The sequence below is a fragment of the Anser brachyrhynchus genome, assembly GCF_964034855.1.
Source record: "Anser brachyrhynchus genome assembly, chromosome: W".
NCBI lineage: Eukaryota > Metazoa > Chordata > Aves > Anseriformes > Anatidae > Anser > Anser brachyrhynchus.
This window is the reverse complement of record NC_137704.1, coordinates 2,333,057-2,574,670: the sequence shown is the minus strand read 5'-3', so window position 1 is coordinate 2,574,670 and position 241,614 is coordinate 2,333,057. Positions and strand designations below refer to the sequence as shown.

The 241,614-nt window shown below is 45.9% G+C and overlaps 2 protein-coding genes across 9 annotated transcripts; both read right to left on the bottom strand.

Moving 5' to 3' along the window:
• Positions 1-25,896: 25,896 nt before the first annotated feature.
• LOC308184948 (homer protein homolog 1-like) lies at positions 25,897-189,567 on the bottom strand. 8 transcript variants are annotated; one of them, XM_080572492.1, is made up of 8 exons: positions 189,171-189,554; positions 127,131-127,262; positions 122,746-122,838; positions 112,633-112,775; positions 69,123-69,279; positions 49,852-49,962; positions 39,124-39,204; positions 25,897-29,617 (listed from the first exon to the last, which is right to left on the bottom strand). In XM_080572492.1, the coding sequence occupies exons 1-8, from the start codon at positions 189,348-189,350 to the stop codon at positions 29,429-29,431; spliced, it is 1,086 nt and encodes a 361-aa protein (XP_080428618.1). In that variant the 5' UTR covers positions 189,351-189,554; the 3' UTR covers positions 25,897-29,428. The 8 variants fall into 8 exon arrangements, 6 of the variants coding, with proteins under 6 accessions (XP_080428618.1, XP_080428619.1, XP_080428621.1 ...); XM_080572493.1 differs by lacking the exon at positions 127,131-127,262 and having other exon boundaries at positions 189,171-189,567; XR_013943054.1 differs by lacking the exons at positions 25,897-29,617; positions 39,124-39,204 and adding an exon at positions 67,184-67,496 and having other exon boundaries at positions 49,867-49,962; positions 189,171-189,548.
• LOC308184965 (uncharacterized protein) lies at positions 144,994-184,566 on the bottom strand (the record flags this gene model as incomplete). The annotated part of the gene is made up of 4 exons (XM_080572512.1): positions 184,126-184,566; positions 159,575-160,985; positions 146,339-146,403; positions 144,994-145,170 (listed from the first exon to the last, which is right to left on the bottom strand). The coding sequence occupies exons 1-4, from the start codon at positions 184,462-184,464 to the stop codon at positions 144,994-144,996; spliced, it is 1,992 nt and encodes a 663-aa protein (XP_080428638.1). The 5' UTR covers positions 184,465-184,566.
• Positions 189,568-241,614: the final 52,047 nt, after the last annotated feature.

The following is a 241,614-nucleotide window of genomic DNA, read 5'->3' as shown; positions in this document are numbered from 1 at the left end:
ATTAACACAAATTAAGAAAGCAGGTTTAACACAAATTAAGAAGGCGTGATTAACAGAAAATAAGAAAGGAAAAGTAACACAAATTAAGAAAGAACTATTAACACAAACTAAAATACAGAGAAAAACGGCCAGGCATACTAATTCCATCTTTAACAAACTTTGTAACCCCATCCCTGGGAGAGGCAGGCACTGAGTGCTGCCTAGCTGGGGGGCTCTGGCTGCCCCTCTGTTGTGGTTTAACCCGGCTGGCAGCTAAACACCACACAGCCGTTCGCTCCCCCTCCCCCCTCCCTCTCTGGGATGGGGGAGAGAAACGGGAAAGTGAAGCCGGTGAGTTGAGATAAAGACAGTTTATTAAGACCGGAATATAATAATAACAATAATAATAATAATAGTGGTAATGATAATAGTATTAATAATAATAATGTGTAAGAAAACAAGTGATGCACAATGCAATTGCTCACCACCCGCTGACCGATGCCCAGCCTATCCCCGAGCAGCCGGCCCCCCACCCCGGCCAGCCACCCCTATATATTGTTTAGCATGACGTCAGATGGTATGGAATACCCCTTTGGCCAGTTTGGGTCAGCTGTCCTGGGTCTGTCCCCTCCCAGCTCCTGCTGCACCCCCAGCCTGCTCGCTGGCAGGACAGAGCGAGAAGCCGAAAAGTCCTTGGCCTGGTGTAAACACTGCTCTGCAACAATTAAAACATCAGCATGTTATCAGCGCTCTTCTCACCCTAATCCAAAACATAGCACCCTACCAGCTACTATGAGGGAAAATTAACTCTGTCCTAACTGGAACCAGGACAGATATCCACCCCTTATTCCATACCATTTATGTCATGCTCAGGTTACACTCTTTCCAATACATTCTAATTAATCACCATTTTCATCTATGATATATAGCAATCATGGTAGTGATGACATACAGTATTATATAATAATTAACATACTACAATTCAACTCATGGGCTATTCTCACCCAGTATCAAATCCCCTTGAGGAACACACCGGACCTCCCCATTCTTTTGCATTACCCACCAAGTGCATCCAGGTCCCTGAGCAAAAGCAATTCCACGAATGGGTTTGCCTTTTCCTGAGGCAGGAGTAGCCCAGACTGTTCTACCCAGCATGTTTCTTACGTGCACTACAGGAACTTTATCCCCTTCTACAGTGCGTAACAGGTTTGATTGGGCAGGTCCAGCTCGGTTGGCAGATCCCCTGGTATTGACTAACCAGGTGGCCTTTGCCAAATGTGTATCCCAATTTTTGAATGTCCCAGCACCCATTGCTTTCAGTGTAGTCTTCAACAGTCCATTGTATCAGTCAACTTTTCCAGAGGCTGGTGCATGATAGGGGATGTGATACACCCACTCAATACCATGTTCTTTGGCCCAAGTGTCTCTAAGGTTGTTTCGGAAATGAGTCCCGTTGTCTGACTCAATTCTCTCTGGGGTGCCATGTCGCCATAGGACTTGCTTTTCAAGGCCCAGGATAGTGTTCCGGGCGGTGGCATGGGGCACCGGATATGTTTCCAGCCATCCGGTGGTTGCTTCCACCATTGTAAGTACGTGGCGCTTGCCGTTGCGGGTTTGAGGGAGTGTGATGTAATCAATCTGCCAGGCCTCTCCATATTTATATTTCAGCCATCGTCCTCCATACCAAAGAGGTTTTGACCGTTTGGCTTGCTTGATTGCAGCACATGTTTCCCAGTCATGAATAACCTGTGCTATAGTGTCCATGGTCAGGTCCACCCCTCGATCACGAGCCCATCTGTAGGTTGCATCTCTACCTTGATGGCCTGAGGTGTCATGGGCCCATCGGGCTATAGATAATTCACCTTTATGTTGCCAGTCCAGGTCCACCTGAGCCACTTCAATCTTAGCAGCCTGATCCACCTGCTGGTTGTTTTGATGTTCTTCAGTAGCCCGATTCTTGGGCACATGAGCATCTTCGTGGCATACCTTTACAACCAGGTTCTCTACCCGGGCAGCAATATCTTGCCACAATGCCGCAGCCCAGATGGGCTTGCCCCTGCGCTGCCAGTTGTTCTGCTTCCATTGCTGTAACCACCCCCACAGGGCATTTGCTACCATCCATGAATCAGTATAGAGATAGAGAACTGGCCACTTTTCTCGTTCAGCAATATCTAAAGCCAGCTGAATGACTTTCACTTCTGCAAACTGACTCGATTCACCTTCTCCCTCAGCAGCTTCTGCAACTCGTCGTATAGGACTCCATACAGCAGCTTTCCATCTCCGATGCTTTCCCACAATACGACAGGACCCGTCAGTGAACAAGGCATATTTCTTCTAATTTTCCGGTAGCTTGTTGTACAGTGGGGCTTCTTCAGCACGAACCACCTCCTCCTCTGATGATATCCCAAAGTATTTGCCTTCTGGCCAGTCCATAATCACCTCCAAGATTCCTGGGCGACTGGGGTTTCCTATTCGAGCCCGCTGAGTAATCAGTGCAACCCACTTGCTCCATGTAGCATCAGTTGCATGATGTGTAGAGGGGACCCTTCCTTTGAACATCCAGCCTAGTACCGGCAGTCGGGGTGCCAGGAGGAGCTGCGCTTCAGTACCGACCACTTCCGAAGCAGATCGAACTCCTTCATATGCTGCCAATATCTCCTTTTCCGTTGGAGTATAGCGGGCCTCAGATCCTCTGTATCCCCGACTCCAAAACCCCAGGGGTCGACCTCGAGTTTCCCCAGGTTCTTTCTGCCAGAGGCTCCAGGCGGGACCATTCTCCCCGGCTGCGGTGTAGAGCACATTCTTTACATCTGGTCCTGTTCGGACTGGCCCGAGGGCTACTGCATGAACTATTTCCTGCTTAATTTGTTCAAAGGCTTGTCGTTGCTCAGGGCCCCATTCAAAAGCATTCTTCTTACGGGTTACTTGGTAGAGCGGGTTTACAATCAGACTGTAATTTGGAATATGCATTCTCCAAAACCCCACGACACCTAGGAAAGTTTGTGTTTCTTTTTTGCTAGTTGGTGGAGACATAGCTGTTATCTTGTTGATCACATCCATTGGGATTTGACGACGTCCATCTTGCCATTTTATTCCTAAAAACTGGATCTCTCATGCAGGTCCTTTAACTTTATTCTGTTTTATGGCAAAACCGGCCTTCAGAAGGATTTGGACTATTTTCTTCCCTTTCTCGAAAACTTCCTGTGCTGTGTCACCCCACACAATGATGTCATCGATGTACTGCAGGTGTTCAGGAGCTTCCCCCTGCTCCAGCGCAGACTGGATCAGTCCATGGCAAATGGTAGGGCTGTGTTTCCACCCCTGGGGCAGCCGATTCCAAGTATATTGGACTCCCCTCCAAGTGAAAGCAAACTGTGGCCTGCACTCTGCTGCTAGAGGGATGGAGAAAAATGCATTAGCGATATCAATTGTGGCATACCACTTGGCTGCCTTTGATTCCAGTTCATACTGGAGTTCTAGCATGTCCGGCACTGCAGCACTCAGTGGTGGCGTGACTTCGTTCAGGCCACGATAGTCCACTGTTAGTCTCCACTCACCATTAGACTTTCGCACTGGCCATATAGGACTATTAAAAGGTGAATGAGTCTTGCTGATCACTCCTTGGCTCTCCAGTTGACGAATTAGCTTATGGATGGGACTCAGGGAGTCTCGGTTGGTGCGATATTGCCGCCGGTGCACAGTTGTGGTAGCGATCGGCACTTGCTGTTCTTCAACCCTCAGCAACCCCACAACAGAAGGGTCTTCTGAGAGACCAGGCAAGGTAGACAACTGTTTAATGTCCTCTGTCTCCAAGGCAGCTATGCCAAAAGCCCAGCGGAACCCTTTTGGGTCCTTGAAATATCCTCTTCTAAGATAGTCTATGCCAAGGATGCACGGAGCATCTGGGCCAGTCACAATACGGTGCTTTTGCCACTCATTACCGGTTAGACTCACTTCAGCCTCCAATACAGTTAACTGCTGGGATCCCCCCGTCACACCATAAATACAGATGGGCTCTGGCCCTTTATAGCTTGATGGCATTAGAGTACATTGTGCACCGGTGTCTACCAAAGCCTTATACTTCTGTGCGTCTGACGTGCCAGGCCATCGAATCCACACAGTCCAATAAACTCGATTGTCCCTTTCCTCCCCCTGGCTGGAGGCAGGGCCCCTCTAGTCCTGGTCAGAATCTTCGTTTCTGTGTTTAAAGGACTGCCTGCTGGAAGTTGGAGCAGCAAACTTTTCAGAGAACTCCTTTTTCCCAATTGTTTTCCTTTGCAATTCACGTACCCGTGCCTCTAGGGTCGCAGTAGATTTTCCATCCCATTTTCTCATGTCCTCTCCATGGTCACGTAGGTAAAACCACAGGGTGGCGCGGTGTGTGTGCCCACCATATTGTCTTCCTTGCATAGATGAACGTTTACCCCTAATAGCTGAGACACTGGTTTGTACAGGTGGGGAGGAAAATAATCTCTCTTCAAGTTGGTGGATCTTTTCAGAAAGTTTCTCCAAAGTATTCTCTTTTAGCTGGTGGACACTGGTTCGTTCAGGTGGAGGGGAAGATAAATTCTCTTTAAGTTGGTGGACCTCTTCAGAGAGTTTCTCCACAGCTGAGACACAGGCCTGTAGGGAAGAGGAGAGATTTCCTTTGTACTGCCGGAGTATTTTAGTCACTTCATTCACTGTGGGATTCTCCTCCGCTTTCCAGGCTAGTATTGCCAATGAGCTGGCATATGATGATGGTGCACTCTGTACAAACTTCCGCCACATGGGTAGTGTACACCGGACTGCATCTGGATCTGCGGATGTTTGTGCGTCGTCTAGGTCCTTATAAATTACTTCCCGTACGGCCAATTCCCTCAGGTACTGAATTCCCTTCTCCATGGTGGTCCATTTGCCTGGTAGACATACAAGTTCTTCCTTGAAGGGATACCTTTCCTTCACAGCTGACAGGAGACACCTCCAGAGGCTGCGAGATCATGCTCCATCTCCAATTGCTTTGTCAATGCACGCGTCCCTAGCAAGGGATCCCAGCCGCCTGGCTTCCTTGCCCTCTAATTCCACATAATTGGCTCCCGTGTCCCAGCACCGGAGCAGCCAGGTGACAAGCTGCTCACCTATACAGCGACCAAAATCTTTTCGCACATCTCGTAGCTCATGCTGGTATAGAGTCCGGGTAGTTACTGTTGATTTTTCGACATCCTCATCCTCATCTTCAGTCTCCTGCACCTTTGATGGCCCAGCCTCGTCTTCACTATGCCCAGACTTAGCAGAAGACTGTCTGCGTTCTAAACGACCTGCGCCTCTATACCATTTTTTCACCTTGTCTACAGGGGCAACTTGCACTGCTACAGCTCGTTTCTCTAACCCAGCCACAGGGTCTGCCACAGGGGTTGGAATACCCTCTGCGGGGTCAACTTGCACTGCTACAGCTCGTTTCTCTGACCCAGACACAGGAGTGGGAGCAGCTGCAGGAGCTGGAGCTGCTGCAGGGGCTGGAGTGGCTGCGGGAGCTGGAGCTGGAGCGGCTGCAGGAGCTGGAGCGGCTGCAGGAGCTGGAGCTGGAGCAGCTGCAGGGGCTGGAGCGGCTGCAGGAGCTGGAGCTGGAGCGGCTGCAGGAGCTGGAGCGGCTGCAGGAGCTGGAGCTGGAGCAGCTGCAGGGGCTGGAGCGGCTGCAGGAGCTGGAGCTGGAGCTGGAGCGGCTGCAGGGGCTGGAGCGGCTGCAGGAGCTGGAACTGGAGCGGCTGCAGGAGCTGGAGCGGCTGCAGGGGCTGGAGCTGGAGCGGTTGCAGGAGCCGGAGCGGCTGCAGGAGCTGGAGCGGCTGCAGGAGCTGGAGCTGGAGCAGCTGCAGGAGCTGGAGCGGCTGCAGGAGCTGGAACTGGAGCGGCTGCAGGAGCTGGAGCTGGAGCGGCTGCAGGAGCTGGAGCTGGAGTGGCTGCAGGAGATGGAGCGGCTGCAGGAGCTGGAACTGGAGCAGCTGCAGGAGCTGGAACTGGAGTGGCTGCAGGAGCTGGAGCTGGAGCAGCTGCAGGAGCTGGAGCGGCTGCAGGAGCTGGAACTGGAGCGGCTGCAGGAGCTGGAGCTGGAGCTAGGTTGCTAGTAGCATCAATTGCAGCTCGATAGGCACAAGCCAGACCCCAGCACGCTACAGTTATTTGTGTCACTTTGGAACTGCCAGAGTCATGACACCTTTTTTTCAAGCATTCTGCCAGCTTTTTAGGATTTTGCAGTTGTTCAGGGGTGAATGTCCAAAACACTGGAGGTGACCACTGCTCTAGAAACCTGCCCATATCCTCCCACACTCCCTGCCACTCGCAACTACCCCGCCTCAAGACAGATCTCCGGATGAGATTCCTAAGTAGCTGTTTAACCCTCAACAAAACCTGAAGCGCATTCAGGAGACATAACAACAAGAGCAGGCTGGTCTGAGTATCCCAAGGATATTCAACATCTCGGAGAACCACCGTAACTAGCTCGGGGGATAAGAGGGTGGTGGTGAAGGAGAAAGGGAGAGTGAACATGTAGGGAAACATGTCTTCCCCTGTCCCCTTCACAGATTGGCTCCCTAACGAAAACAGGCAATAGGTGTAATTGCTAATAGTTTCCGTGATATGGGTTCCAAAGTGTTATAAGTGAGACCATACAAATTTCTTGGTCTATCAGAAATATTTTATTAATTAAGTAAGCAGGCACAAGCAAAACAGCGCTGGGCGGCTGGGGAGTCTCCGCTCCACCACAGCACGCAACTTTCCCTTTTCAGTGTCGCCGTTTTATAGCATCCAAGTTTCGGCTTGTCAGGACTTGTTGAACCTTCTGAAGCTGCGCAGTTCCTTGTTGGGGGTCGTTGTTTTTCTTTCAATGATCATGCGTTGTGCTCGTGTTCAAGGGGGAGGGTAGTGAAGCGGGAAACAGTATTTCACAGAGTCTTTGTTTTACCAAGGATGTTTATCCAACACCCCCTCCCCACTATCTACTTGCTTAGTCTTCCCCCTTAACAAGGTCGTAAATTGCAAAACCTTATCTTCTCAGCAGATTCTCTGAATTCCTTTTAAAGACAATGAACAAACACCCGCTAATTTATCACAATCCCTCCTTTTTCTTTTTCTAACATATTTTGTTCATTGATGAATTTTTGAAGCACTTGTTTGCTCAATATTAAAGTTTCTGCGTTATCCTCCTCCTGTTCAAGAGATTCATATTTCACACGCACAAGCGTAAGGTGAGCTGCCTCTAATCGTTTTTTTTTACAATCACAATTATTTGATTGAATATACATGGTACAAAAGTTAGTGTTAATATGAGCAGCAACAAAGGTCCTGCTATAGTTGATAGCAGTGTAGTGAGCCAAAGTGAGTAATTAAACCAGGATTCATACCAATTCTGGTGGGCTTCATTTTCTATTTTTCGTTTTTCTAGCCCTTCTCTCAATTTAGTCACTGTATCCCTTACTACTCCAGTAGGATCTGCATATACGCAACACTCCTCTCATAGGGCTGCATACAATCCTCCTTGTTGTAGAAAAATCAGATCTAATCCCCTACGATTTTGTCGTACAGATTTCTCTAAAGCTGATATAGATTGCTCGATAAGGGCCAAATCCTCATCTACAGCAATGCGTAGAGAGGTAAATTCTTGGCTTTGTTTTACCAGAGAGGTAATTTCAGTTCCGGCTCCTGCAGCCCCCAGAATCATCAGAGTGGCTAAAGTGACAGCCGTAATAGGCTCTCTCTTCCTTAAGTGTTTTTTTTTTTGCCATAGCATGTTGGATGTACATATACTCCTCAGAATGGTAAAGAATCCTAGGTATAATTACTACCTGAACACAAAAATCATGAGACGAGTTGAACAATTTCAAAGATAAGCATGGAGTTACCCCCAGAGACGAACATACCCATCTGGTGTTATCTGCTGGTATTAACCATTTTTCTTTGTCTAATTGTGTAACATTTTCTGTAATATTGCATAGATGGAACTTCTCACCAGGGACCGTGCCTACGCACCTGCCATTCCCAGTTACTTCCGTTAACGTTATTCCTACATCCCTTCCCCAATTGCATTGTGGGGGATCGGTTTCGTTTGAACGGGTGGTTTCTCCCAGATCCCCAGTGGCGTCGTAATATGAGGGCCTTATATCAAGACATAACCAGCAAGGTCTAGGCACGTCTGGATTTGGTTGATTCAACAACTGATAACTAGCATTCATGATTCTCCATATGTTATTCCCGGTCACCCCTTCATTTCTAATCCCATACTCCGGGTTTACTGATTTATTAGCAACCTCCAGTGGTTTAGGGCTATTAGGAGTTAGCATTCTAAAAGCTTGTGTAGGCTGAATCCTCAAAACACTCCCCGACAGTTTCTGATTTGGTCCCACCCGTTGGGGACTCTTAGTCTCTTCCTTCTTTATATAGATGATGCCTTCCCTATCAGTCCCCCAGCAGTAGTTATCTGCTGAACAACATGGTGATCTTCCCATCTAATCAGGCTCCATTTAAAAGGTTTGTGAGGGTGCGCAGACCCAGGAACAGTGTAAACAATCGTACCCATTACTATGTATCGCAAAAAAAAATGGCTAGGGCCCATTTTCCAGAGTTCTTTACCTGGCCACGTAATTCCCCACCGTTTCACTCTCTGCCTCGCTTGTCAGTTCGGTTGCAGAGAACTACAAGGTGCAGGTTCTTCTTGGCAGCAGCAGTGTTCTTCAGGGGAGTTTCTCAGGTAACCGCGACCTTTTTCTGATCAAACAGGGTCCCCTTTCCTCCTTTTTTTTTTTACGATACATAGACAGTTAGACCATACTTATCGAGTTTGTTTCAACGTGAGCTTTAAGTCATCAGGGCCTGCGACCGCTTCCCATTTGCTTTTCTGGATCGGTCCTTTCACGCGACTGGCATGCGTTCATCCCTTCTCAGCCGTCCGGATAGCCGTCTCTGTGATAAGTAAAACAACATAGGGGCCTCCCCACCGTGGTGTTAAAGACGTTTCTTTCCATGTCTTAATTAGAACCCTATCTCCAGGTTGTATCCTATGGATTGCTATATCTAGCCACCAAGCCTTTCGCTTGCAACTCCCTCCGTTGGTTCATAAGCTGTATTAAATAAGGTTTTAATTGGATATCCTGTACCTGGGGGTGATCAGATGGCATCTCTAAATCATAAGGCATACCATACAGCCTTTCAAAAGGTGAGATTCCGACATCGGCTCGGGGCTATGTCCGGATATTCAATAGTGCAAGCGGTAAACATTTCACCCAGGAGGTTTTAGTCTCTATCATAAGCTTTGTTAGTTGCTTTTAATTTCACCATTCATTCGTTCTACCTTTCCCGAACTCTGAGGATGCCAGGGAGTGTGATATTCCCATTTAATTCCCAGAGCCTTCATCGTGTCTCGGGATACCTTTGACACAAAGTGTGGGCCTCGATCAGAGCCAGTTGCTTCTATTACCCCGTATCTGGGTATGATGCTTTCTAATAATATCTTTACCACGGTTTGAGCTGTGGCCCTTGCCGTAGGGAATGCTTCAACAAAGTTTGTGAGGTGGTCTACAATAACTAATAAGTATCTATATCGCCCCGTTTTTGGAAGTTCAGTAAAATCTAATTGAATCTTTGCAAAAGGCCGATGTGCCAATTCTCGTCCTCCTCCCGGGACCCTTTTTCTCATGTGTTGAGCATTTACCCTCCGACAAGTTATGCAATCATTTACGATCCTCTTTGCTATATTATAAATCCCTATACACATATAATATGTGGCAAATTGATCCACCAACGCCTGAGTACCCCAGTGCGTCTGTTCATGAAATCTCCGTAGCACCCTCATAGCTACTGATTTTGGTAACACTTCCCGTTTTTTTTTTTTTTTTTTTGAACCCCCATTTGTGTCATCTTGTCTTCTTCTGTATTAGTGAAACAGAGTAAGGGGAGGGGAATGGGTCCATTCGACCACAGGGAGTTAGTTGGCCCGCACTTGTAGCAGTTTTTATAAGGCGGGCTTTCTTCCTCTGAACAATTGCATTCAATCCCATCAACTCCCCATTCACTCCAGCAATCATAACATGGAAATTCCTTTAAGCCTTTCCCACAGTATTAAGTATTATATTAAGCATTATTATATATTATTATATTATTAATTATTATATTAATTATTATATATTAAGTATAAGTATTAAGTATTTCCCACAGTCTGGGCAATCTTCCCTCGTTCTTATAATTCTTATACTCATTAATGCTGCCCTTTTTGCCTCCTGATCTGCTAGATTATTACCCCTAACCTGAGGGGTGAGGCCTTTTTGATGCCCTTTTATATGTACTACGGCAATTTCTTTGGGCTCTCTGATAGCTTGTAAAACCTGGGTAATCAATTCCTGATGTATTAAACCCTTTCCTTGTGAATTGATGAGCCCCCTTTCTTTCCATATTTTACCAAATGTATGTACTACCCCATAAGCATATTTTGAATCTGTATATATTGTACCGCTTTTATTTTTCAACAATTTTAGGGCCTGCAATATGGCATATAGCTCGCAAGCTTGGGCAGACCAGCTAGGGCTCAAAGGTCCAGATTCCACTATCTCAAATGTTTTCTCGTTTACTAACGCGTATCCTGATTTTTGCTTTCCCTCGACTACTCTCGAGGAACCATCCACATATATCTGTTCACCGATGGGTAATTCCACCTCCTCTAGATCAGGTCTCAATTTCGTTTGCTCTTCTATATTTCGGAGGCAATCATGTCCTAAGGACTCATTTGGTTCCCCATAAAGAAATTGAGCAGGGTTCTGTAGGGAGGTTGTTCCTAAGGTTAATTTTGGAGAGGAAATCAAAATTCCTTCATATTTTAATAATCTGGCGTCAGTGATCCATTTCTCTGCCTTCTGTTGCAGTACCCCGCATATATTGTGTAGAGATATTACTTTGATTTCCCCCCCAAAAGTGATCTTCTGTGCTTCTTCCACTAACAAGGCAGCAGCTACCACTACCTGCAAACAGTTTGGCCAACCCCGGCTAACCGGATCCAATAATTTAGACAAATAGGCCACAGGGTTTTTTTTTTGTTTTTTTTTTGTTTTTTTTTTTTTTACTCCCTGCCCATTCTTGGGCCAGCACTCCGTATGCTGTGCCTTCTGCGCTGTTCACAAAAAAAAAAAACAAAACAGCCTCCTTAAATCTGGTAAGCTTAACACTGGGGGGGGCGTACTAGTTCCTCCTTTAACTTGTTCAGTTGTTCCTCATCTTCTTTTGTCCATTTGAGTAATCCATCCTTATTCAGCTTGTTATATAAAAATTTAACCTTTCCACTATAATCTTCTTATCCATTGTCTACAGTATCCGGTCAACCCTAACAGTTGCCGTACCTGCTTTTTAGTTCGCGGGGATGCTAAAGCCAATATTCCACTGATTCTGCCTGGGTCTAACTTCTTAGTCCCCTTACTTAACTGGTGACCCAGGTACTTTATCTCTTGCTCCACAATTTGTAATTTTGCCCCTCCTTTTTCTTTTAAAGGGTACAGAGGGTACAGATTAACTCGATTCTCTGAGCCAATCCAAAGGCTCGCATATTCGCTCTCCTCTAAACAAAAAGGTTCCTTTGCACTTACATAAATGTTTAAGGCTTGGCAAACCCAGTCTTCAAACGACCCGAATATGGGCCAATAATTTGCCTACCTCCCCAAACTTCAACACAATAATGAATCATTTTTACTTTATCCTTTCCCCGCCTAAAAGGGGAATCACTCCAATTCTTAATCATTAACCCCAGTGGACTATCTGGGGGAATAGGGGGCAACCTAGCACTAGGCATTACCCCACCCATGGGACCAGAAGGCTTACTCTTCTTCTGTCCCATCTTCCGGAGTGCCTTCACACACACACAGAGCCGCTTCCCCCTGGTCGTGGCCCAGTCCCTCGCGGGATGTGGGAACCGCACTACTGAGGGGTCCGCACTCACTTCGTCCGCAATTGGACGTCTCACACAGACGCACTCCGGGATCACCAACCCCAACCGAACGGATCACCGGCCTATACTTACCCACCCCGTGGGTCTTCGTTCGGTCTTCGTGCACAAAGATTGCTTGGGGTTACCGGTTTTATTTGCTTGTGCCTAATTTGGGGTTCGTCGGTGAAGGGCTCGAGCGGGATTTCCCGTTCCCGGGGCCGCCAGAATCGGCGGGGCGCCTCCCCTAGAGGGATTCCCAGTCAATCCGCCTTCATCCGAGTCACGGCACCAAATTTGTTATAAGTGAGACCATACAAATTTCTTGGTCTATCAGAAATATTTTATTAATTAAGTAAGCAGGCACAAGCAAAACAGCGCTGGGCGGCTGGGGAGTCTCCGCTCCACCACAGCACGCAACTTTCCCTTTTCAGTGTCGCCGTTTTATAGCATCCAAGTTTCGGTTTGTCAGGACTTGTTGGACCTTCTGAAGCTGCGCAGTTCGTTGTTGGGGGTCGTTGTTTTTCTTTCAATGATCATGCGTTGTGCTCGTGTTCAAGGGGGAGGGTAGTGAAGCGGGAAACAGTATTTCACAGAGTCTTTGTTTTACCAAGGATGTTTATCCAACACCCCCTCCCCACTATCTACTTGCTTAGTCTTCCCCCTTAACAAGGTCGTAAATTGCAAAACCTTATCTTCTCAGCAGATCCTCTGAATTCCTTTTAAAGACAATGAACAAACACCCGCTAATTTATCACATTGTAGACAATGGATAGAAGTGGAAACAGTGGAAACAGTGGAAAGGTTAAATTTTTATATAACAAGCTGAATAAGGATGGATTACTCAAATGGACAAAAGAAGATGAGGAGCAATTAGAAAAATTAAAGGAAGAGCTTGTGCATCCGCCAGTTTTAAGCTTCCCAGAGCTAAAGAAACCATTCTTCTTGTTCGTAAATAGTACAGAGGGAACTGCTTACAGCGTGCTTGCCCAAGAGTGGGCAGGCAGTAAAAAACCTGTGGCCTATTTATCTAAATTATTGGACCCCGTTAGTAGGGGTTGGCCTAGCTGCTTGCAGGTAGTGGTGGCAGCTGCCCTATTAGTGGAGGAAGCTCAAAAGATTACATTCGGGGGAGAAATCAGAGTTATATCCCCCCACAATATACGTGGGGTGTTGCAACAGAAAGCTGAAAAATGGATTACAGATGCAAGGCTGCTAAAATATGAGGGAATTTTAATATCTTCACCCAGACTAACATTAGAAACAACCTCAGTACAGAACCCCGCCCAATTCCTTTATGGTGAACCGAGCGAGCAGCCTGAACATAATTGCCTTAGAAATATAGAAGAGCAGGTAAAATTGAGACCTGATTTGGAAGATGTGGAGTTACCCTTAGGGGAACAGATATATGTAGACGGATCCTCGAGGGTAGTTGAAGGGAAAAGAAAATGGGGATATGCATTGGTTAATGGAAAAACATTCGAGGTAATAGAATCAGGCCCTTTGAACCCGAGCTGGTCAGCACAGGCCTGCGAGCTATATGCAATGCTAAGAGCTCTGAAATTGCTGAAAGATAAAAGTGGAACAATATACACGGATTCTAAATATGCATATGGAATAATCCATACCTTTGGAAAAATATGGGAAGAAAGGGGACTAATTAATTCTCAAGGGAAAGGGCTGGTTCACGAGGAGTTAATTACCCAAGTGCTACAAGCTGTAAGGGAACCAAAAACCATCGCTGTGGTACATGTCAAGGGACATCAGAAGGGAACAAGCCCTCAAATTAGGGGAAACAATTTGGCAGACCAGGAGGCCAAACGGGCAGCACTCCTGTGTGTATATGAGGTGACAAAAAGGGCTGATTGCCCGAGCTGTGGAAAGGGGGAGGATTTGAAGAAATTTCCATGCTATGATTGCTGGAGTGAATGGGGAGTGGATGGGATTGAATGCAATTGCTCTAAGGAAGAGAGCCCGCCTTATAAAAACTGCTACAAGTGCGGGCCGGCTAACTCCCTGTGGTCAAATGAACCCATTCCCCTCCCCCTGCTCTGTTTCACTACCACAGAAAAGGACAAGATGACTCAGATGGGGATTCGAGAAAACGATAAAGGGAAATGGGTACTGCCCGATGGACGGGAAGTGTTACCAAAATCAGTAGCTATGAGGGTGCTACGGAGATTTCATGAACAGACGCACTGGGGTACTCAGGCGTTGGTGGATCAATTTGCCACATATTGTATGTGTATAGGGATTTATAATATAGCAAAGAGAATCGTAAATGATTGCATAACTTGTCGGAGGGTAAATGCTCAACACATGAGAAAAAGGGTCCCGGGAGGAGGACGAGAATTGGCACATCGGCCTTTTGCAAAGATTCAATTGGACTTTACTGAACTTCCAAAAACGGGGCGATATAGATACTTATTAGTTATTGTAGACCACCTCACAAACTTTGTTGAAGCATTCCCTACGGCAAGGGCCACAGCTCAAACCGTGGTAAAGATATTATTAGAAAACATCATACCTAGATACGGGGTAATAGAAACAATTGACTCTGATCGGGGACCACATTTTGTGTCAAAAGTATCCCGTGATACCATGAAAGCTTTAGGAATTAAATGGGAATATCACACTCCCTGGCATCCTCAGAGTTCAGGAAAGGTAGAACGAATGAATGGAGAAATTAAAAAACAACTTACTAAGCTCATGTTAGAAACAAAGACTTCTTGGATAAAATGCTTGCCATTAGCCTTGTTAAACATACGTACTAAACCCAGGGCTGACCTGGGAATCTCACCCTTTGAAATGCTATATGGCATGCCTTATGATTTAGAGGTACCTCTTGATCACCCTCGTTTACAAGATGATAAAATCAGGCCCTATCTAATACAGCTAATGAACCGGAGAAGGGAATTACAGAGGAAGGGTTTAATCGCACAGCGCCCCCCGTTGGACATGGCAGTACATAACATACAGCCAGGTGATAAAGTTTTGGTCAAAACATGGAAGGAAGTTTCACTGACACCACAATGGGAAGGTCCCTATGTTGTTTTGCTCACTACAGAAACTGCCGTTCGAACTGCGGAAAAGGGATGGACACACGCCAGTCGTATTAAAGGACTGATCCATGACGAAAAGTGGGAGATTGCTCCAGGAACTGAGGACCTGAAGCTCACCCTGCGACGGACCCGATAAGTATCGTGGGTTAAGGCAAAGGCCCTCCCCTGAAGAACACTACTGCTGCCGAGAAGAACTAAAACCTCGTAGTTGGTCGCAACCCAACTGACGAGCAAGGCAGAGGAGTGAATTAGTGGGGAAAGATGGGTCTCGGCCATTCCTATTGGTATTTGGGGGTCCTCGCAGTAATCACCTCCTGCATAGCGACTCAACACCACCCACACCAGCCTTTCCAGTGGAGTCTGATAAGAGGGGAAGACACCACTATGGTACAACAAATCATTACGGCTGGTGCCCCCAGTTTTAAGACAGACCTTTGCAAAATAACAACCGTAAAACCGTGCAATAATCGATCAGATTTCTATCTTTGTCCAGCCTCCCATCCAGGAAAAGGTTACTGTAATGTCCCAACTCAGTATTTTTGCGCTTCCTGGGGATGTGAGACTATTGCCTCAGCATGGAATCCAGGTGGGGGGAAAGACAAATATTTAGCTGTCCAATTTGGACCTAAGGGCTGTGTAAACCACAGGGTAACAAGGTGGATACGTGGGGCTCCCCTCGTTAGGGGAAACTGCATGTTTTTATGGATAAATGTAACTAACCCTACGGATCAGGGATGGATTTTTGGAAAAAACTGGGGAATATGATATTATGAGCATGGAAGCGACAGAGGAGGATTTATTCTAATTAAGAAAAATAGGCCACCAGAGGCACCGCGACCCGTGGGGTCCAACCGAAGTTTGGGACCACTTTATACGGTGCCCCGCTTCACACAGTCTAGCAAAAGCATAAGTACGACCAAAACAGCACCCCCTTTGGCCCAATTCCCCAGTGTTACCGAGGGACATATGATTGCCCCTATAAACGGTATGTGGAAAGTCATAAATGCTAGCTTCCAAGTGCTCAATCAAACCAACCCGGATATAACAAGAGGGTGTTGGCTGTGTGTTGATATTAGGCCTCTGTACTACGAAGCAGTAGGGGATATGGGGACCCCTGAATACTCGAACGAAACTAGTCCCTACAAATGTAGCTGGCGACAGGAGATTGGGATAACACTAACTCAGGTCACGGGAAAAGGTAGATGTGTGGGGACAGTCCCAAATGGGAAGAGGGATTTATGTGATATTACTGAAAATGGGCGTCAGTCACATAATTGGTTAATTCCTGCAAAGAACACTAGATGGGTATGTTCGTCTTTGGGGATAACACCATGTCTATCTTTAAAATTGTTCAACTCTTCACATGATTTTTGTGTACAGGTAGTAATTATACCTAGGATTCTTTACCATTCTGAGGAGTATATGTACATTCAACATGCTATGGCAAAAAACCGCTTCAGGAAGAGAGAGCCTATTACGGCTGTTACTTTAGCCACTCTGATGATTCTGGGGGCTGCAGGAGCCGGAACTGGAATTACCTCTCTGGTAAAACAAAGCCAAGAATTTACCTCTCTACGCATTGCTGTAGATGAGGATTTGGCCCATATCAAGCAATCTATATCAGCTTTAGAGAAATCTGTGCGACCCTTATCTGAAGTAGTACTACAAAATCGTAGGGGATTAGATCTGATTTTTCTACAACAAGGAGGACTGTGTGCAGCCCTAAGAGAGGAGTGTTGTGTATATGCTGATCATACTGGAGTAGTAAGGGACACAATGACTAAATTGAGAGAAGGGCTAGAAAAACGAAAAAGGGAAAATGAAGCCCACCAAAACTGGTATGAATCCTGGTTTAATTACTCACCTTGGCTCACTACACTGCTATCAGCTATAGCAGGACCTTTGTTGCTGCTCATATTTACACTAACTTTTGGACCATGTATATTCAATCAAATAATCGCAATTGTAAAAAAATGATTAGAGGCAGCTCACCTTACGCTTGTGCGTGCGAAATATGAATCTCTTGAACAGGAGGAGGATGACGCAGAAACTTTAATATTGAGCAAACAAGTGCTTCAAAAATTCATCAATGAACAAAATATGTTAGAAAAAGAAAAAGGAGGGATTGTGATAAATTAGCGGGTGTTTGTTCATTGTCTTTAAAAGGAATTCAGGGAATCTGCTGAGAAGATAAGGTTTTGCAATTTACAACCTTGTTAAGGGGGAAGACTAAGCAAGTAGATAGTGGGGAGGGGGTGTTGGATAAACGTCCTTGGTAAAACAAAGACTCTGTGAAATACTGTTTGCTGCTTTACTATCCTTGAACAGGAGCACAACGCATGATCATTGAAAGAAACAGAACGAACTGCACAGCTTCAGAAGATTCAACAAGTCCTGACAAGCCGAAACTTGGATGCTGACAAGCCAAACTTGGATGCTATAAAACGGCGACACTAAAAAGGGAAAGTTGCGTGCTGTGATGGAGCGGAGACTCCCCAGCCGCCCAGCCCTGTTTTGATTGTACCTGCTTACTTAATTAATAAATTCTCTTTGATAGACCAGAAAATTGCGTGGTCTCGCTTATAACACTGCCCAGCCGGGGCGCTCTGGCTGCCCCTCCAACTCCTGGAGTCCTTGTTTGGGGGTCCTGCCTATGCCAGCGAGACCCTCCCATACGCTGTTTTTTGTTTGTCCCTGTTCTGATAGCCTGTCCCTATTCATTCCTTTTTTGTTTTTGTCCCTGTTCTGTTAGACTATCCCTGTTCCTGTTCTTCATGTCCCTGCTTAAGGTGTCTCCTGAATCACCCTTCTTTGTTCCCTCTCAAGGCTTTACTTTCCTGATGGTCCCTACTTTAATAGTCCGAAGTTATCACCAACCTTGGGGCTTGTCGACCCCCATGGCCACGCTCCCACATCTCCCTCTTCTTTATTTACGTAAAAGAGCTCGATTAACACAAATTAAGAAAGCAGGATTAACACAAATTAAGAAGGCGCAATTAACAGAAATTAAGAAAGCAAGAGTAACACAAATTAAGAAAGCACTATTAACACAAATTAAAATACAGAGAAAAACTGCCAGGCATACTAATTCCATCTTTAACAAACTTTGTAACCCCATCCCTGGGAGAGGCAGGCACTGAGTGCTGCCCAGCCGGGGGGCTCTGGCTGCCCCTCCAACTCCTGGAGTCCTTGTTTGTGGGTCCTGCGTAAGCCAGCGTGACCCTCCCATACGCTCTTTTTTGTTTGTCCCTGTTCTGTTAGCCTGTACCTGATCATTCCTTTTCTGTATTTGTCTCTGTTCCGTTTGCCTGTCCCTATTCATTCCTTTTTTGTTTTTGTCCCTGTGCTGTTAGCCTGTCCCTGTTCCTGTTCTTCATGTCCCTGTTTGTTTTCTTTTGGTCCCTGTTCGTTTTCTTGATGTCCCTGTTTGGGCGCCATTTCTGGCGTAATGACCACATGGACACCAGGATTCTTTCACGATCTGTAACTGCTACCTCTTTATTGATCACATAACTTGAACTCTCTCTTACTGAGGGCATAACTTCATCTCTCAGAGTGAGGGCACAACTTCATTCTATCCCTTATTCAGGAAAGGCTCCCTTCCTATAACATTCGCCTCACAGCAGCACCTTTCCACTAACTAGTCATTGGTCAACAACTTTGCCCGGCAACAGCAAACACCCAGCAACTTCCATGCATTAATGGCTGGAGAACAAGCCACCCCAGACAACAAGGTGTCACCTGAATCACCCTTCTTTGTTCCATCTCAACTCTTTAAATTCCTGATGGTCTCATCCTTAAGAGTCGGATGTTATCACCAACCATGGGGCTTGTCGCCCCCCCTGGCCATGCTCCCACATCTCCCCCTTCTTTATTAACACAAAAAAGCGTGACTAATACACATTAAAAAGGCACGGTTAACAGAAATTAAGAAGGCAAGAGAAACACAAATTAAGAAAGCACTATTAACACAGATTAAAATACAGAGAAAAGCTGCCAGGCATATTAAGTCTACCTTTAGCAAGCTTTGCAACCCCATCCCTGGGAGAGGCAGGCACTGAGTGCTGCCCAGCCGGGGGGCTCTGGCTGCCCCTCCAACTCCTGGAGTACTTGTTTGTGGGTCCTGCTTAAGCCAGCGCGACCCTGCCATACACTGTTTTTTGTTTGTCCCTGTTCTGATAGCCTGTCCCTATTCATTCCTTTTTTCTTTTTGTCCCTGTTCTGTTAGCCTATCCCTGTTCCTGTTCTTCATGTCCCTGTTTGTTTTCTTCTGGTCCCTGTTGGTTTTCTTCAGGTCCCTGTTCGGGCACCATTTGTGGCATAATGACCACACGGACACGAGGGTTCTTTCCGGATCAGTAACTGTTACCTCTTTATTGATGACATAACCATAGAATCATAGAATATCCCGAGTTGGAAGGGACCCATAAGGATCATCAAGTCCAACTCCTGGCATCGCACAGGTCTACCCAAATGTTTAGACCATGTGATTAAGTGCACAGTCCAATCGCTTCTTAAATTCAAACAGGCTTGGTGCAGTGACTACTTCCCTGGGGAGCCTGTTCCAGTGTGCAACCACTCTCTCGGTGAAGAACCTCTTCCTGATGTCCAGCCTAAACTTCCCCTGCCTCAGCTTAACACCGTTCCCACGGGTCCTATCACTGGTGATTACGGAGAATAGGTCACCTGCCTCTCCACTCCCCCTCGCGAGGAATTTGTAGACTGCGATGAGGTCCCCCCTCAGTCTCCTCTTCTCCAGGCTGAAGAGGGCAAATGACCTCAGCCGCTCCTCATATGTCTTCCCCTCTAGTCCCTTCACCATCTTCGTCGCCCTCCTCTGGACACTCTCCAACAGTTTTACATCCTTTTTGTACTGTGGTGCCCAGAACTGCACACGATACTCGAGGTGAAGCCGCATGAGCATAGAGTAGAGCAGGACAATCACTTCCCTCGACCGACTAGCGATGCCGTGCTTGATGCATGCCAGGATACGGTTGGCCCTCCTGGCTGCCAGGGCACACTGCTGGCTCATATTCAACTTGCTGTCAACCAAAATCCCCAGATCCCTCTCTGTGGGGTGCTCTCCAGCGTCTCATTGCCCAGTCCGTACGTATAGCCAGGGTTGCCCTGTCCCAGGTGCAGGACCCGGCACTTGCTTTTGTTAAACTTCATGTGGTTGGTGATTGCCCAGCTCTCCAATCTGTCCAGATCTCTCTGCAACGCCTTTCCACCCTCAGCCGAGTCCACAACTCCTCCAAGTTTGGTGTTGTCGGCAAATTTGCTCAAATCACCTTCTAGTCCTACATCCAAATCATTTATAAAAACATTGAAGAGGACTGGCCCTAAAATTGAGCCTTGAGGGACCCCACTAGTGACCATCCGCCAGCCTGATGTGGCCCCATTTACCACAACCCTTTGTGCCTTGCCTGTCAACCAATTGCTCACCCATTGTATGATGGTTTTGTTCAGCTGTATGCTGGACATTTTGTCCAGTAGGATCCTATGGGAAAACGTGTCAAAAGCTTTACTGAAATCCAAGAAGATCACATCAGCTGGTTTCCCTTGATCGACTAGATGGGTGATCTTATCATAAAAGGAAATCAAATTTGTTAGGCAGGACCTACCCCTCATGAACCCATGTTGGCTGGGACCAATGACTGCATTGTCCCCCAGATGCGCTTCAATAACTTTAAGGATCATCCTCTTCATAATTTTACCAGGCACTGATGTGTGACTGACAGGCCTGTAATTGCTAGGGTCTTCTTTCTTACCCTTCTTGAAAACTGGCACAACATTTGCCAGCTTCCACTCTAATGGGACCTCTCCGGATTCCCAAGATCGTTGAAAAATAATTGAGAGAGGTCCCGTGATGACGTCATCCAGCTCTTTAAGCACGCTGGGATGAATCCCACCCGGACCCATGGACTTGTATGGATCCAGGTGGAGCAGCAAATCCTGCACACATTCAGGTTCGATTGCGAGTTTGTCATTCCCACCGTCATGGTCCTCCAGCTCAGGGCACCCTGGGTCCTGAAGCCCATCATCAGTGTTGAAGACAGAGGCAAAGAAGGCGTTAAACGTCTCTGCTTTGCCTATGTCATTGTCTGTGAGGAGACCCTCCCCATCTAGTACCAGACCTATGTTTTCTTTGGTTCTCCTTTTTCTGTTCACATATCTAAAAAAAACCTTTTTTATTGTCTCCCACAGACATGGCCAGCTTCAACTCTAGTTGGGCTTTGGCCACATGAATTTTCTCCCTACAAACACAAACAGCATCCCTTTATTCCTTCCTCATCGCCTGACCCTCCTTCCAGCAGCCATACACTTTCTTTTTTCACCTAAGCTCCAGTAGAAGATCCCTGGTCAGCCAGGCCGGCCTTCTGCCCCGCCTGCCTGACCTCTGATATTTTGGAATCGCCTGATCTTGTGCTTTTAGGAGGCAGTGCTTAAAGAATGACCAGAACTGATAGACGCCAATGCCTTCAAAAGCAGTTTCCCAGGGGACCTTGCTGACTAGTTCCCTGAGCAGCCTGAAGTCTGCTTTCCCCATATCCAGGGCTGAATTTTTGGTGACAGTTTTCCTCCTGTCACCATAAATTCTAAACTCAACCACTTCATGGTCACTATGGCCGAGACGGCCGCCAATTGCCGCGTCTCCCACAAGACCCTCTCTGTTCTCCAGCAACAGATCTAGGAGGGCACCTTTCCTAGGGGGCTCCCTTAGCACCTGCACCAAGAAGTTATCATCTAGGTGCTTTATGAACCTCCTGGACTTGCTTGTGTCAGCCGTGTGGTGATCCCAGTTGACGTCTGGCAAGTTGAAATCCCCCATAAGGACAAGGGGAGTTGATCTGGAGGCATCTCTTAGTTCTGCAAAGAATAATTCATCGGCATTGTTGTTCTGGCCAGGTGGTCTGTAATAGACTTCCACAATGACATCCCCTTTATTTGCTCGTCCCTTAATCCTTACCCAGAGGCTCTCAACTTGGCCATCGCCAACTTGAAGTTCCACACAGTCCAGCCCATGCTTCACGAAATACATTGCCACCCTGCCACCTCGCCTACCTTGCCTGTCCCTCCTGAAGAGCCTGTAACCATCTATTGCAACACACCAGCCACAGGACTCATCCCACCAGGTTTCGCTTATGCCAATGATGTCGTAGCTGCGGGACTGGGCCAAGACTTCTAGCTCATCCATTTTATTTCTCCTACTGTGTGCATTTGTGTAGAAGCACTTCAAATGCGTCTCCCTACACGCAGCACCTTGTGTAGCTGACCGAAGGGCCTCACTAGCACACAGTCCCTCTGATTCTAGCGCACCATCCCTTAGCTCATCACCGGCGTGCCTGGTTTTATCTCCTTCCCCCTTTGACTCTAGTTTAAAGCCCTATCTATCAGCCCTGCCAACTCCTGAGCAAAAATCCTCACCCCTCTCTGAGAGAGGCGCATCCCATCTGTTGCCAGCAGGCCCGGTGTCGCGTAGACCTTCCCATGATCGAAAAACCCGAAATTCTGCTGGTTGCACCAGTCCCGGAGCCACGTATTGATGTGATGAGTCTGTTTGTCAGCATCGATCCCCCCTATCAGAAGGACAGAGGCAAACACAACCTGTGCCCCTGATCCTTTAAGTAGTCTCCCCAAAGCCCTAATGTCCCTTTTGATCGCTCTCGGACTTCTCGTTGCTACCTCGTCATTACCAGCCTGAAAGACCAGTAGCGGGTAGTAGTCGGTGGGCCGTACCAGGCGCGTGACTTTCTTAGCGAAGTCTCTCACCCGAGCCCCAGGGAGGCAACAGACTTCCCTGTGGGTTGGGTCCGGTCGGCATATTGGGCCCTCTGTCCCTTTCAAAAGGGAGTCCCCCATGACAATAACCCTTCTTTCTTTTTTGACAGATGATGTAGCAATATGGGGGATAGGTTGCCTTGCCTTAGGCATCCTCTCCAACTGGGATGGGCTTTCGTCTACTTCGTTGTTCTGACTGTCATGTTCTAGACCCTCATACCTGTTATATAAGGGTAGATGGGAAGGTGAGGTGGGCAGGGACAGGGCTCGCCTACCACCCCGAACAGGAATCTGCCTCCATTCCCCCCCTTGGCCTAGGTCCCCTCTTACTGCCTGGTGGGATGAGGGAACTTTTGTCTTCTGCGTAGCAGGAGACATTTGTGCTGTGGCAGGCTCGTGAGTCTGTCTCAGAGGGTAGAGTACACCTCCACCAGTCAATTTCCCTCTCTGACTCCCTGATGCTCCTGAGCCTGCTCACCTCCTCCCGAAGCTCCGCTACCTGGCTGAGCAGCTCTTCAATCTGGGCACACCTGCCACAGGCATACCCCTCGCTGCTGCTGTCGGATACTGACAGAAGACTCAGGCACACCCTGCAGTCCAAGACCTGGATGGCTGCGTGTTTCCCCGAGCCCTCCGTCTGAGTAGCCACATCAGCGACTGTGGCTGGAGAGGCTGCAAGAGATGCGGAGGCCATGGTTTTCTGCCTGGTTGATACCATGGCCAGGTTCCTCGCAGGCAGGTTACAAGTACCGAAGGGAAAGACCGCTGCAAAAGAGCGGTAAGGGGCCCTCCCTGCTTGCCCTGCCCGCACGAACTGCCGCACCACGCCCTGTTTGCCCACCCTCCTGGTCGCTCGCGCTCCCTAGGAGCTACTTTTGAACGGCCGGGGAGGGGGCGCTGCTGGCTTCGCCTACACCTCGTCAGCCTCCCTCGCGAGGGCTGCCGGGTCCTGGCAGCTCCCTTGGCTGCTTCGAGTGGCCTCGATGCTGAAAAAAAGCCCTGCCTGTCTCGATCCCCCGCTCCGCTGCAGAACGCGTCTGCCCCAGAGCCGATCGCCTCGGCAAGTGGATATGTTTACTATAATGCGCTCCTAATTGGCAGGATGCCCGCCATTGCAATCGTGAATAAAATAGCTTCACAGAAGGTCCTGTCTGAAGAAAATTATTGAGATTTTTCTCACAGATTATACTTCTTTTAGGAAACTTTGCTAAATGTCTTTCCACAATGTGTAGATGTGACAGAAAAAGAAGCTTATTAGACACAGGGTATGCAATGGACAGAGAAATTGGCTACCACCAGTGACATATTTTGTTGTAAATTTTCCAAAGAACAATTAACTGTACAATGAAATATGGGACCAGCACTGTTTAACATCTTTCTTGGTGACATGGACAGTAAAACTGAGCGCACCCTGAGCAAGTTTGCTGATGACACCAAACTTTGTGGTGCAGTCAACATGCTGGAGGGAAGGGATGCCATCCAGAGGGACCTTGAGAGGCTTGAGAGGTAGGCCCATGCAAACCTCATAAATTTCAACAAGAGCAAGTGCAAGGTCATGAACCCGTGTTAGGGTAATCCCAAACACAAATACAGGCTGCATGGAGAATGGATTGAAAGTAGCCCTGAGGAGAAGGACATGTAGGTGTTGGTTGATGAGAGACTCAACATGAGCCAGCAATATGTGCTTGCAGACCAGAAAGCCAACTGTATCCTGGGCTGCATCAAAAGAAGTGTGGCCAGCATGTTGAGGAAGGTGATTCTCCCCCTCTACTCTGCTCTCGTGAGGCCCCATCTGGAGTACTGTGTTCAGCTCTGGAGCTCCCAGCACAAGAAGGACATGGATGTGTTAGAATAAGTCCAGAGGAGGGCCACAAAGATGATCAAAGGGCTGGAGCATCTCTCTTTCGAAGACGGGCTGAGGAAGTTGGGGTTGTTCAGCCTGGAGAAGAGAAGGCTCTGGGGAGACACAGACTAAACAAACTCAGTGGACATTTTATATACATATATGAAAAGTGGTGATTAATTGGAATGTATTGGACAGTGTGGGACCTGAGCATGACATAAATGGTATGGAATAAGGGGTGGATATTGTCCTGGTTTTGTCTAGGATAGAGTTAATTTTCCTCCTTGTAGCTGGTAGGGTGCTATGTTTTCAATTTAGGATGAGAATAATGCTGATAACACACTGATGTTTTAGTTGCTGCAGAGCAGTGCTTATACTAAGCCAAGGACTTTTCAGCTTCTCATGCTGTCCTGCCAGTGAGGAGGCTGGGGGTGCACAAGTTGCTGGGAGGGGACAGAACCAGGACCGCTGACCCAAACTGGCCAAAGGGATACTCTATACCTTATGATGTCATACTGAACAATTAATATGGGGTGTCTGGCCAGGGTGGGGGTGGACCGCTGCTTGGGGATGGGATGGACATCGGTCAGCAGGTGGTGAGCAATTGCAGTGTGCATCAGTTGCTTTGTACATATTATTATTATTACTATCATCATTATTATTATTACTCTTTCTTTTCTGTCCTATTAAACTGTCATTTATCTCAATCCATAAGTTCTTACTTTTTTTTCCCCCCACCAATTCTCTCCCCTGTCCCACTGTGTGTGTCAGCGAACAGCTGTGTGGTGCTTAGCTGCCTTCCAGGGTAAACCACAACATCATGACATGCTCTTTGCTTACCACCATTCAGAGGCAGTGCACATATGCAGCATTATTAAGAAATTATTAAGAAAATTTGAAAATTGCTTTGCACAGTCCAGTGTATTTCCTCCCCAAAATCAGTGTATAACTGTGCACTTAAATGGCATGTTCTTAGACTACACACATTTGGCCAGAGTTTTTTTGTTTTTTTTTTTTTTTAATTGTCTTTGGACATCCACACCTAATCTCTAATCTGACTGATATTTGGCCTTAAGATCCAAGATTTCTCTAAACAACCAAATTAAGTGTTTTTATTGACATCCACAGTTCTGCTGAATTAAGGTCTGCAACCTTTTTCCATTCCTCTTTCCATGCGATATTTCAGAAAAATACTTTGATTTTTGCCTTTGAAACAAACCTCCTAATGAATGCAGTGTTCATATAGTGCTGTTCAGTAGCTACTTGAATAGAGAATAAAAAAGATGATAAAATGAGGTAAAGTTTAGCCCTTTATTGAAGATAAACCTGGAGTTAGAGCCTAACTAGTAGAAAAATGAACAGAAATCAGAAATCTTCCACAACCGACAACTGAAGAGACACATCCTAAAATATTCATCTTTAATTGAGGAGTTATTTGTTCTTGCAGGGTTTTCTTTAAAGATGTTATCCTGGGAATTCCACTGATAGTATTAAACGATACTTATTTGTGTTACAGCTGTTTTAGCCCTTTATTTATTTTACTTGAAAATGTATTTTCAAAGAAACCTTATAACAGTATTTCTGCATTATCAGTTCATTTTGTTCTCTTTTTTCTTAGATATATTAGCCAGGAAAAGAATTTTCCAGTCTGTAACAGACATTAATTCACACATTTTAGTTTGTTCACATGGAAAGATACAGTTTCTAGATCATTGAGGCATATGGACTATGAACAAGACACTCCGAAAACTAACTATCCAGATGGGAATATACTTACAAAAATCTTTAATGTCAAAGTCAGAATGTCACAACATAACATGCTGATGTAAAATCCAGTAGCACCTGAAAGATTAAGGTAGCAGCTGCTGTCACTTGCACATACTTGAAAAAGATTTAAGAAAAAAAAAAAAAGTAAAAAGTACATTCTCCAGAGATCAGCAAGTGTGTTTCAAAATAAAAGCTCTATTTTTTATTTTTCTTCTGGTTTTGTTAGGTATTTCTGTTAGTTTTTTTGTAATCCTTTTTTAAATTATTTTTTTATTTTAAACAAGACTGTTGTTGCCATATAACAAGTTATATGCAATGTGACTGCTTACCTCTCTCCGGTGTAAGTTCACATTCATGTTTTCAGGTTATAGCACTCAACACCGTTTTATGGTATACATAAAATAGTTTCTCATAATTTGATCAAAGATAGATACAATGCATAATACCTGTCTCTGGGAAAAGTACGTTTCAAACAGGCAAACCATCACCTTAAAACAGAAGTGGAGAGGCTACAGTAGGTATAACCACCCAAGTATGAACTTTAGGTTGTAGTTTTTAAACACACATTTACTGCAAATAAGCATTAAAAATATTCTTAGCAATAGGATTTTATTTATATGTGCACGTATGTCCCCCTTATTCCGTATTTATGTTAGGCAACTATTTGGGAGTTCAAAGGTGCAGCCCTCAGTAATTGTATTATTCAAAAAAAAAAAGTAATGAAGCATATCTACTGTATGAGAAAAGAAATTCTCAAATATCAATTTCCAGTTTAAAATTTAATTTCAATAGGAAAATATTAAAATTGTGCACATCTAATTATTCCATATTCTGTATATACGTGTGTACACATATACATAGAAATACTCAGGTACCACACATTCACAAAATTTAAGTGGAAATATTTCTGTCCACTATTTTCCCACATGTGAATGACATATTTTAAAATGTCAATAATAATATCATTAAAAATAATATTATGTTTATTCCATTATCAACTTTCTATTGTTTGTATTCCTTCTTCATCCTTATTCTGTCCATTGAGCATAATGGGCCAGATTCTCCTCGTACTTCCACAAATGAATGTTGCTGATCCCATCAGGGACACATATGGTTTGAAGCAGTGCAAGTGACAGGAGAATCAGGCCCAAATATCCACAGGTAAATTAAAACATGGTGATATTTGCTTATCTGGACCTGATGTAGATATACACATTACTGTATAAAAGCCACCGAATGAAAAACATGTAGCTCACCACAAAGTTTTCAACCAGTAGCATGCTGAACCAAGGTCCCCCCACCCCTTTAATAAATAAAATATATGAGAAAATACCCTAAAATATGGAGAAAACCTAAACATTGTGTACATTAAATACAGTATAATACATGATGTTTTAGCATTTGACCTGAACCACTTTCCCGACTAGTCAGGAGACACCTGGTAAATCACTGGTAAAGAAAAAACACATTATTTTGAAATAAATAATGTATTTCTGATATAAATGAAAACCCACGTATATTATATGCTGTATATACATGCAGTACCCACATAAAAACAAACTTTTGTAGTTCTATATAGCAGTCTCTAAGTTGAGAAAATTGTGTTGTACAAATTTAATAAGCAGCTAGATTTCATGTTTAAAAATCAAATTTGGAGAACAAACAAAGGTCAGTGCATCTTTTGGCTCTGAACTCTGACACTCATACATACATTTTTAAAAAGCCCTCTTCAACATTACAAGCAATTTATGGCAAGAACGTACTTTGTTGCAAGACACATGACACTTGGCTTACCTTTCAGAGCTTTCTATGTTGTTTGCTTTTTTAATAAATCTATTATATAAAGAAAGGTGTTTTTGCCCAAAGTGTTAAAATTACATGAAAACAACTTAAAAACCTGTTCACTGAAGATAATTTAATTCCATTTCCTGTTTTTAAACATTTAATTAGCAATTCGGAATATTGCCTGGTGTAGTAACAATAAAGATGTGATATGAAGATTCATAAAAGAGTAAATGTCTCCATTTCAAATTGCTATGACAACAAAACTTCTAGAAACAGCTTTCTTGGCTGGGTAAGTTCAGTGTATGAGCAATCCCTTTCAATAGCTCTATGCCCTTAATGCAGTCTATAATAAACAGTGTTCCCCATAAGCCATTAGTCACAATACCAGAAATTCATGTGACATTCTGAAAAAGTCTCCTGCAGAACAGGTTAACAGTTAATTGAACATACATATTTGATATATGTACTGGCCATTTCTTGTTATTTGTGCATGTCAAATTCTCCTTTTTTTTTTTTTTTTCTGAGGGACTCACCTGATATCATTGGTTGGCTTCAAAACATAGTTAATTGGAAATATCGCATTGTAATTACATAGAATTCATATGAAAAAGTAAACCTTACATTGGTCAGTATTGTAGAACATCAGAGTAAGCTCCATAAAGAAATACAGTATTTCCAGTATATATATAAAACAACCAAACAAACAGAAACCCCAAAAGGAAGAACTTTATACAAGCAGTTATAGTAACTTTGTTTCAATTAAAGATGCAACTCTCACACCTGGGAAGAATAAATTAGTAATGGCACTGCTTCTCCACAGTGTAAAATATCCTGAGAAATTAAGAACAACAAAATACAGGGCCATCAGCACTAAGTTTTTGAACAAATTAAATATCTTGAATAAATAAAACAGCAGATAACCTATATTGTGTCTATTACAAAAAGAGGATGTAACCTGGGCCACTACTACTTCTTCCATCACTGAGAATTAGAAAAGGATTGCATTCAATTACTGTTAATATCTTTCAAGTATCTATGCCCAATAATGTACAAGGAGGTAATTTGTAATTCAAGTTTTTTTTTGTTGGTGGTGTTTTTTTCTTCAGCTAGCTTCAAGCTGAGTTCTAAATTTTACATTGAAGTATGACTCAAATTTAAAATAAGCCCTCTCAGAGAAGCATTTTAAAAGTTGCACAAAATTAGATGCAGAGCTCAAGACAGTCCTACAAAGAGAGACAGTGCATCTTTAAGCTGATTGGCACTGAAATCCCATTTTCTTTAGCTGCGTTCTATTAGCTTGGCCAAGTTATCTCGTAACTCGGTCAGTTCAAATATTTTTCCATCAAGATTTTCGAAAAGTGTCTTCAAGTTATTGTGAAAAGCTTCTTGCTCATTCTGACTTTTCTCCAGACGTTGCTCTAGATCAGAGAGCTGGCCTTCCAGGTCTTTGTTTCGAATTTCTACTTCCTTCAGAGAAAATACATAACATGTTAACGTGCAGTCTACAAACAGAAAGTAGTCTAAACTCCTGCTGATGTTCATGTGCTATTTCTGTTTTTTAAACAATTTGCGACTCTTTAAGGTTTCCGCAAAGCCAAAACCAGAACACAAATTGTTATTAGGATTGAACGTGTACTATTGTATCCTCCATTTTTTCAGTAATTTATATGAAGAACAAAAACCTTGAGACAGGGATAAAATTTAGTCAGTGAACAATGCATTTGATATACTTACTCAGGTAAATTATTACTTACGCGGTGGCGGGCCATTTAAATCAGGTGTAGCCACCATTATACAGTCACTCGCCCAGGCAATTGGTGATCCCCCCCTCTGCGAGGGATTGCAGCATGCAGGGGGTTTCCTGCTTCAAGGCCACTCAAGGCAGAAGAGAAAGCAGCCAGGACCCGGCAGCCTTCACGAGGGCAGCTGACAAGGCTTGAGCAGAGCCACAAGTGCCCCCCTCTGTTGTACAAAGGCAGTCCCTGGGGAGCGCAAGAAACCAGGAACGCAGGGACCAGGACGCGGTGGGTCAGTTTGTGCAGGTAGGGTGGGCGGAGTATCCCTCTCCACTCAGGAAACAGGCTGACCTATTGGCTGCCTCCCAGATGGCAAATCCAGCCGTGGTGTCCTCCAGACAGAAAGCTCTCGCCAAAAAGACTCTGGCAACCAAGACTAACTGCCTTTCCAATGATGCGGCTCTTCAGGTCTCCGGTTGTAGGGAGTGCCTGAGCCTGTTGCTACCAATGGAGAGTGGCAGAGATACTACCTGCATGAGGTGTGAGCAGGTGGAGGATCTGATCAGCCTGGTGGCAGAGATCAAGGAGGAGGTGGAGAGATTGAGGACCAACAGGGAGAGTGATCAGGATTTAGACTGGTGGAGTAACTCCCTGCCATGCCTGAGAGAAAGGCATCGGGGTGATACACCCCAAATAGTGGTGGACCCCCTTCCCTGTCACTGATGGGCAGAGGGAGGGAACCTAAGAGATGGAGAGGAATGAAAACAGGTCCCTGCTCAGTGTCACAGGCGAGCCCCCTCCGTACCCACCTTGCCTTCCCAGGTGCCCTTACACAATAGGTTTGAGGCTCTGGAGCTTGAGGGATGGGCTGGTGAGGATATGGGGGAAGGTCCACCCAGGAGGTTGTCTAGGGCAAGGAAGTCGACTCCACACCTCAAGACTTTCTCCATCAAGAAGGAAAGAAGGGTAATTGTTGTAGGTGACTCCCTTCTGAGGGGGACAGAGGGCCCCATCTCTTGGCCAGACTCTACCCATAGGGAGGTCTGCTGCCTCCCTGGGGCCCGGGTCAGAGAAGTTACCAGGAAACTTCCTGGCATGGTTTGCCCTTCTGAATATTATCCCTTAGTGATAGTTCAGGCTGGCAACAAAGAAGTTGCTGAGAGAAGCCTGAAGGCTATCAAAAGGGACTCCAGGGGACTGGGGCAGTTAGTGGATGGAGTGGGAGCACAGGTGGTGTTTTCCTCTATCCTTTCAGTGGCAGAGAGGGATAGTGAGCTGACCTGGAAAGCCCAGCTGATCAATACATGGCTGAGAGGCTGGTGCCATTGCAGGAATTTTGTTTTTTTTGATCATGGGGTGGTTTACTTGGCACCTGGCCTGATCACTGCAGATGGGTCCCACCTGTCTCAAAGGGGGAAAGGGATCCTAGCCCAGGAGCTGGCAGGGCTCACTGAGGGGGCTTTAAACTAGGTATGAAGGGAGATGGGGAGGATATGAGGCTCGATAGAGATGAGCCAGGGGGAGATGTCCCAGGGTTGGGGGTGAGGGCAGCGGTGCAACTGAAGTGCATCTACGCTAATGCATGCAGCATGGGCAACAAACAGGAAGAGTTGGAAGCCATTGTGTGGTAGGCAAACTACAAATTAGTTGCCATCACTGAAATGTGGTGGGACCACTCCCACGACTGGAGTGCTGCAATGGATGGCTATAAGCTCTTCAGAAGGGACAAGCAACAAAGGGGAGGTGGCATGGCTCTCTATATTAGAGAGTGTTTTGATGTTGTTGAGCTCAGGGCTGGAAATGATAAGGTCAAGTCCCTATGGGTAAGGATCAGGGGGATGGCCACCAAGGTGGACACCCTGGAGGGGTCTGTTATAGACCGCCAAACCAGGATGAGGAGACGGAAACCAGGATGAAGAGGTGTTCTACAAGCAGCTGGTGGAAGTCGCTCAGTCGCCAGTGCTTATTCTCATGGGGGACTTTAACTTCCCTGTTATATGCTGGAAATACAACACAGCCCCGAGGAAGCAGTCTAGGAGGTTCCTGGAGTGTGTGGAAGATAGCTTCCTGAATCAGCTGGTTAGTGAGACTACTGTGGGGGGGTGCCCCGCTAGACCTGCTTTTCACGAAAGGAGAAGGACTGGTGGGAGATGTGGTGGTCGGAAGCTGTCTTGGGCAGAGTGACCACAAAATGGTAGAGTTCTCTATTCTTGGTGAAGTCAGGAGGGGGGGGTCAGTATAACAGCTACCTTGGACTTCCGGAGGGCAGACTTTGAATTGTTCAGGACACCGGTAGGGAAGGTCCCTCAGGAGTCAGTCCTGAAGGGCAGAGGGGTCCAGGAAGTCTGGATGCTCCTCCAGACGGAAGTCTTAAAGGCGCAAGAGCAGGCTGCCTCTGTGTACCGTAAGATGAGCTGGCGGGGAAGAAGACCGCTGTGGCTGAACAGGGAACTTTTGCTAAGTCTCCGGGAGGAAAATAGAGTTTATGTCCAGTGGAAGAGGGGACATGCAACTCAGAGGGGATACAAGGAAGTTGACAGCATATGCAGAGAAAAAGTCAGGAAGGCCAAAGCCCAGCACGACCTCAACCTGGCCACTATGGTTAAGGATAATGAAAAATGCTTTTATAAATATATTAATGGCAAGAGGAGAGCCATGGTGAATCTCCATCCTTTACTGGGCGCAAGGGGGAACATGACTACTGAGGATAAGGAAAAGGCTGAGGTTCTCAATGCCTTCTGTACATCTGTCTTTACTAGTCAGACCAGTTATCCTTGGGGTACTCAGCCTCCTGACCTGGAAGTCTGGGACGGGGAGCAGAAGAAATCCCCCACGATTCAAGTGGAAACAGTTAGAGACCTGCTGCTCCACCTGGACTGTCACAAGTCCATGGGGCCAGATGGGATCCACCCGAGGGTACTGAGGGAGTTGGTGGATGTGATTGCTGAGCTGCTTTCCACCATCTATCAGCGGTCATGGTCAACCAGAGAGGTCCCGGATGACTGGAGACTTGCTGATGTGACGCGCATCTATAAGAAGGGTCGTAAGGAGGATCCGGGGAACTACAGGTCTGTCAGCCAGAAAAGGTGATGGAACAGGTCATCTTGAATGCAATCACGCAGCATATGCGGGACAACCAGGGGATCAGGCCCAGCCAGCATGGGTTCATGAAAGGCAAGTCCTGCCTGACCAGCCTCATCTCCTTCTATGACCGGGTGACCCGCCTGGTGGATGAGGGAAAGGCTGTTGACGTAGTCTACCTAAACTTCATCAAAGCCTTTGACGTGTTCTCCCATAGTATTCTCCTGTAGAAGCTGGAAGCCCATGGCTTGGACAGGTACACTCTTTGCTGGGTTAAAAACTGGCTGAATGGCTGGGTCCAGAGGGTAGTGTCCAGCATTATAGGACCTGGTGGTCACCAGTGCGGAAGAGCTCATTAAATAGGTTAAGATTTGAGGAATCCTGGGTTTCAGTGACCATACCCTGGTTGAGCTTGTGATCTCGAGGAACATGGGCCTGGCCAGAAGCAAATTCAGGACCCTAAACATCCGAAGAGCGAACTTCAAGCAGTTCAAAGAATTAGCGGATGAGATCCCATGGGACATGGTACTTAGAGGAGCTGATCAGGGCTGGCAACTCTCAGGCAGCTCTCAGGCAACTGGATATTTTCCTTAGAGCACAAGAGCTCTCCACTCCTATACACAATAAATCAAGCAGGGAAGGTAGGAAACCGGCATGGATGAACAAAGATCTGCTGGTCAAACTTAGGCAAAAGAAGGAAATACACAGACGGTGGAAACAGAGACGTGACCTGGGAACAGAGCGAAATCCAGCTGCGACCGGTCACAAGTGGTGTTCCCCAGGGGTCAGTGTTGGGGCCCATACTCTTTAATATCATTATTGATGATTTGGATGAGGGAACTGAGTGCATCCTCAGTAAATTTTCAGATGACACCAAGTTGGGGAGAAGTGTCGATATGCCAGAGAAGGGTAGGAAGGCCCTGCAGAGGGACTTGGACAGGCTGGGTTGATAGGCAGAGGCCAATGGGATGAGGTTCAACATGGCTAAGTGCCAGGTCCTGCACTTTGGTCACAACAATCCCATGCAATGCTACAGGCTTGGGGCAGAGTGTCTGGAAAGCTGTGCAGAGGAAAAGGATCTGGGGGTGTTGGTCAACATTCGCCCGAACATGAATCGGCATTGTGCCCAGGTGGCCAAGAAGGCCAACGGCATCCTGGCTTGTATCAGAAATAGTGTAACCAGCAGGACCAGGGAGGCGATCTTCCCCCTGTACTCTGCTCTGGTGAGGCTGCACCTCAAGTACTATGTTCACTTTTGGGCCCCTCACTACAGGAAAGACATCAAGGCCCTGGAACATGTACAGAGAAGGGCTACAAAGCTGGTGAAGGGTCTGGTACACAAGTCCTATGAGGAGCGGCTGAGGGAACTGGGGTTATTTAGTCTGGAGAAGAGGAGGCTGAGGGGAGACCTTATTTGCTCTCTACAACTACCTGAAAGGTAGTTGTGGGGAGCTGGGGGTCGGCCTCTTCTCGCAGATAACTAGTGATAGGACAAGAAGGAATGGCCTCAAGTTGCACCAGGGGAGGTTTAGGTTGGAAATTAGGAGACATTTCTTCTCAGAAAGAGTAGTCAGGCATTGGAAGGGTTTGCTCAGGGAGGTGGTGGAGTCACCGTCCCTGGGGGTGTTTAAGGAGAAGTTGGATGTGGTGCTTAGAGACATGGTTTATTGACTGATATTGGTGGTAGGGGGATGGTTGGACCAGATGATCCTGGAGGTCTTTTCCAACCTTTATGATTCTATGTTTCTATCACTTCTATCATTGAGAAATATGCCACCTACTGAAAATAGCTTCTCAAAGGATTATTTAAGTTCAAACATCCCCATATTTAGACTTCATGAATTGCTCAAGGACATAGTCCCTGTTAAATGGTCTCATGCAGCAGCTCATCCAGAACACTGGTTTATGGATGGAGGATTACCGCCTTACTCCTTTCCCACATTATATGCCGTGTTGTACTGAAAATTAAGACTGAAATAAAAATTAGCAAGACTGATGTCAAGGTGAAATGAATTATAACATATTTAAATCATACAAGTGCAAGCTGAATATCTTGTCTCACTGCTCTGTGCCCTGGGGCACCTAACTGCAAGGTCCATGGCACAATAGAAAGCATCAGAGCTATTAGTGCTGTACAGACAAGCTGTTCCAATACAGTTGCTGGAAAGATGGAGCAGCAATGTTACACATAGCTCATGGGATCTGACCCCAAGCAAGCTCATCTCTCTCTCTCAAATTTTATGTGGAAGAGAAATCCCCAAACCGCTACAAGTAACAGCACAGAGTCACTCTGCCTCATGCCAAGCAGCTTGTGGGGAGCACTCCAGGCTGGGACCACCACCATCTCTGGCTTGTGTATGAATAGGAGGAGAGGTTGTAGCCTCATTTTTTTGCCTCGTGCAAACTGGGTGCCCTATCTTATATCAAATTATATAACATATAATATATATGTATATAATATATATGTATAACAATGATGTGGCTCTGGAATAGCAAATTTTTCTTTGTCTCATTTGTTGCATGTCTCAAATTCATGCAGAATTTCATAATTTCAGCTATGAAAACCCCTTTCAAAGGCAGCACTGGGACAGTGTACTTAGTACACCATACATCCTGAGCAGTCATATTCTGGAAAAGTGCATGGTTAATTAGCATTTATGTACACTAACATTTTTTAAACACTGTTTACCTTTACAGCAGCTTTGTGTCACAAAGCTTTAACAGCTCCTCTGAGTTTTTACAACCGCTTGTTTTGCACACAGCCATAGGGAGAGCTGCTTGGCATCCTGCAGCAGTCCTTCCTCCCAGCACAAGTGACTCCTCTTTCTGCCCTCCCACACTCCCACTGTTTTTATTATTAGCCTTCTGTCTCCCTTGAAGCTAACAAGTATATTCATGTTTACACTGGAGTGATCTCTGTGAATCATAAGAAACAACCTGACCCATATGTAATATGTATTTGAGAAGTCAAGAGTAATAGGAAAAAAAAGGAAGCTTTGTGTCAAAACCCATTGCCTAAAACATATTTCCATCTGCGATGGGCATGATTGCTTTGTCAATTGGCTGTTGCACCTCTAGGCAGAGGAAGAATGGGGCAATGTGGCCAGTGCTCAACATCATCTCCCAGCTCCATTGGGTGAGAGAGCTATGGGACCCCCAGAGGCAGTGCAGGTGGAGAAGGCAGAGCAAATTGTAAAGGAGAAGACGACGACAGGGGAATTGTAAAGGAGAGCTCAGGGCCACAACCCTCATGAGTGGTGATAGGGCTGGGGTGCAGACCTCATCTCCTCAGAACTGGAATACCTCACTTCTTGTTTGTAAATGGACAAATATTACAGAGTTTTGGCCACCAGTCTTGAACAGCACAGCTGAGAACAAAAATTAGCCCTTGCTGCCAGAATTAAGAGAATAATTATTTTAATCTGTTTAACAGTGAATAACATAGTTGCCAAATGACTAAAGGAAACTAACTGAAAAAGAGTATTTGTAGAAACAATATAAATTAAAATGCATGCATGCTAACGTAAAGATTAGCTACTTCACAGTTGCTATAATAAACAAGCTAGCTGATTATAACTCAATCCATAATTGCTGTAGGCTCTCCTTCATTGGGCCTACTCTGTCCTCCAAACCAAGTATTGATAAGTACTAAACTGTGTAACGACTGCATGGATTCAAGACCCTCTGAGGCTGAGTGACTGTGTATAGGACAAAAAAAAAAAAAAAAGGGAATTCAGGGCCCTCTCAGCTCTGCAGGAATGACACAGTCCTTTCTGTAGCTCACACAAAAGTGGTTGCTCACACTTTCTGCTTCTCCTGTCACTGTTCCTCTTCTACTCACCAAACTCATGTGCTCTAGGAAGTCTCCTTGCCACTGCTCTTAATCCAGATAAATTAATTTCTGTAACTAGGGAAGCCAGTGATGAAAGGGATCACTTTGGAACAAATGCATGGATATGTGTATGGTTTTATTTCACAACATGGACACCAGCTGGGTCTGAAGAGCAGCCTGCTGGCCTGTATCTAGCCCTGAACATCTTCCAGGTCCTCCTCAAATGCTCTTAAATTTAGGAATTGTTCTGCTGTGAGCTGTTAGGGCAGGAGCACCCAGGTAAAAAACAAAACAAAACAAAACAAAACAAATGCTTTAGATTAGATGTAGGAACTTCTATCCATATCCAGCATAAAGCATTTCCCTCTAACCCCCTCCATTGCTAGTCCTTGCCCTGTATCTCCTCAAACCAAGTGTTCCTTTCTTTTGTTTAAACTTCCAGCTTGCGTATGTAGTAATTTTTATTCCATGCTTGACATCTCTTTCCTTATCCATATACATTTAGCTTCCCAAACATTTTCTCAGATATACTTTCTCCATACTTCCTCCTGTTTTATTTTTCCTAATCTGCGCTTAACATATTTAATGACTTATGGGAAGTAGAACTAACTGAAATATGCCAGGAGCAGTTGCTTTTAATTTCTGGAAAATGCTACTTCCCAAATTTTACATTTGATCTTTACACATATTTACCCTAAATTAGTATTAGTGATTTTTCAAAATAGCATTGTATTAGAAGTTCATGTCCATCTCATGTGCAGTTTCTTATTGTAAGTCGGTCTACCTCAAAACTCTTGCTTATTGATTGGAAGAAGTGAAGAGGTATCCATGTAATATAATTGATTCCCCTAGTTGTGTCATTTCACTTTATTTGCAATTAATCTCATCTGACAATAATCTGACTCTTCTGATACATTCAGGCCCTTTACAAGGTTTATTTTATACTGTTTTTTCAAGCTCTTCTTACAGTGGGCATAATCACTTTTCATCTATTGTTTTCATTTAGAAAAGAAATTATTAACAAGTTATGTTTATTGTTTGCACTGTAATAATCTCTTGTGGAATTCAGAGCAAGGATCAGAATAAAATATTCAAACCATACAAAACAGCTATATTTAGGAATCAGCCATATAGTAATAAAGATATCCTGATTTACAGTGAGAGTCACACTGATCATGATTCATTGATATGTCTTCTCAACATTGTTAATGAAATTATTAAGTGTCAAGGGCCCTGAGAAAATTTTTGAGTTTCTCAATTTCCTTTTCAGCTGAAAGCTCCCATGCTTAGTCTAAAGCCAACAACAATTTTTGGAATAGTGGAACAGGCAAGCTCAGATGTACTCAAAATCTTTAAAGAAGCACCATAATAACATACTTTTTACAAATAATTTGATGTAAGAATGGGGAACAAATAATAAACTTACTTTGATCTTACGTGGTTTATTCTGTAGGTTAAAATGAGATTCAAGGAAGTTCCAATTCATATAATGCATTTCAAAGAATACCTGCTTAGTGATTTTTAAGCTGGGGATAGCCTGACAAGGCTTGCTTTTAGGGTGATTTAGGTTGAGATGCAGAACAGTGAGGGTGACTTTTCAGCACTTTGTATTTGGAACTATTTAATGCCTCAGTTTCCAGTCTTATCTAAACTCTGAAGTCTGAATTAAGAGTTTAAACCTATCTAAGCATTGGGGCAGCCTCATTCAGAAGGCTGGTGCTTCCCAAGGCAGGATTGTCTGTGCTGGCTGGTCAGTAGCTCAGACATAGCAAGGGAGGGTATATACAAAATAAAAAAAAAAAAAAAAGAAAAAAAAACACACAATAAAACCACAGTGATTCTAAATAATTCCAAGAAAATGTCAGATTCTGTTTTTAAAGTCTGTACTACACAAGAATGCTTTAACTTTTACTTTATCAGAGAATGTTTAGAAGCTGAATACAGACTCATCCCAACATGATGATATAGAACCTGACAGTTCAATGGCACACAAGACCTATGAGAAGATACTGCTGTGAAAATGGGACCATAACTGTCCAGAATATGTATCGATGAAGGACATCTGCTAGCCCCGGAGTACTCTGTGGAGTTCTAGATGAAATCTGGGTCATTTCCCTCAGGAAAAAAATAACATCTTACAGCAGGCGGAAATTGTGGTACAAATTCCCAAGGAGCATCCTGACCCTCCACTTTGCCATGCAATCTAACCTACATATTTATCTATCCGTTTCAATAAATATATAGCACAAGGTGCTGATGTGAACTACTTACTTGAAGATAATTTTGACATTCTACCTAAATTAAGATGATGCACTGTAACTCACCTGTAACTTTTGAGTCAAAGAATCCCTCTGTGCCTGGAGCTCTCTGGCACTGTCAATTTCTTGTTTCAGTCTTTCTATTTCCTGAGGGAGAAGAAAAAACTCTTTAGCAACACATTATCTGGCTCAGACTCAGTGCAGGTAAGCTGGCTGCTGCTGCTTCTCTCAGAGCAAGCCACTGCAATAAAATGAAAACTGGCAATTGGCTACTGCACATCATAGTACATGAATTTTAAGCTCTGCTACCAATATTCTTGAATCACAGTCCCAAAACAGCATTTCCATTGTGAATAAACAATACAGATAAGTATTTTCTTTGTTATAAAAGTCCAAGCATCTTTCCAATACAAAAGATCTGAAATATTTTTTTTTCTCCTGGAAAATTAAGGGTCCTTGTAATTAGAGAAACAGTCTTATACTTTAAGTTCTATTTTAATCCAGCCTTCTTCATTTTTTTTTTCAAGATAAAAATACAACGCTCATCTGTGAGCTGCTTATTATGCCACTAGCAGCAGGGCTGAGCATCAGAAATTACCTGATTTGACCACTGATTTTTGAAAAAGGGATTCAAAAAGAAATATATCTTTAATTTACCAAGAGTACAGTAATAAGGTATAAAAATAGCATTATATATAAAATAAAGAATGGAAGAGAAATATTTTCTTAGATTACTTTCAAGAGTTAATGAAACTAAAAGGTATCAAACTTAAAGCTAATAAATACTTTTTCCCAGAAGGGCATATTTACCTCCCAGAAATCCTTTTGGAAAGGATTTCTTTGCATCTTCATAATTCAAAAGAGGATGGGACCAAAACAGGAAATATTACCAATGTGAAGCTAATCTCTTAAGTGTGTGGGAGTTTGGAAAAGGTGTTCTTCCATTTCCTGCCACTGTACCCCCAAGAACTGGATTTCCTGTGGTCCCTTGACCTTACTCCGTTTAATAGCAAAACCAGTTTTCAGAAGGATTTGGATTATTTTCTTCCCTTTCTCAAAAACTTCTTCTGCTGTGTTGCCCCACATGAGGATGTCATCAATGTACTGCAGGTGTTAAGGAGTTCCCCCTTGTTCCAGTGCAGACTGGATCACTCCATGGCAAATGGTAGGGCTGTGTTTCCACCCCTGGGGCAGTCGATTCCAGGTATATTGGATGCCCCTCCAAGTGAAAGCAAACTGTGGCCTGCATGCTGCTGCCAAAGGGATGGAGAAAAATGCATTAGCAAAATCGATTGTGGCATGCCACTTGGCTGCCTTTGACTCTAGTTCGTACTGAAGTTCTAGCATGTCCGACACTGCAGCTCTCAGCGGTGGCGTGACTTCGTTCAGGCCGCGATAGTCCACCATTAGCCTCCACTCGCCATTAGACTTTTGCACTGGCCATATAGGACTATTAAAGGGTGAGCGAGTCTTGCGGGTCACTCCTTGACTCTCTAGCCGATGAACCAGCTCATGGATGGGAATCAGGGAGTCTCGGTTGGTGCAATATTGCCTTCGGTGCACCGTTGTGGTAGCGATTGGTACCTGCTGTTCTTCAACCCTTAGCAATCCCACAACAGAAGGGTCTTCTGAGAGACCAGGCAGGGTAGACAGCTGCCTAATCTTCTCTGTGCTCAAAGCAGCTATGCCAAAAGCCCACCGGTACCCTTTTGGATCCTTGAAGTACCCTCTCTTGAGGTAGTCTGTGCCAAGGATGCATGGAGCCTCCGGGCCAGTCACAATGGGGTGCTTTTGCCACTCATTCACAGTTAGACTCACCTCAGCTTCCAATACAGTTAATTGTTGGGATCCCCCTGTCACTCCAGAGATACAGATGAGTTCTGTCCCTTGGTGGCCTGATGGCATTAAGGTACATTGTGCGCCAGTGTCCACTAGAGCTTTGTATTCTTGTGGTTCCGATATGCCAGGCCATCGGATCCACACAGTCCAATAAATCCGGTTATCCCTCTCCTCTACCTGGCCAGAGGCAGGGCCCCTCTAGTCCTGGTTGGAGTGTCTGCCACTTAATTCTTGCAAATGAGAAGCAGAGGTCCCTTCATCAGGGTTAAGAATAACATCAGCCCTTCTACTGCCTCTGGGGAACTGCCCAACAGAAACTGGAGCAGCATTTTTCTTAGGAGCCCCTCTTCTTGCTGCTGTATTTCCTTTCAGTTCACGTACCCAAGCAGCTAGGGTTGAAGTAGGTACACCATCCCATTTCCTCATATCTTCCCCGTGGTCACACAGATAAAACCACAAGGTGCCACATGGTGTATGTCTTGCGTACTCTCTCTTTCGAGCATGAAAATACTGATTCTTAGTGGCTGAAATATCACTCCATCTGGGTGAGGAGGGAGATGCTTTTTCTATGAGGTCGTGAAGCCTTTGGAACAGTCTCTCCACAGCCGAGACACAGGCCCGTACTGGAACAGAGAGATTGTCTTCATATTTTTGAAGCTGGTTGGACACAGCATCCACTGTTGGTCCCATCCCCTCAGTCCAATTAAATATTGCCAGCATACCGGCATGTGATGATGGTGCACTCTGCACAAACTTATGCCACATGGATGTTGTGCACTGGACTTCATCGGGATCTTGAGGTGTCTGGGCATTGTCCAAATCACTATAAACCATCTCCAGCACAGCTAATTCCCGCAAATGCTGGAGACCTTTATCCATGGTGGCCCACTTGCCTACTTGATATACAATATCTTCCTTATGGGGACACCTTTCTTTCACAGCTGCCAGGAGTCGCCTCCAGAGGCTGAGAACCTGTGTCCCTCTCCCAATTACTGTGTCAATGACCCTTTCTCTAGAGAGGGATCCCAGCTGCTTGGCTTCATTGCCTTCTAATTGTTGGCTATTGGCCCCAGTGTCCCAGCATCAAAGCAGCCAGGTGAGTATGTGTTCACCTGGGTGTCGACCATAATCCTTTCGTATTTCTCGCAACTCACTCAGGGATAGGGATCGAGTGGTTTCTGATTCCTTTATGATTTCCATCTCTTCTTCCTGATATTTTTGTGATGGCTCTGCTTTAGAGGTGCCTGCCTTTTCCCCTTCTCCCTCCTTCTTAGGAAAGGCTTCTTCCATTACTAAATGAGCTGACTTCCGTTTCCATTGTTTTCTCTTGATTATGGGGGCAACTGATACCATAGTTGGTTGATCCTCTGGGTCAGTCACAGCATGTGTTACCTGGTCATCAGATTCAGAGACCTCCTCCCTCCCTTGAGGGTCTTGGGTGGTGTTAAATAGTGTTTGATAGGGAGGCGATAGTGTTTGAGGGAGGCGACCTAGAAGTTCAGGAGGGATGGAGACAGGTCCCTGCTCGACCTTTCAGGCAACACCCCCCCCTACCGGCCCCACCTTCCCAGGTGCCCTTATGTAATAGATTTGAGGCCCTGGAGCTTGAGAGACCGGTGGGTGAGGACGAGGTAGAAAGTCTATCCAGGAGGATGCCTAGGGCGAGGAAGCCGACTCCACGCCTCAAGTCTGCCTCCACCAAGAGAGACAGAAGGGTGATCGTAGTAGGCGACTCCCTTCTCAGGGGAACAGAGGGCCCTGTTTGTCGACCTGACCCTACCCGTAGGGAAGTCTGCTGCCTCCCTGGGGCCAGGGTCAGGGATGTTGCCAGGAAGCTTCCCAACCTGGTTTGCCCCTCTGACTACTACCCTCTTTTGATAGTCCAGGCTGGCAGTGATGATATTGATGAGAGAAGCCTGAAGGCTATCAAATGGGACTTTAGGGGACTGGGACGGTTAGTGGATGGAGCGGGAGTACAGGTGGTGTTTTCATCTCTTCCTGCAGTAGCAGGGAGGGGTACCGAGAGGACACGGAAAGCCCACCTGATTAACACGTGGCTCAGAGGCTGGTTCCAACACAGAAATTTTGGGTTTTTTGACCATGGGGCGCTTTACTCGGCACCCGGCCTGGTGACCGCAGACGGGTCCCTATCTCTAAGGGGAAAACGGATCCTAGCCCAGGAGCTAGCAGGGCTCGTTGAGAGGGCTTTAAACTAGGTAAGAAGGGGGATGGGGCTGAAATTAGGCTTGTTGGAGCTGTGCCAGGGGGAACAATGGCAAAGCCGGGGAAGAAGGCAATGGCCCAACTGAAGTGCATCTACACTAATGCACGCAGCATGGGTAACAAACAAGAGGAGCTGGAAGCCATCGTGCAGCGGGAAGGCTATGACTTGGTTGCCATCACGGAAACATGGTGGGACCACTCTCATGACTGGAGTGCTGCAATGACTGGCTATAGGGTCTTCAGAAGGGACAGGCAGCACAGAAGGGGTGGTGGTGTGGCTCTCTATATTAGAGAGTGTTTAGATGTTGAGGAACTTGAGGCTGGGAATGATAAGGTTGAGTCCCTATGGGTTAGGATCAGAGGGAAGGCCAACAAGGCAAGCATCCTGGTGGGGGTCTGTTATAGACCACCGAACCAGGATGAGGAGACTGATGAGGAGTTCTACAGGCAGCTGGCAGAAGCCGCGAAATCGTCAGCGCTTGTTCTCGTGGGGGACTTCAACTTCCCAGACATATCCTGGAAGAACAACACAGCCCAGAGAAAGCAGTCTAGGAGGTTTCTGGAGAGCGTGGAAGATAGCTTCCTGTCGCAGCTGGTTAGAGAGCCTACCAGGGGAGATGCCCCGCTAGACCTTCTGCTCACAAACAGTGACGGACTGGTGGGAGATGTGGTGGTCGAGAGCTGTCTTGGGCAGAGTGACCACGAAATGGTTCAGGTCTCTATTCTTGGAGAAGTCAGGAAGGGGACCAGTAAAACCGCTGTCTTGGACTTCCGGAGGGCCGACTTTGAGCCGTTCAGGACACTGGTTGGCAGAGTCCCTTGGGTTCTGAAGGTTCTGAAGGGCAAAGGAGTCCAGGAAGGCTGGGCACTCCTCAAGAAGGAAATCTCAATGGCTCAGGAGCAGTCTGTCCCCACGTGCCCAAAGACGAACCATCGCGGAACTAGACCGGCCTGGCTGAGCAGAGAGTTGTGGCTCGAGCTTAGGAGAAAAAGGAGGGTTTATAATCTTTGGAAAAGAGGGCGGGCTACTCAAGAGGACGATAAGGATGTTGCGAGGCTGTGCAGGGACAAAATTAGAAAGGCCAAAGCTCATCTGGAGCTCAATCTGGCTACTACCGTTAAAGATAACAAAAAACGTTTTTACAAATACATCACCACAAAAAGGAGGACTAAGGAGAATCTCCATCCTTTACTGGATGCGGGGGGAAACTTAGTTACAAAAGATGAGGAAAAGGCTGAGGTGCTCAATGCTTTCTTTGCCTCAGTCTTTAGCAGCAAGACCAGTTGTCCTCTGGATACCCAGTACCCTGAGCTGGTGGAAGGGGATGGGGAGTAGGATGTGGCCCTCATAATGCACGAGGAAACGGTTGGTGACCTGCTACAGCACTTAGATGTACGCAAGTCGATGGGGCCGGATGGGATCCACCCGAGGGTACTGAGAGAACTGGCGGAGGAGCTGGCCAAGCCGATTTCCATCATTTATCGGCAGTCCTGGCTATCAGGGGAGGTCCCAGTCGACTGGCGGCTAGCAAACATGACGCCCATCTACAAGAAGGGTCAGAGGGTAGACCCGGGGAACTATAGGCCTGTTAGCTTGACCTCAGTGCCAGGGAAGCTCATGGAGCAGATTATCTTGAGTGTCATCACGCGGCACTTGCAGGGCAACCAGGCGATCAGGCCCAGTCAGCATGGGTTTATGAAAGGTAGGTCCTGCTTGACGAACCTGATCTCCTTCTATGACCAAGTGACGCGCTTGGTGGATGAGGGGAAGGCTGTGGATGTGGTCTGCCTTGATTTCAGTAAGGCTTTTGACACCGTTTCCCACAACATTCTCCTCAAGAAACTGGCTGCTCGTGGCTTGGACTGGAGTACGCTTTGTTGGGTTAAAAACTGGCTGGATGGCCGGGCCCAAAGAGTTGTGGTGAATGGAGCCAAATCCAGTTGGAGGCCGGTAACTAGTGGAGTCCCCCAGGGCTCATTGCTGGGGCCGGTCCTCTTTAATATCTTTATCGATGACCTGGATGAGGGGATCGAGTGCACCCTCAGTAAGTTTGCAGATGACACCAAGTTAGGTGCGTGTGTCGATCTGCTCGAGGGAAGGAAGGCTCTGCAGGAGGATCTGGATAGGCTGGACCGATGGGCTGAGGTCAACTGTATGAAGTTCAACAAGGCCAAGTGCCGGGTCCTGCATCTGGGGCGTAACAACCCCAAGCAGCGCTACAGGCTGGGAGATGAGTGGCTGGAAAGCTGCCCGGCAGAGAAGGACCTGGGAATACTGGTTGATAGGCAGCTGAATATGAGCCAGCAGTGTGCTCAGGTGGCTAAGAAGGCCAACAGCATCCTGGCCTGCATAAGAAGCAGTGTGGCCAGCAGGTCTAGGGAGGTGATTGTCCCCCTCTACTTGGCTCTGGTGAGGCCGCACCTCGAGTACTGTGTTCAGTTTTGGGCCCCTCGCTACAGGAAGGACATGGAGGTGCTTGAGAGAGTCCAGAGAAGGGCGACGAAGCTGGTGAGGGGTCTGGAGAACAAGTCTTACGAGGAGCAGCTGAGGGAGCTGGGGTTGTTTAGCCTGGAGAAGAGGAGGCTCAGGGGAGACCTCATCGCTCTCTATAGGTACCTTAAAGGAGGCTGTAGAGAGGTGGGGGTTGGTCTATTCTCCCACGTGCCTGGTGACAGGACGAGGGGGAATGGGCTAAAGTTGCGCCAGGGGAGGTTTAGGTTGGATGTTAGGAAGAACTTCTTTACTGAAAGGTTTGTTAGGCATTAGAATGGACTGCCCAGGGAGGTGGTTGAGTCGCCATCCCTGGAGGTCTTTAAAAGACGTTTAGATGTAGCCCTTAGTGATATGGTTTAGTGGAGGACTTGTTAGTGTTAGGACAGAGGTTGGACTAGATGATCTTGGAGGTCTCTTCCAACCTAGACGATTCTGTGATTCTGTGATAGGCCTAAGACAAGACCCAGCACAGTGCTGCAAGCTATCTTTCTCCTGCATTACCAGGGTCAGGACATAAGACTCACAAACATTCTATCAGGTGTTTAGAATTTTGTACTTGTTCAGGGGTGAAGTTCAAAACTATTGGAGAAGGCAACCATGACAGATACCTGCCTATATCCTCCCACACACCTTGCCACCTGCCACCACACTGTTTCGGGACAAATTCCTGGGTAAGATTTCTAAACAATCGACTAATCTTAGAGGGAAGAGGAAACCCGTTATTCAGAATTAGAAATAGCAATATATGGGTTACACGTGGATATTCAAAATACTCAAAAACTGTTGTAATTAGCCCACTGTGAAAGAAGGAGGAGGTACCATTCCTGATATTATTCATAAACTGACTTCCAGATGAGGAAAGGAAGGCAGTGTAATTCTCTAAAAGTGCAGAGGCTGAATGCCAGGTTAAACTCAAGGCCAGTGCTTGACAGCACAGCGAATTAAAAAAAATGAACACAGATAATAGCACATCCTTGGATCAGATATAAAGGAGAACATGACACAGATTACATGACACGTGATCAAACAGGCAAATATTAACAGGACACTGAACATGGTGACTAGCAAGTAAGTGTGTTAGTTGTAAGAGTTTTAATCAATTCTATTGTTATTTCAACCCTTCGTGCCCTGTTGGGCGCCAAAAAAGACTGGTGGTTTTACCTTGCTAGGCAGCTGAACTCCACTACAACTGCTCTCTCACTCCCCCTCCTTAGAAGAGGAGGGGAAGAAGAAAAGGAAAGAAACAACTCATGGGTTGAGATAAAGATAATTTAATTAAAGAAAAAATAATTATTAAGGAAAAATTATTATTAATTGAACAATTTAACTAAAGAGAAAAAAGGGAAAGGGGAAAAGGGAAAAAAAAAACAACAAGCAAAGGCTGTGTGGAAGTGCAGAGGAAAGAAATTACTCTCTACTTCCCACAAATGAGCGATGCTTGACCACGTCCTTGAAGCAGGGCCTCAATGCACATAGCCGGTGTTCGGGAGGACAGACGTTTTCACAAGAGCCCACCCCTCTCCCCTTCTTCCTTTTTCCACCTTTTATTGCTGAGTGTGACATCATATGGTATGGAATATCCCTTTGGTTGGTTTAGGTCAGCTGCCCTGGTGATGTTCCTTTCTCACTTTTTGCCCACCCCCTATGAGAGTTAGAGAGAGTCCTGATGCTGTGCCAGCACTGCTCAGCAGCAGACACAACACTGGTGTGATACCACTGCTGTTCTAGCTCCAAGTGGAGAGCACAGCACTGTATGGGCTGCTGCAGGGAAAGTTAACATCCCAGCCAGACCCAGTACACAGGATCACCTAGAGCGCGCGGCACAGTGTTGCATCCAGGTGGGTTTTGAATATCTCCAGAGAAGGAGACTCCACAACCTCTCTGGGAAACATGTTCCAGTTGTCTGTCACCCTCACAGTAAAATATGTTTTCTCATATTCAGATGGAACTTCCTGTGTTTCAATTTGTGCCCCTTGTCTTTTGCCCTGTTCCTGGGCACCGCTGAAAAGAGTCTGTCTCCATCGTCTTGACACCCTCTCCTCAGATATTTATATATAAATATCTATATATATCTATATATATAAACATAAATATAAATATCTATAAAATATAAATATTATATATATATATATATATAATATATATATATATATATGCCAGTCTTCTCTTCTCCAGGCTAAACAGGCCCAGCACTCTCAGCCTCTCCTCATATGATAGATGCTCCAGTCCCTTAATCATCTTCGTAGCCCTCTGCTGGACTCACTCCAGCAGTTCTAAGTCCCTTTTGTACTGGGGAGCCCAGAACAGGACACAGTACTCCAGGCGAGGCCTCACCAGGGCTGAGTAGAGGAGGAGGATCACCTCCCTCGAACTGCCGGCAACACTCTTCCTAATGCACCCCAGAATACTGTTAGCCTTCTTGGCCACAAGGGCACATTGCTGGCTCATGGTTAACCTGCTGTCTACCAGGACTCCCAGGTCCTTCTCTCTGCAAAGCTGCTTTCCAGCAGGTCAGCCCCCAGCCTGTACTGGTGCATGGGGTTATTCTTCACTAGGTGCAGGACCTTGCACTTGCCCTTGTTGATCTTCATGAAGATCCTCACCGCCCAACTTTCCAGCCTGTCCAGATCCCTCTGAATGGCAGCACAGCCCTCTAGGGTATCAGCCACTCCTCCCAGTTCTGTGTCATCAGCAAACTTGCTGAGGGTGCACTCTAGTCCATCATCCAGGTCACTGATGAATAAGTTGAACAACACTGGACCCAGTACTGACCCCTGGGGGACACCGCTAGCTAAAGGCCTCCAAGTAGACTAAGCACAACCCTCTGAGCTCTGCCATCCAGTCAGTTCTCAGTCCACCTCATTGTCCACTCATCTATCCCACAGTTCCTGAGGTTGCCTATGAGGATGTTATGGGAGACAGTGTCAAAAGCCTTGCTGAAGTCAAGGTAGACCATGTCCACTGCTCTCCCCTCATCTACCCGGCCAGTCATCTCATCATAGAAGGATATCAGATTGGTTAATCATGATTTCCCCATGGTGAATTGATGCTGACTATTCCTGATCACCTTCTTATCCGCCACATGCTTGGAGATGACCTCCAGGATTAGCTGTTCCATCACCTTTCCATGGATGGAGGTGAGGCTGACTGGCCTGTAGTTGCCTGGGTCCTCCTTCTTGCCCTTTTTGAAGACTGGAGTGACACTGGCTTTCTTCCAGTTCTCAGGCACCTCTCCTGTTCTCTACAACCTTTCAAAGATGATGGAGGGTAGCCTAGCAGTAACATCGGCCAGCTCCATCAGCACTTGTGGTTGCATCCCATTGGGGATGCACCATGGATTTGTGGGTGTGAAGTTTGTCTAAGATATCTCTAACCCGATCCTCCTTGATCAAGGGAAAGTAAATTATTATTATTATCTAACTACTGTGTCTATCCTTCATCCTTCTCCAAAACACCCAGCAGCAGCCCTGCTGGAGGCAAGACACTGCAGGACACACTGCCCCTCCAAACACGCACAACAGTGCCCGCTGTGTCTTTCATGGAGGACTTAAGGGATCTGGTCTTAAACAGGGCAAGCAATCCTTCATACACAACACCTTTCAACTCATTCCTCATCCATAAAGAGGTGATTCTTCATTCTGTGGCACAAATATGCTTTTTTCTAGGACACATGCCAGTACAGGTGTTACACCAGTTCCTTGTATTTTCCTGCTGCTGGTCCAGTCCAAGGCAGATGTCATAATAAATATCAAGTTACAGACTGGGATTTTGGCATGCATTAAAGGAAGGACTGATCTGAGGGATCCTAAAAGTCAGTTATATTAACACAGTCTGAGAAACAGATTGGCCTGAAAAAAAAAAGGCATTGATCTATTTCTTGCTCCAAACCCTACTGTCCAGAAAAAGGAAAGTGTTTACAACTGCTTTTCTTCTTAGTTGGAGTGCATCAGTGTGACGACTGCTCTGTAGCAACCACGTGTCTCAATGCAGGCTTACTTTTGCAGAGAGATGCTCAGTAAAAGCAAAGAATCTGTTCTTCACATACCCAGCACTATATTGGACTGATGCAAGTATATACAAGGAAAAATATCAATCATTTCAAAGAAGCTGAAAAATGGATTTTACTTTTTAGCATCTGTAGGAAATACCACAGTATGTACCAGCCATAACAAGATTAATATTGAAATGCCTTTAGAAATGATGCAACAGAAAAGCCAAGAATAAATGTTAGCAAATACCTCTTCTTTTTTCTTCAATGTAGATTCGAATTCCTGTATTGTCTGGTTTAATTCTGTTTTATGTGTGTGGACTACATTGGCTTGACTGCTTACACATTCTAGCTCAGTTACCTGTTGAAATTAGAAGCAACACATACAGAATTAATTGCAACAATTTCAAGGCACTGTTACTTTTTTGCATAAATAGCTGCATTTGAAATATACCCTTAGTTCTGTGTGACTTATGTTGATTAAAACGTTGAAGGTGTTCTTATGAAGTCAGTACAAAATCCCTTAACATATTGTTTTGCATAAAATTGTTGCCATGATGTCTAATGGTTACTGTAATATCTTGGAAACAATACATTTAAAATGTTGCAGGCTGAAAAGAACACTAATTAAAAATTATACTTAATAAGCTGAATTACCATTTCAGAAACAGTAATGTCTAGATGATTAAACACAGATATAACCTCTCCATCTGACACTGTTTAATGCTTCACCATCTTAATCAACTAAGCCACAATGCTCACCTACTTCCTTTTAGCAAGTCAATTAACATTTCACAGCCTCAGTTTCTGACTCGGCATCAACTCTACTGCCAACTTCTTACTGCTAGTTTCAAATCTTACCTCTCAAAGCCAACAGATAATAGCACAATTTGTATTCATTTGTACAGTTCCTCTTTATTAGAAGGCAGCAAACACTCTCCACGTGCACTTGGATAAGATAAGATACATGGCAATGGTATGCCTTTTTATTTTTATTATTTTTTTAATTGAAGAGATGTTAATATACTGTCATTCACAAACAAATGGTCATGTAAAAAAGCTTATACACCAAAGAAATAGAATCCATGCATCTACACAGAGTCTACAACATGAGTCTACGCAGAAAAGTCTTTGTTCATGTACCTCTCAAATTACAGATCAAAATATTTGAGAACTCTTACACTGTATGTCTATGTGGACATCTGCACTAAAATATTTTTGATTAATAACAAACTGTTAAAATATTTAAAAATACTTTAATTTCTTTTTCCGCAGAAGATATGTGCCTATCATTCTTAGTATATAGTCTTCAACAGAGATGCATCATCTACCTAGAGAAATTAACAACTCTGGCCCCCAAACTCCTCAAGCATATTTCTGCGCTACCCAATTCTCCAGTGAAAACTGTTAGGTCTCCATTTCACTTCCTTAGAGAAATAGCCCCCGAGGGAATGTATTCTCCAGGACAATTTTCTTTCTTAGATAAAAGAACATCACAAGGAATCAAGGTTGGTGCCCTCTACCATCAACGTAGTCTAGCCAGTGAAGCCACTGTGATGCCAGTAATTTCAGACTCTGAACTATTTGTAAGCTCAAAAGGTAGATTACTGAGTGCAGGGAGAAGTCAAGCAAATGCCAAGATGAAATACAAGAAAATTGAAACAAAATTCCAATCAGCTTTTCCTTTCTGAGTCACAGGGCATGAACTACCCCTGTTTAACAGCCATGACTAGTTGTCCTAGTTTCAGTTAGGACAGAGTTAATTTTCCTCCTAGTAGCTGGTAGGGTGCTATGTTTTGGATTAGGATGAGAAGAGCGCTGATGACATGCTGATGTTTTAATTCTTGCAGAGCAGTGTTTACACCAGGCCAAGGACTTTTCAGCTTCTCGCTCTGTCCTGCCAGCGAGCAGGCTAGGGGTGCAGCAGGAGCTGGGAGGGGACAGACCCAGGACAGCTGACCCAAACTGGCCAAAGGGGTATTCCATACCATCTGACGTCATGCTGAACAATATATAGGGGTGGCTGGCCGGGGTGGGGGGGCCGGCTGCTCGGGGATAGGCTGGGCATCGGTCAGCGGGTGGTAAGCAATTGCATTGTGCATCACTTGTTTCGTACACATTATTATTAGTAATACTATTATTATTATTATTGTTATTATTATATTCCTGTCTTAATAAACTGTCTTTATCTCAACTCACCGGCTTCACTTTCCCGTTTCTCTCCCCCATCCCAGAGAGGGAGGGGGGAGGGTGAGCGAACAGCTGTGTGGTGTTTAGCTGCCGGCTGGGTTAAACCACAACACTAGTCTAGTTTGTTCTACTGGAAATCTGTCATTAGACATTTTTGTATATCAGGCTTACAAATGGAAAGACACTGAAATTACAGCAATTCTTGGGAGGGATAAGAGGAATTAGGGAAAAGGAGAATGTCAACACCAAGAACTATTCTGTTTGATGGAATTGCCTAGAAAGGAATATCTGTGCTTGTGGCAGAAAAGAAGTAATTGCAGTTTGTTCAGTTTTATATATCATTGAGCATTATGATTGCAATCTTAGATCATTTTCTCAATTTGCTAAAATTACACAGAAATATATCTATTTATATATTTTTTTTGTGACTACTACCAATTGTAACTGTTACAGTATTCACCACTGTAATTACACAAACAAGCAGAATTGTGACATAACCACTTGGATAAACCTGTCTAAACAGTGTCTGAATTAACATCTATATACAGCAGGAATCATAAAGTCAAAGAATAATTTTGGCTGGAAGGAAACTCTGGTGGTCATCTGGTCCAGGTCCCCTGCTCAAAATAGAGTCCATTTTGAAGCCACATTTGATTGCTTAGGGTCTTGCCCAGTCAAGAATCCTTCACCTTCCAGCAAAGCTGCCACACGTGTATGCATGTTCGTGTATTTCTGCCCTGGGCACAACACAAATTCTGCCACTGTTGAGCTCTAGTTCAATCCTAAATTTTGCTGGAACTGTCAACGTCATCCACCTTCACCCTTTCCAAAGTTTAACCTGTTAAACATTTCCAGGTTTTTCTGCTGAACTATCTTGAGTTAGAGGCAGAAGCCTCTGTGAATCCAGGGTCAAACCCTCTCCTACCTGTTGTAAAAGAGTGGAACATTATATGGTAACCTCCAAAAAGGGAAATCTTTCTTTAAGATTAGTAATAGAGATTAATAATGGCAATGACAGGGTTGAATGTTTATGGGTAAGAATCAAGGGGAAGGCCAATGAGGCAGATGTCCTGGTGGGCATCTGTTAAATACCACCTAACAAGGCCAAAGAGGCAGACAAAATATTCTACAAACAGCTGGGAGAAGTCTCGCAATCACTAGCCCTTGTTCTCATGGAGGACTACAACTTACCAGATGTCTGCTGGAAATACAACACAGCAGAGAGGAAACAGTCTAGGAGGTTTCGAGAGCGTGTGGAAGACAACTTCCTGACAGCTGGTGAATGAGCCAACTAGGGACCGTGCCCTGCTGGACCTTTTGCTCGTAAATAGAGAAGGACTTGTAGGTGATGTGAAGGTTGGAGGCAATCTTGGGTTGTGGTGGTTTTACTCGGGTGGGCAGCAGACCTCCACCTCAGCTGCTTTCTCACTCCCCCTCCTCAAAGGGAAAGGGGGAGAAAATATGATGCAAAGGGCTCAGGGGTTGAGATAAGGACGAGGAGATCGCTCGACAATTATCATGACGGGCAAAACAGACTCAGAGTAGAGACATAGTAAGATTTCTTGCCTAATACAAACAAGCTAGAGAAGCGAGAAACAAAGGAAAGAAACCAAAAACGCCTTCCCCCCATCCACCCTCTTCTACCTCGTCCCCCCAAGCGGTGCAGGGGGACAGGGGAATAGGGGTTGCAGTCAGTCTATAGCGCTTCGTCTCTGCCACTCCTTCTCGGTCACTCTCTTCCCCTGCTCCAACGTGGGGTCCCTCCCACCGGATGCAGTCCTTGCTGAACTGATCCGGCGTGGGCTTCCCACAGGCAGCAGCTCTTCAAGAACTGCTCCAGATATGGGTCCGTACCACGGGGTCCATCCCTCAGGAGCAAACTGCTCCAACCTGGGTCCCCCACGGGCAGAAGCTCCTGCCAGGTCACCTGCTCCTGCATGGTCTCCTCTCCACGGGCTACAGGTCCGGCCCGGAATCTGCTCCGGCAGGGGTCCTCCACAGGCCACAGTCTCCGTCAGTGCAGGTCCACCTGCTCCACCGTGGTCTCCTCCACGGGCTGCAGGGTGGAACCCTGCTCCACCGTGGTACTCCATGGGCTGCAGGGGGACAGCCTGGTTCACCATGGTCCTCACCACAGGCCGCAGGGGACTTCTGCTCTGGCGCCTGGAGCACCTCTCCCCCTCCTTCTTCACTGAAGGGCAAAGGAGTCCAGGAAGTCTGGACACTCGTCAAGAAAGAAATCCTAAAGGCACAGGAGCAGGCTGTCTCCACATGCCGAAAGATGAGCTGACACCAGAGAAGACTGGCTGTGGCTAGAGCTCAGGAAGAAAAAGAGGGTTTATGACCTGTGGAAGAAGGGGCGGGCCACTCAGGAGGACTACAAAGATGTAATGAGGCTGTGCAAGGACAAAATTAGAAGGGCCAAAGCCCGACTGGAGCTCAATCTGGCTATTGCTGTTAAAGACAAGAAAAAAATGCTTTTTTATAAATAAATAAATAAGAAAAGGAGGAATGATGAGAATCTCCATCCTTTATGGGATATGGGGAGAAACAGTGACAAGAGATGAGGAAAAGGCTGAAGTGCTTAATGCCGCCTTTGCCTCAGTCTTTAGCAGCAAGACCAGTTGTTCTCCACGTACTCAGACCCCTGAGATGGTAGATAGGGATGGGGAGCAGAATGAAGCCATCGTAACCCACAAGGAAATGGTTAGCGACCTGCTACACCACTTAGATATATGCAAGTCTATGGGGGTCAGATGGGATCCACCTGAGGGTACTGAGGGAGTTGGGGGAAGTGCTCAGCAAGCCCCTTTCCATCATTTATCAGCAGTCCTGGCTATCAGGGGAGGTCCCTGTAAACTGTGATACACACAAAAATTTATTTCAGAAAAATTTTATAACAATTATAGAATAAAAAATGTTGGGTTTAAAATAATTTAAAACACCTTAAAAAGCAAACAATGAATATCGCATGAGCCAAAAGACCCATTTTATCACAGTGAATGAGAATAATGGAAAATAGAAGGGTACAATATAATGTAAAATCAAAGGATGTTTATAAATTAAACATGACAAAGTTCAACCTGTGAAAAAAACTGCCATAAGAAGTCAACTAATAAATAGTATTAGCAGAAAAAATATTACTTTATTTATTAAAAAAGGAACCTATTTATGTAAACAAGGCCTTTTATAACACTATTTATATAAAGAGGGAACTAAAGATAGAAATAATAAGCTAAAGTTTACTAAACAATATGTATTACTTCCCCCCACCACCACACTTGACAAAGAAATCTGATGTGGCTTGCAGATAGATGACTCCGGCACCAAAATCTGTGTATATACCTGAAGTACATAAGGAGTGAATACTGCAATTACATTATATACAGACCACATAATATATTATTAAATTGAACTAAACTTAGCAGCTAGTGTTGGAAGTACAGTTCTTCATTTTAGAAGCTGGCCTATTTTGTACAATTTTTGATCGTATAAGTGAGTGTACTCTTCTAATGCATACATATTCACATTCTTCTTTTCCAGTGGGCAAGATGCTGTGACAGCCAATTTTTGCATGGAAAACAACAGCTACATGGCAAATGAACATGAAAACTTTGTTCCTCCTTGAAATCAGCTTGTCCACAAGTATTTCTAAAAATCCAATCTATTCACCTTTCCTCAACAAATTTTGTTCTGGATAGATTTTTTTTTTCTTCTGAAATGGCAACAGATGAGAGTTGCAGCACAGCAAATTCCAATTAGATATTAGAATCATAGAATCATTAAGGTTGGAAAAGACCTTCAAGATCATCTGGTCCAACCATCACCCTACTACCAATGTCATCTACTAAACCATGTCTCTAAGCACCACATCCAACCTTTCCTTAAACACCCCCAGGGACGGTGACTCCACCACCTCCCTGGGCAACCCCTTCCAATGCCTTTCTGCACCTCGAGTACTGTGTTCAGTTTTGGGCCCCTGAAAGACATCAAGGCCCTGGAACATGTACAGAGAAGGGCTACAAAGCTGGTGAAGGGCCTGGAACACAAGTCTTATGAGGAGCTGCTGAGGGAACTGGGGTTGTTTAGTCTGGAGAAGAGGAGGCTGAGGGGGAGACCTTATTGCTCTCTACAACTACCTGAAAGAAAGTTGTGGGGAGCTGGGGGTCGGCCTCTTCTCACAGATAACTAGTGATAAGACAAGAAGGAATGGCCTCAAATTGCACCAAGGGAGGTTTAGGTTGGAAATTAGGAGACATTTCTCAGAAAGAGTAGTCAGGCATTGGAAGGGTTTGCTCAGGGAGGTGGTGGAGTCACCGTCCCTGGGGGTGTTTAAGGAGAAGTTGGATGTGGTGCTTAGAGACATGGTTTAGTGGCTGATATTGGTGGTAGGGGGATGTTTGGCCCAGATGATCTTGGAGGTCTTTTCCAGCCTTAATGATTCTATGATTCTAAATTCTGTCCGAATGTACAGGGATGGGATCAGGAAAGCCAAGGCAGTGACAGAACTAAACTTGGTGAGGGATGCAAAAAATAACAAGAAGGTGTTCTACAGGGTAAGAAATAAAGTTGTGCTTTAGCAGTGTAAAATTCCACTAACCTTAAATATTCAAAACTGATTGTGCAGGCATGACAGTGGCATAGCAGTAGGGAAAATGTTAAGCAGATAAGGGGAAGGTCCCGCTGTCCCAAAATAAGGAGGATAGCTAAAAAAAACAAGACGAGCAGTGCAAAATCAGTCAAAACAAAAAGTCATGGGTCCTCTAGTCACGAGAGAAGAAGGAAAAAAGGAAACAGAAATTAACAGTTGGTCAAATAAAAATGTACATATATGGTATGGTAATGAGAGTCAAGTAGTTTATGAACCTGTAGTACTCAGCCAATGAGGAAAGAGGGGAGGAATCAAGTGTCGGGTAATAGGAAATATAAGGTTATAATATACGTTTGCTTTGCGCTCCTGCTTGCAGGATGCCCGCCACTGCAATCGCAAATAAAAACGCTACTTCACTGAGATCCTCGCCTGAGCCTGTGTTGTTGATTACAGATTGTTTCTCACAACAGGTACACTGGCCACAAAAGAAAGGCTAAGGAGAGTGTATTGCATCTGACAAATGAAGATGGAGAACTGGTAACAACAGATTTGGGGCCGGATGGGATCCACCCGAGGGTACTGAGAGAACTGGCGGAGGAGCTGGCCAAGCCGATTTCCATCATTTATCGGCAGTCCTGGCTATCAGGGGAGGTCCCAGTCGACTGGCGGCTAGCAAACATGACGTCCATCTACAAGAAGGGTCAGAGGGTAGACCCGGGGAACTATAGGCCTGTTAGCTTGACCTCAGTGCCAGGGAAGCTCATGGAGCAGATTATCTTGAGTGTCATCACGCGGCACTTGCAGGGCAACCAGGCGATCAGGCCCAGTCAGCATGGGTTTATGAAAGGTAGGTCCTGCTTGACGAACCTGATCTCCTTCTATGACCAAGTGACGCGCTTGGTGGATGAGGGGAAGGCTGTGGATGTGGTCTGCCTTGATTTCAGTAAGGCTTTTGACACCGTTTCCCACAACATTCTCCTCAAGAAACTGGCTGCTCGTGGCTTGGACTGGAGTACGCTTTGTTGGGTTAAAAACTGGCTGGATGGCCGGGCCCAAAGAGTTGTGGTGAATGGAGCCAAATCCAGTTGGAGGCCGGTAACTAGTGGAGTCCCCCAGGGCTCATTGCTGGGGCCGGTCCTCTTTAATATCTTTATCGATGACCTGGATGAGGGGATCGAGTGCACCCTCAGTAAGTTTGCAGATGACACCAAGTTAGGTGCGTGTGTCGATCTGCTCGAGGGAAGGAAGGCTCTGCAGGAGGATCTGGATAGGCTGGACCGATGGGCTGAGGTCAACTGCATGAAGTTCAACAAGGCCAAGTGCCGGGTCCTGCATCTGGGGCGCAACAACCCCAAGCAGCGCTACAGGCTGGGAGATGAGTGGCTGGAAAGCTGCCTGGCAGAGAAGGACCTGGGAATACTGGTTGATAGGCAGCTGAATATGAGCCAGCAGTGTGCTCAGGTGGCTAAGAAGGCCAACAGCATCCTGGCCTGCATAAGAAGCAGTGTGGCCAGCAGGTCTAGGGAGGTGATTGTCCCCCTCTACTTGGCTCTGGTGAGGCCGCACCTCGAGTACTGTGTTCAGTTTTGGGCCCCTCGCTACAGGAAGGACATGGAGGTGCTTGAGAGAGTCCAGAGAAGGGCGACGAAGCTGGTGAGGGGTCTGGAGAACAAGTCTTACGAGGAGCAGCTGAGGGAGCTGGGGTTGTTTAGCCTGGAGAAGAGGAGGCTCAGGGGAGACCTCATCGCTCTCTATAGGTACCTTAAAGGAGGCTGTAGCAAGGTAGGGGTTGGTCTATTCTCCCACGTGCCTGGTGACAGGACGAGGGGGAATGGGCTAAAGTTGCGCCAGGGGAGGTTTAGGTTGGATGTTAGGAAGAACTTCTTTACTGAAAGGGTTGTTAGGCATTAGAATGGACTGCCCAGGGAGGTGGTTGAGTCGCCATCCCTGGAGGTCTTTAAAAGACGTTTAGATGTAGCCCTTAGTGATATGGTTTAGTGGAGGACTTGTTAGTGTTAGGACAGAGGTTGGACTAGGTGATCTTGGAGGTCTCTTCCAACCTAGATGATTCTGTGATTCTGAGATGTGGAGAAGGCAGAAGTACTTAGCAACTTCTTTGCCTCGGTCTTCACTAGTGGTCAGACTTCCCACATCACTCGAGTGCCTGAATCTCTAGGTGGGGCTGGGGGAACAGAGTCCCTCCCACTGTAAGAGCAAGTTTTGGACCTCCTGATGCAACTTAACAACTACAAGTCTATGGGCCCTGATGACATGCACTGCAGGGTTCCGAGGGAATTGGCTGATGTAGTCACCAAGACACTCTCCAACATATTTGAAAAATCCTGGCAGTCAGGCAAAATCCCTGGTGACTGGAAAAATTGAAACATCACTCCCATTTTTAAAAAGGAAGACACAGGGATCCACAGAACAGTTAGCCTCACCTTTGTGCCTGGGAATATCACGGAACGGATACTCCTGGAGGCAACATTAAAGCACATGCAGGACAAGGTGGTGATTCGGGACAACCAGCATGGCTTCACCAAGGGCAAATTCTGCCTGACCAATCTTGTGGCCTTCTATGATGGAGTGACTGCACCAGTTGACAAGGGAAGACTGACCAATGTCATCTACCTGGACTTCTGTAAGGCTTTTGATATGGTCCCACATGACATCCCGATCTCCAAATTGGAGAGATGTGGATTTGACGGGTAGATCATTCAGTGGATAAGGAGTTGACTTGAAGGTTGCACTCAGAGAGTGGTGGTCAAGGTCTCTATGCCCAGGTGGAGGCCGGTGATGAGTGGTGTACCTCGGGGGTCTGTCCTGGGACAGGTACTGTCTAATATCTTCATCAGTGACATGGACAGTGGGATAGAGTGCACCCTCAGCAAATTTGCAGATGACACCAAGCTGAGTGGTGCAGTTGATACAAGAGAAGGAAGGGATGCCAGCCAAAGGGACCTGGACAAGCTTGAGAAGTGGGTCCACATGATCCGCATGAGGTTCAACAAGCCCAAGTGCAAGGTGCTGCACCTGGGCTAGGGCAATCCCAGGCATGAGTACAGACTGGAAGAAGAACTCACTGCGAGCAGCCCTGCAGAGAAGGACCTGGGGGTTCTGGTGGATGAAAGGCTCGACATGAGCCAGCAGTGCGTGCTTGCAGCCCAGAAGGCCAGCTGCATCCTGGGCTGCATCAAAAGAGGAGTGGCCAGCAGGTCAAGGGAGGTGATTGTCCCCCTCTACTCTGCCCTTGTGAGGCTCCACTTGGAGTACTGCATCCAGGTCTGGAGCCCCCAGCACAAGAAGGATGTTGATCTGTTAGAACAGGTCCAGAGGAGGACCACAAAGATGATTGAAGGGCTGGAGCACCTCTCCTATGAAGAAAGGCTGAGAGAGCTGGGGCTGTTCAGCCTAAAGAAGAGAAGGTTCTGAGGTGACTTTATTGTGACCTTTCAGTACTTAAAGGGGTCTTATATAAAGAATGGAGAAGGACTCTTTACTAGGGTAGATAATGATAGGACAATGGGGAATGGTCTTAAACTAACAGAGGATATATTTAGATTAGACATTAGGAAATTCTTCACTGTAAGTGTAGTGAGGCACTGGAACAGGTTGCTCAGAGAAGTTATGGATGCTCCATCCCTGGAGGTGTTCAAGACCAGGTTGCATGGGGCCTTGGCCAACCTGATCTAATGTGTGGCAACCCAAGCCATTCTATGATTCAATGATTCAATGATTCTATGACTCTATGATTCTATGATCCTTTTCCTCTGCACAACTTTCCAGCCACTCTGTCCCAAGCTTATAGCGTTACATGGGGTTGTTCTGACCAAAGTGCAGGACCCAGCACAGAAGAAAACTGTGGGAGACCACGTCAAAGGCTTTGATGAAGTTTAGGTAGACTACGTCAACAGCCTTTCCCTCATCCACCAGGCGGGTCACCCGGTCATAGAAGGAGATGAGGCTGGTCAGGCAGGACTTGCCTTTCATGAACCCATGCTGGCTGGGCCTGATCCCCTGGTTGTCCCGCATATGCTGCGTGATTGCATTCAAGATGACCTGTTCCATCACCTTTTCTGGCTGACAGACCTGTAGTTCCCCGGATCCTCCTTACGACCCTTCTTATAGATGCGCGTCACATCAGCAAGTCTCCAGTCATCCGGGACCTCTCTGGTTGACCATGACCGCTGATAGATGGTGGAAAGCAGCTCAGCAATCACATCCACCAACTCCCTCAGTACCCTCGGGTGGATCCCATCTGGCCCCATGGACTTGTGACAGTCCAGGTGGAGCAGCAGGTCTCTAACTGTTTCCACTTGAATCGTGGGGGATTTCTTCTGCTCCCCGTCCCAGACTTCCAGGTCAGGAGGCTGAGTACCCCAAGGATAACTGGTCTGACTAGTAAAGACAGATGTACAGAAGGCATTGAGAACCTCAGCCTTTTCCTTATCCTCAGTAGTCATGTTCCCCCTTGCGCCCAGTAAAGGATGGAGATTCACCATGGCTCTCCTCTTGCCATTAATATATTTATAAAAGCATTTTTCATTATCCTTAACCATAGTGGCCAGGTTGAGGTCGTGCTGGGCTTTGGCCTTCCTGACTTTTTCTCTGCATATGCTGTCAACTTCCTTGTATCCCCTCTGAGTTGCATGTCCCCTCTTCCACTGGACATAAACTCTATTTTCCTCCCAGAGACTCAGCAAAAGTTCCCTGTTCAGCCATGCTATGAACATGGCATGGAAGCATGGAAGGAGGATGGCTGAAAAAACTTTTGTGTGGATTAGGATTCTCACTGTGAGGATGGCTTGCTTCCTTACTGCAATTTACATTGACAGTAAGCATTGTAATTATTATGTTTTGTATATTATTTGCTTGTATCAAATCTATGCTAACCTGGGTGTTGATTTGTCAAGTGCTCATGGTGTCTGGATGGACTGAAATAGAGGTGCATCCAGGTGGAGAGGAAAAAAAAATCAAACAAAAGGGATACCCCCAGGATCGACTTTATACGAACATGATTTGGATCTGGAATTGAGTGACTATAGTCATGGGTTGGATAATGTGGAGGAGAGTCAGACTTGTTAGTGTCAGTGATAAGCACCAGTCTTGGGCAAAGGGGAATTGAGCAGCTTGTTCTTGTTTATCTCATACAAACTTTGTGGATGGAGGTCTGCAAACTTGGTGAGAGGATGCTCAAGGAGCCAGTCCTGTGTTGGCAGGATGGCCCTGTTTTGGCAGCAGAACAGAATCTTGAGGGCCACGGTGCCCAAGTGAAACCTTTTGCTCCATTATGTATAAAATGATTGTTAAAGTTCACAGCCCTGAATATGATAATGACCCTAAAGAAGTACATGGTAAACATTTATGACTGTAGTATTCAACACTTCACCCAAATCACGCGAAACATCACCCCAGGGAGGGGATAGATAAGGTTAGGACATAAAAGACTGTTAGGAGTCAGTGTTAAAAAAAAAAAAAAAGTTAAAAGAAGTTATTGTTAGGAAAAAAAAGTTAGAGTTAGGAAAAAAGAAGAGCTGGGGGCAAAAAAAGAAGAAGAAATAAACGTGGAAGAGGCAGTTGACTGACTGTTCCTTCTCCTCCACCGAGAGGGATGTCTTCTTGGTAAGCTCTGCACCTTCAGCTGTTGGTGAGGAATACCCAGGATAGCCTTTTGCTAGCACTATTATCATATATTAGTGCTACTGCAGTAAATATACTTATCAACAGTAATTCCGAATCTGTTGCCTTACTAAATACATTCAACTTTGTGAAACTGTCTCAGTGAAAGTCCTTGGCAGGGCTCTGAAACAGACAAACATTGGACTACAAATATTGTCAACTTTCTGAGACTGTCTCAGTGAATGCTCTTAGCAAGGCTATTGAAACAGGTAAATGTTGGACTACAACTATTTTCCAATGAAGCATTGTACTTTTGATGAGGTATCCTATAGTAATTCTGCCTTGGTTTGGGCTAGGATAGAGTTAATTTTCCTCCTGGTAGCTGGTAGGGTGCTGTCTTTGGGATTTAGGATGAGAATAATGCTGATAATACATTGATGTTTTAGTTGTTGCAGAGTAGTGCTTACACTAAGCCAAGGACTTTTCAGCTTCTCATGCTGCCCTGCCAGTGGACAGGCTGGGGGTGCATCAGGAGCTGGGAGGGGACCGAACCAGGACAGGTGACCCAAACTGGCCAAATGGATATTCCATACCATATGAAGTCATGCTGAACCATTAACATGAGGTGGCTGGCTGGTGTGGGGAGGACTGCTCCTCAGGGACAGGCTGGGCATTGGTCAGCGGGTGGTGAGCAATTGCATTGTGCATCACTTGCTTTGTACAATCTATTATTATCATTATCATTATTATTATTTCCCTCCCTTTTCTGTCCTATTAGCTGTCTTTATCTGAACCCATGAGCTTTTACCTTTTTTTCTTTTCCAGTTGTCTCCCCCATCCCACTGGGAGGGGGGTGGTGGAGCAAAAGTGTGTGTAGTGCTTAGCTGCCTGTCAAGTTAAACCACAACACATGCCCAGAGAGCCATAGATAGGCACAGAGTATTCCTATATTTTGTGTTAGATTTCAGCAAGCCATGAGGTCACAGATTACAGGAAGACTTAATACAAGAATGTAAAAGTGATCATAAGAGTGCAGTGTAGATGATCTCATGTTATAAGATTTTGTGTTCCCTCAGAAATACAAAATAATTGCAGGGAATTTGCTTGGCAAAGGTTATGAAAAATAATTAGCTATTAATGAATGTAGCTACAAAGACTTAGTTACTACTTTTGTTAACTCTAGTATCAGGTGCATGCAAAGTGTCATGCAAAATTTTTTTCCTATATTCATTAATTGCATTTGCTAATAACAGATTTTAAACAGGATAAGAGTAAGAGTGAGAAAAACATCAAGAAAAAGAGATCTACAGCAAAGCCTTGGTCATCTTGTCTGGTTGGATTACCCCACAACAGGCAGGCAAATAATTCAGTTGCTGTTGTTCTGTGATAGTTTTCTTTTCTTTGTTGTATCAGAACTGTACTGCCTCAGCTTTGAAACAGAAGTTCTTAGTACATTTTATTATAAAGAATGCTACCTCATTATGTCTGTATTTTAGTAATGAGTTCTTCACTGTGAAGTATTTGGTGGTCAAATCCACCTGAACTTCTGCACTATAGTAATAATAAGGTTATAATTTAAATAATTTTATAAACAATGACTACTATCATTCATTCACAAACCTGGAGCACAAGTTAGAACTTCCATCCTTCCAAAGGAGAAAATTAAATGAAAAAGTAAAATGAAAATCTCTCCCTATAAAAACACATGAGACAAGTTTGTGCATGACTGGAAAAATTTTCAAGCAAAGCAGATTTTTGTCAGCAACCGTCAATTTCTTGAAATGAAAAGCACTTTAAAAAAAGCACCAGTTTAATTACACTTGATGCATTCCATCCAGCCAGCTATTACACAGGCAGTTAGAACGCATAAGAAATTGTCATTCTTCTCTATAAACTCATGTGGCTGTGTTGTGGTTTAACCCGGACAGCAGCTCAGCACCACACAGCCATTCGCTCACCCTCCCCACTCCCTCTCTGTGGGATGGGGGGAGAGAATCAGGAAAAAAAGTGAAAGCTTATGGCTTGAGATAAAGACAGTTTATTAGGACAGAAAAGAAAGGAAAATAACAATAATAATAATAATAGTACTACTAATAATAATGTGTATGAAACAAGTGATGCACAATGCAATTGCTCACCACCCGCTGACCAATGCCCAGCCTATCCCCGAGCAGCTGGTCCCCCCATCTTGGCCAGCCACCCCATATTAATTGTTCAGCATGACGTCAGATGGTATGGAATACCCCTTTGGCCAGTTTGGGTCACCTGTCCTGGTTTGGTCCCCTCCCAGCTCCTGATGCACCCCCAGCCTGTCCACTGGCAGGGCAGCATGAGAAACTGAAAAGTCCTTGTCTTAGTGTAAGCACTGCTCTGCAACAATTAAAACATCAGCATGTTATCAACATGATTCTCATCCTAAATCCCAAACACAGCACCCTACCAGCTACCAGGAGGAAAATTAACCCTATCCTACCCTAAACCTGAATAATATCCTTGCCTTATTCCATACCATTTAAGTCATGCTCAGGTTCCATACATTCCAAAACATTAAGCACCACCATTCATATATGTATATAAAATGTCCACTGAGTTTGTTTAGTCCATGACTTCAGGCTCCATCTGTCACAGTAGTCTTTCAGGGCAGAAGAGATGGTGTGTGATGTTGAATCATAGCACGCTGAAGCCCGTTCTCGGTCCATCACATCTCTGTGCTTGTCCATTTCTATCAAAATTCTTTCGTCATTATCTGTGTGGCTGTTACTGTAATACCATTAATAGGACATTGACATATAGTAATCATGGTAGTGATGACATACAGTATTATATAATAATTAACATACTACAATTCAACTCATGGGCTATTCTCACCCAGTATTAAATCCTCTTGAGGTACACACCGGACCTCCCCATTCTTTTGCATTACCCACCAAGTGCACCCAGGTCCCTGAGCAAAAGCAAACCCACGAATGGGTTTGCCTTTTCTTGAGGCAGGAGTAGCCCAGACTGTCTTCCCCAGCATGTTTCTTACGTGCACTACAGGAACTTTATCCCCTTCTACAGTGCGTAACAGGTTTGATTGGGCAGGTCCAGCTCGGTTGGCAGATCCCCTAGTATTGACTAACCAGGTGGCCTTTGCCAAATGCGTATCCCAATTTTTGAATGTCCCAGCACCCATTGCTTTCAGTGTAGTCTTCAACAGTCCATTGTATCATTCAACTTTTCCAGAGGCTGGTGCATGATAGGGGATGTGATACACCCACTCAATACCATGTTCTTTGGCCCAAGTGTCTATAAGGTTGTTTCGGAAATGAGTCCCGTTGTCTGACTCAATTCTTCTGGGGTGCCATGTCGCCATAGGACTTGCTTTTCAAGGCCCAGGATAGTGTTCCGGGCGGTGGCATGGGGCACAGGATATGTTTCCAGCCATCCGGTGGTTGCTTCCACCATTGTAAGTACGTGGCGCTTGCTGTTGCGGGTTTGAGGGAGTGTGATGTAATCAGTCTTCCAGGCCTCCCCATATTGATATTTCAGCCATCGTCCTCCATACCAAAGAGGTTTTGACCGTTTGGCTTGCTTGATTGCAGCACGTTTCACAATCATGAATAACCTGTGCTATAGTGTCCATGGTCAGGTCCACCCCTCGATCACGAGCCCATCTGTATGTTGCATCTCTACCTTGATGGCCTGAGGTGTCATGGGCCCATCGGGCTATAAATAATTCACCCTTCTGTTGTCAGTCCAGGTCCACCTGAGCCACTTCAATCTTAGCAGCCTGATCCACCTGCTGGTTGTTTTGATGTTCTTCAGTAGCCTGATTCTTGGGCACATGAGCATCTACATGGCGTACCTTTACAACCAGGTTCTCTACCCGGGCAGCAATATCTTGCCACAATGCAGTAGCCCAGATGGGTTTGCCCCTGCGCTGCCAGTTGTTCTGCTTCCATTGCTGTAACCACCCCCACAGGACATTTGCTACCATCCATGAATCAGTATAGAGATAGAGAACTGGCCACTTTTCTCATTCAGCAATGTCTAAAGCCAGCTGAATGGCTTTCACTTCTGCAAACTGACTCGATTCACCTTCTCCCTCAGCAGCTTCTGCAACTCGTCGTGTAGGACTCCATACAGCAGCTTTCCATCTCTGATGCTTTCCCACAAGACGACAGGTCCCATCAGTGAACAGGGCATATTTCTTCTCATTTTCCGGTTGCTTGTTATACAGTGGGGCTTCTTCAGCACGGACCACCTCCTCCTCTGATGATATCCCAAAGTATTTGCCTTCTGGCCAGTCCATAATCACTTCCAAGAATCCTGGGCGACTGGGGTTTCCTATTTGAGTCCGCTGAGTAATCAGTGCAACCCACTTACTCCATGTAGCATCAGTTGCATGATGTGTAGAGGGGACCCTTCCTTTCAATATCCAGCCCAGTACCAGCAGTCAAGGTGCCAGGAAGAGCTGTGCTTCACTACCAGCAACTTCCGAAGCAGATCGAACTCCTTCATATGCTGCCAATATCTCTTTTTTGGTTGGAGTGTAGCAGGCCTCGGATCCTCTTTATACCCGACTCCAAAACCCTAGGGGTCGACCTCGAGTTTCCCCAGGCTCTTTCTGCCAGAGGCTCCAGGTGGAGCCATTCACATTGGCTGCAGTGTACAGCACATTCTTTACATCTGGTCCTGCTCAGACTGGCCCAAGGGCTACTGCATGAACTAACTCCTGTTTAGTTTGTTTAAAGGCTTGTCATTGCTCAGGGCCCCATTTGAAATCATTCTTAAGGGTTACTTGATAGATTTGGCTTACAATCAGACTGTAATTGGAATGTGCATTCTTCAAAACCCCACGACACCTAGGAAAGTTTGTGTTTCTTTTTTGCTAGTTGGTGTAGACATAGCTGTTATTTTATTGATCACATCCATTACAGTGATGTTGATCACATCACTGTAATGCCATCAAGCTATAAAGGGCCAGAGCCCATCTGTATCTCTGGAGTGACAGGGGGATCCGAGCAGTTAACTGTATTGGAGGCTGAAGTGAGCGTAACTGGGTATGAGTGGCAAAAGCACCCTACTGTGACCGGCCCGGATGCTCCGTGCATCCTTGGCATAGACTACCTCAGAAAGGGTACTGGTGAGGTTTTGGCATAGCTGCCTTGGAGACAGAGGACATTAAACAGTTGTCTACCTTGCCTGGTCTCTCAGAGGACCCTTCTGTTGTGGGGTTGCTGAGGGTCGAAGAAAAGCAGGTGCCAATTGCTACCTCAGCGGTGTACTGGAACTTCAAGATCCTTGTCTTCAAGTCAGTCTAGATGTAGGACAGCCCCAACAACGTGACATTTCTCCAGGTTTCTCAAATCAAGGGAATTCTTGGTATTCTTCCAGACCTCCAGGTTAGATGCAGCCTGCTGAATTTCTCCACTTCAGACCAGCATGATTCTTGTTCGTGCGACTACAAACAGCCTCCACTGGGACAGGATCAGCACAGGCATGAAAGGACCCTACGAAATTTGCAGGGTTTGGCTAAGTGCAGTTGCCATACCTTATTTCATATTAGAGAATACAGCATATCATAGAATAATAGAATCATGTAATCATAGAATGCTTTAGTTTGGAAAGGAACTTAAAGATCATCTAGTTCCAAACCCCCTGCCATGTGCAAGGATTCCACCCACTAGATCAGGTTCCCCAGGGCCCCATCCGATCTGGCCTTGAACACAAAGAATCATCGAATCATAGAATATCCGAGTTGGAAGGGACCCACAAGGATCATCAAGTCCTATTCCTGGGTTCCCAAAGAACCACACACAAAAACATAATAAAAAATCAGATCAAGTGTCTGAAAGCATTGTCCAAATGCTTCCTAAACTCTGGCAGGCTCGGTGCCGTGACCATTTCCCTGGGTCACCTTCCCTGGTGGCTCGACCACCTTCTCAGTGAAGAACCTGTTCCTGATATCCAGACTGAACCTCCCCTGTCGCAGCCTCAGGCAGTTCCCTTGGGTCCTATCAGTGGTCACCAGAGAAGAGATCAGCACCTGCCTCTCTGCTCCCCCTCATGAGGAAGTTGTATACCGCAATGAGGTCTCCCCTCAGTCTCCTCTTCTCCAGGCTGAACAAACCAAGTGACTTCAGCTGCTCCTCATATGTCTTCCCCTTTAGACCCTTTACCATCTTTGTTGCCCTCCTTTGGACAGGGACAGTTTTATATCTAACAGTTTTATATCTAACAGTTTTATATCTTTCTTATACTGTGGTGCCCAAAATTGCACACAGTACTCGAGGTGAGGCCGCACCAGTGTAGAGTGGGACAATCACTTCCCTTGACTGGCTAGCAATGATGTTCTTGATGCACCCCAGGATACGGTTGGCCCTCCTGGCTGCCAAGGCACACTGCTGGTTCATGTTCAGCTTGCTGTTGACTAAAACCCCCAGATCCCTCTCTGCAGGGCTGTCTTCAGCCTCTCGTCGCCCAGTCTGTACATATAACCAGGGTTGCCCCTTCCCAGGTGCAGAATCCAGCAGCATTTGAGCTGTCATTTCTGCCCCCATTGTGCTCTCATTTCTGGTTTGCCAAATTACTTCTGCAGAATTCAAAGTGAAGGGAATAGGATCCTGCCCCTCCTGTATGAATGCAGGAACAGATCTTTATTTGCATCTGATGAGCTTCATTCGATGTTCAGTTTTCTTTGAGTGCAAGGCTGAAAGGAAGCTGCTGGTCTTTGGTACATGTGGAAACTACAAGAGGGTTCTTTAAAATTACAGATCTCATGTAAAGTTTGTATGAGATTAAATGCAAGAGGAATTGAAGTGTAATGCTCTGGAGAAGGTCCTGAAACAGCTGTGATGCAGCTGGCATAAAATTAAGAGTGGAAGCTGGCAAATATGTCCTGTTTCTCAGCTCATATAACTTCCTGCAACAAAACCCTCTGCAGAAAAGGAACTACTACAAAAGAAAGAATTCCCTAACTGAGAAACCCTGTGTGCTTTAAAATAATCATTAATTTCCTAAAGATTTCCCAAAGATTTACCTAAAGCCCCAAGAATAAGCTTGTTTTACTTAAAAATGAGCCATTACAGTCACCAGTGCTTCCATCGCAAGGATCCTGGCTGTTTGCCTTGACTTACCCGCTTATGAAGACGTTCTGCTTCCTCCTGATATGCAGCGAGCTGTTGTTTCCATTGTTTTACATTGGCAGTGGATTCCAGAAGGGCTGCTGTGAGCTTAGCATTATTACCTTTGAGCGCGGCCAGTTCTGCCTCCCAATGCTTGCTGACCGTCGAACTGCACAGACAGAATAAGAATGGTCAGTCTTCAAATCTCTTCTATTTTTTTCTTTAATCGTATAATTTTTTTTTTTTTTGAGAATTCAAAGGGCTCACAAGAACTGCTATAGCCCATGGCCATAATTGTGATCATGAAACAGCTGAACTAGAATCTCTCCGGATAGGTGTGGGAGGGCTACGCATACTCTTCCTATCTAAAACCTTTTACTTAATTCCTTCTAATCTTTACTGTGCAAGTGACTGAGCACTTGAACAGGTTGCCCAGAGAGGTTGTGGAGTCTCCCTCTGTCCTGGTTTCAGTTAGGACAGAGTTAATTTTCCCTCATAGTAGCTGGTAGGGTGCTATGTTTTGGATTAGGATGAGAAGAGCGCTGATAACGTGCTGATGTTTTAATTGTTGCAGAGCAGTGTTTACACCAGGCCAAGGACTTTTTGGCTTCTCGCTCTGTCCTGCCAGCGAGCAGGCTGGGGGTGCAGCAGGAGCTGGGAGGGGACAGACCCAGGACAGCTGACCCAAACTGGCCAAAGGGGTATTCCATACCATCTGACGTCATGCTAAACAATATATAGGGGTGGCTGGCCGGGGTGGGGGCGCCGGCTGCTCGGGGATAGGCTGGGCATCGGTCAGCGGGTGGTGAGCAATTGCATTGTGCATCACTTGTTTTCTTACACATTATTATTATTAATACTATTATCATTATCACTATTATTATTATTATTGTTATTATTATATTTCTGTCTTAATAAACTGTCTTTATCTCAACTCACCGGCTTCACTTTCCCGTTTCTCTCCCCCATCCCAGAGAGGGAGGGGGGAGGGTGAGCGAACGGCTGTGTGGTGTTTAGCTGCCAGCCGGGTTAAACCACAACACCCTCCTTGGAGATCTTGAAAAGCCATCTGGACATGGTCCAGAGCAACCTGCTCTAGGTATCCCTGTTTGAGCAGGAGGGTTGGACCAGATGACTTCAAGAGGTCCTTTCCTACCTAAAACATTCTGTGGTTCTGTGAACTGACCATGGTATACAAAAAAATACTTCCATAACAGAGGTTTAGGTTATATGGATTGCATGTAAAATGATCTTTACAACAACAACTGTTCAAACCCAAACAGAGGGGCCACAACCTCCCCAGGCAGATGCCTAGACCAAAACAGACCTCCTGAGGACTGAAATTGCTGCCCAGACCCTCAGTTCCAGGGCAATACAGAATCTGGGAGTCCTCCTAGGAGGCTCTGAAGGCAGAAGTGGGTGTCATGGGTGCAAGTGTGCCCAGCTGGATGAACTTTTCAAACAGGATGCCATGTTACAAGAGGAGTTCAGTAGTCAACATAGCATCCAGGAATCCAAGCAAGAGATTGATAAATGGTATAGGCTTACACAAGCTGAGCAACAGTCTTGCCTTAAGTCCTGTCAAGGGGAAGGTAAGCTAGTTTCCAACCCTGAATCAACAAACGACTGACTCACGAGACCAGGGAGACTGCACCCTCATCTCTGCTTGGAGCAGGAGAAGGAGTCTCCCCCTTGCCCCTGAAGTGCCCCTACACAACAGATACAATACTCTGGGGCTTGAAAGGGAAGAGTGTGTGAGTAATGGTGTACTGGTCTTGGCTAAGACAGATTTTCCCCCTAGTAGCTGGTCAAGTGCTGTGTTTGGGATTTAGGATGACAATAATGTTGATAACACGCTGATGTTTTAATTGTTGCAGAGCAGTGCTTACACTAAGCCAAGGACTTTTCAGCTTCTCACACTGTCCTGCCCGTGGGCAGGCTAGGGGTGCATCAGGAGCTAGGAGGGGACAGACCCAGGACAGCTGACCCAAAGTGGCCAAAGGGGTATTCCATACCATCTGACGTCATGCTGAACAATTAATATGGGGGGCTGGCCAGGATGGGAGGACCAGCTGCTCAGGGATATGCTGGGCATTGGTCAGCGGGTGGTGAGCAACTGCATTGTGCATCACTTGTTTTGTACACATTATCAGTAGTAGTGCTATTATCATTATTATTATTATCCTTTATTTTCTGTCCTAATAAACTGTCTTTATCTCAACCCACAGGCTTCATTTTTTTCCTGATTCTCTCCCCCATCCCAGAGAGGGAGGGGGGAGGGTGAGCAAATGGCTGTGGTGCTTAGCTACCAGCCAGGTTAAACCATAACAAATGTAAAGACCTCGGAAAGGGCAACCATCCAAAGTTGGCCGAGTCAACCACCTGCATTAGAACCAGTGCCACAAAAAAGGCTCAAAGGGTGTTAGTAATTGGAGACTCCACACTAAGATGCACTGATGCACCCATTTGCCATCCAGATAATCTCTCCAGAGAGGTTTTCTGCCTGCCCAGAGATCCTGCATTTGTGATATTACAAAGAGGATACCAATCTTGGTGGGGCCAGAAGACTACCGCCCATTCCTACTCTTTCATGGAGGATCAAATGAGGCTGCAACAGAGACTCCAAAATATCAAAAGGGACTTGATGACCTTTGGAAAGATGTTGAAGGCATTGGGAGTGCAAGTAATGTTCTCCTCTGTCCTCCCAGATGGTGACTGGGACCCAAGAAGAAGGACCAAGTGAATGATTGGCTGTGCGGCTGGTGCTATGCTCAAAGTTTTGGGTTCTACAATCTTGGACACACTTCTGAGAGACTGGGCATGTTGACACCGGATGGAGCGCACCTGACCAGTTGGGGCAAGAGTGTTCTGGGCAGCAAGCTGGATGGGCTTATTAGCAGATCTTAAAACTAGATTCAGCAGGGGAAGGGGATGTATCTCTGAGTGATGAAAGAGAACCTGGGAACATTGTCACTTTAGGAAGCAACAGGGAAATACTTGTGAATTGTCCCAAAGGAATCAGGAAGGGTTCCTCTAAAAAGGTGATGTGACCGATATCCCAGCTAAAGTGCCTCTACACCAACACACACAGCACGGGAAACAAGCAGGAGACTTTGGAAACCATGGTGCAATTAGAAAATTGTGACCTAATTGCTCGCACAGAAATGTGGTGGGATGGATCACACAACTGGAACATTGGAATAGAGGGATTCAAGTTTTTCAGAAGAGACAGGAAGGGAAGGAAGGGCGGGGGTGTTGCCCTCTAAGTTGATTGGGAAGAGCTGCCTCTGAGAAACAGCCACAGACAGGTTGAGAGCTTGTGGGTGAAAGTTAAGGACTGGACAAATAAAGCACACCTTGTGGTTGGGGTCTACTACAGGCAGCCTGATCAAGGGGAGCCTGTGGATGAAGCATTCTTGCTTCAACTACAAGAAGCATCATGCTTGAAAGCTCTCATCCTGATGGGGGACTACAGCCACCTTGATGACTTCTGGAAAAGCTGCACAGCAGGCTGTAAGCAATCCAGGAGACTACTGGAGTGCATCAAGGATAACTTCCTGGTCCAGGTATTAGACAAACCATCCAGAGCAGAAGCATTACTGGACCTGTTGCTCACCATTGCAGATTAACTCATTGAAGAGGTTAAGACTGGAGGCAGACTGGGCTGCCTGACCATGGCAGACTGACCATGTCCTGGCTGAGTTTGTGATCTCAAGGAATAAGAGCAAAGAGCAAAGTCAGGATCCTGAACTTCTGAAGAGCAAACTTCCAGCTGTTTAAAGACCTAACAGATGAGATCCCATGGAACACTGTCCTTATGGACAAAGGAGCTGATCAGAGCTGGCAACTATTTAAAGACACTTCTTAGCGTGCAAGAGCACTACATCGCCATGGGTAAGAAATCAAGCAGGGAAGGCAGGAAATCAGCATGGCTGAGCAAGGACCTGCTGGTCAAATTGAGGCACAAGAAGGAAATGCACAGGCAGTGGAAGCAGGGACATGTGACCTGGGAAGGGTACAGGGATGTGAAGAGCAGGTTTGAGACCACATAATGAAACTGAACAGGTACAAGTCTATGGGGCCTGATGACATGCATCCCAGTGTCCTGAGGGAAGTGGCTGATGTAGTTGACAAGCCACTCTCCATCATATTTGAATAGTCCTGGCAGTCAGGTGAAGTCCCTGGTGACTGGAAAAAGGGAAACATCACTCCCATTCTTAAAAAGGGTAGAAAGGAAGACCTGGAGAGCTACAGACAGGTGAGCCTCACCTCTGTTCCTGGGAAGATCATGGAACAGATCCTCCTGGAAGCAATGTTAAGGTACACGCCTTAACCTCCTGGAGGTGAACTGAGAAAGCCAGCATGGCTTCACCGTGGCAACTCCAGCAGTCAGAGAATCATCATAGAATCATAGAATGGCTCAGGTTGGAAGGGACCTTGAAGATCATCTAGTTCCAACCCTCCTGCCATGGCGAGGGATGCCACCCACTAGATCAGGTTGCCCAGGGCCTCCTCCAACCTGGCCTTGAACACCTCCAGGGATGGGACATCCAAAACTTCTCAGAACAATGTGTTCCAGTGCCTCACCACCCTCTAAGTGAAGAATTTCCTCCAAACATCTACTCAAACTCTCCTCTCTTTTAGTTTAAAATCATACCCCCTTGTCCTGTCATTATCTGACTGAGCAAAAAGTTGCCCTCCATCTTTTTTACAAGCCCCCTTTAAATACTGAAAGGCTGCAATGAGGTCTCCCTGGAGCCTTCTCTTCTCCAGGGTGAACAACCCCAGCTCTCTCAGCCTTTCTTCATAGGAGAGGTGCTCCAGCCCTCTGATTATGGCCCTCCTCTGGGCCCCCTCAACAGATCAACATCCTTATTGTGCTTTGGTCCAATACTTGGATGCAGTACTCCAAGCTGGGCCTCACAAGGGCAGAGGAGAGGGGGAAATTAACCTCCCTCAACCTTTTGGCCACTCCTCTTTTGATGCAGCCCAGGATGCTGTTCGCCTTCTGGGATGCAAGTGCGCGCTGCTGGCTCTATCTGAGCTTTTCGTCTGCCAGAACCTGCAAGTCCTTCTCTGCAGGGCTGCTCTCAGTAAGTTCTTCACCCAGTCTGTACTCATGTCTGGGATTGCCCCAATCAGGACCTTCTCCTCATGAACCCATGTTGGCTGTGACCAAGGACCGCATTGACCTTCAGGTGAAATACAGGAATTCAGAAACTCAAAGTGTTTCATATACCACCTTTCCTTTGCATTTAGCCTTTCACTTTGAGCATGTTCTCAGATTCTGAATTGTCTAAAGCACACATGCAGCCCATGAACAGGAGAAGAGTTGCCTTTCTGTGCGAGTATTGCCATGGGGGTCGACAAGCCCCATGGTTGCTGATAACATCGGACTCTTAAGGATGAGACCATCAGGAAAGTAAAGAGTTGAGAATGAACAAAGAAGAGTGATTCAGGAGATGCCTTGTTGTCTCGGGTTGCTTGTTCTCCAGCCATGAAGGCGTGGAAGTTGCTGGGTGTTTGGTGTTGCCGGGCAAAGTTGTTGACCAGTGAATAGTTAGTGGAAAGGTACTGCTGTGCGGCGAATGTTATAGGAAGGGAGCCTGTCCTCAATAAGAGTGGAAGTTATTGTCATTAATAAAGAAGTTGAAGTTATTGATCCCTAAAGAACCCTGGTGTCTGTGTGGTCTTTACACCACAGCTTTCCAGTTGTTTTATAGACAGTCCTGTTATTAGGCATCTCTTGTCTTATGCTTTGATTAGCATCTTACTGTGGCAGTGTCAAAATCTTTGCAGAAGGGACTTAATGGATGAAACTGACTAAAGAAGTTGAGTAATGGTACAGTTTCCACTACGTGGCAGACTATTATGCATTGGAAAGTGGTGGCTATATCCTACTTAGCTTCACCGTCTAAATCCATGTTCTGTACTTGTAATACAGCCTTAATCATATTAGGATCCATAGAAACCACCACAACATAGACAACCTTTCAACATGGAAATTTATCACTGAGGAATAGACTACAAATTATATTCTTTTTAAGGAAGGAAAATTTCATTGAAATATTCTCCACAGTAACCCAGCACCCAAGTATAGTGGTGTTCGCTGCTTATTGAAACACTTAGGGTCAATAGCAATAGAAGAGCTCTTGAAAGGCACTTTGTGGGATGCTTAAGATTGGACATTAACACAAAATTAATGCTTCAGCTATGATCCTTATCAGCCAGGGATTTAGATCCTATTCCTGACTCAAGTTAACGTGTGGGAAAAAGAGGAGTCACTCTTCTACACAAGAATCAATGAATTTTCCAAGCTTCTTGTGTTGTCCTCTAGTGTACTCCAAATGTATTTACATCGGTGACATTTGAACTTTGTTTCTCATTAAATTTAAAATGTTAACAACAGTTTCATACCTCTTTTTTTACACTGTATCACAACGCAAAAGACATATTTAACCCAAATCATCACAGTAGCACTAATAAAATCCCTGATTTCTCTGAAGAGACTCAACTTCTATTTTCATTTTATTCTTTTAAAAATATCGCATTTTTGTCTTAGTCATTAAATTTTATATAGTAAAGAGACACTAGGTTATCTTTTCATGAAGGTCATATAGCATAAAACAAAATCAATAACTTTGTTTTATAACGTTTAGCCCTTTGCAAGAGCAAGCATAGCTAATTAATTTCTAGCATTTTTTTTGGCAGTAAACATTAGTACCTTGCAGACCTAAAAATTTATTATATACTCTGAAAAATTAAAAAAGAAAAAAAAAGACCTGTTCTTGCTCCTTTACTGAAATTACTTTGGAATTGCTTATCAGTATCAATAGAAGTATTTTGTTCTTGTACACTTGTAATGTAACTCCTATTTTTCACAAATGATAACCAATAAGCTTTTTTTTTTTCTTTTTTTTTTTTTTTTCCTATTACGTAACTGTAGAACACTAGGTATAATTCCTTGCTGCTGCTATGGTGCTGAACATTTCAAATATTGTAATAGAACTAAATTTTCAAAAGCAATTTAAGTTATTTAGGAATTTATATCCCATTTTCTAAAACGACTAGGCATTTGGCTGCAAAGAAAGTCAAATTGACTTGGGCTCCTCTGGCACTTAATCAGTTTATGGAAGCAATTAGATGATGTGGTTATCAGAAAGTCAGATACAAGGAAATGGTAACCCTGTCACTAAAATGATCTGAATTATGGATACTCATTCTGCAACTCATTTGTACATACAAGAATTTAAAGCAGTTTAACTGTAAATTCACACTTTGAATTAGTACAGATTAATTTTCCTGAGGCCCCTGGGCAAAAAAAAACCCAACCACCTACCTATGTTTCTTTCAAAAATCCTACCTATAACAACAATTTGTGTGTGCATTGATACGAACCATAATCTGTCAGTAATGTAACAAAAGATTTATGCAAATCTACATTGCAGGTATTTGGAACTATAAAAGGACTCTACACAAAACAGTAACTGTGTCTTATGGCCAAAAGGACACTGCATGGGCCCAGAAGGGATCTAGTGTCATTGCTATAACATGTAGATGTGGTTCAGACCACAGTCCTTGGTGCCAAGGACTGTTTTGTTTAGCTCTGTCATTGCGGCCAACGAGATTGCTGCAGCTACAGGTTGATTCTACACAAATTAACAGAGATTGTCAGATTTGCAATGACAGAGTGAAGACAGATACAGCTATGCTGGACTGGGCTGAGCAACTGCAACCAGGTTGCACCATGTACAGCAATGAGGTGGCTAAAGGGATGGCTTCTAACCCCGTAAATCTGACGTACACCATGTGCCAGAGGTGGAGATCCTCGGCACGAGCCTCTGCTGCCTTTCTAGACACTGTCACAGCTTAAACTTGAGAGTGTTGTGCCTCTGCTGATGACAACAACCGTTAAGAGTGATTGAACATGAAAGATCTGCAAGCACTTATTTTAGATCATATTTGAACTTTCTGTGAGTGATACCACAGGATATCTCAGTCTCTAAGACCCACTTAATGCTAGTTCCTGTCTTACTATCATAGCAAACACTGAATTTAGCAGAACAATCATTACAGCTGCAAGGCCTTACAAATCTACTACCAAGAACAGAAGGACAGTCTATAGAACGACCTACAGAAATATTTATATATTTTATATATATTGTATTTATATATATTTATATATTTATATATTAAATACATAATCAAGAAAAGAAGGACTAAGAAGAATCTCCATGTTTTATTGGATGTGGGGGGAAACAGTGACAAGAGATGAGGAAAAGGCTGAGGTACTTAATGCCTTCTTTGCCTCAGTCTTTAGCAGCAAGACCAGTTGTTTCTTTAAGAAGAAAAAAAAAAACAAAAAAACCAGAACCCAGCATCTTCCTTATTTCATTGGTGGTTGCTAGTTATTATTTACTCAGTCTAGACTTGGAGTTCTAAATGATCTTAGGTTTCCTTTAGCCTCTTTTCAGAATAATGCATAGGTCAGATGATTTGGCTCCTAACTCAGCTGGAAGTTAAAAAGAAACCAAAATATAGACCAATTCTTCCCAATTCAACACTTATCTGAAACAACAATTTCAAAGAAGAATATAAAGTTTTGCTCCCTGCTTCTCTCCACCCCCCGTTTACATAACTCATCACAAATCCTACAAGGATGCAGAGTATGAAGTTGTGTAAGTTTTGCTAGTTGTGATTTAACAGATGGCAGAAGAGATCCTGAGCTCCCATGCTTTCACAAGGCTATGCCTACACACCATGGTAGTGTAAGAGCATGTTTATTTTCTAACATTGTGAGCTCTATTTCACTTTCATTGATAAGGCATCTGGAATAGAAAAAGGGTAGGGCAAACAGCATGATATGAAGACATTTAAAATCCAACTTTCCTGAGCCTACCACTGCGCTAAACATAAGCCCAGGACAGAGGATTCCTAAAGTGCTAAATTAGAATTAAATAATAATACTAAAATCTCTGGAAAGTGTAGAAAGAAGGTGTCACACAATCCATGCTGTCATGCAATTATATTAGTTTTAAATTTCAGAGTATTTCTTAAATAAAGTGAATGTGTAAGTCTCGGTCATACAGAATAATCAGTTAGATCACAATTCGTGCATGTAGGAAGCTATTTTACCTAACCTCTTAAAATTCAGACCAACCTAACCTGAATATATTGCCTACATAAAAAAGCATTTGATTTGAGACAACAAACCCATACCTTATTAAAAAAACATTTTTTTTTCCTTCAGCAAACTACACATTTGGATAACTTACTATCATCATGAAGCACAATTTAATTTTAGGGGTTTTTGTTTTGTTTTGTCTGAGCCATGTTGATTAAATAAAATGATTTTCTAATTTCCTACGTGGTTTCAGTCTCCTAGAAGAATGGTTTCCAATATTCTAACTTGAATTTAGAAACTAAACCCTTTGCATTTCATGAAAGACAGACATCATTACACTGAAGTGCCACAGAGTAAAATTTGCAAAGGCAACAACCCTAAAGTTCAAGTTCATCACAATGAATGTTTTATTATTGTGTACTAGAGAAAACAAAGTCCTAGACATCCCAGCCATTTTATTTCATCACCGTCACTCAGGTCCAGCTTCGTTCATTTGCCAAATGGACTAAAAGCTGATAAAGAAAAAAAACCCTCTTATATTCTACTTCATTGCTGATTTGTTCCAACCCAGTTCATTACTGACAAAACTTGATGGCTGTTTGGTGTCACTGTGAAATACTTTGATGATGCTTATGAAAGCAATGCCATGCTCATCAAGCACGGCATTGCTAGTTGGTCGAGGGAAGTGATTATCCCTCTCTACTCTGCGCTGGTGCGACCTCACCTCGAGTACTGTGTGCAGGAAAGTAGTGGAGAAGGGCTACTAAGATGGTGAAGGGCCTAGAGGGAAAGATGTACGAGGAGAGGCTGAGGTCACTTGGTCTGTTCAGCCTGGAAAAGAGGAGGCTGAGGGGAGACCACACTGCGGTCTACAGCTCCCTCATGAGGGGGAACGGAGGGGCAGGTGCTGATCTCTTCTCTAGTGACCAGCGATAGGACCTGAGGGAATTGTGTGAAGCTGTGGCAGGGAAGGTTCATGCAAGATATCAGGAAAAGGTTCTTCACTGAGAGGGTTGTCACACACTGGAACACGCTCCACAGGGACATAGTCATGACACCAAGCCTGTCAGAGTTTAAGAAGCGTTTGGACTGTCTGAATTTTTCGGTAGACCTGGCACCTGTGTGGTGCCAGGAGTTGGACTCGATGATCCTCGTGGGTCTCTTCCAACTCGGGATATTCTGTGATTCTATGATTCTATGAATTGTCAGTTGTCCACATCTCACCAAAGTGCTATCAGAAACTTGAATTCATCTCAGCAGAGACCCCTGTTATATGATCAAGACACTGATGAACACAAACTGTTTTCTGCCTGTACTATAAAACGCTGGTGGCATCTACAGTGATATTAAAGGAACTCAAAAGATGCGATACTTCAGGTACAGAAAGCTTCCCTAAAGCATAAAACTGAAGAAAAATTACTGATGTTGATCTCCATTTAGCTGTATTCCCCATTTTATTCTTCAAATTAACTCTTCCCTCAATAAGAGAATATATTAAATACTTCATATTTTTGACAGATAAAACAGTCCACTTCTGTGTTTATGTGTGCCTGCCCCTAACCTCTACCCACATCTGCAGGAAGAAGGTTGATGCCATTGAACTTCCACTGCAAGAGGTCTGCCTACCAAATGCAACAGGAAATGATCATTACAGTCATCCTGACACAGTTATTTTCAGTAATACAACTGCTGTAGGTAGAGCCTGCACACTGTTTATGTGCATTCTGAAATGGCTTACAATAAAGCAACTTTGGACTTCTAACTTATCAATGAGATTTACTCTAGTCTTCTGGAGGCTTAAATTATCTTGACAGGAACCATCACCTGGAGAGTGGGTTGAGTGAATGAAATAGCCTACCAGAGAGCCATGGCAGGGTGACAGCAATGCTGGGGAACGCAGTACTGTGTTACCTCCATAGTAAACAAGCAGCACAACTCTGATTCATAATGTTGGCAGGAGGTACAATTCAATGCTGGACCTGGTAAAGAGAGCATAGTTGGATGAACTCCATCTTCCCCCGGTTTAGATATTTAAAAGTTAAAAGTAAGCATCCTCAGATAGCGATTCATCTGACAAATCCTCAGTGCCTATATAGGATGAAATACATTAGACATTATTGAAAGCAAAATTTTTAGGCCCCGGTGTCACATGAATGTGGCAAAATTTGTAGGTTTTCCCCCAGAGAACCCAGGACACAGCATTCTCCAAAGGAATCACTACCTTAACTAGGTTTACTTGTAATGCCTAGCTCTATGTAAGGGAGAAGCAATCTTAATTCATCTGACAAAAATCACACACTCCAAAGAGTATGATATTAATAAGACAGTGTGGATCTTTTGGATTAGGCTTAAAACCAAGCTTTTTACTTTATGTAGGTCCTACATCTCTTGCAGGGACGGAAAAAGATCCCTCAAAGCATACACAGATTATGAAATTGTCAGCTCTATTCAAGATGCATTCTAGAAAAAAGAAAAACAACAACCAAACAAACAAAAAAAAAACAACTTTGATGAAAGATATTGTCCTGGTTCCAGTTAGGACAGAGTTAATTTTCCCTCATAGTAGCTGGTAGGGTGCTATGTTTTGGATTAGGATGAGAAGAGCGCTGATAACATGCTGATGTTTTAATTGTTGCAGAGCAGTGTTTACACCAGGCCAAGGACTTTTCGGCTTCTCGCTCTGTCCTGCCAGCGAGCAGGCTGGGGGTGCAGCAGGAGCTGGGAGGGGACAGACCCAGGACAGTTGACCCAAACTGGCCAAAGGGGTATTCCATACCATCTGACGTCATGCTAAACAATATATAGGGGTGGCTGGCCGGGGTGCGGGGCCGGGCTGCTCGGGGATAGGCTGGGCATCGGTCAGCGGGTGGTGAGCAATTGCATTGTGCATCACTTGTTTTCTTACACATTATTATTATTAATACTATTATCATTATCACTATTATTACTATTATTGTTATTATTATTTTTCTGTCTTAATAAACTGTCTTTATCTCAACTCACTGGCTTCACTTTCCCGTTTCTCTCCCCCATCCCAGAGAGGGAGGGGGGAGGGTGAGCGAACGGCTGTGTGGTGTTTAGCTGCCAGCCGGGTTAAACCACAAGAGCCCTTTTGGCGCCCAACGTGGGGCACGAAGGGTTGAGATATCGACAAATTTGACCAGAGTGTGTTAAACTAAAATTGGTATAAGTATTGGACCTGCTTAATAGTTGCTAGTCACGATGTTGATTGCCTTAATCTCCAGTCTGCTGTACCTGTATTCCAAATTGAGTTTTATAGTGCGTTACTTTCTGTATGTGCTCCCTGTTGCACTGTTTATCCTTTCCGGGCCCTGGTTTAAGATTGTTATGGTACTGTGCGGTGTAACAATGGCTTATGAAATGATGAAATACCTGGTCACGACTTTAACCTGGTATTTGTACTCAGCACTGACGTCGACTCTATACTTTGGAACCCATATCTCGGAAACTATTAGCAATTACACCTGTTGCCTGTTTTCGTTAGGGAGCCAATCTGTGAAGGGGACAGGGGAAGACATGCTTCCCTACCTGTTCACTCTCCCTTTCTCCTTCACCACCACCCTCTTATCCCCCGAGCTAGTTACGGTGGTTCTCCGAGATGTTGAATATCCTTGGGATACTCAGACCAGCCTGCTCTTGTTGTTATGTCTCCTGAATGCGCTTCAGGTTTTGTTGAGGGTTAAACAACTACTTAGGAATCTCATCCGGAGATCTGTCTTGAGGCGGGATAGTTGCAAGTGGCAGGGAGTGTGGGAGGATATGGGCAGGTTTCTAGAGCAGTGGTCACCTCCAGTGTTTTGGACATTCACCCCTGAACAACTGCAAAATCCTAAAAAGCTGGCAGAATGCTTGAAAAAAAGGTGTCATGACTCTGGCAGTTCCAAAGTGACACAAATCACTGTAGCGTGCTGGGGTCTGGCTTGTGCCTATCGAGCTGCAATTGATGCTACTAGCAACCTAGCTCCAGCTCCAGCTCCTGCAGCCACTCCAGTTCCAGCTCCTGCAGCCGCTCCAGCTCCTGCAGCCACTCCAGCTCCAGCTCCTGCAGCCGCTCCAGCTCCTGCAGCTACTCCAGCTCCAGCTCCTGCAGCCGCTCCAGCTCCAGCTCCTGCAGCCACTCCAGTTCCAGCTCCTGCAGCCGCTCCAGCTCCTGCAGACACTCCAGCTCCAGCTCCTGCAGCCGCTCCAGCTCCAGCTCCTGCAGCTGCTCCAGCTCCAGCTCCTGCAGCCGCTCCAGCTCCTGCAGCCGCTCCAGCTCCAGCTCCTGCAGCCGCTCCAGCCCCTGCAGCCGCTCCAGCTCCAGCTCCTGCAGCCGCTCCAGCCCCTGCAGCTGCTCCAGCTCCAGCTCCTGCAGCCGCTCCAGCTCCTGCAGCCGCTCCAGCTCCAGCTCCCGCAGCCACTCCAGCCCCTGCAGCAGCTCCAGCTCCTGCAGCTGCTCCCACTCCTGTGTCTGGGTCAGAGAAACGAGCTGTAGCAGTGCAAGTTGACCCCGCAGAGGGTATTCCAACCCCTGTGGCAGACCCTGTGGCTGGGTTAGAGAAACGAGCTGTAGCAGTGCAAGTTGCCCCTGTAGACAAGGTGAAAAAATGGTATAGAGGCGCAGGTCGTTTAGAACGCAGACAGTCTTCTGCTAAGTCTGGGCATAGTGAAGACGAGGCTGGGCCATCAAAGGTGCAGGAGACTGAAGATGAGGATGAGGATGTCGAAAAATCAACAGTAACTACCCGGACTCTATACCAGCGTGAGCTACGAGATGTGCGAAAAGATTTTGGTCGCTGTATAGGCGAGCAGCTTGTCACCTGGCTGCTCCGGTGCTGGGACACGGGAGCCAATTATGTGGAATTAGAGGGCAAGGAAGCCAGGCGGCTGGGATCCCTTGCTAGGGATGCATGCATTGACAAAGCAATTGGAGATGGAGCACAATCTCGCAGCCTCTGGAGGCGTCTCCTGTCAGCTGTGCAGGAAAGGTATCCCTTCAAGGAAGAACTTGTATGTCTACCAGGCAAATGGACCACCATGGAGAAGGGAATTCAGTACCTGAGGGAATTGGCCGTACGGGAAGTAATTTATAAGGACCTAGACGACGCACAAACATCCACAGATCCAGATGCAGTCCGGTGTACACTACCCATGTGGCGGAAGTTTGTACGGAGTGCACCATCATCATATGCCAGCTCATTGGCAATACTAGCCTGGAAAGCGGAGGAGAATCCCACAGTGAATGAAGTGACTAAAATACTCCGGCAGTACAAAGGAAATCTCTCCTCTTCCCTACAGGCCTGTGTCTCGGCTGTGGAGAAACTCTCTGAAGAGGTCCACCAACTTAAAGAGAATTTATCTTCCCCTCCACCTGAACGAACCAGTGTCCACCAGCTAAAAGAGAATGCTTTGGAGAAACTTTCTGAAAAGATCCACCAACTTGAAGAAAGATTATCTTCCCCTTCACCTGAACTAACCAGTGTCCACCAGCTAAAAGAGAATACTTTGGACAAACTTTCTGAAAAGATCCACCAACTTGAAGAGAGATTATTTTCCTCCCCACCTGTACAAACCAGTGTCTCAGCTATTAGGGGTAAACGTTCATCCATGCAAGGAAGACAATATGGTGGGCACACACACCGCGCCACCCTGTGGTTTTACCTACGTGACCATAGAGAGGACATGAGAAAATGGGATGGAAAATCTACTGCGACCCTAGAGGCACGGGTACGTGAATTGCAAAGGAAAACAATTGGGAAAAAGGAGTTCTCTGAAAAGTTTGCTGCTCCAACTTCCAGCAGGCACTCCTTTAAACACAGAAACGAAGATTCTGACCAGGACTAGAGGGGCCCTGCCTCCAGCCAGGGGGAGGAAAGGGACAATCGAGTTTATTGGACTGTGTGGATTCGATGGCCTGACACGTCAGACGCACAGACGTATAAGGCTTTAGTAGACACCGGTGCACAATGTACTCTAATGCCATCAAGCTATAAAGGGCCAGAGCCCATCTGTATTTATGGTGTGACGGGGGGATCCCAGCAGTTAACTGTATTGGAGGCTGAAGTGAGTCTAACCGGTAATGAGTGGCAAAAGCACCGTATTGTGACTGGCCCAGATGCTCCGTGCATCCTTGACATAGACTATCTTAGAAGAGGATATTTCAAGGACCCAAAAGGGTTCCGCTGGGCTTTTGGCATAGCTGCCTTGGAGACAGAGGACATTAAACAGTTGTCTACCTTGCCTGGTCTCTCAGAGGACCCTTCTGTTGTGGGGTTGCTGAGGGTTGAAGAACAGCAAGTGCCGATCGCTACCACAACTGTGCACCGGCGGCAATATCGCACCAACCGAGACTCCCTGAGTCCCATCCATAAGCTAATTCGTCAACTGGAGAGCCAAGGAGTGATCAGCAAGACTCATTCACCTTTTAATAGTCCTATATGGCCAGTGCGAAAGTCTAATGGTGAGTGGAGACTAACAGTGGACTATCGTGGCCTGAACGAAGTCACGCCACCACTGAGTGCTGCAGTGCCGGACATGCTAGAACTCCAGTATGAACTGGAATCAAAGGCAGCCAAGTGGTATGCCACAACTGATATCGCTAATGCATTTTTCTCCATCCCTCTAGCAGCAGAGTGCAGGCCACAGTTTGCTTTCACTTGGAGGGGAGTCCAATATACTTGGAATCGGCTGCCCCAGGGGTGGAAACACAGCCCTACCATTTGCCATGGACTGATCCAGTCTGCGCTGGAGCAGGGGGAAGCTCCTGAACACCTGCAGTACATCGATGACATCATTGTGTGGGGTGACACAGCACAGGAAGTTTTCGAGAAAGGGAAGAAAATAGTCCAAATCCTTCTGAAGGCCGGTTTTGCCATAAAACAGAATAAAGTTAAAGGACCTGCATGAGAGATCCAGTTTTTAGGAATAAAATGGCAAGATGGACGCCGTCAAATCCCAATGGATGTGATCAACAAGATAACAGCTATGTCTCCACCAACTAGCAAAAAAGAAACACAAACTTTCCTAGGTGTCGTGGGGTTTTGGAGAATGCATATTCCAAATTACAGTCTGATTGTAAACCCGCTCTACCAAGTAACCCGTAAGAAGAATGCTTTTGAATGGGGCCCTGAGCAACGACAAGCCTTTGAACAAATTAAGCAGGAAATAGTTCATGCAGTAGCCCTCGGGCCAGTCCGAACAGGACCAGATGTAAAGAATGTGCTCTACACCGCAGCCGGGGAGAATGGTCCCGCCTGGAGCCTCTGGCAGAAAGAACCTTGGGAAACTCGAGGTCGACCCCTGGGGTTTTGGAGTCGGGGATACAGAGGATCTGAGGCCCGCTATACTCCAACGGAAAAGGAGATATTGGCAGCATATGAAGGAGTTCGATCTGCTTCGGAAGTGGTCGGTACTGAAGCGCAGCTCCTCCTGGCACCCCGACTGCCGGTACTAGGCTGGATGTTCAAAGGAAGGGTCCCCTCTACACATCATGCAACTGATGCTACATGGAGCAAGTGGGTTGCACTGATTACTCAGCGGGCTCGAATAGGAAACCCCAGTCGCCCAGGAATCTTGGAGGTGATTATGGACTGGCCAGAAGGCAAATACTTTGGGATATCATCAGAGGAGGAGGTGGTTCGTGCTGAAGAAGCCCCACTGTACAACAAGCTACCGGAAAATTAGAAGAAATATGCCTTGTTCACTGACGGGTCCTGTCGTATTGTGGGAAAGCATCGGAGATGGAAAGCTGCTGTATGGAGTCCTATACGACGAGTTGCAGAAGCTGCTGAGGGAGAAGGTGAATCGAGTCAGTTTGCAGAAGTGAAAGCCATTCAGCTGGCTTTAGATATTGCTGAACGAGAAAAGTGGCCAGTTCTCTATCTCTATACTGATTCATGGATGGTAGCAAATGCCCTGTGGGGGTGGTTACAGCAATGGAAGCAGAACAACTGGCAGCGCAGGGGCAAGCCCATCTGGGCTGCGGCATTGTGGCAAGATATTGCTGCCCGGGTAGAGAACCTGGTTGTAAAGGTACGCCACGAAGATGCTCATGTGCCCAAGAATCGGGCTACTGAAGAACATCAAAACAACCAGCAGGTGGATCAGGCTGCTAAGATTGAAGTGGCTCAGGTGGACCTGGACTGGCAACATAAAGGTGAATTATCTATAGCCCGATGGGCCCATGACACCTCAGGCCATCAAGGTAGAGATGCAACCTACAGATGGGCTCGTGATCGAGGGGTGGACCTGACCATGGACACTATAGCACAGGTTATTCATGACTGTGAAACATGTGCTGCAATCAAGCAAGCCAAACGGTCAAAACCTCTTTGGTATGGAGGACGATGGCTGAAATATAAATATGGAGAGGCCTGGCAGATTGATTACATCACACTCCCTCAAACCCGCAACGGCAAGCGCCACGTACTTACAATGGTGGAAGCAACCACCGGATGGCTGGAAACATATCCGGTGCCCCATGCCACCGCCCGGAACACTATCCTGGGCCTTGAAAAGCAAGTCCTATGGCGACATGGCACCCCAGAAGAATTGAGTCAGACAACGGGACTCATTTCCGAAACAACCTTATAGACACTTGGGCCAAAGAACATGGTATTGAGTGGGTGTATCACATCCCCTATCATGCACCAGCCTCTGGAAAAGTTGAACGATACAATGGACTGTTGAAGACTACACTGAAAGCAATGGGTGCTGGGACATTCAAAAATTGGGATACACATTTGGCAAAGGCCACCTGGTTAGTCAATACCAGGGGATCTGCCAACCGAGCTGGACCTGCCCAATCAAACCTGTTACGCACTGTAGAAGGGGATAAAGTTCCTGTAGTGCACGTAAGAAACATGCTGGGTAAAACAGTCCGGGCTACTCCTGCCTCGGGAAAAGGCAAACCCATTCGTGGAATTGCTTTTGCTCAGGGACCTGGATGCACTTGGTGGGTAATGCAAAAGAATGGGGAGGTCCGGTGTGTACCTCAAGGGGATTTGATACTGGGTGAGAATAGCCCATGAGTTGAATTGTAGTATGTTAATTATTATATAATACTGTATGTCATCACTACCATGATTGCTATATATCATAGATGAAAATGGTGATTAATTAGAATGTATTGGAAAGAGTGTAACCTGAGCATGACATAAATGGTATGGAATAAGGGGTGGATATCTGTCCTGGTTCCAGTTAGGACAGAGTTAATTTTCCCTCATAGTAGCTGGTAGGGTGCTATGTTTTGGATTAGGATGAGAAGAGCACTGATAACATGCTGATGTTTTAATTGTTGCAGAGCAGTGTTTACACCAGGCCAAGGACTTTTCGGCTTCTCGCTCTGTCCTGCCAGCGAGCAGGCTGGGGGTGCAGCAGGAGCTGGGAGGGGACAGACCCAGGACAGCTGACCCAAACTGGCCAAAGGGGTATTCCATACCATCTGACGTCATGCTAAACAATATATAGGGGTGGCTGGCCGGGGTGCGGGGCCGGGCTGCTCGGGGATAGGCTGGGCATCGGTCAGCGGGTGGTGAGCAATTGCATTGTGCATCACTTGTTTTCTTACACATTATTATTATTAATACTATTATCATTATCACTATTATTACTATTATTGTTATTATTATTTTTCTGTCTTAATAAACTGTCTTTATCTCAACTCACCGGCTTCACTTTCCCGTTTCTCTCCCCCATCCCAGAGAGGGAGGGGGGAGGGTGAGCGAACGGCTGTGTGGTGTTTAGCTGCCAGCCGGGTTAAACCACAAGAGCCCTTTTGGCGCCCAACGTGGGGCACGAAGGGTTGAGATATCGACAAATTTGACCAGAGTGTGTTAAACTAAAATTGGTATAAGTATTGGACCTGCTTAATAGTTGCTAGTCACGATGTTGATTGCCTTAATCTCCAGTCTGCTGTACCTGTATTCCAAATTGAGTTTTATAGTGCGTTACTTTCTGTATGTGCTCCCTGTTGCACTGTTTATCCTTTCCGGGCCCTGGTTTAAGATTGTTATGGTACTGTGCGGTGTAACAATGGCTTATGAAATGATGAAATACCTGGTCACGACTTTAACCTGGTATTTGTACTCAGCACTGACGTCGACTCTATACTTTGGAACCCATATCTCGGAAACTATTAGCAATTACACCTGTTGCCTGTTTTCGTTAGGGAGCCAATCTGTGAAGGGGACAGGGGAAGACATGCTTCCCTACCTGTTCACTCTCCCTTTCTCCTTCACCACCACCCTCTTATCCCCCGAGCTAGTTACGGTGGTTCTCCGAGATGTTGAATATCCTTGGGATACTCAGACCAGCCTGCTCTTGTTGTTATGTCTCCTGAATGCGCTTCAGGTTTTGTTGAGGGTTAAACAACTACTTAGGAATCTCATCCGGAGATCTGTCTTGAGGCGGGATAGTTGCAAGTGGCAGGGAGTGTGGGAGGATATGGGCAGGTTTCTAGAGCAGTGGTCACCTCCAGTGTTTTGGACATTCACCCCTGAACAACTGCAAAATCCTAAAAAGCTGGCAGAATGCTTGAAAAAAAGGTGTCATGACTCTGGCAGTTCCAAAGTGACACAAATCACTGTAGCGTGCTGGGGTCTGGCTTGTGCCTATCGAGCTGCAATTGATGCTACTAGCAACCTAGCTCCAGCTCCAGCTCCTGCAGCCACTCCAGTTCCAGCTCCTGCAGCCGCTCCAGCTCCTGCAGCCACTCCAGCTCCAGCTCCTGCAGCCGCTCCAGCTCCTGCAGCTACTCCAGCTCCAGCTCCTGCAGCCGCTCCAGCTCCAGCTCCTGCAGCCACTCCAGTTCCAGCTCCTGCAGCCGCTCCAGCTCCTGCAGACACTCCAGCTCCAGCTCCTGCAGCCGCTCCAGCTCCAGCTCCTGCAGCTGCTCCAGCTCCAGCTCCTGCAGCCGCTCCAGCTCCTGCAGCCGCTCCAGCTCCAGCCCCTGCAGCCGCTCCAGCCCCTGCAGCCGCTCCAGCTCCAGCTCCAGCTCCTGCAGCCGCTCCAGCCCCTGCAGCCGCTCCAGCTCCAGCTCCTGCAGCCGCTCCAGCCCCTGCAGCTGCTCCAGCTCCAGCTCCTGCAGCCGCTCCAGCTCCTGCAGCCGCTCCAGCTCCAGCTCCCGCAGCCACTCCAGCCCCTGCAGCAGCTCCAGCTCCTGCAGCTGCTCCCACTCCTGTGTCTGGGTCAGAGAAACGAGCTGTAGCAGTGCAAGTTGACCCCGCAGAGGGTATTCCAACCCCTGTGGCAGACCCTGTGGCTGGGTTAGAGAAACGAGCTGTAGCAGTGCAAGTTGCCCCTGTAGACAAGGTGAAAAAATGGTATAGAGGCTCAGGTCGTTTAGAACGCAGACAGTCTTCTGCTAAGTCTGGGCATAGTGAAGACGAGGCTGGGCCATCAAAGGTGCAGGAGACTGAAGATGAGGATGAGGATGTCGAAAAATCAACAGTAACTACCCGGACTCTATACCAGCGTGAGCTACGAGATGTGCGAAAAGATTTTGGTCGCTGTATAGGCGAGCAGCTTGTCACCTGGCTGCTCCGGTGCTGGGACACGGGAGCCAATTATGTGGAATTAGAGGGCAAGGAAGCCAGGCGGCTGGGATCCCTTGCTAGGGATGCATGCATTGACAAAGCAATTGGAGATGGAGCACAATCTCGCAGCCTCTGGAGGCGTCTCCTGTCAGCTGTGCAGGAAAGGTATCCCTTCAAGGAAGAACTTGTATGTCTACCAGGCAAATGGACCACCATGGAGAAGGGAATTCAGTACCTGAGGGAATTGGCCGTACGGGAAGTAATTTATAAGGACCTAGACGACGCACAAACATCCACAGATCCAGATGCAGTCCGGTGTACACTACCCATGTGGCGGAAGTTTGTACGGAGTGCACCATCATCATATGCCAGCTCATTGGCAATACTAGCCTGGAAAGCGGAGGAGAATCCCACAGTGAATGAAGTGACTAAAATACTCCGGCAGTACAAAGGAAATCTCTCCTCTTCCCTACAGGCCTGTGTCTCAGCTGTGGAGAAACTCTCTGAAGAGGTCCACCAACTTAAAGAGAATTTATCTTCCCCTCCACCTGAACGAACCAGTGTCCACCAGCTAAAAGAGAATGCTTTGGAGAAACTTTCTGAAAAGATCCACCAACTTGAAGAAAGATTATCTTCCCCTTCACCTGAACTAACCAGTGTCCACCAGCTAAAAGAGAATACTTTGGACAAACTTTCTGAAAAGATCCACCAACTTGAAGAGAGATTATTTTCCTCCCCACCTGTACAAACCAGTGTCTCAGCTATTAGGGGTAAACGTTCATCCATGCAAGGAAGACAATATGGTGGGCACACACACCGCGCCACCCTGTGGTTTTACCTACGTGACCATAGAGAGGACATGAGAAAATGGGATGGAAAATCTACTGCGACCCTAGAGGCACGGGTACGTGAATTGCAAAGGAAAACAATTGGGAAAAAGGAGTTCTCTGAAAAGTTTGCTGCTCCAACTTCCAGCAGGCAGTCCTTTAAACACAGAAACGAAGATTCTGACCAGGACTAGAGGGGCCCTGCCTCCAGCCAGGGGGAGGAAAGGGACAATCGAGTTTATTGGACTGTGTGGATTCGATGGCCTGGCACGTCAGACGCACAGACGTATAAGGCTTTAGTAGACACCGGTGCACAATGTACTCTAATGCCATCAAGCTATAAAGGGCCAGAGCCCATCTGTATTTATGGTGTGACGGGGGGATCCCAGCAGTTAACTGTATTGGAGGCTGAAGTGAGTCTAACCGGTAATGAGTGGCAAAAGCACCGTATTGTGACTGGCCCAGATGCTCCGTGCATCCTTGACATAGACTATCTTAGAAGAGGATATTTCAAGGACCCAAAAGGGTTCCGCTGGGCTTTTGGCATAGCTGCCTTGGAGACAGAGGACATTAAACAGTTGTCTACCTTGCCTGGTCTCTCAGAGGACCCTTCTGTTGTGGGGTTGCTGAGGGTTGAAGAACAGCAAGTGCCGATCGCTACCACAACTGTGCACCGGCGGCAATATCGCACCAACCGAGACTCCCTGAGTCCCATCCATAAGCTAATTCGTCAACTGGAGAGCCAAGGAGTGATCAGCAAGACTCATTCACCTTTTAATAGTCCTATATGGCCAGTGCGAAAGTCTAATGGTGAGTGGAGACTAACAGTGGACTATCGTGGCCTGAACGAAGTCACGCCACCACTGAGTGCTGCAGTGCCGGACATGCTAGAACTCCAGTATGAACTGGAATCAAAGGCAGCCAAGTGGTATGCCACAATTGATATCGCTAATGCATTTTTCTCCATCCCTCTAGCAGCAGAGTGCAGGCCACAGTTTGCTTTCACTTGGAGGGGAGTCCAATATACTTGGAATCGGCTGCCCCAGGGGTGGAAACACAGCCCTACCATTTGCCATGGACTGATCCAGTCTGCGCTGGAGCAGGGGGAAGCTCCTGAACACCTGCAGTACATCGATGACATCATTGTGTGGGGTGACACAGCACAGGAAGTTTTCGAGAAAGGGAAGAAAATAGTCCAAATCCTTCTGAAGGCCGGTTTTGCCATAAAACAGAATAAAGTTAAAGGACCTGCATGAGAGATCCAGTTTTTAGGAATAAAATGGCAAGATGGACGTCGTCAAATCCCAATGGATGTGATCAACAAGATAACAGCTATGTCTCCACCAACTAGCAAAAAAGAAACACAAACTTTCCTAGGTGTCGTGGGGTTTTGGAGAATGCATATTCCAAATTACAGTCTGATTGTAAACCCGCTCTACCAAGTAACCCGTAAGAAGAATGCTTTTGAATGGGGCCCTGAGCAACGACAAGCCTTTGAACAAATTAAGCAGGAAATAGTTCATGCAGTAGCCCTCGGGCCAGTCCGAACAGGACCAGATGTAAAGAATGTGCTCTACACCGCAGCCGGGGAGAATGGTCCCACCTGGAGCCTCTGGCAGAAAGAACCTGGGGAAACTCGAGGTCGACCCCTGGGGTTTTGGAGTCGGGGATACAGAGGATCTGAGGCCCGCTATACTCCAACGGAAAAGGAGATATTGGCAGCATATGAAGGAGTTCGATCTGCTTCGGAAGTGGTCGGTACTGAAGCGCAGCTCCTCCTGGCACCCCGACTGCCGGTACAAGGCTGGATGTTCAAAGGAAGGGTCCCCTCTACACATCATGCAACTGATGCTACATGGAGCAAGTGGGTTGCACTGATTACTCAGCGGGCTCGAATAGGAAACCCCAGTCGCCCAGGAATCTTGGAGGTTGATTATGGACTGGCCAGAAGGCAAATACTTTGGGATATCATCAGAGGAGGAGGTGGTTCGTGCTGAAGAAGCCCCACTGTACAACAAGCTACCGGAAAATTAGAAGAAATATGCCTTGTTCACTGACGGGTCCTGTCGTATTGTGGGAAAGCATCGGAGATGGAAAGCTGCTGTATGGAGTCCTATACGACGAGTTGCAGAAGCTGCTGAGGGAGAAGGTGAATCGAGTCAGTTTGCAGAAGTGAAAGCCATTCAGCTGGCTTTAGATATTGCTGAACGAGAAAAGTGGCCAGTTCTCTATCTCTATACTGATTCATGGATGGTAGCAAATGCCCTGTGGGGGTGGTTACAGCAATGGAAGCAGAACAACTGGCAGCGCAGGGGCAAGCCCATCTGGGCTGCGGCATTGTGGCAAGATATTGCTGCCCGGGTAGAGAACCTGGTTGTAAAGGTACGCCACGAAGATGCTCATGTGCCCAAGAATCGGGCTACTGAAGAACATCAAAACAACCAGCAGGTGGATCAGGCTGCTAAGATTGAAGTGGCTCAGGTGGACCTGGACTGGCAACATAAAGGTGAATTATCTATAGCCCGATGGGCCCATGACACCTCAGGCCATCAAGGTAGAGATGCAACCTACAGATGGGCTCGTGATCGAGGGGTGGACCTGACCATGGACACTATAGCACAGGTTATTCATGACTGTGAAACATGTGCTGCAATCAAGCAAGCCAAACGGTCAAAACCTCTTTGGTATGGAGGACGATGGCTGAAATATAAATATGGAGAGGCCTGGCAGATTGATTACATCACACTCCCTCAAACCCGCAACGGCAAGCGCCACGTACTTACAATGGTGGAAGCAACCACCGGATGGCTGGAAACATATCCTGTACCCCATGCCACCGCCCGGAACACTATCCTGGGCCTTGAAAAGCAAGTCCTATGGCGACATGGCACCCCAGAAGAATTGAGTCAGACAACGGGACTCATTTCCGAAACAACCTTATAGACACTTGGGCCAAAGAACATGGTATTGAGTGGGTGTATCACATCCCCTATCATGCACCAGCCTCTGGAAAAGTTGAACGATACAATGGACTGTTGAAGACTACACTGAAAGCAATGGGTGCTGGAACATTCAAAAATTGGGATACACATTTGGCAAAGGCCACCTGGTTAGTCAATACCAGGGGATCTGCCAACCGAGCTGGACCTGCCCAATCAAACCTGTTACGCACTGTAGAAGGGGATAAAGTTCCTGTAGTGCACGTAAGAAACATGCTGGGTAAAACAGTCCGGGCTACTCCTGCCTCGGGAAAAGGCAAACCCATTCGTGGAATTGCTTTTGCTCAGGGACCTGGATGCACTTGGTGGGTAATGCAAAAGAATGGGGAGGTCCGGTGTGTACCTCAAGGGGATTTGATACTGGGTGAGAATAGCCCATGAGTTGAATTGTAGTATGTTAATTATTATATAATACTGTATGTCATCACTACCATGATTGCTATATATCATAGATGAAAATGGTGATTAATTAGAATGTATTGGAAAGAGTGTAACCTGAGCATGACATAAATGGTATGGAATAAGGGGTGGATATCTGTCCTGGTTCCAGTTAGGACAGAGTTAATTTTCCCTCATAGTAGCTGGTAGGGTGCTATGTTTTGGATTAGGATGAGAAGAGCACTGATAACATGCTGATGTTTTAATTGTTGCAGAGCAGTGTTTACACCAGGCCAAGGACTTTTCGGCTTCTCGCTCTGTCCTGCCAGCGAGCAGGCTGGGGGTGCAGCAGGAGCTGGGAGGGGACAGACCCAGGACAGCTGACCCAAACTGGCCAAAGGGGTATTCCATACCATCTGACGTCATGCTAAACAATATATAGGGGTGGCTGGCCGGGGTGCGGGGCCGGGCTGCTCGGGGATAGGCTGGGCATCGGTCAGCGGGTGGTGAGCAATTGCATTGTGCATCACTTGTTTTCTTACACATTATTATTATTAATACTATTATCATTATCACTATTAATACTATTATTGTTATTATTATTTTTCTGTCTTAATAAACTGTCTTTATCTCAACTCACCGGCTTCACTTTCCCGTTTCTCTCCCCCATCCCAGAGAGGGAGGGGGGAGGGTGAGCGAACGGCTGTGTGGTGTTTAGCTGCCAGCCGGGTTAAACCACAACAGATATTTTTTTAGAAGGGCTTCATTTAAATACGAAACAATTCTTAAAAAATGCTAGTACTCATTGTATATATTTATAATGTAAAGAGTTTTCTAAACTGCATTTTTCTCTGACAAAGTTTAGTTTTTAAATATGAGTTCTTTCAGAAAGTGCGCAGAGGTAATCCATTTGGCTGGATCCTATCAATGAATATGAAAAAGACCAGCAAGTGGCTTCATCGAGTTCACCATGATTTCATTGTACTGCGCAGACAACCTTATGTTGGCTCTGAACTGGAAAAGTCGACAGACACAACACAGCTAGTTCCTAAGCCAGGCTCCACACATGCCTGGAAGTAAAAAACATATTCCAGGGTCTAGAAGTGTTCATTCAGTTCTATCCAGTCCCCCCTACTGTATGACCACTGGAGGAGTCTGTTTCAACTACTTAAGGTACAGTTGCTGATTAGCTTTAACTATGGCAAAGGAATAGGAGTTGCATCCACCCCCAAAACTCAAACTTCACCTCTGCTTCCTCTTAACCCAAGTAGAATTTGGCACAACAGTACATCTATCTCATACCTTCAAAAGGAAAAGAATCCATAACTGAAATTAAATATTTGTTGCCATTTATCATTGGCTCTGACTTCCATGGTCAGTCCCCCAGGAGAAAGTTATCTAATTAATCAAAAACTAGCCAATTTGTAAGACCATATGGGCTTCATTAACACAACCTGAGCACCCTGCAAAATGGAAAACACTCCTCTATGGATCTACGTAGTGCATTTTAGGTGAATCCACAATTAATAATTCACCGTGACTGAAAGTGAAAATGCTCCACAAATTATGACATTTGGCACCTTATAACTCAGTCAAATATAATGTATATTTCCCTGCCCCATATCTAATCATATCCTTATAAATGCCAACAAGAATAAAATAAATGACAGGTTGTTAGGCTTAAATCACTGCAGGGGGATGCTAGCCAGACTGATTTCTGCTTCCAAAGCACCCCTCTCCTCCAAGGAGAGAGGGGAGATAAGAATAGAGTAATACAAAAAAGACTAGAAGGAATAATCCATTGATCATTTCATCTTCAATTTGAGTTGTTAAAGGCTGAAGGTATTTTTTTTTATATTCTACTTGAAAGTTTGAGAAAAATAGTTTTATACTGTTCAAAGAATAATAATTGTTTAGTCATTAACATTGTTATCATATTTGTATGTTATCATCAGTCATTCCAGACAGCAGTGAAACCGTAATGACACATCATATAAAAAAAATCATATAAATTATAATAAATCATATAAAAAAAATTTCCCTCAAGTACCCCCACTGGTTTTGGCCCTGCTGCCTAAAGAAACTGATGTATATCCTTTCTCTCAGAGTAAAACAGACAACCTACAGTGACAGAGATCTTTCAGAGGAGTGAGTGGGCAAAACAGATACCTGGCATAGGGTAGAGGGGTCGAGTGACTTGGAAATATGAAGAGACTACATTTGAAAAGAGGCACAAACTGAAAGGTTTGGATTTTAGTTGCTTTTTTGTTTTCTTTTTTTGAGCTTTTTTTAAAGCTTCTTTCTTTCAGAAGACTTCCTTTTAGCTCTTGTCTTCTCAGTAAAGCAGGAAACTGATTCCTGGTATACAGCTGCAATTAAAGAAGTACTCAAGCAACTAGGCAACTGGAGATGTTTCCTGAGTAAGAATACACACTTTGAAAATATTGAAGAAAGTATGGTTTTGGGGCATAGGTTTATTTGGGCTTTAAAAGAATAAAGCTGTATTTTAAAACTGTATCATTGCTATGAGTTGAAAAAGATCTTAAAATAGCAAAACTGATAATGTTGGCTTTCTGATCTATGAAATACTAAATTTTCACTTGTTTTCTTTTTTTTTAAGCTTTTTTTTTTTTTTTAGCTTGTGGATTTTGAATTAGTATTAGAATAGTTCAGTTGGAAGGGACCTACAAAGATCATCAAGTACTGCCTGACTACTTCAGGGCTAACCAAAAGTTAAAGCATATTAATGAGGGCATTATCCAAATGCCTCTTGAACACTGATGGTCATGGGGCATCAACCATATCACTAGGAAGTCTGTTCCAGTGTTTGACCACCCTCACACTAAAGAAATTTTTACTAATATCCAGTCTGAACCTCCCCTGGCATAGCTTTATGCCATTCACAGAATCACAGAATTGTAGGGGTTGGAAGGGACCTCAAGAGATCATAGGGTCCAACCCCCCTGCCAAAGCAGGTTCCCCCACATGTCCTGTCATCAGTTACTATGGAGAAGAGTCTGGCACCTTCCTTTCCACTTCCCCTCCTCAGGAAGTTGTAGAGAGCAATGAGGGCACCCTTTAGCCTTCTTTTCTCCAGACTAGACAACACAAGTGTCCTCAGCCTCTCCTCATACGACGTGCCTCTCCTCACATGACGTGCCTTTTACCAGCACTGTTGCCTTCTTCTGGATGCATTCAAGTACCTTAACATCCTTTTTATACTCTGGAAACCAGAACTGCACACAATACTCAAGGTGAGGCTGCACTAGCACTAAATATATCAGGAGAATCACCACTTTTGACTGTCTGGCTATACTGTGTTTAATGCACCCACAAATGCAGTTTATCCTCTTGGCTACCAGGGTACACTGCTGACTCATGCTGAGCCTAATGTTGACCAGCAGCCCTAGATCCCTTTCTGCAGAGCTGCTCTCTAGCTACTCATCTCCTAGTGTCTGGCGTTACTCTGTCCCACGTGCAGAACCCAGCATTTACCTTTGCTGATTTTCATGCCGTTGTTGATTGTCCAATGCTACTATGTATCTAGACCCCTCTGCAAGGCCTCTCAGCCCTTGAGATTGTCAACACTTTAGTATCATCTGCAGACTTGCTAAGGATGCATTCCACTCCTGCATCCAGATAATTGATCAAAATGTTGAAAAGAACTGGCCCTAGAATTGAGAATTGTTTAATGCCACTAGTGACTGGCCAACCAGCCAGATGTAGCCCCATTCACTATGACCCTTTGAGCCCTACCATTCAGCCAGTTCATCACCCAGCATAGTGTGAACCTGTTCATTTCACAGTTGGACCAGAAGGATGCCATGAGGGACAGTATCAAAGGCCTTGCTAAAATCCAGAAAAACTACATCCACAACCTTCCCTTCATCCACTAAGCAGGTGACCTCAGTCCCTGGAACAGTTATGGAGAAGATTGTCCTGGGGCATGTTGAAAGACATTTAAAGAACAAAGCTATTATCAGGCATAGTCAGCATGGGTTCATCAAGGGAAAGTCCTGCCTTAGTAACTGGATCTCCTTCTATGATAAGGTTGGACAAATTGTCCAACTGTGAGATTAACAAGGTCTGTAGTTTCTTGGGTCTTCTCTCATGACCTTTTTGTAGATGGGTATAACGTTAGCTAGTTTACAGTCAGCAGGGAACTCCCTAGACTCCTACAATTAAGCACATCAGTAAATTGTTGAGAGGGGTCTAGCTATAACATCTGCTAACTCCTTCAGCACTCTGAGGTGAATCTCATCAGGCCCTGTGGATTAATGAACATTGAGCTGATACAACTGTTCCCTTACAATTTCAGTGACCACTGATGGAAAGTCACTTCTCTCCCAGTAATGGTCCTCTGAGGCCCTGGCAGCCCAAGATCTGTTGTTACTGTTAAATACTGAGGCAAAAAAGGCATTAAATGCCTCCACCTTTTCCTCCTCCTTACTTGTTAGGTGACCACCTGCATCAAGTATCAGTCCAATGTTTTCCTTTGACCTCCTCTTGCTGCTGGCATACTTGAAAAAGCCTTTTTTTGCTATCTGACACCACAGTGGCCAGCATCAACTCACGTTGAGCTTTGGCTTTCCTTGTGTTCTCCCTGCAGAAGTGAACTGCAGCTCTGTACTCTCCCTGTGAAGCCAGACCTTGCTTCCAGAGGTCATATATTTTCTTTTTCTGTCCTAGTTCCAGGAGGAGTTTCCTGTTCAGCCAGGCTGGTCTTCTGACCTGCTTGCTTGACTTGCAGCACAGTGGGATTGCCTGCTCCTGGGCTTTTAAAAGGTGGTTCTTGAAAAGTGACCAGTTCTCATGGACCCCCCTAAACCCTCTAGAGCAGTTTCCCAGGGGACGTTGCTAACTAGCTTCCTGAGAAGCTTAAAGTTTGTTCTCGTAAAGTCCAGGGTGGCAACTCTGCTGACCTTTTTCCTTCCTTACACCAAAAATTTTGAATTCAACTAATTCATGATCAAGACAGCCACCTACCATCACCTCTCCCACAAGGCTTTCCCTATTCTCAAACAGCAGATCTAGGAGGGCACCTTTCCTACTTGGCTCACTCAGTACTTGTAACAGGAAGTTTTCTTCAACATGCTTAAGGAATTTCCCAGACTTGCTTGTCACAGAAGTATGATAGTTCCAGTTTATGTCTGGGAAGTTGAAATCTCCCATGAGAATGAGGGCAACTGATACCGAGATTTCTCCTAATTGCCTATAGAATAACTCATCTATGCTATCATTCTGGGTGGGTATTGATCAATAGTAGACACCCAAGATGACATCTGCTTTGTTATCCGTTCCCTTAATCCTCACTCAGAGGCTCTCTACTGCATCATCCCTAACGGCAAGGGTTGTATAGTCTAATCTCTCCGTTACATACAGCTCAACACTCACCTGCAACCTCACCTGCCCTGCCTATCCCTCCTGAACAGCCAGTAGCCTTCCATCCCAGCATTCCAGTCGTAGGACTCGTCCCACCAAGTCTCACTAATACTAATGATATCATAGCTCTGGGAAAGGACTAAAGCTTCCAGTTCATCCAATTTGTTCCTCATACCATGTGTGTTGGCATACAAGCATTTCAGATGTGCTCCTAAACCCTCAGTGTTCCCTGGAGCAGAATAGATGCTCCCATCACAATTGTCATCCTCAGATGATGCCATAGCATCTCGTGGTTTAACCTCAGTGTTCCTAATGGTATTCCCCTCCCCCACTGATCCTAGTTTAAAGCTCTCTCAATCAGTTTTGCCAGGTTATGAGCCCAGAAATTCAGACTTGTGCAGTACGGCTTCATTTTCCTGTATCTCTGAGGAATATGACAGAGCCATTTTACCATGACTACAGTCACGGTTTTAAGTTACACAAGTTCATCCATGTTCTGTACATTAATTTTACAAAATAATCCAAAACTGACAATAAATGAACCTTGAAATTAAACAAGAATCAAAATAAGATAGTAATGTGTATTGTTCTGCAGCATACTGAAAAGTGATCTGAAGGCGACAAATCCTCCATTTTCTTTAATTTCCTTTCTCTAGAACTGTGTAACCATTTCAATAATTTCTATGCAGATGGGAATATGTAACCTGAAACCAAAGTCTAGACTATTCTCCAATTTCACAGAACCAGATTATGACTCCAGAGTCCATTTTAGAGATAGGAAACAATAAATGAACAAGTCTGGAAAAGTTTCTTTAGCATTTGTCTACATACAGATAGTTGTTTAAGTGTTATATTTTGTGCTGGTAAAGATAAATGGACTAAGTATTGCACCTGAAATGAAGCAGCTACATACCAGCTACTAGGAGCTTTTAATTTTCAAACATACTTTTTAGTGCTTGTTGGGGCATAATCTGAAGAGGTCTATCTTTGGAGAAGCAAAGCATTTGTGTGTACAGATGGGTGTAAACTGGATGATGCTCTTACCTGCAGAACAGATTCCCATTTTGTGGGAATGTGGCCGTGGGGGTTGACAAGCCCCATGGTTGGTGATAACATCGGACTCTTAAGGATGAGACCATCAGGAATGTAAAGAGTTGAGAGGGAACAAAGAAGGGTGATTCAGGTGACACCTTCTTGTCTGGGGTGGCTAGTTCTCCAGCCATTAATGCATGGAAGTGGCTGGGTGTTTGCTGTTGCCGGGCAAAGTTGTTGACCAATGACTAGTTAGTGGAAAGGTACTGCTGTGAGGCGGAAGTTATAGGAAGGGAGCCTGTCCTGAATAAGGGATAGAATGAAGTTGTGCCCTCACTCTGAGAGATGAAGTTATGCCCTCAGTGTAAGAGTTGAAGTTATGTCATCAATAAAGTGGTAGCAGCTACTGATCCTAAAAAAAAACTGGTGTCCGTGTGGTCGTTTCGCAACACCATACGAAAGTCTTGTTAAAAATAGTCAAAATTCCATACACTGAAGAAAGCCCTCTACCTCTGCATCAATAATTAATCCTAAACCAAAGGTATTAGCATGAATGGTTCACATTATCCTGGTCATGAAATACTTTCACACATTAACTTCCCTAACCGAGCAAGATCATACAGTGGAAGTTTGAGTAATCAGACTCAGAAAAAATTGTTCATATCTGTCCTGCAAAACATCCCCTCTGCCTTTGTTTTTCACAGAAGGCTTCACTTTTCTAGGGTCATGACTAAGAAAATTTACTTGACACTCAGAGGATTAATAGCTATGTATTTTTTTCTTTATAGTTTCACGTGCTATTGGATTTCTGTTTCTGTAGAAGATATTTTTTTGGGGGAAGCCCACACAGTAGTATCAGTTTGGGAAGGACTGCAGCGCATGGTAGGAATCCCACGTTGGAGCAGGAGCTCCATGAAGGAGCAGCAAAGACATTATGGACTGACCGCAACCCCCATTCCCCGTTCCCCTGTGTCACTTGGTGGGAGGAGGTAGAAGAGGGTGGATGGGGGGAAGGTGCTTTGAGTTTTCTTTTAGTTTCTCACTGTTCTAGTCTGCTAGTGAAGTGCAATAAATTATATTAATCTCCCCACGCTGAGTCTGTTTTGCCTGTGACGATAATTGATGAGTGATCTCCCTGTCTTTATCTCAACCCTTCAGCCCTTCCCATCATTTTCTCCCCCTTTTCCTTTGAGAAGGGGAAGTGAGAGAGCGGCTATGTTGGAGTTTGGCTGCCCAGCAATGTAAAACCAACACAGTGATTAAAGGAGGAACAGATTACAAGTTACAAGTTGTATTTTTTTTTTAAATAAATTGTATAAGGATTGTATTCCTCTTCTAAGTAAGTACTTGACAACTATGTTAGAAGAGTGCTCGCTTGTCCCTGCAGATGGTATTTACATCATCTAATTTCAAACACCCTGCTCCCATCATCTGAATCTCCCCTTAGAGCTCTCGTCGAATAAATAGTAAGAAGTAGATAATTCACATGCTCCAAACTAGAACTTGCTTTGGTGCACAAGGGAGAACGGTGAAATTACTCTCCTAAATGTTGGGCCATTTTTAGTTTTACCTCTCATCCATTCCCCCAGCAATTAAAATCATCTCTATCAGTTGCAGATTTGCTTTATTTGAGAGCTTAGCAACACATACACCATGACCATTCTTCTAGTAGTAGATGGAAGTCCTCTCCACTTCTCTTCCCATTTTTAAAGACATCCAATGAAAATGTTATAGTATGAGCTGTATTATGCTGTGTTTGACATGTCACTGGTTTAAAAACATGTAATGGTTTATGATTTATTACAGAGATTCCCTACAAATTTTTCCGAAATTGTCACAATCAGGAAAGTGAGAGACAAGAAAAAATTTACATGATTTTCCTTTCAAATGAATAATTTCCTAGTGAGAACTTTTATTGTGAAGGATAGCCTACCTAAGATAAATACCAGTGGTTTAGGCAGAAATGCAGGAAGCAGTGGTAATTGGGTCAGGGAGGGAGGGGAGAGTAATCCTTCTCCATGTGCTTCTTCCTGACACCAGGATCTTGCTGGTGGGGCACAAGAGAGGACAGCACAGCTACTGTTACAAAATATCAAAAAAGTGTTGGTTGAGGTGAAGTCAAGCCATACTTCTAAGTTGCTTTATTAACTAGCCCTTTGCTTACACTGACATCAGGAACACATCACCTTTGAGTTTAGTTTCTAAATGAGTCTCAGGAAATAAAAATCTTTCTCAACAGAGTAAAGAGTTCCTCTGGTGTGACCTAAAATGTCACAGTTCATTCTAGGCACATCTGGAGCTGAACTTGGCAAGGGATGCAAAAAATAAGAAGAGATTTTACAGGTACATTAGCCAGAAAAGGAAGACTAAAGAGAGTGTACTCCCTCTGACAAACAATATGTTGTGGTTTAACCCGGCTGGCAGCTAAACACCACACAGCCGTTCGCTCACCCTCCCCCCTCCCTCTCTGGGATGGGGGAGAGAAATGGGAAAGTGAAGCCGGTGAGTTGAGATAAAGACAGTTTATTAAGACAGGAATATAATAATAACAATAATAATAATAATAGTGATAATGATAATATTATTAATAATAATAATGTGTAAGAAAACAAGTGATGCACAATGCAATTGCTCACCACCCGCTGACCGATGCCCAGCCTATCCCCGAGCAGCCCGGCCCCCCACCCCGGCCAGCCACCCCTATATATTGTTTAGCATGACGTCAGATGGTATGGAATACCCCTTTGGCCAGTTTGGGTCAGCTGTCCTGGGTCTGTCCCCTCCCAGCTCCTGATGCAACCCCAGCCTGCTCGCTGGCAGGACAGAGCGAGAAGCCGAAAAGTCCTTGGCCTGGTGTAAACACTGCTCTGCAACAATTAAAACATCAGCATGTTATCAGCGCTCTTCTCACCCTAATCCAAAACATAGCACCCTACCAGCTACTATGAGGGAAAATTAACTCTGTGCTAACTGGAACCAGGACACAATATTAGAGAACTGGTAACAACAGACATGGAGAAGGCTGAGGTACTCAAGTTCTTTGCCTAAGTCTTCACTGGCAGTCACTCTCTCCACATCTCTCAAGTCCCTGAGCCTCAAGGCAGGGACTCAGGGAGCAAAGTCCCTCCCACAGTAAGTGAAGATTGGGTTTGAGACCACCTGATGAACCTGAACATATATAAGTCTATAGGGCCCGAATACATGCATCTGAGGGTCCTGAGGGAAGTGGCTGATGCAGCTGACAGGCAACTCTCCATCATATTTGAAAAGCCATAGCAGTCAGGTGAAGTCTCTGGTGACCGGAAAAAGGGAAACATCACTCCCATTCTTAAAAAGGGCAGAAATGAAGACCCTCAGAACTATAGACTGGTCAGAATCACCTCTGTTCCTGGGAAGATGATAGAACACATCCTTCTGCAAGCAATGTTAAGAAACATGCAGGAGAAGGAGGTGATCTGAGACAGCCAGCACAGCTTCACCAAGGGCATGTTGTGCCTGACCAGTCTGGCAGCCTTCTGTGATGGAGTGACCGCATCAGTCGATAAGGGAAGACTGACTGATGTCATCTAGCTGGACTTCTGTAAGGCCTTTAACACAGTCCCATCTGACATCCTGATCTCCAAATTGGAGAAATATGGCTTTCATGGGTGGACCATTCAGCGGATAAGGAATTGGCCTGAGGGACTGTAGTGGGTTTACATGGCAAGGTTTTGGTAGCAGGGGGCCATAGGGGTGCATTCCGAGAGAAGAATCTAGAAGCTGCCCCATGTTATATAAGGGCCCCACTGCTGACCAGAGCGGAGCCAATAAGCAATGTTGGTTGCGCCTCTATGAGTGCATATTTAAGAAAAGTTAAAAAAAAAAAAAGCCAAAAAAAACCCAAACCTTCTGCTAGACAGCAGCTGGGAGAGAGAGAGGAGTGGGAAACAGCCTTGCAGGCACCAAGGTCAGTGAAGAAAGAGGGGAAGAGGTGCTCCAGGTGCCAGAGCAGAAGTCCCCTGCAGCCTGTGGTGAGGACCATGGTGAAGCAGGCTGTCCCCCTGCAGCCCATGGAGTACCACGGTGGAGCAGGTGGACCTGCACTGACGGAGACTGTGGCCTGTGGAGGACCCCTGCCAGAGCAGATTCCGGGCCGGACCTGTAGCCCGTGGAGAGGAGACCACGCAGGAGCAGGTGACCTGGCAGGAGCTGCTGCCCGTGGGGGACCCAGGTTGGAGCAGTGTGCTCCTGAGGGATGGACCCCGTGGTACGGACCCATATCTGGAGCAGTTCTTGAAGAGCTGCTGCCTGTGGGAAGCCCATGCAGGATCAGTTCATGAAGGACTGCATCCGGTGGGAGGGACCCCACGTTGGAGCAGGGGAAGAGAGTGACCGAGAAGGAGTGGCAGAGACAAAGCGCTATAGACTGACTGCAACCCCTATTCCCCTGTCCCCCTGCACCGCCTGGGGGGACGAGGTAGAAGAGGGTGGATGGGGGGAAGGCGTTTTTGGTTTCTTTCCTTTGTTTCTCGCTTCTCTAGCTTGTTTGTATTAGGCAAGAAATCTTACTATGTCTCTACTCTGAGTCTGTTTTGCCCGTCATGATAATTGTCGAGCAATCTCCTCGTCCTTATTTCAACCCCTGAGCCCTTTGCATAATATTTTCTCCCCCTTTCCCTTTGAGGAGGGGGAGTGAGAGAGCGGCCGTGGTGGAACTCGGTTGCCCACCTGAGTAAAACCACCACATGGACTGGTACTGTTCAATATCTTTATATACGACATAGACAGTGGGATCGAGTGCACCCTCAGCAAGTTTACAGTTGAAACCAAGCTGAGTGGTGCATTTGATACAAGAGAAGGAGGGGATGTCATCCAAAGGGACCTGGACAAGCTAGAAAAGTGAGCCCATGTGAACCTAATGAGGTTCAACAAATCAAAGTGCAAGGTGCTACACCTGGGTCAGGGCAATCCCAGACATGAATACAGACTGGGAGAAGAACTCATTCAGAGTTCTCAGCCCTGCAGAGAAGGACTTGGGGGTTCTAGTGGACTAAAAGCTGAGCTTGAGCCAGCAGTGCGTGCTTGCATCCCAGGAGGCGAATTGCATCCTGGGCTGCGTCAACAGAGGCATAGCCAGCAGGTCAAGGGAGGTGATTGTCCCCCTCTCCTCTGCCCTTGTGAGGCCCCACTTGGAGTACTGCGTCCGGGTTTGGGGCCCCCAGCACAAGAAGTGTGTGGGCCTTTTAGTGCGGGTCTAAAGGAGGGCAGTGAACATCATGCTGGATCACCTCTCCTATGAAGAAAGGCTGAGAGAGCTGGGGTTGTTCACCCTGGAGAAGAGAAGGCTCCAGGGAAACCTCATTGCAGCCTTTCAGTATTTAAAGGGGGCTTGTAAAAAAGATGGAGGGCAACTTTTTGCTCAGTCAGATAATGACAGGACAAGGGGGTATGATTTTAAACTAAAAGAGGGGAGAGTTTGAGTAGATGTTTGGAGGAAATTCTTCACTTAGAGGGTGGTGAGGCACTGGAACACATTGTTCTGAGAAGTTTTGGATGTCCCATCCCTGGAGGTGTTGCTGGCTGATGTCACCGCGGGACCTCTCTCATACATTTGTCAACAGTCATAGGAATCTATAGATGTCCCAGTTGACTGGAAGGTGGCAAATGTGCTTCCAATTTTCAAGAAGGGCAAGAAAGAATATCCTGGGAATTACAGGCCTGTCAGTCTCACTTCAGTGTCTGGTAAAATTATGGAGAAGATTATTATGGGAGTCACTGAAGAACACCTAAAGGACTATGCAGTCATTGTTCAGAGCCAACATGGGTTCACTAGGGGTAGGTCATGTTGTCCTGGTTTCGGAGTTAATTTTCCTCCTAGTAGCTGGTAGAGTGCTGTGATCTGCCCTGAAAGACTGCTGTGACAGATGGAGCCTGAAGTCATGGACTAAACAAACTCAGTGGACATTTTATATACATATATGAAAAGTGATGCTTAATTGGAATGTTTTGGAATGTATGGAACCTGAGCATGACTTAAATGGTATGGAATAAGGCAAGGATATTGTTCAGGTTTAGGGTAGGATAGGGTTAGTTTTCCTCCTGGTAGCTGGTAGGGTGCTGTGTTTGGGATTTAGGATGAGGATAATGTTGATAACATGCTGATGTTTTAATTATTGCATAGCAGTGCTTACACTAAGACAAGGACTTTTCAGCTTCTCATGCTGCCCTGCCAGTGGACAGGCTGGGGGTGCATCAGGAGCTGGGAGGGGACAGAACCAGGACAGCTGACCCAAACTGGCCGAAGGGGTATTCCATACCATCTGACGTCATGCTGAACAATTAATATGGGGTGGCTGGCCGGAGTGGGGGGACAGGCTGCTCGGGGATAAGCTGGGCATCAGTCAGCAAGTGGTGAGCAATTGCATTGTGCATCACTTGTTTTGTACACGTTATTATTAGTAGTGCTATTATCATTATTATTATTATTATTTTCCTTTTTTTTTTCTGTCCTAATAAACTGTCTTTACCACAAGCTTTCACTTCTTTTTTCTGATTCTCTCCCCCATCCCAGAGAGGGAGGGGGGAGGGTGAGCGAACGGCTGTGTGGTGCTTAGCTGCCGGCCAGGTTAAACCACAACACATGTCTAACCAACTTAATTTCCTTTTTACATGGGCATGTAGTGGTAGGACAAGGGGTAACGGCTTTAAACCGAAAGAGAGTAGATTTAGTTTAGATATTAGGAAGAAATTCTTCAGTATGAGTGTGGTGAGACACTGGAACAGGTTACCCAGAGAAGTTGTGGATGCCCCATCCCTGGAAGTGTTCAAGGTCAGGTTGGACAGGGCTTTGGGCAACTTGATCTAGTGAGAGATGTCCCTGCCCATGGCAGGGTGGTTGGACTAGATGTTCTTTAAAGGTCTTTTCCAACCCAAAGCATTCTATGATTGTATGATTCTATGATTCTGTAGCACCATGCAATTCAATGCCAGTTTTCGCCTTTTAAGTTATAGAGAAGCCTTTTTAAAAAGCTCAGCTTTATCTTTATCCATTCTTGAAGGTTTTCAAAACCCAACTGGATAAATCCCAGAGCCACCTAGTCTGATCTCATAATAATCTGCTTTGGCCAGGATCTTGGAATAGAGACTTCCTGAGGTTCCTCACTACCATAAATTATCCGATGATCTGCCCAAATAGCATTTAAAAACAAGAATTACCCCCCCCCAAAAAAAAGTAATACACACCTCCAAAAACTACTTGGTAAGGAAACTATGCATAACATTATAAAGAATGTCCAAATACTGGGATTTGAATATAAATTCAAAATTCCAAAATACCACAAAAATTATTAACTAAGAACTTATCTTCAAAGCCAACTTAACAATTCGACATGATCCAAAGTACTTTCCCTGTGACATAGCGAAAATATTAAGTGGATGGTTGTGATACACAAAGTGGAAAATCTACTGAACAGATTTCTGCTTACAATTTTTGATGAAAACTCAGTGAAGGAACATGAGCTAGCAGCATGATTTTTTTTTTTTTTGTCACAGTATGTGATTTATATGCAGCATTAAATGGTAAGCTATCTAGACAATAAAATATCTAAGATACAAACTACTTGAAATAAGTCAATTTTCACCAAGGGAATGAGTCAAAAATTCATATTAAAAACTTGTTTGAATGCAAAAATAGGAATTTTAATGAACAAGCAACAAACACACATCATTATCAAAAGATTATGTAATAGAAATTCCAAGTTTCATTAAGTTTAAATGAAACATCATTACATATTACATGAAAAAGTGATTAACAGGTTCAAGTCATGGTTGACAGAAAATTGAAGACACTTAAAATTTGTTCCAGCAGAATCCTCTTATAGTAAGTTTTGTTTCTGAAAGTATGTTTTATCCCACAGCTTTCTTAAGTGCCAAGAAATGGAATAAGACGTTATAAACAAATGTATTGTTTTCAAGGGGGAAAGATCACTGTCACCAAAGTTACCAAAAAGCCCCAAACACCAGTTGCAGAGTTCGCCAGACACACTATCCAGTTTTTATATTTGAATTATATTCTAAGTCTGAGTAAGCTTAGAATAGTATTCCTTTGGGCTCATTCAGACAACTAGGAATTGTATACTATGCACCAACATTATTAAAATTTACATTTAAAAGCCAAGTACAGTCACATCAGAAGTGATTATAAATTTTTTAGCAACCTTTCCTTTCTCTCCAAACCCCATTTTATGGTCAACTTTTTTTTTTTGTCATTGTTGAAAAAAATCACAGTTACAGAATTTAGAAAATATTGCAAAAAAAAAGTTTGAGGAGACTAAGATTTAGTTAAGAAAGAAAATATGTACTTGAAAAATATTAATTAGCTTAAATATTAGATTTGATTAACTAGCTTTTGTTAGAAAAAAAGCCTTCCTGGACTAGCCATCGTTCAGAAAATGACTGATCAGTGTCTCAGCCAAGATTTTTTAAATTCTAATGTCAGGCTTGGGCTACTTTTTATTTTCATTTTTTCTGGCAACATTTAATAATAAGAGCATTGCTCAGGCTATACTATATTACAGGAAGTGGAAGTTCCCAAGTAATATTAATTCATAATTCAACATTAACCATCATAGCTAGTTTTAAAAAAGGCAAGAGGTTTAATTGCAAGAGTTGATCTTTCTGTGCAAGGTTCATAACTGTTTAATATCCTTGTCTCTTGAGCAGTTGAGTAGAGTCACACTGCTTGTGAACAGCTTTAGGATTTTCCAGTTAAGGATAAACTGAAGCAACTAGACTGACTTTTACTCCGTTCATGGGATATGAATGGGATTGTAGACATATACTAGAGAAAGTTCATTTCAATACTTACAATTGTTTATTGAAACAATTAGAAATTAAAGTTCTAATAACAACACTGGTGACTTAAGTAATGCTTTTATTCAGTTTCTGGGTATAAATGGTCAGAAAATAACTATAAATACCGAGGTAGTCTAACACTGCTGAAATAACAGAGGCCCAACTGCCTACACTAAGACGTACAAAATGCAGAGGATAATGCTTGCAGAAGAGGACATATCTGGCCAGAGAGGATGTGTTACAGCAAAATTAAATTGAACATTTTTCAGGTGTGCAGATTAAAAGTGACAACTAGTAAGATGCAGACTAAAACGTGACCTCTGCTCCTCTGATTTCTGTCCTTGTTAACTCCTATCAAACTCTTCCAGTTCATACAAAGACATGAAAACACCTTCCCCTGATCACTGTTTTGGTAAGAACCCCCTTCAAACTTTTACCCCCTGTCCTCTGCTGCAGAGGCACCTGCACTCAGCTGAGCTTGCTGACTCTCTCAGCAGCAACACGCTTCTCACCTCACTAACTATCCAGGCCATGTGGTGCTGTGGCACTTTGTCCTGCCCATGAAGCTCCAACCCTTTCCCCACACATGCCAGGCTCCTGTAGGGTGGCCCCACATGTGCCTTCCCTATGCTCCAGCCTACACTGAGGACCACTCCTTTTGGACCTTCACTGGATAAGCTTGCATTGTCACACCAGAGCAGAATATACCTTTCTTTTTTATGGAAGGAATGAACTTGCTATGCTAGTGTTATTTCAGTGAAGCGTAGCCAGCCTCAGTAACTCTCATGTCCCCTATAGATGAACTCATTGGAGGGAAGACCATACAATATTTTCTTTTGAAAAGCACCTAGTATTTGATCAACATCTCCAGAAATAAAGATGAATATGTAAAAAGCATTGCCACGCACAAAACAACACTCACATGCCCTTCCAGCATTATCCTCCTCACCCAGAAGAACTGGATAAACTTTCCCTTTGCTGAAACACAGGGTGCTGGAGGAAGAGGCTCAGTGATTGGCAGGAGTTACCAGGGTGCACAGGGAAAGGGTTCAGTGCAGCAACTCCTTTCCATCAAACACAAAGTGCCACCAACACACAATAGCATCAAAAGGGCAGGGAACAAGGAGGTGCACAATCGCTTTTCGTAGCCCTGACACATGAAAAACCCAGTGAGTCTCCAGTGAGTGTTTTTTTTTGTTTGTTTTTGTTTTTTTATAAAACAGGGGCAAGCAAACTGCCTTCAGAAAACACCCTTCCAGTCAGCACAAGCAACTAGGTATGTCTACCTAGTTGCCCACTTAACATTAAGAAATGCCTATTCAAAAACATGTCCATTTAGACAGGACTAACACAGTCCTGAAGGCTTCAGTTTCCATCGCTTTCATGCATGTGTTATATACTGCCATTTTAGAGAGCCTAATTGTTATAGCTAACAATTAAATCCAGTCAAGGTAGCTGATTTTCAAACTAAGTTCTGCCATCAACTTGAAAAGCGTAATTGTGCCTGGGAAATAACTGGTATCTTTTGGTATATATAGATATTTGAATAGCAGTTCCCCTCTGATTGAGGGAAACACACACACACACAAAGGCTTTTCTTTCTATATGAAAAAATTGTCAGCTCTCAAAAGCATTTTCAATAATATATAAATAATTTATAAATGACCTCAGTTGAGCTTGTCAGTATAAATAAGAGTGGCCTATATACATTTTTATTTATTTATAACAAAAACCTTATCTAGCCTAAAATTCAATTAATTTCAAAGGGTTTTAAAAAATGGGATTTTCTTCAGTAATAGCTCACTAACTTGAGGCTACCATGAGCAAGACAAAACTCTGGTCTTTTGAGAATCATCATAAGAAGTGACCCTCTAAACACAGAGAGATTGTCAGAAGACCTATTCTAGCTAGTGGTATATAACCGGACAATAAACTAAGACCAGGCACTCACTTTGCATAAATGAAGTAGATAGAAAAATGCAATGCATGTAAGTTTTGTAACCTCTATTTTACACCATCCAAAATTACAGCTGGGTAGTTTCAAAAATATTTTCAGTCATGCTAAATGCAGAGCAAAGTGTAGTTAATGCATTGGCATACCAGAAAACAAATTTACGTATGCAAAAAGAAATGGAAAATCTTGCAGCTATCTTTTTTTAAACAAACAACTGCTAGAGTGTGGACTTCATCATAACTACTTTTCACAAAAATACCGAGAATTCTAACACAAAAACAAGTTTAAATGAACTCTTTATAGAACACTGATGGATGTGCAGCATCTATAATACTCCTTCAACATGCACATAGCCCTCTTACAAAGCACCGCTTCTTAAACGTATAATAGATGCACTGCTAACAGTAAAAGTATAAAAATAAACACAATCACTTGTAAAAAATTAATGAAAAGGATCAACTTTTTCTCATTTGAACATGTAAATTATTTTTTTCTGGGTACATTTAAGAGTATTATTCTCTTACAAAAAATGAGAAGTCTTGAAGGATTCCAGTTCCATCTCTGCTCATTCCGAATTATTTGCATGAACTATCCAAGGTCCCAGTGTTCCCCAACCTTTGATCAAGAGCTCTTAAACTATTTAAACTCTATCAAGATCATATTATTAAAAAAAAGTATTTCTAGCTTTACTCTAAGTTAATTAAATATTTATGTTGCTCTCCATAGTCTTAGTACATAAAGTGTGTTACTGAGTGTCCCATTTACAGTTTCTAATAGGCAAGATATATCCAACTTAGTTCATGGTTTGTATGATTAAATAAAAAGTCCTAGTTTTCATAAAGAGCAATGGAGTACAGAATTCCTAGTGCACCAAAGTATAATTCAGTCTGAAGCAGAACTGCACATTTCTCATGTTTTGAAAAAAAGTTGAAAAAACTTTTCAGCCAACAGAAAAGTGTTCGCTTAAAGATTTCTTTAAATTGTATAATCCAGAAGTGTTGTAAGAGTCCCTTTTCTTTCCACAACTCATCACTGAAAGGCTGATCCTATGTTATCATTTAAAGAAAACATGCAAAAATAATTTAACTGGCATATTCTATGAAGCACTTACCATTACTAAGATGTCAGACACTGAAATAATGTTTCCTGTTAAAGGGACAGCTACACTAACCAGTGTTCAAGTGCTCACACTGAGCTGATTAAACTATAAAAAACACATACCGCCACCCCCAAATCTCATTCTAAGAGATTTCCTCATACTATTTTTTTTTTGGGGGGGGGGCAAGGGGGGGACAAATATTATATTGCAAATATGAAAGCCAGTCCTGTATTATTATTTTTTAAATCACATAATTAAATTCTTAACTGTGCTAGGTAGAAGCCACAATATGGAAGAAGGTTCCTTTAACAAGGAAGGAGACAGATATCACTTTATCAGAATGTGGGAATGGAATCTGTACCTATGAGTAAATGGCAATGCGTTCTGGGTTGGTTCAGCCCTTGAGTCCGAGTTCTGCATCACTTCTGGTGTCACTCTCTCATCATCTGTCCCGTTAATAGTTTCTGGCGTTAAAGGAGACTGAATATCCCCTCCAGCTGATTCCTTAAGTAAAACAAACAAATGACATATTAGAGTTACAAACCAACTTGCTCGGGAAGGCAATATATGCATAAGTACTAAAATTAATTCTTAAATGAGATACGAATTTTAGGCAATATTACTGTGAGGCTCACTGATTTCCAGCATCCCTCATAGGAATATATTACCATAAAATTCATATTATCTTGTACAAAACACAACTGAACTATGATTTATTTGCAAGCCTCCTGCTTATTATAGAGCTCTCTCTCTCTTACCTGATATTATTATATACAGCCCCCTGGAGCTGGAAGATGGTGACAGGGAGTGAGATGAAACCTTTATAATCCAATGGGAAAGTGTGTGACCTCCTACATATTTTGAATGTTCAAAAGTCTATGGGGCTGGATAGGATTCATCCAAACATACTGAAGGAGCTGACAGAAGTGCTCGCCAAGCCACTTTCAATAATTTACTAGCAGTCCTGGCTAACCGGGGAAGCCCCTGTTGACTAGAGGTTAGCAAATGTGACACCCATCTACAAGAAGGGCAGGAAGGAGGATCTGGGAGTTACAGGCCTGTCAGTCTGACCTCAGTGCCAGAGAAGGTCATGGAACAGATCATCTTGAGTGCCATCACACATCACATCTCTCTAAAGCAAAACAAAGGAGTAGGTGGTTCTAAAATCATGAACAAAACATAGTGATTCCAGCTTGTTTTCTTATTAAGCATTATACCGTTTTTTTTATTAAGCATTCCATACACTTCCCTGGAATTGCTGTTCTTCAAAGAGCTTCCCTATTCAGTACCAACTGGCAATAGAATAAAGCTGCAGATATTGATTCAGATACCATAATATGGCTGAAATATTTGTTCCAGAAATTCAAATGACATCCCAGAAAACTACTTTTTCACAAGCTTTGTAAGTAAACTGCATATTTCCACAAAGAAAAAGCTAACAGGTGACAGGCTTATGACCATTTTGCCAAAATCAGCCTATTCTTTGCACTATAAAAATATTGTGATACCAAAACCTATCAAGCAATCACTATTCTTAATAGCCTACATAGGAGGGGCTCAGAATCACAGAAGAAAGAGTTGGACTGTTTTGAATAAGTTATTCACCACATAATTTCATATATTAACAGAGGTCTTAATCTGAAATGACCAGGGTCACAAGAAATATCTGTGGACAGATTCTGGCTTAGAGAAGAAAAGAACTGAGATTCAGACTCTGGTTGACAAAAACCTTGTCATGTAAATCCAATTCACTGCCTTGCAGCAACTTTTGGGGAGGTGATCAAAATGACAGTAAGTGCTCCATCAAATGTCTCTAGGGTACCACCTCCCCTCTCTACTACCAAGCATCCATCTTCCCCCTAGTCATAAATATCTCTGAGTCCTAGCACCATGGAAGTGCTGCAGTCTGCTGTGAAGCCATCACTTCATCTGCATCATGGAGTTCATTTGCTCTAAACTCCAAAGTTCCTGATACAGAATCACACAATCACAGACCGGTTGAGGTTGGAAGGGACTTCCAGAGATCATCTAGTCCAACCCCCCTGCTCAAGCAGGGCCACCTAGAGCATGTCACACAGAATCGCATCCAGGCAGGTTTTGAATATCTCCAAAGAAGGAGATTCCACAACCTCTCTGGGTAGCCTGAGCCTGTTCTAGTGCTCTGTCACCTGAACCATAAAGAAGTTCTTCCTCATATGTCAATGAAACCTCCTGTGGTTCAATTTATACCCATTATGCCTTGTCCTGTCACTGGCCACCACTGAGAAGAGTTTGGCCCCATCCTCTTTACATTGTCCACTCAGGTATTCGTAGAGGTTGATAAGATCCCCTCTCAATCTCCTCTCCTCTAGGCTAAACAGGCCCAGCTCACTTAGTCTTTCCTCATAAGACAGATGCTCCAATTCCTTAATCATCTTCGTGGCTCTACACTGACCCCTCTCTAGAAGTTCTACATCCCTCTTGTACTGGTGAGCTTAGAACTGCACACAATATTCCAGGTGTGGCCTCACCAGAGCTGAGTAGAGGGGGAGGATCACCTCCCTTGACCTGCTATCCACACTCCTCCTGATGCAGGCTAGGATCCCATTGGCCTTCTTGGCCACAAGAGCACATTGCTGGCTCATGGTTAACTTGCTGTCCACCATGACCCCCAGGTCCCTCTCCACAGAGCTGCTCTCCAGCAGGTCAGCCCCCAGCCTGTACTGGTGCTTGGGGCTGTTCCTCCCCAGGTGCAGGACCCTGCACTTGCCCTTGTTGAACCTCACGAGGTTCCTCTCCGCCCAACTCTCCAGCCTGTCCAGGTCCCTCTGAATGGCTGCACAGGCCTCTGGTGTGACAGCCACTCCACCAAGCTTTGTATCATCTGCAAAGTTGCTGAGGGTGCACTCTGCCCCTTCATCCAGATCACTGATGAATAAGTTGAACAAGACTGGACCCAGTACTGACCCCTGGGGGACACCACTAGCCACAGGCCTCCAAGTAGACTTGGCACCATTGAACACAACCCTCTGAGCTCTGCCATCCAGCCAGTTCTCAGTCCACCCCACTCTCCACTCATGGATCCCACATTTCCGGAGCTTGCTCAGGACGATGTTATGGGAGACAGTGTCAAAAGCCTTGCTGAAGTCAAGGTAGACAACATCCACTGCTCTCCCCTCATCCATCCAGCCAGTCATCTCATCGTAGAAGACTATCAGGTTGGTTAAACATGACTTCCCCTTGATGAATCCATGTTGACTGCTCCTAATCACCTTCTTTTCCTCCACCTGCTTATAGATGGCCTCAAGGATGAGCTGCTCCATCACCTTTCCATGGATGGAGGTGAGGCTGACTGGCCTGTAGTTTCCTGGGTCTTCCTTCTTGCCCTTCCTGAAGACTAGAGTAATGTTGGCTTTCTTCCAGTCCTCAGGCACCTCCCCTGTTCTCCATGACCTTTCAAAGATGATGGAGAGTGGCCTAGCAATAACATCGGCCAGCTCCCTCAGCACCCTCAGGTGCATCCCCTCCAAGATCCTGAGCTTGGAGGAAGTGGTGCTTGAATATTAGCCAACTCTCCTGGGCCCCCTTTCCCTCGAGAGCCCTGGCCCAGGGGATTCCTCCAATTAGGTCCCTGAAGAGGTCAAAGTTAGTTCTCTTGAAATCCAGGGTTGCGATCCTACTTTTTGCCCTGCTTCCTCCTCGCAGGATCTTGAACTCCAGCATCTTGTGATCACTGCAGCTGAGACTGCACTCAATCTTCACGTTTCCAACTAGACCATCTCTGTTAGTACCAGGTCTAACAGTGCCCCTCTCCTTGTTGGCTCACCTACCACCCACATCAAGAAGTTATCCACAGTGTTCTGCAGTAACCTCCTGGACTGTTCCAAGCTGTATTGCCTTTCCAGCAAATATCAGGGTGGTTAAAATCCCCATAAGAACCAGGGCCTGTGAACGTGAGGCAACTTGCAGCTGCCTGTAGAAGGCCTCATCCACTTCCTCTTTCTGATCCGGTGGCATGTAGTAAACACCCTCCACAATGTCACCCCTGTTGGCCTGCCCTTTAATCCTCACCCATAGGCTCTCGACTCGCACTTCGTCCATCCCTAGACAGAACTCCATACATTCCAGTTGCTCACTCACGTAAAGAGCAACTCCACCACCTCACCTTCTGTAGTGGGTTTACGTGGCAAGGTTTTGGTAGCAGGGGGCCATAGGGGTGGCTTCTGTGAGAAGGATTTAGAAGCTGCCCCATGTTTGGTAAGGGCCCCACTGCTGACCAGAGCCGAGCCAATAAGTGATGTTGTTTTGCACCTCTGTGAGAGCATATTTAAGACGGAAAAAAAACCGCTGCGCCACACAGCAGCTGGGAGAGTGAGAGGACTGAGGAACAGCCTTGCAGGCGCCAAGGTCGGTGAAGAAGGAAGGGGAGAGGTGCTCCAGGTGCCAGAGCAGAAGTCCCCTGCAGCCTGTGGTGAGGACCATGGTGAAGCAGGATGTCCCCCTGCAGCCCATGGAGTACCACGGTGGAGCAGGTGGACCTGCACCGACGGAGACTGCAGCCTGTGGAAGACCCCTGCCAGAGCAGATTCCGGGCCAGACCTGTAGCCCGTGGAGAGGAGACCACACAGGAGCAGGTGACCTGGCAGGAGCTGCTGCCCGTGGGGGATCCAGGTTGGAGCAGTTTGCTCCTGAGGGATGGACCCCGTGGTATGGACCCATATCTGGAGCAGTTCTTGAAGAGCTGCTGCCTGTGGGCAGCCCACGCCGGATCAGTTCACCAAGGACTGCATCCTGTGGGAGGGACCCCACAGCACAGGGGACGAGAGTGATCGAGAAGGAGCAGCGGAGAAGAAGCGCTATAGACTGACCATAACCCCCATTCCCCCGTTCCCCTGTGCCGCTCGGGGGGAGGAGGTAGAAGAGGGCAGATGGGGGGGAAGGTGCTTTTGGTTTCTTTCCTTTGTTTCTCGCTTCTCTAGCTTGTTAGTAATAAGCAATAAATCTTACTATCTCCCTATGCTGAGTCGGTTTTGCCCGTCACGATAATGACTGTGCGATGTCCTCGTCCTTATCTCAACCCTTGAGCCCTTTTCATCGTATTTTCTCCCCGTTCCTCTTTGAGGAGGGGGAGTGAGAGAGCGGTTGTGGTGGAGCTCGGTCGCCCACCCGAGTAAAACCACCACACCTTCCCGGCCTGTCCTTCCTAAAAAGCACAAAGCCATCCATGGCCACATTCCAGTCATGAGAGCTATCCTACCATGTCTCAGTAATTGGGATGAGATCATAGCCCTACAACCGCATGCACACCTCCAGTTCCCCTTGTTTATTCCCCATGCTGTGTAAGTTTACATAGAGGTATTTGAGATGGGATCTCAATGCATCTGCCTTTCCAGATGGGGCAACTGTAACTCATCCATGTGGGCCTACGGTAGCTCTCCTGTTAAGCTTTGTTCCCTCTCTGGGCTTTGGGCATCCTTTGCCAGCTCTGGTGTTCAGCTGGCATGAGTGGGATGGCATGTCATCCCGTACCTTATTGCCAGCATCCCTGATGATATCCCCCTCCTTCACTGAATCTAGTTTAAAGCCCAATCAATGAGCCCTGCCAACTCATGACCAAGGACCCTCTTTCCCCTTTGGGAAAGATGAATCCCGTCCGATGCCAGCAAGCTCCGTGTCATGTAAGGCTTCCTGTCACCAAAGAACCCAAAATTTTGGTGATGACACCAGCCACGGAGCCACGTGTTAATGGATGCTATCCTTCTGTTCCTGTCGCTGTCAGTACTGGGGAGAATGGAGGAGAAGATGACTTGTGCACCCAAGTTCCTGATCATCCATCCCAACTCCCTGAAGTCCCTTTTGATTGCTCTCGGGCTATGCATTTCCACTTCTTCTCTTCCTAGATGTAGGACCAGAAATGGGTAATAGTCTGAGGGTTGAGCCAAGCTGGGAAGTCTCCTGGTGATGTCCTTAACCCGGGCCCCAGGAAGGCAGCAGACTTCCCTTAGAGGAGGGTCCCTTCTATATATTGGACCCTCTGTTCCCCCTGTTGTGGAATCAATCATGCACAACTAAAACCCGCCTTTTCTTCCTCCTGCCTTCTCCCTTCTCTCCTTCTTCTCTGGAGAACTAATATGAAGCATTATGTAAAGACTATTACGCTGATGTGTCAGCACTTGCACTAACTGTATCTTTCAGAACAATATACTAACTTATCAACACAGCTAAAAGACAAATTGAAAAGTAAGGCCTGAATATGAAATTATTCCCAAGTGTGCAGTAATTAAATTGCAACTTTCAACATGCAGTCTAGAACTCCTCAAGATAAAATTTCTATAGCTGCCTACAACATAAAATGTAGGGCTCCAAAGGCGAAATCTATACAGGAAAGTTAACAATATCAATAGCTCATATAGATTAAGAGAAAGTTTTAACCCTGGGCAACTGTTAGATAAAAGTATCTTGCCTCTGAGTAATTCTGTCCAAAACAAATAACAAGTCACTCCATTTGACAGTGTCAAATGTAAATCCTGATTTTTAAACAGCATGTCAAAAGATAAGCAGAGCAATTGCTTTCCCTATGAACATAGAAACATGGAAACATTGAGTGGCTTGGTTGGAAGGAACCTTAAAGATCATCTAGTTCCAGTCCCCCTGCCATGGGCAACAATGCCACCCACTGGATCAGGTGCCCCAGGGCCCCATCCAACCAGTCTTGAACACCTCCAGGGATGGAGCATCCACAACCTCTCTGGGCAACCTGTCCCAGCGCCTCACCACCCTCACAGTGAAGAATTTCTTCCTAACATCTAATCTAAATCTCATGTCTTCGAATTAAAAACCATTACCCCATGTCCTATTATTATCTGCCTGAGCAAAAAGTTGCTCTCCATCTTTTTTATAAGCCCCCTTAAATTATTGAAAGGTCGCAATAAGGTCTCCCCGGAGCCTTCTCTTCTCTAGGGTGAACAACCTCAACTCTCTCAGCCTTTCTTCATAGGAGAGGTGCTCCAGCCCGCTGATCATCTTCGTGGCCCTCCTCTGGACCTGTTCTAACAGGTCAACATATTTCTTGTGCTGGGGACCCCACACCTCGATGAAATACTCCAGGTGGGGCCTCACAAGTAAAGAGGAGAGAGGGACAATCACCTCCCTCGACCTTCTGGCTATGCCTCTGTTGATGCAGCCCAGGATGCAGTTGGCCTTCTGGAATGTAAGCGCACACTGCTGGCTCAGGCTGAGCTTTTCGTCCACTAGAACCCCCCAAGTCTTTCCCTGCAGGGCTGAGAACTCTGAATGAGTTCTTCTCCCAGTCTGTATTCATGATTGCCCTGACCCAGGTGTAGCACCTTGCACTTTGATTTGTTGAACCTCATTAGGTTCACATGGGCCCACTTTTCTAGCTTGTCCAGGTCCCTTTGGATGACGTCCCCTCCTTCTCTTGTATGAACTGCACCACTCAGCTTGGAGTCATCTGCAACTGCCTATGTTGTTAATAACGATATTAAACAGTACTGGTCCCAAGATGGACCCCCTGAGGGATACTACTCATCACCAGCCACCACCTGGACCCCCTTGACCACAACTCTCTGTGTGCAGACATCCAGCCAATTCCTTATCCACCGAATGATCCATCCTTCAAATCCACATCACTCCAATTTGGAGACCAGGATGTCATGTGGGACTGTGTCAAAGGCCTTACAGAAGTCCAGGTAGATGACATCGGTTGGTCTTCCCTTATTGACTGATGCAGTCACTCCATCACAGAAGGCCACAAGATTGGTCAGGCACGATTTGCCCTTGGTGAAGCCGTGCTGGCTGTCTCGGATCACCTCTTTGATTTTCATGTGCCCTGACATTGCTTCCAGGAGGATCTGTTCCATGATCTTCCCAGGAACAGAGGTGAGGCTCACCTGTCTGTAGCTCTCCAGGTCTTCCTTTCTGCCCTTTTTAAGAATGGGAGTGATGTTTCCCTTTTTCCAGTCACCAGGGACTTCATCTGACTGCCAGGACTTTTCAAATATTATGGAGAGAGGCTTGGGAACTACATCAGCCACTTCCCTCAGGACACCGGGATGCATGTCATCAGGCCCCATAGACTTGTACCTGTTCAGTTTCATTATGTGGTCTCGAACCTGCTCTTTTCTTACACTGGGAAGGACTTTTCTCCCCCAGAATCCATCTGCAGATTCAGGGAAACAAAAGACTTGGGAAGCCTGACTGCCAGTGAAGACTGAAGCAAAGACGTTGTTGAGTACCACAGCCTTCTCCATGTCTGTGGTTACTAGATCACCTTTCTCGTTTATCAGAGGGGGTACACTCTCCTTGGCCTTTCTTTTCTGACCAATGTACCTGTAGAATCCCTTCCTGTTATTCTTTGCATCTCTTGCCAAGTTTAGTTTCATCTGTGACTTGGCTTTCCTTATCCCATCCCTGCACATCTGGACCGCATCCCTGTACCCTTCCCAGGCCACATGTCCCTGCTTCCACTGCCTGTGCATTTCCTTCTTGCGCCTCAATTTGACCAGCAGGTCCTGCTCAGCCATGCCGGTTTTCTTGTCTTCCCTGCTTGATTTCTTACCCATAGAGATGTAGCGCTCTTGCATGCTAAGAAAAGTGTCTTTAAATAGTTGCCAGCTCTGATCAGCTCCTTTGTCCATAAGGACAGTGTTCCATGGGATCTCATCTGTTAGGTCTTTAAAAAGCTGGAAGTTTGTTCTCCAGAAGTTCAGGGTTCTGACTTCACTCTTTGCCCATATCCCTCAAGATCACAAACTCAACCAGGGCATGGTCACTGCAGCCCAGTCTGCCTCCAGTCTTAACCTCTTCAATGAGTTAATCTGCATTGGTGAGCACCAGGTCCAGTAATGCTTCTGCTCTGGTTGGTTTGTCTAATACCTGGACCAGGAAGTTGCACTCCAGGAGTCTTCTCCCAGCCTCTATCGAGTAACTACAGGCCTGGCCGAAGTACTTTACTGCACATAAAGCCAAATGTATGCTAGGTTATAATACTGAAATACATATTTCTATTATTTATGTGTTTATTTATGGATTTTTTCAGAAATTCAGGGACAGTCAAGAAAACGAAAAGACAACCTTGTTTTTTTCTTGTTACGCTAGAGCAAGCAGCTTCCTTTTGATACCAAAAGCCAACCTAGCACTTTGGCAAAAATTCCTGCCAGGGAAAACAACATGAGATTGGTTCACTGTGTACATTTTTGTCCTTGTTCCACTGACTTCTCTTAGAAGGATGTAGCTTTCTAGTGGCAATAAACCTTTTCAGACAGCATGTTGTAAACTTCCTGCCATCCTTGTTCTATCAAAGATCAGAAGTATATCGTGGTGCAAAGCACACAAGAAATGCACTGATTCAATGCATAAAGATGCATTCCCTAGAAAAAAATTTTAAAAGAATCAGTTGTATTAATCCTACTCAACTCAGGAATCCCTGCTGAAGTTTTAAAACTGTTTCATCTTCTAAGAGCAAGATTTACCTTTGTCTTCACTATTGCTTAAAACAAATAGGCTAACTATAATAAACCCCCAGAACCTACATATGACTCTCATCTTCCTTCAACACACTTCACAGGTGAATACTACACAGTAGGAAACAAGTAGAAATAGTTTGCTGTTTTAAATTTGATTGTTTTTTGTTATGTTTCTTATATGAAGTCCTTTACAGTGCATCACCTTACGTTTCATAGATACAATAAGAAAAAACACAAAAGGTCTTTACTATAGATTTACTTATATAACTGATTGCCATCTTTGCTCATAACATTTTCTGGGGGAAAGCTCAAAGAAAGGAATGGGCAAAACAAAAGGCTAATTTTGTTCTAAAGCAAACACCTTTGACTCTTCTTTAATGTATGTTAAATGCATTCTTAGGATCATAGAATCAGAATATCCCGAGTTGGAAGAGACCCACAAGGATCATTGAGTCCAACTCCTGGCTCCACACAGGACCACACAGAAATCATACCATATGTCTGAGAGCATTGTCCAAAGCTTCATGAACTCCGACAGGTTTGGTGCCATGACCACTTTCCTGGGGAGCCTGTTCCAGTGCTCGACCACCCTCTCAGTGAAGAACCTTTTTCTGATATCCAGCCTGACCCTCCACTGTTGCAGCTTCAAGCCGTTCCCTCAGGTCCTGTCCCTGTTCACCAGAGAGAAGAGATCAGTGCTTCCCCCTCTGCTCCCCCTTGTGAGGAAGCTTTATACCACTATGAAGTCTCCCTTCAGCCTTCTCTTCTCTAAGCTGAACAAGCCAAGTGACCTCAGACACTCCTCATACATCTTCCCCTCTAGACCCTTCACAATCTTTGTTACCCTCTTAGATTTCTTGACACTTCTAGCTGACTGTTTTGAGGATTCAGGTTAACTGGGAAGTACCCTGTTCATTTTTAATACGTGTGTAAGAAACAATATGAATTCTTAAAACAGAAGGTAGCACAAAGCATGAAGTACTAGGCTTGAATCAGAGAATAAGACTCACTTGAGAGGGTGTACTTGTTAGCTCCATCTTTTCTTGGGATTTTTCCTTTGCTAGTCGTGCAGCTTCTTTGAATTCCTGAAATTTTTCTGCAAACTGAAAGTATATATGTTTAAAAAAAAGAGAGAAGGTGTGAAGTAGTTACACTACATGCAGAAAAAAATGCTGTACTTAACATTTTATGAAGTTAAATTGTCGGTAGAATTTTTAATTTTTTCTCCTTATTAGATACTCATTTAAGTGAGATACACAGTGACATACCTTTCAGTACCTTTCAGACATAATGTACTCTGTTTATGACAGGAAAATTATGATGCAGCAAAGTTTAACCTGTTGCTGATAGCATTTAAAACAAAACCAACACCTCAGATATGGTTAATTGTACTGGGTCTGGCTGGGATGGAGTTAACTTTCCCCACAGCAGAGTATATAATGCTGTGCTTTGCACTTGTAGCTATAACGGTGTTGATATCGCACCAATGTTTTGCCTATTGTTGAGCAGTGATTACATAGCATCAAAGCTGTCTCTCTAACCTCCCACCCCCAAAGGCCAGTAAGCTGGGGGTGGGCAAGAGGTGGGGAGGGGACATAGCTGGGACAGCTGACCTAAACTGACCAAAGGGATATTCCATACCATATGACATCATGCTTATTGGGGCCCTGCTTCCAGGAATTGGCTGGACATCATTTGCTGATAGGGAGTATAGATATTTTTTTCCTTTTGCTTCCATGCATGGCCTTTTCTTTTCTTTCTTTAAATTGCTTCTATCTCAAATCTGTAAGTTTCCCTCCATCCTATTTTCTCCCCCGCCTTCATCCTGCTGAGGAGGGGGAGTGAGAGAGCGTCTGTGTGGTGCTTAGCTGCCTACCAAGGTTAAACCAAAAAACAGTGATAAACTGCCTTACACAGCTGCTTTCATATTCAGGTTTTACTCTCTTCCTTACAATAAATGATCTGGTTCTGAAGCTTACTGTAGTCATTATTAGCCTAGAGACTTTAACAGGCTTCATTCTTTCATGATTGAAACAATACTAATTTCTTCCCAAATTTTAACTGCATTTATAATTTAAATGGCTAACTAAGAAAACAGCAGTGGGAATACTGAGTCAAGTTCATTTCTTGATGTATCCCCATTGACATCAATCAAGCTAAAGAACAGATTCATTGAACTGAACACTCACATATACTGAACACTAAATTCAAGAATTGTACATTCAACTGTGAAGTTTGTGAAGACTGATTTCTCTGCTACATATACCTCTTCTAGAAAATAGCTAAAGCAGCAGTTTTGAAATGCATGCAGCCTTGAGCTTGAGAAATTAAATCACTTTATTAAGAATTGGGCCTAAATTCTCTGGCTAGAGAAAAATTTGGCTTCATTGCTCTTAGCTTTACATTACACCAATTGCTATAGTAGCCAAGCATTTGTTTTTGCTAGCTACTGCTTTTATACAGAATATGACCTTATTATGGTCAACTAAAGACTAAAATGATTCTGCAAAAACTGGAAACTTCACCAACAGCTTCTAAATTTCTCCAGCAGCAGCAAAGATATTGTTTTGCACTGCGTGCATTTAGGAGGTATGAAGGCTACTTTTGTGTGACAAAATCTCAACTAATTTCAATTAGAACTTCACTTGCTATCCAAGATGTAAAAAAACTTATTGTCTTTAAACTTCTTCTCCTGGTAGGCTCTTAGTACTTAAGGAAGTATTATTTTTCTCCACCAGTATCCTATATTTCAGCTGTCAAGTTATTTAAAAGCATATGTTTCCTGAATATAGAAGGAAATAAAAGATATCGTGCTGAAACAGTAATCCAGCATCAAAAAAGGACTCAGAACAGATGATAAAATTGGCAACAGATCACCAGAACTAGATGATACTCATTTAAGACTTGTAGATAGACCTCAAATTCTCATGGGTAACCTATTATTTAGATTGACTTGAGGAGCAGAGGATTGGTAAGTGGAAAGCATGATGCTGAGGTTTGGAATAAATAGCTGAAGAAATACAAGGCAGAAAATATGATTTTCTGTATCAGAGTGGTAGAAACTGTAAAAAAGATATATAATGAATAGACAGAAAAACAGATAACATTCTGAGAAAGAGCCAATGATGCTAATGTAGAGGGATCTTTTACAAATTTACTACAATTCCTTGAGACAGTCAGGTGATAGATCATAGCAATATTTTGATATATAAGCCCTAAATAACAAAGATGAGATCTCATAGTATGAAAAGAAGGGTTCTCCGGGGGATTAATAATATAAGGAAAAGATGAAAAGTTGTGGAAGGAGAATACAAGGATCTCACAAGTACCTGTGATGGCACTTTTGGCATTTAGCATGCTCTTAAATTATTCAGAATAAATCAGGTTAACTAACTAAAGGGATAAGGCAGCAAACTTGAGAAGGAGCACTTCTTCCCATGCAGGGGAAGCACAGACTTACTTATATTCTAGCTGAGAAACTGGACTCAGCTTTCTCTGAATATTACGGAACATTCTGCTCCTCCTACTACAGCAGCAAGAGGGACTGTGCTAGGAAATCCCGATCCTGTGAAAGGAATACTCTTCAATGTAGGAATCATCATTTAGGTATCACTGACTTCTGCCTGATTCCTGATGGAACAATCTTGAGGTGAATTTGTGGTCTGACACTTTGAGAAAAGGTCTAATGAAGATAAAAAAATGTTTAATTATTTTTCTTTTATTCTGTTTGCATATAAAAAGTTGTTTACAGTGCTTTTATTCTTCAGTTGGATATTCTCACTTCTCAAATTCTCAGTCATACAGAATTGTCATACAGAACCACTGTTGCATGCTACCCTACTAATCAGTTAATGAAGACAAAGGCACATGAACCAAAAAGGAACAGTCCAAAAGTCAAACACTTAGTATAAGCTTTGGAAATCATCTGCTTGTTTAGAGCGATATAGCTAAGCAGACAATGATATGAGAATAAATAGTTTATTAGAAGACATTACTTTTATTCTCTCTGTCCTGATTATTTGCTTCATTAGCCTGTTGAAATCAGTCACACACTAGACTAAGTTTTTTTTGTGGTTGTAGGTTGTCTTTTGCTCCCTGGAACTTGAAATATTTCATTGGGGCCCAGAGACACTACTCCAAAACAAATTACATATAATAGTGTTGTTCACTTAGGGACTCTGATAAATCAAATACAGAAGAAAAAAAAAGTTCCAGAATCAAGTTTTAAGACAACTTCTAGAAGCAACTGGTTTCTGAATAAATACATTAATACAGTTTATTTGTCAGTACTATTGGTAACATTCAGTAGTACCTTGAGCACTAAATTACATTTCATGTCCTACAGTAGTAGGTGTGTCAAAAAGTGGTCTGGTGAATCTGATTACAATGCCAGTGCACAGAAGAGCTAGTAATCTGAGCAGACAGACAAGAGGAGATAGATATGATTTCTCTAAAGATACACAGCAGATTCACAGTTTCTAATTCAGCAACTCCTTTCACCTCTATGAATTTTAGTAGCAATTATCAGCAATTTTAACTCACATGAAAATCACAGTTTGATAATTAAGATATAATGCTATAGGAACGGTTTGCCCTGAGGATTCATCGCTATAATCTTCTGAAAAGATCTGTGGATTGATATTTTTCTCAACAGATTTGTGTATTCTTCACAAATCACAGCAATCTGAGTAACTGCTAATCAAACGTACTTTTGACAAATTATCTACTGTAGCTTTTCAGATTATTTTTATGACAGAAATATAAAGTTTTAAGTCAGAAATATAAAGTTTTAAGCCAAGGGTATATTAAAAACTCTTAGACATCAGTTTGAGGGCAGCTAAAGAATGGGATGCTTATCCTTGTATAGTGACAATTACTTTCTCAACAGGGTTGGTATGTGTGTTTGTGTGTGTGTTTGGGGGGTGGTAGTGTGGTTTTTTGTTTAGCAAAACATAGCAGAAAAGTTAAAGTGAATGTGGCTTAAGACAAAAATGCATCTGAAGACTCAACAACTTTTGTAGGTCTAAATACAGAAGAAACACTGAACTGTCTACTCCTTTAAATTGTCATGAAAAACTCTAATGAAAGAACAACTTTAAAAAGAGAAGCCTAGCAGATGAATAACTAAAAAGCATTAACAGCATACACTAGTTTAAATCTCCCTTCTTTCCTCAATCAGTTAAAAGAAAATTTGCAGGTATCACTGTTAAAAGCATATTGTGATCATACCTTATCTTGTCTTTTTATATTATAAGGATGGATACAGCCTTTTTTTCTTTTAATTATTATTATTTGTAAATAACGGTGGTGAGAATTGAGTCAAGATACAACCAGAAGGAAAAAAATATTCTTAAGCCACTTCACTGGTCACATGGTTTCCATTGGTCATACTTACTTTTGAAAGATGATGTTCAGATGAAAATCCCAAGCCATACACTGTATTCGCCCTGCTGTCTGCCCATTGGCCAAACTTCTGGGATGTTTTAGTAAATGTCATGTTGGGGGTGATAGTGCTATTTATTATTGCCTGAAAAAAAGTAATAATTGTAAAAAAAAAAAAAAGTTTTTGATTTTTTAAAGGCTACTCATAATCGAAACTGCCAATATTGTAGACAAATATCAGTGTGAGACAAACTGGGAACTAGAAAACAGTTTTCTTCTAATTCAATCACAGCTAAAATTCTGAAAGCATATATTAACATAAATTCTATAAAAGGAGTGGAGCAAAAGCTGGGAGGGGCACCTGTTCATAATAGATGCACTACTCCAAGTAAGGCCTCACAAGGGCAGAGGAGAGGGGGACAATCACCTCCCCCGACCTGCTGGCCATGCCTCTCTTGATGCAGCCCAGGATGCAGTTGGCCTTCTGAGATGCAAGCATGCACTCCTGGCTCATGTCAAGCTTTTCATCCACTAGAACCCCCAGGTCCTTCTCTGCAGGGCTGCTCTCAGTGAGTTCTTCTCCCAGTCTGTACTCATGCCTGGGATTGCCCTGACCCAGGTGCAGCACATTACACGTAGACCTGTTGAACCTCACTGGGTTCAAGTTGTCCCACTTCTCAAGCTTGTCCAGGTCCCTTTGGCTGGCATCCCTTCCTTCTCTTGTATCAACTGCACCACTCAGCTTGGAGCCATCTGCACATTTGCTGAGGGTACACTTGATCCCATTGTCTATGATGTTGATAAAGATATTAAACAGTACCAGTCCGAGGACAGACCCCTGAGGTACACCACTTGTCACTGGCCTCCACTTGGACGTAGAGCCATTGACCACTGCTCTCTGGGTGTGACCTTCAAGCCAACTCCTTATCCACTGAATGGTCCACCCATCAAATCCATCTATCTCCAATTTGGAGAGCAGGACGTCATGTGGTACCGTGTCAAAGGCCTTACAGAAGTCGGGGTAGATGACATTGGTTGGTCTTCCCTTATCGGACACGATTTGCCCTTGGTAAAGCCATGCTGGCTGTTTCCGATCACCTATTTGCCTTGCATGTGCAAGCCTTCTCTTTAGACTGAAGAGGCCCAGCTCCTTTCTGCACAGGAGAGATCATAGAATCATAGAATCCTTAAGGTTGGAAAAGACCTCTAAGGTCATCTGGTCCAACCATCCCACTAACACCAATATCAGTCACTAAACCATTTCCCTAAGCACCACATCTACCCTTTTTCACCCTTTCCTCCAGGGACTGTGACACCACCGCTTCGCTGGGTAACCTGTTCCAATGCCTAACCACTCTTTCTGAGAAGAAATTTCTCCTCATATCCAACCTGAACATCCACTGGCACAACTTGAGGCCACTCCTTCTTCCTAGTTATCTGGGAGAAGAGGCTTACACCTACCTTGCTATAACTTCCTTTCAGGTAGTTGTAGAGAGCGATGGGGTCTCCCCTGAGCTTCCTCTTCTCCAGACTAAACAACCCCAGTTCCCTCAGCCGCTCCTCATAGGACTTGTGTTCCAGACCCTTTACCAGCTTTGTAGACCTTCTCTGGACACACTCCGGGGCCTCAATGTCTTTCTTGTAGTGAGGGGCCCAAAAGTGAACATAGTACTTGAGGTGCAGCCTCACCAGAGCAGAGTACAGGGGGAAGATCGCCTCCCTGGTCCTGCTGGTTATACTATTCCTGATACAAGCCAGAATGCCGTTGGCCTTCTTGGCCACCTGGGTACACTGCCGGCTCATGTTCAGGAGAGCATCGACCAACACCCCCAGATCTCTTTCCTCTGCACAGCTTTCCAGCCACTCTGCTCCAAGCCTGTAGCACTGCATGGGGTTGTTGTGACCAAAGTGCAGGACCCGGCACTTAGCCACGTTGAACCTCATCCCACTGGCCTCTGCCCATTGATCCAGCCTGTCCAGGTCCCTCTGCAAGGCCTTCCTACCCTCCTCCAGCAGATTGACACTTCCCCCCAACTTGGTGTCATCTGAAAACTTCCTGAGGGTGCACTCAGTTCCCTGGTCCAAACCATCAATAAAGATATTAAAGAGGATGGGCTCCAACACCAACCCCTGGGGAACACTACCTGTGACTGGACGCCAGCTGGATTTCACTCCGTTCACCACCACTGTCTGGGCCTGGCCGTCCAGCCAGTTTTTAACCCAGCAAAGAGTGTACCTGTCCAAGCCATGGGCTTCCAGCTTCTCCAGGAGAATACTGTGGGAGACTGTGTCAAAGGCTTTGATGTAGTCTAGGTAGACTACGTCAACAGCCTTCCCTCATCCACCAGGCAGGTCACCTGGTCATAGAAGGAGATGAGGCTGGTCAGGCAGGACTTGCCTTTCATGGACCCATGCAGGCTGGGCCTGATCCCCTGGTTGTCTTGTATACGTTCATATTAGATGATATGCTGCTTCTACTAAAACCAGCTAAAGTTTTACAAAGGATTTCAACAGTATTTACATCATATTAAAGTTTTTCTAACATAGCCTAAATCTGTGATGTCCAGTTGAATTACAGGATAAAGTCTTATAATGACACCATTGGATTCCATTTAACTAAAAAAACTGACAGTTAATAAAGTTTATAACCAGCCTACATGAACAAGAAAGAACTAGCCATAAAACCAACGATTTGTATACTTGAAATGAAATGTAGGCATGTTTTCTCATGTGTCTGGTGCTATTAAGAGTTTAAGCCACATTTATTAAACAATTCACAGCCCTTTTCATAAAGCATTGGTTAGTAGGTGTGGGTTTACAAAGCAAGGTTTTGGTAGCGGGGGCGGGGGGGGGGCAGATAGGATTGTAGGGGTGGCCTCTGTGAGAAAATTCCAAAAGCTGCTCCTTGTTAGATAAGAGCCAGTTTCAGCCAGCTTCAAAAGGAACCCACCGCTGGCCAGAGATGAGCCAATAAGCAATGTTGGTTACACCTCTGTAGAAGCATATTTAAGGGAAAAAAACTGCTGCACAACAGCAGCTGGGAGATAGAGGCGTGAGAAACAGCCCTGAAGACACCAAGGTCAGTGAAGAAGGAGGGAGAGGAGATGCTCCAGGCGCTAGAGCAGAAGTTCCCCTGTGGCCTCTGGAGAGGACCATGGTGGAACAGGTTGTCTCCCTGTAGCCCATGGTGTACCACGGTGGAGCAGATTTCCACACTGCAGCCTGTGGAGGAGCCCACAGTGGAGCAGGTGTATCTGCCCTGAAGGAGGCAGCGGCCTGTGGAGAACCCCCACTGGGGTAGACTCCGGGCTGGACCTGTAGCCCGTGGAGAGGAGCCCATGCAGGAGCTGCCACCTTGTGGGATGCATGTTGGAGCAGTTTGTTCCTGACGGATGGACCATGTGGTATGGACCCAAATTAGAGCAGTTCTTGAAGAGCTGTTGCCTGTGAGAGGCCCACATAGGATCAGTTCAGGAAGGAATGCATCCTGTGGGAGGGACCCCACGTTGGAGCAGGGGAAGAGAGTGACCATGAAGGAGCAGTGGAGACAAAGTGTTACAGACTGACCGCAGCCCCCATTCTCCATTCCCCCGTGCCACTCGTGGGGGAGGACGTAGAAGAGGGTGGATGGGGGGAAGGTGTTTTGAGTTTTCTTTTAGTTTCTTACTGTTCTGGTCTGCTATTGAAGTGCAATAAATTATATTAATCTTCCCATGATGAGTCTGCTTTGCCCATGACGATAATTGTTGAGTGATCTCCCTGTCCTTATCTCAACCCTTGAGCCCTTTCCATCATATTTTCTCCCCCTTTCCCTTTGAGGCGGGGGACTGAGGGAGTGGTTATGGTGGAGTTCAGCAGCCCAGCAGGGTAAAACCACCACAAAGTGCTTTTTAATTCCCACGTGAAAAATTCTCTATAAAGAATGTCCGTAAAACTTCCCAGAAAATAGCATAAACTGGGAGCAGAACAATTTATGAAGAATCTTTCTTACATGTCAGTTACTGTGCTCCAAAGGATATTCTCAATATGGGTCCTAATGCAAATCTCTCAGTATAGAGTTAGGAATCTTTTGAACATCAGTGCACATGTGCCTTTTTGTGCTTCCATGAACCCATAATCCCTATCTTACCTCCAACAGTCCAAAGCCAGTGATTATTGAAGAATCCTAGAGGAACAAAATCCACAGGGTCTAAACTGACTTCTCTGGTGCAGATAAAGAAATCTTTTATTCTTTGATTAGCAGGAACTGGAATGGTGCATAGAGCATAACAGCATTTTCTCAGGATGGTGACGGGTGAGAAACTTCAACATCAGAGACCAAGTAATGCTCTCCCAAGCCTGATATAGAAGCCTGTACTATTTATGTGAGATGGCCTTCTTGATGGATATTAAAATGAGTAGTTAAGGAGTTACTTGGCATCCTTCGCTTCTTCTGAGATTTCAGTAGCACTGGAGCACAGCTACCATCAATATCAATTTTTCTCTGAATTTACAGCTGAGGGGTCAGCTAAGCCCACAAATAGCTTCCATGTATATATGCTGATTCTCAGATGAAGTGGGGGAGAGGAGTATTGCAGGAAGGTTCAGAAAAACATTGAGTACCACAAAAGGCAAGCTAAGATACTTCAGCACAAACAAATTTAACAAAACTGGCAGCTTCTACAGTAGTTTCAGGAGCTTCACTATGCTCACAAGTAATTGGAAGAGCAAATCTAGATGTAGCTGAGTATATCAAACAGGCAGTTCTCTCTCATAACCTTTGCCTCCAAATGCAAGTTTTGGCTGCTATTGTGGAAAAATACTGGAAAAATTTTGGAATCCCTGAAAGCTTATACTTGAATCAACAAGCCTCATCAGGTAAACAATTTGCTGTATGGCTAAAGACTGGAGCATCTCCAGCATTAATTGTCCACAAAACTTCTCCAGTTTTAATATAGGAGAAATTAGTCAGTGAAGTCACTGGAAATTCAGAAATTATTCTTCCTTCTTTAGGCATAAAGTTTTGGGCCAAAATAAATTAAGTGGGCTAGCAATTGTATTATGGCCTCCAACTGATCTTATGGAAAACAGCTGTCTGTGCCACATAGGAGAGAAGAGAGAACATGAGACTATGGAGGTGGACTTCTTGGAAAGGAGGTATTCTGGAGCTCTGTTTTTCTTGTATGCTTCTTGTCAATTATTAGTGCCCTACCCCCAGAGCAGTTGATTCCAGGTGTACTGAATGCCCCTCCAAGTGAAAGCAAACTGTGGCCTGCACTCTGCTGCCAAAGGGATTAAGAAAAAGGCATTAGTGATATCAATTGTGGCATACCACTTGGCTGCCTTTGACTCCAGTTCGTATTGAAGTTCTAGCATTTCTGGCACAGCAGCACTCAGTGGTGGCATGACCATTCAGGCCACAACAGTCCACTGTTAGTCTCCACTCACCATTAGGCTTTTGCACTGGCTATATGGGACTATTAAAGGGTGAATGAATCTTGCTGATCACTCCTTGGCTCCAGTTGACAAATCATCTTATGGATGGGAATCAGGGAGTCTCTGTTGGTGTGATATTACCACCAGTGCACTGTTGTGGTAGCAATCAGCACCTGCTGTTCTTCGACCCTCAACAACCCCACAACAGAAGGGCCCTCCGAGAGACCAGGCAATGTAGACAACTGTTTAGTGTCCTCCATCTCCAAAGCGGCTACACCAAAACCCCACCCTCGTGGGTCCTTGAAGTACCTACCCTCTGCTGAGCTAGTCTGTGCAAAGGATGCACAGAGCCTCTGGGCCAGTCACAATGGGGTGCTTTTGCCACATTCCCAGTTAGGCTCACTTCAGCCTCCAATACAGTTAGCTGTTGGGATCCCCCTGTCACTCCAGAGATAGAGATGAGTTCTGCCCCTTTGTAGCCTGATGGCATTACAGTACACTGTGCACTGGTGTCCTTTAGAGCCTTGTACTCCTGTGGGTCTGATGTGTCAGGCCATTGAATCCACACAGTCCAATAAACTCCATTGTCCTTTTCCTCCCCCTGGCTGGAGGCAGGGCTCCTCTAGTCCTGGTCTTATTATTCATTGCTCTGTCTGGTGTACCGCCTGCTGGAAACTGGAGTATGTTAAGATAAGCAGATAAGGGGACATTGGAAGGTCCCACTGTCCCAAAATAAGGAGGATGGCTAAGAAAAACAAGACAAGAAGCTGTGGAATCAACAAGAACAGCAAGCCACAAAATCATGGGCCCTTCCAGTTCCAAAAAAAAAGGAGAAATTAAAGGTTGGTCAAATAAAACTGTACATACAGGGCATAGTAACAAGCATCAGGTAGGTTTTGAACCTGTAGTACTCAGCCAATGAGGAAATGGGAGGAATCAAGCATTGAGTAATAGGGGATATAGGGCTATGGCACACTTCTGCTGAATGTTCCTGCTTGCAGGACGCCTGCCATTGCAATTGTGAATAAATAAGCTTCACAAGAGACCCTGTCTTAAAAAAATATTGGGATATTTCTCACAATTTGGAGGCTCGTCCAGGATATTGTTGCCTGCCGGAGGTTTCTTGCCACAGCAGACAGTAAAGGTGCACCCCGCTGATTTCAGCGGTCCTGTTGGAGGTGGTGGGGTATCTCGGGATGGCTAACAATAACCGAGACTGCTGTGCTGAAGACGGGCTCTGTGAAGCATTAGGGGAAAACGTAGGCACAATTATTGAAATAGACCCAGTAATTCCATGTATGGACCAAGGTAAGAAAGCTGATTACAGTATTGCCCCGGGGGTTGGGGAGACTCTTCTGTGGGGTGTGACTGAGATGCAATTTCTAGTGTGAAGCAAGTGGGGAGTCCTGATCCGTGGTTCTGCGGTCCCATGAAATAAAAGAGTGAAAGAGATTCTCAGGAAATTAGAGAGCCTATACGGTGTACGGTACAGTACAGTGCTCAGCAGTACAACCCCCATCTTCCCTTATCCTAGATACAGGTGTGTGGTACCCCTGTGAACAGTAAAGTTGTGCCTAAAGATAGTCTTTTGAGAAGGATGGTAAGGAATTGAAAAAACAACCCTAGGACCAGGGATAAAGATAAGAAAACAATGGTTAGATGCTGTGTAGTTGTGTGGCCTAAAGAGCCAATAAAAAGAACTTCAGTATTTTGGCCAAAATACAGGTCCGATGAAGATTGGGTTTGTAAGGCTTTGAATTTATATGTAAACAATAAGACTCCTTTTTCAGAGGAGGAGTCAAGTTATGACCCAGAATTTGAAGAAATCTAAAGGATGATTAAGGGACAATTTAATCAGGAAGACCATTTTGTAAGGAAATATCTGATACATATGCCCTTGAATGTGCTACTAATCAAATAGGCTGGAAAATGAGGATAGAGTATTATAATGTTGTGAGAAACAAACTTGTGTTCTTGCAGTTGAATGTGTTTTTGCAGTGGAAAATTCCACTAACCTTGCATATTAACAAGTGATTGTGCAGGCATAACCCTGGGGAGTATGCTAAACAGATAAGGGGAAGGTCCCACTGTCCCAAAATAAGGAGGATAGCTAAGAAAAACAAGACGAGCAGTGTGAATTCAGTCAAAACAAAAAATCACGGGCCCTCCAGTCATGAGAGAAGGAGGAAAAGGAAAAAATAACGGTTAATGGTCAAATAAAATTGTAAATATATGATATACTAATAAGTGTTGAATAGTTTGTGAACCTGTAGTACTCAGCCAATGAGGAAATGGGAGGAATCAAGTGTTGGGTAATCCCAGAATTAGAGGAAATGATAAAAAGAAAATGATTAAATATTGTGTATTAATCTGGACAAAGGAATCAATTAAGGAAACATCAATATTTTGGCCAAAATACAGGTCTGATGAAAATTCAGGCTTTAAATTTATATGTAAACAATAAGACTCCTTTTTCAGAGGAGTCAAGTTATGCTGCTTGCTGGATGCAGGGGGTAAGTCATTTTTATTGAAAAGGGATCAGGACCAGGAGAAAGAGGAGTCAGAGGGAAGGACGGGTCGATGGGAACCCTTGGATAATTTACCCCCTTCCTGTAATCCTAATATTGCACCGGCGGCAGCAGCAGTTGCTCCAGGAAGGGAGCCAGGGACTGCAATTAACTCTTTGCCTAGAGAAGGAGTGCACTGTAGGCTCTGGCAAGAATTAGAACAATCTAGAAGAGATACTGAGAAATTCCCCTTCCCTGATACTAACAGTACTAACACTCCTATGTATCCTCTTAGGGAGGTCCCAGTGGGACAAGGACAAATAGGTTATGTGAACTCCCCCTTACCAATGGGGAAGTTAGGAATTTTAAGAAGGGAATGAAGTCTTTAAATGAGGACCCTAGAACAGTTAGATCAGTTTCTAGGGCATAATTTGTATTCCTTGGGGGGAACTGATGTCAGTCTTGAGTCCCTGAAGAAGGACTCTTTACTCAGGTAAATAATGATAGGACAAGGGGGAACGGTTTTAAAATAAAAGAGGATAGATGTAGACTAGACTTAAGAGGAAATTATTCACTTTAAGGATAATGAGGCACTAGAAGAGGTTGCCAAGAGCAGTTATGGATGCCCCATCCCTGGAGGTGTTCAAGGCCAGGCTGGATAGGGCCTTGGCCAACCATGATCTAGTGGGTGGCATCTCTGTCTACTGCAGGGGGAGTGGAGTTAGATGATCTTTAAGGTCCCTCCAACCCAAGCCATTCTATGTGTCTATGATTTTATGATTTGTTATTCACTGGAGAAGAGCAGGGAATGATGAGGTGGGCAGCTATGCAAGAATGGGAAAGAACCAACCCCCCAGGACCGGGAGTAATTCCAATAGAGCAGAAATATCAGCTTGCTGACCCCAACTGGGTTAATAACAACCCACAACACAGAAATCATATGAGAGACTTGAGGGATATAATAGTAATGGGAATTAGGGAAGCGGTACCAATGTCCTAGAATTTTATCAAGGCGTTTGAAATCCAACAGCAAAAGGATGAATCCCCTAGCAACTTTCTGGAAAGACTTAGGGACAGAATGATAAAGTACTTGGGGATGAATTCTGAGGACCCAGTAGCCCAAGGGCTTTTGAAAGTACACTATGTGACTAAAGTGTATCTGGATATAGAAAAAAGGCTCCAGAAGGTGGAAGGATGGAGCGCACAGTCACTGGAGACCCTCCTGCAGGAGGCCAAAAAGGTGTATGTAAGGAGGGGAGACAAGAAGGAAAAGCAGAGGGGTCTAATGGTCTCCATAGTGGGCCAGGTAGTGAGGCAGAGAGTTGGAGACAGAGGAATAAAACTTTCAGGGGAAGTTGGACATAGGATGGAAGGGAGAAGAAGAGAGACGAAGGAATGACAAACGGAGAAAGCTACCTGTGTTGCAACATAAATCCTAGCAGGGACAAGCTTTAAGAAGATATTTTAAGTGTGGCTGGGCCGGTCACTTCAAATGGGAGTGTCCAGAGTGGAAGAAGGAGGAGAGATTGTTTGCTGTTATAAATTCAGAATAGGGGAGTGCCTGGTTTCAGTTAGGACAGAGTTAATTTTCTCAGTAGCTGGTAGGGTGCTATGTTTTGGATTAGAATGAGAAGGGTGCTGATAACATGCTGATGTTTTAATTGTTGCAGAGCAGTGCTTACACTAAGCCAAGGACTTTCCAGCTTCTCGCTCTGTCCTGCCAGCGAGCAGGCTGGGGTTGCATCAGGAGCTGGGAGGGGACAGACCCAGGACAGCTGACCCAAACTGGCAAAAGGGGTATTCCACACCATCTGACGTCATGCTGAACAATTAATACGGGGTGGCTAGCCGGGGTGGGGGGGCCGGCTGCTCGGGGATAGGCTGGGCATCGGTCAGCGGGTGGTGAGCAATTGCAATTGTGCATCACTTGTTTGGTACACATTATTAGTAGTAGTACTATTATCAATATTATTATTATTATTATTATTTTCCTGTCTTAATAAACTGTGTTTATCTCAACTCACAGGCTTCACTTTCCCGTTTCTCTCCCCCATCCCAGAGAGGGAGGGGGGAGGGTGAGCGAACGGCTGTGTGGTGTTTAGCTGCCGACCGGGTTAAACCACAACAGGGAGGCACGGCTTCTCAGAAAGCTGGTCCCCTGGAGAGCCCTTGATAAATATAGTGATGAGACACAATGAAGAATTGTCCTGGTTTTGGCAAGGATAGAGTTAATTTTCCTCCTAGTAGCTGGTATGGTGCTGTACTTTGGCTTTGGATTTAGGACGAGAATAATGTTGATAACATGCTGATGTTTTAGTTGCTGCAGATCTGTGCTTACACTAAGCCAAGGACTTTTCAGCTTCTTGCTCTCTCCTGCCAGTGAGCAGGCTGAGGTTGTATCAGGAGCTGTGAGGGGACAGAACCGGGACAGTTGACCCAAACTTACTATTATTATTTTTTCTTTCCTGTCCTAATAAACTGTCTTCATCTCAACCCACAAGCTTTCACTTTTTTTTCTCAGTTCTTTCCCCCATCCCATGGCAGGGAGGAAAGGGTGAGCGAACAGCTGGGTGGTGCTTAGCTGCCAACCGGGTTAAAACACAACAGTCCTTTTGGCACCCAGCGTGGGGCACCAGAAAGGACTGTGGGGGTTTTATTCAGGTGAGCAGCTGAACTCCACCACAACCTCTCTCAGACTCTCTCTCCTCAAAAGGAAAGGGGGAAAAAATGCGATAAAAAGGGCTCAAGGGCTGAGATAAGGACAGGGAGATCACTCTGCAATTATTGTCCCTAGGGTTGTGGAGCTGGGGATACAGAGGATCTGAGGCCTGCTACACTCCAACCAAAAAAAAAATATTGGCAGCATATGAAGGAGTTCGATTGGCTTTGTAAGTGGTTGGTACAGAAGCACAGCTCCTCCTGGCACCCTGAGTGCCGGTACTGGGCTGCATGTTCAAAGGAAGGATCCCCTCTACACATCATGCAGCTGATGCTACATGGATTAAGTGGGTTCTGCTGATAACTCAACGGGCTCCAATAGGAAACCCCAGTCGCCCAGGAATCTTGGAAGTGATTATGGACTGGCCAGAAGGCAAATATTTTGGGATCTCACCAGAGGAGGAGGTGGTCCATGCTGAAGAAGCCCCACTGTACAACAAGCTACCAGAAAATGAGAAGAAATATGCCTTGTTCACTGATGGGTCCTGTTGTATTGTGGGAAAGCATCAGAGGTGGAAGGCTGCTGTATGGAATCCTACACACCAAGTTGCAGAAGCTGCTGCGGGAGAAGGTGAATCCAGTCAGTTTGCAGAAGTGAAAGCCATCCAGCTGGCTTTAGATATTGCTGAACGAGAAAAATGGCCAGTTCTCTATCTCTGTGGTGGTTTTACTCAGGTGGACAGCAGAGCTCCACCTCAGCTGCTCTCTCACTCCCCCTCCTCAAAGGGAAAGGGGGAGAAAATATGATGCAAAGGGCCCAAGGGTTGAGATAAGGATGTGGAGATCACTCAGTAGTTATCGTCACTCTCTACTTCCCATCAACGAGCAATGTTCGGCCACATCCTCGGAAGCAGGGCCTCAATACTCGTAGCGGATGTTCGGAAGGACAGATGCTTCCACAATGACAGCCCCCCCCTTTCTTTCCCCTTTCCTACCTTTTAATGATGAGTGTGAAATATGGTATGGAATATCCCTTTGGTTGGTTTAGGTCAGCTGCCCTTGCGCTGTCCTCTCCCCATCTCTTGATGTGAGAAACTAAGTTGTGTTTTTGCAGTAGAACATGTTTTTGAAGTAGAATGTGTTCCTGCAGTAGAAAGCTAACCTTCTGTATTCAGAGGTAGTTGTGTAGTCATAATAAGGAGAAATGCTAAGTACATAAGTGGACAGTAGAAGGCCTCACTGTTCCAAAATAAGGTAGAAGCTTGAGAAAAACAGGATGAGCAGTGTGAGAACAGTAAAAAAAACAAAGATCACAAGTTTTCTAAACATAAGAAAAGAGAAAAAAAAAGGGAAAAAGGAGAAATTAAAGGGTTGATTAAAAAAAAAATTGTACATATATGGTATAGAGGAGCGTCGAGTAGCTTGTGAACCTGTAGTACTCAGCCAATGAGGAAACAGGGGAGGTGATCAGGCGTCGGGTAATAGGGAATAAAAGGTTATGATTTGTTTAGTAAAATGCGCTCCTAATGGGCAGGACGCCTGCCATTGCAATCGCGAATAAAATAGCTTCACAGAAAATCCTGTCTGAAGAAAATTATTGAGATTTTTTTCTCACATTGCCCACTCCCAGCCTGCTGGATTTTGGTGGGTTGGGGTGAGTCCTGATGCCAGAATTGCACAGCAATAGACAAAACACTGCTGTGATACCAGTGTTGTTCTAGCTACAAGTGCAGAGCACAACACTGTACGGGGCTGCTGCAGGGAAAGTTAACTCCATCCCAGCCAGACCCACCACAATACTGATCCATGGTAGCAAATTCCCTGTGGGGGTGGTTACAGCAATGGAAGCAGAACAACTGGCAAGGCAGAGGCAAACCCATCTGGGCTGCTGCATTGTGGCAAGATATTGCTGCCCGGGTAGAGAACCTGGTTGTAAAGGTACGCCATGTAGATAGATGCTCACATGTACCCAAGAATCGGGCCACTGAAGAATACTGAAACAACCAGCAGGTGGATCAGGCTGCTAAGACTGAAGTGGCTCAGGTGGACCTGGACTGGCAACATAAAGGTGAATTATTTACAGCTCAATGGGCCAATGAAATCTCAGGCCATTGAGGCAGAGATGCAACATACAGATGGGCTCGTGATGAAGAGGTGGACCTGACCATGGACACTATTGCACAGGCTATCCATGACTGGGAAACATGTGCTGCAATCAAGCAAGCCAAGCAGTGAAAGCCTCTTTGGTATGGAGGATGATGGCTGAAATGTTAGTATGGGGAGGCCTGGCAGATTGATTACATCACACTCCCTCAAACCCGCCACGGCAGGCGCCACGTACTTACAATGGTGGAAGCAACCACCGGATGGCTGGGAACATATCCTGTGCCCCATGCCACCGCCCGGAACACTCTCCTGGGCCTTGAAAAGCAAGTCCTATGGCGACATGGCACCCCAGAGAGAATTGAGTCAGACAACGGGACTCATTTCCGAAACAACCTTATAGACACTTGGGCCAAAGAACATGGTATTGAGTGGGTGTATCACATCCCCTATCATGCACCAGCCTCTGGGAAAGTTGAGCGATACAATGGACTGTTGAAGACTACACTGAAGGCAATGGGTGCTGGGACATTCAAACATTGGGATACGCATTTGGCAAAGGCTACCTGGTTAGTCAACAATAGGGGAATCTGCCAACCAAGCTGGACCTGCCCAATCAAACCTGTTACGCACTGTAGAAGGAGACATAGTTCCTGTAGTGCATGTAAGAAATGTGCTGGTAAGACAGTCTGGGCTACTCCTGCCTCAGGCAAAGGCAAACCCATTCGTGGGATTGCTTTTCCCCAGGGACGTGGGTGGACTTGGTGGGTAATGCAGAAGAATGGGGAGGTCCGGTGTGTACCTCAAGGGGATTTAATACTGGGTGAGAATAGCCCATGAGCTGAATTGTATTATGTTCATTACTTTATAATACTGTATGTCATCACTACCATGATTGCTGTATGTCAGTGTCCTATTAACGGTGTCATAGTAACAGTCACATGTCATGACGAATGAATTATGATAGAATTTGACAAGCACAGCGGAGTGATGGAACCAGAACGGGCTTCAGCGTGCTATGATCCAACATCACACACCATCTCTTCTGCCCTGAAAGACAGTTGTGACAGATAGAGCCTGAAGTCAGTCATGGACTAAACGAACTCAGTGGACATTTTATATACATATATGAAAGGTGGTGATTAGTTGGATTGTTTTGTAAATTGTGTAACCGAGCATCACATAAATGGTATGGAATAAGGGGTGGATATTGTCCTGGTTTCCACTATGATAGAGTTAGTTTTCCTCCTGGTAGCTGGTAGGGTGCTGCGTTTGGGTTTTAGGATGAGAATAATGTTGATAACACGCTGATGTTTTAATTATTGCAGAGCAGTGCTTACACTAAGCCAAGGACTTTCCAGCTTCTCGCACTGTCCTGCCAGCGGGCAGGCTGGGGGTGCAGCAGGATCTGGGAGGGGACAGACCCAGGACAGCTGACCCAAGCTGGCCAAAGGGGTATTCCATACCATCTGACGTCATGCTGAACAATTAATACGGGGTGGCTGGCCAGAGTGGGGGGACCGGCTGCTCGGGGATAGGCTGGGCATCGGGCATCGGGTGGTGAGCAATAGCATTGTGCATCACTTGTTTTGTACAAATTATTATTATTATTAATATTAATATTTCTTTTCTGTCCTAATAAACCATCTCTATCTCAACCCACAGGCTTCATTTTTTTCCTGATTATCTCTCCCATCCCACTGAGGGGGGGGAAGGGTGAGTGAACGTCTGTGTGGTGCTTAGCTGCCGGCCATGTTAAACCACAACAAGAAGAAGTTGTGTTTCTAGTAGGTACTGGGGCAGATAGGTCTTTGCTGGCCCATAAACTGTCATGGCTTAAATGAACTAATGAAACCCTTAAGGTCACAGGAGTAGAAGGGGGTGGGATAACAGTGCAACTTTTGGGGGACACCGAGCTGAGACTTGGGGATAAAATGATCACTGGGTAATTGTCTACACCTGAAGCCGGGACTAACTTGTTAAGAAGGGATTTGATGATGAAATAGGGCATTCATATAGGAAGTTGGCAGACTGGAATAACTGTGTCAGTGAAGTTATTGTCAGAGGTTGTTGAAAAAGAGAGGGACCCCATGGTATGGGTCAAGGAAGGAAATAAAAAAAATGTCATCTCCCACGACATCCTGGTAGCAAAGCTGAGAAAGTGTGGGATAGATGAGTGGACAGTAAGGTGGGTTGAGAACTGGCTGACTGGCCGAGCTCAGAGGGTGGTGATCGGTGGTGCAGAGTCCGGCTGGAGACCTGTGACTAGCGGTGCTCCCCAGGGATCGGTGCTGAGTCCGGTCTTGTTCAGCATTTCATCGACGACCTTGATGAGGAAATAGTGTCCACCCTCAGCAAGTACGCCGATGATACAAAGCTGGGAGGAGTGGCCAACACGCCAGAAGGCTGTGCTACCATTCAGCGAGACCTGGACAGGCTGGAGAGCTGGGCAGGAAGAAACCAAGTGAGGTTTAATAACAGCAAGTGTAGAGTCCTGCACCTGGGAAGGAGCAACCGGATGTATCAGTACAGGCTGGGGGACGACCTGCTGGAGAGGAGCTCTGAGGAGAAGGACCTGGGGGTCCTGGTGGACGACAGGTTGACCATGAGCCAGCAGTGTGCCCTCGTGGCCAAGAGGGCCAATGGGATCCTGGCGTGCATTAAAAGGAGCGTGGCCAGCAGGTCAAGGGGGGTGATCCTCCCCCTCTACTCCGCCCTGGTCAGGCCTCACCTGGAGTACTGTGTCCAGTTCTGGGCTCCCCGGTACAAAAAAGACAGGGATCTCCTGGAAAGAGTCCAGCGGAGGGCCACAAAGATGCTACAGGGCCTGGAGCATCTTCCCTATGAGGAAAGGCTGAGAGACCTGGGTCTGTTCAGCCTTGAGAAGACTGAGAGGGGATCTTATCAATGCTTATAAATACAGAATCACAGAATCACAGAATCGTCTAGGTTGGAAGAGACCTCCAAGATCATCTAGTCCAACCTCTGCCCTAACACTAACAAGTCCTCCACTAAACCATATCACTAAGGGCTACATCTAAACGTCTTTTAAAGACCTCCAGGGATGGCGACTCAACCACCTCCCTGGGCAGTCCATTCCAATGCCTAACAACCCTTTCAGTAAAGAAGTTCTTCCTAACATCCAACCTAAACCTCCCCTGGCGCAACTATAGCCCATTCCCCCTCGTCCTGTCACCAGGCACGTGGGAGAACAGACCAACCCCCACCTCTCTACAGCCTCCTTTAAGGTACCTATAGAGAGCGATGAGGTCTCCCCTGAGCCTCCTCTTCTCCAGGCTAAACAACCCCAGCTCCCTCAGCTGCTCCTCGTAAGACTTGTTCTCCAAGTCTTAAGTGTGGGAGACAAAGTGATATGGCCAACCACTTTTCAGTGGTCTGTGGGGACAGGACAAGGGGCAATGGCCACAAAACGGGTCACAGGAAGTTCTGCACCAATATGTGAAATAATTTCTTCATGGTAAGGGTGACGGAGCACTGGAACAGGCTGCCCAGGGAGGCTGTGGAGTCTCCTTCTCTGGAGATATTCAAGGCCCGCCTGGACGCCTACCTGGGCAACCTGCTCTAGGGAACCTGCTTTGGCAGGGCGGTTGGACCTGATGATCTCTGGAGGTCCCTTCCAACCCCTTCAATTCTGTGATTCTGTGTTTCTGTGAAATAGAGAAGGGATTAATACCCGTCCCCTGAAGACAGGTATGTGGGAAGAATATGAGGCAATAAAGCAGAAGTAATACCCTATCTCATTTGAAGGATAAATTTTTCTTAAATCAGTGATAAAAGGGCTGATTAAAGATGTGTTATATGAGCCATGCATGTCTCCCTTTAACACTCCTATCCTGCGAGTAAGTACAGCTGATAGTTCTTACCAATTGGTACAGGATCTACTATGAAAGATCAATGAGTGCAGAAGCAGCATCCTGTGGTTCCAAATCCAGACACTCTGATGAGCAAGATCCCACGTGAGCATAAGTGGTTCAGTGTGATAGATTTAAAAGATGCCTTCTGGGCCTGTCTACTGGACTCCGAGAGCAAAGATGCATTCGCCTTCGAGTGGGAAGACCCTGAAACAGGGCAGAAGCAAAAATACAGATGAACAGTTTTACCTCAGGGGTTTACAGAGTCACCAAATTTATTTGGGCAAGTTCCAGAGCAGATTTTAGAGCAATTCCAAACTCCAGAGGGGGTGTTACTGTTACAATATGTAGACGAGCTTTTATTGTCAGGACCGGAGAAATATTAACTGTTTTACATCAAGGGAGTCATTGGGGAGTTCAAGGAATGTGTGACACTGCTACAGAAATATGTATGTATAGGAATACATATACTCTGGCTAAAAAAAGTATGCAGGAGTTGTGTAGTATGTGAAAAGATAAGTAGGAGAATTTTCAGAAGTCAGCCTAAAGAGGGGCGAGAACCAGGAATTCAACGCTTCCAAAGTGTACAGGTAGATTTTACAGAACTCCCTAGAATAGGTAGATTTAAATACTTATTAGTGTTGGTCTACCACTTCTCAGGGTGAGTGGAAGCTTTCCCTTCAGTATCTGCTACTGCGAGCTTGGTAGCTAAGGTAATTCTAGAACAGATAATTCTCAGGAATGGAATCGTTGAAAATATTGACTCTGATCAAGGAAGTCACTTTACATCACAGATATTGAAAGGGCTAATGCGGACTCCAGGAATTAAATGGGAATTTCACACTCCTTGGCATCCTTCCTCTTCTGGAAGGGTGCTGCGGATCAGACAGTAAAGAAGCAATTAAGTTAGTTCTGGAAACTCATCTCCTCTGGACAAAGTGCTTACCTCTGGCACTTCTCCGAACAGCACCAAGAAAAGATGTGGGAGTTTCACCATATGAAATGCTCTTTGGGTTGCTGTACTTGGGCAAAGGGAATGAATTACCTCAGTTCAAGACAAAAGATGCTTTTCTTAAAAACTATATACTTGGGCTGTTGTCCTCTTTGTCATCTCTCAGGACCTGTGGATTGTTAGCTCAGACCCCACTCTTGGAAGTCCGATCCATCCATTCCGAGCAGGAGATTGGGTTCTGATACGAACGTAGAGGGAATCAAAGCTAAAACCCGAGTGGTACGGACCATTCCAAGTACTCCTGACTACTGAGAGGGCAGTAAGAACAGCTTACTCTGCCTCTTGTACAGCTGCTCTGCCTCGTTGCACCTAGAATTCACCATGGTGGGCACCCGTCGCAGCGGCCAGGTCGAGGCGGCAACCCAAACGGAGGAGATGCTGCCTCTCTGGGTTCATGTGGGCACTCAGGTAGATCCCCTGAGGGGGGAAGTAGCAGTCCAGACAGGTGACTGCAGGGAGCTCCGGAATGTGGAGGCCCCCCAGGTACTGAGGGAAGAGAGGGCTGTCATGGGTGCAGGTGTGCCTTGCTCAAGGAACTCCTCGAGCAGGTGGCTGGGCTGCAGCAAGAAATCCGCAGCCTGAGGGATTCCTGGGAGTCTCTGAGGGTGACAAACAGGAGGTGTCAACCTGACCCTACTGATGCCCAGCAGCCCCCTCCTAAGTCCCTGCAAGGGGTAGAAGCTGACCCAGCTGATCACATGCAGTACAGAGGGCTTGACCGCCCACAAGAGAAAAGGGGCTGGACCCTTGTCTCAGCTCGAAGCAGAAAGAGACGTTTGCCCCCGACACCCACGGTGCCGCCAACCCCCACGGTGTCCCTGGGTAATAGACTCAAGGCTCTCAGGCAGGAAAAGGAAGAGGTTGAGGGTCTGGACAGTAGTCCAAACCCGGGAAGCAACCTGGAGAAGCGTGTCAAGATTGGGGGAAGTATTGAGCATAGGGATCGGGGCCGGACGGGGCGCTGAATCACAGCCAGTGCCACAGAAAAAGAACGGAGAGTCTTAGTGATCAGAGACTCCTTGCTGAGGGGCAGTGAGGCTCCCATTGGTTGCCCAGATAACCTATCCAGAGAGGTGTTCTGTCTTCCTGGGGCACGTGTCAGAGAAGTTAGGAAGGCTCTGCCACAGCTCATTAAACCGGAGGACTACTATCCTCTTGTTGTCATTCAGGTTGGATCCCGGGAAGCTGCAACTAGAAAAATGAGGAATATTAAAAAGGACTTTGCATCCCTGGGAAGGTTGTTGAAGGGATCAGGGGTGCAGGTAGTGTTCTCCTCTGTCCTCCCGCTGGGTGACCGGGACCCAGAAAGAAGGAGGAGAACGGGACAGGTAAATGACTGGCTGAGGGGTGGTGTCTGGACCAAGGATCTGGGTATTTCGATCTTGGGCAGTCCTTTGAGAAGCCAGGTATGTGGGCTGCTGACCGACTCCAACTCAGCAAGTGGGGCACAAGTGTGTTGGGGAGCAAGCTCTCTGGGCTGATTACCAGGGCTTTAAACTAGGTTTGACGGGGGAAGGGAGGGGAGCTAAAAGTGACAGAGAAGGGCTGGGAAAAGTTATCACTGCTGTCACTGTTGAAGATAGTAGGGAAAAACCTCCGAGTTGTCCCATAGGACTGTCTGAGGGCTCCTCAGAGAAGGTAATGATCCCAATACCCCATCCAGAATCTTCTTCTTGCATCCCTCCAGGGGTAACTGCGCCTTCTGCTTCCCTGAAGTGCCTGCATACCAATGCGCGGAGCATGGGAAATAAACAGGATGAGCTCGAGATCTGTGTTCGGTCACAGGGCCACGATCTCGTTGCAATCACAGAGACGTGGTAGGACAGCTTGCATGACTGGAACGCTGTCATGGAGGGCTATATCCTTTTTAGGAAAGACAGGCTGGGGAAGCGAGGGGGTGGGGTTGCCCTTTATGTGAGGGAGCAATTAGAGTATACCCAGCTCCACCTGGGGGAGGGTGAAGGACAAGTGGAGAGCTTGTGGGTGAGAATTAAGGGGCGGGCTGGTATGGGGGACACTGTAGTGGGGGTGTACTACAGGTCACCAGATCAGGAGGAGGAGGTCGATGAGGCCTTCTACAAGCAGCTGGTAGTAGCCTCATGATCACGGGCGCTGGTTCTCATGGGGGACTTCAATTATCCAGACGTCTGTTGGGTAAGCAACTCGGCCAGGCACGTGCAGTCCAAACGGTTCCTACAATGCGTTGAAGACAATTTTCTGACGCAGGTGGTGGAGGAGCCGACGAGGCAGGGGGTGCTTCTGGACCTTGTCCTTACCAACAGGGATGGGCTTGTTAGGGATGTGAAGGTTGGGGGCAGCTTGGGATGCAGTGACCATGAGATGGTGGAGTTCAAGATGGAACTTGGTGGAAGAAGTAAGGCTAAAAGCAGGATTGCTACCCTGGACTTTCGGAGAGCCAACTTCGACCTCTTCCGGGACCTGCTTGGGAGTATTTCATGGGCTAGGTTGCTAGAAGGCAAGAGTGCTTGTGAGAGCTGGGCAACATTTATACAGCACTTCTTCCAAGCTCAGGATTGGTGCATCCCTAAGAGTAGGAAATTGGGGAAGGGGGGCAGGAAACCTGCATGGATGAGCAAGGAGCTCATCGATAAGATCAGAAGGAAGAGGAAGGTCTATGAAATGTGGAAAAAGGGCCTGTCCTCTTGAGAGGAGTATAGAAGTGTTGTCAGGGCCTGCAGGGGCGCAACAAGGAAGGCTGAAGCCCACCTAGAGATGAGGCTTGTAAAAGAGATAAAAGATAATAAGAAGGGTTTTTTTTAAGTATGTAAACAGTAAAAGGAAGACTAGGGATAATGTGGGTCCCCTGCTGAACGAGGGGAGTGTCCTGGTAACGGGAGATGCCAAGAAGGCGGAGATACTGAATGCTTTCTTTGCTTCAGTCTTTGCTTCAAGGACCCCCCCGCGACTCCTCGACCCTGGCGGGAGGAGAAAGGGGCTGGGAAATGGAGGGCTCCCACCTGGTTGACGAGAGAGTGGTTCGGGAGCGTCTGAGTGGGATCAACGCACACAAATCCATGGGTCCTGATGGGATGCATCCACGTGTGCTGAGGGAGCTGGAAGAGGTGACTGCCAAACTGCTCTCTATCATCTTTGATAGGTCTTGGAGAACAGGAGAGGTGCTTGAAGACTGGAGGATAGCCAATGTCACTCCGGTCTTCAAGAAGGGCAGGAAGGAGGATCCGGGAAACTACAGGCCAGTCAGTCTCACCTCTGTCCCTGGAAAGGTGTTGGAACAGCTTGTTCTGGATGCCATCTCCAAGCAATCGGAAGAGAAGAAGGTTATGAGGAGTAGTCAGCATGGATTCACCAAGGGGAAATTGTGCTCGACCAACCTTGTTGCCTTCGATGATGGCATCACCAGCTGGGTAGATGGGGGGAGAGCAGTGGATGTCATCTACCTTGACTTCAGCAAGGCTTTTGGTACTGTCTCCCATGACATCCTGATAGCAAAGCTGAGAAAGTGTGGGATAGAGGAGTGGACAATAAAGTGGGTTGAGAACTGGCTGACTGGCTGAGCTCAGAGGGTGGTGATCGGTGGTGCAGAGTCCAGCTGGAGACCTGTGACTAGTGGTGTTCCCCAGGGATCGGTGCTGGGTCCGGTCTTGTTCAACATCTTCATCGATGACCTTGACGAGGGAATGGATCTCATCAGTGTGTATAAATACCTGAGGTGTGGGAGACAGAGGGATTTGGCCAACCTCTTTTCAGTGGTCTGTGGGGATAGGACAAGGGGTAATGGCCACAAGATAGAGCACAGGAAGTTCTGCACCAACATGCGAAAGAACTTCTTCACGGTGAGGGTGACGGAGCACTGGAACAGGCTGCCCGGGGAGGCTGTGGAGTCTCCTTCTCTGGAGATATTCAAGGCCCGTCTGGACGCCTACCTGGGCAGCCTGCTCTAAGGAACCTGCTTTGGCAGGGGGGTTGGACCCAATGATCTTTCAAGGTCCCTTCCAACCCCTTCAATTCTGTGATTCTGTGATCATTTGGTAACCAGATGGCCAGTCCTGAATGGCAAAGGGAGGTATTGGTTATGTGGTAATAGGGCCAGGGAAGTGTTACCCCTAGGATGGAAGGGAGCTTGCACCCTGGGGGCAGTAATTCCAAATGTAAGTATTATTGAAAACATACGAAGCCAAACCCTCCTTGGGACCTATATACGCAAAATTAAGAGGACTCCAGATAATCCTCTAGTGAAAAGCAAAAGGGCATTTCACAGTTTCACGAGGTGGTTTATCCCTTCGTTAGGGTGAGTGAATTAGAGAAAGCTATTGTAAATATATCAGCTGTAATCAAAGAATTAGAAAATAACACTCTGGATGCGATCCCGGCACTATAAGAGGAGGTGTCAAGTCTGTCAAAGATGGTATTCCAGAATCTAATGGTACTGGATTTATTACTGGCCTTTCAAGGAGGGATTTGCACTATAATTAATGCTAGTTGCTGTATGTATGTAGACCAAATGGGGTGAATTGAGACTGATCTCAAAAATATTTGGGAGAAAACCAAGATCTTACATGAGTTGGCTCAAGGCAACACTTCCTGGGGATTTAGAGACATTTGGGAAAAAATGACCTCGTGGTTGCCTGGATGGGATTGGCTCAAGCAACTATTTGTTAGTATTCTAGTGATAATGGCATTGTATATCTGCCATCCCCCGTGACATATGAAGAAAAATATTGCACCCTGATGTTGGAAAAACTTAAGGGTAGGGGGATGTGAAGAGGTACAAAAACAAGAAGAGGGGGGAATTGTGAGAGGGATACAAAGATGGTGAAGGGTCTAGAGGGGAAGAGGCATGAGGAGCGGCTGAAGTCACTTGGTTTGTTTAGCCTAGAGAAGAGGAGACTGAGGGGAGAAGTCGTGGCAGCCTACATGGTTCCTCATGAGAGGGGGAATGGAGGGGCAGGCACTGATCTCTTCTCTCTGGTGAACAGTGACAGGGCCTGAGGGTTACTTTCTTTTCTTTCTTTTCTCCTTTCTTTTCTCAGTAACTTCCAGAGATTAAATAAAAAAGAGGGATTATGGGAGTAATTTTGAGAAGGATATGGTTGTTTGGATAACAATGAGTTCTGTTTGGCTGCTCCTTCACCCGATTTACACTGATGCCAGTAACTAGTTAACTCTGTTTTGTGTGAAAAGATGTGAAATATGTACTTTGAGGCAAGGGCAAGATGACCCAGAATTTGAAGAAATCTAAAGGATGATTAAGGGACAATTTAATCAGGAAGACCATTTTGTAAGGAAATATCTGATACATATGCCCTTGAATGTGCTACTAATCAAATAGGCTGGAAAATGAGGATAGAGTATTATAATGTTGTGAGAAACAAACTTGTGTTCTTGCAGTTGAATGTGTTTCTGCAGTGGAAAATTCCACTAACCTTGCATATTAACAAGTGATTGTGCAGGCATAACCCTGGGGAGTATGCTAAACATATAAGGGGAAGGTCCCACTGTCCCAAAATAAGGAGGATAGCTAAGAAAAACAAGACGAGCAGTGTGAATTCAGTCAAAACAAAAAATCACGGGCCCTCCAGTCATGAGAGAAGGAGGAAAAGGAAAAAATAACGGTTAATGGTCAAATAAAATTGTAAATATATGATATACTAATAAGTGTTGAATAGTTTGTGAACCTGTAGTACTCAGCCAATGAGGAAATGGGAGGAATCAAGTGTTGGGTAATCCCAGAATTAGAGGAAATGATAAAAAGAAAATGATTAAATATTGTGTATTAATCTGGACAAAGGAATCAATTAAGGAAACATCAATATTTTGGCCAAAATACAGGTCTGATGAAAATTCAGGCTTTAAATTTATATGTAAACAATAAGACTCCTTTTTCAGAGGAGTCAAGTTATGCTGCTTGCTGGATGCAGGGGGTAAGTCATTTTTATTGAAAAGGGATCAGGACCAGGAGAAAGAGGAGTCAGAGGGAAGGACGGGTCGATGGGAACCCTTGGATAATTTACCCCCTTCCTGTAATCCTAATATTGCACCGGCGGCAGCAGCAGTTGCTCCAGGAAGGGAGCCAGGGACTGCAATTAACTCTTTGCCTAGAGAAGGAGTGCACTGTAGGCTCTGGCAAGAATTAGAACAATCTAGAAGAGATACTGAGAAATTCCCCTTCCCTGATACTAACAGTACTAACACTCCTATGTATCCTCTTAGGGAGGTCCCAGTGGGACAAGGACAAATAGGTTATGTGAACTCCCCCCCTCATCAGCAGAGAGGTCAGGAGTTTTAAAAAGGAAATGAACTCCTTAATTGAAGACCTTACAGGACTAGAAGAGCAGTAAGATCAGTTTCTAGGGCATAATTTGTATTCTTGGGGGGGGGGAAATGATGTCAGTCTTGAGTTAGTTATTCACTGGAGAAGAATGTTTAGGAGGGGAATGATTAGGCAGGCAGCTATAGAATCATAGAATATCCCGAGTTGGAAGGGACCCATAAGGATCATCAAGTCCAACTCCCAGCACCGCACAGGTCTACCCAAAATTTTAGACCATGTGACTAAGTACACAGTCCAATCGCTTCTTAAATTCAGACAGGCTTGGTGCAGTGACTACTTCCCTGGGGAGCCTGTTCCAGTGTGCAACCACCCTCTCGGTGAAGAACCTCTTCCTGATGTCCAGCCTAAACCTTCCCTGCCTCAGCTTAACACCGTTCCCACGGGTCCTATCACTGGTGATTATGGAGAATAGATCAGCACCTGCCTCTCCACTCCCCCTCGTGAGGAAGTTGCAGACTGCGATGAGGTCTCCCCTCAGCCTCCTCTTCTCCAGGCTGAACAGGCCCAGTGACCTCAGCCGCTCCTCATATGTCTTCCCCTCTAGTCCCTTCACCATCTTCGTCGCGCTCCTCTGGACACTCTCCAACAGTTTTACATCCTTTTTGTACTGTGGTGCCCAGAACTGCACACAGTACTCGAGGTGAGGCCGCACCAGCGTAGAGTAGAGCAGGACAATCACTTCCCTCGACCGACTAGCAATGCCGTGCTTGATGCATGCCAGGATACGGTTGGCCCTCCTGGCTGCCAGGGCACACTGCTGGCTTGTATTCACCTTGGTATCAGCCAAAACCCCCAGATCCCTCTCTGCGGGGCTGCTCTCCAGCGTCTCATCGCCCAGTCTGTACGTATAGCCAGGGTTGCCCCTTCCCAGGTGAAGGACCCGGCACTTGCTCTTGTTAAACTTCATATGGTAGGTAATTGCCCAGCTCTCTAATCTGTCCAGATCTCTCTGCAAGGCCTCACCACCCTCGACGGAGTCAAGACCTCCACCCAATTTGGTATTGTCCGCGATCTTGCTCAAAAAACCTTCAAGTCCTTCATCCAAATTGTTTATGAAAGCATTGAAGAGGACTAGTCCTAGAATGGAGCCCTGAGGAACAAACCCCACTAGTGACAGGTCGCCAGCCTGATGTAACCCCATTTATAAGAACCCTTTGGGCCCGACTCGTCAGCCAATTGTTCACCCATCTTATTATGCTTTAATCTAGCTGTATTCTGTTCATGTTGTCCAGAAGGATACTGTGAGAGACAGTATCGAAAGCTTTACTGAAATCCAAAAGATTACATCGACTGGCTTCCTTTGGTCAACTAGCTGGGTGATCTTGTCATAGAAGGAAATTAAGTTTGTTACACATGACCTTCCCCTAGTGAACCCACGTTGGCTCTGACCAAGGACTGAGTTGTCCTTTAGGTGTTTTTCAATAACTCCCAGAACAGTTTTCTGAGATGTGGCCAGTGCAAAAGTCTTGTCAGGGATGAATCCTGAGGACCTTAAAGTTCATTTTGTGATTAAAGCCTGGCCATATATACAGAAAAGGCTCGGGAGGGGTGTATGTCAGGAAGGGAGTGTGGTTTCTTCTCACAGAAGCCACCCCTGCAGCCCCCTGCTGCCAGAACCTTTGCATGTAAACCCAGTACACTGGGGCACCTAGGTCATTGCTGGCCCATAAAGTATCAGGGCTTAAATTAACTAATGAAACCCTTAAGGTGATGGGGGTAGAAGGGGCTGGGATAACAGTGTTACTTTTTGGGGGACACCAAGCTGAGACTAGGGGATAAAATGATCACTGGGAAATTCTTGTATGCACCCAAGGCAGGGTCTAACTTGTGGGGAAGGGATTTGATGATGAAATTGGGCATTTGAATAGTAAGTTGTTACACTGGAATAATGGTGTTATTAATGGGGTGCTCTTAGACCCTGAGAGCAAAGATATGTTCACCTTTGAGTGTAAGGACCCTGAAAGGGGGCGGAAGTGACAATACAGATGTACAGTTGTACCTCAGGGGTTTACAGAGTCATCAAATTTATTCGAGCAAGGTTTAGAACAGATTTTGGAGCAATTCCAACCTCTGGAGGGGGTCTTACTGTTACAAGTATTTAGGGCATCTAGTGTCTGAGGGAAAACGAAGAATAAATCCAGAGAGGATTCAGGGAATTATTGAGCTACCCCTACCCAAAACTAAGAAAGTTTTTGTGGTTAATGGGATATTGTTGATTATGGATAGAAGAATACGCTCAGAACACAAAAGGGTTGTAACTTCAATTATTAGATGAGGAGCCTAATATACTTGAATGGACAGAAGAGAAAAATTATTTGTCTAATCTGCTGGACCCAGTTTCCAGAGGATGGCCTGAATGCGTTCAAGCTGTAGCAGTAACTGTTTTTTTTTTTTGGTGGAAGAAAGCGGGAAATTAAACTTTAGGGGTCATCTGATAGTTACTACTCCACACCAGGTTAAGACAATCTTGACTCAGAGAGCTGGGCGCTGGCTGACTGATTCTAGGAATTTGAAATATGAGGCAATACTGATTGAAAATCATGATTTATTGTTAACCACAAAATCATGCTTGAATCCAGCTGCCTTCCTAAGGAGAGGAGGAAGGGCTGGAGTGGATATAGAACATAACTGCCTGGATTTAATTGAGTATTAGACTAAAGTGAGACCCGATTTACAAGATGTTCCCCTTGAGGAAGGAGATATTCTGTTTATCGATGGATCCTCAAGGGCAGTACAGGGAAAGAGGTATAATGGATATGCTGTAGTTGATGGATTTAGTGAAGAAGCAAAAGAGATAGGACAATTACCCAATAACCGGTCAGCCCAAACATGTGAATTACATGCCTTGAATCAGGCACTCAAAGTTCTTGAAGGAAAAGAAGGAACCATCTATACAAATTCGAGATATGCATATGGGGTGGTTCATACATTCAGTAAAATCTGGGAGGAGGGTGGGTTGATCAATAGTAAGGAGAAGGAATTGGTCCACGAGGAGCTTGTAAAGCAAGTCGTAGATAATTCATTATTACCTATTGGAATTGCAATAATGCTTTTAAAAGGGCACCAGAAAGGGAATTCAGTCACTGTCCGAGGGAACCGGGTGGCAGATGAAAAAGCCCGGGAGGCAGCCTTGCAGTCAGAAATCACTATAAATTATCTTATACCTGAAATACCCTTAGCGGGGAGAAATTAAATAAGGAGAAATTAACGGTTGGTCAAATAAAATTGTATGTATATGGTATAGTAACAAGCGTCGAATAGGTTGTGAACCTGTAATACTCAGCCAATGAGGAAACAGGGCAGGAATCAAGTGTTGGGTAGTAGGGAATATAAGGTTATGATATACTTTTACTGTGTGCTGCTTGCAGGATGCCCTGCACTGCAATCGCGAATAAAAATGCTACTTCACTGAGATCCTCGCCTGAGACTGAGTTACTGGCTACAGATTGTTTCTGACAATGTGAACAATCTGTGAACTATTCTCATTATAATACTAAAATTCACACCCTTAGGCTGGTTGACCCTGGCCCTTCCTGTTTCATTAACAGCACCAGCTGTGGTCCTTTCCACTTTTTATGTAGGGGTTTTCCTTCCAGGTTTGCTAGTAAACTTGATCTCCAGGAGAAAGGGAGTGAACAAGTGCATCCACCAGAATCTTTGTGCTTAATAGTATGTATCTGTGTTGTGGTTTAACCCGGCTGGCAGCTAAACACCACACAGCCGTTCGCTCACCCTCCTCCCTCCCTCTCTGGGATGGGGGAGAGAAACGGGAAAGTGAAGCCTGTGAGTTGAGATAAAGACAGTTTATTAAGACAGGAAAATAATAATAACAATAATAATAATAATAGTGATAATGGTAATAGTATTAACAATAATAATGTGTAAGAAAACAAGTGATGCACAATGCAATTGCTCACCACCCGCTGACCGATGCCCAGCCTATTCCCGAGCAGCCGACCCCCCACCCCGGCCAGCCACCCCTATATATTGTTTAGCATGACGTCAGATGGTATGGAATACCCCTTTGGCCAGTTTGGGTCAGCTGTCCTGGGTCTGTCCCCTCCCAGCTCCTGCTGCACCCCCAGCCTGCTCGCTGGCAGGACAGAGCGAGAAGCCGAAAAGTCCTTGGCCTGGTGTAAACACTGCTCTGCAACAATTAAAACATCAGCATGTTATCAGCGCTCTTCTCATCCTAATCCAAAACATAGCACCCTACCAGCTACTATGAGCTACTTAACTCTGTCCTAACTGGAACCAGGACAGATATCCACCCCTTATTCCATACCATTTATGTCATGCTCAGGTTACACTCTGTCCAATACATTCTAATTAATCACCATTTTCATCTATGATATATAGCAATCATGGTAGTGATGACATACATTATTATATAATAATTAACATACTACAATTCAACTCATGGGCTATTCTCACCCAGTATCAAATCCCCTTGAGGTACACACCGGACCTCCCCATTCTTTTGCATTACCCACCAAGTGCATCCAGGTCCCTGAGCAAAAGCAAACCCACGAATGGGTTTGCCTTTTCCTGAGGCAGGAGTAGCCCAGACTGTTTTACCCAGCATGTTTCTTACGTGCACTACAGGAACTTTATCCCCTTCTACAGTGCGTAACAGGTTTGATTGGGCAGGTCCAGCTCGGTTGGCAGATCCCCTGGTATTGACTAACCAGGTGGCCTTTGCCAAATGTGTATCCCAGTTTTTGAATGTCCCAGCACCCATTGCTTTCAGTGTAGTCTTCAACAGTCCATTGTATCGTTCAACTTTTCCAGAGGCTGGTGCATGATAGGGGATGTGATACACCCACTCAATACCATGTTCTTTGGCCCAAGTGTCTATAAGGTTGTTTCGGAAATGAGTCCCGTTGTCTGACTCAATTCTCTCTGGGGTGCCATGTCGCCATAAGACTTGCTTTTCAAGGCCCAGGATAGTGTTCCGGGCGGTGGCATGGGGCACAGGATATGTTTCCAGCCATCCGGTGGTTGCTTCCACCATTGTAAGTACGTGGCACTTGCCGTTGCGGGTTTGAGGGAGTGTGATGTAATCAATCTGCCAGGCCTCTCCATATTTATATTTCAGCCATCGTCCTCCATACCAAAGAGGTTTTGACCGTTTGGCTTGCTTGATTGCAGCACATGTTTCACAGTCATGAATAACCTGTGCTATAGTGTCCATGGTCAGGTCCACCCCTCGATCACGAGCCCATCTGTAGGTTGCATCTCTACCTTGATGGCCTGAGGTGTCATGGGCCCATCGGGCTATAAATAATTCACCTTTATGTTGCCAGTCCAGGTCCACCTGAGCCACTTCAATCTTAGCAGCCTGATCCACCTGCTGGTTGTTTTGGTGTTCTTCAGTAGCCCGATTCTTGGGCACATGAGCATCTTCGTGGCGTACCTTTACAACCAGGTTCTCTACCCGGGCAGCAATATCTTGCCACAATGCCGCAGCCCAGATGGGCTTGCCCCTGCGCTGCCAGTTGTTCTGCTTCCATTGCTGTAACCACCCCCACAGGGCATTTGCTACCATCCATGAATCAGTATAGAGATAGAGAACTGGCCACTTTTCTCGTTCAGCAATATCTAAAGCCAGCTGAATGGCTTTTACTTCTGCAAACTGACTCGATTCACCTTCTCCCTCAGCAGCTTCTGCAACTCGTCGTGTAGGACTCCATACAGCAGCTTTCCATCTCCGATGCTTTCCCACAATACGACAGGACCCGTCAGTGAACAAGGCATATTTCTTCTCATTTTCCGGTAGCTTGTTGTACAGGGGGGCTTCTTCAGCACGAACCACCTCCTCCTCTGATGATATCCCAAAGTATTTGCCTTCTGGCCAGTCCATAATCACCTCCAAGATTCCTGGGCGACTGGGGTTTCCTATTCGAGCCCGCTGAGTAATCAGTGCAACCCACTTGCTCCATGTAGCATCAGTTGCATGATGCGTAGAGGGGACCCTTCCTTTGAACATCCAGCCTAGTACCGGCAGTCGGGGTGCCAGGAGGAGCTGCGCTTCAGTACCGACCACTTCCGAAGCAGATCGAACTCCTTCATATGCTGCCAATATCTCCTTTTCAGTTGGAGTATAGCGGGCTTCAGATCCTCTGTATCCCCGACTCCAAAACCCCAGGGGTCGACCTCGAGTTTCCCCAGGTTCTTTCTGCCAGAGGCTCCAGGCGGGACCATTCTCTCCGGCTGCGGTGTAGAGCACATTCTTTACATCTGGTCCTGTTCGGACTGGCCCGAGGGCTACTGCATGAACTATTTCCTGCTTAATTTGTTCAAAGGCTTGTCGTTGCTCAGGGCCCCATTCAAAAGCATTCTTCTTACGGGTTACTTGGTAGAGCGGGTTTACAATCAGACTGTAATTTGGAATATGCATTCTCCAAAACCCCACGACACCTAGGAAAGTTTGTGTTTCTTTTTTGCTAGTTGGTGGAGACATAGCTGTTATCTTGTTGATCACATCCATTGGGATTTGACGGCGTCCATCTTGCCATTTTATTCCTAAAAACTGGATCTCTCATGCAGGTCCTTTAACTTTATTCTGTTTTATGGCAAAACCGGCCTTCAGAAGGATTTGGACTATTTTCTTCCCTTTCTCGAAAACTTCCTGTGCTGTGTCACCCCACACAATGATGTCATCGATGTACTGCAGGTGTTCAGGAGCTTCCCCCTGCTCCAGCGCAGACTGGATCAGTCCATGGCAAATGGTAGGGCTGTGTTTCCACCCCTGGGGCAGCCGATTCCAAGTATATTGGACTCCCCTCCAAGTGAAAGCAAACTGTGGCCTGCACTCTGCTGCTAGAGGGATGGAGAAAAATGCATTAGCGATATCAATTGTGGCATACCACTTGGCTGCCTTTGATTCCAGTTCATACTGGAGTTCTAGCATGTCCGGCACTGCAGCACTCAGTGGTGGCGTGACTTCGTTCAGGCCACGATAGTCCACTGTTAGTCTCCACTCACCATTAGACTTTCGCACTGGCCATATGGGACTATTAAAAGGTGAATGAGTCTTGCTGATCACTCCTTGGCTCTCCAGTTGACGAATTAGCTTATGGATGGGACTCAGGGAGTCTCGGTTGGTGCGATATTGCCGCCGGTGCACAGTTGTGGTAGCGATCGGCACTTGCTGTTCTTCAACCCTCAGCAACCCCACAACAGAAGGGTCCTCTGAGAGACCAGGCAAGGTAGACAACTGTTTAATGTCCTCTGTCTCCAAAGCAGCTATGCCAAAAGCCCAGCGGAACCCTTTTGGGTCCTTGAAATATCCTCTTCTAAGATAGTCTATGTCAAGGATGCACGGAGCATCTGGGCCAGTCACAATACGGTGCTTTTGCCACTCATTACCGGTTAGACTCACTTCAGCCTCCAATACAGTTAACTGCTGGGATCCCCCCGTCACACCATAAATACAGATGGGCTCTGGCCCTTTATAGCTTGATGGCATTAGAGTACATTGTGCACCGGTGTCTACCAAAGCCTTATACTTCTGTGCGTCTGACGTGCCAGGCCATCGAATCCACACAGTCCAATAAACTCGATTGTCCCTTTCCTCCCCCTGGCTGGAGGCAGGGCCCCTCTAGTCCTGGTCAGAATCTTCATTTCTGTGTTTAAAGGACTGCCTGCTGGAAGTTGGAGCAGCAAACCTTTCAGAGAACTCCTTTTTCCCAATTGTTTTCCTTTGCAATTCACGTACCCGTGCCTCTAGGGTCGCAGTAGATTTTCCATCCCATTTTCTCATGTCCTCTCCATGGTCACGTAGGTAAAACCACAGGGTGGCGCGGTGTGTGTGCCCACCATATTGTCTTCCTTGCATAGATGAACGTTTACCCCTAATAGCTGAGACACTGGTTTGTACAGGTGGGGAGGAAAATAATCTCTCTTCAAGTTGGTGGATCTTTTCAGAAAGTTTCTCCAAGGTATTCTCTTTTAGCTGGTGGACACTGGTTCGTTCAGGTGAAGGGGAAGATAATCTTTCTTCAAGTTGGTGGATCTTTTCAGAAAGTTTCTCTAAAGCCTTCTCTTTTAGCTGGTGGACACTGGTTCGTTCAGGTGGAGGGGAAGATAAATTCTCTTTAAGTTGGTGGACCTCTTCAGAGAGTTTCTCCACAGCTGAGACACAGGCCTTTAGGGAAGAGGAGAGATTTCCTTCGTACTGCCGGAGTATTTTAGTCACTTCATTCACTGTGGGATTCTCCTCCGTTTTCCAGGCTAGTATTGCCAATGAGTTGGCATATGATGATGGGGAACTCTGTACAAACTTCCCCCACATGGGTAGTGTACACCGGACTGCATCTGGATCTGCGGATGTTTGTGCGTCGTCTAGGTCCTTATAAATTACTTCCCGTACGGCCAATTCCCTCAGGTACTGAATTCCCTTCTCCATGGTGGTCCATTTGCTTGGTAAACATACAAGTTCTTCCTTGAAGGGATACCTTTCCTTCACAGCTGACAGGAGACGCCTCCAGAGGCTGCGAGATCGTGCTCCATCTCCAATTGCTTTGTCAATGCACGCGTCCCTAGCAAGGGATCCCAGCCGCCTGGCTTCCTTGCCCTCTAATTCCACATAATTGGCTCCGGTGTCCCAGCACCGGAGCAGCCAGGTGACAAGCTGCTCACCTATACAGCGACCAAAATCTTTTCGCACATCTCGTAGCTCACGCTGGTATAGAGTCCGGGTAATTACTGTTGATTTTTCGACATCCTCATCCTCATCTTCAGTCTTCTGCACCTTTGATGGCCGGTGTAGAGTCCGGGTAGTTACTGTTGATTTTCCGACATCCTCATCCTCATCTTCAGTCTCCTGCACCTTTGATGGCTGGTATGGAGTCCGGGTAGTTACTGTTGATTTTTCGCCATCCTCATCCTCATCTTCAGTCTCCTGCACCTTTGATGGCCCAGCCTCGTCCTCACTACGCCCAGACTTAGCAGAAGACTGTCTGCGTTTTAAACGACCTGAGCCCCTATACCATTTTTTCACCTTGTCTACAGGGTCAACTTGCACTGCTACAGCTCGTTTCTCTGACCCAGCCACAGGAGTGGGAGCAGCTGCACGAGCTGGGGCAGCTGCAGGAGCTGGAGCGGCTGCAGGGGCTGGAGCTGGAGCGGCTGCAGGAGCTGGAGCTGGAGCGGCTGCAGGAGCTGGAGCTGGAGCGGCTGCAGGAGCCGGAATGGCTGCAGGAGCTGGAGCGGCTGCAGGAGCTGGAGCTGGAGTGGCTGCAGGGGCTGGAGCTGGAGTGGCTGCAGGAGCCGGAACGGCTGCAGGAGCTGGAGCGGCTGCAGGAGCTGGAGCTGGAGTAGCTGCAGGAGCTGGAGCGGCTGCAGGAGCTGGAGCTGGAGCGGCTGCAGGAGCTGGAGCGGCTGCAGGAGCTGGAGCTGGAGCGGCTGCAGGAGCTGGAGCGGCTGCAGGAGCTGGAACTGGAACGGCTGCAGGAGCTGGAGCTGGAGCGGCTGCAGGAGCTGGAGCTGGAGTAGCTGCAGGAGCTGGAGCGGCTGCAGGAGCTGGAGCTGGAGCGGCTGCAGGAGCTGGAGCTGGAGTAGCTGCAGGAGCTGGAGCGGCTGCAGGAGCTGGAGCTGGAGCGGCTGCAGGAGCTGGAGCTGGAGCGGCTGCAGGAGCTGCAGCTGGAGTGGCTGCAGGAGCTGGAGCTGGAGCGGCTGCAGGAGCTGGAGCTAGGTTGCTAATAGCATCAATTGCAGCTCGATAGGCACAAGCCAGACCCCAGCACGCTACAGTGATTTGTGTCACTTTGGAACTGCCAGAGTCATGACACCTTTTTTTCAAGCATTCTGCCAGCTTTTTAGGATTTTGCAGTTGTTCAGGGGTGAATGTCCAAAACACTGGAGGTGACCACTGCTCTAGAAACCTGCCCATATCCTCCCACACTCCCTGCCACTCGCAACTATCCCGCCTCAAGACATGTCTCCGGATGAGATTCCTAAGTAGTTGTTTAACCCTCCACAAAATCTGAAGCGCATTCAGAAGAGCAGGCTGGTCTGAGTATCCCAAGGATATTCAACATCTCGGAGAACCACCGTAACTAACTCGGGGGAAAAGAGGGTGGTGGTGAAGGAGAAAGGGAGAGTGAACAGGTAGGGAAACATGTCTTCCCCTGTCCCCTTCACAGATTGGCTCCCTAACGAAAACAGGCAATAGGTGTAATTGCTAATAGTTTCCGAGATATGGGTTCCAAAGTATAGAGTCGACGTCAGTGCTGAGTACAAATACCAGGTTAAAGTCGTGACCAGATATCTCATCATTTCATAAGCCATTGCTACACCGCACAGTACCATAACAATCTTAAACCAGGGCCCGGAAAGGATAAACAGTGCAACAGGGAGCACATACAGAAAGTAACGCACCATAAAACTCAATTTGGAATACAGGTACAGCAGACTGGAGATTAAGGCAATCAACATCGTGACTAGCAACTATTAAGCAGGTCCAATACTTATACCAATTTTAGTTTAACACACTCTGGTCAGATTTGTCGATATCTCAACCCTTCGTGCCCCACGTTGGGCGCCAAAAGGGCTGTTGTGGTTTAACCCGGCTGGTAGCTAAACACCACACAGCCGTTCGCTCACCCTCCCCCCTCCCTCTCTGGGATGGGGGAGAGAAACGGGAAAGTGAAGCCTGTGAGTTGAGATAAAGACAGTTTATTAAGACAGGAAAATAATAATAACAATAATAATAATAATAGTGATAATGGTAATAGTATTAACAATAATAATGTGTAAGAAAACAAGTGATGCACAATGCAATTGCTCACCACCCGCTGACCGATGCCCAGCCTATTCCCGAGCAGCCGGCCCCCCACCCCGGCCAGCCACCCCTATATATTGTTTAGCATGACGTCAGATGGTATGGAATACCCCTTTGGCCAGTTTGGGTCAGCTGTCCTGGGTCTGTCCCCTCCCAGCTCCTGCTGCACCCCCAGCCTGCTCGCTGGCAGGACAGAGCAAGAAGCCGAAAAGTCCTTGGCCTGGTGTAAACACTGCTCTGCAACAATTAAAACATCAGCATGTTATCAGCGCTCTTCTCATCCTAATCCAAAACATAGCACCCTACCAGCTACTATGAGCTACTTAACTCTGTCCTAACTGGAACCAGGACAATCTGTGGATGAGACTCAAAGTTTTTGCTAAAGGTAAATGGTAATCTGTAAGTGCTCGATTCCCAGTTACATGCATCTGATCGGATTTTCCAGTTACATTTACAGCATACGATTTTCCATATAGTATTTCAAACAGGCTTACTTTTTACTGAGCCTTGAGAGTTATCCAAATTCTTAGCAATGCTATTGGCAATACCTTGGTCCGTTTTAACTGTGTTTCTTGGCACAATTTCCTTATTTGTCCTTTCAGCGTTTGATTCATTCTTTCTACTTGGCCACTAGATTGTGGCCTCCATGGGGTATCTAAGTCCCATTTTATATTCAGTACTCTAGACATTTCTTTAATAACCATTGCTGCAGAATAGGGTTCCCTGTCAGAAGATGTTCCCTCAGGCACTTTAAATCTCAGGATTATTTCTTTCAATAAACATTTCACTACTTCCCTAGCGTGATTGGTTCAACATGGGAAAGCTTCTGACCAACCAGAAAAGGTATCCACAAACACAAATAAATACTTATATTGATTACACCTATTGATTTTCCAGAAAAATTGACTTACTGGTGCTCATCTGGAGTGATTCTCTTTTTTTTTTTTTTACCTCTTCAGGAGGATGTTTTACCTGTATTTTAGGGTTGCTTTTAAGGCAACTGGGTCGGGCTGGGATGTTAACTTTCCCTGCAGCAGCCCATACAGTGCTGTGCTCTGCACTCGTAGCTACAACAGCAATGGTATCACACCAGTGTTGTGTCTGCTGCTGAGCAGTGCTGGCACAGCATCAGGACTCTCCCTAATTCCCCTGGGGGTGGGCAAAGATGTGAGAAAAGAAACATCACCAGGGCAGCTGACCTAAACCAACCAAAGGGATATTCCATACCATATGATGTCACACTCAGAAATAACAGGTGGAAAAAGGAGGAAGAGGGGAGGGGTGGGCTCTCATTGTGAAAACGTCTGTCCTCCTCCCGAACGCCGGCTACGTGCGTTGAGGCCCTGCTTCAAGGACGTGGTCAAGCATCGCTCATTTGTGGGAAGTAGAGAGTAATTTCTTTCCTCTGCACTTCCACATAGCCTTTGCTTGTTTCGCTTAGTTTTCCCTTTCCCCCTCCCTTTTCCCCTTTCCTTTTTCCCCTTTAGTTAAATGGTTAATTGTTTAGTTCAATTGTTTAGTTAAATTGTTTAATTAATAATAATCTTTTCTTAATAATTATTTTTTTCCCTTTAATTAAATCATCCTTATCTCAACCCATGAGTTGTTCTTTCCTTTACTTCTTCCCCTCCTCATCTAAGGAGGGGGAGGGAGAGAGCGGTTGTGGTGTTCAGCTGCCTAGCACGGTAAAACCACCACAACAACTCACACTTTTGTGTTATACTTTTTGCAGTCAATAACATCTTAGCTCCAATAGCGTATCTTCTGACACTCTCTACCAGAGGTTCACCTCCCATATGGGTTTCTTGATGGACCTGGGTCATCAGTTGTCTCATTATTACTGGTGTAACAATGAATTGTCCATGAGCAGTTATCCACCGTCCATTTGAGTCTTTCACACATTTTAATAGCTCAGCTAGCTTTAATTCCTTTTCTGTATTCAGGAAAGGTTGCTAATATTTCTCTAGTGGATAATAGGATATTTATAGTTCCCTCAATGGCTGCTTGTTTGGCAGCTTCATCCGCCTTTTGGTTTCCCTTAATAATATCTGAGTTGTCACTGATGATCTTTGCAGGGTATCATGGCCACTTCTTTAGGTTTCTGAACTGCCTCGGGTAGTTTCAGGTTTTCATTTCCACGTTTAATAGGAGTACTTTGCGATGACAACAGTCCCCTTTCCTTCCATATAGCACCATGAGCATGTACCACTCCAAATGCATATTTTGAATCTGTACAAACATTAACTCACTTTCCTTCAGCTAGCTCCAGGGCTCTTGTTAGTGCTATTAATACTGCTTTCTGTGCTGAGGTGTTGGATGGTAATTCTCCTACTTCTTTTCTTCGGTTAATGTCATCTGGGTTTTCAAGAGGCATGTCCTTTAAATCCAGTCAGCTGTCATACACTTGTTCAATAACCTGTAAACAATCATGGTTAATTTCTTCTTCTTGATCAAGGCACTACTCATTTTTAACTGAACATCATCTTGTTCCATTAGCAAGGCCTGGTATTGTACCAAGTGACAGTGATAATGAGTGGTGTCCTTTTTGTTTTAATACTGCTGCTTCCATATGTGGTAAATATACTGTTATTTTTGTCCCATTGTCAACTTCCGGGATTCCTGTATCAACAAAATCATTGCAGCTACTGCTCTTAAACATCCACCCCAAAACCACTTTATCCATCTGTTTTGAGAAATAACCTACAGGTCTTCTCCAGTCTCCTAAATATTGTATTAGTACTCCCAGTGCCATGTGCCCCTTTTCATGGATAAACAGTTCAAATGGTTTGGTTATGAGGAGCAGCTGAGGGAGCTGGGGTTGTTTAGCTTTGAGAAAAGGTGGCTCAGGGGAGACCGTATTGTATTCTACAATTACCTTAAAGGAGGTTGTAGTGAGGTGGGGATCAGGTTCTTCTCCCAAGCACCAAGTGATAATATGAGGAGAATCGGCCCCAAGTTGCACCAGGGGAGATTTAGGTTGGGTATTCAGAGAAATTTCTTTACTGAAAGAGTTGTGCAGCATTGGAATAGGCTGCCTGGGGAAGTGGTTGAGTCACCATCCCTGGAGGTCTTCAAGAAATGTGTAGATGTAGAACTTAGTAGCATGGTTTAGTGGTGGACTTGTCAGTACTAGGTTAAAGGTTGGACTAGATGATCTTGGAGGTCTTTTCCAACTTGAATGATTCTATGATTCTATGAGTATATGGTTAGGTGAGGAAGTCCCAAGGCGGGGACTTTCATTAAAGCTCTTTTGATGTTATCAAATCCTTGTCTGTATTCCAAGGTCCATTCTGACAGTTCCCCTGGACCTTTAACAGCTTCATATTGGGGTTTAGCCATCAACCCATAATTTGGAATCCACAGCCTACACCAGCCATTCCCAGAAACCCCCTTTAATGTCTTGAAAATGGAGGTATTATATTCACACTGGCATTCTCTTAATAATCCACACTGTAAGAAATTATCAATAATGGGCTCCAGTGTTTTCCTTGCTTCTAATTTTATTGGATACTGTTTTGTTCTTAATGGTTTGTTCCTGTTTTGAGTTGTAACTTCACTGGTTCTGCCGATCTCATTCTCCCAGGTTTCTCTGTTGCCCATACAAATGGCACCACTGCATCCATGATGTTAGATGGTATTTCACTCAATCCTTTTCCCTGGAGCATCTTCAAAATTCCCCTGTAACAAATATACTTGTGCCTGCCAGGCATTATTTTCAGGAATATGTACTTGGATTTTTCCTTTCTCAAAGGTTATTGGGCACTCAGTTTATTTAATAGGTCTCGTCCTAACAGAGGCAAAGGACATTCCATCAAGTATAAAAATTCATGAGTCAATACTAATTTTCCAATTTCACATTTAATTGGTTGCAAAAAGGGTTTAACCTCTCGCTTTCCCATGGCCCCAATCACTAGCATAGAGAATTTACTCAGTGGTCCCTTGCAACTGTTTACTACCAAATAAGTGGTTCTTGTATCTACTAAAAATATTATAATCTCATTCCCCACCTTTACTGGAGCCAGGGGCTCTGCTGGGGCCATAGATGATTCTACCCCTGGTCCCCTTCAGTCTGATTCCTCTGTTCCAATCATTAACAGGTCTGCCTTGGGAACCCTTGTTAATTTTGTTTCCCTACACTGATTTAATTTTGGGCATTCCTTCTTCCAATGTCCCTCTTCTTGACAATATGAATACTGATTTAATACTAATGAATCAGAGGGGTGAGGATTAGATGTTACATATCTTCCCCTTCCCCTCTCTCTGCCTCCTTTTCCTACTGTTCTGCCTCTTCCCCCTCGTGACAACATTTGGGCTTGGACCACGGCTGTTGCAAGTAGACTTGCCTGCCTCTTTGCCTTCTTCTGTTTTTCCTTCTGTCTCTTCTCTTTCTCTATTTCATCTTTATTGTTATATACATTATAAGTTATCTCAATTAATTGGGAAATGAATATTCCTGAAACTCCATCTACCCTCTGTAGCTTTTTCCGGATATCGGGCGCTGACTGTTTACCTTATTTGCCTTATCATCCAGATTCAAATCTGTCCATTTTCTAACCCCTTCACATAACCTTTCATAAAATGCCAACTCTTTATCAGTTGCCATAATCATCACATTAGCATAATCAATTAATAATTTGCATTTTTCTAGTCTCATGGTCATTTCACAAAGAAAAACAAACAAACAAATCTACATAAGGTGTTTCAATCCATTTGCCTGTCCTTCAACAAAATAACATCAGTTGTAAAATAGTATTATATTCCAAAGCACCTAATTCCAGTCATTTTCCCCATCATCTAATTTATATTTAGGCCACCATTGCATGCAATATTGCTTCAGTTTTCCTTTTGTTAGGGGATCCCCACCAAACTTATTCCAGTTCTTAAGGATGCATCCTAAAGGTGAACAAGGTGTTGGTTTGGAAGAAGGACTCATCCCCATTTTACCACACGAAAGGTCTATACACCAAACAGAGGGGCCTATGCCCATTCCTTCATACACTCTGGTCGCCACCATCTACATGTATGAAATTATTTAAAAATACCACGAATGACCTACACCTTCATGCACTCTGGTTGTCACCGTCTATATGCATGAAATTATTTACCACAAATGCTGGCTCAAACAAAAACTCTTAAAACCTCTTAACCCCTCTTTTCACCCTAACTAAAAACAGTATTATTCACATTTGGCATTGCACCGCTGAGTTGCTTAACACCTTTGGACAGGGAGATGATCCCGGGAGTCCCTGATCAAAATGGTCGGTACACACTGGAGTCCTGTATATCCGTTCTCCCCGTCGGCAGCCAGCAAGACAATCTGGGCAAGGCTCTAAGGCTGTTCCATCTGGGTCACCAAAAACTGTTGTCCGATAAAGTTTGGATTCTTTACCCAGTCCAATAAGCCAAATACACACCCTAGGTTGAGATATTGTTTATTTCAGAATTGCGCAAGTCTGGGTATCAGGTGGCTTTCCACAAAACTGGCCTGACTCCAGACTTTCCCTGTTGATTTTTATACAGTTCTACACAGTCATTATCATAATAGCACATCCCGCTACATTCTAACTGGTTAGTGATTTACATATAGTTGCACAATCTAATCTAGAAAATTTACGCATGCTCATGGGAAGGGGCCTCATCTGAGCTAGGGTTGTATTGACCGGTGGGTGTGTTTTTTAGTATTATGATGAGGCAAGTTTATCATCAGGGCATCAGTGCTTCCCTATTTCTTGCCAGTTTGGCTGAGTCCCCCGGAGCATGTAGATTACCACATCCAGTTCCTAATACTACAGGATATTCTAGACAATAGATAATGCTAGTCTACATTCTTACAATCCAGATTATGGAACAGTGACTAGACCTAATAAAAGTTGCCCTGGTAACAGTCCTTACTCCAAACCAACCCCTTGTTCACTTTTAGGATACACCCTTAAGAACTGGAATAAGTTTGGTGGGGATCCCCTAACAAAAGGAAAACTGAAGCAATATTGCATGCAATGGTTGCCTGGTGGGCGTGCAGCAGGAGCTGGGAGGGGACAGACCCAGGACAGCTGACCCAAACTGGCCAAAGGGGTATTCCATACCATCTGACATCATGCTAAACAATATATAGGGGTGGCTGGCCGGGGTGGGGAAACCGGCTGCTCAAGGATAGGCTGGGCATTGGTCAGCAGGTGGTGAGCAATTGCATTGTGCATCACTTGTTTCGTACACATTATTAGTAGTACTATTATCATTATTATTATTATTATTATTTTCCTTTCTTTTCTGTCCTAATAAACTGTCTTTATCTCAAGCCACAGGCTTTCATTTCTTTTTTCTGATTTTCTCCCCCATCCCAGAGAGGGAGGGGGGAGTTGAGCGAATAGCTGTGTGGTGCTTATCTGCTGGATGGGTTAAACCACTACAGTATTTTTGGCGCCCAACATGGGGCACGAAGGGTTGATGCCTCAAAGAGGCACAAACAGCACTGCTCATGGCTCGGCTCTGGGCAGCGGTGGGACCCTTTGGAGCCGGATGAAACTGACCCTTATCTAACATGGGGCAGCTGCTGGTTTCTTCTCACAGAGACCACCCCTGCAGGCCTCCACTACCAGAACCAGGGTCTTGTCTCCCAGTCTGTACATATAGCCAGGGTTGCCCCGTCCCAGGTGCAGGACCCCGCACTTGCTCTTGTTAAACTTCATGCTGTTGGTGATCGCCCAGCTCTCCAGTCTGTCCAGATCTCTCTGCAAGGCCTTTCCACCCTCAACAGAGTCAATAACTCCTCCCAGTTTAGTATAGTCAGAAAATTTGCTCAAAACACCTTCAAGTCCTACATCCAAATTGTTTATAAAAACATAGAAAAGAACTGGCCCTAAAATGGAGCCCTGGGGGACCCCACTTGTGACTGGCCGCTAGCCTGATGTGTCCCTATTTACCATAACCCTTTGAGCCCTACTCGTCAGCCAATCGTTCACCCATCGTATTATGTTTTCGTCTAGCTGTATGCTGGACATTTTGTCCAGTAGGATCCTATGGGAAACTGTGTCAAAAGCCTTGCTGAAGTCCAAAAAGATCACATCAGCTGGTTTCCCTTGATCAACTAGATGGGTGATCTTATCATAAAAGGAAATCAAATTTGTTAAACAGGACCTACCCCTCATGAACCCATGTTGGCCGTGACCTATGACTGCATTGTCCCCCAGGTGCACTTCAATAACTCCCAGGATAACCTTCTCCATAATTTTACCAGGCACTGACGTGAGACTGACAGGCCTGTAGTTGCCAGGGTCTTCTTTCTTGCCCTTCTTGAAAATTGGTAGAAAATTTGCCAGCCTCCAGTCAACTGGGACCTCTCCAGATTCCCAAGATCGTTGAAAAATAATTGAGAGAGGTCCCACAGTGACATTAGCCAGCTCTCCAAGCACCCTGGGATGAATCCTATCCAAACCCATGGACTTGTATGGATCCAGGTGGAGCAGCAAATCCCGTACATGTTCAGGGTCGGTTGGGAGTTTATCATTCCCACCGTCATGGTCCTCCAGCTCAGGGCACCCTGGGTCCCGAAGCCCATCATCAGTGTTGAAGACAGAGGCAAAGAAGGCATTAAACGTCTCCGCTTTGCCTATGTCCTTGTCTGTGAGGTGACCATCCCCATCAAGTAGTGGACGTATGTTTTCTCTGGTCCTCCTTTTTCTGTTCACCTATTTTAAAAAGCCCTTTTTATTTTCTCCCAGAGACCTGACCAGCTTCAACTCTAGTTGGGCTTTGGCTGCACAAATTTTCTCCCTACAAAGGCAAACAGTGTCCTTGTAGTCCTTCCACGTTACCTGACCCTGCTTCCAGCAGCCATATGCTTTCTTTTTCTGCCTAAGCTCCAGAAGAAGCCAAGCCAGCCTTTTGCCCCGCCTGCTTGACTTCCGATATTTTGGAATTGCCTGATCCTGTGCTTTTAGGAGGCAGTGCTTAAAGAATGACCAGAACTGATGGACACCAGCTCCTTCAGAAGCAGCTTCCCAGGGGACCTTACTAACTAGTTCCGTGAGCAGCCTGAGGTCTGCTCTCCCCATAGCTAGGGCTGAAGTGTTGGTGGCAGTTTTCCTCCTGTCACCAAATATTTTAAACTCAACTGCTTCATGGTCACTATGACCAAGACGGCTGCCAATTGCCACGTCCCCCACAAGACTCTGTTCTCAAGCAACAGATCTAGGAGGGCACCTTTCCTAGTTGGCTCCCTTAGCACCTGCACCAAGACGTTATCATCGAGGTGCTTTATGAACCTCCTGGACCTGCTTGTGTCGGCCATGTGATATTGAGAGTTAACACCTGGCAAGTTGAAGTCCTCCATAAGGACAAGGGCAGTTGATCTTGAGATATTTCTTAGTTCCTCAGAGAATAATTCATTGGTGTCTTCATCCTGGCCGGGTGGTCTGTAATAGACTCCCACAACGACATCCCCTTTATTTGTTTGTCCCTTAATCCTTACCCAGAGGCTCTCAACTTTGCCATCACCAACTGCAAGCTCCACACAGCCCAGTCCCTCCTTTACATACATTGCCACCCCACCGCCTCGCCTGCCCTGCCTGTCCCTCCTGAGGATCCTGCAACCATCTATTGCAACACAACAGTCAGTCACAGGACCCATCCCACCAGGTTTTGCTTATGCCGATGATGTAGCTGTGGGACTGGGCCAAGATTTCTATCTCATCCAGTTTATTCCTCATGCTGCGTGTGTTTGTGTAGAAGCACTTCAAATGCGCCTCATTGTATGCAGCACCTTGTGGAGCAAACTGAAGGACCTCACTAGCACACAGTCCCTCTGACTCTGGCATGCCATCCCATAGCTTATCACCGGCGGGCCTGGTTTTCTCTCTTTCCCCCTTCGACTCTAGTTTAAATCCCTATCTATCAGCCCTGCTAACTCCTGGGCAAAAATCCTTTTCCCCCTCTGAGAGAGGTGCATCCCACCTGGTGCCAGCAGACCTGGTACCACGTAGACCTTCCCGTGATCAAGAAACCCGAAGTTCTGCCCACGGCAGCAGTCTCAGAGCCACATATTGATGAGCCGAGTCTGCCTGTTGATGTTGATTCCTGCTACAGGAAGGACATGACCTGTGCCCCTAATCCTTTAACCAGTCGCCCCAAAGCCCTAAAGTCCCTTTTGATCACCCTTGGACTTTTCCTTGCTACCTTGTCATTACCAGCTTGAAAAAACAGTAACGGATAGTAGTCAGTGGGCCATACCAGCTGAGTGACTTTCCTGGCAATGTCTCTTACACGAGCCCCAGGGAGGCAGCAGACTTCCCTGTGGGTTGGGTCCAGACGGCAAATCAGGCCCACTGTCCCTGTCAGAAGGGAGTCCCCTATGACGATAACTCTCCTTTCCTTCTTGATAGAAGATGTAGTGATGCAGGGGGTAGGTTACCTAGCCTTAGGCACCCCTTCCAATTGTTATGGGCTTTTGTCTGCATCATTGTTTGCTTGACTGTCAAGTTCTAGAGCCTCATACCTGTTGCGTAAAGGTAGCTGGGAAGGTGAGGTAGGCAGGGAAAGTGCTCGCCTACCGCCTCAAGCAGAAACCTGCTTCCATTCCCCCTCTTGTCCTAGGTCCCCTCCTACTGCCTGGTGGGTTGGGGGAACCTTTGTCTTTTGTGTAGTGGCTGGCTCATGAGTCTGTCTCAGAGAGGGTAGAGTCAATTTCCCTCTCTAACTCCCTGATGCTCCTCAGCCTACTCACCTCCTCCCAAAGCTCTGCCAGCAGGCTGAGCAATTCTTCAACCTGGGCACACCTCCCACAGGCATACCCACTGCTGCTGTCAGACACTGACAGAAGACTCAGGCACACCCAGCAGCCCAAGACCTGGATGGCTGCGTGTTTCCCCGAGACCTGTGTCTGGGTAGCCACATCGGTAGCTGTGGCTGGAGAGGCCACAAGGGATGCAGAGGCCACGGCTTTCTGTCGGGTGGATACCATGGCTGGACTCTTCACAAGCAGGTTACAACCACCGTTGGAAAACAAGCGGTGAGAGCGCCCTCCCTGCTCACCCTGCCTGCACGAACTGCCGCGCAAACTGCCACGCTACACCCGTCCTGTTTTTGTTCGCCCATCCTGTTCACCGCGCTCCTGGTCGCTTTCCCTCCCTAGGGGCCGCCTTTGTACGGCAGAGGAGGGGGCGCTGCTGGCTTCGCAAGCGCCTGGTCAGCTGCCCTCGCGAGGGCTGCCGTGTCCTAGCTGCTCCCTCGGTTGCCTCGAGTAGCCTCTATGCAGGAAAAAAGCCCTGCCCGCCTCGATCCCCTGCTCCACTGCAGAACACGTCTGCCCTGGAGCTGACTGAACATGGTGAAAAAGAAGATGTACAGCTTTTGGTACACAATGAAAAAGATTCAGATCGAGGAAGTATTGTAGATGAAAGGCAGGGAAGTAAAGGCTTTAGGGGGGAAGTAGGATTTAGTCCAGTCACGGGGAGAATGAAGGCATGAAATCCGGTAGCAATTCAGTCCCCACTTCAGGAAGAGGTAGGACTCCAGGGATTACCGTTTTTTGTAGAAGTACATTTTCATCTTCTGGCTTAATAAATTGGAAAGAGTCAGCTGTGTCCTTCCAATAAAATCCTGAGAAATGAACTGAGTATTTCAAATGATTGTGCTTAATCACAGTCCTGACTGGAAAGACATGCATGTTTTGTTGAATGTCAGAAGAGAGACGTTTGGTGTTAAAGAAGGCAGGAAAACAGGAGAATTAATGTCAGGGAAGGGACGGAGAGGTTAATGCCAGAACAAGAACCTCCTTGGGATCCAAATACAGACGGAGGTAAAATGCTTGTAAAAAAAATAATAAATCATCAGTTAATTTTGTATGGAAGTAAGCATGGAGTACTGAAGCCTAAGAATATTTCTAAATTATATCAAGTAACTCAGGGTCCTAATGAGGACCCATCAGCATTTTATGAAAGATTATGTGAAGTAGCTAGGAAATGGACAGATTTAAATTCTGATGATGAGGCAAATAAAAAAACATTTTTAATATGCTGTTTATGGCACAATCAGCCCCTTATATTTGGAAGAAGTTGCAGAGAGTTAGAGGGAGTTTCAGGAATGTTTGTTTCCCAATTAATTGAGATAGCTAATGAGGTATATAATAATCAAGATGAAGTAGAGAAGAAGGAAAGATAAAAAGAGAAACCGAAGAATGCAAAAATGCGAGGAAGTTTGCTTGCAACAGCTATGGTTCAAGCCCAAATGTTGTCACATAGTAAAAGATTTCAAAAAGGAGGAAGAGGCAGGATGATGGGAAATCAAGGCATAGGAAGAGGATGAGGGAGATATATAATATCTCCCCCTCACCCATCTTATTCATTGGGATTAAATCAGTGTGCATATTTTTGGGAAGAGGGGCACTGGAGGAACGAATGTCCAAAAGTGCACTAATCCAAAGAGCCAAAATTAACAAATGTTCCTGAAGTGGGCTTGTTAATGACTGGCATGGAAGACTCGAACTGAAGGGGACCAGGGGTAGAATCATCTATGGCCCCAGCAGAGCCCCTGGCTCCAGTAAAGGTGGGGAATGAGATTATAATATTTTTAGTAGATACAAGAACCACTTATTTGGTAGTAAACAGTTGCAAGGGACCACTGAGTAAATTCTCTATGCTAGTGATTGGGGCCATGGGAAAGCGAGAGGTTAAACCCTTTTTGCAACCAATTAAATGTGAAATTGGAAAATTAGTATTGACTCATGAATTTTTATACTTGATGGAATGTCCTTTGCCTCTGTTAGGACGAGACCTATTAAATAAACTGGGTGCCCGATAACCTTTGAGAAAGGAAAAATCCAAGTACATATTCCTGAAAATAATGCCTGGCAGGCACAAGCATATTTGCTACAGGAAAACTTTGAAGATACTTCGGGAGATTAATAGAATCAAGTATGGACTGCGATCAAGGATGAAGTAGTACCATTTGCATGGGCAACTGTGAAACTCGGGAGAGCGAAATCAGCGGAACCAGTAAAACTAGGTGGGAGCTGAAGCTCTAGTAGATAATGTCAGGAGGTATGCTACTGGAGCGTGGATGTTACTAATTGAAAAAAAAAAAATTTTAAAAATTGAGCTTTGTCTTAACAATCCTAAAATACAGATAAAAGTTCCTCCTGTCGAGGTGAAAAAGAATGATTCCTGGTGACTACTGGCAAATCGATTTTTCTGAGTTACCCAGGCGTAATCAATATAGATATCTCCTTTTATTTGTGGATATCTTTTCTGGTTGGTTGTTGTGGTTTAACCCGGCTGGCAGCTAAACACCACACAGCCGTTCGCTCACCCTCCCCCCTCCCTCTCTGGGATGGGGGAGAGAAATGGGAAAAGTGAAGCCTGTGAGTTGAGATAAAGACAGTTTATTAAGACAGGAAAATAATAATAACAATAATAATAATAATAGTACTACTAATACTAATGTGTATGAAACAAGTGATGCACAATGCAATTGCTCACCACCCGCTGACCGATGCCCAGCCTATCCCTGAGCGGCTGGCCCCCCACCCCGACTAGCCACCCCTATATATTGTTTAGCATGACGTCAGATGGTATGGAATACCCCTTTGGCCAGTTTGGGTCAGCTGTCCTGGGTCTGTCCCCTCCCAGCTCCTGCTGCACCCCCAGCCTGCTCGCTGGCAGGACAGAGCGAGAAGCCGAAAAGTCCTTGGCCTGGTGTAAACACTGCTCTGCAACAATTAAAACATCAGCATGTTATCAGCGCTCTTCTCATCCTAATCCAAAACATAGCACCCTACCAGCTACTATGAGGGAAAATTAACTCTGTCCTAACTGGAACCAGGACAGATATCCACCCCTTATTCCATACCATTTATGTCATGCTCAGGTTACACTCTTTCCAATACATTCTAATTAATCACCATTTTCATCTATGATATATAGCAATCATGGTAGTGATGACATACAGTATTATATAATAATTAACATACTACAATTCAACTCATGGGCTATTCTCACCCAGTATCAAATCCCCTTGAGGTACACACCGGACCTCCCCATTCTTTTGCATTACCCACCAAGTGCATCCAGGTCCCTGAGCAAAAGCAATTCCACGAATGGGTTTGCCTTTTCCTGAGGCAGGAGTAGCCCAGACTGTTTTACCCAGCATGTTTCTTACGTGCACTACAGGAACTTTATCCCCTTCTACAGTGCGTAACAGGTTTGATTGGGCAGGTCCAGCTCGGTTGGCAGATCCCCTGGTATTGACTAACCAGGTGGCCTAATCCAAAACATAGCACCCTACCAGCTACTAGGAGGAAACTTAACTCTGTCCTAACTGAAACCAGGACATTGGTCCAAAGCTTTCTTGTGTTGAACCAATTAAATCAGAGAAGTAAATCATAAAAATCATAGAATATCCCAAGTTGGAAGGGACCCACAAGGATCATCGAGTCCAACTCCTGGCTCCACACAGGTCTACCCAAAAACTCAAACCATATGACTGAGAGCATAGTCCAAAGGCTTCTGAAAATTCTACAGGCTTGGTGTCATGACTACATCCCTGGGGAGCCTGTTCCAATGTGTGATCACCCTCTCGGTGAAGAGCCTTTTCCTGATATCCAGCCTGAACCTCCCCTGTCACAGCTTGACTTCATTCCCTCGGGTCCTGTTGCTGGTCACTAAAGAGAAAAGATTGGCGCCTGCCCCTCCACTCCCCCTCGTGAGGAAGCTGTAGACCGCGATGAGGTCTCTTCTCAACCTCCTCTTTTCCAGGCTGAACAAAACAAGTTACCTCAGCCGCTCCTCGTATATCTTCCTCTCTAGGCTCTTCACCATCTTTGTAGCCCATCTCTGGACAGTATCTACTGAAAGTAGTACAGTATCTACTGAAAGAAAAAATCCCAAGATTCCAGTGGAAGCAGGGACATATGTCCTGGGAAGGGTACAGGGATGCCATCTGTATGTGCAGAGATAAGGAAAGCTAAGCCACATATGAAACTAAAATTGGTAATGGATGCAAAAAATAACAAGAAGAGATTCCATAGGTACATTGGCCAGAAAGGAAAGGCCAAGGAGAGTGTACCCCCTCTGATAAATGAGAAAGGTGATCTAGTAACCACAGACATGGAGAAGGCTGTGGTACTCAACAACGTCTTTGCTTCAGTCTTCACTGGCAGTCAGGCTTCCAACGTCTCTTGAGTCCCTGAACCTCTAGTCAGGGGCTGTGGGAGCAAAGTCCCTCCCAGTGTAAGAAAAGAGCAGGTTCGAGACCACATAATGAAACTGAACAGGTACAAGTCTACGGGGCCTGATGACATGCATCCCAGTGTCCTGAGGGAAGTGGCTGATGTAGTTCCCAAGCCTCTCTCCATAATATTTGAAAAGTCCTGGCAGTCAGGTGAAGTCCCTGGTGACTGGAAAAAGGGAAACATCACTCCCATTCTTAAAAAGGGCAGAAAGGAAGACCTGGAGAGCTACAGACAGGTGAGCCTCACCTCTGTTCCTGGGAAGATCATGGAACAGATCCTCCTGGAAGCAATGTCAGGGCACACGAAAATCAAAGAGGTGATCCGAGACAGGCAGCACGGCTTCACCAAGGGCAAATCGTGCCTGACCAATCTTGTGGCCTTCTGTGATGGAGTGACTGCATCAGTCAATAAGGGAAGACCAACCGATGTCATCTACCTGGACTTCTGTAAGGCCTTTGACACAGTCCCACATGACATCCTGGTCTCCAAATTGGAGCGATGTGTATTTGAAGTAGATAAGGAATTGGCTGGATGTCCACACACAGAGAGTTGTGGTCAAGGGGGTCCAGGTGGTGGCTAGTGATGAGTGGTATCACTCAGGTGTCCATCTTGGGACTGGTATTGTCTAATATCATTATTAACAACATAGTGGGATCAAGTGCATCCTCAGCAAGTTTGCAGATGACACCAAGCTGAGTGGTGCAGTTGATACAAGAGAAGGAAGGGATGCCATCCAAAGGGACCTGGAAAAGTCTGAGAAGTGGGCCCACGTGAAGCTAATGAGGCTCAGAAAGTCTACATGCAAGATGCTGCACCTGGGTCAGGGCAATCCCAAACAGGAGTACAGACTGGGAGAAGAACTCATTGGGAGCAGCCCTGCAGAGAAGATCTTGGGGGTTCTGGTGGACAAAGAGCTTGACATGAGCCAGCAGTGAGCTCTTGCAGCCCAGAAGGCAAACTGCATCCTGGGCTGCATCAAAAGAGGCGTGGCCAGCAGTTCAAGGGAGGTGATTGTCCCCCTCTCCTCTGCCCTTGTGAGGCCCCACTTGGAGTACTGCGTCCAGGTCTGGAGCCCCCAGGAAAAGATGGGTATTGATCAGTTAGAACAGGTCCAGAGGAGGACCACAAATATGATCAAGAGGCTGGAGCACCTCTCCTATGAAGAAAGGCTGAGAGAGCTAGCTGCGGTTGTTCACCCTGGAGAAGAGAAGGCTCCATGGAGACCTCATTGCAGCTTTTCAGTACTTAAAGGGGGCTTGTAAAAAAGATGGAGGGCAACTTTTTGCTCAGTCAGATAATGACAGGACAAGGGGGGATGGTTTTAAGCTAAAAGAGGGGAGACTCAGATTAGATGTTAGGAGGAAATTTTTCACTGTGAGGGTGGTGAGGCAGTGGAACAGGTTTCCCAGAGAGGTTGTGGATGCCCCATCTGTGGAGGTGTTCAAGACCAGGTTAGATGAGGCCCTGGGGCACCTGATCTAGTTGGTGGGATCCCTGCTCATGGCAGGGGAGGTGGAACTAGATGGTCTTTAAAGGTCCCTTACAGCACGAGCCATTCTATGATTCTGTGATTTGGAGTACCTGATAGGGGGCTTGACAGGGGGCCTCACTTTGTGGCAGCAAACCCCCATGGAGGCCATAATCTTGTGGTGAGGTAGAAAGGATGAACCAAGCGCTGAAAGGCCAAATAAGAAAGTTGTGCCAGGAAACCCAGCTAAAGTGGACAGAGGTTTTCCCAGTAGTTTTACTTAGAGTCCGGATAACACCCAGGTCTCAAATATAAGCCCATTTGAAATATTGTATGGGAAACCCTACACTATAAAGTTGATTGGGAAACCTGATCAGATGGATGTAACTGGGAATCAAACACTTACAGTTTTCCATTTGTCTTCAGCAAAAACTTTGGGTCTCATCCATAGATACATACTATTAAGGGCGCTGATTCCGGTGGATGCACTGGTTCACTCCCTTTCTCCTGGAGATCGAGTTTACCTGCTGTTGTGGTTTAACCCGGCTGGCAGCTAAACACCAAACAGCCGTTCGCTCACCCTCCCCCCTCCCTCTCTGGGATGGGGGAGAGAAACGGGAAAGTGAAGCCGGTGAGTTGAGATAAAGACAGTTTATTAAGACAGGAATATAATAATAACAATAATAATAATAATAGTGATAATGATAATAGTATTAATAATAATAATGTGTAAGAAAACAAGTGATGCACAATGCAATTGCTCACCACCCGCTGACCGATGCCCAGCCTATCCCCGAGCAGCCGGCCCCCCCACCCCGGCCAGCCACCCCTATATATTGTTTAGCATGACGTCAGATGGTATGGAATACCCCTTTGGCCAGTTTGGGTCAGCTGTCCTGGGTCTGTCCCCTCCCAGCTCCTGCTGCACCCCCAGCCTGCTCGCTGGCAGGACAGAGCGAGAAGCCGAAAAGTCCTTGGCCTGGTGTAAACACTGCTCTGCAACAATTAAAACATCAGCATGTTATCAGCGCTCTTCTCACCCTAATCCAAAACATAGCACCCTACCAGCTACTATGAGGGAAAATTAACTCTGTCCTAACTGGAACCAGGACAGATATCCACCCCTTATTCCATACCATTTATGTCATGCTCAGGTTACACTCTTTCCAATACATTCTAATTAATCACCATTTTCATCTATGATATATAGCAATCATGGTAGTGATGACATACAGTATTATATAATAATTAACATACTACAATTCAACTCATGGGCTATTCTCACCCAGTATCAAATCCCCTTGAGGTACACACCGGACCTCCCCATTCTTTTGCATTACCCACCAAGTGCATCCAGGTCCCTGAGCAAAAGCAATTCCACGAATGGGTTTGCCTTTTCCTGAGGCAGGAGTAGCCCAGACTGTTCTACCCAGCATGTTTCTTACGTGCACTACAGGAACTTTATCCCCTTCTACAGTGCGTAACAGGTTTGATTGGGCAGGTCCAGCTCGGTTGGCAGATCCCCTGGTATTGACTAACCAGGTGGCCTTTGCCAAATGTGTATCCCAATTTTTGAATGTCCCAGCACCCATTGCTTTCAGTGTAGTCTTCAACAGTCCATTGTATCGGTCAACTTTTCCAGAGGCTGGTGCATGATAGGGGATGTGATACACCCACTCAATACCATGTTCTTTGGCCCAAGTGTCTATAAGGTTGTTTCGGAAATGAGTCCCGTTGTCTGACTCAATTCTCTCTGGGGTGCCATGTCGCCATAGGACTTGCTTTTCAAGGCCCAGGATAGTGTTCCGGGCGGTGGCATGGGGCACCGGATATGTTTCCAGCCATCCGGTGGTTGCTTCCACCATTGTAAGTACGTGGCGCTTGCCGTTGCGGGTTTGAGGGAGTGTGATGTAATCAATCTGCCAGGCCTCTCCATATTTATATTTCAGCCATCGTCCTCCATACCAAAGAGGTTTTGACCGTTTGGCTTGCTTGATTGCAGCACATGTTTCCCAGTCATGAATAACCTGTGCTATAGTGTCCATGGTCAGGTCCACCCCTCGATCACGAGCCCATCTGTAGGTTGCATCTCTACCTTGATGGCCTGAGGTGTCATGGGCCCATCGGGCTATAGATAATTCACCTTTATGTTGCCAGTCCAGGTCCACCTGAGCCACTTCAATCTTAGCAGCCTGATCCACCTGCTGGTTGTTTTGGTGTTCTTCAGTAGCCCGATTCTTGGGCACATGAGCATCTTCGTGGCGTACCTTTACAACCAGGTTCTCTACCCGGGCAGCAATATCTTGCCACAATGCCGCAGCCCAGATGGGCTTGCCCCTGCGCTGCCAGTTGTTCTGCTTCCATTGCTGTAACCACCCCCACAGGGCATTTGCTACCATCCATGAATCAGTATAGAGATAGAGAACTGGCCACTTTTCTCGTTCAGCAATATCTAAAGCCAGCTGAATGGCTTTCACTTCTGCAAACTGACTCGATTCACCTTCTCCCTCAGCAGCTTCTGCAACTCGTCGTGTAGGACTCCATACAGCAGCTTTCCATCTCCGATGCTTTCCCACAATACGACAGGACCCGTCAGTGAACAAGGCATATTTCTTCTCATTTTCCAGTAGCTTGTTGTACAGGGGGGCTTCTTCAGCACGAACCACCTCCTCCTCTGATGATATCCCAAAGTATTTGCCTTCTGGCCAGTCCATAATCACCTCCAAGATTCCTGGGCGACTGGGGTTTCCTATTCGAGCCCGCTGAGTAATCAGTGCAACCCACTTGCTCCATGTAGCATCAGTTGCATGATGTGTAGAGGGGACCCTTCCTTTGAACATCCAGCCTAGTACCGGCAGTCGGGGTGCCAGGAGGAGCTGCGCTTCAGTACCGACCACTTCCGAAGCAGATCGAACTCCTTCATATGCTGCCAATATCTCCTTTTCCGTTGGAGTATAGCGGGCCTCAGATCCTCTGTATCCCCGACTCCAAAACCCCAGGGGTCGACCTCGAGTTTCCCCAGGTTCTTTCTGCCAGAGGCTCCAGGTGGGACCATTCTCCCCGGCTGCGGTGTAGAGCACATTCTTTACATCTGGTCCTGTTCGGACTGGCCCGAGGGCTACTGCATGAACTATTTCCTGCTTAATTTGTTCAAAGGCTTGTCGTTGCTCAGGGCCCCATTCAAAAGCATTCTTCTTACGGGTTACTTGGTAGAGCGGGTTTACAATCAGACTGTAATTTGGAATATGCATTCTCCAAAACCCCACGACACCTAGGAAAGTTTGTGTTTCTTTTTTGCTAGTTGGTGGAGACATAGCTGTTATCTTGTTGATCACATCCATTGGGATTTGACGACGTCCCTCTTGCCATTTTATTCCTAAAAACTGGATCTCTCGTGCAGGTCCTTTAACTTTATTCTGTTTTATGGCAAAACCGGCCTTCAGAAGGATTTGGACTATTTTCTTCCCTTTCTCGAAAACTTCCTGTGCTGTGTCACCCCACACAATGATGTCATCGATGTACTGCAGGTGTTCAGGAGCTTCCCCCTGCTCCAGCGCAGACTGGATCAGTCCATGGCAAATGGTAGGGCTGTGTTTCCACCCCTGGGGCAGCCGATTCCAAGTATATTGGACTCCCCTCCAAGTGAAAGCAAACTGTGGCCTGCACTCTGCTGCTAGAGGGATGGAGAAAAATGCATTAGCGATATCAATTGTGGCATACCACTTGGCTGCCTTTGATTCCAGTTCATACTGGAGTTCTAGCATGTCCGGCACTGCAGCACTCAGTGGTGGCGTGACTTCGTTCAGGCCACGATAGTCCACTGTTAGTCTCCACTCACCATTAGACTTTCGCACTGGCCATATGGGACTATTAAAAGGTGAATGAGTCTTGCTGATCACTCCTTGGCTCTCCAGTTGACGAATTAGCTTATGGATGGGACTCAGAGAGTCTCGGTTGGTGCGATATTGCCGCCGGTGCACAGTTGTGGTAGCGATCGGCACTTGCTGTTCTTCAACCCTCAGCAACCCCACAACAGAAGGGTCCTCTGAGAGACCAGGCAAGGTAGACAACTGTTTAATGTCCTCTGTCTCCAAGGCAGCTATGCCAAAAGCCCAGCGGAACCCTTTTGGGTCCTTGAAATATCCTCTTCTAAGATAGTCTATGCCAAGGATGCACGGAGCATCTGGGCCAGTCAAAATACGGTGCTTTTGCCACTCATTACCGGTTAGACTCGCTTCAGCCTCCAATACAGTTAACTGCTGGGATCCCCCCGTCACACCATAAATACAGATGGGCTCTGGCCCTTTATAGCTTGATGGCATTAGAGTACATTGTGCACCGGTGTCTACCAAAGCCTTATACTTCTGTGCGTCTGACGTGCCAGGCCATCGAATCCACACAGTCCAATAAACTCGATTGTCCCTTTCCTCCCCCTGGCTGGAGGCAGGGCCCCTCTAGTCCTGGTCAGAATCTTCGTTTCTGTGTTTAAAGGACTGCCTGCTGGAAGTTGGAGCAGCAAACTTTTCAGAGAACCCCTTTTTCCCAATTGTTTTCTTTTGCAATTCACATACCCGTGCCTCTAGGGTCGCAGTAGATTTTCCATCCCATTTTCTCATGTCCTCTCCATGGTCACGTAGGTAAAACCACAGGGTGGCGCGGTGTGTGTGCCCACCATATTGTCTTCCTTGCATGGATGAACGTTTACCCCTAATAGCTGAGACACTGGTTTGTACAGGTGGGGAGGAAAATAATCTCTCTTCAAGTTGGTGGATCTTTTCAGAAAGTTTCTCCAAAGTATTCTCTTTTAGCTGGTGGACACTGGTTCGTTCAGGTGAAGGGGAAGATAATCTTTCTTCAAGTTGGTGGATCTTTTCAGAAAGTTTCTCCAAAGCATTCTCTTTTAGCTGGTGGACACTGGTTCGTTCAGGTGGAGGGGAAGATAAATTCTCTTTAAGTTGGTGGACCTCTTCAGAGAGTTTCTCCACAGCTGAGACACAGGCCTGTAGGGAAGAGGAGAGATTTCCTTTGTTCTGCTGGAGTATTTTAGTCACTTCATTCACTGGGGGTATCTCCTCCGCTTTCCAGGCTAGTATTGCCAATGAGCTGGCATATGATGATGGTGCACTCTGTACAAACTTCCGCCACATGGGTAGTGTACACCGGACTGCATCTGGATCTGCGGATGTTTGTGCGTCGTCTAGGTCCTTATAAATTACTTCCCGTACGGCCAATTCCCTCAGGTACTGAATTCCCTTCTCCATGGTGGTCCATTTGCCTGGTAGACATACAAGTTCTTCCTTGAAGGGATACCTTTCCTGCACAGCTGACAGGAGACGCCTCCAGAGGCTGCGAGATCGTGCTCCATCTCCAATTGCTTTGTCAATGCACGCGTCCCTAGCAAGGGATCCCAGCCGCCTGGCTTCCTTGCCCTCTAATTCCACATAATTGGCTCCGGTGTCCCAGCACCGGAGCAGCCAGGTGACAAGCTGCTCACCTATACAGCGACCAAAATCTTTTCGCACATCTCGTAGCTCACGCTGGTATAGAGTCCGGGTAGTTACTGTTGATTTTTCGACATCCTCATCCTCATCTTCAGTCTCCTGCACCTTTGATGGCCCAGCCTCGTCTTCACTATGCCCAGACTTAGCAGAAGACTGTCTGCGTTCTAAACGACCTGAGCCTCTATACCATTTTTTCACCTTGTCTACAGGGGCAACTTGCAATGCTACAGCTCGTTTCTCTAACCCAGACACAGGAGTGGGAGCAGCTGCAGGAGCTGGAGCTGCTGCAGGGGCTGGAGTGGCTGCAGGAGCTGGAGTGGCTGCAGGAGCTGGAGCTGGAGCAGCTGCAGGGGCTGGAGCGGCTGCAGGAGCTGGAGCTGGAGCAGCTGCAGGGGCTGGAGCGGCTGCAGGAGCTGGAGCTGGAGCTGGAGCGGCTGCAGGGGCTGGAACTGGAGCGGCTGCAGGAGCTGGAGTGGCTGCAGGGGCTGGAGCTGGAGCGGCTGCAGGAGCTGGAGCGGCTGCAGGAGCTGGAGCGGCTGCAGGAGCTGGAGCTGGAGCGGCTGCAGGAGCTGGAGCTGGAGTGGCTGCAGGAGCTGGAGCGGCTGCAGGAGCTGGAGCGGCTGCAGGAGCTGGAGCTGGAGCGGGTGCAGGAGCTGGAGCGGCTGCAGGAGCTGGAGCGGCTGCAGGAGCTGGAGCGGCTGCAGGAGCTGGAACTGGAACGGCTGCAGGAGCTGGAGCTGGAGCAGCTGCAGGGGCCGGAGCGGCTGCAGGAGCTGGAGCTGGAGCTGGAGCAGCTGCAGGGGCTGGAGCGGCTGCAGGAGCTGGAACTGGAGTGGCTGCAGGAGCTGGAGCTGGAGCTAGGTTGCTAGTAGCATCAATTGCAGCTCGATAGGCACAAGCCAGACCCCAGCACGCCACAGTGATTTGTGTCACTTTGGAACTGCCAGAGTCATGACACCTTTTTTTCAAGCATTCTGCCAGCTTTTTAGGATTTTGCAGTTGTTCAGGGGTGAATGTCCAAAACACTGGAGGTGACCACTGCTCTAGAAACCTGCCCATATCCTCCCACACTCCCTGCCACTCGCAACTATCCCGCCTCAAGACAGATCTCCGGATGAGATTCCTAAGTAGTTGTTTAACCCTCAACAAAACCTGAAGCGCATTCAGGAGACATAACAACAAGAGCAGGCTGGTCTGAGTATCCCAAGGATATTCAACATCTCGGAGAACCACCGTAACTAGCTCGGGGGATAAGAGGGTGGTGGTGAAGGAGAAAGGGAGAGTGAACAGGTAGGGAAACATGTCTTCCCCTGTCCCCTTCACAGATTGGCTCCCTAACGAAAACAGGCAATAGGTGTAATTGCTAATAGTTTCCGAGATATGGGTTCCAAAGTATAGAGTCGACGTCAGTGCTGAGTACAAATACCAGGTTAGAGTCGTGACCAGATATTTCATCATTTCATAAGCCATTGTTACACCGCACAGTACCATAACAACCAGGGCCCGGAAAGGATAAACAGTGCAACAGGGAGCACATACAGAAAGTAACGCGCTATAAAACTCAATTTGGAATACAGGTACAGCAGACTGGAGATTAAGGCAATCAACATCGTGACTAGCAACTATTAAGCAGGTCTAATACTTATACCAATTTTAGTTTAACACACTCTGGTCAAATTTGTCGATATCTCAACCCTTCGAGCCCCACGTTGGGCGCCAAAAGGGCTGTTGTGGTTTAACCCGGCCGGCGGCTAAACACCACACAGCCGTTCGCTCACCCTCCCCCCTCCCTCTCTGGGATGGGGGAGAGAAACGGGAAAGTGAAGCCGGTGAGTTGAGATAAAGACAGTTTATTAAGACAGGAATATAATAATAACAATAATAATAATAATAGTGATAATGATAATAGTATTAATAATAATAATGTGTAAGAAAACAAGTGATGCACAATGCAATTGCTCACCACCCGCTGACCGATGCCCAGCCTATCCCCGAGCAGCCGGCCCCCCACCCCGGCCAGCCACCCCTATATATTGTTTAGCATGACGTCAGATGGTATGGAATACCCCTTTGGCCAGTTTGGGTCAGCTGTCCTGGGTCTGTCCCCTCCCAGCTCCTGCTGCACCCCCAGCCTGCTCGCTGGCAGGACAGAGCGAGAAGCCGAAAAGTCCTTGGCCTGGTGTAAACACTGCTCTGCAACAATTAAAACATCAGCATGTTATCAGCGCTCTTCTCACCCTAATCCAAAACATAGCACCCTACCAGCTACTATGAGGGAAAATTAACTCTGTCCTAACTGGAACCAGGACACCTGCAAGCCTGGAGGGAAGACCCCCTAACTGAAAAGTGTAAAGGAACGTATCTGGTGTTGTTAATGACAAATACTGCTGTGAAACTTAGACAGATTGACTTGTGGATTCATTATACCTGCGTGAAAGCTGCTCCTCCACAGCTATGGAAAACTGAAATAACAGGGCCTTCAAAGCTGAAAATCACCAAAGGTAATGGACTATAAATTTATAGTCTTAGACTGTATAAATTGAAGTTTATCTCTATTAGTGTGTCTACCTTATATATGTATGTATATACATACACTTTCTGTGTAAAGGCATAAGTTTCTTTAAGTTAGAAAATGAGTGGAATAAAAGCATTAACAGCCTTTTGTTGATTGAGCGTAGTCAGGAAGCCAGGGAGTGAAGGAAATCAAGAAGTGCTTTTGAATCCCTGGAGCCAGAACACCCAGTTTGAATTGATAGCTTCATATGGGTTTTTGAAGCCTGGCAATGGTTGACATCTTGGTTTCTGGATCTAAAGTTGTGGGTAAAGAAAATTTTAGTTCTACTAATTACAGCAGCAGTTTTCCTTGTTTGTATCTAAGTGTTAATAGAGTGTACATTTAAATGTTGCTCAAAATTATCAAATGTTGAAATGAAAAGATGAGACTCATCTAGCTTTAGGAGGTTAGATAAGTCTCAAAGGAGGGGAATTATGATACGAGTGTATAGTTAGCTCTGTTTTGTGTGAAAGAGATCAAATATGTACTTTGAGGAAAGGGCAAGATAACCCAGGCCTTAGAGATGTCCAAAGGATGATTAACTGAGGAACTGCTAATCAGGAAGACCCTTCTGTTGATATTCTTGAGGAAAACATCCTGACTTATGCCTTTGAATACTTCACCAATCAACGTAATATGAATAGTTGGCTGAAAAACAAGAGTATTCTAATGTGAACTATCTGTGAACTATCCTTATTATAATAGTAAAAATCATGCTCCTAGGCTGGGAGACCATGGCCCAACAAGGGATCTTTTCTTTCTGAGGATGTGCAGAGTGATTCTGTCACGTCAGCAGTGTGCTAATTCTGTAAACAATTGGAGGCTATGGGAATTGTACAAAGATGTAAATGTATTGATTGTAAAATCAATAAGGGACTGTATAAAAAGTGGCACAGAATATCCTTAGGTGTGCCAGCTTTGTGGGAAACCACCTAATACCCAGACTTAAGCAATTCTGAAATAAACAATATCTTGACCTAGTGTGTAGTTTAGCTTATTGCATACCGGGTAACGAATCCGAACTTTTTATTGGACAACAACCTGAGCCACTGCAACTGAGCAGCCACATGCATTTCATTCTCTGCAATGTACAAACCCACAGGGTGCTGTAAACCCCATCAGCACTGAGGCTTTCAATAAAACCTGTTTGGATCATATATTTATCCCCCCCGAGTGATGAGAGCTTCAAAGCCAACACAGTTCAGCAAATGTTTTTGGCAGCTGGCAACATGTAAAATTGAGACATTTGCAATGTAAAATCTGTTTAAAAAAAACAAAATCATCTTTAATGAGTTTCATTTCAAAACTCAAAACCATAGAATTACATTATAGTTTTTTTCTCCTTTGCCCGTGTAATACTTCTGTCTGACCAATAGACAATATAAGGCATTGTAGCTGAATGCCATATACCAGAGATTATCTGAATGCATTCTGAACTTAAGAATACTTTAGATTTATATTTAGCCCTTTGTACATATTACATTTTATATGCAGAGATGTTAAAAACATGTAGTTATAATAATAATAAAAATCTGTGAATTATGCCAAAAAAAACACAGTTCTTCCATGGGTCCCCCCCCCCGGCTATTCACCTGTGCATGTTTCTGAGGTGTGTTGTGATAACTAAAACAATGAGTCTTAATCATGACTGGGATCCTAGATCTTAGATACATAATGCTTGGATGAAAACATTAAGACTGCAGCAGAGAGAGTAAATAAAAGTGATAGATTGAATTATCAATATACCTTGCCAATAGCATTGTAAATACAAAGGAAATGCAGAAGACAAAAGAGTAAATAAATAGATGAACAACTGCTTGACAATGCAACTCAGCAACCACTTTGCAAGAGTTGCAGCTGTAGACAAAGGCAGAAGAACCCCAGCGGATTTCATAAGAAGGATTTTGTAAAATGTGCAGATCAATTTAGGTGATACACATTATGAATAGTAGCCCTGATTTCATACAGTATCTAGTCCCAATCCCAAATTTGTGTGGGTTTTTGTTGTTGTTTTTGGTGTTTTTTGTTTTTTTTTTTGGGGGGGTGGGGGGGTTGCTTTTTTATTTTTAATAAACAGTCACAGAAAAAGCTACTTTAATTATTTGATGAAACCAAAAAAAACATTTGAAGGAAGGCTGGAAGGGAAGAAACAAAGTAAGAGTTAAACTTTGAAAATTTCGGGTAGGCTTTGATACCAGAGTCTCAATCATCTGAAGTATTATCATATAGAGATCTCTGACAGAAATCTGTGAGTGCTGCTATGCTTATACAGAGTATTTCAGCTCCAACCATCATGAACTGACACATCTCCAGAAATTGCAATTGAAAGTCTCTTCAAAGGATTATAGCTTTTGATTATACTTTGCATATCTTTAATGTCCTTATTGCATATATTTCTGTTGTGCTGTTTGTAAAGTTACTGTCTTTATACCCACTTGGGGTAGAACCAAAGAACTCTCAAGTACTTTCCCAAGTCTTCTAAATTAATATTTTAAACAAGGTTTCTTACAACAGAAGCTCAACACATTATCTTTCCTAATAAAAAAAAAAACAACAACAACGACAACAACAAAGGCATAACCCTCCCCCAAACACAACCCAACTGAGTTCTGATAAAAGCTTACTATGCAGTGCTTTATTAGGAAGGAATCATCACATTCTCTACAGTAAAAATTGGAAGATGATGTAATGAAGGACTTACTGAGTGATTATAGGCACTGAACAGATGTCTTCCATAACGCTGAAGCCAATGATAACAATACATCATTGAATGTGGAGATGAAAACAGGTTATTATAACCATATGTTGGGAGGAATGGGTTAAAAGCGGAAGATTGGCGAGGAGGATGAGATCAGAACGGAAGACTGTTGAGGAGGATTGTAAATACGCTCAAGTGACCTTGCAGCTGGGAAGGCGTAAAGTCTGGAGAGCAGCAATGTAGAAAAGCACGTAAATTGTACCTACTCCTTTTTATGCTCCATGTATTTGGCAAGTAGCGCATCTGTGTATAGATAACATAGGTGTCTGGTAGACTTGGACGTGCCCTATTGGACACTCTTGAGCTCCTGGCCTTGGTACAGAGAAGATCAAAGAAGCACAGTGAGGATCACAGCATGATGGTAAAAACTGCCTGCACAAACCCTTGATAAACAGGTGTAAACAGCAGGCCTTTTATCCTCTAGCATGGACCAAGCTTAGCGGTGCCTGCGTCCCCGCTTGTGTGCCTCTGCCCGGGTGTTGCTTCGGGGATCCCCCGGTTGTCAAAGTAATGAAAATAATTTTATTCTTTGTGTTTTAGCTGTGGGTCTGTGGTTGTTCCTGCTGCCTGCCTGTGCTGACTTACATACACTATTTGTACTTTTTAGTGTACATCACAGGGAATGCCCTTTTAGATTGATCAATATTAAATAAAAGGTCATTGCTTAAATTCAGCAACAGATTTATCAAAGTAAATATGAATGCATGGAGAATAATATTTTCCAATGAGCACTTAAAACATCTAATGAAACAATATAACCCTTTAAACACATCAGTAATCTCTTAAATAATGACAAAAGCATCTGAGAAGATACATGAAGGACATCAAACTGGAAAAAAAATGTAAAAATCAATCAGCAAACAAATTCTCTAAAATAAAACTTACCTTTGAGCCATCCAAACTGATTATCCTGTAGACATTTCTTGTGCTGTCATAGAAGTAGGACACAGTAACAGCATGCTTGCTGGTGGGAACCCAGTTCTTCTTAGTGTTTGGGTCAATGTGGAAGACATGAGCTCGGGTGCTGAAGATGGGTTGTTCCCTGAAGGACAGAGTAAAAGCCATGAATCTAATTGGGACATAATATTGCTGCACGCGTTACCTACCTTTTGTACCCATTGAGATGCACACATTCCACTTTTCTTAATACATTTTCCTAATAACTTCTTTATGTGTTGCTGCATATAGCAAAGCACATCAAAATACATATGCAAGCAATATGCAAGCCTTCTAAAGCAAAATCAGTACCTAGCTGTAGAATCAGATAAAGACAGACATCTCCATATAGACTCACCCCTGTCCCATCACCACCCCAGCCCTCACCCTCCATCTATCCCTTTAAATTGACCAGCAGTAATACATATGTAACTTCATCTCATTACACTCTGCACTGCAGATCTTTTAATATTCTGCTTATTCAAATGAACCTTAGGCCATAATCTGAAATTGAACTAGCTGATTCAATGTAATTACTCTAAAACAGACATTAATTAGGGTCAGGAACATATGATGTTAAACTCAAACTCTTTGTAGCATCACACCTGAATTTTTCACAGCGATAGTAAATACGTGTAACACACATAGTTCAAAGTTAACTGCTTAGCAAATAAAATTATATAAGGTAAAAAAATTACTGCACTTCAGAATTTACAACTTATTATTCTTCATGAATATTACCAAGATATAAAGTATTGCACAGAAATCAAAAAATTTTTGTATCGCTAGGATGGTTGTCAGTATAAAATTAGCTACATTTTACTGACAAATAGATTGCTTTATTGTTCAGGGAATATTGTCATCAAATCCCACCAAAGATATGAAATACCAGAATATTAAGTTGGGTTTAACTTCGTAGGTTTTAAAACTATTTTTCTTTCTCCCATTTCTAGCATGTGAAGAAACACATCCTTCATCCCTGCCCTCATCACCCTGTAAGAGGTAAGTTCTAAATACATTTTTCCGTCTAAACTAAAAACAAAATTCAAAACAAGATTTTGAGTACTCATAGCTAAAGGGTTTCGATCTGGCCTCATTACAAAAGAGTACATGTGAATTCTCAGAAACATCTCTACTTCTTAGCAGCAAGAGCAGCCAGGACTAGCTGCTTTAAGCAGTGGAATCACAGAATGGTTGAGGTTGGAAGGGACCTCTGAAAGTCATCTGGTCCAACCCCGCTGCTCAAGCAGGGACATATAAAGCAGGTTGCCCAGGACCATGTCTAGACTGCTTTTGAATGTCTCCAAGGCGGGATACTCCACAACTTCTCTGGGCAACCCACTCCCACAATCAGTCACTCTCACAGTAAAGAAGTGCTTCCTGATGTTCAGATGAAATCTCGTGTTCCAGTTAGTACCCATTGTCTTTTGTCCTGTTGCTGGGCACCACTGAAAAGAGCCTGGCTCCATGTTCTTTGCACCCTCCCATCAGGTATTTATATAGAATCAATAAGGTTGGAAAAGACCTTCAAGAACATCAAGTCCAACCATCCATCCAACACTACAAGTCCACTGCTAAACTGTGACCCCAAGCGCCACATTCACACATCTCTTAAATACCTCCAGGGATAGGAACTCCACCACTTCCCTGGGCAGCCTGTTCCGATGCTTGACCACCCTCTCCATGAAGAAATTATTCCTACTATCCAATCTAAACCTCCCCTGGTGGAATTTGAGGTGATTTCCTTACATCCTATAACTTGTCACATGAGAAAAGAGACTGTCATTGCAACCTCCTTTCAGGTAGTTGTAGAGAGCGATGGGGTCTCCCCTGAGCCTCCTCTTCTCCAGACTAAACAACCCCAGTTCCCTCAGCTGCTCCTCATAGGACTTGTGTTCCAGACCCTTTACCAGCTTTGTAGCCCTTCTCTGGACACACTCCGGGGCCTCAATGTCTTTCTTGTAGTGAGGGGCCCAAAAATGAACATAGTACTCGAGGTGTGGTCTCACCAGTGCTGAATAGAGGGACAATCACTTCCCAAGTCCTGCTGGCCACACTATTTTTGATGGAGGCCAGGATGCCATTGGCCTTCTTGGCCACCTGGACACACTACTGGCTCATGTTCAGCTGGCTGTTGACCAGCACCCCCAGGTTCTTTTCTGCAAGGCAACTTCCCAGCCACTCTTCCCCAAGCCTATACCACTACATGGGGTTGCTTTGACCCAAGTGCAGCACCCAGCACTTGAATGTCATGCAATTGAATGTGGCCCATCGATCTAGCTTATCCAGATCCCTCTGCAAAGCCTTCCTACCCTCAAGCAGATCAGCACTTCCCCCCAACTTGGTATCATCCACAAACTTACTGAGGGTGCATTCAGTCTCCACATCCAGATCATTGATAAAAATGTTAAACAAAACTGGCCCCAAGACTGGATTTAACATCCCTCAAGGGGATGGGGAAGTTTCTGAAGTCGATGACGAGATAACACACACTGTGACCACCCCAGAGGACCAACCATCTATGGTATCAGCCGCCCCCATAGTCAAGACAAAACAATGGAAACGGAAGTCAGCTCGTTTAGTAAGGGAAGAAGCTCCTCCTAAGGAGGAGGGAGAAGAGGAAAAGGCAGGCAGCTCTAAAGAAGGGTCATCACAGCAACATCAGGGAGAAGAGATGGAAATCATAAATGAATCAGAAACCACCCGATCCCTATCCCTGAGTGAGTTGCGAGAAATACAAAAGGATTATGGTCGACACCCAGGTGAACACATCCTCACCTGGCTGCTTCGATGCTGGGACACTGGGGCCAATAGCCAACAACTAGAAGGCAATGAAGCCAAGCAGCTAAGATACCTCTCTAGAGAAAGGATCATTGACAGAGTAATTGGGAGAGAGGCACAGGTTCTCAGCCTCTGGAGGCGACTCCTGGCAGCTGTGAAAGAAAGGTATCCCCATAAGGAAGTTATTGTATATCAAGTAGGCACGTGGACCACCATGGAGAAAGATCTCCAGCATTTGCGGGAATTAGCTGTGCTGGAGATGATTTATAGTGATTTGGACCATGCCCAGACACCTCAAGATCCCGATGAAGTCCAGTGCACAGCATCCATGTGGCAGAAGTTTGTACAGGCTGCACCCTCATCACATGCCAGCACACTGGCTGCAGTAACTTGGGATGAGGGGATGGGGCCAACAGTGGATGCTGTGTCCAACCAGCTTCATAAATATGAAGAAAATCTCTCTGCCCCAGTACGGGCCTGCATTTCAGCCATGGAGAAACTGTCCCAGCGGTTAGAAGAACACATAACTTCCTCCTCACCTAGATGGAAGAATCTTTCAGACATTAAGTGCCAGCATTCTCCGGCTCAAGCAAGGGAGAATCCAGGACGCACACCACGGGACACCTTGTGGTTTTATTTACGGGACCATGGGGAAGATATGAGGAAGTGGGATGGTGAACCGACCTCGGCCCTAGCTGCTCGGGTATGTGAACTGCGGAAAGATACAGCAGCAAGAAAAGGGGCCCCTAGGAGGACTGCTGCCCCAGTTTCTGTTGGGCAGTCCCCCAGAGGCAGTAGAAGGGCTAGGATTACTCCTGACCCTGATGAAGAGACCTCTGCTTCCTATTTGCAAGAATTAATTGACAGATGCTCCAACCAGGACTAGAGGGGACCTGCCTCTGGCCAGGTAGAGGAGAGGGACAACCAGAATTACTGGACTGTGTGAATTTGATGGCCTGGCACACTGGAACCGCAGAAATATAAAGCTCTAGTGGACACAGTGTCCTGGTTCCAGTTAGGACAGAGTTAAGTAGCTCATAGTAGCTGGTAGGGTGCTATGTTTTGGATTAGGATGAGAAGAGCGCTGATAACATGCTGATGTTTTAATTGTTGCAGAGCAGTGTTTACACCAGGCCAAGGACTTTTCGGCTTCTTGCTCTGTCCTGCCAGCGAGCAGGCTGGGGGTGCAGCAGGAGCTGGGAGGGGACAGACCCAGGACAGCTGACCCAAACTGGCCAAAGGGGTATTCCATACCATTTGACGTCATGCTAAACAATATATAGGGGTGGCTGGCCGGGGTGGGGGGGCCGGCTGCTCGGGGATAGGCTGGGCATCGGTCAGCGGGTGGTGAGCAATTGCATTGTGCATCACTTGTTTTCTTACACATTATTATTGTTAATACTATTACCATTATCACTATTATTATTATTATTGTTATTATTATTTTCCTGTCTTAATAAACTGTCTTTATCTCAACTCACAGGCTTCACTTTCCCGTTTCTCTCCCCCATCCCAGAGAGGGAGGGGGGAGGGTGAGCGAACGGCTGTGTGGTGTTTAGCTGCCAGCCGGGTTAAACCACAACAGTCCTTTTGGCGCCCAACGTGGGGCACGAAGGGTTGAGATATCGACAAATCTGACCAGAGTGTGTTAAACTAAAATTGGTATAAGTATTGGACCTGCTTAATAGTTGCTAGTCACGATGTTGATTGCCTTAATCTCCAGTCTGCTGTACCTGTATTCCAAATTGAGTTTTATGGTGCGTTACTTTCTGTATGTGCTCCCTGTTGCACTGTTTATCCTTTCTGGGCCCTGGTTTAAGATTGTTATGGTACTGTGCGGTGTAGCAATGGCTTATGAAATGATGAGATATCTGTTCACGACTTTAACCTGGTATTTGTACTCAGCACTGACGTCAACTCTATACTTTGGAACCCATATCTCGGAAACTATTAGCAATTACACCTATTGCCTGTTTTCGTTAGGGAGCCAATCTGTGAAGGGGACAGGGGAAGACATGTTTCCCTACCTGTTCACTCTCCCTTTCTCCTTCACCACCACCCTCTTATCCCCCGAGTTAGTTACGGTGGTTCTCCGAGATGTTGAATATCCTTGGGATACTCAGACCAGCCTGCTCTTGTTGTTATGTCTCCTGAATGCGCTTCAGATTTTGTGGAGGGTTAAACAACTACTTAGGAATCTCATCCGGAGATCTGTCTTGAGGCGGGATAGTTGCGAGTGGCAGGGAGTGTGGGAGGATATGGGCAGGTTTCTAGAGCAGTGGTCACCTCCAGTGTTTTGGACATTCACCCCTGAACAACTGCAAAATCCTAAAAAGCTGGCAGAATGCTTGAAAAAAAGGTGTCATGACTCTGGCAGTTCCAAAGTGACACAAATGACTGTAGCGTGCTGGGGTCTGGCTTGTGCCTATCGAGCTGCAATTGATGCTACTAGCAACCTAGCTCCAGCTCCTGCAGCCGCTCCAGCTCCAGCTCCTGCAGCCGCTCCAGTTCCAGCTCCTGCAGCCACTCCAGTTCCAGCTCCTGCAGCCGCTCCAGCTCCAGCTCCTGCAGCCGTTCCAGTTCCAGCTCCTGCAGCCGCTCCAGCTCCAGCCCCTGCAGCCGCTCCAGCTCCTGCAGCCGCTCCAGCTCCAGCTCCTGCAGCCGCTCCAGCTCCAGCCCCTGCAGCCGCTCCAGCTCCTGCAGCCGCTCCAGCTCCAGCTCCTGCAGCCGTTCCGGCTCCTGCAGCCGTTCCAGTTCCAGCTCCTGCAGCCGCTCCAGCTCCAGCCCCTGCAGCCGCTCCAGCTCCTGCAGCCGCTCCAGTTCCAGCTCCTGCAGCCGCTCCAGCTCCAGCCCCTGCAGCCGCTCCAGCTCCTGCAGCCGCTCCAGCTCCAGCTCCTGCAGCCGCTCCAGCTCCTGCAGCCGCTCCAGCTCCAGCCCCTGCAGCCGCTCCAGCTCCTGCAGCCGCTCCAGCTCCAGCTCCTGCAGCCGCTCCAGCTCCAGCCCCTGCAGCCGCTCCAGCTCCTGCAGCTGCCCCAGCTCGTGCAGCTGCTCCCACTCCTGTGGCTGGGTCAGAGAAACGAGCTGTAGCAGTGCAAGTTGACCCCGCAGAGGGTATTCCAACCCCTGTGGCAGACCCTGTGTCTGGGTCAGAGAAACGAGCTGTAGCAGTGCAAGTTGACCCCGCAGAGGGTATTCCAACCCCTGTGGCAGACCCTGTGTCTGGGTCAGAGAAACGAGCTGTAGCAGTGCAAGTTGCCCCTGTAGACAAGGTGAAAAAATGGTATAGAGGCTCAGGTCGTTTAAAACGCAGACAGTCTTCTGCTAAGTCTGGGCGTAGTGAAGACGAGGCTGGGCCATCAAAGGTGCAGGAGACTGAAGATGAGGATGAGGATGGCGAAAAATCAACAGTAACTACCCGGACTCCATACCAGCCATCAAAGGTGCAGGAGACTGAAGATGAGGATGAGGATGTCGGAAAATCAACAGTAACTACCCGGACTCTACACCGGCCATCAAAGGTGCAGAAGACTGAAGATGAGGATGAGGATGTCGAAAAATCAACAGTAATTACCCGGACTCTATACCAGCGTGAGCTACGAGATGTGCGAAAAGATTTTGGTCGCTGTATAGGCGAGCAGCTTGTCACCTGGCTGCTCCGGTGCTGGGACACGGGAGCCAATTATGTGGAATTGGAGGGCAAGGAAGCCAGGCGGCTGGGATCCCTTGCTAGGGATGCATGCATTGACAAAGCAATTGGAGATGGAGCACAATCTCGCAGCCTCTGGAGGCGTCTCCTGTCAGCTGTGAAGGAAAGGTATCCCTTCAAGGAAGAACTTGTATGTTTACCAAGCAAATGGACCACCATGGAGAAGGGAATTCAGTACCTGAGGGAATTGGCCGTACGGGAAGTAATTTATAAGGACCTAGACGACGCACAAACATCCGCAGATCCAGATGCAGTCCGGTGTACACTACCCATGTGGCGGAAGTTTGTACAGAGTGCACCATCATCATATGCCAACTCATTGGCAATACTAGCCTGGAAAATGGAGGAGAATCCCACAGTGAATGAAGTGACTAAAATACTCCGGCAGTACGAAGGAAATCTCTCCTCTTCCCTAAAGGCCTGTGTCTCAGCTGTGGAGAAACTCTCTGAAGAGGTCCACCAACTTAAAGAGAATTTATCTTCCCCTCCACCTGAACGAACCAGTGTCCACCAGCTAAAAGAGAATGCTTTAGAGAAACTTTCTGAAAAGATCCACCAACTTGAAGAAAGATTATCTTCCCCTTCACCTGAACGAACCAGTGTCCACCAGCTAAAAGAGAATGCTTTGGAGAAACTTTCTGAAAAGATCCACCAACTTGAAGAAAGATTATCTTCCCCTTCACCTGAACGAACCAGTGTCCACCAGCTAAAAGAGAATACCTTGGAGAAACTTTCTGAAAAGATCCACCAACTTGAAGAGAGATTATTTTCCTCCCCACCTGTACAAACCAGTGTCTCAGCTATTAGGGGTAAACGTTCATCTATGCAAGGAAGACAATATGGTGGGCACACACACCGCGCCACCCTGTGGTTTTACCTACGTGACCATGGAGAGGACATGAGAAAATGGGATGGAAAATCTACTGCGACCCTAGAGGCACGGGTACGTGAATTGCAAAGGAAAACAATTGGGAAAAAGGAGTTCTCTGAAAGGTTTGCTGCTCCAACTTCCAGCAGGCAGTCCTTTAAACACAGAAATGAAGATTCTGACCAGGACTAGAGGGGCCCTGCCTCCAGCCAGGGGGAGGAAAGGGACAATCGAGTTTATTGGACTGTGTGGATTCGATGGCCTGGCACGTCAGACGCACAGAAGTATAAGGCTTTGGTAGACACCGGTGCACAATGTACTCTAATGCCATCAAGCTATAAAGGGCCAGAGCCCATCAGTATTTATGGTGTGACGGGGGGATCCCAGCAGTTAACTGTATTGGAGGCTGAAGTAAGTCTAACCGGTAATGAGTGGCAAAAGCACCATATTGTGACTGGCCCAGAAGATGGACGTCGTCAAATCCCAATGGATGTGATCAACAAGATAACAGCTATGTCTCCACCAACTAGCAAAAAAGAAACACAAACTTTCCTAGGTGTCGTGGGGTTTTGGAGAATGCATATTCCAAATTACAGTCTGATTGTAAACCCGCTCTACCAAGTAACCCGTAAGAAGAATGCTTTTGAATGGGGCCCTGAGCAACGACAAGCCTTTGAACAAATTAAGCAGGAAATAGTTCATGCAGTAGCCCTCGGGCCAGTCCGAACAGGACCAGATGTAAAGAATGTGCTCTACACCGCAGCCGGGGAGAATGGTCCCGCCTGGAGCCTCTGGCAGAAAGAACCTGGGGAAACTCGAGGTCGACCCCTGGGGTTTTGGAGTCGGGGATACAGAGGATCTGAAGCCCGCTATACTCCAACTGAAAAGGAGATATTGGCAGCATATGAAGGAGTTCGATCTGCTTCGGAAGTGGTCGGTACTGAAGCGCAGCTCCTCCTGGCACCCCGACTGCCGGTACTAGGCTGGATGTTCAAAGGAAGGGTCCCCTCTACGCATCATGCAACTGATGCTACATGGAGCAAGTGGGTTGCACTGATTACTCAGCGGGCTCGAATAGGAAACCCCAGTAGCCCAGGAATCTTGGAGGTGATTATGGACTGGCCAGAAGGCAAATACTTTGGGATATCATCAGAGGAGGAGGTGGTTCGTGCTGAAGAAGCCCCCCTGTACAACAAGCTACCGGAAAATGAGAAGAAATATGCCTTGTTCACTGACGGGTCCTGTCGTATTGTGGGAAAGCATCGGAGATGGAAAGCTGCTGTATGGAGTCCTACACGACGAGTTGCAGAAGCTGCTGAGGGAGAAGGTGAATCGAGTCAGTTTGCAGAAGTAAAAGCCATTCAGCTGGCTTTAGATATTGCTGAACGAGAAAAGTGGCCAGTTCTCTATCTCTATACTGATTCATGGATGGTAGCAAATGCCCTGTGGGGGTGGTTACAGCAATGGAAGCAGAACAACTGGCAGCGCAGGGGCAAACCCATCTGGGCTGCGGCATTGTGGCAAGATATTGCTGCCCGGGTAGAGAACCTGGTTGTAAAGGTACGCCATGTAGATGCTCATGTGCCCAAGAATCGGGCTACTGAAGAACACCAAAACAACCAGCAGGTGGATCAGGCTGCTAAGATTGAAGTGGCTCAGGTGGACCTGGACTGGCAACATAAAGGTGAATTATCTATAGCCCGATGGGCCCATGACACCTCAGGCCATCAAGGTAGAGATGCAACCTACAGATGGGCTCGTGATCGAGGGGTGGACCTGACCATGGACACTATAGCACAGGTTATTCATGACTGTGAAACATGTGCTGCAATCAAGCAAGCCAAACGGTCAAAACCTCTTTGGTATGGAGGACGATGGCTGAAATATAAATATGGAGAGGCCTGGCAGATTGATTACATCACACTCCCTCAAACCCGCAACGGCAAGCGCCACGTACTTACAATGGTGGAAGCAACCACCGGATGGCTGGAAACATATCCGGTGCCCCATGCCACCGCCCGGAACACTATCCTGGGCCTTGAAAAGCAAGTCTTATGGCGACATGGCACCCCAGAGAGAATTGAGTCAGACAACGGGACTCATTTCCGAAACAACCTTATAGACACTTGGGCCAAAGAACATGGTATTGAGTGGGTGTATCACATCCCCTATCATGCACCAGCCTCTGGAAAAGTTGACCGATACAATGGACTGTTGAAGACTACACTGAAAGCAATGGGTGCTGGGACATTCAAAAATTGGGATACACATTTGGCAAAGGCCACCTGGTTAGTCAATACCAGGGGATCTGCCAACCGAGCTGGACCTGCCCAATCAAACCTGTTACGCACTGTAGAAGGGGATAAAGTTCCTGTAGTGCACGTAAGAAACATGCTGGGTAAAACAGTCTGGGCTACTCCTGCCTCAGGAAAAGGCAAACCCATTCGTGGAATTGCTTTTGCTCAGGGACCTGGATGCACTTGGTGGGTAATGCAAAAGAATGGGGAGGTCCGGTGTGTACCTCAAGGGGATTTGATACTGGGTGAGAATAGCCCATGAGTTGAATTGTAGTATGTTAATTATTATATAATAATGTATGTCATCACTACCATGATTGCTATATATCATAGATGAAAATGGTGATTAATTAGAATGTATTGGACAGAGTGTAACCTGAGCATGACATAAATGGTATGGAATAAGGGGTGGATATCTGTCCTGGTTCCAGTTAGGACAGAGTTAAGTTTCCTCCTAGTAGCTGGTAGGGTGCTATGTTTTGGATTAGGATGAGAAGAGCGCTGATAACATGCTGATGTTTTAATTGTTGCAGAGCAGTGTTTACACCAGGCCAAGGACTTTTCGGCTTCTTGCTCTGTCCTGCCAGCGAGCAGGCTGGGGGTGCAGCAGGAGCTGGGAGGGGACAGACCCAGGACAGCTGACCCAAACTGGCCAAAGGGGTATTCCATACCATCTGACGTCATGCTAAACAATATATAGGGGTGGCTGGCCGGGGTGGGGGGGCCGGCTGCTCGGGAATAGGCTGGGCATCGGTCAGCGGGTGGTGAGCAATTGCATTGTGCATCACTTGTTTTCTTACACATTATTATTGTTAATACTATTACCATTATCACTATTATTATTATTATTGTTATTATTATTTTCCTGTCTTAATAAACTGTCTTTATCTCAACTCACAGGCTTCACTTTCCCGTTTCTCTCCCCCATCCCAGAGAGGGAGGGGGGAGGGTGAGCGAACGGCTGTGTGGTGTTTAGCTGCCAGCCGGGTTAAACCACAACACACAGGCGCAAAGTATACCCTAATGCCATCAGGCCACCAAGGGGCAGAACTCATCTGTATCTCTGGAGTGACAGGGGGATCCCAAGAACTAACTGTATTGGAAGATGAAGTGAGTCTAACTGGGAATGAATGGCAAAAGCATCCCATTGTGACTGGCCCCGAGGCTCCATGCATCCTTGGCACAGACTACCTCAAGAGAGGGTACTTCAAGGATCCAAAAGGGTACCAGTGGGCTTTTGGCATAGCTGCTTTGAGCACAGAGAAGATTAAGCAGCTGTCTACCCTGCCTGGTCTCCCAGAAGACCCTTCTGCTGTAGGATTGCTGAGGATTGAAGAAAAGCAAGTGCCAATTGCCACTACAACTGTGCACTGGCAGCAATATCACACCAACTGAGACTCCCTGATTCCCATCCATGAGCTGGTTCACCGGCTGGAGAGTCAAGGAGTGATCAGCAAGACTCACTCACCCTTTAATAGTCCTATATGGCCAGTGCGAAAGTCTAATGGCGAGTGGAGGCTAACGGTGGACTATAGCGGCCTGAACGAAGTCACGCCACCACTGAGTGCTGAACTGCCGGACATGCTAGAACTCCAGTATGAACTGGAATCAAAGGCAGCCAAGTGGTAAACCACAATCGATATCGCTAATGCATTTTTCTCCATCCCTCTGGCAGCAGAGTGCAGGCCACAGTTTGCTTTCACTTGGAGGGGAGTCCAATATACTTGGAATCGGCTGCCTCAGGGGTGGAAACACAGCCCTACCATTTGCCATGGACTGATCCAGACGACACTGGAACAGGGGGACGCTCCTGAACACCTGCAGTACATCGATGATACCATCATGTGGGGCAAAACAGCAGAAGAAGTTTTTGAGAAAGGGAAGAAAATAATTCAAATGCTTCTAAAAGCTGGTTTTGCTATTAAACAGAATAAGGTCAAGGGACCCGCACAGGAAATCCAGTTCTTGGGGGTAAAATGGCAGGATGGACGTCGCCACATTCCGACGGATGTGATCAACAAAATAACGGCTATGTCTCCGCCAGCTAGCAAAAAAGAAACGCAAGCTTTCCTAGGCCTTGTGGGATTCTGGAGAATGCATGTTCCAGGCTATAGTCAGCTTGCGAGTCCTCTGTATCGAGTGACTCGAAAGAGGAACTATTTCGAGTGGGGCCCTGAGCAACAACAGGCCTTTGAACAAATCAAACAAGAAATAGCTCGTGCAGTGGCCCTTGGGCCTGTCCGTACCGGACCAGCTGTGCAAAACATACTTTACACTGCAGCCGGGGAGCATGGCCTCACCTGGAGCCTCTGGCAGAAAACCCCAGAAGAAACTCGAGGTCGACCTCTGGGTTTCTGGAGCCGGGGCTATCGAGGATCAGAAGCCAATTACAACCCAACTGAAAAGGAGATATTAACAGCATATGAGGGTGTTCGAGCTGCTTCAGAAGTTGTGGGTACAGAAGCACAAATCCTCTTGGCACCACGGCTACCTGTGTCACATTGGATGTTCAAAGGGAAAATTCCCACTACACACCATGCAACCGACGCTACGTGGAGTAAGTGGGCAGTGTTAATTACACAGCAAACTCGAATGGGGAAACCCAACCACTCAAGAATCCTGGAAGAGATCATAGACTGGCCGGAAAGCAGATATTTCGGAGTACCGACAGAACAGGTAACTCGTGCTGAAGAGGCACCACCATATAATGAGTTGCCAGAAGACAGAAAGCAGTATGTGTTGTTCACTGATGGATCCTGCCGTGTGGTAGGGAGTCATCGGAAATGGAAAGCTGCCGTGTGGAGTCCCACACGACGAGTCGTGGAGGCCGTGGAAGGGGAAGGCGAGTCAAGTCAATATGCAGAAGTGAAAGCTATACAACTGGCCCTAGAAATTGCTGAAAGAGAAAAATGGCCAGTACTGTATCTCTACACTGAGTCATGGATGGTGGCAAATGCTCTGTGGGGGTGGCTGCAGCAATGGAAACAGAGCAACTGGCAGTGCAACAGTAAACCTATCTGGGCTGCCACCCTGTGGCAAGATATTGCTGCTCGGGTAGAAAACCTGGATGTAAACGTACGTCATGTAGATGCCCACATGCCTAAGAATCATGCCACCGACAAACAACAGAATAACACAGAGGCGGATCGAGCTTCGAAAATTGAAGTGGCTCAGGTGGACCTGGACTGGGGATGTAAGGGTGAGCTGTTTGTAGCTCGATGGATGGGCCCATGAAACATCAGGACATCTGGGGAGGGATGCCACATACAGATGGGCTCGTGATCGAGGGGTGGACCTGACCATTGAGGCCATCACACAGGTCACCCATGAGTGTGAGACATGTGCTGCAATCAAGAGAGCCATGAAGGTAAAATCTCCCTGGAACAGGGGGAGGTGGCTAGGGTTTCAATATGGTGAGGCCTGGCAAATTGACTATATCGGACCACTCCCACAAACCTGCCAAGGCAAACGGTACATACTCACCATGGTAGAAGCAACTACTGGGTGGCTGGAAACATACCCCGTAAACCATGCCACGGCCCGAAACACAATCTTGGGCTTAGAAAGGCAAGTACTGTGGCGTCATGGTACACCAGAGAGAATTGAGTCTGACAATGGGAGTCATTTTCGAAGCAATTTGGTCACCTCCTGGGCCAAGAGGCATGGTATTGAGTGGGTGTATCACATCCCTTATCACCCACAAGCCTCTGGGAAGGCTGAGAGGTACAATGGACTGTTAAAGACTATGTTACGAGCATTGGGTGATGGGACATGGAAACAATGGGACATAAACCCACCAGAAGCCACTTGGCTAGTTAACAACAGGGGGTCTGACAGCCATGCTGGTCCTGCCTCATCATTAAGAGTCTGATGTTACCACCAACCATGGGGCTTGTCGGCCCCCATGGCCACACTCCCACATCTTCCCCTTCTTTATTAACATAAGAAAGCACGATTAACACAAATTAAGAAGGCAGGATCAACACAAAATAAAACACGGAGAAAAACTGCCAGGCATACTAATTCCATCTTTAACAAACTTGTAACCCCGTCCCTGGGAGAGGCAGGCACTGAGTGCTGCCCAGCTGGGGGGCTCTGGCTGCCCCTCCAACTCCTGGAGTCCTTGTTTGTGGGTCCTGCCTATGCCAGCGAGACCCTCCCATACGCTGTTTTTTGTTTGTCCCTGTTCTGATAGCCTGTCCCTATTCATTACTTTTTTGTTTTTGTCCATGTTCTGTTAGACTATCCCTGTTCCTGTTCTTCATGTCCCTGTTTAAGGTGTCTCCTGAATCACCCTTCTTTGTTCCCTCTCAAGGCTTTACTTTCCTGATGGTCTCATCATTAAGAGTCTGATGTTATCACCAACCATGGGGCTTGTCGACCCCCATGGCCACACTCCCACATCTCCCCCTTCTTTATTAACTTAAGAAAGCGCGATTAACACAAATTAAGAAAGCAGGTTTAACACAAATTAAGAAGGCGCGATTAACAGAAATTAAGAAAGCAAGAGTAACACAAATTAAGAAAGCACTATTAACACAAACTAAAACACAGAGAAAAACTGCCAGGCATACTAATTCCATCTTTTACAAACTTTGTAACCCCATCCCTGGGAGAGGCAGGCACTGAGTGCTGCCCAGCTGGGGGGCTCTGGCTGCCCCTCCAACTCCTGGAGTCCTTGTTTGTGGGTCCTGCCTATGCCAGCGAGACCCTCCCATAGGCTGTTTTTTGTTTGTCCCTGTTCTGATAGCATGTCCCTATTCATTCCTTTTTTGTTTTGTCCCTGTTCTGTTAGCCTGTCCCTGTTCCTGTTCTTCATGTCCCTGCTTAAGGTGTCTCCTGAATCACCCTTCTTTGTTCCCTCGCAAGGCTTTACTTTCCTGGTGGTCTCTACTTTACGAGTCCGATGTTATCACAAACCAAGGGGCTTGTCGACCCCCATGGCCACACTCCCACATCTTCCCCTTCTTTATTAACATAAGAAAGCACAATTAACACAAATTAAGAAGGCAGGATCAACACAAACTAAAACACAGAGAAAAACTGCCAGGCATACTAAGTCTATCTTTAACAACCTTTGTAAAACCATCCCTGGGAGAGGCAGGCACTGAGTACTGCCCAGCCGGGGGGCTCTGGCTGCCCCTCCAACTCCTGGAGTCCTTGTTTGTGGGTCCAGCATATGCCAGTGGGACCCTCCCATATGCTCTTTTTTGTTTCTCCCTGCTCTGTTAGCCTGTCCCTGTTCCTGTTCTTCATGTCCCTGTTTGTTTTCTTCTCGTCCCTGTTCGTTTTCTTGTCCCTGTTGGGGGGCGATTTGTGGCGTAAAGACCGCACGGACAACGGGGTTCTTTCAGGATCTGTAACTGCTACCTCTTTATTGATGACATAACTTGAACTCTCTCTTACTGAGGGCATAACTTCATCTCTCAGAGGGAGGGCACAACTTCATTCTATCCCTTATTCAGGAAAGGTTCCCTTCCTATAACTTCCGCCTCACAGCAGTACCTTTCCACTAACTAGTCATTGGTCAACAACTTTGCCCGGCAACAGCAAACACCCAGCCACTTCCATGCATTAATGGCTGGAGAACTAGCCACCCCACACAAGAGGGTGTCACCTGAATCACCCTTCTTTGTTCCCTCTCAGCTCTTTAAATTCCTGATGGTCTCATCCTTAAGAGTCGGATGTTATCACCAACCATGGGGCTTGCCGACCCCCATGGCCACACTCCCACATCTTCCCCTTCTTCATTAACTTAAGAAAGCGCGAGTAACACAAATTAAGAAGGCAGGATCAACACAAACTAAAACACAGAGAAAAACTGCCAGGCATACTAAGACTATCTTTAACAAACTTTGCAACCCCATCCCTGGGAGAGGCAGGCACTGAGTGCTGCCCAGCCGGGGGGCTCTGGCTGCCCCTCCAACTCCTGGAGTCCTTGTTTGTGGGTCCTGCGTAAGCCAGCGTGACCCTCCCATAAGCTCTTTTTGTTCGTCCCTGTTCTGTTAGCCTGTACCTATTCATTCCTTTTTTTTTCTTTTTCCTGTTCCGTTTGCCTGTCCCTATTCATTCCTTTTTTGTTTTTGTCCCTGTTCTGTTAGCCTGTCCCTGTTCCTGTTCTTCATGTCCCTGTTTGTTTTCTTCTCGTCCCTGTTCGTTTTCTTGTCCCTGTTGGGGGGCGATTTGTGGCGTAAAGACCGCACGGACAACGGGGTTCTTTCAGGATCTGTAACTGCTACCTCTTTATTGATGACATAACTTGAACTCTCTCTTACTGAGGGCATAACTTCATCTCTCAGAGTGAGGGCACAACTTCATTCTATCCCTTATTCAGGAAAGGCTCCCTTCCTATAACTTCCGTCTCACAGCAGTACCTTTCCACTAACTAGTCATTGGTCAACAACTTTGCCCGGCAACAGCAAACACCCAGCCACTTCCATGCATTAATGGCTGGAGAACTAGCCACCCCAGACAAGAAGGTGTCACCTGAATCACCCTTCTTTGTTCCCTCTCAACTCTTTAAATTCCTGATGGTCTCATCCTTAAGAGTCCGATGTTATCACCAACCATGGGGCTTGTCTACCCCCATTGCCACACTCCCACATCTTCCCCTTCTTTATTAACATAAGAAAGCGCAATTAACACAAATTAAGAAGGCAGGATCAACACAAACTAAAACACAGAGAAAAACTGCCAGGCATACTAATTCCATCTTTTACAAACTTTGTAACCCCAACCCTGGGAGAGGCAGGCACTGAGTGCTGCCCAGCCGGGGGGCTCTGGCTGCCCCTCCAACTCCTGGAGTCCTTGTTTGTGGGTCCTGCCTATGCCAGCGAGACCCTCCCATACGCTGTTTTTTGTTTGTCCCTGTTCTGATAGCCTTTCCCTATTCATTCCTTTTTTGTTTTTGTCCCTGTTCTGTTAGACTATCCCTGTTCCTGTTCTTCATGTCCCTGGTTAAGGTGTCTTTTGAATAACCCTTCTTTGTTCCCTCTCAAGGGTGTACTTTCCTGATGGTCTCTACTTTAATAGTCGGATGTTATCACCAACCATGGGGCTTGTCGACCCCCATGGCCACACTCCCACATCTTCCCCTTCTTCATTAACTTAAGAAAGCGCGATTAACACAAATTAAGAAGGCAGGATCAACACAAACTAAAACACAGAGAAAAACTGCCAGGCATACTAATTCCATCTTTTACAAACTTTGTAACCCCATCCCTGGGAGAGGCAGGCACTGAGTGCTGCCCAGCCGGGGGGCTCTGGCTGCCCCTCCAACTCCTGGAGTCCTTCTTTGTGGGTCCAGCATATGCCAGTGGGACCCTCCCATATGCTGTTTTTTGTTTCTCCCTGCTCTGTTAGCCTGTCCCTGTTCTTCATGTCCCTGTTTAAGGTGTCTCCTGAATCACCCTTCTTTGTTCCCTCTCAACTCTTTACTTTCCTGATGGCCTCATCTTTAAGAGTTGGATGTTATCACCAACCATGGGACTTGTCGACCCCCATGGCCACACTCCTTCAACTCCCCCTTCTTTATTAACATAAAAGAGCTCGATTAACACAAATTAAGAAAGCAGGTTTAACACAAATTATGAAGGCGCGATTAACAGAAATTAAGAAAGCAAGAGTAACACAAATTAAGAAAGCACTATTAACACAAACTAAAACACAGAGAAAAACTGCCAGGCATACTAATTCCATCTTTAACAAACTTTGTAACCCCATCCCTGGGAGAGGCAGGCACTGAGTGCTGCCCAGCCGGGGAGCTCTGGCTGCCCCTCCAACTCCTGGATTCCTCTTTGGGGGTCCTGCCTATGCCAGCGAGACCCTCCCATACGCTGTTTTTTGTTTGTCCCTGTTCTGATAGCCTGTCCCTATTCATTCCTTTTTTGTTTTTGTCCCTGTTCTGTTAGACTATCCCTGTTCCTGTTCTTCATGTCCCTGTTTATGGTGTCTCCTGAATCACCCTTCTTTGTTCCCTCTCAACTCTTTACTTTCCTGATGGTCTCATCATTAAGAGTCCAATGTTATCACCAACCATGGGGCTTGTCGACCCCCATGGCCACACTCCCACATCTTCCCCTTCTTTATTAACATAAGAAAGCACAATTAACACAAATTTAGAAGGCAGGATCAACACAAACTAAAACACAGAGAAAAACTGCCAGGCATACTAAGTCTATCTTTAACAACCTTTGTAAAACCATCCCTGGGAGAGGCAGGCACTGAGTACTGCCCAGCCGGGGGGCTCTGGCTGCCCCTCCAACTCCTGGAGTCCTTGTTTGTGGGTCCAGCATATGCCAGTGGGACCCTCCCATATGCTCTTTTTTGTTTCTCCCTGCTCTGTTAGCCTGTCCCTGTTCCTGTTCTTCATGTCCCTGTTTAAGGTGTCTCCTGAATCACCCTTCTTTGTTCCCTCTCAAGGCTTTACTTTCCTCACGGCCTCATCTTTAAGAGTCGGATGTGATCACCAACCATGGGGCTTGTCGACCCCCATGGCCACACTCCCACATCTCCTCCTTCTTTATTAACATAAGAAAGCGCAATTAACACAAATTAAGAAGGCAGGATCAACACAAACTAAAACACAGAGAAAAACTGCCAGGCATACTAAGACTATCTTTAACAAACTTTGCAACCCCATCCCTGGGAGAGGCAGGCACTGAGTGCTGCCCAGCCGGGGGGCTCTGGCTGCCCCTCCAACTCCTGGAGTCCTTGTTTGTGGGTCCTGCGTAAGCCAGCGTGACCCTCCCATAAGCTCTTTTTGTTCGTCCCTGTTCTGTTAGCCTGTACCTATTCATTCCTTTTTTTTTTTTTTCCTGTTCCGTTTGCCTGTCCCTATTCATTCCTTTTTTGTTTTTATCCCTGTTCTGTTAGCCTGTCCCTGTTCCTGTTCTTCATGTCCCTGTTTGTTTTCTTCTCGTCCCTGTTCGTTTTCTTGTCCCTGTTGGGGGGCGATTTGTGGCGTAAAGACCGCACGGACAACGGGGTTCTTTCAGGATCTGTAACTGCTTCCTCTTTATTGATGACATAACTTGAACTCTCTCTTACTGAGGGCATAACTTCATCTCTCAGAGTGAGCGCACAACTTCATTCTATCCCTTATTCAGGAAAGGCTCCCTTCCTATAACTTCCGCCTCACAGCAGTACCTTTCCACTAACTAGTCATTGGTCAACAACTTTGCCCGGCAACAGCAAACACCCAGCCACTTCCATGCATTAATGGCTGGAGAACTAGCCACCCCAGACAAGAAGGTGTCACCTGAATCACCCTTCTTTGTTCCCTCTCAACTCTTTAAATTCCTGATGGTCTCATCCTTAAGAGTCGGATGTTATCACCAACCATGGGGCTTGTCGACCCCCATGGCCAAACTCCCACATCTTCCCCTTCTTTATTAACATAAGAAAGCGCAATTAACACAAATTAAGAAGGCAGGATCAACACAAACTAAAACACAGAGAAAAACTGCCAGGCATACTAAGTCTATCTTTAACAATCTTTGTAAAACCATCCCTGGGAGAGGCAGGCACTGAGTGCTGCCCAGCCGGGGGGCTCTGGCTGCCCCTCCAACTCCTGGAGTCCTTGTTTGTGGGTCCAGTATATGCCAGTGGGACCCTCCCATATGCTGTTTTTTGTTTCTCCCTGCTCTGTTAGCCTGTCCCTGTTCCTGTTCTTCATGTCCCTGCTTAAGGTGTCTCCTGAATCACCCTTCTTTGTTCCCTGTCAATGCTTTACTTTCCTGGTGGTGTCTACTTTAAGAGTCCGATGTTATCACAAACCAAGGGGCTTGTCGACACCCATGGCCACACTCCCACAACTCCCCCTTCTTTATTAACATAAAAGAGCTCGATTAACACAAATTAAGAAAGCAGGTTTAACACAAATTATGAAGGCGCGATTAACAGAAATTAAGAAAGCAAGAGTAACACAAATTAAGAAAGCACTATTAACACAAAATAAAATACAGAGAAAAACTGCCAGGCATACTAATTCCATCTTTAACAAACTTTGTAACCCCATCCCTGGGAGAGGCAGGCACTGAGTGCTTCCCAGCTGGGGGGCTCTGGCTGCCCCTCCAACTCCTGGAGTCCTTGTTTGGGGGTCCTGCCTATGCCAGCGAGACCCTCCCATACGCTGTTTTTTGTTTGTCGCTGTTCTGATAGCCTGTCCCTATTCATTCCTTTTTTGTTTTGTCCCTGTTCTGTTAGCCTGTCCCTGTTCCTGTTCTTCATGTCCCTGCTTAAGGTGTCTCCTGAATCACCCTTCTTTGTTCCCTGTCAAGGCTTTACTTTCCTGGTGGTCTCTACTTTAAGAGTCCGATGTTATCACAAACCAAGGGGCTTGTCGACCCCCATGGCCACACTCCCACATCTTCCCCTTCTTTATTAACATAAGAAAGCGCGATTAACACAAATTAAGAAGGCAGGATCAACACAAACTAAAACACAGAGAGAAACTGCCAGGCATACTAATTTCATCTTTAACAAACTTTGTAACCCCGTCCCTGGGAGAGGCAGGACCTGAGTGCTGCCCAGCCGGGGGGCTCTGGCTGCCTCTCCAACTCCTGGAGTCCTTGTTTGTGGGTCCTGCCTATGCCAGCGAGACCCTCCCATACGCTGTTTTTTGTTTGTCCCTGTTCTGATAGCCTGTCCCTATTAATTCCTTTTTTGTTTTTGTCCCTGTTCTGTTAGACTATCCCTGTTCCTGTTCTTCATGTCCCTGTTTAAGGTGTCTCCTGAATCACCCTTCTTTGTTCCCTCTCAAGGCTTTACTTTCCTGATGGTCTCATCATTAAGAGTCTGATGTTATCACCAACCATGGGGCTTGTCGACCCCCATGGCCACACTCCCACATCTCCCCCTTCTTTATTAACTTAAGAAAGCGCGATTACCACAAATTAAGAAGGCAGGATCAACACAAACTAAAACACAGAGAAAAGCTGCCAGGCATACTAATTCCATCTTTAACAAACTTTGCAACCCCATCCCTGGGAGTGGCAGGCACTGAGTGCTGCCCAGCCGGGGGGCTCTAGCTGCCTCTCCAACTCCTGGAGTCCTTGTTTGTGGGTCCTGCCTATGCCAGCGAGACCCTCCCATACGCTGTTTTTTGTTTGTCCCTGTTCTGATAGCCTGTCCCTATTCATTCCTTTTTTGTATTTGTCCCTGTTCTGTTAGCCTGTCCCTGTTCCTGTTCTTCATGTCCCTGTTTAAGGTGTCTCCTGAATCACCCTTCTTTGTTCCCTCTCAAGGCTTTACTTTCCTCATGGCCTCATATTTAAGAGTCGGATGTGATCACCAACCATGGGGCTTGTCGACCCCCATGGCCACACTCCCACATCTCCTCCTTCTTTATTAACATAAGAAAGCGCGATTAACACAAATTAAGAAGGCAGGATCAACACAAACTAAAACACAGAGAAAAACTGCCAGGCATACTAAGACTATCTTTAACAAACTTTGTAAAACCATCCCTGGGAGAGGCAGGCACTGAGTGCTGCCCAGCCGGGGGGCTCTGGCTGCCCCTCCAACTCCTGGAGTCCTTGTTTGTGGGTCCTGCGTAACCCAGCGTGACCCTCCCATAAGCTCTTTTTGTTCGTCCCTGTTCTGTTAGCCTGTACCTATTCATTCCTTTTTTTTTTTTTCCCTGTTCCCTTTGCCTGTCCCTATTCATTCCTTTTTTGTTTTTGTCCCTGTTCTGTTAGCCTGTCCCTGTTCCTGTTCTTCATGTCCCTGTTTGTTTTCTTCTCGTCCCTGTTCGTTTTCATGTCCCTGTTGGGGGGCGATTTGTGGCGTAAAGACCGCACGGACACCGGGGTTCTTTCAGGATCTGTAACTGCTACCTCTTTATTGATGACATAACTTGAACTCTCTCTTACTGAGGGCATAACTTCATCTCTCAGAGTGAGGGCACAACTTCATTCTATCCCTTATTCCTGAAAGGCTCCCTTCCTATAATTTCCGCCTCACAGCAGTACCTTTCCACTAACTAGTCATTGGTCAACAACTTTGCCCGGCAACAGCAAACACCCAGCCACTTCCATGCATTAATGGCTGGAGAACTAGCCACCCCAGACAAGAAGGTGTCACCTGAATCACCCTTCTTTGTTCCCTCTCAGCTCTTTAAATTCCTGATGGTCTCATCCTTAAGAGTCGGATGTTATCACCAACCATGGGGCTTGCCGACCCCCATGGCCACACTCCCACATCTTCCCCTTCTTCATTAACTTAAGAAAGCGCGATTAACACAAATTAAGAAGGCAGGATCAACACAAACTAAAACACAGAGAAAAACTGCCAGGCATACTAATTCCATCTTTTACAAACTTTGTAACCCCATCCCTGGGAGAGGCAGGCACTGAGTGCTGCCCAGCAGGGGGGCTCTGGCTGCCCCTCCAACTCCTGGAGTCCTTGTTTGGGGGTCCTGCCTATGCCAGCGAGACCCTCCCATACGCTGTTTTTTGTTTGTCCCTGTTCTGATAGCCTGTCCCTATTCATTACTTTTTTGTTTTTGTCCCTGTTCTGTTAGACTATCCCTGTTCCTGTTCTTCATGTCCCTGTTTAAGGTGTCTCCTGAATCACCCTTCTTTGTTCCCTCTCAAGGCTTTACTTTCCTGATGGTCTCATCATTAAGAGTCTGATGTTATCACCAACCATGGGGCTTGTCGACCCCCATGGCCACACTCCCACATCTCCCCCTTCTTTATTAACTTAAGAAAGCGCGATTAACACAAATTAAGAAAGCAGGTTTAACACAAATTATGAAGGCGCGATTAACAGAAATTAAGAAAGCAAGAGTAACACAAATTAAGAAAGCACTATTAACACAAACTAAAACACAGAGAAAAACTGCCAGGCATACTAATTCCATCTTTAACAAACTTTGTAACCCCATCCCTGGGAGAGGCAGGCACTGAGTGCTGCCCAGCCGGGGGGCTCTGGCTGCCTCTCCAACTCCTGGAGTCCTTGTTTGTGGGTCCTGCCTATGCCAGCGAGACCCTCCCATAGGCTGTTTTTTGTTTGTCCCTGTTCTGATAGCCTGTCCCTATTCATTACTTTTTTGTATTTGTCCCTGTTCTGTTAGACTATCCCTGTTCCTGTTCTTCATGTCCCTGTTTAAGGTGTCTCCTGAATCACCCTTCTTTGTTCCCTCTCAAGGCTTTACTTTCCTCATGGCCTCATCTTTAAGAGTCGGATGTTATCACCAACCATGGGACTTGTCGACCCCCATGGCCACACTCCTACAACTCCCCCTTCTTTATTAACATAAAAGAGCTCGATTAACACAAATTAAGAAAGCAGGTTTAACACAAATTATGAAGGCGCGATTAACAGAAATTAAGAAAGCAAGAGTAGCACAAATTAAGAAAGCACTATTAACACAAACTAAAACACAGAGAAAAACTGCCAGGCATACTAATTCCATCTTTAACAAACTTTGTAACCCCATCCCTGGGAGAGGCAGGCACTGAGTGCTGCCCAGCCGGGGAGCTCTGGCTGCCTCTCCAACTCCTGGAGTCCTTGTTTGTGGGTCCTGCCTATGCCAGCGAGACCCTCCCATAGGCTGTTTTTTGTTTGTCCCTGTTCTGATAGCCTGTCCCTATTCATTCCTTTTTTGTATTTGTCCCTGTTCTGTTAGACTATCCCTGTTCCTGTTCTTCATGTCCCTGTTTAAGGTGTCTCCTGAATCACCCTTCTTTGTTCCCTCTCAAGGCTTTACTTTCCTCATGGCCTCATCTTTAAGAGTCCGATGTTATCACCAACCATGGGACTTGTCAACCCGCATGGCCACACTCCTACAACTCCCCCTTCTTTATTAACATAAAAGAGCTCGATTAACACAAATTAAGAAAGCAGGTTTAACACAAATTATGAAGGCGCGATTAACAGAAATTAAGAAAGCAAGAGTAACACAAATTAAGAAAGCACTATTAACACAAACTAAAACACAGAGAAAAACTGCCAGGCATATTAATTCCATCTTTAACAAACTTTGTAACCCCATCCCTGGGAGAGGCAGGCACTGAGTGCTGCCCAGCCGGGGAGCTCTGGCTGCCTCTCCAACTCCTGGAGTCCTTGTTTGTGGGTCCTGCCTATGCCAGCGAGACCCTCCCATAGGCTGTTTTTTGTTTGTCCCTGTTCTGATAGCCTGTCCCTATTCATTCCTTTTTTGTATTTGTCCCTGTTCTGTTAGACTATCCCTGTTCCTGTTCTTCATGTCCCTGTTTAAGGTGTCTCCTGAATCACCCTTCTTTGATCCCTCTCAAGGCTTTACTTTCCTCATGGCCTCATCTTTAAGAGTCGGATGTTATCACCAACCATGGGGCTTGCCGACCCCCATGGCCACACTCCCACATCTTCCCCTTCTTTATTAACATAAAAGAGCTCGATTAACACAAATTAAGAAAGCAGGTTTAACACAAATTATGAAGGCGCGATTAACAGAAATTAAGAAAGCAAGAGTAACACAAATTAAGAAAGCACTATTAACACAAACTAAATCACAGAGAAAAACTGCCAGGCATACTAATTCCATCTTTAACAAACTTTGTAACCCCATCCCTGGGAGAGGCAGGCACTGAGTGCTGCCCAGCCGGGGAGCTCTGGCTGCCCCTCCAACTCCTGGAGTCCTTGTTTGTGGGTCCTGCCTATGCCAGCGAGACCCTCCCATAGGCTGTTTTTTGTTTGTCCCTGTTCTGATAGCCTGTCCCTATTCATTCCTTTTTTGTATTTGTCCCTGTTCTGTTAGACTATCCCTGTTCCTGTTCTTCATGTCCCTGTTTAAGGTGTCTCCTGAATCACCCTTCTTTGTTCCCTCTCAAGGCTTTACTTTCCTCATGGCCTCATCTTTAAGAGTCGGATGTTATCACCAACCATGGGGCTTGCCGACCCCCATGGCCACACTCCCACATCTTCCCCTTCTTTATTAACATAAGAAAGCGCGATTAACACAAATTAAGAAGGCAGGATCAACACAAACTAAAACACAGAGAAAAACTGCCAGGCATACTAATTCCATCTTTAACAAACTTTGTAACCCCGTCCCTGGGAGAGGCAGGCACTGAGTGCTGCCCAGCCGGGGAGCTCTGGCTGCCCCTCCAACTCCTGGAGTCCTTGTTTGGGGGTCCTGCCTATGCCAGCGAGACCCTCCCACACGCTGTTTTTTGTTTGTCCCTGTTCTGATAGCCTGTCCCTATTCATTCCTTTTTTGTTTTTGTCCCTGTTCTGTTAGACTATCCCTGTTCCTGTTCTTCATGTCCCTGTTTATGGTGTCTCCTTAATCACCCTTCTTTGTTCCCTCTCAACTCTTTACTTTCCTGATGGTCTCATCATTAAGAGTCTGATGTTATCACCAACCATGGGGCTTGTCGACCCCCATGGCCACACTCCCACATCTTCCCCTTCTTCATTAACTTAAGAAAGCGCGATTAACACGTATTAAGAAGGCAGGATCAACACAAACTAAAACACAGAGAAAAACTGCCAGGCATACTAAGTCTATCTTTAACAATCTTTGTAAAACCCTCCCTGGGAGTGGCAGGCACTGAGTGCTGCCCAGCTGGGGGGCTCTGGCTGCCCCTCCAACTCCTGGAGTCCTTGTTTGTGGGTCCTGCGTAAGCCAGCGTGACCCTCCCATAAGCTCTTTTTGTTCGTCCCTGTTCTGTTAGCCTGTCCCTATTCATTCCTTTTTTGTTTTTGTCCCTGTGCTGTTAGCCTGTCCCTGTTCCTGTTCTTCATGTCCCTGTTTGTTTTCTTCTTGTCCCTGTTCGTTTTCATGTCCCTTTTGGGGGGCGATTTGTGGCGTAAAGACCGTACGGACAACGGGGTTCTTTCAGGATCTGTAACTGCTACCTCTTTATTGATGGCATAACTTGAACTCTCTCTTACTGAAGGCATAACTTCATCTCTCAGAGTGAGGGCACAACTTCATTCTATCCCTTATTCAGGAAAGGCTCCCTTCCTATAACTTCCGCCTCACAGCAGTACCTTTCCACTAACTAGTCATTGGTCAACAACGTTGCCCGGCAACAGCAAACACCCAGCAACTTCCATGCTTTAATGGCTGGAGAACAAGCCACCCCAGACAACAAGGTGTCACCTGAATCACCCTTCTTTGTTCCCTCTCAACTCTTTAAATTCCTGATGGTCTCATCCTTAAGAGTCCGATGTTATCACCAACCATGGGGCTTGTCGACCCCCATGGCCACACTCCCACATCTTCCCCTTCTTTATTAACATAAGAAAGCGCGATTAACACATATTAAGAAGGCAGGATCAACACAAACTAAAACACAGAGAAAAACTGCCAGGCATACTAAGTCTATCTTTAACAATCTTTGTAAAACCATCCCTGGGAGAGGCAGGCACTGAGTGCTGCCCAGCCGGGGGGCTCTGGCTGCCCCTCCAACTCCTGGAGTCCTTGTTTGGGGGTCCTGCCTATGCCAGCGAGACCCTCCCATACGCTGTTTTTTGTTTGTCCCTGTTCTGATAGCCTGTCCCTATTCATTCCTTTTTTTGTTTTCGTCCCTGTTCTGTTAGACTATCCCTGTTCCTGTTCTTCATGTCCCTGCTTAAGGTGTCTCCTGAATCACCCTTCTTTGTTCCCTTTCAACTCTTTACTTTCCTGAATGTCTCTACTTTAATAGTCGGATGTTATCACCAACCATGGGACTTGTTGACCCCCATGGCCATGCTCCCACATCTCCCCCTTCTTTATTAACATAAAAGAGCTTGATTAACACAAATTAAGAAAGCAGGTTTAACACAAATTAAGAAGGCGCGATTAACAGAAATTAAGAAAGGAGGAGTAACACAAATTAAGAAAGCACTATTAACACAAACTAAAATACAGAGAAAAACTGCCAGGCATACTAATTCCATCTTTAACAAACTTTGTAACCCCATCCCTGGGAGAGGCAGGCACTGAGTGCTGCCCAGCCGGGGGGCTCTGGCTGCCCCTCCAACTCCTGGAGTCCTTGTTTGTGGGTCCTGCCTATGCCAGCGAGACCCTCCCATAAGCTCTTTTTTTCGTCCCTGTTCTGTTAGCCTGTACGTATTCATTCCTTTTCTGTTTTTGTCCCTGCTCTGTTAGACTATCCCTGTTCCTGTTCTTCATGTCCCTGTTTAAGGTGTCTCCTGAATCACCCTTCTTTGTTCCCTCTCAACTCTTTACTTTCCTGATGGCCTCATCTTTAAGAGTTGGATGTTATCACCAACCATGGGACTTGTCGACCCCCATGGCCATGCTCCCACATCTCCCCCTTCTTTACTAACATAAAAGAGCTTGATTAACACAAATTAAGAAAGCAGGATTAACACAAATTAAGAAGGCGCGATTAACAGAAATTATGAAAGCAAGAGTAACACAAATTAAGAAAGCACTATTAACACAAACTAAAACACAGAGAAAAACTGCCAGGCATACTAATTCCATCTTTTACAAACTTTGTAACCCCATCCCTGGGAGAGGCAGGCACTGAGTGCTGCCTAGCTGGGGGGCTCTGGCTGCCCCTCCAACTCCTGGAGTCCTTGTTTGGGGGTCCTGCGTAAGCCAGCGTGACCCTCCCTTACCCTCTTTTTGTTCGTCCCTGTTCTGTTAGCCTGTACCTATTCATTCCTTTTCTGTTTTTGTCCCTGTTCCGTTTGCCTGTCCCTATTCATTCCTTTTTTGTTTTTGTCCTTGTTCTGTTTGCCTGTCTCTGTTCCTGTTCTTCATTCCCCTGTTTGTTTTCTTCTCGTCCCTGTTCGTTTTCATGTCCCTGTTGGGGGGCGATTTGTGGCGTAAAGACCGCACGGACAACGGGGTTCTTTCAGGATCTGTAACTGCTACCTCTTTATTGATGACATATCTTGAACTCTCTCTTACTGAAGGCATAACTTCATCTCTCAGAGTGAGGGCACAACTTCATTCTATCCCTTATTCAGGAAAGGCTCCCTTCCTATAATTTCCGCCTCACAGCAGTACCTTTCCACTAACTAGTCATTGGTCAACAACTTTGCCCGGCAACACCAAACACCCAGCAACTTCCATGCTTTAATGGCTGGAGAACAAGCCACCCCAGACAACAAGGTGTCACCTGAATCACCCTTCTTTGTTCCCTCCCAGCTCTTTAAATTCCTGATGGTCTCATCCTTAAGAGTCCTATGTTATTACCAACCATGGGGCTTGACAACCCCCATGGCCACACTCCCACATCTCCACTGAGTGCTGCCCAGCCGGGGGGCTCTGGCTGCCCCTCCAACTCCTGGAGTCCTTGTTTGTGGGTCCAGCATACGCCAGTGGGACCCTCCCATATGCTGTTTTTTGTTTCTCCCTGCTCTGTTAGCCTGTCCCTGTTCCTGTTCTTCATGTCCCTGTTTAAGGTGTCTCCTGAATCACCCTTCTTTGTTCCCTCTCAAGGCTTTACTTTCCTGATGCCCTCATCTTTAAGAGTCAGATGTTATCACCAACCATGGGACTTGTTGACCCCCATGGCCATGCTCCCACAACTCCCCCTTCTTTATTAACATAAAAGAGCTCGATTAACACAAATTAAGAAAGCAGGTTTAACACAAATTATGAAGGCGCGATTAACAGAAATTAAGAAAGCAAGAGTAACACAAATTAAGAAAGCACTATTAACACAAACTAAAATACAGAGAAAAACTGCCAGGCATACTAATTCCATCTTTAACAAACTTTGTAACCCCATCCCTGGGAGAGGCAGGCACTGAGTGCTGCCCAGCCGGGGGGCTCTGGCTGCCTCTCCAACTCCTGGAGTCCTTGTTTGTGGGTCCTGCCTATGCCAGCGAGACCCTCCCATAGGCTGTTTTTTGTTTGTCCCTGTTCTGATAGCCTGTCCCTATTCATTCCTTTTTTGTATTTGTCCCTGTTCTGTTAGACTATCCCTGTTCCTGTTCTTCATGTCCCTGTTTAAGGTGTCTCCTGAATCACCCTTCTTTGTTCCCTCTCAAGGCTTTACTTTCCTCATGGCCTCATCTTTAAGAGTCGGATGTTATCACCAACCATGGGACTTGTCGACCCCCATGGCCACACTCCTACAACTCCCCCTTCTTTATTAACATAAAAGAGCTCGATTAACACAAATTAAGAAAGCAGGTTTAACACAAATTATGAAGGCGCGATTAACAGAAATTAAGAAAGCAAGAGTAGCACAAATTAAGAAAGCACTATTAACACAAACTAAAACACAGAGAAAAACTGCCAGGCATACTAATTCCATCTTTAACAAACTTTGTAACCCCATCCCTGGGAGAGGCAGGCACTGAGTGCTGCCCAGCCGGGGAGCTCTGGCTGCCTCTCCAACTCCTGGAGTCCTTGTTTGTGGGTCCTGCCTATGCCAGCGAGACCCTCCCATAGGCTGTTTTTTGTTTGTCCCTGTTCTGATAGCCTGTCCCTATTCATTCCTTTTTTGTATTTGTCCCTGTTCTGTTAGACTATCCCTGTTCCTGTTCTTCATGTCCCTGTTTAAGGTGTCTCCTGAATCACCCTTCTTTGTTCCCTCTCAAGGCTTTACTTTCCTCATGGCCTCATCTTTAAGAGTCCGATGTTATCACCAACCATGGGACTTGTCAACCCGCATGGCCACACTCCTACAACTCCCCCTTCTTTATTAACATAAAAGAGCTCGATTAACACAAATTAAGAAAGCAGGTTTAACACAAATTATGAAGGCGCGATTAACAGAAATTAAGAAAGCAAGAGTAACACAAATTAAGAAAGCACTATTAACACAAACTAAAACACAGAGAAAAACTGCCAGGCATATTAATTCCATCTTTAACAAACTTTGTAACCCCATCCCTGGGAGAGGCAGGCACTGAGTGCTGCCCAGCCGGGGAGCTCTGGCTGCCTCTCCAACTCCTGGAGTCCTTGTTTGTGGGTCCTGCCTATGCCAGCGAGACCCTCCCATAGGCTGTTTTTTGTTTGTCCCTGTTCTGATAGCCTGTCCCTATTCATTCCTTTTTTGTATTTGTCCCTGTTCTGTTAGACTATCCCTGTTCCTGTTCTTCATGTCCCTGTTTAAGGTGTCTCCTGAATCACCCTTCTTTGATCCCTCTCAAGGCTTTACTTTCCTCATGGCCTCATCTTTAAGAGTCGGATGTTATCACCAACCATGGGGCTTGCCGACCCCCATGGCCACACTCCCACATCTTCCCCTTCTTTATTAACATAAAAGAGCTCGATTAACACAAATTAAGAAAGCAGGTTTAACACAAATTATGAAGGCGCGATTAACAGAAATTAAGAAAGCAAGAGTAACACAAATTAAGAAAGCACTATTAACACAAACTAAATCACAGAGAAAAACTGCCAGGCATACTAATTCCATCTTTAACAAACTTTGTAACCCCATCCCTGGGAGAGGCAGGCACTGAGTGCTGCCCAGCCGGGGAGCTCTGGCTGCCCCTCCAACTCCTGGAGTCCTTGTTTGTGGGTCCTGCCTATGCCAGCGAGACCCTCCCATAGGCTGTTTTTTGTTTGTCCCTGTTCTGATAGCCTGTCCCTATTCATTCCTTTTTTGTATTTGTCCCTGTTCTGTTAGACTATCCCTGTTCCTGTTCTTCATGTCCCTGTTTAAGGTGTCTCCTGAATCACCCTTCTTTGTTCCCTCTCAAGGCTTTACTTTCCTCATGGCCTCATCTTTAAGAGTCGGATGTTATCACCAACCATGGGGCTTGCCGACCCCCATGGCCACACTCCCACATCTTCCCCTTCTTTATTAACATAAGAAAGCGCGATTAACACGTATTAAGAAGGCAGGATCAACACAAACTAAAACACAGAGAAAAACTGCCAGGCATACTAAGTCTATCTTTAACAATCTTTGTAAAACCCTCCCTGGGAGTGGCAGGCACTGAGTGCTGCCCAGCTGGGGGGCTCTGGCTGCCCCTCCAACTCCTGGAGTCCTTGTTTGTGGGTCCTGCGTAAGCCAGCGTGACCCTCCCATAAGCTCTTTTTGTTCGTCCCTGTTCTGTTAGCCTGTCCCTATTCATTCCTTTTTTGTTTTTGTCCCTGTGCTGTTAGCCTGTCCCTGTTCCTGTTCTTCATGTCCCTGTTTGTTTTCTTCTTGTCCCTGTTCGTTTTCATGTCCCTTTTGGGGGGCGATTTGTGGCGTAAAGACCGTACGGACAACGGGGTTCTTTCAGGATCTGTAACTGCTACCTCTTTATTGATGGCATAACTTGAACTCTCTCTTACTGAAGGCATAACTTCATCTCTCAGAGTGAGGGCACAACTTCATTCTATCCCTTATTCAGGAAAGGCTCCCTTCCTATAACTTCCGCCTCACAGCAGTACCTTTCCACTAACTAGTCATTGGTCAACAACGTTGCCCGGCAACAGCAAACACCCAGCAACTTCCATGCTTTAATGGCTGGAGAACAAGCCACCCCAGACAACAAGGTGTCACCTGAATCACCCTTCTTTGTTCCCTCTCAACTCTTTAAATTCCTGATGGTCTCATCCTTAAGAGTCCGATGTTATCACCAACCATGGGGCTTGTCGACCCCCATGGCCACACTCCCACATCTTCCCCTTCTTTATTAACATAAGAAAGCGCGATTAACACATATTAAGAAGGCAGGATCAACACAAACTAAAACACAGAGAAAAACTGCCAGGCATACTAAGTCTATCTTTAACAATCTTTGTAAAACCATCCCTGGGAGAGGCAGGCACTGAGTGCTGCCCAGCCGGGGGGCTCTGGCTGCCCCTCCAACTCCTGGAGTCCTTGTTTGGGGGTCCTGCCTATGCCAGCGAGACCCTCCCATACGCTGTTTTTTGTTTGTCCCTGTTCTGATAGCCTGTCCCTATTCATTCCTTTTTTTGTTTTCGTCCCTGTTCTGTTAGACTATCCCTGTTCCTGTTCTTCATGTCCCTGCTTAAGGTGTCTCCTGAATCACCCTTCTTTGTTCCCTTTCAACTCTTTACTTTCCTGAATGTCTCTACTTTAATAGTCGGATGTTATCACCAACCATGGGACTTGTTGACCCCCATGGCCATGCTCCCACATCTCCCCCTTCTTTATTAACATAAAAGAGCTTGATTAACACAAATTAAGAAAGCAGGTTTAACACAAATTAAGAAGGCGCGATTAACAGAAATTAAGAAAGGAGGAGTAACACAAATTAAGAAAGCACTATTAACACAAACTAAAATACAGAGAAAAACTGCCAGGCATACTAATTCCATCTTTAACAAACTTTGTAACCCCATCCCTGGGAGAGGCAGGCACTGAGTGCTGCCCAGCCGGGGGGCTCTGGCTGCCCCTCCAACTCCTGGAGTCCTTGTTTGTGGGTCCTGCCTATGCCAGCGAGACCCTCCCATAAGCTCTTTTTTTCGTCCCTGTTCTGTTAGCCTGTACGTATTCATTCCTTTTCTGTTTTTGTCCCTGCTCTGTTAGACTATCCCTGTTCCTGTTCTTCATGTCCCTGTTTAAGGTGTCTCCTGAATCACCCTTCTTTGTTCCCTCTCAACTCTTTACTTTCCTGATGGCCTCATCTTTAAGAGTTGGATGTTATCACCAACCATGGGACTTGTCGACCCCCATGGCCATGCTCCCACATCTCCCCCTTCTTTACTAACATAAAAGAGCTTGATTAACACAAATTAAGAAAGCAGGATTAACACAAATTAAGAAGGCGCGATTAACAGAAATTATGAAAGCAAGAGTAACACAAATTAAGAAAGCACTATTAACACAAACTAAAACACAGAGAAAAACTGCCAGGCATACTAATTCCATCTTTTACAAACTTTGTAACCCCATCCCTGGGAGAGGCAGGCACTGAGTGCTGCCTAGCTGGGGGGCTCTGGCTGCCCCTCCAACTCCTGGAGTCCTTGTTTGGGGGTCCTGCGTAAGCCAGCGTGACCCTCCCTTACCCTCTTTTTGTTCGTCCCTGTTCTGTTAGCCTGTACCTATTCATTCCTTTTCTGTTTTTGTCCCTGTTCCGTTTGCCTGTCCCTATTCATTCCTTTTTTGTTTTTGTCCTTGTTCTGTTTGCCTGTCTCTGTTCCTGTTCTTCATTCCCCTGTTTGTTTTCTTCTCGTCCCTGTTCGTTTTCATGTCCCTGTTGGGGGGCGATTTGTGGCGTAAAGACCGCACGGACAACGGGGTTCTTTCAGGATCTGTAACTGCTACCTCTTTATTGATGACATATCTTGAACTCTCTCTTACTGAAGGCATAACTTCATCTCTCAGAGTGAGGGCACAACTTCATTCTATCCCTTATTCAGGAAAGGCTCCCTTCCTATAATTTCCGCCTCACAGCAGTACCTTTCCACTAACTAGTCATTGGTCAACAACTTTGCCCGGCAACACCAAACACCCAGCAACTTCCATGCTTTAATGGCTGGAGAACAAGCCACCCCAGACAACAAGGTGTCACCTGAATCACCCTTCTTTGTTCCCTCCCAGCTCTTTAAATTCCTGATGGTCTCATCCTTAAGAGTCCTATGTTATTACCAACCATGGGGCTTGACAACCCCCATGGCCACACTCCCACATCTCCACTGAGTGCTGCCCAGCCGGGGGGCTCTGGCTGCCCCTCCAACTCCTGGAGTCCTTGTTTGTGGGTCCAGCATACGCCAGTGGGACCCTCCCATATGCTGTTTTTTGTTTCTCCCTGCTCTGTTAGCCTGTCCCTGTTCCTGTTCTTCATGTCCCTGTTTAAGGTGTCTCCTGAATCACCCTTCTTTGTTCCCTCTCAAGGCTTTACTTTCCTGATGCCCTCATCTTTAAGAGTCAGATGTTATCACCAACCATGGGACTTGTTGACCCCCATGGCCATGCTCCCACAACTCCCCCTTCTTTATTAACATAAAAGAGCTCGATTAACACAAATTAAGAAAGCAGGTTTAACACAAATTATGAAGGCGCGATTAACAGAAATTAAGAAAGCAAGAGTAACACAAATTAAGAAAGCACTATTAACACAAACTAAAATACAGAGAAAAACTGCCAGGCATACTAATTCCATCTTTAACAAACTTTGTAACCCCATCCCTGGGAGAGGCAGGCACTGAGTGCTTCCCAGCTGGGGGGCTCTGGCTGCCCCTCCAACTCCTGGAGTCCTTGTTTGTGGGTCCTGCCTATGCCAGCGAGACCCTCCCATACGCTGTTTTTTGTTTGTCGCTGTTCTGATAGCATGTCCCTATTCATTCCTTTTTTGTTTTGTCCCTGTTCTGTTAGCCTCTCCCTGTTCCTGTTCTTCATGTCCCTGCTTAAGGTGTCTCCTGAATCACCCTTCTTTGTTCCCTCTCAAGGCTTTCCTTTCCTGATGGTCTCTACTTTAAGAGTCCGATGTTATCACCAACCATGGGGCTTGTCGACCCCCATGGCCACACTCCCACATCTTCCCCTTCTTCATTAACTTAAGAAAGCGCGATTAACACAAATTAAGAAGGCAGGATCAACACAAACTAAAACACAGAGAAAAACTGCCAGGCATACTAATTCCATCTTTTACAGACTTTGTAACCCCATCCCTGGGAGAGGCAGGCACTGAGTGCTGCCCAGAAGGGGGGCTCTGGCTATGCCTTGTTTGTGGGTCCTGCCTATGCCAGCGAGACCCTCCCATAGGCTGTTTTTTGTTTGTCCCTGTTCTGATAGCCTGTCCCTATTCATTCCTTTTTTGTTTTCCTCCCTGTTCTGTTAGACTATCCCTGTTCCTGTTCTTCATGCCCCTGGTTAAGGTGTCTTTTGAATAACCCTTCTTTGTTCCCTCTCAAGGGTTTACTTTCCTGATGGTCTCTACTTTAATAGTCGGATGTTATCACCAACCATGGGACTTGTCCACCCCCATGGCCACGCTCCCACATCTCCCCCTTCTTTATTAACATAGAAGAGCTTGATTAACACAAATTAAGAAAGCAGGTTTAACACAAATTAAGAAGGCGCGATTAACAGAAATTAAGAAAGGAAAGGTAACACAAATTAAGAAAGAACTATGTTGTGGTTTAACCCGGCTGGCAGCTAAACACCACACAGCCGTTCGCTCACCCTCCCCCCTCCCTCTCTGGGATGGGGGGAGAGAAACGGGAAAGTGAAGCCTGTGAGTTGAGATAAAGACAGTTTATTAAGACAGGAAAATAATAATAACAATAATAATAATAATAGTGATAATGGTAATAGTATTAACAATAATAATGTGTAAGAAAACAAGTGATGCACAATGCAATTGCTCACCACCCGCTGACCGATGCCCAGTCTATTCCCGAGCAGCCGGCCCCCCCACCCCGGCCAGCCACCCCTATATATTGTTTAGCATGACGTCAGATGGTATGGAATACCCCTTTGGCCAGTTTGGGTCAGCTGTCCTGGGTCTGTCCCCTCCCAGCTCCTGCTGCACGCCCAGCCTGCTCGCTGGCAGGACAGAGCGAGAAGCCGAAAAGTCCTTGGCCTGGTGTAAACACTGCTCTGCAACAATTAAAACATCAGCATGTTATCAGCGCTCTTCTCATCCTAATCCAAAACATAGCACCCTACCAGCTACTATGAGGGAACATTAACTCTGTCCTAACTGGAACCAGGACAAACTATTAACACAAACTAAAATACAGAGAAAAACTGCCAGGCATACTAATTCCATCTTTAACAAACTTTGTAACCCCATCCCTGGAAGAGGCAGGCACTGAGTGCTGCCCAGCCGGGGGGCTCTGGCTGCCCCTCCAACTCCTGGAGTCCTTGTTTTTGGGTCCAGCATATGCCAGTGGGACCCTCCCATATGCTGTTTTGTGTTTCTCCCTGCTCTGTTAGCCTGTCCCTGTTCCTGTTCTTCATGTCCCTTTTTAAGGTGTCTCCTGAATCACCCTTCTTTGTTCTCTCTCAACTCTTTACTTTCCTGATGGTCTCATCATTAAGAGTCTGATGTTACCACCAACCATGGGGCTTGTCGACCCCCATGGCCACACTCCCACATCTTCCCCTTCTTTATTAACATAAGAAAGCGCGATTAACACAAATTAAGAAGGCAGGATCAACACAAACTAAAACACAGAGAAAAACTGCCAGGCATACTAATTCCATCTTTAACAAACTTTGTAACCCCATCCGTGGGAGAGGCAGGCACTGAGTGCTTCCCAGCTGGGGGGCTCTGGCTGCCCCTCCAACTCCTGGAGTCCTTGTTTGTGGGTCCTGCCTATGCCAACGAGACCCTCCCATAGGCTATTTTTTGTTTGTCCCTGTTCTGATAGCCTGTCCCTATTCATTCCTTTTTTGTTTTTCTCCCTGTTCTGTTAGACTATCCCTGTTCCTGTTCTTCATGTCCCTGTTTAAGGTGTCTCCTGAATCACCCTTCTTTGTTCCCTCTCAAGGCTTTACTTTCCTGATGGTCTCATCATTAAGAGTCTGATGTTATCACCAACCATGAGGCTTGTCGACCCCCATGGCCACACTCCCACATCTCCCCCTTCTTTATTAACTTAAGAAAGCGCGATTAACACATATTAAGAAGGCAGGATCAACACAAACTAAAACACAGAGAAAAACTGCCAGGCATACTAAGTCTATCTTTAACAACCTTTGTAAAACCATCCCTGGGAGAGGCAGGCACTGAGTGCTGCCCAGCCGGGGGGCTCTGGCTGCCCCTCCAACTCCTGGAGTCCTTGTTTGTGGGTTCAGCATATGCCAGTGGGACTCTCCCATATGCTGTTTTTTGTTTCTCCCTGCTCCGTCAGCCTGTCCCTGTTCCTGTTCTTCATGTCCCTGTTTAAGGTGTCTCCTGAATCACCCTTCTTTGTTCCCTCTCAACTCTTTACTTTCCTGATGGCCTCATCTTTAAGAGTTGGATGTTATCACCAACCATGGGACTTGTGGACCCCCATGGCCATGCTCCCACATCTCCCCCTGCCTTATTAACATAAAAGAGCTCGATTAACACAAATTAAGAAAGCAGGTTTAACACAAATTAAGAAGGCGCGATTAACAGAAATTAAGAAAGCAAGAGTAACACAAATTAAGAAAGCACTATTAACACAAACTAAAACACAGAGAAAAACTGCCAGGCATACTAATTCCATCTTTTACAAACTTTGTAACCCCATCCCTGGGAGAGGCAGGCACTGAGTGCTGCCCAGACGGGGGGCTCTGGCTGCCCCTCCAACTCCTGGAGTCCTTGTTTGGGGGTCCTGCGTAAGCCAGTGGGACCCTCCCTTACCCTCTTTTTGTTCGTCCCTGTTCTGTTAGCCTGTACCTATTCATTCCTTTTCTGTTTTTGTCCCTGTTCCGTTTGCCTGTCCCTATTCATTCCTTTTTTGTTTTTGTCCTTGTTCTGTTTGCCTGTCTCTGTTCCTGTTCTTCATTCCCCTGTTTGTTTTCTTCTCGTCCCTGTTCGTTTTCATGTCCCTGTTGGGGGGCGATTTGTGGCGTAAAGACCGCACGGACAACGGGGTTCTTTCAGGATCTGTAACTGCTACCTCTTTATTGATGACATATCTTGAACTCTCTCTTACTGAGGGCATAACTTCATCTCTCAGAGTGAGGGCACAACTTCATTCTATCCCTTATTCAGGAAAGGCTCCCTTCATATAACTTCCGCCTCACAGCAGTAACTTTCCACTAACTAGTCATTGGTCAACAACTTTGCCCGACAACACCAAACACCCAGCAACTTCCATGCTTTAATGGCTGGAGAACAAGCCACCCCAGACAACAAGGTGTCACCTGAATCACCCTTCTTTGTTCCCTCCCAGCTCTTTAAATTCCTGATGGTCTCATCCTTAAGAGTCCTATGTTATTACCAACCATGGGGCTTGACGACCCCCATGGCCACACTCCCACATCTCCTCCTTTTTTATTAACATAAGAAAGCGCGATTAACACAAATTAAGAAGGCAGGAAGAACACAAACTAAAAAACAGAGAAAAACTGCCAGGCATACTAAGTCTATCTTTAACAATCTTTGTAAAACTGTCCCTGGGAGAGGCAGGCACTGAGTGCTGCCCAGCCGGGGGGCTCTGGCTGCCCCTCCAACTCCTGGAGTCCTTGTTTGTGGGTCCTGCCTATGTCAGCGAGACCCTCCCATACGCTGTTTTTTGTTTGTCCCTGTTCTGATAGCCTGTCCCTATTCATTCCTTTTTTGTTTTTGGCCCTGTTCTGTTAGGCTGTCCGTGTTCCTGTTCTTCATGTCCCTGCTTAAGGTGTCTCCTGAATCACCCTTCTTTGTTCCCTCTCAAGGCTTTACTTTCCTGATGGTCTCTACTTTAACAGTCCGATGTTATCACCAACCATGGGACTTGTCGACCCCCATGGCCACACTCCTACAACTCCCCCTTCTTTATTAACATAAAAGAGCTCGATTAACACAAATTAAGAAAGCATGTTTAACACAAATTATGAAGGCGCGATTAACAGAAATTAAGAAAGCAAGAGTAACACAAATTAAGAAAGCACTATTAACACAAACTAAAATACAGAGAAAAACTGCCAGGCATACTAATTCCATCTTTAACAAACTTTGTAACCCCATCCCTGGGAGAGGCAGGCACTGAGTGCTGCCCAGCCGGGGAGCTCTGGCTGCCCCTCCAACTCCTGGAGTCCTTGTTTGTGGGTCCTGCCTATGTCAGCGAGACCCTCCCATACGCTGTTTTTTGTTTGTCCCTGTTCTGATAGCATGTCCCTATTCATTCCTTTTTTGTTTTGTCCCTGTTCTGTTAGGCTGTCCGTGTTCCTGTTCTTCATGTCCCTGCTTAAGGTGTCTCCTGAATCACCCTTCTTTGTTCCCTCTCAAGGCTTTACTTTCCTGATGGTCTCTACTTTAAGAGTCCGATGTTATCACCAACCATGGGACTTGTCGACCCCCATGGCCACACTCCTACAACTCCCCCTTCTTTATTAACATAAAAGAGCTCGATTAACACAAATTAAGAAAGCATGTTTAACACAAATTATGAAGGCGCGATTAACAGAAATTAAGAAAGCAAGAGTAACACAAATTAAGAAAGCACTATTAACACAAACTAAAATACAGAGAAAAACTGCCAGGCATACTAATTCCATCTTTAACAAACTTTGTAACCCCATCCCTGGGAGAGGCAGGCACTGAGTGCTGCCCAGCCGGGGAGCTCTGGCTGCCCCTCCAACTCCTGGAGTCCTTGTTTGTGGGTCTAGCATATGCCAGTGGGACCCTCCCATATGCTGTTTTTTGTTTCTCCCTGCTCTGTTAGCCTGCCCCTGTTCTTCATGTCCCTGTTTAAGGTGTCTCCTGAATCACCCTTCTTTGTTCCCTCTCAACTCTTTACTTTCCTGATGGTCTCTACTTTAATAGTCGGATGTTATCACCAACCATGGGGCTTGTCGACCCCCATGGCCACACTCCCACATCTTCCCCTTCTTCATTAACTTAAGAAAGCGCGATTAACACAAATTAAGAAGGCAGGATCAACACAAACTAAAACACAGAGAAAAAATGCCAGGCATACTATTTCCATCTTTTACAAACTTTGTAACCCCATCCCTGGGAGAGGCAGGCACTGAGTGCTGCCCAGCAGGGGGGCTCTGGCTGCCCCTTTAACTCCTGGAGTCTTTCTTTGTGGGTCCTGCCTATGCCAGCGAGACCCTCCCATACGCTGTTTTTTGTTTGTGCCTGTTCTGATAGCCTGTCCCTATTCCTTCCTTTTTTGTTTTCCTCCCTGTTCTGTTAGACTATCCCTGTTCCTGTTCTTCATGTCCCTGGTTAAGGTGTCTCCTGAATCACCCTTCTTTGTTCTCTCTCAACTCTTTACTTTCCTGATGGTCTCATCATTAAGAGTCTGATGTTACCACCAACCATGGGGCTTGTCGGCCCCCATGGCCACACTCCCACATCTTCCCCTTCTTTATTAACATAAGAAAGCACGATTAACACAAATTAAGAAGGCAGGATCAACACAAAATAAAACACAGAGAAAAACTGCCAGGCATACTAATTCCATCTTTAACAAACTTGTAACCCCGTCCCTGGGAGAGGCAGGCACTGAGTGCTGCCCAGCTGGGGGGCTCTGGCTGCCCCTCCAACTCCTGGAGTCCTTGTTTGGGGGTCCTGCCTATGCCAGCGAGACCCTCCCATACGCTGTTTTTTGTTTGTCCCTGTTCTGATAGCCTGTCCCTATTCATTACTTTTTTGTTTTTGTCCCTGTTCTGTTAGACTATCCCTGTTCCTGTTCTTCATGTCCCTGTTTAAGGTGTCTCCTGAATCACCCTTCTTTGTTCCCTCTCAAGGCTTTACTTTCCTGATGGTCTCATCATTAAGAGTCTGATGTTATCACCAACCATGGGGCTTGTCGACCCCCATGGCCACACTCCCACATCTCCCCCTTCTTTATTAACTTAAGAAAGCGCCATTAACACAAATTAAGAAAGCAGGTTTAACACAAATTAAGAAGGCGCGATTAACAGAAATTAAGAAAGCAAGAGTAACACAAATTAAGAAAGCACTATTAACACAAACTAAAACACAGAGAAAAACTGCCAGGCATACTAATTCCATCTTTTACAAACTTTGTAACCCCATCCCTGGGAGAGGCAGGCACTGAGTGCTGCCCAGCCGGGGGGCTCTGGCTGCCCCTCCAACTCCTGGAGTCCTTGTTTGGGGGTCCTGCGTAAGCCAGCGTGACCCTCCCATAAGCTCTTTTTGTTCGTCCCTGTTCTGTTAGCCTGTCCCTATTCATTCCTTTTTTGTTTTTGTCCCTGTTCTGTTAGCCTGTCCCTGTTCCTGTTCTTCATGTCCCTGTTTGTTTTCTTCTTGTCCGTGTTCGTTTTCATGTCCCTTTTGGGGGGGCAATTTGTGGCGTAAAGACCGCACGGACAACGGGGTTCTTTCAGGATCTGTAACTGCTACCTCTTTATTGATGGCATAACTTGAACTCTCTCTTACTGAAGGCATAACTTCATCTCTCAGAGTGAGGGCACAACTTCATTCTATCCCTTATTCAGGAAAGGCTCCCTTCCTATAACTTCCGCCTCACAGCAGTACCTTTCCACTAACTAGTCATTGGTCAACAACGTTGCCCGGCAACAGCAAACACCCAGCAACTTCCATGCTTTAATGGCTGGAGAACAAGCCACCCCAGACAACAAGGTGTCACCTGAATCACCCTTCTTTGTTCCCTCTCAACTCTTTAAATTCCTGATGGTCTCATCATTAAGAGTCCGATGTTATCACCAACCATGGGGCTTGTGGACCCCCATTGCCACACTCCCACATCTTCCCCTTCTTTATTAACATAAGAAAGCGCAATTAACACAAATTAAGAAGGCAGGATCAACACAAACTAAAACACAGAGAAAAACTGCCAGGCATACTAATTCCATCTTTAACAAACTTTGTAACCCCGTCCCTGGGAGAGGCAGGCACTGAGTGCTGCCCAGCCGGGGGGCTCTGGCTGCCCCTCCAACTCCTGGAGTCCTTGTTTGGGGGTCCTGCCTATGCCAGCGAGACCCTCCCATATGCTGTTTTTTGTTTGTCCCTGTTCTGATAGCCTGTCCCTATTCATTTCTTTTTTTGTTTTCGTCCCTGTTCTGTTAGACTATCCCTGTTCCTGTTCTTCATGTCCCTGCTTAAGGTGTCTCCTGAATCACCCTTCTTTGTTCCCTTTCAACTCTTTACTTTCCTGAATGTCTCTACTTTAATAGTCGGATGTTATCACCAACCATGGGACTTGTCCAACCCATGGTCATGCTCCCACATCTCCCCCTTCTTTATTAACATAAAAGAGCTTGATTAACACAAATTAAGAAAGCAGGTTTAACACAAATTAAGAAGGCGCGATTAACAGAAATTAAGAAAGGAGGAGTAACACAAATTAAGAAAGCACTATTAACACAAACTAAAATACAGAGAAAAACTGCCAGGCATACTAATTCCATCTTTAACAAACTTTGTAACCCCATCCCTGGGAGAGGCAGGCACTGAGTGCTGCCCAGCCGGGGGGCTCTGGCTGCCCCTCCAACTCCTGGAGTCCTTGTTTTTGGGTCCAGCATATGCCAGTGGGACCCTCCCATATGCTGTTTTGTGTTTCTCCCTGCTCTGTTAGCCTGTCCCTGTTCCTGTTCTTCATGTCCCTGGTTAAGGTGTCTCCTGAATCACCCTTCTTTGTTCTCTCTCAGCTCTTTACTTTCCTGATGGTCTCATCATTAAGAGTCTGATGTTACCACCAACCATGGGGCTTGTCGACCCCCATGGCCACACTCCCACATCTTCCCCTTCTTTATTAACATAAGAAAGCGCAATTAACACAAATTAAGAAGGCAGGATCAACACAAACTAAAACACAGAGAAAAACTGCCAGGCATACTAATTCCATCTTTAACAAACTTTGTAACCCCGTCCCTGGGAGAGGCAGGCACTGAGTGCTGCCCAGCTGGGGGGCTCTGGCTGCCCCTCCAACTCCTGGAGTCCTTGTTTGTGGGTCCTGCCTATGCCAGCGAGACCCTCCCATACGCTGTTTTTTGTTTGTCCCTGTTCTGATAGCCTGTCCCTATTCATAACTTTTTTGTTTTTGTCCCTGTTCTGTTAGACTATCCCTGTTCCTGTTCTTCATGTCCCTGTTTAAGGTGTCTCCTGAATCACCCTTCTTTGTTCCCTCTCAAGGCTTTACTTTCCTGATGGTCTCATCATTAAGAGTCTGATGTTATCACCAACCATGGGACTTGCCGACCCCCATGGCCATGCTCCCACATCTCCCCCTTCTTTATTAACATAAAAGAGCTCGATTAACACAAATTAAGAAGGCAGGATCAACACAAACTAAAACACAGAGAAAAGCTGCCAGGCATACTAATTCCATCTTTAACAAACTTTGCAACCCCATCCCTGGGAGTGGCAGGCACTGAGTGCTGCCCAGCCGGGGAGCTCTGGCTGCCCCTCCAACTCCTGGAGTCCTTGTTTGTGGGTCCTGCGTAAGCCAGCGTGACCCTCCCATAAGCTCTTTTTGTTCGTCCCTGTTCTGTTAGCCTGTCCCTATTCATTCCTTTTTTGTTTTTGTCCCTGTTCTGTTAGCCTGTCCCTGTTCCTGTTCTTCATGTCCCTGTTTGTTTTTTTCTCGTCCCTGTTCGTTTTCATGTCCCTGTTGGGGGGCGATTTGTGGCGTAAAGACCGCACGGACAACGGGGTTCTTTCAGGATCTGTAACTGCTACCTCTTTATTGATGACATAACTTGAACTCTCTCTTACTGAGGGCATAACTTCATCTCTCAGAGTGAGGGCACAACTTCATTCTATCCCTTATTCAGGAAAGGCTCCCTTCCTATAATTTCCGCCTCACAGCAGTACCTTTCCACTAACTAGTCATTGGTCAACAACTTTGCCCGGCAACAGCAAACACCCAGCAACTTCCATGCTTTAATGGCTGGAGAACAAGCCACCCCAGACAACAAGGTGTCACCTGAATCACCCTTCTTTGTTCCCTCTCAACTCTTTAAATTCCTGATGGTCTCATCCTTAAGAGTCCGATGTTATCACCAACCATGGGGCTTGTCGACCCCCATGGCCACACTCCCACATCTTCCCCTTCTTTATTAACATAAGAAAGCGCGATTAACACATATTAAGAAGGCAGGATCAACACAAACTAAAACACAGAGAAAAACTGCCAGGCATACTAAGTCTATCTTTAACAATCTTTGTAAAACCATCCCTGGGAGAGGCAGGCACTGAGTGCTGCCCAGCCGGGGGGCTCTGGCTGCCCCTCCAACTCCTGGAGTCCTTGTTTGTGGGTCCTGCCTATGCCAGCGAGACCCTCCCATACGCTGTTTTTTGTTTGTCCCTGTTCTGATAGCCTGTCCCTATTCATTCCTTTTTTTGTTTTCGTCCCTGTTCTGTTAGACTATCCCTGTTCCTGTTCTTCATGTCCCTGCTTAAGGTGTCTCCTGAATCACCCTTCTTTGTTCCCTTTCAACTCTTTACTTTCCTGAATGTCTCTACTTTAATAGTCGGATGTTATCACCAACCATGGGACTTGTCCAACCCATGGTCATGCTCCCACATCTCCCCCTTCTTTATTAACATAAAAGAGCTTGATTAACACAAATTAAGAAAGCAGGTTTAACACAAATTAAGAAGGCGCGATTAACAGAAATTAAGAAAGGAGGAGTAACACAAATTAAGAAAGCACTATTAACACAAACTAAAATACAGAGAAAAACTGCCAGGCATACTAATTCCATCTTTAACAAACTTTGTAACCCCATCCCTGGGAGAGGCAGGCACTGAGTGCTGCCCAGCCGGGGGGCTCTGGCTGCCCCTCCAACTCCTGGAGTCCTTGTTTTTGGGTCCAGCATATGCCAGTGGGACCCTCCCATATGCTGTTTTTTGTTTCTCCCTGCTCTGTTAGCCTGTCCCTGTTCCTGTTCTTCATGTCCCTGTTTAAGGTGTCTCCTGAATCACCCTTCTTTGTTCCCTCTCAACTCTTTACTTTCCTGATGGCCTCATCTTTAAGAGTCTGATGTTATCACCAACCATGGGGCTTGTCGACCCCCATGGCCACACTCCCACATCTCCCCCTTCTTTATTAACTTAAGAAAGCGCGATTAACACATATTAAGAAGGCAGGATCAACACAAACTAAAACACAGAGAAAAACTGCCAGGCATACTAAGTCTATCTTTAACAATCTTTGTAAAACCGTCCCTGGGAGAGGCAGGCACTGAGTGCTGCCCAGCCGGGGGGCTCTGGCTGCCCCTCCAACTCCTGGAGTCCTTCTTTGTGGGTCCAGCATATGCCAGTGGGACCCTCCCATATGCTGTTTTTTGTTTCTCCCTGCTCTGTTAGCCTGTCCCTGTTCCTGTTCTTCATGTCCCTGTTTAAGGTGTCTCCTGAATCACCCTTCTTTGTTCCCTCTCAACTCTTTACTTTCCTGATGGCCTCATCTTTAAGAGTCGGATGTTATCACCAACCATGGGACTTGTCGACCCCCATGGCCACACTCCTACAAGTCCCCCTTCTTTATTAACATAAAAGAGCTCGATTAACACAAATTAAGAAAGCAGGTTTAACACAAATTATGAAGGCGCGATTAACAGAAATTAAGAAAGCAAGAGTAACACAAATTAAGAAAGCACTATTAACACAAACTAAAATACAGAGAAAAACTGCCAGGCATACTAATTCCATCTTTAACAAACTTTGTAACCCCATCCCTGGGAGAGGCAGGCACTGAGTGCTGCCCAGCTGGGGGGCTCTGGCTGCCCCTCCAACTCCTGGAGTCCTTGTTTGTGGGTCCTGCCTAATGCCAGCGAGACCCTCCCATACGCTGTTTTTTGTTTGTCCCTGTTCTGATAGCATGTCCCTATTCATTCCTTTTTTTTTTGTCCCTGTTCTGTTAGCCTGTCCCTGTTCCTGTTCTTCATGTCCCTGCTTAAGGTGTCTCCTGAATCACCCTTCTTTGTTCCCTCTCAAGGCTTTACTTTCCTGATGGATTCATCTTTAAGAGTCGGATGTGATCACCAACCATGGGGCTTGTTGACCCCCATGGCCACACTCCCACATCTCCTCCTTCTTTATTAACATAAGAAAGCACAATTAACACAAATTAAGAAGGCAGGATCAACACAAACTAAAACACAGAGAAAAACTGCCAGGCATACTAAGACTATCTTTAACAAACTTTGCAACCCCATCCCTGGGAGTGGCAGGCACTGAGTGCTGCCCAGCCGGGGGGCTCTAGCTGCCTCTCCAACTCCTGGAGTCCTTGTTTGTGGGTCCTGCCTATGCCAGCGAGACCCTCCCATATGCTGTTTTTTGTTTGTCCCTGTTCTGATAGCCTGTCCCTATTCATTCCTTTTTTTTTTTTTTTCCCTGTTCCCTTTGCCTGTCCCTATTCATTCCTTTTTTGTTTTTGTCCCTGTTCTGTTAGCCTGTCCCTGTTCATGTTCTTCATGTCCCTGTTTGTTTTCTTCTCGTCCCTGTTCGTTTTCATGTCCCTGTTGGGGGGCGATTTGTGGCGTAAAGACCGCACGGACAACGGGGTTCTTTCAGGATCTGTAACTGCTACCTCTTTATTGATGACATAACTTGAACTCTCTCTTACTGAGGGCATAACTTCATCTCTCAGAGTGAGGGCACAACTTCATTCTATCCCTTATTCAGGAAAGGCTCCCTTCCTATAATTTCCGCCTCACAGCAGTACCTTTCCACTAACTAGTCATTGGTCAACAACTTTGCCCGGCAACAGCAAACACCCAGCCACTTCCATGCATTAATGGCTGGAGAACTAGCCACCCCAGACAAGAAGGTGTCACCTGAATCACCCTTCTTTGTTCCCTCTCAGCTCTTTAAATTCCTGATGGTCTCATCCTTAAGAGTCGGATGTTATCACCAACCATGGGGCTTGTCGACCCCCATGGCCACACTCCCACATCTTCCCCTTCTTCATTAACTTAAGAAAGCGCGATTAACACAAATTAAGAAAGCAGGTTTAACACAAATTAAGAAGGCGCGATTAACAGAAATTAAGAAAGCAAGAGTAACACAAATTAAGAAAGCACTATTAACACAAACTAAAACACAGAGAAAAACTGCCAGGCATACTAATTCCATCTTTTACAAACTTTGTAACCCCATCCCTGGGAGAGGCAGGCACTGAGTGCTGCCCAGACGGGGGGCTCTGGCTGCCCCTCCAACTCCTGGAGTCCTTGTTTGTGGGTCCTGCCTATGCCAGCGAGACCCTCCCATATGCTGTTTTTTGTTTGTCCCTGTTCTGATAGCCTGTCCCTATTCATTCCCTTTTTGTTTTTGTCCCTGTTCTGTTAGACTATCCCTGTTCCTGTTCCTCATGTCCCTGCTTAAGGTGTCTCCTGAATCACCCTTCTTTGTTCCCTCTCAAGGCTTTACTTTCCTCATGGCCTCATCTTTAAGAGTCGGATGTGATCACCAACCATGGGGCTTGTCGACCCCCATGGCCACACTCCCACATCTCCTCCTTCTTTATTAACATAAGAAAGCGCGATTAACACAAATTAAGAAGGCAGGATCAACACAAACTAAAACACAGAGAAAAACTGCCAGGCATACTAAGACTATCTTTAACAAACTTTGTAAAACCATCCCTGGGAGAGGCAGGCACTGAGTGCTGCCCAGCCGGGGGGCTCTGGCTGCCCCTCCAACTCCTGGAGTCCTTGTTTGTGGGTCCTGCGTAAGCCAGCGTGACCCTCCCATAAGCTCTTTTTGTTCGTCCCTGTTCTGTTAGCTTGTACCTATTCATTCCTTTTTTTTTTTTTTTCCCTGTTCCCTTTGCCTGTCCCTATTCATTCCTTTTTTGTTTTTGTCCCTGTTCTGTTAGCCTGTCCCTGTTCCTGTTCTTCATGTCCCTGTTTGTTTTTTTCTCGTCCCTGTTCGTTTTCATGTCCCTGTTGGGGGGCGATTTGTGGCGTAAAGACCGCACGGACAACGGGGTTCTTTCAGGATCTGTAACTGCTACCTCTTTATTGATGACATAACTTGAACTCTCTCTTACTGAGGGCATAACTTCATCTCTCAGAGTGAGGGCACAACTTCATTCTATCCCTTATTCAGGAAAGGCTCCCTTCCTATAATTTCCGCCTCACAGCAGTACCTTTCCACTAACTAGTCATTGGTCAACAACTTTGCCCGGCAACAGCAAACACCCAGCAACTTCCATGCTTTAATGGCTGGAGAACAAGCCACCCCAGACAACAAGGTGTCACCTGAATCACCCTTCTTTGTTCCCTCTCAACTCTTTAAATTCCTGATGGTCTCATCCTTAAGAGTCCGATGTTATCACCAACCATGGTGCTTGTGGACCCCCATTGCCACACTCCCACATCTTCCCCTTCTTTATTAACATAAGAAAGCGCGATTAACACATATTAAGAAGGCAGGATCAACACAAACTAAAACACAGAGAAAAACTGCCAGGCATACTAATTCTATCTTTAACAATCTTTGTAAAACCATCCCTGGGAGAGGCAGGCACTGAGTGCTGCCCAGCCGGGGGGCTCTGGCTGCCCCTCCAACTCCTGGAGTCCTTGTTTGTGGGTCCTGCCTATGCCAGCGAGACCCTCCCATACGCTGTTTTTTGTTTGTCCCTGTTCTGATAGCCTGTCCCTATTCATTCCTTTTTTTGTTTTCGTCCCTGTTCTGTTAGACTATCCCTGTTCCTGTTCTTCATGTCCCTGCTTAAGGTGTCTCCTGAATCACCCTTCTTTGTTCCCTTTCAACTCTTTACTTTCCTGAATGTCTCTACTTTAATAGTCGGATGTTATCACCAACCATGGGACTTGTCCAACCCATGGTCATGCTCCCACATCTCCCCCTTCTTTATTAACATAAAAGAGCTTGATTAACACAAATTAAGAAAGCAGGTTTAACACAAATTAAGAAGGCGCGATTAACAGAAATTAAGAAAGGAGGAGTAACACAAATTAAGAAAGCACTATTAACACAAACTAAAATACAGAGAAAAACTGCCAGGCATACTAATTCCATCTTTAACAAACTTTGTAACCCCATCCCTGGGAGAGGCAGGCACTGAGTGCTGCCCAGCCGGGGGGCTCTGGCTGCCCCTCCAACTCCTGGAGTCCTTGTTTTTGGGTCCAGCATATGCCAGTGGGACCCTCCCATATGCTGTTTTGTGTTTCTCCCTGCTCTGTTAGCCTGTCCCTGTTCCTGTTCTTCATGTCCCTGTTTATGGTGTCTCCTGAATCACCCTTCTTTGTTCCCTCTCAACTATTTACTTTCCTGATGGTCTCTACTTTAATAGTCGGATGTTATCACCAACCATGGGGCTTGTCGACCCCCATGGCCACACTCCCACATCTTCCCCTTCTTTATTAACATAAGAAAGCGCGATTAACACAAATTAAGAAGGCAGGATCAACACAAACTAAAACACAGAGAAAAACTGCCAGGCATACTAAGTCTATCTTTAACAATCTTTGTAAAACCATCCCTGGGAGAGGCAGGCACTGAGTGCTGCCCAGCCGGGGGGCTCTGGCTGCCCCTCCAACTCCTGGAGTCCTTGTTTGTGGGTCCAGCATACGCCAGTGGGACCCTCCCATATGCTGTTTTTTGTTTCTCCCTGCTCTGTTAGCCTGTCCCTGTTCCTGTTCTTCATGTCCCTGTTTAAGGTGTCTCCTGAATCACCCTTCTTTGTTCCCTCTCAAGGCTTTACTTTCCTGATGCCCTCATCTTTAAGAGTCAGATGTTATCACCAACCATGGGACTTGTTGACCCCCATGGCCATGCTCCCACAACTCCCCCTTCTTTATTAACATAAAAGAGCTCGATTAACACAAATTAAGAAAGCAGGTTTAACACAAATTATGAAGGCGCGATTAACAGAAATTAAGAAAGCAAGAGTAACACAAATTAAGAAAGCACTATTAACACAAACTAAAATACAGAGAAAAACTGCCAGGCATACTAATTCCATCTTTAACAAACTTTGTAACCCCATCCCTGGGAGAGGCAGGCACTGAGTGCTTCCCAGCTGGGGGCTCTGGCTGCCCCTCCAACTCCTGGAGTCCTTGTTTGTGGGTCCTGCCTATGCCAGCGAGACCCTCCCATACGCTGTTTTTTGTTTGTCGCTGTTCTGATAGCATGTCCCTATTCATTCCTTTTTTGTTTTGTCCCTGTTCTGTTAGCCTCTCCCTGTTCCTGTTCTTCATGTCCCTGCTTAAGGTGTCTCCTGAATCACCCTTCTTTGTTCCCTCTCAAGGCTTTACTTTCCTGATGGTCTCTACTTTAAGAGTCCGATGTTATCACCAACCATGGGGCTTGTTGACCCCCATGGCCACACTCCCACATCTTCCCCTTCTTCATTAACTTAAGAAAGCGCGATTAACACAAATTAAGAAGGCAGGATCAACACAAACTAAAACACAGAGAAAAATTGCCAGGCATACTAATTCCATCTTTTACAAACTTTGTAACCCCATCCCTGGGAGAGGCAGGCACTGAGTGCTGCCCAGAAGGGGGGCTCTGGCTGCCCCTCTAACTCCTGGAGTCTTTCTTTGTGGGTCCTGCCTATGCCAGCGAGACCCTCCCTTACCCTCTTTTTGTTCGTCCCTGTTCTGTTAGCCTGTCCCTATTCATTCCTTTTTTGTATTTGTCCCTGTTCTGTTAGACTATCCCTGTTCCTGTTCTTCATGTCCCTGTTTATGGTGTCTCCTGAATCACCCTTCTTTGTTCCCTCTCAAGGCTTTACTTTCCTCATGGCCTCATCTTTAAGAGTCGGATGTGATCACCAACCATGGGGCTTGTCGACCCCCATGGCCACACTCCCACATCTCCTCCTTCTTTATTAACATAAGAAAGCGCGATTAACACAAATGAAGAAGGCAGGATCAACACAAACTAAAACACAGAGAAAAACTGCCAGGCATACTAAGACTATCTTTAACAAACTTTGTAAAACCATCCCTGGGAGAGGCAGGCACTGAGTGCTGCCCAGCCGGGGGGCTCTGGCTGCCCCTCCAACTCCTGGAGTCCTTGTTTGTGGGTCCTGCGTAAGCCAGCGTGACCCTCCCATAAGCTCTTTTTGTTCGTCCCTGTTCTGTTAGCCTGTACCTATTCATTCCTTTTTTTTTTTTTTTTCCCTGTTCCCTTTGCCTGTCCCTATTCATTCCTTTTTTGTTTTTGTCCCTGTTCTGTTAGCCTGTCCCTGTTCATGTTCTTCATGTCCCTGTTTGTTTTCTTCTCGTCCCTGTTCGTTTTCATGTCCCTGTTGGGGGGCGATTTGTGGCGTAAAGACCGCACGGACAACGGGGTTCTTTCAGGATCTGTAACTGCTACCTCTTTATTGATGACATAACTTGAACTCTCTCTTACTGAGGGCATAACTTCATCTCTCAGAGTGAGGGCACAACTTCATTCTATCCCTTATTCAGGAAAGGCTCCCTTCCTATAATTTCCGCCTCACAGCAGTACCTTTCCACTAACTAGTCATTGGTCAACAACTTTGCCCGGCAACAGCAAACACCCAGCCACTTCCATGCATTAATGGCTGGAGAACTAGCCACCCCAGACAAGAAGGTGTCACCTGAATCACCCTTCTTTGTTCCCTCTCAGCTCTTTAAATTCCTGATGGTCTCATCCTTAAGAGTCGGATGTTATCACCAACCATGGGGCTTGCCGACCCCCATGGCCACACTCCCACATCTTCCCCTTCTTCATTAACTTAAGAAAGCGCGATTAACACAAATTAAGAAGGCATGATCAACACAAACTAAAACACAGAGAAAAACTGCCAGGCATACTAATTCCATCTTTTACAAACTTTGTAACCCCATCCCTGGGAGAGGCAGGCACTGAGTGCTGCCCAGCAGGGGGGCTCTGGCTGCCCCTCCAACTCCTGGAGTCCTTGTTTGGGGGTCCTGCCTATGCCAGCGAGACCCTCCCATACGCTGTTTTTTGTTTGTCCCTGTTCTGATAGCCTGTCCCTATTCATTACTTTTTTGTTTTTGTCCCTGTTCTGTTAGACTATCCCTGTTCCTGTTCTTCATGTCCCTGTTTAAGGTGTCTCCTGAATCACCCTTCTTTGTTCCCTCTCAAGGCTTTACTTTCCTGATGGTCTCATCATTAAGAGTCTGATGTTATCACCAACCATGGGGCTTGTCGACCCCCATGGCCACACTCCCACATCTCCCCCTTCTTTATTAACTTAAGAAAGCGCGATTAACACATATTAAGAAGGCAGGATCAACACAAACTAAAACACAGAGAAAAACTGCCAGGCATACTAAGTCTATCTTTAACAATCTTTGTAAAACCGTCCCTGGGAGAGGCAGGCACTGAGTGCTGCCCAGCCGGGGGGCTCTGGCTGCCCCTCCAACTCCTGGAGTCCTTCTTTGTGGGTCCAGCATATGCCAGTGGGACCCTCCCATATGCTGTTTTTTGTTTCTCCCTGCTCTGTTAGCCTGTCCCTGTTCCTGTTCTTCATGTCCCTGTTTAAGGTGTCTCCTGAATCACCCTTCTTTGTTCCCTCTCAACTCTTTACTTTCCTGATGGCCTCATCTTTAAGAGTCGGATGTTATCACCAACCATGGGACTTGTCGACCCCCATGGCCACACTCCTACAAGTCCCCCTTCTTTATTAACATAAAAGAGCTCGATTAACACAAATTAAGAAAGCAGGTTTAACACAAATTATGAAGGCGCGATTAACAGAAATTAAGAAAGCAAGAGTAACACAAATTAAGAAAGCACTATTAACACAAACTAAAATACAGAGAAAAACTGCCAGGCATACTAATTCCATCTTTAACAAACTTTGTAACCCCATCCCTGGGAGAGGCAGGCACTGAGTGCTGCCCAGCCGGGGGGCTCTGGCTGCCCCTCCAACTCCTGGAGTCCTTGTGTGAGGGTCCTGCCTATGCCAGCGAGACCCTCCCATACGCTGTTTTTTGTTTGTCCCTGTTCTGATAGCCTGTCCCTATTCATTCCTTTTTTGTTTTTGTCCCTGTTCTGTTAGACTATCCCTGTTCCTGTTCTTCATGTCCCTGTTTAAGGTGTCTCCTGAATTACCCTTCTTTTTTCCCTCTCAACTCTTTACTTTCCTGATGGTCTCATCTTTAAGAGTCCGATGTTATCACAAACCATGGGGCTTGTCGACCCCCATGGCCACACTCCCACATCTTCCCCTTCTTTATTAACATAAGAAAGCGCAATTAACACAAATTAAGAAGGCAGGATCAACACAAACTAAAACACAGAGAAAAACTGCCAGGCATACTAAGTCTATCTTTAACAATCTTTGTAAAAACATCCCTGGGAGAGGCAGGCACTGAGTGCTGCCCAGCCGGGGTGCTC

Excerpts from the sequence above, each read along its gene's own strand:
- LOC308184948 (XM_080572492.1), bottom strand. The coding sequence starts at position 189,350 with ATGGCTTTTACTCTGTCCTTCAGGGAACAACCCATCTTCAGCACCCGA. Across the intron at positions 69,280-112,632 it reads GCATTGCCATTTACTCATAG|TTCGACGGTCAGCAAGCATT; the intron begins GTACAGATTCCA and ends CTGTCTGTGCAG. Across the intron at positions 39,205-49,851 it reads CATTGAAGAAAAAAGAAGAG|GAAATAGAAAGACTGAAACA; the intron begins GTATTTGCTAAC and ends CTTCTCCCTCAG.